The sequence below is a fragment of the Harpia harpyja genome, chromosome 14, assembly GCF_026419915.1.
Source record: "Harpia harpyja isolate bHarHar1 chromosome 14, bHarHar1 primary haplotype, whole genome shotgun sequence".
NCBI lineage: Eukaryota > Metazoa > Chordata > Aves > Accipitriformes > Accipitridae > Harpia > Harpia harpyja.
Genome location: NC_068953.1, coordinates 19400263 through 19613595, shown reverse-complemented (window position 1 = coordinate 19613595; position 213333 = coordinate 19400263). Strand labels below are relative to the sequence as shown.

The following is a 213333-nucleotide window of genomic DNA, read 5'->3' as shown; positions in this document are numbered from 1 at the left end:
TGAATTCACGCTCCAGATTCAGTGTGAAAAATGCCTTCCCCATGGACAGATGGGGAATAGATACACAGCAGTGATGTGACTGGTGTCATTTCAGCCCATCAGCTACTTTAGGATCTTGTTCTTGGAGGTCCTCAGGGTTACATGGAGACTGCTCATGGCTGTGCATGGCTCAGTTGCTGGTGTATCTAAACACGTCCGTGAAACAACAGCGCACTGAAGCTTGCTTTTAAAGTGAGCTGGACTAGCCCCATCTCCCCACCCTTCCCTGTGAACTGGTACTTGCCTGGAGGGATCCAAATATTAGTCAACACAGGGTAAGAGATGCACAACATGGCTCCTCTGAGTCCTGTGGTCCTTCAGCCAGAGGAGATCCTTCTGTGCCACCCACATCTTCCTTTAACCTGGCAAAGTACCTGAATTACTGAGCTGACTTGCCAAGAGAGATTTAGGCTGGAAACATCTCTAGAAAGATGGCTCTCATTAAGGGCTGAGGCCTGCAAAAGAGCACAATGCTGGCTGGGGTGCAGAGCTGGGGAGAGAAGCGTTAGTCATCGCCTGCCTCACGTTCGGCCCTTTGGACAGTCTCCTCTCTTGCAAGATGCACTGTTTTGCCTGTATGACTGTTGGCAGAAGCTAATGAGCAGAGCTGGTTGAAAGTTTTCCATCAAAACAATATTTCTGTTTTGCCAGAAGATAGTTTAAAAATTAAGTGGAAAAATTAGAGAAAGGACCCTGGGTTTTGGCTGACATTGTTGGTCAAAAAAATCCCAAACTTAAGATTTTTTAGTCAAAAATGTAAGTATTTGGGGTAAGGCAGGGGAGGAAAGGGGAGGAGACTGGCAGGTCCTAGCAATACCCTGAAAAACATCTGAGAAAACTTTGACAAATAAGAGGATGTTTTTGTCAATTTTTTCCACAGTGAAATATACTTCTGCTTTTAGAACCATTCTACGGGGAGGCTGGAAAACAAGCAAGCATATATGCTTTTTCTCTCTTATACATATGGCTACAGATACTCCACAGTTTATAGTATAAGCATAGGCAGCAGTTCCTCTAGAAGAGGTACATAAGAAAGACCAGATCTCCCATAGGAGCTGCCCAAGAGCCTATTACCCAAAAGCTGTAATTCTCAGAAAGACACACACACAGAGCTGATTCTGCTGTGAGTTTGTACAGCTGATGGAAAGCCTTGATAACCTCACAGTTGCCTTGCATACAAATAAACTGAGCCATGGGGACAGCAAGGGAAAAGGCACTGCTTGCAAAGGAAGGTACTGTGCCCACAGCTGTTGCAAAACCATCCGTACTTCAGAGTCTGCCAGCCACAGGCAATGTTGTTGCTAATAACATTGCAGAGAGAATGGCACATAAATACCTGCGAACACGCAGAAAGCTGTTTTCGATCTTGCTTACACAATAATGTGGTTTTTCTTTTTCCCCTTTAAAATTGTTTCTTCAGCAAAACATGGTTGGGAAAAAAAAAACAGCTGGAACCTTCCTTACCCTCTGGGAAATGTGACTAACAGCATTTCTTGGTCTCAGTGTCACAGTCCCGTCCTCAAGGTATTGTTGGCCATTGTTGTGAAACGATGAGGGGATGAAGCCATGAGCGAAAGCGGCTGAAGACACCAGCAGTCTGGTAGTTCAGCAGGACCCTCCTTCCTTGACACAAGCCTGGGCATAAAGCAGAGGTGATGGTGCTGAAGCCAACACAGTGCAAGTGGCACAGAAGGTGAATCAGCTCTGTGAGAAAACCAAGATGTGCTATGTTGTTACTAGGCAGTGGGGAGCAGGGGAGGTTCAATTTATAGTGATTTCCTAAGGAATTAGACCATGATTGTGGACAGGATTTATATTTTAAACAACACTTAATTTTTTTAAAGGACTAATTCAATCTAGATGTGGATTTCTTACCTTTTCTTTAATGAGAGCAGCGCTGGGGGAAGCACGGTCAGAAGTACTGACGTGTCCTGGCAGGGGCTCCGACTGCTGCAACTTGCCTTGCTGACAGCCCAAGCTTGACTCTTGTCCCACGACAGCCCAGGGTTACAGTCCCGGCGACTTCCACCACAAGCAGCTCTGGCTCAGAGCTGCCGAAGTGATAAAAGACTTCTTGTTGCGATGATCTCAAGAGGAAAGTTTGGTGCCAAACAAAGCTGCAGTCTGGTTGGGTCTTTTTGCCATTAGAGACAAAATCAAGGGGAAAAATACAGAGCTGGGGAAATAAATGGAAGCTGCAAAATGTTCAAATAATGTCTTTTCCAAGAAAATGAAAAAAACCCCCAAGAATGGCTTGTCTGGCTTTGCTGGCCAAGCTGTGGTTGCACTGATCTTTGTGCAACCTAAAGATCCTGTTAGAGGACACCCCTTTTTCACTGGTTCATCAACAGTCTGAATAGTTTCTCTGCCCGTCTCCAGGATGGTTGCACAATGATGTTGTAGTATGCAGTGACCTTACAGAAACTGTCAGTGATCTTTCAACAGCTGATGTTTTTTGGGGTAGCAGAGCCAGCCGTACAGACTGACATGCTACCAGCGCTCTCCTCCTGCTGAACAAATGAGCATTTCCCTCTCTGCCAGCCAACATTTTGAGCAGTATCCAGGCTTGGGGCTGGATCTTGCAGCCCAGTTTCTGTAAGGGGCATCTCTGAAGCGATGTGAATTTTACTCTTTGCTACTTTCAATAACACAAAATGTGTCTGAGGATTGAAAACCAGTGGGGAATATCCCTTTCCCTCCCCTGCCAGTGCAGTAACCGCAGTACAGGCTCGCTCACTCACTCGATTCAGAAGCGGCCTATGCTCATCTCCATGCCTTGTCAGATTGCTGCTGCCAATAACCCCAGCTAGCTGCTTTGGGAATCTGCCTTTTCCCCAGGACCACCTGTGGTCTGCAAGCTCTTGAGAGAAGGACCATTTCATTGGGCATGCCCTTCCAGCATCCACATGTCTGGGTGTAGATTTAAAGTGCCATTGCACAAAGAACATTGAATCATTATAAAAGGCCTCAGAATAAAAACCATCCAGAAAGCAACACTGAGGGGAGTCATAAGGCTACTGCAGGAGTACAATGAGAAAAATATTTTTCTTCAGAGGGCTGAGGGAGGAGATTAAATGCACTTGAGCAGATGAGGGAAGTATTTAGACAGCAAAGGCGGTCAATTTTCTGGTGGGTGCAAAGCAAGTTTGTGGGGGACAAAGCAGCTGCAAGCAGAGCAGGAGGGGAAAGGGACAATGATCATGCAGGGAGGGCAAGGCCATAAAGCGTGTCTGTGGGAAATGGAGGAGGAAGGACAAAGCAAGCATCTATGGAGTTACACTGAGACTGCTACTCCCCTGAGACTCGGGAGAGGCTGGAGACACTGAGGATGCAAGGGCTCACCTGAAGACTGAGTTGTGCCAGGAGCTGGCCCCACACGCCGATGTCCTGTGGGTTCCACCATGGTGAGCATGCAGAGTTGCTCTCTCTCTCGAGGTGGATGCCAAGGCCTGTGACATGACCCAGACAAGTCACACTGGAGGCTCCAGCTCCACCCTGGCCACAGAGGGATGAAAGGATGAAACACCCAAACAGGAGCCTTTCACAGTCAAACAAGAGGAGCTGAGGGAAACCACAACTTTCAAGAAAACCCAGCTGCTCCTCTCCAGCCCAGCGGCCGAGGTGGATACCTACCCCAGGCCATGTGGACCCAGCCAGCATCTTAGCTGGGGTAACGTGCAGGGAACACATATGCAAGTCCCAGACATCAGCTGCAGGACTCTGCTAATTGGGAAAGTCTGTCTGAGTGTCTGGCCACTATTTGGCAGACACGGCAGCTCTGACAAAATAATAAATGTGGTACAGTGCAGCCTCCAGGCATTCTTTGTAGGGTCTGTCACATGAAAGTGGCATGAAAGGAGACGAGGTGATGCAAGACACATGGAGGTCAGCTTTGGAGACTCTCTGATTACCTTCTGGGTAGTTACTGCTAAGGGGAGTTTGTGGTCCCTCTCTGCTTATGTACTCTCTCATTTAAACTCTCCTTTTATAAACAGATAATTCTTCCCATCCAAAGTGAAGATGCTTCAGTCCTGCTTGTCCAAGGCAGTTACGCTGTTGGAAAGTCTCTCTCCAGGAAGACCAGCCCATTTCTAAAGACTGTGAAGAGAAGCCAGAGACATGATAAAAGGACAAAAAAAATGCATACAGAAAAGATAACTGGTCTTTGTGCATTAGCAGCATTTGAGGAACTCCTGTCTTCCTACTGACCTGCCTTCAAATCAAGATAAACAGAAGGATGCTGAAGTGCAAGTGTTATGGAGAAGTATTATCAAACATGTTCAGCACAGGTCCAAGTACTCAAAGAAGAAACGCAGTTCAGGAGCAGTTCGCACAGCCTGCCTGTTTCTCGGTGCACTATATTCATACAGCAGCAGGACAACAAGTGAAGCCAGTAACTTGCAAGAACGGAGGTTACCAGGGCTTCTTTTCTTACACCATCAGAAGTGTGAGTGCATTGAACATGACTGCATCCGGCACCGTTCTTCTCTGCTTGAAACTCCACAGCATATTGGTGTTTGTGCCAACACTCTTCAATAAGAAGAAAACATACCTTTCCCAATGGACCATGCAGCGTTGGAGAAAGCACAAAGGAACACGTGGTTTTCAGTCTACCAACAGAGCAAAGTCCTCCAACAGCAGTACTCTGGGTGATGCCTGGGGCTGATGCCAGGGTAAGGTGATCCATATTGAGATTTTTGGAAAGAAATGTCCTTCCAGAGAAAGCAGGGTCCTGCCAGCTTGCTGCAAGGGACCAAGAGACAGCTAAGGCTGCTGTGTATACCAGGACTGAAGGAAACAGGTGGAGTTGGTGGAGGCAGAACTGAGCTCCAAGCAGCTGGGGAGAGATTATACTTTCTTCCTGGTACTTTTATGCCAGAGCACCAGAGCCATCTGACCCCACCTGCCTTTAATGATCTTGGCTGAGGTGTCTTAAATAAAAAGACAACTGAGATCACAAGGAAGGACAATGGCTTCAAATCATTTGGTTTCATGGTTAGAAGGTGGGGATTAGGAATAAGAGAAAAACAGCAAACTGCTACATGCAAAATAGGCAAACTAAGTATATAAGCCTACTGGATTTATAGAAGAGATATTGGCACATACCAGGAAAATTTCAAGCCAAATGTATGACAGCATTCCTTACACCCCTCCCACCCATTGCCATATCCCAGCTTAATGTAAAGCCTTTTGGCTTCCAAAGGCTTATAGCTGTTTTATTGTTTAAACAGGTCAACAATTGCAATCATATGTTGACTCCAGGCAATACACAAACACGATGATGTGTTAATATACAGCAACACTTGGATGGAGTTTCTACAATTTTGCTGCTGTTAACAGTCATATCTATGATGGCAGCTGGGCTGGTATCTCCTCTGAAGACTAGGAAGCCTATCAGTGTTGTGCCATCACCAAGAAGCCAGCGTGAGATCAGTAAATGAGCTCTATTTTTAATATAAGTATAAACTCCATTCCTGGAAATCATTTAGGAGGAGGACTCTCACATCAGCCGTATTTCGTTTTGTTTTTAAGGCTGCTTTAGAAAGGTGCTGCTCCTATCTCCAAGAAGCGTCCTTTTATCAAGAATGGAATACGGATACAGGTGATGGCATCTTTGTACAACAGGATGGGAGAGGATCCTACAGGCATATCTGTGTGCAGCTGTCTGCAAAAAACATCTTCACCATGCTGAGGGGGGAGTTAAATAGTACAAAGATTCTGGCTAGTGCCTACAACAAAGACATCCAAAACACTTGGCACTGAAGTAATTCTGTTTATTTCACACCAGGGAAGTGTGCAGCTAGGTTATGTAGATACCTTTCCAACGGATGGGACAGTTTTGCTCCAGTATAAATTTCCACATGCTCAGCAGTCTTCATTATCAGGTTGCGCCTGTGGAGCAGCCACCATTAAACATACAGCAAGCTGCCACTTCATCTCAGCTCCAACATACATTGAAAGCAACCTTTCTCAAAAGCACTTGCAAAATGTCGTGTTCCGCCCCCCCCCCCATGCTTTAGCTTCCCCACAGCCTGCTCAGGCATACACAGCGATACCCCAAACGGAGCCTGGCTCACTTTTTCCAGACAGGCATTTTCTACTGTTGTGTCACTGACCACAGACCTTGCAAGGCATTAATCAGGTATTAATATTCCCTGTGCTTTATTTTGCAATGTGACCGGGACAAGACCCATAATTTCTTGATTTGTTAGCACACTGGGAACTCTGAGATGCCAGAATTTTACTGACAAACGACCTTTTACACCTACCACAGCTATCAAACAGATGGCCTATACTTAACCGAATCCTAGTCTCAGTCCAGTATTAGACAGATGCATAATGTACTACTTAGAGCTTCACTCCTTTCTTTTAATTTTCATGTTAGCTGTTTGGTTTACTTTGTGTTTTTTTCAAGTTCAGAAACCTTATTAAAGTTGTTATGGAAAAAATAAATTTATTATTCAACATACTCAATTTTTTCAAAATGGAATGATCCTCTTTTCTTTTTTTTTGTTTTCATTTACAACTGGTTCCATTCAGTTTGACTGTTTTTATCTTTTCTATTTATAACCAGCACCAAAAAGAAAATTACCATGGATACAGTACATATGCAAATTAGCTAATGGAAAAATATATACATTTCACTCTGTAATGAAAAACTTAAATGATATTATTGCCATGGAGAATATATCCCTGTATTATAATAAAATATCAAGCAATAATCGACTGCTAACATTCTTTTCCACCAACAAAAAATAGCACCATACATGAGATAGTGAGAATCTACACTCAATAACACAATTGTGCAACTAGAAATGTACAGTACTTTAGTAACAGTACAGAGTATTGTTTACAATATGGAAATACCACCACTGTAATCAAAAGAGCATCAATCTCTTACGAACAACTAAAAAAAGTATTGTCATAGATACACTGAAACAAACAGCTTGCTTTTCACCAGTATGTAGTAACTGAGGGCAGAGCATAGCTGTAAATTCATAGTAAAGCTCCTATAAAATGATACAAAACAGAAGTGCAAGAGTATTGAACAGAGTTAAACTTTTTTATTATTATTATTTTTCTGGCTATTATAAAATGGGAAGGTTGTCACCATATGAAGTAAGAGAATGTAATAAAATGGAGCTGTGTTGTGCCATCAGTTTTTAATTAATGTTGGTTTCTGATTATTAAAAAAAAAAGGTTGATGCACGCTATTCAGTGGGCTGTGGGAGCAAGTGAGGTGTTTTTTTCAGTGCTCAGACATTCGAAAGAATTCCTTGTAAATTCATGTTTCCTTAGGTAGAACCCAGAACTTGGACCCAAGTGTCCTTTGAAGTCCAGGACCTAGCATACTGGGACAGGCCACAGGTCTAACTAGCCTAGTATCCTGTTCTGGACAGGGGCCAGTAGTGAATTATTAGTGAAAAACATAAGAATTAAAATCCTTCCTCTCCTATGCACCTTTCTAGGAGCCCACCTTTTGCCTAGAGAGGATGACAGATCAGCACTGGAAGGAAAAAGGACCCCTGCTAATTAAAAGCACCTTTGATTCCCATTAATAATAAATGCACATGCTATTCTTCCAAGATAACAGAGAAGCCCGATGGCAAATCCTTCAGCAGCCCAACAGGACTGTTGGTAATGCCAAAAATGATCATCAAGGGGGTGGTGTTCATTGGGCCAGGCCACTTCATGTGCTAATGTTGTCCATTAAAAGAAAAATGGCAAACTCCAAACCAAGTGAAGGATGTAAGGGGACCCATCTCAACCAAACTGCTGTAGGTGGCTGTGGTGGTAGGGAGGCAGCAAGGACACTCACAGCCCTGCTGTACCGGCAGAGATGTGTTACTGCAGGGTATGACAGCAGGCAAGGGGGAAAACTACCACTGTGAATTACCAATATAAATCAGGTCCTCTGGGCTCTGCCTGATCTCTTGGAACTTTCTCATTAGCAGTTCATCTACCTATTAATTTGCCTAACTGAACATCACTGTGGTATTGCCTAAATCTTCCGTCGCCCCTGCCAGCAACATTTTCCATTGATTACTTGCTAAGTAGTTACACAACCTCAGCGTTTGGGCTACAGGGTGGGGATAACAGAAGGAGGTCTGATCCTGACTTTAAGATGCCAAAAGAACACCCAGCATTACAAAAACCAAGTTGGAATCATTTCCCTGATAGAGAAAATCATCTGGAGCATTGGAAAGCAGATCTGTTTGAGACAGGCACTTGAGAAAAAATTGTGTGCAAATGTGCCGTTGTGCATACAGGCCAGCTCTTGTGTGCACACACGCTCATTTGCACTAATAAGCACAGATGCGAATGTGAAGCCCACACAGTATTAGTCTGCCAATGAACATTAGCTCCCTGTGCTTGTAAAACTTAGCCCCTAATAAAATAACCAATGAGTTATTCCAGTGAGGTCCTGGATACTGAAAGGATTGTAATAAGGAAGAAAAAGTTGGTTTAAAGATATGTTAGGTACTAAGAGTCTTTATCCCTCCTTGCATTCAAAAAAATGAGACAACAGCAACAAAGACAACTTGAGGACAGGTGTGAGCTGCGATTCAGACTGGCTCAGGGGCAGGGGGTAGTAGCTGGGCTTAGTTCTGCACTCATCTCCAAAGAAAAAAACAGTAACATGCAGTTCTAGAGCGAGTACAAAGCTGTAATTCATCCAAACGGCTCTGTTCATATCTTGAAGAGTGGGCTGTAATTTAACCACTGCACAACTGACCTTGGACCCTGGCAAGGGAAATGATACATGTTGGAGCAAGATAGGGAGACATTGATCTGTAGGACTAATGGAGGGGACAAATTCTGCCCTGGGTAGAGCTCCTGTTTCAAGTCTCACACTCAGAGAGGAGTTTGGTTTAAAGTGCAGAGACATGGAAGAGAGTATCATATATGCAGCACTTGCTAAGTGCTCTGATAGCACCAATGTGATAGCACCAAACCTGATAGCACCACAAAAGTAAGACAGGAAGCATTAAAATACAGTGAGCAAAATCCTAACCCCTACTGAAGGCAATGGAAGTCTTAGCCTTATGGCTTCAACAAGCTCAAGATTACACTTTGAATGTCTTGGATCCCTGACTACTTTTGACTCAAAAGGCTACATAACCTCAGATGTATACAAGAGCCAAGAGATAGGAAACACCTCTTCTGCTCTCCACTCCATCCTTCACACAAAGGTTGTTCCAAATCCTGTTTCTGTACCAACCCTATCCAGTTTCATGGTCTTCTTAAAAAAAAAACATTCAGTCTCATTATCTGATTGACTTGTAAAAACTGGAGAGAGATTAGGCCAAGCAATCCCTCAGTGAGCTCTACTGGATGAAATGATTTCTGGCTTCTCCCATCTCATGTAAATGGTTCTTGCTTAAAAATAACTATCTACTGCTGTTAGTAAGCTTCCATTTCACTAAGCTCAGAGAAAAATTAAGTTTCATAAAAGAAACAATATTATTCTGGGGAAAAGGGAGAGAGGATTGTTTTTTAAAATTAGAAAGAAGAGCAGTCCCTACTAGTTGCTCTAAAAAATATGACTTGGAATGTTGGATATAATTGTACTGAGTTTTCTGCAGGAATTTCAGAGATGTCCATCCTCTGCTATCAGTTTTCATAAGCTTTTACAGCAAATCCTCTCTTTAAATTAAGCCTTTCATTTATGTGTGTCCCTCCAAGCCCACTCCACGGTGGGATAACTGTTGGGAATTGAAAACATCAGATGAAAGCCAAGATTAAAAGATTAAGTAATGTCTCTACCTTTGCTGAATTATTTTGCCAGAGGCCTTCCTTCATGGAGGTACCCATAGCCTTAGTCAATGTAATCACTTTGCAACTCTTGTCCTTTTCTTTAATGGTAGCAAGCCATCCAGTGGCTGGTGATTTAATATATTAAAGTAAAAAGTATTAATGAAAAATGTAAGGATGTCAAAATATGATAAAATGATTGGCTCCTTGAGATGACTCTTTCTGTTTGTTTTTTTAAGGTGGATGAGTGGATTACTTTGGTATCCAGTCTGTAGAATTAGTTTCAAGTCTTATTAGGTATGCTTTGGAATCCACCACATTGTAGCAACTCATGAAGTTCCAGTACTCAGACCTACTAGTCCGTGATTTACATACAAATAGCTGTAATACTCTAAGAAGTAGCACAGGTTCATTAACTCTTCTGCTGCATCTTGTTTGCATAAAAGTCTCTGCAAGTCTGGCAACAGCGCTGATACCACCGCATGTCTTGGCACAGATTCTTCTCCCGGATCACCCTGCAGTACACTGTCCACTGGTCGCCTGTGCACTTGTACGTGAGAGCAGCTTTGGACAAGAAAAGAAAGGAGAAACTAGCAGATTAGCCAGAGAACAGCATTGCAGGTGTGATCAAAATCACTGCATATGAGGGAAGAAAGGGCCAATCTTGCTGTTAGCACTGGAGATCAGATGATGATCTTTCTACCGAAATATCAGGCTCTTGGAAATGCTCACTGCAAGGGTGCAGCTGGACATGACTGGGGAGCGCAAGCCTCCTCACATTGTACCTATTTTGTCTCAGTGACAAATAGCCCTAGATGAACAAAATGCCTAAAGCATTGGCCTATATTTAAGTCCATGAACATGGCACAGCAGTCAATGGGAAGCTGTGTGCTCCCAGGGAGAGTGCTTTGCTAATGCACATTTTCAGGAGTGGCCAACATCCTCTCGGTAGAAAACATTTTTACAGAGGAGCAAAATCAAACCCAATTTGATGGATGTAAAGATAAATTAATAGGAAGTAAAAAATAATACTTCTTAGTGTAGTAAAAACAGTAGGACAACAATTAACTATTGGGGGGGGTGGACAGCAGAAGCTCCCTCAGACTGACAAAAGGTTTGTGCAGGGGGGAAAGACACTGTTGCTGAATCTGTTGACAATATCATTAAAGGATCATACGTGCTTTTATAAAAAAGTAATGGTAGCAAAACTGTACACTGGATAAAAATGCACACGTATAGTGAGTGCTTTTTACGGTATGTGATTTATAAATTGTATGTAGCGTTCTTACAAATTCTGTGATAATTGGAAAATCTTCTAAACGAATATTGTGGCCTCTGAGCTTGGGAAAAAATGGTCTGATTAAAGAACATTAAAAAGTGTTGACCCAGCAGCATCTTGAGTCCCTTGTTCCTCATCTCTGCTGGATGAAACCAGGAAAGGGTCTTATCCTGTATTTAGCTGTGAGTCTCAGTGCCAAGCACCAGAAAACAATGGCAGCAAAACTGGTAGGAATGTTTCACTGAAGCTTTGTTCAGTTGGACAAGAAGCAAAAGTTTGACAGAATCTGATGAAATTAAGTTGCAGTGTCCCAGGAAAAAAAGGAACATGAAGCCAATTTAAAAAAACCTTATTGTGAGAAAAAAATTGAGTGGAAGTCACCATCCTAAACAGCGGGAGGGTAGAGCTATTTCTGAGTCTGCCAGCAGTGGAGGCGCTTTTTGAGAGGGTTAGATCTGCAACACTCCCCATTAGCTATGGTTCCAACCAGGCATAGAAAACGTGATGTAGCTGAACAAATTACACATCTTGCAAGAACACCTGAGATAGACCTTATAAATCTGAGATAACAGACTTTATATAATAGAAAGACACTGAGCCACAAACAAAGCTAGGACTGTAATATTTTAGAGGTCCAAGGTCCCTCATAGGTTGTGTAGTAAGACAGAAAGCATGTTGAGGAAGTGAGGTGGGTCAGGTGCCTGAGGGACAGAATAAACCCCCTCCGAATGTGTCTCCACTGAGGGACACTGGACACAGATGAAATAGTCAGGTGAGGTGAATTCCACACTTAGATACTTCTGAAAATGTTACCTGGGATGAAAAACATTCTGGAGTGGGGATAAGGCAGCATGGGTTTTGTAGACTACTGGAAATTTTTTCTGTATAATTTCTTTTGGTGAGGTTTCCATTTCAGAAAACAGAAAATCTTGTTTAAAGATAATCGAATGCGAATTGTGTATAAGCAGGAAGAGCAAAACACTCAATGATATATCTTTCTGCTAATATCAAACACCATTGTTTCTGGCCCTGGTGATTCCAAGCCCGGTTGAGAAACAAAAGCATCCCAAATTACTTGCAGATTACTTTCAGCAGGAACTTGAGCCGCCTCAGTCTTCTAAACATGTGAGTTTTTTATTGCTTTGTCCTAAAATGTGAATTAGGATGGATTTCTTGTCTCATCAGTGTATCAAGGGCTTACTTCTCAAATGAAATGTTTTCCTTTCACTATGCTCTTAGTGCTAAAATATCTGGGAAGTACTCTCATATGTTCTTAAACAAAAGAGGTTAGAAGCTCCTCAGTATGACTGCATTTGCAAGGATAAAATTTCCAATATTCTTTTAAACATCTGTTAAACTTTTGGGAAACAAACTTCAGTTCAGAAGCTTCAAGTCCAGTCCTAGTTTAAGTGTTATTTAATACTGGACAATGCTATTAAAAAATGGTTCTCTATTACTTAGCAGCTCTGCCTTTTCATGTGTACTAGAGGCTTCTTAGCCTACAAGCTGAGAGGGTGGAGGCTGTTCTTTCTGGTAAGCTGTTAGCAGCATTGTTTACAACCCAGCCTCTTGTACTGAAAAGTAATGGGAGGCACGGATGAGGCTGTGTCAGTATAGCTGATGGCTCAGTTTAACTTCATCTTACTGGTGATGATGTGTGAAATGTAAAGAAACCAGCTTGGTTCTTGGAGCTGTGGCTGAACACACAGGGCTGAAGTTTGGAAAAATATATTTTTATCCCCTTATAAACAAAGCAAATATGACGTGGAAAATCATGGATTCCCACAATTTTGTATTAACAGAAGCATTCTTAACTAGAGACATTTCTTACATACAGTGTTAAGGTGTTTTGGGAGACAGATGGCTTATCACCATATTCTCATCTCAGCAAGGTACACAGGAGATGCAGGTGGGGTGAGGAGAAGGACAGTGGCAGAAAATCAAAGGGTTCACGGAAAGAGGCTGGATGCTCTCTTGCCTCGCTGGGCAAATCAATTCATCAAACCACATTCTTGTGGCAGCAAATGAAAAGGAAAAAAAACCCCCGTGATGCTCTACTTTTCAAGGTCATGTACTTTTCTTGGGGCATGGATGAATAGATTATCATACTTTACACTCACTGTAGCAAAAGCAAGGTGTTGAAGGTGTTTGTGATGGAGAAAGATACGTCTGTCAGCTCCCCCACCTCTTTGATTAGTCAGTCAATCACCCACCATTTGTGTGCTCCTGTTGGTCTCTCAGGTCTATCCACTGCTGAGCACTCCAGCTTAGGCAAAGTCTGAGGCAGGGATCAGTGGATAAGAGAGGACCTATCCACACTAGACCTTCAGTCTAGAGCCTGACTGGGGAGGCCTTCTCCTAATTTCTGGCCATGGGCAATCCTCTGAAGCCCCACTTTTATCACACTGGGCACACTGGGACCCTGGGCTTTGTCTGGTCCTTCACAGGTGGCATCTTTCCCCCAACACCTCTTCACTTACCAAGTCTGGGCGAGGTAATTGTGTTGACGTTTATCTTCTCATTGCAGACCTCTTGGTGGCACTGCCTGTAGGCCGCTGGCTTGGACAGGACAGGGCACTCATTGCCATGGCGCCCGGTGACTTTGTGCATACACTGGACCACGCGTGACTGGAGGCCTTTCCCACAGGTTGAGGAGCACTGGAGAAGAGAAGGCAGTGAGATATGGTCCAAGCAGAGTGGCTTCCAAATCGCATACACACATACACCAGAAAAATCACCGCCAGAGCTGAAGTGTGCAGCAGACTGGCAGCTCACTATGGTGCTAAGGACTCAACAACAGGGTCATTGTGTCAGCCAGGGACCCTTCATACAGCTGTTGCATTTGTCCATGACAATTTTGCAGCTTCAGGGAGTGCTATGAGCAGAGGAACTGTCCTGGCACAGGGAAGGAAGCTGTTGTCTTTCTGTCTGAACTTGCTCTGAGTCCATCTACGTGGACTGCCCCTGTGGATGCCCATGACATTCAAGCAGGCAGAGATGCAATTCCTTCCACCAGCCACAAAGAGGCAAAGTTGGAAAACGTATACTGCTTAATTATGGACGAGCAGCTTCCATCTCCCTCTCCATGAGGGACCCAGTAGTACTGGTTGTCTTGGTTTAAAAGCCCTCTCCAAGACTTGGATGGCCTAACAAGGCTTCCTCCACAGACAAGATGACCACTGCCAGGCACTGATATAAGATAAAACCAAGGATTACAGCAGAGGCAGGCAGCTCCTACTGCATGCCCAGACTTCTAGAGAAGCTCTGTTCCAGTATACGAGAGAACACATCAGGTATTCAAGTATTCACTCTCATCTATCCCTGCTAACCGTCTGGCACTTGTCTGTCCTCCTGGGAGCAATTGTAAATTGTACTCCACGAGTTTTGGCTCCTATTAGCCAGGAGGCCCAGCCTGTTTATACGCTCTCTTTGTTGTCATACAGTTGGAGTCCCTCCCCCTCCCTCCCTCTTCCTCTGGCCCAGTCACTTGTGATTTACAATGTCCTACTTGCACGCTGTTCAATTTTAATAAAGCAAACACAGTGAGCACAGTGAGGTGCACCAGCTGGAGTTAATAAAAGAACCTTGTATTTAAAATAAAGAAACAATGGGTTGCAGGACTTTGGTAACATTCCTATTTCTGCTAGAGCCACACACAAGCAAACGATGGGGGAGAGGAGGAGGTGGGGGAAAACTTGGGAGATATAATTAGGATGGTGTCAAAAAGATCATGTTTTCTGTCCTCTGCTGTTTCTGAACAAAGTCAGAGCAATGGAGCTCTCTCCCTCAAAAACACTATCGCCTCAGAGTGTTACTTCTTAAAAACAGCATGCCAATCATTGAAGAAGCTCAAAAGATGAGCACCATTGGGCTGGACTGAAGTCCAAGTATGAAGGATGTGTATGCAGTGTGGATGCTTGTAAGGCTAGGACCCAGGGGCAAAAGAACATACGGAATATATGTAGGCCTCCACCTCCCCCATCTATGGGGGAGAGCAGAGCAAAGCTGTGGTCATTTTGTTCTGGAAGTATCACAAGAAACCCCCGCTGCTTCTCAAAGACCATCTGATACAAGAAGTATAGCTTTGTTCTGGGTAGAGCACAGGGAGCTTTTCCTTCCTGTGTAGATCACTAAAAGGCCTGAGAAAAAATGGCCTCAGATGAACAGGACCATGTAAAATAGGTCTGATGGAGTCCTGCTTCAGACAACCCAGTGCAGAAATACTTTTACACAATATGAACAATTTATTTCTGGGTAGGAGGACTTGTAGGATCAGTGAAGCCTGTTGTCAAAAATAACATAGACTGTTTATCTAATTTTCTTCTTTAGTCACATTAATTACTTTATTAAACAGGTTTCTTGTATTTGGTGTACTTACTGAATTTGTATTTGCTTTTCTCTTAATTTTCCCCCTATATTTCACCTGCTCTTTGTTCCTATTAGCCTTTTTATTCCTAGTGCCTTTCTCTAGGACTGAATTTCTCCATTCAGAACAAACTCTGGCTCAGATCCCTTCTGGACTTTGCCATTAAGCCATCCTGGTGTGCAGCTTACCTCTGTGTTTCCAGCTATGCAGTCCCCTCCACGACCTGATTATTGTATTCTGAAGGTAGCAGTTGTACTATATTAAAATTTTACATATATTTCGGAACTTCTTTTTTTTTTTTTAAATAAATAATTGTTGGGTTTTTTTCCCTTTACATCCTTCTTATTTCAATTTAGGGTCAACACACTAGTTTACGACAGATCTTTTTGCACTTAGATTTTCAAATTTTGAATTTACATCAAAATTTGGTCACTGCCTATTAATACCTCAACCATGGTTATGGTATTTAGGATGATGCTGAATGAGCCCTTCCTTTGTATGCCCTACAGTGAGCTATTCCAAAAAGCAATCATTTAAGTCCTTTATTTAAACCCCCTTCATAACTTGAGCTTCTGCAGTGAGATCTAGGTATTACATTAGTCTTGGGTGTCCCTCTGCTCTTCCCCAGCACTGTGTGCCTTCAGTGATTTCTACCGTCTGGAGGCCAGTCAGGCATGGCCATTACATTTGGATTTAAAGTTAACAATTTTTATCCTGATAAATGCAACTATTAGGCCCTTCCACTTCACTAGTCATATGCAACCTCTAATCCTCAGGATTTCAGTGGCACTTTCAGTCTTCGGAGTGCTTTACTAATCTTAATCCTCACAAAATCCTTTGCAAGGGGAGTGAATTGTACATCCATTTTACAAACAGAATAGCTGTTACCACTCAGGCATAAAATAACCCATCCAGGCCATGGGGTTCCTTCACATGATTGTAACATACTGAGTCTGAAACCTCTGTCTCTGGCTTTTAGGCACTCCCTGTGCTTATGAATGCTCTTAATGGAGGGGGGAGGGGGGGGGCGGGGGGCACGAAAAGAAAGAAAGAAAGAAAAGAAAGGAAAGAAAGAAAGAAAGAAAGAAAGAGAAAGAAAGAAAGAAAGAAAGAAAGAAAGAAAAAAGCATTTTTCTCATAAGGTGAATAAGGTTTTCAGATACCAACATACAAACACTCACCTACCTTTGTCTGTGTTCCTGTCTCTGCATTTGTTAACCAGCAAGGAGGGCAAGCAATGAAACTTTTTCCACAGACACTGCCAACTCCAATCCTTAGACAAATAACAGCAGAGTTTTTGCCCGAAGCAGTTTTATTCCTTCTCCTGGGAGACTGGGATCATCACCTATGCTATGCAATTAGTTTTTCACAGCCAGGAAGACAGATTTTAACATCTTTCTTGAACTCTTTTGGGCTTGGCAGCTAAAGGAAGGTTGGACATCTGGCTTATTTTAAGACGAAATTTTCAACTCTGTACTTGGATAGTCTCTTTCCTAGGAATTTCAATAGGAAATAGGAATAGATACAAAATACATACAAAGGGGGAATTGTTACTCATGCTGCACTATGAAAAGAGGACATCATTAAAAGAGGCATAAAAATCAAACTCCAACTGAACAGCAAATTCCCATAAATACCTTCCCTCCTACTCTGGACAGCTAAATGCATTGCTACAGTCTCTCTGTTCCCAAATACTTATAGAGCAAGTGAGCATATCCACAGAACAGTTTTCAGGGCTAGATTCACTCTGTGCCCTCTGATACAGGATACTCAGACTTGGACACAGGTCATGAGGAGTTTGAGTAAGGAAAGGTGCTGTGGCCTTCTGGCACACAGAAGAATTTCCAGGCAGCCAACAGCTGGCAGAGAGAGCGTATCGCTTGTGGCAGTGTGTGCCCTGGGCTGCAGGGGTAAAAGTAGCATTACAGCCCAGCACCTGATCCAGCTTCTGTAGAGCTGGTACAGCTCCACTGTGCAGAACGCTGGGAGGCTCCAGTGCTGCACAGTGTAACTGCACTGATCATATTTAAAATGCAGTTGATTGGACACTGGACTTTTGGGGCAAATATTGAGTTCTATCACTGGTAGTAACAAATATACTGTCAAAATTGGAAAAGCCTTTACAAGTGTTGGTGTAACTCTCAAGAAACACACATGTTTTGATGTATGATGGAGTAAAGTGATCTGTGAATGTAGAGGACTGGTTTTGGAACCTGGTTCGGAGGTGTGTGGATCTCTGCCTGCCACCTGAGCTACTATGCAAGTACTGAGAGAAAACCCACAAGCAACTTGCCTACTCTAGGAAGCTGGGGACTTCGACAAGTGGTTGAATAGAGATGCTGGTGTCAAACAAAGAAGTGGTTTTTTCCTTCCACCAGGCATTGCCAGTGATACCACTATCAGAAAAATGCATATGCAAAATTCATGTAGTTTAACCATAATGCATTAAACTGACAATATAGCCATTGTAAATTGGAAATCCACCCACATGCAAAGATCAAAGGATTGTTCAGCACTGTAAAAAAGAGGGGGTTAATGAACAGTTACAAAAAGCAGACCTAATGAGAGCCCTTGTAACTCCCAGTTCAAACACTGCTTGAGAAGGCAAAAGGAATACAAAAATGCCTCCATTGACATTCTTTGGCAGTAACATGCAAGCCAGTGGGAATATCCAGAAGGAAATAAACTCACAAATTGTCAAGGCAGCAGCTGCATTCATCAGCTTAAAGAAGATTTACTCACTGAAAAACTCCAACCTTAAGACCAAGCTATGATTTTTCAACTGGAATGCTATTTCCACCTTAGGATACTGATATGAAAGCTTGAAATCTACCAAAGGTGCTGACAGATGTCTAATTGCTTTGAAAGCAAATGCCTCAGGAGAATATTAGGTATTAAAATAGAATGAATTTACAGTAAATGCTGAGATCAGTCAGGGACTTCAACTCCTGATCTGCAAATGATATCCAGAGAAAGACAGAGGAATAAGAATGAATGAAGCCAGGGCAGGCTGCTGTTGGGCAGCTGGAGGAATGCATAAGACAGACCAGTCCAAAGAATCCCTGTGTTGAGGCTTAATGGGGACAGAAAAAGGTACAGGTTTACCACTACAGAGGACAGGCTGTGATCTGTTCAGGACTGAATGGGATAATGAAGTATTGCTTATGGTTTAGCTGAGGGCTGCTGACTAGGCAGGGATGCATTCAGACCACACGTCACCTTTAAAAATGTCACTTTTCTAGCCTCCGAGAGATAGATGTTTGTCTTTTTTGTAAGAGACTTGTTTTTTCTAGCAGAAAGGTCATAGCATCCCTTCAGCCAATCCTGAATGTACTCCAATATTAGAAGGCTGATCTGTTGGAGGGAGATACAGTTCAAGATGACTGTTATAACTAAGCTGAAGGCAAGATTTTTTTTTCTTTATTAATCAGACTGCAGTCATCTGATGTTTAAAAATACTGGTTTGTCCCCAATTTGCTGAAAGTTGCTGAAGCCAAGGATAACACTATGGCTAAAGCTCCAATATTCAGAGATAGAGTTGTGCTTTACTGACTTCAGAGTTCAAGTATTTCAAGGCGCTAGGATAGGGTAGAGTGTTTTTCCCCCCAGGGGTCTTATTTCTTGCCTCTATGAAAGTCAGAAAGAAAGCAAGAAAAATTCCTATTAATAACATTCTAACACAGCATCAGAGATGAATGACAAATGTCCTGTAATTGCTCCATTCCTGAGACCTTAATTGTATACATGTGTGTGCTCTGAAAGTCAGTGCTCCGCACACCCTAACATCAGACTTTTTATGAGTATCACTAATTTAAACTCTATAGTTATAGCTGAAAAGCAGCATGCAATATGCTTTCATAAACACCAGGTCAACTTTGACCATGGCATCATGCTAAAGAAAGAAATCTCTGTCTTTTCACTGATAAGATCTAATTAGCCCAAAGCAAAATGTAAACTGTTTTTCAAGCTTCCTTGTTCTTTTCTTTTCTTTCTTTCTTTTTTTTTTTCTTTTTTTCTTCTTTTTGAACCCCAGATCTGTAAAGAGAACATATCTGGTCTTGCTTACAACCATCTTTCATTTGGAAACTTTTGTGAAATGACTGATTTGTTTAATTTAGTCAAGAAAAAATGCATACCCTTCAGTATGGGAAGAAACAATAAATTATAGCAGAAAATGCTCATGGCTGATGTGACAGTATCTTAGAAGGAAAAGAGAGAACCAATCTTTGCAAACTGCCTACAGCTGTGCTTTCAAACTGCATGACCCTAAGGAACAAGACCTGACCAGTACATCCAGCATGTCTCACTGCATAATTAAGCTTGGCTTTGCTATTCTGAAAAGTTCCATTGTGTACAGAGAGTTCAGAGATTAAGAGCTGAATGCATGAATATTCTGGATAGTGACAGTGCCCCTAAGTACTTGTGCAATGCAGCCCAGGTGCATGCTAATGAGGAAATGTCATTTAATTCATTATACCAATCAGGCAGGATTTACTTCTCACAAGCTTTCAAACTGGATTTCAAGAACAGGATCAAGCAGATGTGAAAAGATATGGTATTGCCTATAGAGTACCATATTCTAGCACGCCACCTATAGCGCGTGTGCAATGTTTCGACCTGTGGCAGGTACAAAGTGGAAATATTCCATAGCTTATTCCACCTGAAAAACTGCAAGGAAATGATGCCGAAAAACACCTTATATAAAAGGCATAATCAAGCTAATTTTAAGTAAATTAGATAGTAATGGACAAGTATGTAACCATGGGATCACATAACTCACCTCAGGCTGACTGCTTGAGAATTTACACTGCTTCTACAGCAGTGTGTGCTACTTATGCTGAGCAATGTTTTTATGGGCTACGTGAGCTACAGTCCTACACTGACTCCTGTTGCAGATGTTAGCCTGAAAGAATATCTTGAGAATGGAAGCTCCACTGAACACATATTTTAGTTCTTCATCAGTTAATGATCAATGCTACCTAAATGCAATTTATTTAAAAAAGTAATTAAACTAAGGACTCCATTAGGATTACTTAACTTCAGCAAGAGGCTGCTCATCTCTGTCATCTCAGTCCTGCCTGAGCATTCTCTAGGCAAGGAGCTACTCGGCTTTGAAATGTATGATGCTGAACTAACACTCAATTTCACCTCTTTGCACAGTCAAACAAGGGATCACCAGCAGGCTGATACTAATTGCTCTTTAAAGATGTTCTGGAAGATTGCCACCTTAGTGCCTCGGTAGTCATCATAAATCTCAAAAGGCTATTGAAAAGACTGCAAAATTATAGCAGTCCCTGCTAGTGATACATATTGTGTGCTGTAAGGATTCAAGGGGCAAAACCCTCTTCAGATGAGTAGTACAAACTTTAAATGGTGAATTACCTACTGTTCATATTTTTAAAAACATGATCCTAGACACTGTAACATCTCAGAGTAACTCAGAGAAAACGAATGCCGATATTTGAACAGGCTTGTCTTTCATGCTTTCTTCTTTTTCACATTAAAAAAAGAGTAAAAAAGTCACGATGGAATTCTATTTCCAATCCACTGATCTTGGTGGGAGGCTTTAATTCTCCTTCAAAAAAAATGCACTTAATGAACTAGGCTTTTAAATAAAAAGTATCAAAAAGGAAAAGTTATTCTTCCAATTAATAGGATCACTGGAGGCTGCATTGGAACATGAGACAATAACACTGCGACAGAACGTGCTCCACTTCAAATGAAACTCTGATGAATATGGTCTTTTTGTAGTACATTCTCCTTCACTAAGGAATCATCAAAATAATTTGTACTATGGATGTTCCCAGAAACTCCAGCAGAGATGAGCTGTGCAAATAAGGAGCAGTCATTGCCTCAAAGGCACAAGCAGGACTTGATTTCTGTGGCTTACAGTCCCCAGGGAAATGACATAGCCAGCCAGCATTGTAGTCAGCATCTCTTCACTTTCCATGCCTAGGTTTCTAACTACAGCTGCATCGACTGGGGCTGGCAGTCAGCACAAGTCTAGATAGAGGCTCAACCTTGTTTTAGTGCCATTATACAATATTTACACCTCTGACCTAAAGACGTTTCACAGATGGGGGGAGAGAGAATCCAAGAGCAAAAGGGGTGGGATTCATCTTACTAAACTAGCTCTGTTTATGTTCTCTTTGCAGTTAGCAGAGAGACATCACGGCTTCAAAGGGCAATTCAGCCTTTACTAAGAAAAGGAGATAAAACTACTACCTGGAGCTGCCTGTCTTGCAATGACTAAATAGAGCCTAACACCTAGCTCAAACACAGCACCTAACTGTCAGATGGCTAGGACTCAGTGATGTGAATTCAATTAAGTGATGGACCCATGATCATACAGAAGTCTGTAGTTAATTATACGAGCTGAACTCATATGAACTTTCTTTTCTTTCCTAAACTGCGTATTTCCAGTGGAGGTATGAAAACTGTATTTCTAAGTTTGTCCACAACAGAGCGATCGGTTCTACTTGGTGGTACAAGGCAGTAGAAGGACCTTGGGCTGGGCTTTAAGCAGCCAGGGTGACAGATTTGTGAAATGGCAGCAGGAACACAGAGATGTCTCCCCTCATGTCTCCTTGTGGAATAAAATCATAAAGGGAACAGAGAAAACTCCAGCACACCCTGCACTGACAGTGAAGATGACAAAAAAAATAACCAATAGCCTTGGAGCTCTGTCATATGTAAACTGCAAGCCATGTGCCAGAATTCTTCATTTTATGCTGTAATCCTTAGCTCACTGAAGTCACTGGGAGTTGGCCATTGATTTTGGTGCATCAGTGATTTGGCGCATAGTACTATAAACAAAATTGATTTCACTGCAGCAGAAGAGAGGAGTGGTTTCTCCTTTTTACAACAAACACTAGCTTTCTCTCACACAGAGATCTATTCTAGTCCATGCATTTTCTCAATGGAGGTTAAACTAAAAGTGATGGTTTTAACTCATCACAACTCAAAAGGGTACCATTCTACTTCAGAAACGCAGAGCAATGGCTTTCTATCTTCCTTTCTAAAGGGCTGCATGAAATTTTTACTAGGATACTGGCAACAACTTTCCCAAATTGAGGAGTGTCCCTGGCTGATATAACCAATTTTGGGCCATTTGTTCTCATCCTCTGCAGCATGGGGTATTTTGAGATAAGCTGTTGGCAAGAAAGGCTGTGGTTTGCACATCAGTGATCACGCGCCAGAGGAACAAACCATGGGGAAACACAACTAGCAGTACAACTTAGAGCAGTCCATAGGGGCAGTAGTTAGGTTTAGGACACTGTGATACTCTGGCTCCTGGTCATGCCTAGGACCAAAGAAGCAGGGGGTTTGAATACTGAAGCTTGTTGGGTCTTCTACTGTCACATCCAGCTGTATCACTTTCTGGAGAACAACTGATTTGCAACAGTGAGGCCTGTAGACAATCTTCTAAGATCAGTTCCTAGGCATGGTGCTGAATGCACATGAGCAGCCATAAATCCTGAAGCTGTTTGCTGAGCCAAAGTGAGTAAACAGCACAAAAGGGTCTGTCAGTTGCGATGTGCGACTGCAGTTTTAAGCCACCATTCCTCCCACGGAGTTTTCTCTCAATTCAACAAGAAAAGTTATTTTCTCCAAGGTAGAAGAAGATTAGCTTGGTTATGACCTTTATGAAGAATTAACAAGTTGTCCATAGTTTATCATAAACAGACGGCAGGTCAAGCCATGAATTTGTAATGAATGTTAGAACAAAGGACAGTTTTCTTCTATATTTATAACAGCTTTGAATATACCTCTCAAACCACAGCTGTCCTTGATTTACTCTTCTTATCATGTAATATTAATTAATCATTAAAAGTGAGGCATATAGAGGATTTTGTTGATGTTCACAAACATTTGGAACTCAGTAAACATGCCTTCCTGGCACTGGAAGATTGTAGAGTATTTTTTGGAAAAAAAACCAAACCCAAACCAAACCCAAAACCCAACCCCAACATGTTTTTTGGTATACTGCAAGGCTAGGGGTTTTATCTCTTAGAGAATACAACCTACTATAATCCTGCCAAAACAATTAATTTGCAATTACAAAATCCTTGTTACCACCCATTGTGATGAATGACTGCTGACCTTTGGTATGAAACACCTCAATGTCTGGCACAAACCCAGTATTTTTGTTATAGGAAATTAGATTTTTTTCCTCCCTATTGTTAATATTCTCCTGGGATGAGAACCCATAGCCAGCATTTCATAGGCTGAGCAACATACTGTAAAGAAATTGGCAACTCTTGATGTCCAGGGAGGGCAGGTGGCTATAGGTAATTTTTCAGATGTGCTTTATCACTACTGACACTATTTGGCAACAAGAATATTGTTTAACATCACACTTTGCCAAGCTGATCCTTACTAGTGCTTTCCGGTTTCTGGAGTGTACAATCTTTCTGAATTCATGAAAGTTGTACCAGGTGGTTATATGAGATGTAAAGTGGTAGAAAAAGATTTCTCCTCTACTTTCTTTCCTGGTTGAAACCCAGCTTGACATGTCATATATTTCTGTTTTCACCTGAGAGCGTGAATCTGTGATGGTTCCTACAGAAGACCCAAAGATCTTGCACTGTCTGTCAGGTCAGATGCTGATCTGCATGGCATTGGCATAAGCCTGCATTAACTTAACTGGTCAATTAATCTGGATTTACACTAATGTAAGAGAGACTGATATCTAACACACTGTGCTGAGTGAGATCCTTGGCTTGTGGCCAATGGGGAAGAATGAAGGACAGTTACCCTGGATTTACTTTGGGTTATCCGAGATTAATATAGGCCTTAGTATTTACAGAGCACCTACTGTAACTGTGAAAAAAAATATGGCAAAGCCAATATATTACAAGGCTTCTATGTATCTTTCTTCTTCTAAAAATCTTTTCATTGGGCTATGTAATATAATAGGTTAACGAGCTAAACTGTTGCCTGAGGGACAGAAGTTGCATGTTTAAACTTATACCCACAAAGCTGAAAATGCACCCTTGTGAATTTCAGCACTAATGATGGAGCTAGTGTATCTTGCTTGTAATTCTACCTTCCTTGATATAATACCAGTTAAAAGGAGAATAGTCAAAAAAATGAAACTGGGAACCATGAACCATTCTGTGCTATTGGCTCGAAATACAGTGCTTCAGTCACAGGACAGAAATAGACTATGTTGAGGCACATGAAATAGTGAAACAATTAAGTAAAACTGGAAATGGAGAAAAATCCATAGAAATCTTGCAGAGAATTGCTCCTGCTGTATAATCTTGCCTCTTCAGTTATACCCTAGAAGAGTCCAAAAGCCAACTGGAGAAAAGGAACTCAAAAAATACAGTCTCGGCCTGTACCTATGCACCTGAATGCATTCCCTGCTACATTATTACTAGAGCAGAAGGGGAGAGAGCTTAGGACATGGCGGGAGCCTTGGGTAGCTAAGAAGTAGTCCCTAGTGCTGTTCACCTTCAAGCACAACTGATCTTTGTCACCACCATAGCTAGCCAATACATTAAGCCTGTATCTCCCTGCAGCAGGCCAGCAGTGCACCCCCACATCATTTGGGACATAGCAGTGCACCCCACATCATTTGGGACATATGTTTTCAACCACATGAGTCAAGGTAGACTTCTACACAAAGTCAGAGTCCTGCAGCTGCTGCCTTCAAGTGCAGCCTAGAGCACGCGAACAGTACAGACTCAGGCTGTGTGTCCTGCTAAGCTTTCCAGAGAGCCACATACATAAAGACACATTCTGTTCACTAGCTGCCCGCATTCTTCACAGGAATGTAATCCTTGACATAAAGTTTGTCAGCAAAATACAATTCATCATGAAAGAATGAACTACTGTCTTGCTGAAGCATCAAGAGGCATATTTTCAGCAGCCTCGGAGTCTGAGGCAAGTGTTGGGAAACTGAACAACTTATATTTGTTCTTTTGACTAGCACAACTACAACAAAAATGTAAAAATGCTTCGAGTGCTAGAACATTTAACAGCTCAGATTTCAAACAAGGAGGAACTATTTCAAAGTAGAAAGAGTGTATGAGATATTTGTTTCTTTAACTGAATGCAAACTGGATGTGGAATTTCCTTTTGGAAGAAACGATTGAATGGGAGATGGCTTGGATTCCCATTTGTATATTGCATCATATATTAAAAAGGATGTTATAATGAATTGCAATTCTGAAGAATCCAGGCAACAATAAAAAAATTATTTCAGGATAATACCTTCAGTGGGTGTCTTACTGTGCAATCTATCTTTCAACTAGGTTCAAAGACTCTTGGGCCAGTAACAGTTTAGTTATGTAACTCATAAGGCTGCATTGGTGTTAAATGCTAAAAATTATTATATCCCTTTAAGATAAGGGGTTTAAAAGAGAAGTTGCAGTAGTGCAGAGAAGTTGCAAGTTTAATAGCAGTGGTAATGGAGGTTACACATGGTTGCTAGTAACAGAACAATACTCTGTCTTTAGAATTACGGTACACAGTCTGTTAATCCCAAGCACTGGACTAACAAAGGTAACCTCAAAGACATTTAAAATAACTTTACAGACCTGGCCCTATGTGTTTGCAAAGTGAACTAGATATATCAGTTCCTCATGCAACACTTGAAGTATGCTGCACGTACATTGGGAATACACAAATTTCACAGCCAAGACTGCTTGCTGAATCTGCTCAGTTAGCTCCAAATGCTTTCCACAGCTATAATACGCAGTAAGGACCATCTGCAAATAAACCTGACAGAAAATGGAATAAAATTCGTCTTCTTCAGAGCATGGACAGGCAATGGCTGCAGAGCCATTACTGAGGCCAGTGGACAAGGTATTGGCCGGTAGGTGCAGGTTGAAGATCAGCATGGCCATGCCTCCAGCCCTCACCTCTTCTACATAGAAGTGGATCCAGGGTCTGAGAACATAAAACCACAACCTGCCTGGCATAGATTTGGAGATTTTACTGCTGCCCACTCCCCACTCTTGCACCTTCTGAATGCAACAGGATCCAAGATCTGATATAGGATAACCATAGTCATTGCTGTCAGACACAAGGTGAGTTATTTATATAGGGCTGGGAGCTCCTTAGGGAAGTGATCTGTCTTCTCATGCAGAGTCCATGTATTCATGTACAAAAATAACAGTCTGTCATTACCACCCAAATGGCCTGTTCTATTTACAAGTTGTATCTGGACTTGACTTTTTAATGAGGTTTTGCCTCTTTCTTACATGGCTTCCTGGTATCTTCAAACGATCTTGGTTTGGGAGATTCAGGATTGGAGGCCAAGTCACCACGCAAGCTGTTTGCACATAAAACATCAAAGCCCCTTATTTTAATCTGTGATAATTACTACTGTTAGTTAAATCTTGCTTCCCTGATGACTCTCAACAATAAGTAACAAATGCACAAGGCATTAATTGCAAAAATTTGTTGCTTGTTCTGAGATCAATTTGTAGTAATAGAAAAAGTTTCCATCTTAGTCAGCACAAAGCTCTCTCACAGCGATTTTTACAGCACCGGGAACAAATGTTTTACAATGGAATTTTGCCCTGGAAGTATGAATTTTAAAGAGTTCACTATAATCTAACTGCCACAGACTCTGTGTTTCTCCTTAAAGGAGGAACTGTTTTAAGCTGGACAACACCAAAGAGGAGTTGTTGATAGCTGTAAAAGCTCTCCTCCTAAGTCTAAGCCCTGCATTAAAGCTTCTGGATCCTCATGATGAAAATCCTTTGCTCAGGATTTGCGAAGAATTGAATTCCACACCAAACATTTCAGCTATCTGGGTTTCTGGGACAATACATTTTCTTCAAAGAATTGTATCTACCCATATCCTTTTCTAGCAATCCAGTGGTGTCTTCTGTTTATCCCTCTACTCAGAGAATAAGAATCTAATTGTGCGACCTAAGTGTCCAGTCAGAATTAACCAAAATGTCTAGGATTTTAAATGCTCATTATAAACCAAATCTAAGTCCAAGAACATCCTGCTGGACTCACACAGGGTGAAATTCCTGGGAAGCAGAGAGTTGGCACAAGCTCTCTGCAGACAGAAGCAGGCCACATATGCAGCACATAAGCTTTTGTGCCCTTCTGCACAGGGAGGACCCTGATCCTGAGTTAAGAATTGCAAATAACAAGTGATTTTGCACTGATCCTGTCCTGCTCACATGCAGACAGTAAATCTATCAACAACACTATTTACTGTGACCAATGTATGACTGCAGCCTTTCTAGCAGTGAGCCAATATCTTTATCAGATTGGAACCATTCATACAATACTGAACTTTCAATCCATATAATGTGATTACACAATTATTTCATATTCCTCCCTATAAAGAGAATCCAGGTCAATTTGCATGCCAAAATGTTTTAAAATTCCACAAATAAATAAATAATGTTATTTCACCTGTTAACACACGGGAACTGTTTGTTTTGGCCAGCTTGCATGGACTCTGTGTGCCAGGTTATGAATAAAATAAAGTTCAATACTCTAAACATTCTGTGATACAAATTCCTGGCTCAGCACAAATACAGACTTTTTGTATGTGGCAGGTTCTTAACGCATCCTCCAGCACTGACACCATTGAATTCATGTATCTATGACAGAGTATATCTATAAATATTTGTAATTCCTAATCACAATGTAAAAAAAATGCAATTGCAGATAAGCCAATTTGCCCATCATGGCCTTTTATTTCACTGGATTTTGCCTGTTGGAGTTTGGGTTTTTGGAAAGCAAAATGCAACTACTGTATCCCAGTGGTTTCTGCACATGCCGCACATTCCAGAACACAAAGTAGACTTTCTGTTTAAAGAACAGTACAGTTACAAAGATAAGATAAAACCAAATTGGAATATAATATTCCTGGGAAATTTTAGTTCTTTATGCAAACATGAAGTCAGTAATGTAAAGGATGCTTTATGAACAACACTGGCAAAGGCTGAGTTTCTCACACTGCCAGGCCTCCTTCGCAAGCAAAACTACATATTCTTTAAGATCAGAATGTAAATACAGAGCAGACTCTGCTCTGGTTTAATCCACTGCATTCAGGAATTAATTCCACTGATGTCACTGGAGAAACTAAGTTCAGACAGGCCTAAGTGAAGGTAAAATCCAGCCCTGAGGAAGGGACTGATGGTTTTGGCTCTGCCTTTAAATTCATGGCTTGCTTTCATTTCAGGTGGTTGGAATAAGTCTAGGACTGGACTATGATGTGTAGTCCCAGCCTAGCATGAAATTCAGCTGCACAGCTCTAGTCTTGCATCTGTGGTAATAAAATAGTGTACTGTCTGACTCTGCATGAAGGACCTGCATGAGGCAGAGGAATAGAATTCAGCTGTGAGTGCTCTCAGTTAACCTCTGTTTCTGTGTGAGTCTGCTAGGGCTTCCTCCCAGTAGTATTCAGTTTAACAACAGTTCTGCTAAACCTTCAGATTTATCACCTGTGGGATAAGAAGACTAAGGTCCAGCTCTCTTCTCAGCTCCACACTGATGCTTTGAGGGAGACAAAACTCTCATCACAGCCCCCTTGTGAGATTTCCCTTTTTCTCAGTGACTAGCTTCCTAACCCAAAGTGCAAATTTTTAACATATATTTACACTCAAGGAAACCAACTTTCTGCTGTTTTCTTTTTAGCTTGCCCAGGCTGGGCATGGGACACATCCTTAGCTCCCTGCACTCCTGGAAGATACTGCTAATGAACTCTTTTCTGTAGAATTCAGTCTGCTAGCCAGAACTGTTCAGAGTTTGCTTTTTGAAATATGGAAAGCAGTTTCAGCATTATTTATAAAGTAGCTTTTTGACAACAAGAGTCCACCTGTGGTGGGAATCTTGTGTAGGTTTTGCCTTTGGATGGTTAAGCTGTCAATTAATACTCACTTCTATCCTGTTTGGAATACACATCTCTAAAACTTGCTGGGTCATATCCATAAGCCTGTGTTGCAATGTTTGGGATATAAATGGCATAAGGGGAAAGTTTAAATCCCAGCAAAACCTCCAATAAAAACTAGTTAAACCATTCCTTTCCAAATATTTAAAGTGCAAATTAACGGAGACAGCACACGGAAGCATAGTACTCTGAACACCTTTGCACTCAGAAAGAAAATACCATGTAGTGTTCACTGTTACCTTAGACCAATCGCCTGTTTTCCATTCGTAACAGCCTGTGTGATCCTCGCACTCTTCCTCATGTCTTGGCCTGGTGGCTGCATCACATTTTCCTTGAGAATTTGTGCATGTCACTGTTCTTTTCTGAATCCCCTTGCCACAGTCTGCCGAGCACTGCAAAAAAACAGGTATTTGTTTTCTGTTACATGATGCCTAGAAATGATAACTTTTATCTTAGTAACATAGCTAAAAGGAAAAGCTGGTTTTATGAACACAGAGGAAAACAGATAACCCATAAGATTTTCTCCCAATAATCTAAGTCCATCTCAAACATAAAAGAGTAATTTGAAAAGCATGATATCTGCTTGTGAAGTATTTTACTTACAAAAAATGGTAATTCTGAAAATCAACTTTCTTTGAAAAATATCAGCTGGCATTTTGCTAGAATTGGTGTAACAGATGAAAAAACCACTAAATCTTGTGTTTAAGAGCTCATCATTCATACTGAAGAGATACACACTGAGATTTACAACACAGAACTGCCACATCCCTTGATGTATCATGGGAGTAAAACGATGGTGATAAATGCATTTTTAAATCACACTAGCATGAGACCACTGTTACAAACACATTTCTGCAGTAAAGTTTGTACATACCATGGCAAAGTCACAGTTCTCACACATGTTCTCATGTGAAACACATACATGACCTTCACTCTTTGATTTGCCATCTGCTCATCCCTACGTTAGTTCTGAAGAACTTCAAATGTACAAAGGGGATAGCTCAGGAGAGGCACTAGTCAGTGAGCCACAGTGTTGTGATCAGCTTCCAACCACGGCCAGCAAGCTAGCCACAGACATCAGCAGGGATGAAAGACAGACTTCTCAACACCAAAGGCATCAGCAGGGACTGTCTGAAGTCCTCTGAGAAAGCAGCAGGCTACGAAAGCTGCTAGAATCAGTTGCTGAACGAAGACTTGATTCAAACATTTGGGCACTCTAACAAACATTCATGCAAATGAGCACAAATTATCCACAAATGTTTTTGTGCCTGGGCACTATGAAGGTAGCTTCTAAAGAGCAGGGATATCTGGTCACCCATTTGTTATCTCTGCCAATGGTTGGCTGGAAATTCTGTTTAACTGAAGAATTTGTCTTGATCTCATTGACTGTACTAGGTGGGAAAAGGACACTGGCATGAACTGAAACAGAATTTGGTTTAAATAACCAGTTCGGTAATAGAGTAACAGATCTGCTGATGCTGTCACAGCCATCTAAGTGCATGCCACTACACAACAGCATAGCTAGTCTCTCTGCTCTTCATTTTCATGCCACTGCAGTGGTTAAGAGTGAGAAATTTTCTTGAAGAGCCACTGGGGACAGGTGGGTGGAAAAATGATATATGTACCAACTGAGATAAAAACTAACCTCCTCTAGCATGTCAAGTTCTCCCCTTCAGGGGATCAGCATCGAAAAGACAGTTGATTTGACACTGAATAAATAGTGAAGATATGAGATATTCTGTGAGGTCTTTTGAACATATTCCAAGAAGCTTCTCCATCCAGGGGGTCTATGCTGGAAACAAGCGTCAGCTTGATATAAATTACATCAAATGGACAAATCTCAGCATGCCTGTCTAACCGTCTTAAAAACACAATCCAGGCAGTGCTGACCTGCTGGCCTTGTTAAGGACATGAATGACAAGCGTTTATGAGCTGACAAGCAAACAGACATGCCTTTAAATACTTCAGAGCACTACAAAGTGACTTCTTGAAAATCTGGGAAACCTTCCACTTAATTTACTATGTGCTGCTCATGGCATGACCTCCTTACAGATGTAACATCTTTGTGACAAGCACAATTGTATAGTTCTGCTAGATACGGGGATATTTCTTCCAGGCTTTGCAGAATTCCAGAAACTGCTTTGCTGGACTCCTCAGAGCGCAAGACTTGCCAGACATCCCAGGCTGGAGCTCCCTAAATGGTACCTTAAAGCCATGAATTTGCCCCAAGTTGTATAGACTTTCCCAAATTATATATAATTTTCCTCAGTCCTCAGGGTGGACTCCTCAGGGTTGCACTCGTTCATCTCAAACTACAAAGCATAATATATAAAATCTCTCAAATGGTCCAATTTACTCAAAGTAAATCAAACTGAAGTGGGAGTATTTTTCACAGTGGGAGAAATCTCTAGGTGGGTTTTACAAGCAAGTCTGGGAAAAACACCAACTGTTTGTTCTTCCCACAAGCTTTTAAGTCACTCACAGATTAATACTGCATATACTTTCCTAGACAAAACAGCATTTGCAAATGTTTCCAACGGATCTTTGGTGGTCACATATAAATCACCCTCTTCAAGAGTTTTTTTCTTTCCTCAAGTCCTCTGTTTTCATGAAGAATTTCTTAAAATACAGATTTTACAGAAATTCCACAACAGAACAGTCTACAAATTAATATGCGCAGTCCCTGAGTGTCCAGCTGAGGTCATAAGGTCTTATTTTATTAACAAATTACTTAGTCAAATCAAGAGAGGTTTTGTAAAGGAGCAGCACAACTTTGCAGTTAAGACACAGCTCCTTTATTTGAAGGAAATCCATATTTTTTCCTACTCTAGTTCCCTAATAGTAGAAACATTCACCTTTTTCTGACAGTCTCTATTTTTGTCATTAAAAATGGGTTGAGCAGTACTTTGTCCAAAACAATCTCAAGTGTTTGGCAATAAAAGGGGAACGTAATTTTTTCCACAATGAAGATTGCATTGGAATTTGCTTTGAAAACACACATTTTTGATTGGGGACCAGACATCAATGTGGTCAACTGTTTTTTGTTGTATAACCAAAAAGTTCAAAAACATACGTGAGAAAATTGATTTATAAAATGATACCACTACTGTGATATTTACTTCACAACATCAGATTAAAATTTTAAGGATTAAAGTGATTACCACTAAAGAAAGTCCTAGTTATGAGAAGTGTTCAAACTGGCAGAGCATCAAATGTGTCCCAGAGTCAACTGTGCTACATAATAGCAGAAATGTGCCAGAACAAGAATGAATTTAAAATCACGAGTGGGCAATTACAGACACAACAAAAGGTAAATAAATTTAACAAAGGAAAAGTAAACCAGCTATTGAAAAAATGATCTAAAAATATTATGTATTTGCAAATGAGTTACATGGTCACAAATACGGAAGATTTCCACGCTGGAAAAAGTCTTCTGCAACTTGACTTACTCCATTTCATAAAAAGCAGAGAGAACCTAGGACTGTTAACAAAAGGCCCAAGTAAAAACTCCGCATATAAAACAGGTAGGAACTGCACCATAAGAATAGTCTCAGCTATAAACAGTTCAGCTGGTTCAGCTGTAAGAAATAAAGAGGGCATAATCTGAAATGGTTACTTCTATAACACACAAATAAGTCAACTTACTAAAACTTTGGTGTGTTTCTCCACATTTGAAATGAAAGAACTCAGAAAGAAAACAGATCTCATGCATTAGTGAACAGATACAGTGTCCTAATGAAAGCAAACACTACTCTCACTTAACTGTCATCTCACTTGCCAAAGATTTCCTGTTCAAAAGGTAGAAAATGGAATCACATTGTGTTTGTTAAGAGACACTGTTCCTCAGTGCAAGATCCCTTGTATCCTGAGCTTCTGCAACTTTTAAGCACATTTCTAACAATAATATTTTGCAAAAGCTCTTTGACAATGTTTTAAACAGGGACTCACTGTTTCAAAATAGAGATTAATAACAAGGAAAGATGCTTCTCACAGAAATTACTGTTGCTGGACAGTCCCATAACACAGCCAGTCTAGAATGAGACTGGTAGAGCTGTAAGCACTACATCAAGAGTGAAAGGATCTTCTCATCATTCAGATGAGCCTAACAGATACCATGTCAAAACCAACATGGACATGCTATTAGGACTGTTACTCACAAGGTACAGACAAAGTTGCTCTGTATTAGCTGAGTCCTGGTCGTGAACTGTAGGCATACTCCCAGTTCACTCTTGCTAAACAAAACACAGGCTAACTGTCTAGACCACACATTATTTATATCTGAAATGCATTTATAATATCTGAGAGTAATTTCTTAACTCTGCAACCATGTGAAGATGTACCTTTTATAGAAAGTATAACCAGCTTTTCCATGTTCTTGGAATTACATGAAAGAAGGGTGGATAAGACCCAAAGATTGTACATTCTTTGTAACATGCAGATGCTTGATAAATCTGGTATTTGTTTCATACTGCATTTAAATGGAGGCAGAAGCCCTGGTGGGTTACTACACTGCTGACCTCAGGTCAGTGAAATGTTTTTCCTTGCTGGTCAGAGTTTTCAGATGCAAAGATATAGTTAATATAGCACTGTATCTAAAACCTACCTTAATAACTCATCTGGTATGGAATACAAACCTCAGTTCCAAACTGATCATCTCAACAAAAGACAGTCCTACCCAGTGCCCCAACACGATGAGGCACTGAGTATGCTGACCGTGAGAACATGCTTAATTTTAAGCACTTAGCTGGATTAAGGGCCAGTGTATCCAGAGCTGCACGCAGTCTGGCTTCTTTCTTGAATCAAGTTCCTACCTTTGACCACTCTGATGCTTCCCAGATAGAAAGGCAGTCCCGTCCTTCACAGCTTTGTACTGTTGTTGGTTTATTGCCAAGGCAGTAGAGGTCTCTCGTGTTAACGTAGGTGCCATTTTGCAACTGATAAACACAAGTCACTTCCCGGTGCTGGACACCTTTCTCACAAGTAGCAGAGCAGGGACTCCAATGGCCAGTCACCCACCTGGGAAGGAGACAGAGAAGGAATGTTAAAAAACTGCTGGGATAAAACATGCTTCACTTAAAAACAGTGAGAAATGTGCAACTCTTCCTAGATTTGTGGGGTTTTCAGTGGTGCTGTATTGCCATCACACTGAGATCAGGTGCCTTTGGAAGCTGAAGTGTGTAAAGTAGAAAAGGGTAGGTATACAAGTGAATATCCGCTTCTGTTTCCACACTAGACAGAAACACAAACTCTGTATAGCTCCCTTTAACCCTCAGTCTCTACAGTGTGGCTGCATTTTTCGCCCAGGTAAAGACAGACTTGTCTGGAGACCATCCTATCCCACAAATATTGTTGCCTTTGAGAGGTACTTGGGAAAACCACTGCTACGTCTGCATGTACGTCTTCACTGTGCAGTGGAGCTGTGCAGAAAACCTATACTTACTATGTACAAACTGGGATGGTGCTATGGCCAGATGCCTAGCCCAACACAGCTTTCCTGCATCCAGCACCAGAGTCAGATTCTCTAGCCCTACATTATATGACCTCAAAGCATACAAATCCTCTAGATCCCAGACTATTCGAATGCAAAGATATCTCCTGCCTCACTTTTAGTTCACCCTCTCAAAGCTGCTGGTGAGATTTCACTTTTCATAGTTGGGCTTTCCAGGATGTTAAATTGGAATCTCATCTGTTTGAAGTTCATGGCAGTAGGGACCTCAAAAATGGAGAATAACTGGCCATGTTCATTCTTAGAAAATCTGAATTGCATTTAACTGCCAAGGCTCAAGAAGCACTTACAAAGACAAGATTTTCCCTATAGAAAGGTTCCTACAATATTGTTTCAAAGCTCCTGTAGCTCACAAGGATGTGCCATAACACAATCTGGATGGGGGCAGGGGCATTTCCCTATACCCATCGTTTCTGTGAGCCTTTGGGATTCATTTACTTTGTAAGCACATTTCAGTTGCCATTTCCTTCCCCTTTGATCAAAGTGTGCTGGAAACAAATACATGGCCTTTTTTTGTTGTTTGCTTTGTTATGTCTTTAAAGGCTATTTGGCAAACACCCAGCACAACGTTGTGAGGTGTTCAGGTTCCTCCAAAGTAAGGAACGCATTGCTGCTGTGAGCAGTCTCCAGCTGTGGGCATGCAAGGGAAATGAGGCATCCTCACCCCTCTGTCTTCCAGCTCAGTGTAAGGCCAACTGAAAGGCTCCCACTGACTCCAGCAAGTGCTGGAAGCACCACTGTGGTTAGAGCCGGGCTACAAGGCAGTGAATAAAATGTCTAAGAAGAATGTCAGTTAGGAGGTATGTAGGGAGAGACAATTTTTTCCTAAAGACAAGCAGCATCAATCTTTACGCTTCCTGCAATCTGTCAATGAGGAACATGTTCTCTGTAATTACAGGCATTCCTATATGAAGTGAAAGACTGGAACAATAGCTGTGTAAGTGCTGTGCACCGGAAGGCTATCATGCCTTTCTCACCACGTAATTGACTTTCTAGCCTGTTATTTAGGACTGTCATGTAGATTAGTATCCTTATACCATGAATCTTTTACTTGTCACCAAATCCTGGGCTATCTATTATGATAAGTGGCTCAAATAAGACTTCTCAAAAACAAGTCTGCTCAGAAAAACTATTTCATTTTGCTGAAGGCTCCCATAGTCCTCATAGAGCACCATACTTGACAACTCATTAACCATGTTTCTTTTCAAGTTGCCACGTAAGTTCTCCTAAACGAATCAAACAACTGTTTCCCATGTTCCCATTCCCGAATGGGGAAAAATCGGTTCAGCACAATTTGTAGAAACATCTTCACTTGGTGCAATTGTCATGAATCCATTTGCCAAATGCTATGACTGATGATCTGGTATGAGCACTGATGACTGCATTGACAATGAAGACAGAAGCCATTTGGTTTGAGCAGGACAGGATCGGGCAGGCTGGCCACCTGTCTTTTGTGGAACAGGGCCCCACCCAAATGTTTCTGTGTATTAAAGCAGTTGACACATCTGCGAATTTCCGTTGGCTAGAACAGCTGGCAAGACACCAAACATGTTTCTCTAGACTAGTTCTGGTGCATCTCTATGGCTGAGTGCTTGGTATTTTGCTTATGGAATGGGAAAATGCCAGCTGGGTAATCGAATACTAGGGCTGAAAGACTGACAAAAATAGCCTTGAAGTGCAGAAATCAGTGTTCCTGAAAATTAATAGCCAGGCTCCCTTGATATCAGCTGGGTTCTGTCCTGTCAGAGCAAATGTGGAGGGAGTTATCTATCCGGGTGAAGGAACTGCTCAACAGGGGCATGGAGGGGGAAAGAGTGACTTTGCTTTATGAGATGAATGTGACTCACAGTGCCGGCAACAGTTTCTGTACAGGCTCCACTGAACCAATATGCACTTCAGCACTGTACTCTCACTGTGATCTACAGCTACTGGCAAAAGAAGAAGGCAAAGGGACTGAAAGCAAAGGAGAAAGATAAAAATACATTCTTGGCAGAGGCTGTCTTGTGAGCTTGCATTTAGGATGGGCAGCACGCAGTGTGCCAACTATTTCCAAGATGCCTTAAGAAGTAAGGTTATAACTTTCCTTTCAGGAAGGAAAATTCCTTTCCTTATTTTTTTTTTGTTGTTGCTCTTGTGGAGGGGAGAAATCACCTTGTTTCTCTCTTGTTCAGTGGTTGCTAGTTAGTGCCGCTCTAGCACAGATACGACAGAGTGTAACTGGAAAACTGGCACAGAAAAAACAAATATTATCATCATCATGAGAAGAATGATTGCACAGGGCATGAGCCAAAACCCAGGGAATCAATACAAAGCTGTGCCTGTGGTGAAAATGCAATCTCCAGCTTTTTTGTCAGAGTGGCATCTGTATGGCAAGCTCCAGCTACCGATCCACTATATCCCTGATCCCTTATCCGAGGCCAATGGTTACAAATAAGGTGGGGCTATACTGTAAGGGATCTCTGAAACCTCGCAGCCCACTCCATCCTACTTGTGACAACTGCTGCTAACATGGCATCAAAATACTTAGAAATTAAAGGCTATTTTAAAGTGGTGGTTTTAGTTTCATATCCAACAGACAAGTAACAGATTAAATGTTTTAATAATAATAATAATATCAGTAAAGTAGGCTATTGTCAAAGGCATCAAGGGCATGATCACTTTGACCACAAAATTTCATCCTCTCAGTGAAATCTCTGCTTGGTTCAATGGCTTGTAAAAATAACCTGGCAAACAAGTAAATGTGAGTCCTACATGCAGTACTGGCAGTGCCCTGATCTTCCCCCACAGTTCTCCCAAAGCCCCCTTCACAGGCAGCTGAAAATATTACTCTAGTGCCTGTAAGACACAGAATCATGGCAACTATATTTCAACATTGTTCACAACCAAAGTGGAAAGACAAGGGATTTATGGATAAAGTGATTAAATACGAAAATTCCTGCCAGTTTCATATTTCGTAAAGGAATGCACAGCAAGGTATTAGCATAATTACTATCTGCAAGTAATATACACACAGGGAAGAAAAATGTGATGTACAAATAGTATCACATTATGGTTACTATTAAATTACACTACAGACAGACTTCCCTCTCTACACTGCCATTACACCTTTTGAACACACCTGGATGTGTTTAAGAATGAGACTTACTTTTCATTTTTTAAAAAAATGGTATTTTCCTTATGACAATGTAAAAAATAATTCCAGTGTTCTAACTCAAATCACCAAGCTAGCTCTGTATTATTAACTAAGCCAATTAACTGTTGTACACTAAGCCCTGTGTATATCATATAGAGCATTTGGCTTCCAGTGATGTTTTAAGCCTGTAAACTGATTTAAGGATTGCTTGACACCACAGTTCTTTTCAGTTTGGTCTTTCCCTCCCAGATTATAATCTATCTTCTGTTGGACCACGTGAGTGCTCTAGCTGGCGTCCCTGGAGAGCCTCTCATTTTTCCAACAAGCACTGATTTATGTGACAAACACACTTATCTTTCTCACAATCACAGGGATGGCTTTATCCATGGTATTATTTTTTGTAATCTTACCTCTATAAACGAATCAAGAGCTAGATGATCCCTGCTGGTGGTTAGATTTAGGAAGAAAGTGATGAATTCTTAAGCACAGATTTTTTAACCTAGTCAGTGGCTGTCTTTCTAGTTAAAAAATGCCCAGAAAGGTGTGTTTTTCTATAGCCTCAAAAAGCTGGGATGGGCAGGACATGCAGTCTGTGAGGGCTGTTTTAAATCTTTGTCTTCTGAGTGTTCCTCAACCTCTGACCTCTCAGTATCTCTGCTGAGGAATCGGGAGTTCTTCTTCTAATCTGCTTTGGTAACACTCATCTGGCAGGCCCCTGGAGCAAACTTGAAATATCTTTTGGAGGTTCAGTTCATCATTTGATCTTTCTATAGTCTGGATTAGTCATTAACCTTGAATTATCCACTCTACCTACTTGCCTAAGACTCCCACATTTTCTAGGAAAAAAAATTGTCTACAGTGCTATGTACATAAACCCAGGGGAGATGAATGTCTGCAAATGAAGACTTGTAGCTAAGGATTTGGGAAAAAATACTATGAAGATAAAATGGGTCAAGGCTGAAGGATGGGGTGGAGGAGTACAATCAAAAGACATGAGGTCACTTTTAAGAGATTTGTAGCCTCTTATAACATAAAGCCATTACATATTCTAGGGTAAATATTGCAGCCCATTAAATTTCACCTGGTTATTTCTGTCTTGAGCCCTGCAGAAGACCCGTGCCTGCAAACACGGTTCTGTTCTGCTAACTAAACATCCATGACATATTCACACATGCACTCACTATCTACAGGGACTGTGATACTTTTGTTCCCTCCCCAATGCTACAGTGAAATTAATTTCCCTGCTTTCACAATAATAGCTTGGATGTGACCAAAGACACATTTGCAATAACACAAATTTTTCTATTTTTATTAAACCTGTTTTTTTAGAACTGGCTCTTTACTACAACTGGTTAAGAGCCTGTACTACTGCTAAATAAAGTATCAGAGGAAATTTGCTACTAAACAAGACATAGCTAGTCTGAAAAAGCACTTGTGATAGAAAATGATCTAAAGCAGTATAATCTGAGGGTTCTATTTCTAATAGATTTTATTGCATACCTTGTGGTTTAACATACATTGTTGCACTAATGTACAGCTGAGGATAACTCCATGTCTAGTTAGCACTGGTTGTCTTTAGCACCAGTTTGTGATGCAAAATCATGTCAAAGTCACTCTTCATTTTCTGAGGCACCTGGGTGAAACTGTGGCTCTATTGGTGTTAGGCAAAACTCAGACCAACTTGCAGTGGGGCCAGGATTTCACACTGGATAATTTTAGCATGGAGAATTGGAAAAGATTTCTGAGAATCAGTCACATGGAATTGACAGTCAGATATTTTTTGCTTACAGCTATCAAACTAAGCAAATTCATGCTTGAATATGTAGAAGCAAGAAAACACTGTTTACAAATGGACTCATGATTTCCATGAAATATGCTTACTCTGCTATTGCACATTTCTCTCCCTACACACTTCTGAAACTCTCCACCATATCTCTGCATTACTGGGGTCAAAATGATCAGGTGAATCTTGACTTTTGGGAACAGGTTGTGCCACACCCAGTCACTAGAAGGGGTTTTTTTTTGGAAAAAAGTACAAGGAATCTAGTAGAATAATACAGCTGCTGATGTCGAAAGTAGGACTCCAAGACTAACATTCCTGTCTGATTGCCTTTATAAACAGTGCTCAGTAATTTTCCAGTACAGTAGTCATTCTGCTAACAGACTTGCCAACTTTCACTCACACAGGTTTCTTTTTTTTCTTTAGTGATTATAATTTTGACAGCTTTATTTTTTTTTAATTTCCCACCAATTATAAGATCAGCCATCAGACAATGTTTTATAATTTACATGCATCTCAGGAAGTTTTTTAAATGGAAGACATTGTATTCTCCCTCCTCCCTCCTCCCTCCCCCAAACTGAGCAGATCACTCAGTTTTGGAGGACTCAGTGTGGCATTGGTGTGAGTAGGTGTCCTTCTTGCTGGCAGCTGCCTCACTACACTAAGGCACAGAATATCAGCACTCTCAGAGCCCTTTTGTAGCAAGTGACCCCTACCCTGATCCATGGCTGGTGTATCTTTGATGGGGCAACTGGTGTCCAGCTCCGTTCCCTGACTTTCAAGGAAGGCAGTGCCTTTTCCTCAGCTCACACCACAGGATGCAAACAGTGTGAAGAGCATTACAGCAGGCAGCAGTAGGACTGAATTTCACAATTAAATATTTTGCTAGATTATCTTGCTAATCCTTTTTTTGTGGGTAAAGAGTGCACTTGACCTGAACAGCCTCAAGCCAAAGAAGCACAGACCATTTAACATTTTAAAACAAGGCAATGTTCAACCATAAGGTTGTTGAGTCAAACATTATAATGGGAAAAACTGTGATGTAAGCCAGCCTGGGTGTTTACATGAAAGGTAAGAAACCTGTCTCATGACTCCATGTGAAAATTTATGCCAAATTAACTTCTGTTCTAGCAAGTCATCTTGAATTATTTGATGTAAATGCATTTAGCAGTAGCAAATAAGCCCTCCTCATTCTACTCTCTGTCTGTTCCCAAGCCTTCTCTTACTTCTCTTCCAGAATTGCTTTCTTGAGTCGAATTGCTGGATTTGCTTGAAAATATCTTTTTTGTCTTTCAGTAGCTAATTAAGTACTAATTGCCTGTTGCTGTACTTCATGAACTGCCTACAACCCGGAATGCATGTGATTTTGTCTCCTTCTAGTGGATGGTGATAACCAGACGTGCCCAGAACGGGGCATCAGCTACCCACTCACAAAGGTGCCCAGAAGTGTCTCAGGCTTTCTGGTCTACAGCATTTGCCTCCTAGTCCTGCAAGACCTGCCAGAGACCTACTACAGCTGCCCACCACAGGATGGTTCCCCTGAAGAGCAGCCACCAGGGCGCAGCATTGCCCGCTCGCTCAGCCGCCTGCAGCCACCGTGTCTTGCACAGTGTCCAGCACAGTCCTGGCAAATTCATTAGGCACAAACCGATTCTAGAGATCCCAACTCCAGTTTTGGGAAGTACTTCAAAATGAGCTCTTACGTGGTGCCTCCTTGGATCAGAGGGTGCTAACATTACTATTTATGCCAGATTTCCAGGCTAAAATGATTTGAAACCCTCCCCATGGCTGTTCCTTCTTTTCTTTTTTCATGTAACCAAATTCAAAACACACCAAAGGAGATGTTTCTTAGCACAAGGCACAGATAAGGTCTTGAACTTGTTGCCATTGACCATTATGGATGATAAACATTTGTACAGGTTCTAAAAGAGTCTGACTGCATTAATGAAAGAACATGCCCATTTGGAACCATTAAATGTCTAGCTCAGTCCTTTCAGTTAACAGACACTCCCAATATGTCCCTCCAGTTTAGTATAATTTCCATACAGCCCTGCAAGTAATTTGCTAACATTCTCAAGGAGTTTTCCATCATAGTGCTCCCCCCCAAAATTCTACTATTTGCAAGACTTTCACCTCACAAAATAAATTCAAAACTGTTCTGCTCCCCATCTACCTGTGATGATAACACAAACAAACATGGTAAAACAGACCAGAATCAGGGAGACAGACTGAGTTCTGTATTCTTGGACTGTTAAACAGAGCACTATCACAGGTATATGGTGGAGTCTAAAGGGAGAGGTCAACTCTCAGACAGCAAGGGTCATACAGATAAGCACCATGAGCTTAAATCAGACCAGGAATCAAAGTAATGGGCATTATCAATCATTGCACACTGAAGCACTATGCTTTGAGCGGTCACTAGCCTTTTGGGCAGGTCAGCAAGGTGCTGAGCCAGCTGGGGCCTTGGCTGACTCTTATAACTGGCTTCATTTTTTCCTCAGCAGGCATCACTGTGTTGCATGAGCCCTTGGAGAGCATGGTGTTGGATTCCAGTCCATGGATGGAAAAGCGAAAGGGGAACAGAAGAAAGAAAGAAGTGATCCGTGTAACCACAGAACTGACCTCAGTAGCATGCCAGTTTTTAGAGCGGATTTGGAAGGAAACAATAATCAAGGACATAGTGGTAAATGGATGCAACATAGGTTTCCACCAGGCAAAACTCACTGGCTGTATTTCTTCGATTAAAATAGCTGCTTTTCCAGACAAAGGAAATGTGGTAGATTTAATCTATTTGGTTATCAGTAAAGAACTCCTTTTTCTGCACTGGAAATGCTTATGTAAGTCAGAGAAACTGGTGATATGCTGGGAAACATGGATATCAATGCATAATTTGTATGGTAGGTGAAAACTGGCCACAGTGTAGTGCTGTAAATGAGTATCAGGTATGAAGGGAATTTAGATTAGTTACCAGTGGACTTCCTGAAAGATCTGTCCTGCATTTGATCTAATTCAGTATGTTCATTAATGACCTTGGCACAAAAAGAAGAAAACTGCTGAAAAATTGAGGAAAATGCTGACAATACAAAGTCTAGAAGCATTGTCAATGCAACAGAGGATTAGGATGTCATACAGGAAGAACTGAACAACCTTGAGTGCTGCAGTAACAGAGATAGAATGAAAATTAATAGCATACAGTGCAAGGTTGTGTGCTTAGGGACTAATAACAAGCATTTCTGTGTTAAAGTAGGATTCATATGTTGACACAAATGAGGAGGAAAACATCTAGAATGACTGTAAGCCATAAATATGATGCAGCCATGAAAAAAACAAAGCACGTATCAGGAGAGTTACTGCCAATGAAGACAGGAGAGTATCAATGCAACTGTGTAAGGGCTAGATTGGACTGAGACTGGGATCCTCCATACAATCCTGGTCACCTATGCACTCAAATTATGAATTTAAATACTGTAAATTAGAGCACTAGTAGAGAAGGTGACCAAGGTGACCAAGGGAATGAAGAATTGGTACACAGTCTCTGATCCAATAAGAAGTTAAAGAAAAGTAATGGATTTAGCCCAGCAAAACAATGGAAGGAGGAGATCCACTGGTTTGCTGTATCATATGGCACTTGGCCCAAGGCAAAGAGCTGGGGAGGGAAAATACTGTATAAGCAAAGGAGCAGAGCTGATGCAAGAACAAATGGCTGAAAAATGACAATGAATAATTAAGGCTGGAAATAAAAGATCCTGACCCACACGAACAGCAAGGTCATGTGACAGTGACAGAAGGAGACTGTGGAGCAAAATCAGTTTATGGAAAGGAGTCTATGACAAGCTGCCAGTAGTAGCAGAAAACTAACCCTTGGACTCAGGAGATACTTTCAAGTCCTAAACAGTGAAAATAAGGGCTCAGGTCTCCTGTGGTTTTCTGTAGATGAATGCAGGGATTTCTGGCTTTTATGCTGCTGTTAAGCATCTGTGTAGGAACACCACATATTCGGCAGGTCCCTGAAAGAACTCAACCTCTATTAAAACCTATTACAGCAAAGAGGAGGAAAATTAACAGTGTTTGCATACAGGCCATTACAAGTCTAACAGTTGGGAAATTTCATGTGGTTTTGGTTCTTTTCCTGCATTACAGGGGAGCAGTTTCATATTCATAGACCCAACCATGCATGTTGAAGTGTGTGGCCACTGGCCGACCTATGTTTTCAGTAATAACAGCTGATGTGATCTGTGATTTCTGAGTCTTGTGCCAACATGAGTGCTGGGCTTGCCTATATATTTGGGTTGGTGTTCAGTGTGCTGGAAACAACCCATACACACCGCATGCAAGAATCCAGATTCCATCTGGTTACAGCAGGGTTTTCTAAAAAATATCTAAAGAGCTAGGCAAAGGATTAGAATAAAGAGGTGCTAATAGGGTGCAGTTGGGACAGGAAAGGAAGCTGTAAAGAATTTAATGGAAAAAGAGGGTCAAGGAACATAAAAAATAAAATAGGAAGAAAAAGAGGCATTTTTTTAAAAGGTGAAAGAGTAACAATAATAAAGAATGAAAGATTCTTTTATTTTTGCCAGTTTCAACAAAACCCTTAAGAAAATTCTCTTCTCTGATGTTTAATTTTAAAACATGTCAGTGTATCCAATCCTTTTTTCAATCCTGCTTTGTTTTTTTCAGATGCTGTGTTGCAGTTGCAGAGCTCTAATCTTCTCCTTGGCCTCATGAAACTACTGTCCCCTGCCCCAGATTATTTGGCTCTCCCAAGAGGTGGCTGAAGTTCAAAGAGATATATAATTTGCAAAGCACTTTGGGATCGTGCTGGAAGAAAGACACTGTTATTAGTATCGTACCCTTTTTTTCTCCAGATCACTTTATATATATAACGTGGGTTATTATTTTTTTATTTTTATTACAATCTCAACAGCAATAGCCTCTTCTTCTTCTTCCTCCATTTATACACCATGATCTCACCCCATCCCAAAGAGTTTGCAATCCAGATTATACATGGATTGAGAGAGGAAGCAAAGAGACAGTGTGGGATAGTGAATTAAAGTCACACAGCACATCCAAAAGAGAAATAAGAGAGTAGGTGTCCTATGACCCAGTCCTGTGCTGGCCATAAGACCCTTCCCTAGAGATAAATTCTCAGTAAGGTGATTCTCTTAAATTTTGAGTAAAAGTGTAAATGCAGTTTAAAATGCACAAACCAGAACAGGTTTACTATAGAAAGGAAAGCATTGTTCCTTCTTCTGAACTCAGGTAAAGGGCTTAGGTCTGAGTGGAAAGGGAAAGGACCTTATTGTAACAAGATGCTACAATAATTTTACTTGAAACCCTAAAACAAATTCAGGGCTCATAAAAAAAGCATTGACATGGTGAAAGAGAATGGTTTCTTTAAGATGTTCTTGGTTAGAGAATATGCTAAGCATGCATTTCTAATATCTGGGTGGGCAAACACAAGTGGAAATTTAAATTCTACAGAGGCACAGGGAATGTGCTTCTGAAAATGTTTCCAGTTAAAAGCATGTTAAGTGTGAAAGTGTAGTCCACACGGAGGGAGTGAGGGAGTGTGGTCTATCAGATCATCAGCAAGGATTTTGTGGCCTTTCCGGGTACTAAGCACATTTGGTGTTTGCTGTCATTGCTCTGAAAAAAATGGACCAATAAGAGTGTCACTGTGCCAGTGCTAATTGCTCCTGGGTGTAACTGTGCTAAATTGGGGCTATAAATTGCCTGATAACTCCATAAAGAAGAAGAGATACCTTGCAATAGCATTAAGGGCTGGACCTGAATCCCCAAAGGAACACAATCTGGATATAGGAACAGATTTTCTCAGGACGTTTTGTGTGATTTGACCTAACCCACTGTCACTGCCCTGGACAGGCAGCAATGCCATGGTGAAAGCGCGCAACAAAGAGGAGACTTCACCAAGGGCTCAGGATCATGGAGATCCCCCTCAGAAACAGCACTGTGGGTATTACAGCTCTAATAGAACTGATGGCCAAGACCTCCCTTTGTTGCTCTCAGCTAGTAGAGGCAGAAGCTCTCCACTTCTTCCAGAGCTTTCTAAGTTGCTTTTCTTCACCTCTACCACCTGGAACGTCTCCATATACCTGTTTAGGCTCACTCCATTCTCCTCCCAATGGCTTCACAAAAAGTCTAGAAGAAATACTTCATGCCAGGGAAGAAACACAAGCAGGTGTTCCTTGTTTCTATCTTTCTGAGAGAATGACATGACAGAAATCCCAGCATCACTGAATTTAGGAAACTTCCTCATGGAAATGACAGTTTTTTCCCTGAAGTCATTGGGAGTTTGGCTCTCCTTACACACCTAGAAGCACATGGGGTATCTCATTATACCTTTCAGTACCACTGAAAGCAGCATGGCCACAATATTGTACAGCAGCAAGAATAGGCAGTGCAGACAGAAAACGAAACCTGAAACAGCCTAGCCATATTGATGGATTACCTGACACTGGATTTCCCTGCTTCAGGGCACTTTAATCAGAGTGCAGGTCTAATTAGAAGGAAGTGTGCTGTTTCTCATTTTCCCTATTGTTTCTGCCAGCAGTATTAGCTTTGTAGGTACATTTCCCTGGCTTGTCTGATTATACACGATGCAACAGCTAGCAGGTTGTTTTGAATATGCTTTTTTAGATACTGTTGAGCTTTATCCTAAATTGATTTTATGTTCTAACTACTATCAAAAGTGGAGCATCTACACTACTCCACAATGCTAAACATTTCGGCAAAGCAAGAGTGAACTTTTTTGTTAGCAAATGAATGGAACAAATTAATTTGCCTTCCTGTATTTTGTCATTTTGGCCAGAAAGGTCTTTTTTATATAACGCAGATCAAAATTAATTCAGCTGAAAGTGCTTGCCAAATTAAAAAGTGAGCTTTTTATTATTTTTAGAACTTTTTACTATTAGATCTCTACTTACCCCTACTGATGCAGAAAAGCACCCTTACTGAGGAAAGCATCTAAAATGTGTTTCATCATAATTTCTTGACTTCAGCAAGATTCAGGTATGTTTCCAAAACTATGCATATATTGTTAGATGCTGTACAAACTTCACGTGAAGAACAGACACTCCTTGCCCAGAGACTCCCAGTCTGAACTATGCTAATACAGATCAGGCATGCAACACAGCAGGTCAGCTATAGTAGCTTAAAGGATGTGGTTGTTTCTGAGTTTTTTTGTAGCACTGTTTGACAATTAATCAGACCCTACTCAGTGCTGATTCAAAAAAAAAAGGTTAGATATGCAGTCATTGCACTCTTGTCTAACTCTATACTGTAAGTTGCTCTGTCACCCAGGAGGCAGCCAAGGGGAAAAGAAAACCATCCTCAAACAATGCATGAAGGCAGCTTGTATGGAATCTGGCCTTACTGGCCACAAATTAAATGGGGTCTGAGGTAATGAAAATCTGACCTGCTCAACAAAGGGAAATTAATATTACAGCGGGTTACTGTGGCTAACAATGTGTCCCAATACTTTTAGACATTTTCACCATGTTCACCAGATGGAGGCTTTGGAAATGGGCAATTTGTGAAGGAAAAGGATACTGGGTTATATTATTTTTTAACTCCTTACCGTGATTGGCAGGGGTGTGTGTTACATTTCCTGACCTGGGGCTCAGGGCGATTCACTCGTTGGCAGTCGCTGTCATTCACCAGTGTCATGGTCTTGTTAATAATTCGAGTACAGGACACAATGGTTTTCCGTTCACCTACAAGTCAAATAAAAAACAACTCTGAAAAAGGAAACCAGTGGCTAAGATCAAAACCATGTCAACTCGTTAACAAAACCTCAAAAGCTAGGAGCTCCCTACTATCTCTACAAGATGTAACCTACACAGACCTACCATCTCTGCAAGCAATCTTATTTCCCACTTCTGTCTTACCTTTGTACTGTTCTGGGTTTTTTCAGAAAAGCTACAAATCTTTCCCCAATAATTGTGAAATTGACTGCTTCATGGGAACAACATGTTGGGCTTTCTCTTTCTAGTGTTTGGGATGGAAACAATCTTGAAAACAATTTGCTTTCATTTCTGGTTCCTCCTCCACATGTAGCTGTGCCCTGTAATCAGCTAGGACAGATGCTCCAGCTATGTAAGCTGAAGCCCCACAACCATCCACCCCTCAGTGACTGATAATGACAGGACAGCTGCCTCTTGCTGTTTCCCATTCAGGAAGAGTCAGTTTGAAAAGGAGTGGCCAGGTTCAAGAGTGATAAACTGGGCTTGTTCATATTTCACAAAGAGGTGAAATTAAGCCACCAAAATAAATTATTTCTATCTTCTGGTCTTCCAGATATACTACTTTAAAAACCCTGCCAGTGGGAGACATCTCAGTAGTCAGCATTTCTGACATAAACTGTCTGTGCATCAGGAGTTTCACTGCAGCAGTGTGGTCCTCAGGGTTCAGCCTTCCACTGTGTGACATCAGGAAAGCTGTGCTGCAGGGTGGCATGACAATGACCAGATGTGACAAGGAAAATGCCATCCCTGCACCATGTGACTTTGCTTTACTGCTAATTATTTTGGTTTCTCAGATCCTCTTCTTAACGCTGAGTCTGCATCAACTTAAGTTTATTCATGATCTGCAGCAGATAATAAAAAATAACTCAAATTCTGTTAATAAAAAAATTGTAAAGGTCTGCATGGAAAGGAAAAGGCCCTTCATAGCTTGGATAAGTAGTAAAAGTATCTGACAACCAAAATATAAGAGATCAATTGCCATCCAAGCTACTACTGTTGGGAGCCATGTTGCCAGGTACTGATTTGATTCAAATATGTGGCAGGCTTGCAACACAAATCAAAAGAGCCACAAACAAATTTCCTACTCATTCATGTGAGGGTTTAATGACTCTAAGAAATTGTTTTAAAACATGAGCAAAAGTAAGTGCCCATTTTAAAATGAGTTCTATGTACAGAAAAAAAAAAATCCGTGAATTCAGTACACAGAAGGCAGTGAGCCTTCAAATGTGAAGATGAGCACTCTTTCTTTGTGTCATATAATATGATAAATAATTGGGTCTGCTAGTGAAGAAAGACTGGCCAGAATGCATGGAAACGATCCATTTTCCTCAGGGAAAAACCTACATCTTCCAGCACTGAAAATTCAATGGACAGTGGCTGACGAACCAGTCTCTGGTTTCACAGGCATCAATTCCCCCCAGGGTTTCAGCAAATCCGCCTCAGCACATCCTAGGGATCATCTGAAAAGTGTGATTTGCAATGTGCTCATGTACTCCCAGAAAGTCCACCCCACATTAAGAGCGTCTGATGCAATCTCCAGGAGTTGTCACAGCAACACTGCCCCTGTTTCATCCCTGGGGAAGGAAGTATCTTTCAGTGAACATGCCTGAACACCTGTGAAAACTCTGCTCCAAGAATGTGATGGAGATTTGAGATATGGGGCTGCACACAGCGCCTTGAGCCATCCATGGAGCACTAATCCAGGTGCAGTTCCAGCCTACGGTAATGAGCCGACAAAGCAGTGTCCCTGCCAAAACACAGGGTGAAAATTAACTGTGGGGACGTGGATGATAGCTGGGAGAGCTGGTGAGAATGAGCTCTCATTTGAGTTCATTATGGCAACATCCATTCCCATGGCCAGTTTACTTCATGCTTTGGCAATACTGTCTTCTGCAGGCACCTTTCTAATGGCTGGTGTCAGCAAACACCATACAGCCAGTCCCACCAAGCTTCCAATGGCCTTACCTCCTCCACACTGCACGCTGCACCCTTCCCATCCACTGTGTGTCCAGATGTACAAAGAATCCTGCTGCTTTTCTGGCTCGCTTCTGTTTTCAGCAGTATAGTTTACAGGAATGGTGTATTCATAATGAATTCCATAATTCTGGTCATGAAATAACAGCACCTGGTTCAGCAGGAAAAGAAAGGCTGTTACAACACACTGTGTTCTGGAAAAGCCAACAGACTGCAGAGACAGTGATGCTGGAAATGCTGTCTCCGGCCAATACCAAGTACCTCATGAAAGGCAACCTAATCTTTATCTAGAAACCTGAAATTACAGTAGTATTGGTAAAACAGGGCATCTGTGGGAGCAATAACTGCTTATGATTTGTGAATATTTAAAACAGTCATGGAGATGTCTAAACCTGGAATTCGGTGCATGAATTTGTTTAAGCCGCAAATGTGATCAGCAGGCCACTGGCTATCTGAACAGAAATAATAAGACAACAGGAAGCATTAAATCAGCAGTTTTCATATAATAACTATCTTAATGAGCATCTAGAGTTAAAAAGTCACTTATCATACTTGTCCTACCCTTGTTTTCTAGAAAGCAAGTTGTCTGCAAGCCTCATGCAGACACTCAGGCTTATGGTTGGGGACCTTTGTAAAGAACGGGGAAGTTCTGGGTTAACACTGTACTGTTTATGGATCATGGTCCTGGGCAGCCTGCTCTACGCTACCCTGCTTGAGCCGGGGTTTTGGATGAGACAACCTCCAGAGGTCCCTTTCAACTTCAACCATTCTGTGATTCTGTGAGCTGCAGCATTTACTGTTGCATTTGAGTCGGGCTGCAGCAGTCCATAGTTTGAAGGCAGAAATGTTTATTAACACATCTGAAGGAACAAGGTGGTCCTTCTCAAAGCAAATACAACTAATGCAAAAAGAAGTCACATGCCTTCTGGGAAATGTGGCACTCAAACTGAGCATGACTATTCCTGCTGACAAGCTGTAGGAGCAGGATTTTATTGTCTCAGAAACCTCAGGATGACAAGGAAAAGCCATATCATACAGCAGCTGGCAACATATATATTTTCATACCTGGCATAATGCTAGAGGAAGGTGAAACCTGCTTCCAACAGCAGGCTGATATTTCCCATGGAGTTACAGGTGATGTTTCTAGTGTTATTACTCCAAAATTCACTGACTATTAACAAAGACAGAGGAACAGAGAAAAATGCTTATTTTTTCACCACAGGCAGATGACAGTTCTGGTCCTGTTTTGATTTACATGTTGGGCTTCATTTGGCTCTCACTTCCACTGGCTTGAGTCAGAAGTGACTAGAAGATACCTAATGGAGTACAAGCTCCATGGAATCTGAGTTACCACACTATTAACAAATGCCACAGAAGTACTACTGTAATGCTGATGGTGTGGCTTTAGACTTACTTATACTTATTATCCCATAATCTCAGCAACATTAGACAGGTGAATTCTGCTGGCTCTTGTCACCTACTGAAATAGGAGCAGCACCTTATCAAATAAGATATTTTAAGTAGGGCTATCATAAGTGAAGCAAGCAGCTGCCCAATTAAAAAAAGAAAATTTGCAAATGCTATTTTCTCCCAACAATAATTGTTTCCCATTCAGATTTGCAGAAATCACTCCTACTTAACCAATAATTTCACTAAAGCTGTCATAAGCTCAATTAACCCCCAAAATAACCCTATGTGCTAAAAGAAGGGGTCCAGCTTGCAGCCACGGACATCCTGGAGGTCTCTGCAGTGAATACTGTGGGGCTACACAAACTGAGTACCCATGAGTTGCTCTGCACAGTGCATAAACCTGGGCAGAAAACCATCTTCCAGAGGATGTGGGGAACAAAGATATGATTTTGCTTCAGCTACAGAGGGAGCCTTACTACCAGAACTGAATACCAAGGTTGAAACTAGCCGGTCATCATTACAGTTTCAAAGATGAATGGTTTTTTTTCAAACACAATTCCAAATACCAGGCAGTCAGAGGCAGAGAACTCAAGTCCTCCTCTGGCTTTCTTTAAGTGCATGAGATACGAACAGCTTGTTCTACAGAATTGATCAATCAGTCTTGTCTAAAGCATCTTTATGCTCTGGAAGTGTTTGGTTGTCCTCTGTTGCTGAGAGGAGGTCTAGCACAGGCCTAGTTACACAAACATTAATTCCTCCAAGAAATACACTTACAGCAATGCACTTGGAGAAATGCCTCAAGTATTAAAAACCAGCTCCTAAAAAGAAATCCTTATTATCTCAATATGGGTGCAAGACTAGTGAATCTAAAGACCCATATGAAACCAATTTCATGCAATTTCATAGCCATATATAATTGGGGTGTGTGTGTATGTGTGTATAATTGGTTTCAAATGCAGGTCACAATGGATTGACTGAAGCTTCTGGCTCTTTGTCAGTCCAGTGTATTCCACCACTGTTTGAACAACAGTTTTCTATTTAGAGGTAACTGGTAACCATCCTGCCTTTCTTGCTTTGAAAGAATGAAACCCACTACCCTGTATCAAGGAAAAGATTAATATCTGATTTGAAGAAAAGACTTCACATGTGCTTTGTTTATGACTGGCAGTGATTTTAAGCCACATGTTTTTTTAATGGTCTGGTAACTTTTACTTTCCTCCTTTTTAATCATTTTGGGGGGAAAGGTGAAGTAGGAAAATTTTCTCTGCTCAAATCTGCTGAAAATGCCAGTCTGTACCTGGAAAGGATACTCATGGAGAACCTAATAATCACTAGTTTCCTGTGTTAGTTACTTACTGCTTAATGAAGGGAAAATGAGTATTTCTTTAAAACCAAAGCTCTACTGATGCTGAAGTTCACAAAATGCTGCTACCAGATTTTACTGCAGTATACCTCAACCAAGTAATGCCCTGGGAGGTTCCAAGAGCTGGCAAAGGAACCCTGCACAGCATCTTCACAACTGTGCAACTCCTTTTTCTTACATGAGGTTAGGAAGACCTTGGCAGCACAAGATACTTTGTCAGAGTCCTGGTTTCAGGAGGGAAGACTTGTGTTAAGGCCAAAGTCAAGCAGAAACTAATTTTTCTGATGATGAAGGCGGCTCCTGTATACACCTCCTTTGTGTGGGCAGAGCTTGAATTACATGGCCGAGTCAGGAAGGTTCTGGTGTGCCCAAACCTGCACCACTGACTATTTCAGTACTAACCTCTTTGAATCCAGCTTTACGCTGGTCTGTATGTGAACCTGGTAAACTCACTCATCTGTCTGAGAAAGCAGAGACAAAACACCTCATGTTCCTATGTTTTTGACACAGAGAAAGTACTGACAAAGTGGAGTAGTATTATTATCTCTTGTGTGCGTGTGAAAAGTTCAAGCAACTTTTGAGCTTTTCAAACTGGGCCATGAAATGTTGCACAATGAACACCAGCAAGCCAAAAAATTCAGGTGAGGAAAGGGAGAGACTTCGGATTTTTAACAGTGCTTATAGATAGCCTTCAGTGAACAAACGTGGCAAAAACAGCACACAGAAAAATGTAATTGGATAAAAAAGTTACAGGAAGCAATGCATACATCTGTTTTTATGCAAACCTCACTATAGGAACTGTAAAGCTTCCTGCAGACTTTCAACTAGTAACACATATGAGACAGGCATTATTACAGATACTTACAGGTAGAAATGTTAAGGTTACCACCAACATTAAGGGACTAGCCCACGAGTCACCCCATCGCCTATTAGTGACAGGACCGTGACTACATTCCTGTTCTTCTCACCCCTGTGGACTTCTCACTCATGTTTTCATACAGCAGCCATATGACTGTTTATAAAATAACATGCCTGGTTAACAGAAGGACTCTGTTGAACATCAGGAAAAACTTTTGAGAAGACCTTAAAATACAGAAAATTGAAAAAACAATATAAAGAAAGCAAGGAAAATTTCTGTCTGTAACTAAGTCACTATAGAGGGTCAAATTCACATGTACCATCTGTACATGCCAAATCTGCATCTCTTCTTTTAGACCAACAGTGTATCTAAATACAGAATACATTCTGACATTAGCTGAGAGAATATTTCATCAAATATCCTTTCATGTGTGTGAGCGAGTATGTCCATGAAATAAAGAAGGTCCCTGGAAACCTACATCCTCATAGAATGGACCTGTCATATTGTCTGCAACACATTACAGGAGTATCCTGTACTGGACATGAGCTTACTGGGACGCTGCATGTTCCCTGAGAATAGAGCATCATTTATTTTTAAGTAGGAAGCTGGGTTTCTCCAGCCCTTTCAATGCTGCAAAAGAATGCAAAGACAGGCACTACAGCATACCTTTAAAAAACTCTAGTGAGGAAGCAAACAATCAAAATTATACTTTCAGCTAGGATATAAACCCTTTACGTTGCATCACTTAAGAAACACAAACAAAGGATATAAAGTTACCATCAAGTGCAGTGGTATTTTAGTTGGTCCTTTGGCAGAGATTTTCTCCCACAGACCCCTTCGCACGTACCGGACAGTAGTGCCTGCGATCTGAAACTCACCAGGAAGCTCAATTTTCCAGTCGCTGTTAATGGATCTCTTACTGGAATCTTTTAAAGCTGGAATGAATCAAACACCATGGAATGATATGTAGACATGGAATAGATATTGTAGACAATATAGACTATTGAGCTTCTGTCTCAGCCCACCTGAAGTACAAGATGCAGTAGCGTTGTAACAGACTTAAGTTTAAAGTATGCTTTTAGCTGACCTGTCATAATGTTTCTAACTTGGGCATATTCTGTCTTTCAGGTGATGAAGGCATTTCTAATTATATTAACATTGCTATTAAGTAACAATAATGTCATATAAAATGGTGTTGCTAAGGTTTTACTACCTAAAGTTATTATGTTCTGCTTTCTGAATGAGCATCCAAAAATCACAAATAGACATGGCATATTGTTGAACTCAGTTAGGGATACAGCCCTGCTTTTGCAAAAGAAAGCTTGCAAACTGAAATGTTTTTCTTTGATTTTCAGTGAAGAGAGATTTAATTTGGATTTAAAATTAATACTAAAATACTACAGCACTGTGCTAACAAGCAAAAACCACAAAGTAGAAGTGACTGACTAGTAAAGTGCAAAACTTACTAGCCCATTTTCCTTATCCAAGCTGAGCAGAGTGCAGATTGTAGACAGAGAACATAATGAGAGAACAATCAGTTACAGCCATAATTCTTCCTGGAATAATCTCAATATTATTTGTCAAGGGTTACATGGGAATCATGTAGGCATGTATGTAAAATTAACATGCCTGGAATATCTGGTATATTGGAAATCAACACTTAGATCACTCTAGGGATTATTCTCAAATCTAACTATTTAGATTTTGATCTTAGAAAAATGGATGGTACCATAAATTCGGACACATATACCAAATTGGCAGATATGATGTAAGAATCTAATACCACAGAGCAGCTGCTTGAGTATGACCTGAAGATACTTCTGGTAAAACACTTACACACTTGCAGTGTTATACAGCTATTAAAACTGGTACTTGGGGTGAAAGAGTATGAGAGCACCAGTGGCTGTAAACCGAAGTCTGGTTTGCAAGGCAAGATCTGTATATTTTTATGTAGACTGCTGTCCTGGTTTCAGCTGGGATAGAGTTAATTTTCTTTCTAGTAGTTGGTATAGTGCTATGTTTTGGGTTCAGTATGAGAAGAATGTTGGTAACACACTGATGTTTTCAGTTGTTGCTAAGTAGTGTTTAGACTAAGTCAAGGGTTTTTCAGCTTCTGATGCCCAGCCAGCGAGAAGGCTGGAGGGGCACAAGAAGTTGGGAGGGGACACAGCCAGGACACCTGACTCAAACTGGCCAAAGGGGTATTCCATACCATGTGACATCATGTCTAGTATATAAACTGGGGGGAGTGGGGCTGGGGGGAATTGCCGCTTGGGAACTAACTGGGCATCAGTCGGCAAGTGGTGAGCAACTGCATTGTGCATCACTTGTTTTGGATATTCCAATCCTTTTATTATTAGTCATTTTATTATTGTTATTATTATCATTATTATTTTCTTCCTTTCTGTTCTATTAAACTGTTCTTATCTCAACCCACAAGTTTTACCTTTTTCCTTCCAATTCTCTCCCCCATCCCACTGGCGGGGGGGGGAGTGAGTGAGTGGCTGTGTGGTGCTTAGCTGCTGGCTGGGGTTAAACCACAACACTGCCCATCCTGATACTGACTAAAGTCTGGCAGCAGTTGGTTTCAGAGATTCTCATTCAGATAGTATGTAAGGAAACCTATTCTGATCTTCAAACATTAACATAAAATTCATAGAACATTTATCTCTAAACTCTCCTTTCAAATGTAGCAAGACAACTCTGCATTTTTTTTAGTTTCCAAGCAGAACCAGCTTTTGAAACTGTATTTTCCTAAATTTTCCTTGAGAAAAAGATCAATCAAATCTCTGTGTTGATACACATGTGAAGATTTGCAACTGCAAAATAAAGCTGCTCCTGAGTTTGTGTGTGCTCCACAATGCAAACATTGAACAAATTAACATTTAGCTGTCATAGTTGTAAAGAGAAGTCAAGTTACAAAGCAGAGACTGGTCAGTGGACAGAATGTGAACTTGGCAGATCAGCTTAACAGTCCCTTGTGCTCAAGCCTAGAGGGCAGAATATTCCAAAGTGCAAGCACTAGCTACAAGCATAATTTAGAGTGGCCCTTAGGTTGTTCTACATTGCTCCAGAGGCTTTTTTGCAACTGGACAGGCATTATAAAGCTCCAGCATTGGAAATAAGCAGAACTTAGGGTCAGGACATTTCCTGATGCCTTCTTTGCTCTCAAAAGGCAGAAGCAGGTGAGATACTATCTACCCCTGGGTTTGATGGAAACCAGGCCATAAATAAAAAACATCAGCAGGCAAGGAACAGCCTGCCACAGCCACCCTCCTTTCAGAGTCCATGAGCTGGACACACATGCATAAGATCAGGTGCTGTAGGATCGCATCCGTCCTGTCAGGAAGTGCCTCTATGCATCAGTAAGGACAACGTAGAAAGCTCCACTGAAGAATGAAGTCCTGTAAGATGAATATTGAGAAAAGATACTTGGAGTAATATGTCCTTTCTTCCAGCATAACCTATTGCATCAGGATCACTGATATCCTTCAAACACTGAAAGACAACTCCAGCCGTAAGGACATCACATTACTGTTGACTCATCAGTGCAAGTTGATTTAGGGGTTTATGTGTTTTCTATGTTAGAATGGAAGCACAGTTATCCAGATGTCGGTGTGATGCATTGAGGGAAGAGAAAATTGGCAGACCCTGTTCTAACAGAAAGTCCCAGGCCCCTTTGTGGAGATCCATGCACGATGATCAAATTTGCCCTGATGTCAGACAAACAGAATAGCCTGTGTGTTACTGGGCTTCCTTAGTTCAAGGTTAACTCTCTTTTGGCTAAGCCTTTAACAAGATGTTTTCTTAACCTCCAGCATTTCATGCTTATTTTATTCTCTTCCAGTAAAGAACACAACCTTGGCTTTCACTTAACTAAGTGTGTTGCAAGAAGGTAAGAGGAGCTGATTTAAAGCCTTTTCGAGTCAATAGGAAAATCTCCCATTGTCATCTCCTTGGATCAAGTCCCCATAGCCAGCAAACCCTGCTAGGTGTGCTTAGGTTATATATAATTATCTAATATGCTTACGAGACAAAGAACTGGGCTTCTGTCAACTGCACAACACAGCTGACTTACCAGTTGGGTCTAATTTACTGTGGGAGCATTTGTAGAGATACTGGACTATTCTACATAGACCTTCCTTTTATTCTAGTTGGCCATGTCTAACACCTTTTATATAGCTATTACAATGAAGGTTCCCTCATGAAATGAGGGGCCAGCAAACCTCTTCCTCAAATGAGGTTTGAGAGGAAGGAAATCCCTGTTAGTTTTCTCTTTAGGGGGGTTCCTGAAGAACTGTTCTGTTTGGCTCAACAGGGCAAGTGCCTGGCTCCATAGATCCCAGAGGGTCTGCCAAAGGTAAGAGGAGATAACTGAAGTGATTCCAGCACAGGGCACTATCTCACAGTGGAAACCTATTTTTAAATTATTCCACATACAGTACACAGACATGTTCCCAGGCACCTGGGAACCTCTGTGTTGTTAAAATGATCCCTAGCATATCTTATGGCCCAGGTCAACTTGAGCTCTCCCAAACAATTCATAGTGTGGATCAGAATCCAGTACTATCCAGGGTGCCTTCTCAATAAGCAGTATACAGGCAGCCCCTTCTCACTGGGGGCTGAGAGCCCATACACAAGATGGTCCATGACCGCTGGCCTCAGTGCCCAGGAATATTTCAGGGCACATTCAATTTGCCAACTGAGCATCATTTGTAGCGTCTAACCTCTGGGGAAGTCTGTGTGTGCCTGCATCTGTGTGTGCTTTTCTGAGGATGTGCATCCTGGGGAGTTAGTGGAGAAAGGTGAAATATCTTTCTGTCCTGCTGCACACAATCTTCCTGACAGCTCTCATGGTCCCATTAAAGGCTCCAAAATCAGGGTGAAGGGAAGCTGCAGGTATGGCTTCCCCAAGAGGAGTGGGATGTATTTTGGGGGAATGTGTTTTCTGAGGAAAGCTCTCTTTGGCACAAAGACTAGGGGTATGATGATGTCCTGGTATTTGCATGCTACAGCAATGTAACTCTGTCTGCGGCTTACTTCTCTTCCTGCTTTGTTCCTTGATCTACAAAGTACCTTCTGCAAACTTCAGACAAAATTCTGAAGCAGGATTGCTTTCCTCTGCCAAAGCCTAGCAGCTTCCAGGCAGATCAAAGCAGCCATCACACTGGCCTTGAGGAGCCATGAACATGACTAATCAAAGCTGTGGATGAGATAAAACTATCTCCATGCAGTATGGCTGACTAGTAAAGATATCACGGCACATGCTCAAAACAGTGTACAAGAGCTTGAATGACTAAAACTATGCTTTGGTTCCAGCTCATCATCAGAGGAAGATAGCTTGCTGATGAAAAACAAAATGTTAATCTTTGTGGACCTCTTTTCTGGGTAAGGTTTGATTTTGATTGCTGCAGGCACTGCTCCCTCAGTGATTGAGGAGACGGAGAGTTTGGAAACAGCCCTGTTCCTAAAGGTACTCCTTGAGGTTTGCAGGAATTGCACTGGACTCAGCAGAGTATTTGGGCCAAAGTGGTTTTGCCACTGTCTGCATTGCACCATCAGTTGGGATCAATGCTGCAGCTATAAAACCTCCACATCTCTTAGATACAGAGTACTGCTCTTACTCCAATGGCTTTTGTCACACACAATTATTGCAGTCCTGGCTCTGCCTAGTCCCAGAGGTGATAGTACTAAATTCAGTGGGCTGAATAGGGCCTTTTGCTCTTATTGAATGCTGTGCTTTTCATCCAAGCATTGCAGAAGCACTTTGCAAGACAGCAAGTATCTTTACTGCCATGTTAGAGAAAAAGCAAAGCATGCAACAAAGAACACTTGACCAGCCTCCCTGAGAGCTAAGTGGCAGGAGCTGAGGAGACCAGGATATACGCAGTCTTCTCTGACAAAACTTGTCTGATTGGTGGAAAAGCCCAAACAGGAAAGCAGCTGTGAGCCCTTTTTGCCAAGGAGTTTTCACTGATTTAAGCTAGCACCCACAGGATTTATTCTGCCTTGGACAGATGGCTGCAGTTCTCCTGGGACCCTATGCCTTAAATAGGGTAGCGAAGCACAGCTCTTTCTCTTCTCCCCACTGTGGGTGCATTTAGGCAGTAGCAAGAATCTACTGTTACATCTCTCTCTAAGCTTTTTCTGGCTCAAAGTTGTACAGAAGAGCAAAAGAAAAAGGAACCCCAGCGACAACCCATAACTTCTTTTTTTCTTGTTGGCTGGAAGACAGGAACTGACCAATCTATTTCTAAACCTGGCATCTAGTCAGATCTTTATTTCCACCTTGGGTCCCTCCAGCTTGCCTCCCAGCCTGTGGACACAAACTGCTGAGGCATTTCCTGTTCAAGGTAGTTTTTAAGCATTACAGCCAGCCAAGGCAGCCAGCGTGGGTTGCCTGTAGGTGGAGGGAAATTCTTCAGGCACTGCTCCCAGCACATGGAATAATGATTCCAAATTATGCTGGGCTCATTTCCAAAGTGCTGTACCCGGTTCGGAGTAGAAATAGGACCTGATTGGACTCAACTTTGTCAGTGTAATTGAAATAGAAAATCCTTCCATACTCAGACCTGGATTTACCACACATTATGAGGCCTATCAGAGTGATTGGATTTTATATTCTTGGTTATCTTTTTTGTCCTATTGGAACATTCCTGCTGCTATTCTTCAGCTTAGGTTAGCAAGACTTTGGGTATCTTTTCTTTGTGTCCAGTGTTCCTTTGTGTCCTGGAAAGCTTTGAGAGGTTCTCCTGGCTCCTGACCATGAACCAAAGAGCTAAAAGCATTCAGAAGCTTTAAAATAGACAGATTTTTATCTACCGTTATGTGATTCACACAGGGCCAAGTCCTGCTTTCAAATACACACAACCCTAATCTTCACCACCCAGTGGGGAAATACCTGCTTTAGTCAAGGTTATGTGGTCACAATGAAGGGCAGTTACTAGCTCCACGTAAGACTGCAGCTATCTGACAAAGCCCAAGCCCCGGACAAATACCCTTTGCAAATCCCACCAAGAGAAACAAAAAGGCTGGCTTCCAGAAGGCAGAGTATTTGCAAAACCCAAGGAAACACTGGTTCTCATTGTTCCACCAGTGCTTTGCTATGTCAAACATCTTACGTGTAGGCGTAATCCTCTCCCAGCAAGCTGGCTGCAGCATTAGTGGAAATACTAGCAGTAGTGATATGTGCTTCCTACCAAGAAGTGGCACAAATGCCAATGCTTTTGACCTAAGGACAGCTGAATGACATGATTTGCCCTCTTTTTTCCCCTGAATGTGGAATGAAAGACAGAGAACAAAAGTATCTTTCCCAGTGATATTGCCAACTTTGGTAGCATCTCAAGACAGAAAACCAATGGCACTGGACCTGAAATCCTAAGACACGATCACTACGTAAATGTTTTCAGCGGCATACTATATCCCAGTACTGGATATTAACATCTCCTTTTGGTGGCTAAGATGGACAATTATAAGCAAAAGACATGGAAATCGGAAGCCAAGGGTCCTAGTCTGAGCTTTGCTACTGACTCCCTGCATAGCCATGAGCAAGCTGCAACACCTCAGTTTCCCCTTCCACAAAACAGAGAGCAACAAGCTTCATAATCCTCTCAGAGTTCCTACCACAGGCTTGATATATCTCTGGAAGCAATTACATCTTTCAGAGTGCTTTTCTATCCTAAAACCTTGCAGTGTCTCTGTTGTGAGAAGCTCACTTTGAGAGAACCAGAACGTGCACTAGTGAAAAGAGTACCTAATACTTCCCAGGCTAAGGGACAGCTGGAACATGCATCAGTTCCAACCACTGCAATGAGAATATCAGCATGTGGAAGGGCTGAAACACTGTTTGATATGGAAGGACAAGAATCATGTGTTAATGAGCTCATCAACAGCAAGCAGAGCTTAGGTTTGACAATGCAGGGACCTATAAGCCGCAAAAGTTCACTGAACAAAGGAGGAAGTTTGGGATTTTCTCTTATCCTTTTGTTTTCCCACACAGCATAAACAACTTAAGACAGACAGAATAATTCCCCCATTTATGCATGGCCATGCAGCTCTGAGTATACAAAGGAGGTTTCAATGTGCTGGGTGTTCTTTTGGGCCTTGGACAATTTTCCTTCAACTTCCTGCTCTGCCACAGGCTTCCTGTGTGAAAGCAGGGTAATGGGGCATTAGCGTTTCTGTGACTTGCTCTCCCTAGAAGTAGATGGGGGATAAAGCCCTTCATCTGTTGCATAGTAATGACACAAAAAGAAACACCCCTAACATTGGAGAGAAGACGCAGAAGACCAGACTGACAGGTGTATATTGCAGCTGACTGGTTGCATTTTACAAAGGCCCTTCCAATCTTTAATCTAAGCAATTAGTAACTGGACAACAAATTTGTTGACAGTCTCTGCCCTACAACCTCATGTACAAATCTGACCCATCACCCACATCTAAAACTTGTTTCCAACAGGGAAAAGAGGAGAGGAAGTCTGTTCCCCTCAAAAGGAATGCAGAAGTAGAAATGAGAAGAGGATTAAACAAATCGTTTGGCCTGACAAAATAGAGGCGAGTGGACTAGAGGCTGCAGCTAGCCCACCTCAGAGTGCAGGCTCAGGTCTTGGGTACAGCATCAAGTGAGAACCTGCTGCTGCAGGAAATGGCACAGGCAACCTCATTGTCAGGTTACTGAGGGATATCAGCTTCTCTGTACTGCCTCTGCTTCAGTGTGAGCTGGGCGCCTTCCTATCTGTCTCTCTGTCATTCCTTTCTCTAAATGCACTGTTCTCTTTCCCACTCCCTCCCAAAGTGTTGCGTGCTCCTGGCAGCTATGTTCAACCCAGTGCCAAGTTCTGTTCAGGAACTCTTCTGTCTGTATAAAAGTATTCTCTGGTCCTTTCAGGTTGCATAGGGCCTGTAACTGTCATATACTATCACATCAAGCAAACATCATGAAACCAAGCCAGGAAAGCAGAGAGAGATTGCAACAAGAATGAAATCAACAGCTGCTTCCTGGCAACAACAAACCTGTCATCTTACAGGTCATTTAGAGAGGGGTCATTTAACAGAAAACAGACCTGAGTTTTGAATCAAAACATTCTTTTCTTTTGTCTTTTTACCCAGAAAACTGTGAGCAGGTTTATCCTCAACCACTCTGATCCGCCGGGCACCTGCAGGGATCACAGCTGCTTCGATGTAACCTATGGCAACAAAAGAGCAGATGGATGAGAGCATGCCACAGACAGCCAGAGGCATCAATCATTCAGTATCTCACCACAAAAAAAACAGCTCCTGCCCAGGTAGGGGAATGGGTGGGAAACACTTCAAATGAGATCCCTGCATTGGCAGCCAAGTTTCACTGCTGTGACATGCATGGTTATGACTAACATTTCAGCCTGAGAAGAGGGAGAGAAATGCACATGTGCTGCTTAATTGTGACTTAAGGTTTGTGCTTGGGCCTAATTAGATTTGGTCCCTTTGAATCACCCTGGCTCTCCTGCAGTACTGACAGGGATGCATGAAGATTGTTCCTGAGCTGATGCAAAGTGTCACTGTCGGGAGCAACACTGCACATCACAGAACAGATGTCTGTGTTTCGAAATGAAGTTTCCAATAGATGCTTGTGCTTCCCCATCTGAAAAATACCCTGCTCGAGGCTGTGATCAGTATCAGAAGGTACTCACTTCCACACAACATTTTGATGATGCTAAAACTAAACAGCAGGAATTAGTGGGACAACTAGGGGAAAAAAATATGTTTTCACTTACATTTCAGCTTTATACAAAAATTCTGGAGGATATAATGGTAATGGTCTCCTTGCATTGGGCTGCTAAACAGAATTCCACAGCTCAGGTTTAATGCAACAACAGAGCTGAAAGTTTCTCAAGGACTGACCACCAGTCACCTCTGAACACTGCCAGCAGACACACATGCCAGATTAGAACTTCTGAGCATCTGACGTGGTAGGGAAGTTTTCACAGCGCCCCATCATATTTTTATAGAATTCTCTTGGTTTTTATCTTTCTGAAACTCTCTTGGCCTTTTCATGCTTTCTTCAACAACCAGCAATACAACACAATTATACCACTTTTGACTAACAGAATAACAGTAAGAATAATTAAAATCTACAAGGAAATGTAGCCTATTTTCCCCCACCATGGAGCCATGTGGAGTTACAGACTTGTTCCATGGGATGGAAGCGGTGCCTTTAAACTATAAAGCTGAGGAACATTAGGGCCCATTTCAAAGGTCTGGGAGCCAGGCAGAGTTTCTCCACTGGCTTCACTGGACTCCGAGTCAGGCCCCTGTAGATGACACTAATCTCATCAAAACCATGACTTGATTCCTTCTAATTGGCCACCCAGTTTACTTTGCAATGTATAACTTGGCACCTCTTTTGGGTTATTGCTCTCTCCTTATTTTAGATGTTAAGTAGCTTATCCTGTATGTTCCCTCATCCCCTTTTTTGCTTTAAAGGACTGTGTGAATCTGTTCTGTGTCAGCCCTGCCTTCATGGAAATTGTGGGCAGTCTAGCGCAATGACTTGGGGAAGTGCTGGAACAGTGACTCCTCTAGCATTCAGCAATGTTTGGTGAGCTATTTTAGGGACAAGTGCAGCTGAATGGCCATGCTTCTGCTACGCTGATACGGGGGGCCTCAAAGGAAGATGCTGACAGCCTCATGCATCAGGACTAAGTGATTTTTTTACCACTATGACATGGAGTGAGATGGACAGGGAGTTTGGGTCTCAGACTGTGGATTCATTTCTACCTGTCTGAACCAGCAGAGTGCCCAGCCCCTTTGTTGTGCTATGAATAAGGCCTTGAAGGCTATGAATAGCTCTTGGGTTTCATGAGGTGCATTGGATGGATAGCTGATTTGGGCCAGACACACTCCCTCTTTCCTTGATCATTGTATCTGAATGACACTTTCCATTTGACCCTTCAGCTCAGTTCTTTTTGCACTTGTTCCTCCTTACTTACTTCTCCCTTACTCAGGATATCTCAGTCATCCCTTGCAGGAAAAACAGAAAGAGGGACAGCAGAGCTGCAAACCATGTCCGTGTACAGAAGCCAGAGCAGCGGCTCTCCCATCTGCTATTACAGAGTGGGTTTCACTGGGAAAAATCATTACTTCCAGGGTCAATTTTTTAAAGGCAATATTGAAATCTGTTACGAAATCAAAGCAAACAGATGTTGGATTTTATTCTAGACATTGCCAGGAGTTGGTTTTTCATCAGCTGAGATACCAAATTACAGTCAAAACAGAGTGTTTCAGAAATCAAACATCCTCACTGCACCCCATGCATCTGCATATAAACCCAACCAACAATTACCATCAGACACGAGCACACAGCAAAGGTGTGATTAATGACAGTCTGTCATGGGGAAATAGGCTTTATGACACACCTGAACACCCCTGTTAGGAAGCCAGTTCGGAACATGCCCAAGTTTCAGGTAATTTAATGTACCTACTGGGGGACTATTTACTTATTTATTTTTTAAATCACATGCCAGATACAAATGCCCAGAGCTAAATCATGCAGAGGTTGGATACAAAGTTACACCGAGTTTAGTGGAAAGCCAGTCACTAACTTCCGTGAACTTTGGATCTGTCCCCTGACCTAGCAGCAGCCAGGTGTGTGTCACACTGCTTTAGAGGTGAGTGAGCTGTGGAGCTGTGCTTGAGGTTCAGCTAGTGCCATAAATACGCTCTCATTTCATCACTGTACCATGAGAGAAACTCCACGTGGAAAAGTTGACTTTTATGTTACTTTTCACAATAGTAAATAGTGGAGTGTAAGCTATTAATAGCGTATTAGTTCTGGAGACTGTTTAGTTTGGTCTTACACCAGATTTTTCTCCTCATGTAATTTCTAATCCTGATTAATGGCTTTGGGGGGTTGTATTCACAGCTCCTGAATAAGAAGAAACATACTGTGCTAACTCACTGAGATCATGTGGCACAAACCTGACTGCTGACCTTTACTCTTCTGTTAGTGAACTGTGAACCACTTTGCAGTTGTATGGATCTGACCTGTCCTTTCAGAGATGAAGCAGAATTCTTGGGCATGTCCCATCGGGAGCGTCTTGACACCCTCATTCATTATTTCCAGCAATACTGTATGAGTTAGTGGTCAAATCCTATTGCAAACATACTATATAACATCCATGCAAATTTGCCACAGGTACAAACTCAGATCACTACCACCACTCCAGTCTGGTCCTTAGAGCTAATGTGAGGCTTCTGGTCACAGTCTCTCTGATCTTTGAGATAACTGCACCAGAAAACACTTCCATTGTTTTCCAGGCAAATTTTATTAAGCAAACTGTAACTGTAGATTGCCAGAAAGATTATCAAATGTCAGCCAGTAAGACCAAAAAAAGTCTGAGTTGGCCCTGAGTCAAGGACTCTCAAAGATCTGTTAGGTCTTAGGACAATTGTCTGCAATGCAGGGGTTTGCAAGGTTGGGCTTAAAGTTCTGCTTTAAATGAGGAACTGGTTAAAGACTGATGAGATTTGGCAACTATCAGGCAGTATTTCTAGTAATTTCACCCATAAATCAGCCTGTTAAGATGAAGCTTTGAAAGTAGAACAGGAGAACTTCATTATTTGGTAATTTATAGTGCTGTATGTAGTATACTCCACCTTGGGAACAGTTACTTTGGCAAACACCAATCTTTCTGGATAATCTGCATTACATCAGTGTCTCAGGAATGTAAGACTGTGATTGAAGCAAATCCTAGATACAAATTATATGGTGTAAATCGTACTGGGAGAGACACCAGAACAAAGCGGTGGCTTTGTCATCAAGGAGATTAATATGTGAACAGTGGCTACTGTATCTTCATTTAAATGCCGGAGAGATTTGCAAGAGGAAAGCAGCTCACACAGGAAAATCCATTGTTAGCCATTGTTATTATTCCCAGAAAGAACAGAAAGTTTAGTGCGAACTTCAGAATGTCACTGATCTGCTACAAAACTGTTCTGGTTCACACTGCAATGAAAGATGGACTCTGAGGTAAAGGAAAAATTATCCCATGGCTGAAAATACTGATCTGTGGGCACTGTACCTTCATATTTTAGCCCTGTACACACATGAAAATTAGGTGTGAGAAAGTCAACAGTACTCATCCCATTATCAAATTTTCCAAAAGTGCTTTGAACAAAGATCTCAGGGTAGAAGCCAAGGAAATCAGACTGCCCTGCCTACCTGCTGGTCATGGCCAGCACAGCTTCCGTAATATTTTAGGGATAAGTACCAGCTGGGCATCTCAGTTTCCATGACCCTTCCCACCTTGCACCTTTTGCTAAATGCTGGTTGTTGCAGTGGAGTGGAAATATGTCCAGTGGTAACTACGTCTCCATTTTCTGAATAGTCGTGACGATTCTCCGTTGCTATTAGCTTGAAAGTAACTCCTCCATCGGCACCTGTCCACTTCCAGCCATGGGATAGCTCATTTGGAAGAAAATCAGTTCACTGGAGAGCCATGGATATATTTCAAAGCCTCCTACTATTGCTGTGAAGCTGGCTGCCGGGATTTCTAACTTGCATGTTCTGCCTAAACCCTTGTAAGACACCCCAGAGCTAGCCCTAGGGCTCTATTTTCTCATCATTTAGATGTACACCCTATGGACAAAAAAAGAGTTTCTTGTGTTGGCTAAAGATGCTCCTAGCCAGCACTACAGCACTACTGTTCAAATATCCTTTCTTTCTTTTAAATATGTGCTGGACAAGTAATGCACACAATAAAAAGCCTGCTTTTTCACCATCTTAAAAAAAAAAAAAATTGCTAGCAAAGCTACACTCTTCATTTCCCAAAATGATAGTTACAACAACTGGCATATCTCACCTTTTTATGTTCTGCCATTAAAAAAATCCAAATATCTGTGGTCCTTCTCTTGGATCACAAGCAAAGGGCAGCAATGAAAATCTTGATATGGCTGAGAAGAATCAAGAGAGACAGGTGCAGGCCTCATTCTCAGTGCAGGTCTCTAAGCATTACAAAAGCATGGCCTTGGAGTCTGGGCAGAAGTAGTCAGTGATAAATCATCTACCCAACAGATATGAGCCAAAGAGCTGTCCTTCATTTCTAGGTCCCCTGTACAGTGGCAGGAAGACAGAGATGGACTTCAGAACAAGTCTGTGTTTGGTTTCGAAAACTTACTTTGTGAAAATAGGTACAGGGCATGCTGCCAGCCAAAAGTAAACCTCAGTCTAAACAGTGCATTCAGTTGGCCTACTGAAGACAGCCAGCTGCACACAAGTGTAAGTGATGTCTAGCATCACAAAAAAAGGCTTTTGACCTCCTTCCCAAAAGAGAAATGGAATCCATTTCCCACTGGATCACCTTGGATCAGGTGGCAAGATCTGAACTGCTGGGCCTCCTATGAGGCACTTCGAATGTTCCATCATCATGCCCCACCAGGGTGGCAGAACCTCATCTGGGACATTAAGGTTGGAAAAAAAAGAAATAGGTCAGGTTCTTTTTACTTGGGTAATGAAAATTTTGGCTTGCTTTCATGCAGATACGTTTTCTAAAAGAAAGGATCTGTACTCGATCTTTGACAAACCATGCTAAATAGTAAAAAGACTTGAAGTTTATCCATGGCTTTTGATACCTATCTGCCCATGTAATCCAACCAAAAGAAGACAAAGAACCAACACCAAAGAATGTCACCAACACCCATTGACACTGCAAACAGTATTCAAGTATCTTACACGAGAAACACTTGGGAACAGCCTTTGCCTTTGCCATCACACATGTGGAAACCTTCTTACAATGACTATTGGTTACTAAGAAACAGAAAGGAGTTGGTATGTATTTAGTTCAGTTAATAGGGCTTGACAACATAATTTGCAATCACAGGACTTATAGGGACCAATGCTGCAGTCAATGGAGTCCCACATGCAGAGCAGCTGAGGATCTGGCCCAAAGGTTGCAGCTGCAATTCCCAAAACAGATACCATTCCAAAACAATCAGTGTCTTGATGTTTGAAGTGTATTCTCTTCTGAAATAATAAATCAGCATACTTGACTCAGTGTGTTGGCCTTGACTTGGATCGCAGCAAATTCGTGGGGATTTGCCACTGACCTGTGCAATCATTTACACATCCCAACCCTGAATCTGTTACCATAGTCATATTGTGTATTCTCCTTTGCCCCAATTTTTGTCAGATTTTTTGCACATATTTGCTTAAATGTCAATTTAAAGAAAAAAAGCCAATTTTTTCTTGAGTAACCTCATAATCACTTGTGATACCTCAGGTCCAACCCTGGAGCTTTGCCTACTGCATGAGACTCAGTAAGTTAACCTGAGGACCTGATTCTGCAAAACAGCAGTATATGAATAGAAATTGGTGGGAGTAACTCACAATGCATAAAACGTTTGCAGAATCGGAGCTGGGAATCATAAGTGAAACCAACAAGTCTGTTTTCAGTGTCTAACATAAAAGAAATCCAAAAGCAGGAAAACATGAACAGTGAACAATTAAAAAACTGTAAATATTCTTTCTATTCTAGTAGGCTGGGATGCTCATTAGAAGAGTGTAATTAAAATGTTGAAAGCAAAGATAATTTTCAACCTAGAAGAAGATTGTTTGGCATATTGTGGATGTTACTTTTTAAAACTATTCCCACATAAAATTTAATTCCTTTTGAAAGTAATAAATCAAAACATCTAATAAATGTTTATGAGATTATAAATGTAAAAACAATTATCTTATAGATTATGTGAGCTGGGTAAAGGTGGAAAAATTGGACTGACAAAGCAACATTTTGACAGGTTTGCACTTCTGAGATGATCAGCAAAGAATAAAGATCAATAAAAGCTTGAACACTGACCATGATTCAGTCAGCCATCTCTTCTTCTTAGATTACAGGGCGCTGGGGGTAAAAGCCTCCTGTAGTGTCCTGGCAGCCAGACAACCAGTCAAGGCTGAAACTGTTCTGTTCCTACAGCCTTGTAAAGTTACCACCCTCAAGCAGTCTGTCTAGTTGGAAGCGGGTGCAACCTCCTGGCAGTGACCCAGAAATTTCTTATTTATCTGCACAAGATGTTTTGTACTTTCATTGGAAAAGATAAAAGATAGTTACTCTTCAGGAGCAATTAAGAAGTTCATGAACAGCTATAAAATCTGCTACAGAAATGGAGAATAGTTTTTTTCAATGGATATGAGAAAATTTTCCCACCATTTGCATCAAATGCAAATGCCTTGACATAAGTAGGTGGAAAATAACTGGGACAAAAGAGTCAAAAGCAATAATGTAGGAAATCATTCAACAGGTTGGCCTAGCAATGCAACAGCACAAATGTGCTCCAGAAAGATGTGGTGCAGGTGGGAAATCCTACATGCATCTCAGAGGAGGTGACAGATCACAGCTGGCTCCACAGATAAGGAGGAGGAGGGTGCAGAGGAAGAGGTCAATGAACAAAATCAGAGCCTCAGACTTCAGTGCTGAGACTTTGATTAAAAGAAGCTGCTAAGCACTGGTGCTGCTTTAGTAACCAAACAGAATGGAAGTGTGTGCTTAAAGGGAATCTTTATGTGCTTTGCTGAACTCAGTCCTGGAGTAGCACATATTGAATGTATTTCTCCACACAGAAATGGCAATTCTGTATTCACTGAACGTGAAACAATTTTTTCTGGACAATTCCTTCCTCTTGGAGCAGCTTGCAAGTCCTGAATCTGGCTTTCCCTCCCTTTGCCTGATGAGGATGTGTGATTTCTCAGGTTTCTCAGAAGCACAATACAGAAACTCTGGAACAAAGACTAATTCAAACACCAAGCTGTATATACATTAATGTTTAACAAGAGAGGGGAAAGTCTTAACTCTGACCGAAGCTCTTGTATCCTATACTGGATACTGTTGCTGGCAGGGAATCAGTAAAAATATTCAGAGGGGAGTGCTCTTTCATTTAGCTGAGATATCCTGATTATAACATGAATCATCTGCAACATGCAACATGCATCACTCTGAGCTCTCAAAGAGCTCAAAGATGGTGCTGAAATCAGACTTCTCTCCCACTGGAAAAGATTGTGTGATTTTGTTTCTTATTTAAAATCAGCAGCACTGGTAGCTTTCAAAATGAGAAACACAACTTCTGAATTTCAGACAGAGGCAATGGCTGGCATCTGGGCAACTGAATAAGAAGCAGACAGAATATCACATTTGAATTGAGTTGGGTTTTGTTTTGTGTTTCTTATGTGTTTACTAGAGCAGAGGAGTTCAATGCTATCCAAGAAGAAGAGCTATTACTACCACTCTTTACGTCTCCTCAAGCAGTTAAGAGAACCTCCACTCCACTAAAATGCTGCTGAGGGTTACTTACCCATCCCCTTGGTGTGGTTGAAGTCGCCTTTCACCACTTTACAGGTTTTGCCATCACCACTGCAGATTCCACAGCGATCCTCTTTGGCAGCTGAGCCAATGATTCCATCGCAGCCAATTTTCTAATGACAACAACCAGAGGTCCCCGTTATTTTGTTTGCAAGGTTAAAGTATCTCTAAACATTGAGGTCAAAACTAAGGCAGACATCTGACTGAAAACCTGAATGGGAAGAGAACACTGTGAATCAGGGGAGCACTCGTTTGGAATGGTGTTGATTTTGTTATTCAGTAACCCCCTTCTCTAACACTAAGAGCATGAACTTTGATTCAGAAGATTTAACTGAAGAGAGTTTCACAAACACTAGTTATTCCAGATATTATCATAGATTTCATACTAACCCACTCTAACTTCCTTCAAACACAACAGATTAAAACAATGTTTCATGTTTGTATAGCAATTTCCATCTGAGGAGCTCAAAGACATCCCAGAGAAATGGACCAGTACTGTGATAATTAGTTTAGAGAAGAGAAAAATGCGATTTCCTTAAATGAAAATTAACCCATGTAACCTGAATCCTGGTCATAGCCCTTCACTACACAAAAACTCAGAGTGCCGTCACAAGCTCCAGTGTGCTACTCACTGAATGAGCTCTGCTTCGGATTGAGGTCTTAACAGGGAGCGTAACATTCAGTTCTGAATACACTTTTGCAATACCTTTAAAAAGACCTCATTAATCAGGTGGCTCAAGATACCTGCAATGCAAAAGTAGTTCAATGAAAGCCGGTCAAGTTCATATTTGGCCAATCCGTACCATAAGATTGCTTACACAATTATGAAATTTTCCATATGCTTGCACTGTATTAAGCTTAGACATTCAATTGTAAAAAAAAAACCCAAACCCTAACACTTTCACCTAAAGCTTCACTTTAAATGGTATTTTCATAATTTTCTATACCTACCTAAACTTTTTTGAATAAAAATCTGCAGCCTTGCTTCCACAGACAGGTATTACTACAATAATCACAGTGTTCTCCTTGTAGCCATAGAGACTGTCATGGTAATGTTCCTTATTCAAAAACCACTTACAGGTTATGATGGTGAAGATTGCACATTTGTAGATCTTGAGGTTGATAAGACTTGCTGTCATTAGTCTATATGTAAATTGTTTTCTGTCCATGTAAGACCCTCAAAGTAATCAGCAATTCACTCTTACAACATAAATTTCTACTGAAACAAGAGTTGTCATTATGCAAGTTATTAGCAGAGATTCTACTATTAAAAATAAGTTAAAGATTTATTCTCTGTAGATAAACAGTTTCTTGGCAAATGAGTTAGCAGGACTGTCACTATAATACTTATTTGAATAAGGCTGTTGGGTCTCTCCCTTCCTTGCCTTACAATAAAGCCAGAGGAAAGTTGGAGAGATATCTTAGGGAACAATCAAAACAACAACCATTTTGAAAAATAGTGTAAGCAGGGAAATATTAAGAGAACTTGGGCTGTTTATCTAAGACTGTCTGCGTGTAAGCAATGTAATTTGGACCTGAACTCAAACGTTCCTCTTGTTTCAGAAGACACTGGCCACTGCCGAAGTCCAGATGTATTACAGGGACCAAAGATTGCCAGTGTTCAGATGTGTTCCAATGCAGTGTTTGTCTGGGTAAATCATGAGACAGACACATGCTGAGAAAGGATGATCATCCTAAACACATACAAGGGAAATGCTGCTTATTAACTAGAACAGCATGTGAGTTGGTGGACAAGAACTACAGGAAAAAAACCTATATAAATGGGAGTTAAAGGAGGGTAGGAAGAAGATATGGAGTTTCTGGCAGTTGCAGTTCTCAAGTCTAAACTTCACACCCCTGTCCAACAAATAATTTTGGGATATTGAATGTGATTCTGCCCCCAAAACAGAAGGATGTCCCAGCAGTTCTCCTTCCAGGAAAATAAATATGATTTATTAATGGGGTTGCTGAAAGGCAGCTGGAAATATATGCCTGCCTGCCACCCTGCTGAGATACTGGAAAGGCTGCATTTAATTTAAGACTCTAGTGCTATCTTTTATGGTACTGCACTGTTATTAGCACTATGTGAGCACACAAATGAATAAAGGGAATATAATGAGTCTTGAACCACACTTATTCCCAGTGCTATGCAAGGAGTCTGTAGGACTATAACAGAGGCAGGCAAAGAGTGGGGAGTTAGCAATCACATGCTTTGCATTTACGCTGTAGTTTCCCAGATAATGTAAACCAGTGCAAGCCAGTAAAGCCTCTGAAAGAGTAAGTCCCCCCTCTTCTGACACTGGGGCTCAAAACAAGGCATTTGCTCCCACATTTACTGGGTCACTGACACACTTTGACTTGAGAGACCCTCTCTGAAGGCATGGAAAGAGCACCCACTGATTCCACAAATATACCTCCCAAAACCTTTTCTGTTTTCTACCTTTCATCTTCACCCTAATTCCCTGTGAGTGGAAGAACTGGGAATAGCCCTTGCAGCCTTCCCTTCAATGGCACCATCCCTCCCATCGACAGGACAGACTTTCCTTTCAATCCAGGGCTTGAGGATTAAAGGCCCCATCAGATTTGGGCCAGGAAATGGCTTCTTACAGAGGAAAATCTTTAAGAGAACAAAACAGTTTTCTTTCTTGGCTTCAAGATGAAAATTGGTGCGTTCTTGCTACTTTATGGGGGAAAAATACCTTGGAAGCACTTTACTCTTGTCAACATAAACATTAGAGCCCATTTCTCCCTCCCTAAGCCTTCCAATCATTTCCAAAGTAAAAGCGTATTTAATAACAGTACATAATGAAACAGCTTTTGTTAAGATTTGAAAAAAGCTGCAAAGTCATTTAGAAACACATTACAGTGACCACCTTGGTCACTTAGATCCTTTGAAACCTCCCCACATTGAAAATACTGCCATTCTTCAAACAAGTGCAAAGGGGAAGAGACAGAGCTGGAAGGGCGAGGAAGCAAAACACAGTGAGCATTACCCTTCCTCGGAGGGAAGTATCAGCCAGCACTCCTTGGACTGTTAATTGGGAGATATGTCCAGCTTTCTCCAAGGTGAGAAAGCTCCTGAGATTCCAGCACTGGGGACCAGAGGCTTACGCCTGAACCCCACCAGACCAGGGGGAAGATCTATTGAATCTGCACATCATCAGCTACTTGCTGACATTATGCTATATGCTACTGTCAATTGTTAAAATAGATAGAGCTGTCCTCAACCTGCAGAAATCTTTCAAAAAAGTGAGGGCTTAATTAACTGTATGCAAAGGGAAAATCCCAAATTTTACTGCTGAAAAGTCAAGTTTTCATAGTGAAGAAACAATCCCTTAAAACCCAAATAGTTCAAGGGATTTATTTGATCTTTGCCACCTCTAACTTGCTTTGCGCTGCTTCCTGTACAGTCAGCACACCAAGGTAAGGTGATTTTTTTAATTAAGAAGCACAAAGGCAGAAAGGGGAAGCTCTACATCCTGAAGAAAGACAGACCTTGTAAATAACATGCTGTGTGTTTTCTGACCCAAGAGTTATCCTGCAGGTGAGCAGACTGAGTTCATGGACCAGTCCATCCAGCAATAGCTGGATACTTTCAATTCCATCAGTCTTGAATGGACTGGTAAGAAGGGAAGCAGTTTTGTATTCTTACCAAGATGACCAACTAAGGAGTCAGCAGGGCACTTGGAGCTCGTCTGTGTTCAGAAGGAAGAATAAAAAGTAAAAAGCCAGCCTGCTGTAACCACCATCTGTTCAGTAGTCTGTGGGAGCATTTGCCACTGTCAGCCCTGTTCTTGGACTCTTGGAGCTTCCCTGCACCATCCAACATGGACTTGGACAATAATATCCATAACTTTGGCAAAGGTACTGATGTTGACACCACCCAGGAGTTCCACCTCCTGCCTGTACTAGCTGTTGAAAGCCTGCAGTGCTGCAGTACTGCTATTCACAGCATCAATTGGACAAAGAGGAAGCAGATTTTAACCAAAGCCAGTCCCTTGCCCATATTAAAACATCGAAATGCTGGCAAGAAACTTAAAGATAGTCTTTTGGGGCTTCAAGTCCTCAGCATGGACAGTCACAACTATATCCACAGGTTTCTTAATGATCTTCAACCCAGGCAGTCTCCTACTCTGACACCATGTTTTGGAACTGTCCATTGACCTTTAAATTGGCAGGTAACTGCATGTTTGCTGAGCTAAGGCCTGAAATTCATTCTCTCTGAGCTGATATCTCAGTCCACCCTTCCTTCTCTCCCTCCCTCTTCTTCTCATTTTTATAATTAAACATCTGAAAATACTGCTTGTTGGGTGGTATTTCCAGCTTCAGTCATTGCTGGCTCCAGCATAGCAAAACTCTTCTGAATACACATCATTTGGATTCTTCTGTGTGAACTATTTTCTGTATTGCTTCGATATTTTTAATGATATTTTTATTTGTGTTTTCAATGGCTGTGTAAGACCTCAATTGATACAGCCTGCGTGAGTATGTTTTGCTACATAAACACAATTATTTTTGTTATATACGCCCACCCTGTGTAAGAAATGACATTGTAGGCTCACAAAAATGTAATGCTTCCCATATGCTGAACTAACTAGCTGTCTCAATGGATCAAATACAAATATTGATGCAACATGTGCCATTTTACAGATTAATCATGTACAGAGCATGCTGGTTATGACAGATTCATCTACACTGCCAATTTTTTGTCCATAATATCCAGTGTCCATTGATACCTCCAGGGAGGGACCACATGAAACAGGAATGTACATATGTGAGCAACTGACATTCAGATCTGAGGGTAAGAGAATTCTTATTTCTTTGTTTTAAACACAACTGCCCTTGTGGAGGATTATGGGTGTCTGTCAGGACTTGTACAGAAGGGTGAGCCTAGATCCCTAATCAAGCAGTTCATCTGTAAGTTACTTCTATTTCTGTTGCACAGCAAATTTTGTGTGATGCATTGAAGTCCATGCAAATATCCTCCTGTCATTTCCCGAGCCTTCAGATTTTACCTGAATCAGAGCAGCTCTGCTGGAACAGGAGATATGCACCGCCTGTTTTAAATGAGCATTATCTTATCTGCATTAGATACGCAATTACACTTGCCCATTGACTTTGTGTTTAGATCCCTTAGCAGTTCATGGGGTTGCTAGATACAATTAATCTTGATAACCACTTTTTCATATATAGAGTGTGAAGGTTATGTGTCAAAACCACTGTGTTCTGGCAGCAGAGCATGCTATATGAGCGAACATGCAAGTAATACAAAACCTTTTCCCATCCCAGGAACTCCTTTGCCTCTGTTCTTTGTTCACTTTCTGTAGCTACCCCTTTCTGATCCTTCCAAACCAGCTTCATCTGATTTGACACCTCTGACCTGATTCCACCCTGCCTCTGCCCTGGTTTGTAGAAATGCCAACAGGCTGCAGATACCAGAGGATTTTATATCAAATGCCTATTCTTTAAAAGAGGCATCTATCATGTCGGTTCTGGATTTAAAGATAATATCTATTTATCGGTATATGATATATCTGTAGCCTCCCTTCCGGTCAATTCTTGGCTGCTCAAGCCACACACAAAATCTAAAGCCTCCAAGGTAGATAACACAATGAATTGTCTATTGTATGCTCTCTGTGGGTTAACATAGAAGAAAAATAGGGGGAAACAGCATGATTTTTTTTTTCATTTGCCACTGTAAAGTACACTAAAAAAGTAGTAAGATATCAACAAAGTCTTGTTTCTTGTCTCTATGCCTTACTCACCAAAAGCCCCGATACTCTTTTTAGGCCTCAGATTACATTGCTACAGACCCAGAAATTGAAAAAAAGGCAATTATACAACAGGTTTCTGTAGTTCAAACAATCTTTCTGGATTCTGTGCACATACACTAAATAATTTATCAAAGTACAGTGCTAAGCCAAGTTGTTCTATGGAGACAAGCTACCCAGTCTGGAACATCTTGTACCACAGTTTGTAATGCAGGAATATGAATAATACATGGAAAATACTCAAGTGATGACGCAAAGCCAGAACTGCATGCATCAATCAAATGCCAAAATTGGGTACTGATTACATAGAAAAGTGTTTGCCAGCAACAGGTCCAGTAGACAACTGCAATTTATCCTCTGCCACCTGTAGTCCTCTCCTGACACTCTGCCTATCCAATTAGCAAAAACTATTTCTGAAAATGTGTCCATTTTCAAATTTGTGCTCCCCTTTCATACAGTATGACAATTGCTTTTGGAAGGAAGTCATTCTATAATATTTTTATTGTTTCAGGACAGCCTAATTTGTGGCTTGTCATCATTGAGTGTACTGGGGATTCGCCAGCAAGTTAAAAGTAGGCATGACATGACAAAACATTCATAAGAAAACTGTAGATAGAGCCAAAACCTCTTCACCTCTTAAATTGTTAAATCACAGCAAAGACTGCCCTTGATCTCTAGCCTGGTTCCGCTATACAGGAGGTCTGTCTTTTCAAAGAGACCTTAGATTACATGCTGAAGTACAATCTGTAGTCCCCACTGTAAAGTTCTCATGCTATCATGAGTCTCAGACTAATCCTCCTTTGAGAAAAGCCAGCACAAAGTCATGTGCATCATAACAGTCGGCTGAGCAGCTTGTCTTCTCCCCACACCACTGCTGTGTGACATGTGACACCTTTTTTAGCTCTACTTCTGCCAGCAGTTTTCTATTAACACTAGCAGCACAAACAGAGTAAAGAACTGTAAGAGGTTAGAAAGTGCACTGCTTCCATGAATGTTGACTCATGAAATACACACTGAACAGTCTTGAGGAAGAACAAAACCCTTGGGGAATCTTCTCTTTGAAAGCCACTTGTCACTTGAAGAGAAATATGAGACGATAAAAGCAATCTGAGTTGCCGGTTGCACTGCCCTACTCCATGACCGCTATGTTCATGCTAGAGAAAGCAAACGGTAGAAGCAGGTGAGGGACAGGCTGCAAAGACTAGATGGGCACTCACCCTCCTCCTCCTCAGATGCATCAGACTGCTCTTGTTCTCCAGCTTGCTATGGATTTTTTGTCTCTGAAAAATCTCAGGAGAAAAGAAATTCTCCTTGCTAGGAGACTATGTGCATTTCAAGAAGAAAAGGTCAAAGACCTATATACACATTGAACAAGGCATCTAGTTTGCTCAGAAGATGGTAAGGATAAGTGCATTTGTCGTTACTCTACGATGTTTCTTCTAAAGGCATAACTTTATAAAACTCCCTTCAATTTTTGAGACCAACTCCTGAAGCTCTTAAATAGCTTTTATTTCATCCTCATTCTGGCAAAATTCTATCACTATCAAGAATGAAATGTTCAGTGTCAAAAACAACTCTGATAAACAAGGACAGGACAGATTGAATGAAGGCCTTATGATTTGTCTCAAAGGCAAGGAGTAAGATTATAAAAAGTCTAGGTGACTTATGAACCCCTATGCTAAATTTAGGGCTGACTTTCCTCTCTGGTGCTTCTATGCATGACCAAAGTATTAACCAAGTTTACTTACTCCAGCTGCCTTCAGGTGTAAGTGATAAATACAGGGATGCTGCTGCTTATGATGATTTTGCTTCAGGGATAGTGAGGCTGACACCAAAAGGCTTCATTCACGCTGTTTAGACTGGAGCTCAGCTCATGGCTTTAAAATGAAACTAGCAAGTTCACAAAGTCCAACTGAAGGAAAACTCTCCTCCCTTAGTGTCCAAATGCAGTTAGGATATTTTTTCCTGCTTCCCTTCTCAACCCCCCCCCTCTACTTGCAAGAACAGCTTTTTTCTTTGCCATATTCATCTACATTCATTCACCATGGAACAATCATGCATGAGTTTCATTTAAGAGCATCTACTGCTGAAGGGGAAAGAGCTATTACATTTTCTGGACTAGATGTTCACAGGCAATGGTTACTGTTAATTTGTTTGTTACACTGGCAATGTGTCATTCCTGCCTTTGAGAGACTTGAACTAGAAGGAATACACAAGAAAATAAATAACAGTAATACCACCCTCTGATTTCAGCACTTATTCTCTTCTCCAGGCACCCTGCAATGCCTGTTGCCAGGCTTTGTCTACACTGGGTAAAGGAATAAGGAGAAGAGTAATTAAATAAATATGCCAATTAAATCGGTTTAATAGGCAGCTACTTAGACAAGTATCTGCGGCAAATGGGGTACACTGACACATATGGCAATTCTCAGTGCTAAACTGCATATAAGGCAGAAGAGTATTATAAATGAGTTCACAAGGCTTTCAAATCTGCTCGGCTTGAATTGATCATTTTGCATTTTCTCTCAGCCACATGCAAATGGACTGAATGTTCTGCAGCTGTCATCACCTCTTCACACAGTTAAAGGCAGTTGCACCCAACTTAGAGTGCAATTTGCTTTTCATGATGTACCTCCAAAGCTCTGTGCTCATAAAGGTTTTCATTTGGAAGGGAGCTGGCTACTGCCCCTCACTGGAAGAAGAAAACGTACATTGCCATAATGTCTGATGTACCATTTGTGGCTGATCTGAATGTTTGGAGCGCTAAAGCTGGCCAGCCCAGTGTAATGGTCAACAGCAGACACCTGGAGGTGCACAGCTGGCCTTACTATAAAAGTTTATTAATGGATTTTTTATTTTTTTCAGATACAGCTGAAAACAGGGAAAAATTAAGTAACTTGGGATGCACCATGAACCTGGCTCTATGCAAGGCACTTTGTATTAAAGAGCATATAAAGAATAAAACTCATGCTGGCTCCCCAGCAGCTTGCTGTTTCAATTCTTCATCTGAATAAATTAGAAGGACTGAATTAAAAATGCCTCTTCAGCAGCATTTGGCAGGAAACAGTGGGAAGTGTCGCCTGCAGTAGTGCAAAATTCGATCCGGACAAAGATTTTTCACTTATCTCGTCACATTGCTATTAGTAAAGCTGCATTATGCCCCCAAAACCTCTCTTATACCCAGGTGAATATTGATTGTGTTCATCTATCTCCCTGCCTGGAAGGCTCAAAGTAATAAAAATTGGTAGTTCTTAATCATCACTCACTGAAATCAGAAATAATGCTAAATTTGGTGTGTCTTGTGCGCCCCCAGGGCAAACCAGCATATCTCCACTGAAGTTAGTGGAAGTAAAGGGTGATGCTAGAAAGCTGTTCTGATGGATACAACAGGCTGGTTAATACTGAAAAGAGGCACTCCTAGCATACAATACAAATCTAGATGAGGATAAACTTAGAGGAAGAACTGTCAGGAAGAATCCAGCATTGGCAAGGTTGCAGTAGCCAACTCAAGTGTCTTTCACATCACTAACGTGTATGCAGCAAATTTTGAACACACGCTACATGATTAGGAGAGAGAAAAACCACTAAGTGTCTGTCTGCCCTGTCATAGTGTCCGTGACAAATGACTTGAATCCAACTGCAACACATTGCTAGGAGCACCCATTCCGAATGACTTCCTGCAATTTATGATCTTTAAATAGACACTTTCTTCTCTCCCTTCCCTTGTCCAAACCTTAAATCTTCAGTTAGTATGGGTCTACACAACTCCAGTAAGTTTTCAAGGAATCTGAAATAGCAGCTCTAAGAGATGGCCTCCCTAAGCATTCAATGTACTGCGTTATGAACTGTCTCACTGCCCAGCAAACCATGAACAGTTGTGTAACAAAGATCTCCCACACCTAATTTTGGTTCTGTATGTAATTTGGCTAGAGAAGTAATCATCATTGCAATGGTATAGGCCATCACACCTTTACTCCAGGAAAAGGGAATCAAATCCAAAGACTCTTGAACAGTCATCTTCATTTCCATTCTTTACTTGTCTGACCAGAGACAGAAGGAAACAAGCATGTTCAGGGTTTGGCCAGTCCATCCAGGGACAACCAAGGGGACATTAACTGTTCCACTGCAGTACAGCAGGAGGAAGCCTACCCTACATTCTCTCTGGTTTGCTCTTTATGTGACCCAAGCAAGACAATGCAGATGAGAGGCAGAAGAAAACTGGCTTGGGCTGTGCTCTGGGCTGCAGAATCTGCTCCTTTAAACCTGTACTCTCTATTGCATAGAGCTTTAAAACCTAGTTTGTGGGAGGAAGGGAACCTTTTCTTACTGCAAGGGAAACAGGCCTTTCAAACAGTTTTGATGAGCCCCTACAGTAACTCACTTTGGCATTACATAGTAATACAGCCAACAAAAATCACACAGGGGAAGCTACTGGCTCATGCAGCTGCAGAAGCCAAGGAGCAACTGGTATTGAAAAGCTTCTTCAATATTTCTAGGCAGGAACCAGGTAAACCTGAAAAGCATCATGATGCTGGCAATGTAACTTCTGTAACAGGCTAGTGACAATTTGTAATCCAGTTTGCAGCATGACTGTTTTTTCAGTGATTCCTCTATTAGCCAAAATGGAGCAGTTAAGCAAGCCAGATTTCCACTCCCATCTGCTCCCCTCACAGAAGTCCCTTCCCACCCAAGCCATGTGATGACTACACACAAGCAAATGTGATCATTGAACATTCCCAGCTGTTCAGTAATAATCTCATACCTCGGGCATTTATCATAATTCTTAGACCAAGACACAGGGCTGTGGAGCGCTTGCAATGGGTCTTATAAAATAGGGTTGCCCTCTCACCTCAGAGACAGCCTCCCAGCCACCCACATGGATGCGTGTTCTTCTAGGATACATACAGCTGCCCCAGACTACACATAACACTAGAAATAAAACAAGAGAAAGTCACTCCACCTGGCACTTGCCATGTACACAGAGGTCGGTCTCGTAAGGCCCACATGGAGTACCATCGAGGACTCTGTCTGCCACCAGCACAGGGGAATCCTTTCCCAATGGAGAGCAGAAGAGCTCACATGGCTTATCTGGAAAAAGAAATACAAAAGCAACTGCCTTTAGGAACAGGACAAACAAGTGTTTGAGGCAATGGTGATGCAGTCTCTGCATTAATTGATTTGGAAAGGTATCTGTTGATATTCTCATCTTTAAAGGAACATGAACCTTTGAATTTAAGGCCTGTGATTTCCCCATTTTAAAATATCAATATTCAAAGGGTTACATTGATGAGATTTTTTAAGACACAGAAAAACCATTTAGTCAGTACGCTTCTATGTATCTGTTTTTGAACAGAATATGTTTGTTACAGGGAAGATTCAGCAGCCTGATATGAATGACCAAGTCACTGTGTGAGCATCTCAGACAAAATTCAGGCTAGTGTCATGGTTTAATCCCAGCCAGCAACTAAGCACCATGCAGCCGCTCACTCCCTCCCTCCCCACCCAGTGGGATGGGGGAGAAAATTGGGAAAAGAAGCAAAACCCTTGGGTTGAGATAAGAACGGTTTAATAGAACAGAAAAGAAGAAACTAATAATGATAATGATAACACTAATAAAATGACAACAGCAATAATAAAAGGATTGGAATGTACAAATGATGCACAGTGCAATTGATCACCACCCGCCAACCAACACCCAGCTAGTCCCCGAGCAGTGATCCTCCGCCCCCACTTCCCAGTTCCTATACTAGATGGGACGTCACATGGTATGGAATACCCCGTTGGCCAGTTTGGGTCAGGTGCCGTGGCTCTGTCCTGTGCCAACTTCTTGTGCCCCTCCAGCTTTCTCACTGGCTGGGCATGAGAAGCTGAAAAATCCTTGACTTTAGTCTAAACACTACTTAGCAACAACTGAAAACATCAGTGTTATCAACATTCTTCGCATACTGAACTCAAAATATAGCACCATACCAGCTATTAGGAAGACAGTTAACTCTATCCCAGCTGAAACTAGGACACTACAGCCAGTGATTTTAGAAGAGCAAGTTCTCCAGTCCGTTTCTACACTTGATGGACTGACTTTTTGCATCAGTTTGCCAGTAAGAACACTTGTATACATAAATTTAAAGCATTCTTGCATACATATTACCTGCTATTTCCTTAAACTGGTATTTGTGGTCCTACCAACATTTCTGTCAGTAAACTATGCTGCTAGAATATCTAGAGAAAGAACCCCTAAACTAATTTGAAATGCATCAGTAAAGTTGCATTTTTCATCCATGTTAATGGCAATTGTTATATTATATATTTAGACCTCACTTTGGAAAAGCTACTGTTGTGTTTAACTAGAGGAGTTAAGTAAAAAAGCTTTTTCAAATATTTGTATTATTAACTGGCAGCATACAGCAGATGTCAGGGTTTGCTGACTGCATTTGCCATATGTTTAAGTAACAGATATTTAGGCAATGTAATGTTTTTCCTTTGGAGCTGACTCTGCTACTCACGGACTTGATCCAAGGAAGAACCTATAGACATTCAAATGGAAACATGTTTTGCTCTGGATAGTCAAGTACCTCCGCTCATCAGATGAAAGAGAGAAGGCTTGCCAATACATTAAGCTAAGTGGCATAGGCCTTTTCTAAGTTTCCAGTGCAATCAAAAACCTGCAATCAGCTCCCACCTGACTAATACATGTAAGTAGAGTTCAAGCACAGTGGAGATTAGCTCAAGGTTGGTTTGGATCTGTGTCTATTTAAATGCTTCTGGGTGCCGTGCTTCGATATGCTGGAAAAAGGTACTAGAGAACATTGCATGGGTGCTCTAACACGCTTCAAGAAACAGTGATACTGAGATGTGAAGCTGAGCTGCCCTCTGTCCATCTGTCTTGCTTGACAGAGGAACTACAGGCATGTTCTGTGGATGTTCAAACTCCCTGCCATGTGTCTGATGCAAAGCAAATTCACAGAGGCTGGATTTTTATTTCATTTGCAGAGTGAACAGAGGAGCTGGGAAAGCTATTGAAAGTGCAGCTTGTGCAGGAAACTGCTAGTCTGACTGCCTCTGGACAGCCTCTCTTTCTGCAGCTGTGAGATCTGCAACAGGGCAGGAGAGGTTTCTAATTTGCATTCATGGAAACTGGGGCAACATGGCTCAGGTGAGTGAGGCTTTGCTAGACAGCAGGAACAATGTTAGCTACTATCTTTTAGCAATAGCTTGTTCAGTCTTCAGGTGGCCAAAAAATGGCATATTCCCTTTCTGTGGCTGAATGAAGTTCCCACTGCAATATGCTACTAATTCTGGCAGCACTGATCAGAGAAGATCACTGAATCATCTGGGTTTTTTTCTTTTCTCTCCTGTTTACAGATCCCTCAGCAACCCATAGTTCATGATGGGAAATGGAGAAAGGAGTAAAACTGCTCACTCCTGGAAAAAACTGGGAGAGTTTTCTGTGACTGAAATTAGTCAGGGAAGTAGCTCTGCAGTATACATTCACCCAGCAAAACTACCTGGGGAGCCGGGAAGAGGGGAACAACAAGCAAAACCAGCCTGTCTCCTGGGGCATCTGAAGGAATTGTGCTCTTGGAGGGTCTGCTATGGGAACTGAAATGCTGTCTGTACACTTGTCCTGGTGTCAGACCTAATTTGTCAGTGCTAGCACAGGAAAGGGCTTATCCAGTGTCTGGTCTTCTGGTATCAGTTCCAACACCACCCTCCTCTGTTCGAGCATGTCTTCAAGATGACCAAATGAAACTAGCCTTATCTGTTTTTCAGCAGAGTGCAGCGCAAGATGTTTGTTCCTGCAGAAAGGACATTATTATGATCCTTTTTCATATCCCCCCAACATCTGGTTGAATAGTAGATGAACAGCAAGATCCAGCAAAGGAAGCATTAAAAGAATGTAGGTAGGATAGGCAATCATGCTGAAATGCCCAGAATTGACACACATCCAAAATGTCCCAGGGAATCCTTCTTTTTTTCAGTTCCAAATTATTTTGAACTTTCTAATGTTTAAATTCCCATTCCCAAATACCTGCACGTTCAGACTGGGAATCAAGTTAAGGCACTTCTCCCCCAGCATTACAAAAAGATGAGTGAAGAACTGACAGCTCTATCTTTGTTAAGAATGCTAAAAGGATAGCAGGGCAGCACCAAGAACAACTAATTGTACTTAGTCTTTCAGCTGTAGCTAAGGGGAACATACTGTAGCCTTCTCACCAACAAATGGGAGTATTGCAGATGAAATCAAGATAGGTTGGGAAACTGCAGTGAAAGAACAGCAAGGAATTACAGAGGAAGATGAAAAAACTTACCATCAACAATGACAGCTGTCAGGAGGCTTTTCTTCTTGTTGGTGTATCTGTCATGGGCCTGGCACTGTTGGTCCCTGAAGCTTGGCACACCTTTAGGGCAGGGCAAGTTCTCACACACAGTGTGCTCCACACTGGCTCCCCGGCAGTTCTTCCCACCTGGCCCCGGGCTGTCGCAGGAAAGACAAACCAGGGTCAGCAGGAACAGCACAGCTTCTTACAGGCACACCTTCACCTAATTTTCCCTGTCCAAGGCAACTCTTGAAATAGCAGGAAGGATCCTTCCTCTCAGATGTTCCTCGCTGGAGGGCAAATCCTGCTCTCAGTGGCTCTGACAGAAAATTATTCAAGTTCCATTCTGGATCTATAATTGGCTTATTATAACAGATGCTCTGGAGTACTTCAGAAGCATGTTCTTTTGTAGTAACCTACACACAGATCAATAAACAGGAGCTGCCTACACATTGCACACCTCAGATAAGAGGTAATCCAAAATGCTACTCACCTGTGAGCACTAAGCAGCCTTCTTAGAAGATATAGAGTGTTTAACTGTTTGTATTCTGGTCACAAACCAAGGGATGTGACTAATTTTGCACTGCTGATCTAAATTGCTTCTTTGACTTCAATAGCAATTCATTCCTGTCCTAGCCTGTTTTCACATGGAGCAGGTAAATGACCGAGAAAGAGTGAAGAGAATGTGTGTATGTGTACCAGGAGTTTCAGAACAGGACTTGAAGTAAGGCAGTCCCAAACTTTGGGTTCTACCGTGACATCAGGCCTGAGCTCTGACTAACTATTCCTGTGACCTGGGACAAGTTCCTTAACTGATGGTGACTTGTGAGGGTTAGGCTTTGGAAGGTGCACTGAGCATGACACCTAAAGTCTAAGTATTATTTATATTTGCACAGTCAGGCAGTTCAGAAGATAATCTGTGGTTCCATCACAAATACCAAAGTTAAGTATTTACATTCTTAATGGGGAACCTGGAGGCACCAAGGTTATGTTACTGTGCCCAGGATCACACCAAATACCCAAGGCAGAGGCAGGCAACCCAAAATATTTCACCTTTCTCTTCTCACCATTTGCTTTGACTCTGCCTCAAACACTCTTAACAATGGAGAGACAGCAAACATCTCTTCAGCACACATCCTCTAAGGTTCTGTCTTCAGCAGTTTGAAAAGAAAATAACATAGAAGTAGCTATAATCTGTGCCATAAGTAGGGTGTCCAGAAACAAATCTGTGCAGCAGATAATCTCCATCCATGAAAACCATGCCATTTTACACATTTGTTTTTTAAACATGCAGGAAAGGCCACTAATCCAACATCAGGATTAAGCACCTGCAAAATCTATTTATTCTTATTTATGATTCCCTAGAGAAGAAGGAAAACTCAAACTCTCAACAATAGCCTATGTTTTCTTTGCAAAACAAAACAAAACACAAACAAAAAACCCCAGTAAGCAAAAGACTTAGCCATCCTAACAGATAATTTCTTTAGCTACTTGCTCATATTCTCCTGAATTTGTCACACACCTATCTCCCCAGCTGTAATCAGCAAAGACGGATAATGTTCTTCCTTTTCTTTAACAGAAGGCTATAAAAAGCAACTCCAGCCAAATTCCAGATTTTAGCAGTATGACAGTTCATTCCAAAAGCTTCTTCCCCCCTCCCTCCCAGAAGAGCAATGAACATCAGGTTATATCACTCAGCTAATTAGAAACCAAGGCCCTCATTGTATATCATTTATCTGTGTAAGTGGTCCTAGCAAGAGTTGCCCTGTTCATTTACACACTGGCTGCAGGACTGGGTCTTTGATTTCCTAGCTGTTCTGGACTTGATGAATTCAGCATTTGGTGCAACAGAAACGTGATTCTGCACAGAAGAATCCGAATTTCACCGAATTTCAACCTAGATCAAATTTTTACAGTAGCTCCATTAATCCCAGAGTGTTTTGGTTTTGGTTTTTTTTTAGTGGAAATGCTGATCTCCAATGACACTGTAACATCACAGAGAGTCACCAGAAGAACAGCTTGAACAAAAGCCTGCTTGCACTGCTAACACCTCTTTTCTGCCATGGACACGTGCAAGGCAGCAGATGTGCTGAGGCTAACCCAGAAATCTTTTGGGAGGATTGTGTCTGCTGCCTTAGACTGGATGAGAAAGACACTCAGTCCAGATGACTAGAAGCATGACACAGGCTTCTTTGCACATGAACCCTGCACTTACATAAAGACATTAGATACAGGAACTTTGGTTTCAGCACCATCTCTTTGGCTACAGCAAAAGAGATGTAGTCATTGAACATAAGTGACTCTGTGCATGTTTGCATGTACAGGCACAGGAAAAGGAAGAGAAAAAAAAAAAAAAAAAAAAAAGAAAGCAGTCAGAATACCCAAAGAGTAACAGAGCACTCTCTTGAGAGCAGGGTATCAAGCTGATGGCCATGGAACAGGAGACACAGCAGGACTACTATTCACTGTGCTCATCAGCAGTTGCTTTGGCTTTAATCTTGAGATGTCATTAACTTGTGAGGGACTTTCTATGAGTTTGCCAATGCAGACCGGAAGCAAGCAGCTCTCACTGTTGGTAATAATGGTCACTGGCAATACCAAAGTAATAGCCAAATCCATTAGGAGACAGAGACTTCCTGAGCACCCACCACTCCCAGTCAGTGGGAGCTGCAAGAACATAGTGCCTTTTGGCCTGCACTCCTCTGCTCAGCCATTCAGCAGCCTGAGTTGTCTTCCCTTTGTAATTAAGGAGTAAAGTGAACTGCCTCCTCCTGATGTAGTTTCTCCCAAATTTAAAGAGTTGGATGCACTCATCTCATCAGCCACAAAACAACAGAGCATCCCACAGATCTGGGGGATGTTTCTACTTCCAGTAATCCAACAAAAAACAATATACCTAACAAGATCTTCCTGCCTCAGCTCCCCTCTGTCCAACAGCATCATACTTTATTTCACAGTATGTTGCTGCTTTCTGCTAAACTAATTCTAGTAAAACACTAGTAGAATATACAGCATCTATTCAAGGGGTTCAGGAACACCAGATAAACAGACTTGGACAGGCAGTCAGAGAAATGGACAAGACATAGCTCTGCCATGCTGATTATGTTCTGCTCTGTTACTGTTTGGGTAGGGAATGCAGAATTACTGACTAATCTTTTACTTAACTACCTATGTAATAGTATTTCAGTATTACAGGCCTCTTGGCATGTTTAAACAGGATACTGAGGGTTTTCATCATGCAAGATGAAGAAAACCCATGACAGTCACTCTCTCTGGTCTCCCACAAACAGTTACCTAGCACTTGTTCATACACCTTTCTTTTCCTGCTTCACTCCATTTTTGCAGCTTCATCTTTGTGTCCCTTCCACCTCTCCAAATGCTGAGGCCAAGATTTTGGGCATCATCTCTATCAGATTCTGCCAAAGAATCCAAAGGAAAAGATCCTTGTAATCCCAGGTCCCAAGCCCTGTATAATATGGGCTCTAGCACTGCCTGGGATTTCCAATAAACAGTATAATTCAATCAATGACACGTGCCTGAAACAGTGACTGTGCGAGATCTCCTGGTAGACAACTTCATGGCCATCTTCCACTGTATTTATGCCAAGAGAATACACCCACTAATGGAACTGAAGAAATCAAAGCCCATTTATACTACTGTGACCCTTTTACATGACAAGAGGGGACTGGAGAAGGGGTGGAGATCTCATTCTGGTGTTCTGTTTAAGCCAGTGGTTTTCTCTTCAATCCCACTGTATAACAATAGTCCAAAGCCTAGACAAGAACACAATGCAGTACAACTCAAAAGTCCGCACGTGCAAACTGGCTCATGACACGCTGCCTTACAATCATTTGGAGGCAATGCATGCAAATACTCAGAGAAATTATAGAGAGAAAAAACCAAATCAAACAGTGAAGCAACTGGTTTAAAAATACTGATAGTCCCACAGGCTCAAAAGTCAGCTGGCAGGAGTAGAGACTCCAGTTAAAAAAAAAAATCCCAAAACCAAATATATATAAAATAAAAGATAAATCCCTCAGCCAATATTTTTGGACAGTGAATAAACCAGCTGCAGAAGTGGACTGATGCCAGGAATTTGAAGCAAAAGAAGATCACGTGTGTATTCCCAGCCAAGAATGTATATGAGCAAGAAAATTTTAAAATCAGTGTGCAATCTTGGAGGGAGCATTTCCTGTAATTTAAGGAACGATGATGAATGGATTTAGGTTTGGTCAGCACTGTGGTTAAAGAGACTTTTTGTAGCTGACAGCAAAGAAATCAGCTCAGTTCCTTGTTCAGGGAAATGAGCTGGTAAAAATCAAGCCTTGACATTATAGACATGCAATTGCAGTTCAGCATTATTTAATGAGAGGAATAAACAAAAGTATCCCTTTCACATGAATACAGCTCAGCAGCAGCCACTGTGTGCCTACCCATCATCAGTCTTCAAAGTGACTATGTTGCTAGCCAGAATTTCAGCCCCTATTTTAAAAGTTTCCTGTGCTTTGTGGTGAAAACCTTAAAATATGAATAAAGTTAGAGATACACAACTTGGAGGGCTGCTCTCAAGATTGTGAGCACCCTCACTCATCTCAGAAGCTATAATGCACACAAACAGGGGTGGTCAGTTAAATGACCACCATGGTAACCTGTTCAGGCCTCCCATAAGAAGAAAAGACTTCCAGATGTGCCTCAGTTGATCTGAAGGATGAAGGATGGCACATGGGAGATGATAACACTTACATTTCTTCCCGAATCAGAAAAAAATCCAAGTCCACGCAGAGATCATAGGCTTATTTGTAGTCACTGTGCAGGAGCTAAACAGCACCCACTGCACTCTGTGTGCAGAACTTTCCTTTTCATATGCAGCACATCTTGATGTACAGTATATCTCAAGGTGCTTTACCAACACAGCTATATGACACTAGGACCACTGTCAGCCACTCTTTCACTTCCCAAGCCCAGAGCCAGCACTCCCTGCAAAACTGATCTCTAAGACATACTGGCTCAGTTTCGTCTGTAGATCGAGATCAACTCCTCCTCATTGACTGCAGTGCTAGAGAGGAAATACAGTATAATTTTTTCTGCCAAACTGCATGTTTTTAATTCAATTGTATCTACATTTGAATTGTTGCACTGGGGCACTTCCAATGGTAACCCTTCAAGCCACTTCCACAGAACCTACTTCACTCTGAGTCACTCCAGGATTTTGGCCCGGTCCTTGCTGCTTGTGAATATGAAACCTCTCATGTCCTCTGCACAGCTCTGCTGCCTGTTTCTTCCCTGTACTCTTGCAGCAAGGGTTGTCTAAGTCCTACATGCAAAAAGAAATCAGCAAGATGTTAAGACTTACGGGGGATTGTCGCATTTCCGCTGTCTGAACCGCACTCCTGTGCCACACGTCCGGCTGCACATGCTCCACTGACTCCACATGCTCCAGTCTCCATCAACATGCTCAGGGATGGGAGTTTTACTGACACACTCCCCAGCTCGGCACCACTGAAATGCAATTGTGTTAGCACAGGCTGGAAAGAAGCCCTGATCTTGCAAACATTCCTGCACAGGTGGACTTAAAAGGATGCCTGAGAGATTACAACAAGCCCATGTTTAAGTTTCTAGAGATTCAAGGCTTCAGTGAGGTGGAGGTGGGAGGAGGCAAAAGGGACAAGTGAAACATAGAAATTTAAGTGTCACCCTCAACAAACCCCTGAAGGGAGTTCTCTCATTAAAAAAAATAGTCACAGAATTGAGCCCCTTGCTTTATAAAGCAGATAATAATCTAAGTGCTAAGAGTTAAAGCCACACTCTTCACAGAAACTGAGTCCAAGAAATTATATCCCAAAGCAATGTCTTCATCAGCAGTGTTCCCAGTATGTACAAAATAATTGAGGTATTTTGGACCTAACTTGGCTAAAGCCCCAAACAACCTTTGATTCTAATAGGTTGCTCTGGCTCCTGACCAAGAAGCAAACTTGGCCTATTCTGCTCTGTCCAGGATATGATACAGTAAGCACTGCTAAGCAGTCTTACAAAAGAATCACCAGGACTCCTGTAGTTAGAAAAACATATATCTAAAAATCTTCTGTCTCAGGTTCCTTGTCATGCTTTCCAGGACCCAGCTTTTCTTGTCATTGTTTATCTTTATTTGCAAGCAAAGAAAAGGTCTCTCATCTTTGATTTTAGCAATAAAGTTTTTAATTTTACCCTTTCTTACCTCCCCAACCGTACAACATACAAAAAATATTCAAATCCAAAACAAGTATGGGGCTGGCAGTTATGAAACCAGTCAAGTTCCTTTGTAGCCTAAGAAGTTAGCAGCTGCACTGGGAGAATCAACCACATACATTTGTGAACCACATAGCACCTAGCACAGCCAATCTCAGAGGTTAAACATGTTCACCTAAGTCAAATTCTGTTCACACTCTAGGTCAGCTGGGAGGCAGCAGCTGAGTCTCAGTAATTCTCACCCTTATGACATTGAAGCCAGTTACTGGAATGGTGATTTTCACCGGAGGGAGATCCACTAATCCGAGAATTTATCTTGTGTTTCTTGTAACAATTTTCTACATTGACGTGGATTCTAGAAAGTCCACATATGCCTTAGTCATCTGAGTATATACATACAGTACAGCAAATGATACTTCAAATCTAACATCGCTGAATTTGAGCTCAACACATTTTGAGCTACTTTTAGAAACTATAAAGTTTTAGTAGCTTCTTTTTCTTTCACCATCTTTCTCCACTCCCCAAATGTCAGCCTAAATTCTCTCCACACTTTCTACCTCAAATATAGCCAAGAACACTACTACCTTAGCTTACACTGAAAGAACGCCTCACTCATGAAACACCACTGGCAGCAATGAACAGAAGTGACAGGAGCGAGCTACTACCTAATATGACTCGCAGGGTACTCAGTCTGTGCACTTAGCAGACTGAGGCAGGGGTTTTCCTGCAGTGTTTGTAGAATGCCTAGACCACAAGAACTTGACTACTGAGGTCTCCAGAGGCTACTGAATACACGTAACAAGATCAGAAAGACTTAACCCAATCCAGCTGTTAATTGAGCAGTTTCTGTAACAGAATCAGTATAAAATATGGGTTTATGGCAAATACTGAACATCTTGGAAACATTATTCCACAGGCAATGCTGGAAAAAACAAAGTGACTGCTACTGAGCATTTTGATTACCTTGTCTGCGCCACATTCAGTGCCATCCAGAGGGGGGTCCAACTTTGTTTTACAGGATGTATCTCCTTCCACTAGGCACCAGAGCCCAGCACACATCAAATGCTGTAATCACAAAGTATTTATTACTTTTGGAGATGTCAGCTATCATTATGGGATACACTGCAAAGCTCAGGCAGTCTTTCTCAAGTGAAACCAGAAGCATCTAGTTGGTTTGGGAGCAATTAATTTTTAAGGATAGATTGGCTTTAAGTGGTGGGGTTAGAAACATAAAAGCGATTGATGGATGCCATTGTCAGGAACAAAACCCACCCAAAACAAGAAGTGCATTATTTAAACAGATTTCTTTTCACAAAAATAAATCTGGCCATTAAAAAAGAATCCTATATGGGAGGCCAAGATGGGTGCTTTGGAACCATGCTACATGCTTAGATGTCCAAGCTGCTCAATTACTTGTATTTTTTAAAAAGTTACTCAAGTAACACAGTCAGTCCTGCTGGACCTGGTGGTAGCTATAATCAGACAGCAATGCCCCTTGAGAGAAGATCTTAAGGCGGAATGAGAAACAGGAAAGGATTTCATGGTGTGCCATGCAGCAGAAGAGGAGCTTGGTGACAGGCAGAGGCAAAATTAGTAAGGTTTGGCGGTGAGAAGTAGCTGCTAGAGACCAATGTGCTAGAGAAGGTGAAAAGTGAGATGTGAGGGCAAGCACAGCAAGAGGTACAGCACATCTCGCTACCAGACTTGAAACACATTCTGGGTATCATTACTCAACATTGCTGCTCTGCTCAGCCAATGTGTGTTGGAAGGATATTAATGCTGACCACACTTGCGTGATCTGTCAGGTCAATACGTTTTCAGAATTTGAGAAAAAGAATTAGGAAAAGGGGCTTTACATTGTTAACATTTTCCACAGCATCCACTGTGCTTTGCATTCTATGAAAGCGGATGATTTCAATACAGTGCTACAGATCTGAGTACCAAAAAAAGAGAAAGAAGAGTTACATTTCTTTCCACTATTGTTCACATTTCAATGTAATGGTAAAAAGAGAAGCCTGACTCTAGTGCCAGCTGGTCTTGTCAAGATTTATTGCACCTCATTAAATAGTTGAGTCAACACGCTTCAACCTTATGGTTCTTTCACAATGTAATGTAAGAGACTGTGGGTGCATGTGTGTTTTGTGTACATGCATGTTGGTATGTCTATATAAAATAGATCTGTACGGCAGAGGGTGCAGATGAGATAAATCCCAATACCAAGAGTGATGATGTAGAACATACTGAAACAAAATAGCAGCAGTATCTGCATCCTGTTTTATTTCCACATTTCTTTCTGGAAAAAGGATTTTGCACTATTTAAACCAAAAGAACATTCACAAAAACTAGAAGCAGACAGCAAAATTCAGCAACATCTGTATTAACCACAACACAGAAAGTCATTGTCAAACAAACAAACAACAGCAAATACACCAGGGAAGCCTAAATCAATGAATTTTCAAGACATTTTCCCTGAACTAATAGAGCATATGGGAAAATATCAGACTTTAGTAATTTTGACTAAATGACTGTGAATAATTAGTGCTTTACCCACAGCTCTGAAAGCACTTAAGCACCAATTAGCCACAAGAGTATCAGAGACTGTTTTACAGATAGGTATACTGAGGCAGAAGATTTGACAACCCCGAGTTTTCAGAGCTTACTGAGAAATCACTTATGCCAAACTGCAACTCCCAGATTCTCAAAACCCTGCCTTCCCTGGAGAGGACTAAAATCAAAAAGTACATCAATTAACTGTCCACAAGTGTTACAGAAAGAACACTAATCTAGGCAATAAACCATTTAAACTGAAAAAGCTTTTCCCCAAAATACCAAACTTACAGCTCTGGAGGATGCTTGTTTTCCTAGTTGTAAATCTACAGTACCCTTGCATCTGGTTTAACTCACTGGGATCTAAAGGTGATGGGTTATTCTTTGTATTAAGAGTACACATATGAATGATTTAAAAGGACTAAAAAATGGTTAAGATATGTTAAAAGCATGTCACAGACCTAAGTGGAAGGTATCATAAAAGGTTCTAGCCATGGTGGCAGGACATGCTACATGTAGCTAAGGACACAATTAAATGCAGTCTATGAACACGATAGACTTGCTAAACTAACAGCTTCTTTGCCATTACGAATAATTGTATTGGTGACCTATAAATGTTGTTACTGTTAAGCCAAGTTCAGGAATTAGCTGACAATCTGGACTCTCCATCAATGATTGTGGACAGTAACCTTGTGAAGGTGCTACGAGCAATGCCTCCTTTCAAACTGTGGTTGGGGAATACCAATACGTAAGATGAAGGGAAGCTTCAGAGATGAACAGTGCAGATAGTAAGTATTTCCACTTTTCTAGGCTTCAGCCCCTCTCTTACATATAACCACAAAACTTCAGAGCAGAATGTGATGAGAGACCCTCCAGCCTGATCTCTTGAATGACCCAGACAGACATTTTGCCCCGTGGTTCCAGAAGGAAACCCTCTGTTTCTGCTTTCTGTCAGAAAGACATCCTGGCTGAAGATGTAATGGAATTAACTACATCCCTAAAGTTATTCTAGATGCATATGAACACCATTGATAAACATCTGTGCATTATGCAAGGCCAGTATTTGTTAAGCTTCAGCTTCAAGTCCCTGGATCTTAAGCTGCATGTAAATTAGTCAGGGTTAAATTCTCCTCTTTGATGTAAAACTGGGAGGAGGAAGGGGGGGGGGAGTAGAAACAGAAAGTCATAAAAATGAAGCAGCTTTCTGTACAATTTTGGTTGCCAGCCAGCCAGAATTTCTCCACAGCCCACAAGAACGTGGAAGGTGATAAAGCCAGCTAACATGCCCAGGTATGAGCCATGGCCTGGGGGAAACAACAGGCACAGCTAACCTCCAACAGGTGTGTCTGTACCCACAGAACTACAGAACTGAGCCCAGCCTATGGATACAGCCGGTGCAAATATTCACGTACATGTGTGTATATATATATGTATATGTTTTTGCGTATACATACATGTATACACAGACGTGCACACACACATATATTTATAGGGAGATAACTAAAGGAAAAATCCCTCTTAGCAACACCAACCTTTCTGAAATTTCCCATCTTTAAGGTATGGAAAACATAGGATTTTTATAGTATCCCTGTGTTTGACTCAGAATACTAAATGCAAAGCATATTTCAGGAAACAGTTACAGAAAAATCTGGTAACTGCGCTTCAGCTCTGTGTTCTAGTGCCATACCACTACAAAGCTCAAACACTCGTTAGTGCAGTCCCCTGTATTTAATACAGCATTCAGATACCCCAGCAAAGATTAAACCATCAGCTTTGGTATTGTATGTTCCAAAGATGTTTTATCACATTAATAGCTCATTTCAAAAGAGATCATATATCCTCCTCAGCTACAATAGAAACCCAAACAGAAATCCCCATTAAACAGTCCTATAGCTAACCAGTCGCAGTGACTGACTTTTTAATAGTTAAATAGCCAGCTTTGTGGGGAAATATCAAAGTAAGAAATGGCAGGACTTGAAAGGAAGTTGCTTGTATGCGAGTGGCAGTTCAGAGCTTACACTGATGTAGAAGAAGCCATCAAAAGAGCTGTATTACTGCTAATTGTAAATTCAGCAGCCAGCTTTTAGACAGCAGGTGTCTGCCTGCAAAGTCTTCCCTACAGCATTCAAAAAGTGCCAGTTAGGATTTTCCAATGATAGATATTTTTCACTGGAAAAATATTGATTTGTTGAAACTGTCTGTAGGGAAAGGTCATCTTTGGATCAGCTCCCAGTCTGAAATATTTCCAAGAGCAAAATAAAATTAAAAAAAGTGAGTTGGCTGCTGAAAAGTAATTTTTCAATAAAAATTTAATTTTTTTTTCTTAAATTGCAATGGTTGTTCAACTGAACCTTTAAGGAATTTATACAGGCAGGAAAAAAAAATTAAAAAACTAAATAAAAATGGAATTTTTATAAAGGTGCAAATTTTAGACTCTCAAAAAATCCTGGAAGATAGGAAAACTTGTCTGCACAGCTGTTAGAAACCAGTCCTGAGAGAAGTCACAGTCCGGAAACTCCCAAACTAGAAGATATCTGCTCGGCAGGTGAATGACGCTTCCAATTACAGGTATTATAATGGCATCTATTTGAGAAAGGTGCCTTACTGTGCCAGGTGTTTTCTCTTCCTCAGAGAACTTGCAATCTAAACAGACTCCTGGGAGCTGGGAAATAAAGGAAGCTTTATCCCTCTGTTATAGGTGGGAAGATGAGGAACAGAAAAGGATTAAATGTCTTGCTGGAAGTCTGCTGGGACACAAGCAAAACCGCTGCTCAGAGCTCTGCAGTCCTCCGCTTAGTGTCAGAGCCACAGGCTCACACTGCCTGATCTAGCTAAACTTCAGGGTAAAACCAGAAACAACTCCTGGGATACTCCCAGCAACATGTCTGCCTGTGGGCCTTCCCACCTTTCACAGCTTTTCATACTTTTTCACAACAAATACTGTTTCTGAAGATGGTGTTTACCTTACATGTAACTCCATCCCATACGTGTGCCAGCACAGACTTGCAGCGTGTGAAGTGCTACGACCACTCACATGCAGCTCTAGGGAAGTAATCTATTTTAGGTTCTTTTACTCAGTGCTGCAGCTGGAAATGAGAAGCCAGAATTAATTCAGCCAGCTCTTTGCCCACAGGCAGTAAGTCTAGAGTCTCCTAGTTTCTGGGTTAGCTATTGCATCACCACTGTTACTAAAATCAGCATGATTCTGCCCAGTGACCTCATATGGTCTCAGTGAGAAAAAAGGGCTCACAATACTTCCCTGTCTCAAAGCCTCAGATTACTACCTACAAGGGGGAGCTTCCAAACCTCCAAAGCGTAAAGAGAATCCAAAGAGTAAAGACGTCCTTCCCACCAAGGAACTACTCTACCGAAGCTTGTTCATTCCCTACACATTCACTCCCTCACCTTGGATTAATCCAAAAAAAGAAACACTTACTTCTCCTGAGAATTAATTTGTTCCTGGTACCTATAGCTCACTGGAAAGAGGAACCTCTTATTTCTAGCAGCAGAGTTAAAACACCATGAAACCAATTTTGCTGTCAAAATGAGGGGATTATGAAGAAGGACTTAGAAAGAGTAAATATCCTTAAGGAAGAGGAGCAAGAGACCACATAACACACAGGCATGCTTATAAATAGGCTGGCTTTCAATGAAGTATCAGATCTCTCTTCTTTTGCCAAGGTTTTGGCTTGGCATATAGCTAACCATGAAAGAAAACATACTCATAAACAGAATCCTAATTAACACCTATTAAGTACAATAAACACACAATTTACACATGTTTTCCTGTTCAAAACACTATGTATATGTTCTTGAAGCCTCACAGTATGCTTCTGAGGAGGAATTCTTTACACAACAAGGTGAGAAAAACAATGCCTCCAATTTCTACACTGTTGCTGCCTTTAATTTTGGGTGCATAAACAACTGACAATCTACAATGGATCACAAGGGAGGTGAGTACTGGTGTTTGCCACTGCTATTAGATTGAGCTTCTTGCTGTTGAAAACTAGATGAAAAGTATTCAAAATCAGAATCCTGTAAATTGGAAGGCACTTTTGAAAAGGAGCCATGTGCTGCCCCAGACAAGGTAACTGTGAAGCTTGGATACACGTATCAGTGGCCAGCTGCTGACCTTTCTCTAGAGCTGACATTCCAAGGAACAAGTGCTACGTCCAACAGTGGAAGTATCTGTCTATCTGTCCAAATGACAGACCTGATCCAAAAGTTAAAGGAAGGCTTGGTAAAGAATCACAAGGACTATCCTAGAATATTCAGGCAACGGTCAATATCCACTAACTTCTCATTTTAACAAAACTGGGCAACAATCGCACAAATTCATAATGTGTAATTTTATTCATTAATGACAAAGTAGAATTGATTTATTTACTGTTGGACAGAAAACATCTCAGACTGTATTATAAAAACCAATAATACAATCATCTTAGATGCAAACAGAAAAGGTTTCTTAAAAAACATTTCCCTATTTTCACTACCTAGTGATCACCTTGTTTCTTCAGAACATACAGAAACACATGTGCACATTATGCTTGTTGGATGAACAGGACCAATAACCTGCCTGCTTAGAGCCAACAAACAAATACAGAGTTGATTCCCCTTTATATTAGTTTTTTCATCAGTGTAACTCCATTAACTCAATGAACAGCCTCTTCATCAAAACTTGTGTGAGTGGAAACTCACCAACATCAGACATAAGCGTATAAAATCAACAAGACTGTTTTAACTCTTGAGGAAATAGCCCCTGACAGTTAAAGAACTCTTAAGGAAATGGTCCTTGAGAGTTAACTGCTTTCCAGTGCTACCCTTTACCTTGTAGAACAGTACAAAAAATTCAACAGTCATTTCCGAGATTTGTTAATGTTCTGTATCAGAGAAAACAAAACAAACTGAACCCAGCAAACTTGAAGGGTGTCACGCTAGGTTTGGTTCTCTGAGCTAGATGGCCTGATATGCATCACTCCAACTACCAACACATGGATCCCATATGAAATGTACCCTTATATATATATGGAGCGATACCAAGAGCTTTTCTGATCTACAACTAAAACGCAAGAATGTTTCCTCTTTGCCTTTCAGGGAGAAAGACAAAATATCTGTCAGGTCCCAAAACAGTAACTTACCGTGACACACTGCTCGTCACAGACAGATTTGGATGTATAAGGTTTGAATGAAATTAACCGGTTATAATCTTCAGTCAAACAGCCTTTCTAACAGCAGATGAAAGCCAAAGGATTAGAAAAATCCAGAACTCTCATGTTTTGACAATGTTAGCAAAGGGAAAACCAGGCTATTCAAGAGCTGCTCAAAACACACTTACAGACAGGAAGATGAGCCCTGACCCCTCTAGAGCGGATGCAGCAGGGATCTTTTGCCAAGTGTGCCATCATCTCTCATAGTAAAACTGCTCCTAGGGCTCTATGAATGGCTGTGATGGCTCATGGTAGATGATAAGAGACAGAGAAATGTAAAAATTCTTCTTTTGAGAGGCATTTTGCCTACTGCAAGCTCTTCACCCTTTCCTGTGAGGAAGTTAAACTGGAATTAATTACTTTGACACTGGAAATGTGCAATGCTGTATCCAGAAACTGTTCCAATCTGGGGGAGATACAAGAAACCAGTGTTTTGAGAAGTGAAGAGTGGTTTGAGATGCAGGACTGGAAATATTCAAGGAGGGCAACCTTTCAAAGCTGAAAGAAGCGCAGGGCTTCTGGAAAACCACGCAGCTTCCCTGAGACTCAAAATCAATGCTAAAAAATGGACACATTCAAACCCATTACTTCATTTGAAAATTTAGGCTGTGATTGAACCTCCTGAACATGCATCAGGATCAAAGAAAAACTGCCAAAAGCAGCAACGGCAGGGTCACTGCACAGAAATGCAAGTATGAAAGGCTAGTAATGAAGGTGGTCACAAGGAGTTCAATAAACAAAAATGGATCCTGCCAGACAAGGAGTGGAAGACTCCCATACTGCCAGAGAAGGCACAAGTGAGTAGAAATACTTCTTTTTAACTGTACATTGGGAAGCAAACAATGAAACAGAAAAACGCTGCCTCCAGTTTTAGCAATTTCTGGTGCTCTCAAGGCAAAGTAAATGCCTTCTCCACTGTCTAAAGTATTTCTTTGCAGAGCACCAGTTCTATTTCATTTTTTCATATACCTGGAATTAAAGTAGTAGTCAAAATAAAGAGATTGGAAAGGTAGTATTAATGAGACCACAAACTAATTTTACAGCAAAGCAGCCTATGCTAAATATTAATCTTTTCAGTGCCCTTACGGCATTCATGAAACCAGCTCCTGTGGGTCTATGATTCACAGACACATAGAAATTAAAGTAGAAAAAGATAAGCTTTATCTACCTTCCTACCAACACAGAATTCTTTCTTGCTCTATGTGCTTTTCAGCTCTGCTGAGCCCAATTTTCACCATCTGAAATGAGACAATTCAACCGTACAGGTTACATCAGCAGAAGAAATCATGGAAGCATCTTTATGTGGTCAAACCTGGAAGAAGTAGAGACATGTGGTACAAGGCACTGGAACAGAGTCACTGCTTTGAATTAAATGTTAGAAATTTTGTACTTTGACTTATTATCAATTTCTACCTCAGTATGATTAAAAGAGCTGTAGCTAATCAACTATATCACAACCACAGAGCAACTTAAGAGCCTGAAATTCTGACATTGCACTTTGCAACATCCACCTCTTATTGTCTTCAGTGAAAGTAATGTTCACTCAGTAACTTCCAGTGAACTCCTCAGGCTTTAACACCTGATTGCAGGATAAGTATTGATCTTTTAAACAACAGGCAGTGTTGCCCATTAAAAAAAAAGAAAAAACAAAAAAAAGAGAAATTAAAAGAATGAAATCACAGATTGTGTTTCTGGGCCATGGGAAAAGAGAAGAAAGGGACAGTAAAATAAATATAGATATGTACACACACTGTTCAGATGTGGTTGTGAAGATTATGGGAGTTTCCTCTTGAAGCGTTTTGCAGATGGGAAGTTCCCAGAAGGCCAATGGGAGAGGTCTGAATGCCCTTCAAGCTTGTTATACACTATTTTCAGGCTGATACTCAATCGTATTTTGGCTAATTTTGTTAAGTTCAAACTTCAGCTGTAGATGCCACATCACAAGGCTACACTAATTCTTTCTCCCTCCCCTTATGTCTTAATAAGAAATGTAGGATTTCCAAGTTCAAGTGCTTGATTCTTAATAGGCACTTTGTATTATTTTAAAGAGTTTATTATTTTTATATTCTTAAATTTCCACATTGTATTTTTATAATTTTATTTTGATTCCACTCTCTCTTTTTATTTTTCTTTAAACCACTGCACCAGAATGTGTTTTGACCATCTTCCAAACTGAAACACGTACAAAAATTTCTGAAGCATTCCAATAATTGTAAACTGGGCTGTGCTGCCCAGGCAGGAACTCTGCTTCTCTCTCTTTCTTTCTCTCCCTTAAACAAAAAGTACTTCCACTGAAAATAAAGAAAAAAAGGTCTTTTTGCAACATACAGAAGCAGTGAAATAGGACACTTCAGTTTCATATGAAACAGGCAACATGAAAATAGTCTGAATTTTAACAACCTACATTAGGAAAACTATAAAATATAGCATGGCAATTAAGTAAATTGTTACCTTTACCTCTAAAAAAGAAAATCTTCTCATTTTATTTTAGAATTGCCAGGCTTTTATCCTGCAAGCCTCAGGAAAACCAAACCCATCCTTTTCCAGATCTATTATTATTATTATATTTACACGGAAGCTGAAGTGTGTAATGGAAAATTATGTAGACAAAGTCCCTGGTTGTACACAAAATGACAATGCAACCTATTATTTTCAGGATAAACCAGCTCTCAATCTAATTACCATGTTCTTGTAAATATTCTATACATTACTAAATAACAGAGCTTACTATCCTTGTCTGGATCTTGCAAATGACTCTGCAAAGAAAAAACAGACAGAGGCCCATTGATTCCCATGCACGGAGTCCAAGAGTCCATTCCACCAGTCTCTTTGCAAGATCAAGACCACAGAGAGACTCACAATTGCTTAATTATATTCACCACCATACCATCAAATATGAAAACTGAAGGGATACATAAAATCCACTTGATTATTACAATTGTTGCTTTTTCTTTACTTTGTTTTTTGGTTCCTCTCCTTTTTCATTTTAGCCCCGAAATCTAGTCAGTCTCCTTTGGCTTGCAATCAACTTTGCCCTCTTGTTCTGTGCTGCTGCTCCGTGGCTTGTAGATACTGGGAGATACCAATATCTGTTAAAAAACAACTTGAACTTAAGAAAAAACAGTAGAGCCAATTCCAGCTGGTTTAATTTTTCTAAAAGCAGTGTCATGTCAAAATGTACATTCCTAGTTACATCTGACTTGACAGTGTCCCTTTTTCAGAAAAAAAATCTCTTTGTAGCAATGCTAATCTCTTTCCACATGCCATTTTAGCCTAAGCACAGTTTTGACTCAAAACAATACTGAAAGATAATGGTTATATAAAAACCCGCAAAAATGTGTTAATAATAAATAAGCCAAAAAGCATATAAAACAAAAAGCCAAACACTGGATACAAGAGATAGAAATCACATATTTTCCGTAAATATAATTTCAGTGCAAAAGCCTCTGTTAGTAGGCATGCCAGTCTGAAAAATAAACCCAGTGTTCTGATTAAATACACAGCATATTTTCATGTGAGTTTATGAACAATGCATTTTTACGCATTTCTGGTGGAGAAATACCATCTCTGCTTTGTGAGAGATTAAGCATAAACCATCTGTGCTTTTCTTCTCACTGACAGCACTGCTAAATAAAGGGGACAGCAAAGAGTTAAAGTCTGCTCTCTGCAGAAGTTTTCATCACTAGAGTGGGGTTGAAGCTTTTTTGCTTCCTCTTGTGTAGGGGTCAAGCAAATTCACAATACTTGATTCATAGCACAGTGTGGATCTGAAGAACAGAGGTCAGACAGGTTGAATTTCCAGTAGTTTGCACAACCTAGGATGTTAGCCCTGGAATCACGTCAACATTTAGCAATGAGAGTCCCAAAAGATCTCTGTGTTTGTGGTACACTGATAACGCACTATGCAGAGTCAAAGGTGCATTGCTGTTTAGTTTTTTCTACAACTCATATCATGATTTTGCTCAGAAATTGAGAATGACAGTCATCTAGTTTCTGCTAAAAGCAGCTTATCTCCCTCAAAGTAAAGATCACTGTGCAAACTCTTAGGTGGGCCAAAAGCTCTTCCAGCACTGCAAGGGGCATGACTGTACAGCCTCCCACCTGAAAACAGGCAGCATGTCTGGTATGCTAGAAGCACATTTGCATGTCCTGCTAGGTAAGCGTTCTCATTGATGAGACAATGCTTAGCATTTGCAATGAGAAATATTAACAGAAAGCACCATGTGAAAGCACTTTTGATCTCTTTCATATTACCGGAGAAAACTATGTAACTTAGATACAAAGGGGGAACTACTGAAGGGTCTTGAGATATTCATTATCACATGTGAAATCATCTCACTTGAGAACTGTCCAACTTCTATTTTCTTATTCAGTTCCTCAGATCAAAACTAATTCTTCCATGGAGCCATGAAAACATTTATTTGCCTGATGATGAGCAAGGACTCACCCATCTAACACTCAGGTTAAAGTTAACCCAAAAGCAGCCACCTGGATGTATCTTAAACCAATAAAACTATGAGCAGAGGACGCACTAAAACGGACTTGCATTCTCTCAAGGGGCTGGCAGGTAATCTTGCCATTTATTATTCATACAGTATCATAACAGAAACGGTGCTTTTCAAATAAATAGAAATTGATTGTTCCCTGCCTAACAAGCATCCAGCCTAAAAGCCTGGTTCCACAGCTCCTTAAACAGGTGACATGCACTAGTAAATCTTACCTAAAGATCCTAAATTATACATCTTGGAGGTCATAGATTACAACAATAGGCTATGATTAAGCTGATTATCATATACCCATGCTGTTAATTAGTTCATATTTTTAAATTTTAGTGTATTAAAATATAGACGCAGTGTCCAAGCAAATTAAAAAGGAACGTCAAGAGATATAGTATATGTAAAGCTGAGCCTACCTCATATGTTTCCATTTTTGTTCTGCAAATTTGCAGCAGAATAGCTGCAGGATAGCTGGTTTGGCAAACTTACAATTCTAAGAGCTAGTATTTTGTACTAGGGCATCTGAGTTATCATTAAAAACAAACATGGACAAACAACATTGGAGATGCAATCTGAAATATCCAGATAAGGTTGAATATTCATGGATCAACTATCTAGTTGGACCAGTGTCTGAGGTCCAGCCACTGCCAAGCATTTAGGCACCTGAATCTCTGAAGGCAAAGGAGATTACATTCCTTTAAAAATTTGGGCTTTGATGCCTTCAAAGAGATTACTGCACAGAAAGTTTCTGCAGTTTCTAAAAAATGTCAAAATTTTGGATTCATCTAATCTCTGAAATTTGCTCTACAACCAAATTGTATGGCATTTTTCAATATAGGTCCTCTAGTTTGCCTGATATAATTATGTAGCTCAACTATCTCCAATGAAATGTTATAATGTAACTCTTTTATTAAATAAGAAAATAGACAGTAGATTCATGTAATCATAAAAAGATTGAGCAGGCTCATTTCCTAAAGTTTATTTCCTTTTTGTAGCAAATATTTACTGTCAAATGTTTATTACTTTTACATTTGGATTTTTTTAATACTTTATTGAATTAAAAATACCACATTACCATTGGCTAAAAGAGGAGACAGCTATATTTGCCAATAATTTCTACAGCTAATGCCAATGACTAGTGCCAATTTTTTTTTTTGGTTCATATTTTTGTAGACAGCTTTGAGACTTAACGATACAAGCATTCTGCAGATGAGGCATGAGAAACACAAAGGTGACAAGAACACAAACTTTGAAGGTTTAAAAATTAAAGCTGATCATTTCCTCTAAAGAATTTCCTTCCATTGCCTTCAAATGCCAATTCAGAGTAGAATAACAGGATGCAAATATTTACTTAAATATTATTACAGTGTGAATGCTAACTCTTAACACATATTTGTAACAGAAAAATATTTCTAAATAAGTGATTGCAAATTGTTTTTAATCTGCTGAAATTCTACAAGGCTCTTCATTAGAAAGCACTGAAGTCGTCACAAAATATGCTTTTCTTTGGGAGATACTAAAGGAGCGATGGAGGAAGAGCACAGTTTTCATTGTGTTCTAAAAAAGGCAAATAGTAAGACTGGTGAAAAATCTTGGGGGACACAAACACCTGCTGTCTGTATCTTACAGAAAAGAACAGTGCCTGTTGGCTTATTATTCTGGCAAGCAACTTGTCCCTGAAGCAATTCCAGACTGGACATGCAATTTCTGCATGAGAAATGCTGACCACCTACCAGTAGGCTGACATTCTCATTAGGCACTGGACAATCCAGAAACAGAATGTTTTTCATCACAACAAGGGAAATAGCAAATATGTATTCCAACAGCAGTCAAGCTGGGTGACACCCACACAAGTGGAAGAACTTGAATCATCCTGGGTAGATCTGGGCTTTTCTTTACAGACCTATATTCTAATACTTTGCTTCCAGTACAGTAGTCCTGGTGGTCTGCATTTTCTTGATGGAGCTGGAAAATACAACCTACCCAGATTCTTTTCTTATTGTTTTATATTAGCTAGTTTCCAAATCCAAAATAAATAAAACAGCAAATGTGAAACTAAGAGCATGTTCCCAGGACTTGCATATGTTCAACAGTTTTAGTAATTTGGCACTTAGAAACCTCAGTTATCACTGATGATTATTTTCTTTGTTAACACTGATTTAAGATCCCAAGATTGTTCAGAATGGGAACAAGGGACAACTAAAAAATACAAATGGCTACTTAATGACAGCAAGAAACCTGGCTGCTTCATGCCTGTTTATATAGGATAGAATGCTGCCAGCTGGTGCTGGTGACAGGACTCGGTACCTCATGACTTTCTTCTGGATATCTCCAAGGCCACAATGGAAGTAAGCATTTCTCCAGTCCCTATCTAAAGTGGGATGAAGACAAGCTCAGGTCAGAATGAAGACATCTAATTGTGTAAGACCTTAGGAAAAGTTTAGCTGTCTAAATTCCAGAGGACAAGTCAGACAGCCTCATCTCAAATATGACCTACTTCTAGAGACACCAAAAATCAGTGTTTCCATTTTGCCAACCAACCATGTGATATAAGCCATTTTGCACCCAAATCCTGACTAAACATCATGTTGCTTAGAAAACACACAGGAAGGGGCCTAATTCTGCGCAAATCTCTAAATGGCCTCATCAAACAAGCAGTCATTTATATTTCCTTGGCACAGAGTTAGTGTCAGCTCCTAAGAACATTGTAGCGGTCTGAAGGTGACGTGTATTGAAAGATCCAGACAGTCATTTAAGCTGGCTCTGTCGAAGCAGGCAAGCACTCTTGTGAGAAGAGACTTTCACCTCAGCTGAACTTCCAGCAAAACAATCTCTACTGAGCACTTCAGCAAAACAGTGTCAAAAGGGAACTGTCCCTAAATTAAGACCAAGTACAAACAAAAGTTTTTCTGGGTCTGCTCTAGGAGATTAACAAGACCAGTATGGGGAAAGGAGGAGGACTGCATAAGTATGTGCTGTTGACATGAAGGTCAATGGGAGTTTGACTACTGATTTTGTATCAGCAGTGCTGAACATACTGAAAATCCCATGAACTAGTTCTGAGGAAAGTACAGACTCCTTTTCTTCCCCGGTGCTTGACAGCATTATTTCCACCTCCCACCTTGTTTCCAGGTACACCCCATGAGCTCTTACCTCCATATTCTTACAGAATGTAGCATTGGTCCCAAAAAGTATCTGGCATTGTTCATCAGCACTGTAGTGCATTCCAGGCAGCTTGTGAGGGAGCCGCACCGCGTATTGGCTTCGGGGGTCTGTTACCAGCAAACAGGTGCTGACCTTGGACCTGTGGAGTGTAAGAATTAAGTATGCCTTTAAGGGAAAGCACCTTTGAACTTGAGTGTTAGATCACTGCTGTAGAGAAGCTGTTGTCCTCTCTTTAACAGGGAATCTGATGACCTCATGTGAAACAGTGGTCATTTTTCCCAGTATATATCTGGAAGCCTTCTAAATCACTGAAAACTATGGATAGAAAGGTCCTTGGGAACTCATCCTTGGCCCCAGGCCTTAAAGCAGAATCGACTATTCACATCATTCTAGGTTAAACATTTGTCTAAACTATTCCTAAAAATCTGATGGAGACTCAATTCTGCCCTTAGGCTATCTAGTCCAAAGCTTCAAGAACCTTACAATGACAGCTAGAAAGTCTTCTATCATGTCTCATCTGAATCCCCCTAGCTGAATTTTAAGCCCTTGACTTCTTTTCTTAACCATCACAGACACAAAGGAAAGATTTTTCCCTTTGCCTTCACAACAGTCTTTTACAAATTGGAGTATCACTTTGTCATCTCCCCTCTATCAGGGACCAGAGTGAGTTCAGATGCAACTTCTTTTTCAACTTCATGCCTTTAATATAACAGTAGATATCCCATTTTCTTTCATTATTTTCCTTTCTCTCCCACCTCTAATTCCCAGAGTGGGGAATTTTCCATGCTGAACCCATTTCTAGCAACAAAGCACTGGCCATTGTGCCAGACACTGTTTGTCACAGAGCTGCACTGTAGGTTTAAGACCACAGTTACAGAGTTCAGACAATTCCAGTGCTTGCTAGAGTACATGAGAGTTAACAAGCAGCAGGACAGAAATCCTTCCTCAACTGTTGAATATGATGAACTGAAATACGGGTGCAGTGGGAAAGAAGTTCATAGTGAACTGTTTAAGACCAACACTTACTGAGGAGTGAGACAACACATCAGAATTACCTCTGGGCAAAGTAAAGTTTCCATAAAATAAAAGCTATTTAATAACAATAATGACAGTAAAAGCTACAGCACCAAGCTGGCAGCATCCTTCAGCGGAGCTTTTTTCAGGCCAACTACACACAGATTTCTGTCATTGCAAACATGAAGGGCATTTTTTGTAAAATGAAGGTGATCTGGGACTGTTTTTAAGAAGCTATCAGTACACTGACAACTGCACATAATTCTTCTACCTCTCTGCAAACCTCAGTTTCAAAGGGACTACTGCAATGGAAACAGATTCAAACTTGCACACCCTAATGACACATGCACACACTTTTTCTTAAGGAAAATTGTTTAGACTTTCACTTTCAAATAACATATTGGATTCTTGCCTGATAAGATTTTTGATAAGCAGCACAATCCTTACTTTAGGAAGTTTTCAAGGTCATCGCGGCTGCATGAAGACCAGGAAAGGTCACTTGGGTTCCTGCCCTTCACCCATTCTCCGGACATAATATGAGACCTCCCTGCGCAGGGTTGATGATCATCATCATGGCTCATTCCCATGCTGTTTGATTAAAACAAAACAAGACAGAAAAACCTATCAAGTTATGATATGGGTTTCTCATTGGACTTAGTAATGACACTCTTAGCAATCAACAAGTCAAAAACAGGCTGCACATATAACACAGAATCATTCACCTACTGCTCTGGGCACCTGCTTCATGAATAAACTGTAGATTCCTTTAATTTATCCATTGCCTTTGTGTGTTTGAAACTTTAAAATGTGCTTCTTATGGACTTTCCTACCAGGAAATGTAACTATTTGAGGGTTCATGAGATGTGAACCTGGAGAAGTGATCTAGCACAGCCGAAGGATATCTGCTAGAGTATCAAAGGTAGTATTTACTGAAAATTTTGGATTGCTTTCCCAAATCTAGTGGTTATGGTCCCTATAATCATACTGAGAGAATGGTCAACAAATTAATACTAGAGATGGACCAATTTTGTTGTTGTGTCAGTGTGAATTTGGAATAACTCTACTGTTGGGAAAAACGTCTCTCTAAATTTGTGGTATTGTACAATCTCTCTCTCACCTAACTTTGAAGCTGATACTTCTTTGAGCAGTGGGTTGGATCAGATGACCTCCAGTGGCCCTTCCAATGTAAATTACTCTATGACTCTGTAACAGCAGTGCCCAGATAAGAGCCTGAGGCAGAACCAAGCCCTCACTTGGCAAGCACTGTCCAAACAAGCATCAAGACTGCCCCATGCCAGTCTCAGCAAGAACAGAATGAGACCTCCTCAGCAAAACAAGCCATTAAACAAACAGCAGATTGTGTAGTATAAACATACATGTAGGAATTCAAACACATTCTGTGAGGATTTCAAAAGTATTCAGAAACAGAAAAGTATTACTTTATCCTCCATTCAACTTCCCATTCAGGACCCTTCTATCATTAGTGGAGTCTCTACCATTGGGCTGTTACAGTAAATGACTGTTCAGAATAAATCCCTGTTGCCACTATAGAAAGGTGAGGCTCCTCTGCTGGAGGTAAGCCTTTGTGAACAACCTTCATGGTGGCAAAGAAGGGATAAATGATGTGACCAAGTTCACCTGCTACATCAGTGAAATGTCAGAAGTCCTGACTGGCAGTCCTACACTCAGTCCATCGTAACATGCTGCCTGGCAGCAAAAGTGAGTTAAGGGTTTTCCATCCTACTTTGAAATGATCATTAAAACAATTTTTTAAACTCATATGGAATAATAACATTTTGAAACGTTAACATTCTTCCTTCGATTCCAACATGAAATGGAAAATGGCTTTCAGACAAAAGGTGCCTTGTATGGCCAGTGTCACTTTCTAGCAAAATAACAGTCACCAGTTTGGGGCTGAAAACACAGATTAATAGGAACTCACTAGGTCTCCAGCTGACTGGACTGAGCAAGCCAGGAGCAGTCCCTTTAAATATGGTGTTGGACTCTTTAATGCATGCTATTTCTCTACAAATCAGAGGCTCCTGTTTGCTTTCTGACTATGCTCTTGGCTTTGCTTCTCTCCAGTTTTGGGACTCAACTGTTCAAAGCCTAAACACAACATACATTTCTAGTTGCAATGAACCAAAACCGGCTTCAGAAGTTTGATAATTATGGCTTAGATTAAACTGCCATCTATGCTATTTTTAGTTTAAAGTGAAGATTATATGGTGGAGTCTATTATTTTAGGTTTATCTCCAGGGACATTGTTATTTCTAGCAAAACTACATTTAACATAATTTTTAGACTCAGAAGTTCATAGTTATTCTTGTTTTTAAACCTTTGTGGGTTTTGAACACAGCAGAAACATTAACATCAAGCACATTTTGTTTGATGCACGCAGGAATAATGTAACAGTCTATTAGTAACTGTAACTTCAAAACAGTAAAGAGTGAAATTCCTGATCCACTGAAGTGAATGGGAGTTTTGCCATTGACTTCAACGGAGCCCAGATTTCACTCCAAATATTTTACCCATGTTGTTTCTACACACAGAGAAAACTCTTCACATGCTAGGAAGAAAGTTCCAGCAGTATTCCTCCAATGCAAATAAGCCCATCTAAAGTTCGTATTCCTAACAGTTAGGAAAGGAAGAGCTAAGTACCATGAAGCAAGGTATGTAAGCTTGCTGGAAATCTTCCAGAGGAAAGTTTGCCCAGAAATGCCAGTTTATAACACTTGTGGGCATGCTGCAATCGAGTTAACTTTTCTAATGGAAACAAGGCAGGTTTCCAAGGTTTCTTGCAGCTTGCCTGCCTTATGACTGCCACAATGCTGAGACTCAGAGTTGGGTCCTTCAGGTTTCTACTCTGTCAGGGCTTCTGTGGGATGGGACTTGGCAGCCATCCCATTCTGGCAGCCTCCTGAACGGCCTTCTGGAACACACCTCAGCTGTTCCACTTGAAAAGGGTGAAAACAAACCATCTTCCTGATTTTCCAAGTGGTTTAGGCTCCCTGACTTTACCTCTTCCACAAAAGTCTCGTGTTTGGCCTAGAGTTGTTAATTAAGAAATGCATTAGCTTTCTGATTAACTTCATCTATTCTTTGTTAAATTTGTTGGAAGTGTGTCCTGGTTTCAGCTGGGATAGAGTTAACTGTCTTCCTAGTAGCTGGTACAGTGCTATGTTTTGAGTTCAGAGCGAAGAATGTTGATAGCACTGATGTTTTCAGTTGTTGCTCAGTAGCGTTTAGACTAATGTCAAGGATTTTTCAGCTTCTCATGCCCAGCCAGCGAGAAAGCTGGAGGGGCACAAGAAGTTGGCACAGGACACAGCCAGGGCACCTGACCCAAACTGGCCAACGGGGTATTCCACACCATGTGACGTCCCATCCAGTATAGGAACGGGGAAGTGGGGGGCAGGGATTCGCCGCTCGGGGACTGGCTGGGTGTCAGTCGGCGGGTGGTGAGCAATTGCACTGCGCATCATTTGTACATTCCAATCCTTTCATTATTGCTGTTGTCATTTTATTAGTGTTATCATTATCATTATTAGTTTCTTCTTTTCTGTTCTATTAAACCGTTCTTATCTCAACCCACGGGTTTTGCTTCTTTGCCCGATTTTCTCCCCCATCCCACTGGGTGGGGAGGGAGGGAGGGAGGGAGCGGCTGCGTGGTGTTTAGTTGCTGGCTGGGGTTAAACCACGACAGTGGGATGTTTTTTGTTGGCAAACAAGGGCAACAGTTACTAATTAGTACGTTCCTGTCCTTAACTTTATTTTAAACCTGACCTCATGAAAGATGTCTGCCTAGGAGAAATGCTGAGGCTAACATTCATTACTCAGCTTTGATTCTGCAGGGCTGTTTGAGGCAGATAGAATGTATTCTCTATAAAGACTGAGTCAGAACTCATATCTCAGAGTTACCTACAGGCTTCCTCTGAAATTCATGCAATTCTTACATGTGTGGAAATTGGCCCCTTTCTGAAAAATTCCTGATTTCTTAACAGAAATTCTTTAAAAAGTCATAAGCATAAAGGAATTGAGGCTGAGCTATTGCTATAAAGCAAAGGAGCTCTGCTAAGTAAAAAGAACCATGTCAGTTTATATTAGCTTGGGATCTGGTCTCAAGGTACATAAGCAACCTCTGCTGGCCTCTCTGTGATGAGTTTCTGGTAGAATGAAACCAGCAACACCTTTAGAGCCTGTTTTAATTGGCAGTACAGAATTTTTCCCAGCATCTACTTTACCTTACAATGACTCACTTGAGGAAAGGATTAAATGACCTGCAGGACTAAGGCATACCCTAGCATGCTAACACATTATTTTCTGAAGTTCAAGGGTCTCCAGCTACATCAAAGGGATCAGTTTTTCCTAAACACATAGTAAATGTAATGCCATGCTGATTCTTTTCACTAATGAATAGTCCCTCTCCTTTTTACAGAAATAAATTGGACAGAGCATTATGTGTTTGTATTAAACAGCAGCGCAAGCGCTGATTCAGTACTTTGTATTTTCTTTGTGATCATCTAACCTTACCTGCTATTCAGAAGTTCACATGGAATTAGAAGCAGATAATCAGTCTCTTGAAATATTCTGCCCTGGGAAGGAGTTCTATTCTTACATGAACAGATCTTGAAAAAAGAGCTGATAAGAATGGCTCTTAGATTAGAAGTAGGAATGTCAAAATGGCACTATATTACCCTGCAAACCCACTGCCCTCTGTACTCTAGGAGTCATAACTGTCCATTTCATTAGGAGCCACAAACACATGCTGCATGTCATCCTTTACGCCGCAAAGCCAGCAGAGCCACTGCAGATGAGCAGGACTCGATTTCCCTTTGTGCTATTACTACCCCAATCACTAGCTCCATTCTAAGCACAGGGTAAATTTCAGCCTTTGGTTCATCACATTCTTGTCCTGAAGACAATGAGATTCCACAAAGGCAAGCAAGAACAGCTTAGACTGTCAGCTCTTAAACTCCTTTCATTCTATTCATTCAGAGTAAGCACAACAGGACTCTGGTTTCACACCCCAGCTTCTTTTCTAACATAAATAATACATTGGTTATCAAAGACACTAAGGCGTCACCGAAGGAGTCCTGCAGCATATTTATTGTTGCTCATCATACGTGAGTCCAGAAACAAGCCGACTGACCAGTTTGAGTTCTGACCGTTAACATAATCACAGCAAGGCAAATTTTATCAGGAGTCACAGGGAGGCAGCAACAACAGATCTCTTTGATGCTGTTTTTTGTAGAACAAGATTTTAAAGTAGCATTGCTATGAATAAAAAATAGTATGCAGTCTCTCAAAGCCCTGGCCTCTCTGAAGTCTGTGCTCCTTTCCAGGACACTGTTCTCCATCAGAGTCTATGCAGCAATCAGAACTGGGTCAGGACACCAGAATTACACTCTGGGCCTGAGCTGGCCAATTTCTTGTGTAACCCTTCTTAGCTAAATGCAATTAACAGCCATTTGTTTTCCCACAGCAATGCCAAATAAATGCTCTTGCTTTGTTTGTTTCAGTCATTAGTGGAGCTTCTCCTTTAGACAGTTAATGTAACTAAACTGCTCTGTTTACCCTTGGTGCGTTTTCCAGTGTTTCCTGTTATTCTTTAAAAGACTGAGCCAAGGTGCACCAAAGCCTGTGGAAAGTCTCCTACTGCCTTCAATACACTGTGCATTGCACCTCCAAGTTCTTAAGGTCATGTATACAAATATTCATCAGAACCACTATAACTCTCAACAGGTTTCCTATTAAACGCCCCAAATCCGAGTTAAAGGATAACACCAAGGGCTAGGGGAAACTGATTTAGGAGATGCTTTAAATTTTTTCAACAGCTGCAACTTTGTGGCTGGTAACAGACCACTTGAGAAATCCCTAGCATTATTATCATACACTCCACCTCTGGTGGGGAGAGATTATGAAGTAGGGGCAAGAGGCAACTTTGATAGAAAATACCATCAGCAATAAGAGAAGAGTTTTTCTTCATAAAAAGGCAGAGAGGGTAGCCAGAGAAAGAAAGAATTATGAAGAAGGGAAGCCTGAAAAAACTACACCCAGAAGTGGAAACACCATGAGCTTCTACAATCCCTCTGTTTCAAGTAAGCACTTCAGCTGGCTGTTACTAAGAGCTTCTCCACAGCTTTCCTGTGAAAGCCAAGCCATTCCATTTTTCTGCAAATAATTCAGGGTGAGTCAAACGCTGGTTCACTTTAGAACTGAGTGACACTCAGGACTAGCAAGGCTACCCAAGGTGAGCTGGCTGTCACCCCAGCTGCTTATTAAACATCTGCACAACACACAATTGGTTGCTCTCCACTGGCACTAACCTCAAAGTCACCATTTCTCCAAAGGACAGCGAGGCTGTCCAGCTACCAACAAGGAAATGAGGACAGTGGTCTGTCTCTCACTTCTACAGACAGAGAAATCCAAGGTAGAGTCTCTCTCCTCCTGAAGAAACAACTCACTATCAGCTGCAACTGTGTAAGCTCGGCAAGACATTAAAAAGAAAAGCTCCTTGGGGCCACTTGCCCTGCAGACCAACATGGACTCAAAGAATTGAGCAAAGGTCCTCCTCCAGCAATGTCTCAAATGCAGAGAGGGACAGGAAAAGGCAATGATAGCTCTTGCTCCAAGTGAAAAGCTCAGTGGGGCCACTAAGGTTTTTACACTCTTGGCTGATCTTTGCTGCAAAGCCTGTTTTTTCTACCTGTGTTTATAACAGATGCCTTAGTCTGCGGATGTTCTCTGAAAGGCTCTGTTTCTGCGAGGCAACAGTGAAATGCTAAGAGCTATGTGCAGTACCAGGAGTTGCACATCACAGCAGGGTAGGTCACTACTGACCTTCTCAAAAGAGCATATGAGAGAAGTCATTCTCTGACCCAGCTTGCCATGACTCACCCAGAGGTAATCCAGCATTAGCTGCAGAGCCAGGATTAAGCACAAGACTTCTTTCTAAACCCCACTAGAGAAATATAAATGCAAAGGGAGGGCTGACTGGAAAACATCCTTGCATAGTGTGAGAGGGAAGGGAGATGGGGAGCTGTAATTTATCTGTGCTGGCATTTCAGTGTGGGCAGGATGACAGTGCCCCATGGAAAGCCTGCTATTTAAACACGCTGTGGGCACAAATGTCATCTGTTAATCCATATGAAGGACATAACTGAAGGACATAATTCCTCTCCCTTCCCACTTCCTATTGTGTCTCCATGAATGGTTGAGAAGGGAGTCCAGTCTCTATAGTCCATCCAATCTCAGCCACAAAGGAAGATGCTGGTATGGAAGGAGGTTATACAGGGTGTGTGGCTGACAGCTGAGAACATTGAACATGGCCATTAAACTCAAATCAATATAGGTCACTAAGCAGAGAATGTGCGTCAACAGTTCTCAGCAGCTACTGACTTGGGCTGGATTTGAACCAGTAACTTAGAAGTGGGAGACAGTATATCACATAATCAAGCCTGTGAGCCATCCAGTCCCAAATCGAGTTCAATGTTAGGAATTTTTATTAACATTTGAAATTGAAGCTGCATCACTGGAAAGATGCCTACTTCTGAACTGGTTCAACATGTTTAACATTTCAATATAAAATGCTGATATCTTGCAAGTTATGAGGTTTCCAACCAGTTGAGAATAAAGGCTTAACAGAGGCAGAAGTGAAATGGGGTTGCTCATTAGAGCTGGAATTGTAATTGGAGCTGCAGTGCAAAATGAGGACAGTAAGTTTAAGAGAGTGACCTAGGAAGGTGATGCATCTGCAAAGCAACCGAAGAGAGGCAGAGACAGCCACAGGGGTCAGAAGGGAGTCCAAGTGAGGCTTGGATGGAGGGCAAACTAACAAATGCTGGGGAAACGCTGAGGTGAGCTGAGCTGGGGAGGAGGCAATGAAACAGCTTGTATAACCTTCTTAGAAAAACAACAGTCACTAAGCCTGTTGGCTTAATGGAAAACAGGCTTTTTCACCTTGCGCTTTTCAAACATGTAAACACAGTCGCTTAAATATAACTTGACTACTTCAGAAGCTGTCAGGAGGGATTTTGGGAAGCTGTGATGAAGAGAGGAAGATGACCCTACTTAAAGCATTTGAAGTAATCAAAGATGGTCATTGTGTACATAATGTTATCCAGAACAGGGGTGTTCAGGATGGGTGCAGAGCTATTGATTTTTTTTTTAATCAGGAGAGACAACATTAAAAGGGAGCCATGACTACTGGACTGTCGTTTTCATAACCAAATTTATGTCACTCTCCAATAATGAAGTAACGAGATATTTTGTATGGTTATCTACTCATCAAACAGCCAAGAAGTCAACAACAGCGAGTGAGAACACACGAATGCCTATGGTGAATAACAGTGTGGAAAGCTGTGGTTTATTCAGCTGCATGACAGATCCAGCCCTTTATGATATGGTTTTCATTTAAAAAGAATTAGTTCTTTTGCCATGGAATCTGGAAGGCAGCAAGTATGAGCTTGTGCCGCAAGGGACAGATAGCACACAAGAGACTGACATGGCAGGAACAGGCAGGCAGTGTGGCCTTTTACTCGCTCAAGCATTTCATCTAAAAGCTTGCTGCCCACGTGGTCCTAGATACCTGTAACAGAGCTGGCCAAACCCTACTGACATCAACGACAGTCCTTTTATATAGTTTGACTGAAGTTAGACCAAGGCCATGAAGAACAGTGTGAATCATCTTATGATCTTCTCCCCAGTAATATTATCACATGCTCACACTATTGATGACTTTTTCCAGCAGACATTTGCTCATGCAATTCTCTCTTGAGAATCCTTGCCTCTTTTGCAGAGTGGCTGATTCACAGGAGGGCAGGCATTGCCTGACGTATTCAAAGATATTTGGTAAGATGAAGGAACCCAGCTGCGATGTAACTCAACACTTAACTGTTCCGATGGCCTGCCTCCACTGCATCAAGTTTGTAGGATGTGGTCCCAGCATAGCAATCTTTTCCTGAAAAAGCTTCACAGTGTTTCTGGTAAGAATCAGCAGGTGCTGAGACTGCAGGGGGTAGTGTACCTTGTGGCAGAAAAAGGACTGCTCCACCGAATACAAAGTCCTAGAAAAAGCTAAAGCTGATCGATATATGTACAAATAAACTTGGCAGAAACTCCACATTGAAGAGGTAGCATTACCTCAGGAAAACACCTTTCTTCCTTCTGATCTTAATGCTCACTCCTTTCCAAGTCCCATGTAGTATCTAATACAAATCTTTAAACATGAGAGCTGTCAAGCAGAGTAGTTCCAGCAGTACGCATTCAGACTCAGAAAGGAGTGTGATGACACAGCATAGTGTAAACCATTCAGTACCAACTCTCTCAGCACAGGTGGGGTCCTGTCCTGCTTAGAATCCATCTCTCTGAAAGAAGACTTTTAAAGGTGCAAAGTAAGGTACTACTCTCAGTTACCAGCGGTGAGCGTATAATGGATCAAACAGCCTACTCCCGTACTGCATAAGGACTCAAAAGTGGCCACAGTGGTCCAGTCTGGTCGTGCTGATGCAGCAGGGACTCACCTGAACCTACACAGGCAATGGAAATGTGGGAAAGGCTCATGCAATGAATCCAATCACATGACCACTGCCCAACATCACATGGGAATGACTGCCCAGGGCTAAAAATGCTCCTTCTCTGCCTTCACACCCTCCCAACAGGATGAGGAGCTCTGCACACTTACGGTAACAATTGCACTATCTTTCGTGTTGATCAGAGGCTTCCATTCCAGCCTTTCTTTTTTGGCCCTATGGGCCTTAACATCACACAACATGTAGATTCCTGGCCCCTTCACATCCCTAGAGCGCTACCCCGTCTCCACAGCACTCATCCAACCAGATGCTCACCATTTCTAAACCCTTTCACATGCTTTGATACTGCCAACAACACACAGAGGCAACAGGTTTCTGACACAACATCAGTAAGAGTCAAGGACTGTTTTAACAGTCCAATCCCTGTTGAAGAGTTGAACACAGATATATCAAAGAACACTAATTGTAAAACGTGCGTCAGTGACTCTTTACTGGGAATCACTTCTCTCAAGCTATCAGTGAAGACACACTGGCTACTTCACAGGACCACAGCTGAGCTGTGACTCCAAAGCAAAAATAAAGTTATCTGAGGGCCAAAGGATAACGACCCCATGAAAATGTATGCACTAAGCTGTTTCCTTGGCCTCTAAAAGATTTAATCCACTTCTTGGACATAAAAAATGCTCTCTCTCTCTCACTTGCTTCAGCCTGGTTTCAGAAAATGGAATTGTTGCAGAAGGAGCACAGTGACTAGGAATGAAACAGTGGTGGGCATAGAAAGACCACTCGTTTCTCTTTTTGGGTGAGCAGAGGCTGCTGTGCTCCATCTGTACCTCCTTGTATGCAGAAAGCACCCTGGTGCATCACGGAAGTAACATGCTGAAGGGTAACAAGCTGTTTGCTTTCAGCACTGCCTGAAGTGGGTGAGAACAAGGCCTCAGAAAATGTGACATGCATTTCCTCAGAAGATGAAAAGGGAATATAAATTGTAGGGTGGAAAAAAGACAAAACCCTGCGGTAGCTGGGTGGGATTTCCCACCCACTAGGGAACAAAGACAAAAGCTTAGTAAGAACGGCTGACGGGTCTGTTACTCAAAATGTTAGCAACCTAAGGGGAAGCTCTTGCATGCAATCACTTGAGTGAACTTTTCCAAAATTCCTGTGAAACCAGTGAAAGCCTCCAGTCAAGTACATTAATAACTGAGGGTCAAACCTGAACAAAGAGATGCAGCATGAGACACCCTTAAAAGAAATGCAAGGAGAAGGGAGAGACGGTGGAGCATATTTGCCAAATATGTGCAACACAAGTAACCACAAATGTCCCACACTCTACCCCACCAGGAAGCCACACACTGCCGAGCACTGGGGGAAGTGGGGCAGCCTGGGGAATGCACTGTAGGAGTCAGGAATGCTGGCTGCCTTCCCCACAATGGGGGATGAATTCTCCATTCCTGGAGGTGGGAATGAGGAGATGGCCAACATCAAAACACAAAGAGGTGTGAAGTAACTGTAATATATATAATTCTACCAGCATCAAGTCTTCTGAAGTTCCCAGACAAGCCAGTGGATACATGCTTTATGGTTCCCAGAGCAGCAGAGGTCCTTTTCACAGAAAGAAATATTTTTCAGCCTCTTTCCTTTATTCTTCTTTCTTGGTTTATGTTGCAAATCACTATGGGCTTGCAGATTCAGTGCAAGAAGAAATCCATCCTGTGTGACCCTCTTACACTGGTTCACCAAAATGACAGGTGACTGTAGTGGACAGTAACAAACCTGCGTGCTCTCTTTTGCTTGCAAGAATGAAAAAAAAATCAAAACAAAAAACAGTCTAGAAAAAAAGTTGCACAGGAAATGCATGATCCAATTCTGTTAGTTGCAGTTATAACCTAGCAATGGATCAGTCTCCAGTAGTTTAGCTGAAGACATTTGCTTCAGCTGAAGACATTTGCTATAAGGACATGGCATTTTCAGTGGTATCCTTGTCACAGCCACTTCCATCACTCAGGAGTGCTCCCCATCCTTACAGAAACTTTGTTTCCGATAATGGTCCTCCTATATACCAGCTCCCTAAACTCTTGGGTTTTTTCATAATGGTGCAGCTGGGAAAATAATTCATAATCCCAGAACCATCTGGCCTTAGCTGTTCATAAATGATTTTAAAAGCTCAGCACGCTATCTCACTTAGTCTCACTCATTTGATCAGCAGGGAGAGACTTGATATCAAACAGGAACGTTGCAAATTATGGCTTGGTATCAAAGCAATTTTGAAATGATATGTTCAGACCAATTCTGAAGTGGAATTCTTTGGGTAGTAGGCGTGCCTGGTTGCCTACAAACCTCAAGGCTAATGAAGCCGAGTTTGCTTTCATATTGTCTAAGAATGCCACATGAAGAAAAGTAAAAAGCAACTTGAAAAGAGATACTCTTGCTTTGAATAACTTTGGCTTGAACATGCTAATGCGAAGACAAATTACAGAGAAACAAAAAAGTCTGTTATCTTCATAAGAAGATATCTCTTTAGAGGGTCTTTAGCTGATAAGAGGTGCAGCATGCATGTCATTTAACTGGTGACAGCTTTCTGGAGACTGCATAGCAGTTTTTCTCATGTGGTTCTGTTCATTATACTCAGAGATGCTGCTTGCAATAACGCATTTGGCAAACCTGGTAAGGCTACTTCAATAAACACCATAAAAATATCAGCATGAGCTGAAGGTACGTATTGTAGTACTTAAGGTATAAGAAGAAAATATGAATACATTTTTCTAAACAAGTTCGTTTTTTTCTTCAAATGGAGAGAAGCCTCAGGATCATATCTGAATTAGTATTGAAAAAATGTCAATAACAGAGTGAAATAATGGAGGAAGCCGTAAAAAAATATACCAAATGGAGAGGATGACACTTAAAATGAGTAGACGGGAGTTGATGCTTGTGCACACAAGCAGAAAAGCGGAAGATAAAGTCATTATTATAATGATCCTGTAGGAAAACCCAGTTTGCCACATTTCTTTAAAGATACTAAACCCAGGCAATCTGCATTTTTATCAAAAATTGACCATCGATGACCACAGTGGCTCATGATGGATACTAGGCAAGAGCTCTGCCCTCTTGGGCTAAATCTATCCCATGTTACATAGCAAGCAGCTTTACTTGAGATAAAGGAGGCACTAGACAGGAAAGAATTTACCCATTGAAAGGTGCTAGTGGCTGTGTTTTCGAGAGGAATAAAGGAAGTTGTGCTTTTTCTCTGAAGATACTTTTCCTAAGAATAAAGACTACCTAAACTAAGAAGCAAACTGTTTCTAAGGAGCATTTCTTTATGCTGTCTAGTTTTAATGTATATAATTAAAATGAATATTTAAAATGCTAGATTAGAAACCTGCCACTTCATTAGCTATCTCCAGAGCGATGCCAGCAAACAGCAGGGTGGCAGGAAGGGAGCCCAGCTGGTAGCAGGTGGAAGAGACAGGCAGGCTTTGGACTCTCACTGGCATGTGAGAGTCAGCTACCAGTGGGTGGACATCAGAAATTTCCGAAAGGCCAAACTGTCCCATATGTGGATAAGATCTCGCATACAAAATGAGTGTCTCAGTGGACTCTGGAGCAGAGAAAGAAGGTATAATAAAAAAATACTCATTTTTAAGGCTCAACACCCTAAGCTAATTAGAACCCAGCAGGAAGGAAACTTTTCAAGCAAGTGAGAACAAATCATTATGATCAGACTCCTTTTGCTTTGCTTTGTTTTACCTAAACAAGAGCAAAGGCAGAAAACTGAGAAAAATGTGAAAACTGTGGATTATTCTTCTCGCTTTTGGAAACTGGGGTTCAAGTAAAGACATAGATGACAAAACTCCCTCCTGGGTTGGATCCAGCAATGGAAAGAGGCCCAGCATCTGATGTGGGGAGGATTTTGCAAATGGAAAGGGATCATTGAGAACAAAGAAGGCCTCTCTATTTCACTTGTCTAGTAAACTCTTTTTGCTGAATTTTATTCCCCAACACAACTGTTGGCCAAGAGGCAGCCAACCTTGTTCCACTACAGTGCAGCCTTTCACTGACATAACAGTAAAGTGAACCACATTTTTAGAGGCAACAACATTTCCAGTGGTGTTGCTGCTGCTGAGTTACTACTGAAGGCTTTTCCAAGTTACAGTCTGGGATTTATCACCTTCCCCAGCTCTGCAGCCATTTTCACCTGGAACCTGTTGAACTCAGCTGGCCAGGCAGACAGCATGGGTTACAGGCTATTGGAACCCAACTGCTAGTGGAAAAGTAAATAACAAATGATTATTTGGTAAATGGCACTTGCAAACCTAATATTTCCTGTGTTGGTGTGTACTGTAGAGGTTGCACAATGGGGACTTGCACTGTCCCTGTGTTTTGGGTCACTGGGTGCACAAGGCTGTTGCCAGCAAAGCCAATGAAGTATGAAACTAGAACCCTTGCAGCAGGAAGCATATGCAAGATTTGCCAAATCATTACGGCCCAGCTATTTAACATGGCCTTGGCTTACTCAGAAGAATAAGGCTTCAAAAAGAAAGACATAGCTGGCAAAGCCACAAAGCTATTGATTAAACGAAAACTGTGTTGTCTGAGAGTTTCTAAATGACTGTCGTTTGCCTGTTTGGTGCAGTTTTATTAAGTAAAGCTGTACAAGATGCTCAAAAACAAAGAAATTGGAGGGCCTGCAAGAGAATGTTGCTTCACTAGGGATTACATAGGCATCCTTCACAAAGCATAGAGTAAAACCATAGAAACCCTTGCCCAAAACCACACTAATGCTTGCCACAAGAGTCCAGAAAGCAATGGGAGGCGGACATTCCCACGCCCAGTTCCAATGTGGTTACAGTCCAATACTGTAAATAACTATCAAACTTGGAAGATACAAGGGTGAGAAAAGATACGCATGGCAGAGGGAAGGTATGCCACCACCACACTAGGATTAGCAGGTTCAGTAACCACACCTGTACATATCTTGCAGTTTTACATAAAACTAAAAAACCCCACCTAAAACCAGGCCTATTATCCAGAGTCTGGCACATGATACTACTTGAACATCTCCATTTCTCCTTCCCAGTCTTCTTTTTCTCTATGTGATTTCTGTATGTGATTTTCTTTATCTGATTTTTCTCTGTGTGATATCCTACTGTCATTGCAAAAACAACTTGCCCAGACAAGGTTAATACAACAGGGATATTCTACTTCTGGGATTCAGATTAACTTACTCAGGTATCATGTACTGTATTATGTTGGGCGAACACACCTTCTGTTTAGTGGTGCTCCTCACTACCTCTTCCTCAGGTCAAACCATCCATGCTTGCAGAAGTCTCCCCTGATTTTTTTTATTTAAGTATGTTTAGATCTGTATCTGTCTTTGATCTCTGCTTCCTTTTGACTAATTTAGGACGCAGTTTTCAGAAAGCTGTTACGAAGCCACTAATATCAAACTACTTAGGTACACAATATTTTTCTCTAAAACAGACCCCTTGGTGTGTTACCAAAAGTGGAAGAAGCATCTCCTGAAATGTTAGGCTATACCTAGTTCTCTCTCAAAACCAGAATATGTTATTAAATAATTGCTTTGACTAGATCATACTGATTCTGATGTACAAATATATGATGAAATACGCAGTGCTCCATTATGTCCTTTTGGAGTTGTACAGAGAAGGGCAACTTAACTGCGAAAATGTGCTTGCAATTATCTGAGGAAGAAGAATGAAACCTGGGAGGAGGGGAACAAGAAAAGGGAGCCTGGGAACAGAGAGAGACATTCCACAACAGATTTACAACACAAATGGCAGAAAATAAAATTAGCAACTCCAGGGTGGGTACGGACTGTTGCCAGCATTTTTGGCCAGCCTCAGGGTATGTCTACACGGCAGTCAGTCACTCCCAGTAATCCTGAGACTGCGATATACTGGAACAGCGACATACTCCTGTGAGATTTGAAATGAAGAGTGCTGGCACTAGTAGAATATAGCTGGGGCAGTAACTGCCTGAATCAAACTACCCAGCTATGCAGGAAGTCTTGGTGCAGCAACAAAGTGACTAGCACCTGAGCTTGCTAGTGTAAAGCTTGCATGTGATTGCCTCTGGCTCCAGTCCTCATTGGGATCCAACTGACCTTGATTTTCAACCCCTACAAATGCAGACATGTGAGTTCCAACACATTGTCTTTTGCAGCATGGTCAAAACAGCCACAGAGGGTTTTACAGGGGCACAGAGGGAACTGTGCCACAGCTCTCCACCACAAGACAATATCTACATCCAAACTGCCAGCAGTGCCATTGGAGAGGTTTATCCATTCACAGGACAGATCCTGTCAGCCACAGGCTGCATCCCTGAGCCATCACATAAATGGATCCTACCCTACAGGCCCACAAGATGGGCACCTCTTTGCAAGGTCTCTCTACGGTAAAACATTCATGCACAGGAGTGAATAAGATGCCTGTGGGCATGTGTTAAGCTAGAGTCTTTAACTATATGCTGAAATACTACCCTAGGCATAGAAGTTTGGCCTCATTTGGAGGACAGAGGGACTAGAGTGAAAATTGAAGTTGTCCAGATAAACCAGAAACTGAGACTTTGGTGCTTCTACATGTTTGATTCTGCAACTTTAATAATGTTGGTTTTAATGCCTTTTGGGATGTAAGAAGTAATCTGAGGACAGATTGCTTCCTGGCAATTAATTGGTGTACTTTTGCAATAGCAATGAAGAAAAACATTCCATAGAAATTCAGGTCAGGCAGAACCTGCCTTATAAATGTGGGACTAACTCATGCCTCTGCTACTCTTCATACAGCAGTTGCAAGGACTGCCTTCTTTTCTGTGACTGATCTCGCTGTCAGCACCATAACACTCAAGGATCCAACTGGTTGCTTTGCTCATTCTTCTAAAAAACAGCTCTTTACAAATGCTATGAAGAAAACCTTGCATTTGCCATCATTATAATGCAGGTGGTCAAAAGAGCAACACAGAGCAGAAAAAGAAGCTCAGATGGGAGCTTTTTTGAAAAATAGGGTTTAAAGTCAGCCAGGATAGAAACTACACTCAGCTGCCTACATTGGTAGAGCCGTGCATTCAATGCTAGACTACAGTGATCTGCTGTAAAAAAGATAGAGAGGGTTGGTTTTTTTCTTTCGAAACAGCTTCTCAGCTCCCACATCCTGCACCTAAATGTTATAATCCCAGGATAAAATGAGAGAATTTGTAGCAAAGGTCCCCCCATTTTTATATCGTTTCCAGAACCACTCCCCTTGCACCACCACCATGATTTGGCTGGCTGGTTCCATTGCTGCCAGCACTGTGCTGACTGGAGTCACAAAACAATACAGACTGCTTAAGAAAAAAAATAGTTTTATATCAGCACAGTGTGCACTCTGCAGCACTACCTGACTGCTCAGATCTGTGTCCCATTTACTGTGGCGGTCCTCAGCTTCCACGTGAAACTTTTCATTTTTAAAATGCATTATGACCAAATCTTTATAAATTGCAGGGTGGGGAAGAAGGGGGACTGTTAATTTCCTGTTTGTTTTTTAGGAATTAAGCTTGTATGCCTGCACCACACTGACCTGGTTTTGCCAGTGTAAGTTGTCATGGTGTTATTCTGTACCTTTTGGATCTGCTCAAGACATGTTCCCCTTCAGCCTGCAACATTTTCACATTCTGCCTTACAACTATTTGCATGACAGAATATCTCTGCTGGGTGCCGCACTAGACAGATCAGGGAAGTAAGTTTATCCACAAGTCTATTAGCATAAATATCAGGCCACAAAAGGAACATCCAGAGAGTGCTTTTCCCTCACCTGCAACACCACTATGGCTTGAGACACACCACAAAGGCCATACTTAATTATGCAGCAAGTAAGTATGCACCCTAAAGTAATTTTAACCAAGCTACATCTATCAATACTTAACACCTAAAGCAAATAATCATACTGGACAGAAACCTGCCAGTTCTAAACTCTTATCTTGTCTGATTCCAAATCCAGAGCTGTTTGGTTTGTGCACTATAAGCTTTTTACCTTTGGATTCATTTTTGTCCTCATCTGTTTCAGCTTCAAGTTTGAGGCCACGCGGTTTCAGACTGTTGGCAACAGACTGCATCTTGCTTATTGTCAGTTGATTTTGATTCACTTTCTTAAGGGCATCTGACACGGCGTGGCTTTCAGCCATACCACCTCCGGCTGTTCTCTCACCATCTAGGCAGTGCCAGGTTCCGCTAGCTCATGAATGGGAATCTTCCCTCCTCACCCAAGCCTGCGCCCCCATCCCACAACAGGAAAGCAGAGGCTGTTGAAAGAAACAGGAATGGCAACAAAGCTGGCATTGTTGTCCTGAAAAACCACTGGCTACAGCCCACCCGCTTCATTTAGGGGATAACGGATATAAGGATGAATCCCGGCTTTTGTTTAAAAAACTTATTTGCCTTTTTCTTTGGAGAATGACTTGAAAATGGTAACAATGTCACTGCTGTAGGCAAAATGAGAAGCAAGGGAGGGGAAAGTGGCACTATTTTTCTAAAAGTCACGGTTGTTCAGGGTGGTCTTTGGGGTATGAATCTCAGATCAACTTCCCACTGGTGCAGTTCATGGAGGAGGAGGGAAGCACCATTCAGGACCTGTTGACAACAGTAGGGCATTTTCAAGCTCTTACTGATGGAGTTGCCCTGCTAGCCTGAGGAAAGATGAGAGTAAGAAAGTGTTCAGCATATTAAGTTGTTTATAATATGAAGACCTTGGACTTACACTTTTTAAGACTTCAGGGACCACTGTGATCTCTGTGTCTTCCCTTTTGTGTAGGTCAGAACACAGTACTCCACCCAGCAATCCCTGGATAAAAACCAACTGTGGTTACATTAAAGTGTGTTTAAAAGACATCCACTACTGACCATGCTGAATGAAGGAATGAGGCTTGCTGAGGGTCCTGTCTTGTATAGTAAGAAGTTTATGATTTGCAGCCTCATGACATATTCAGTGGTCTCTACCTTGCCTGTTGCCTTTTTGTAACAGCAAAATTCATCTCCTGGACTCTTTGTAGGAAAAATTGTATCTAAATACAAATGGATGCTCCCTTTGTGTCCATGGGTCAAAATTATTGTTCCAGATTTGAAGATATAAATACAACAGACAAAAGTTATATCACTCACCCCATCATCAAGCAACAACAACTCTATAGGTTAAACTTGAAGATGAACTTTTATAAGACCTATAAGCGTCACCCTAATGGACCTATTTAATGATGTCTCCATGTTTTCACAGTGCAGCTGTCCATAATTGTGTTTTTTGCAGTGAGTCCAAATGACATTAGTGGCAGATTAGAATCTGACACATCAATTAGTAATCCATTCACTTTTTCCAAAGTCTACATCAGAAACTATCTGTGAATGCCAAATTGGGCTTGTGATCTCCACAGACATTTGTTAGTCTTAGGGCAAGAAGTCATAAATCTCAGCTCTTCTACACTCATAAGGAAATCAGCCTTCAATAAAGCTCACAATTATGGCTCTCCAAAATTTATATTTTTGCCAATATGGATGTAAGTTGTTTTGTTTTGTTTTTTAATTAAGAAACTTGCACCTAGTTTTCCTTGGTTTTAATTTTTAAACCTGAAGCTCATGTCAGCTTCTCTGTCTTCATCTCTGCAATGGGTTTCCTTACATTTCACTTAAAAACTATGAGTTTGTAGGTAAAGTCTGCAAACAATCCTTCTATTGGCACAAGAAGTGCTGAAACAGGACTGGTCAGAGCATCCTGTTGCAGTTCAAAACCAGAAGAATAAGGAGAGGCCTGACACCTAGTAAGGTCAATGAAAAGAGTCCTGTTGACTTCAAGGCCAGAAGGGCACCAGTAAATTGACCAGACTTTGAAATAAGTAACTAGGCCACTGGTGGGTGACAGTATAGAGGGATGATTTTGATGTTCAGGTTGGGTGGTGAGAGAGAGATGGCATTTTTTCCCCTCTGTTTTGATTTGGCACACTAGGGTTTGATTATGCATGCTTACAGCTGGGCTTAAGCAAGGGAAGAGGGGGCAGAAGGGCCAGAGGGCTTGCACCAGTGTGTGATAGAGAATTGCAAGTCATTGTGAAACAGGCTAACCTGGAACATGTCCCCAAAACACCTGTGGCAGCAGAATCCTGCCAGCAGCTTCTCTAACCTAACCCAGCTGGCTGCTTCAGTTGGAGCCTTCCTGGTTAACGTGCCTTCTGAGAGCTACATTGCCCAGACCCAGACACCTTCGGTCCCTAGACTAGCTCTCACACAACCTCCATGCCCCTCCAGTACTCAAGTACTCTTCCCAGTCTCTCTTGCCTGAGCCTGTTCTAGTCTCTTCTCTCTCAGTAAAGTGGCTCATGAGGCAGCTCTGTCAGAAAATGCAGTCTCCTTTGTCATTTGTCCTTCTTCACCTGCAATCTTCATTTAAGCTCTCCATCTCGCCCCACAATGGGATCTATGACTCTTCTGAAGCCGAAGATTCTCTGCACAATAGCACACTTCCTGTCCAAATCCTCCAGTGTACTGAACCCAAGCCACCCTCTGTCAAGTCCTTTAGACATCTCATACCCACCTCTTGAAATAGTTTTCCATGATGGAGCCAAAGACAAGGAGCAAAGAAAGGACATTATGGTCTTACCACCAAAATTGTACTCAGAAAAGAAAATGGAGTTTGCTATTTTCTGCACAGATGGAGAGCTGTATCCGAAAGCATTACATTCCCTATTTATGTTGTGGATTTTTTGCAAGGCATTATTAGAAGGAAGCTTGACAGCTCTGCTGAGAAACTTGGCAAGCACCAGGACAGACCAGTCTCACTCTTTTACACAGCTGGATTTTCTGCAGCTCAAGTATTTTTCCCTCTTGCTCTTGGCCCATCCAAAGATGAGTGCTGAATTTCCCTTAACATTACCCACAGGTTAATTTGTTATTAAGTTTAGGCTCAGTTTAACATCTTGGCATGCAATTTAAATAAAACCAAAACCAAATGTCCTTCATTTCTGCTGAAACCACCCTCGGTTTGGCTCAGCTGCCTTTGGTGTCACTGGAGGGTGAACAGGAGATTCATTTTTGTCTTGTAATTTTTGGTAGTAACCTAAATATCCTCCATGCAACTTTGAAACACATTGCCATAAAATAATTATTTGTCATGGAATGAGACTGGCCAGAATCTGAACACGATACATTGGCTCTGACTTAGCTGTCAACTACTTGTTACTGTAGGAAAGGAAGATACAACAGACACATAAACTGTAGGAGTCCAGAAGGGTGCAGACAAAATTTATGCACAACTTCTTACTAAAGGAACAATGATGGGATTTCGCACCTTCCATCTGGAGAGGCTAAAGGAAGGAATACTTGAAAATTCCATAGGTACAGCCCTTGCCCCTGTATAAATTTGTTCCTGGTCTAATTCTATACCTTACACAGTCTAACTGTGACACGGTGCAACCAGAGTGATGTCAATGGAAAGGGAAAAAAGCTCATACGTATTATGAGTAAGTGAGTATTACACTTAGCCTGGAAAGCAGTGGATGTGGATGCTGACCTTTGGGTTAACTCATTAACTTCCCTAAGACAATGCAGGTGACTCTTCCAGTAACTTTTGATTTCTTCTGTCCATGGGATATTTACAGGTAGCTTTAAAAAGTCTTCAAAGTCACCTGCAGAAAGTACTTAGTAATCCCATTCTGCAAATTTCTGTCTGACTAGGAATTATCACATTCTTTGCTGTTTTTTCCAGTCAGTATTCAAAGTGTGATGGTTAGCTGTGATTGAGCTGTGTCGTGGTTTAACCCCAGCCAGCAACTAAACACCACGCAGCCGCTCACTCACTCCCCCCCACCCAGTGGGATGGGGGAGAAAATCGGGAAAAGAAGCAAAACCCGTGGGTTGAGATAAGAACGGTTTAATAGAACAGAAAAGAAGAAACTAATAATGATAATGATAACACTAATAAAATGACAACAGTAATAATAAAAGGATTGGAATGTACAAATGATGCACAGTGCAATTGCTCACCACCCGCTGACCGACACCCAGCTAGTGCCCGAGCAGTGATCCTCCGCCCCCACTTCCCAGTTCCTATACTAGATATGGCATCACATGGTATGGAATACCCCGTTGGCCAGTTTGGGTCAGGTGCCGTGGCTCTGTCCTGTGCCAACTTCCTGTGCCCCTCCAGCTTTCTCACTGGCTGGGCATGAGAAGCTGAAAAATCCTTGACTTTAGTCTAAACACTACTTAGCAACAACTGAAAACATCAGTGTTATCAACATTCTTCGCATACTGAACTCAAAACATAGCACTGTACCAGCTACTAGGAAGACAGTTAACTCTATCCCAGCTGAAACCAGGACAAGCTGATAAATCAAGTCATATAATTTCTTTCTGTTGATCAAATAATACAGCTTAAAGGCATTTCCAAAATACTGATGTTTACAATTTTGCCACAGTAGATTACTTCACATGCAGAGATGAAACCATTACCGAAGTATTTAACTATTAAAATTCTTGACATAGACATCTGGACTTCGGAGAAAATTGAGCAAGTTCAAAGATTTTGCAGTTGATGTTGGTTTTGTGGACCTATTCTACAGCATAAACAAAAGCAGAATTCGTCTCTACTACTATGAACCATTTAACAGAACGAGGCGTCTTTGTGCTACTCAAAATCAAAACATAGAGTGGAAAATAGGGGAAGATCAAATAGAAAGATTTATGTGTGCTGAAGTGAATACTTACATAAGCCTCCTAAAAATTAAGTTATTTATCAATCTGCTAGATTTATGAAATCATAACAAACATGTCACACTAGTAATTTAACCTGTATGGCTTTAAATGGAAGTATGCTACAGTGGCATAAGTAAAGAAAGAAACAGAAGGACAAGTTCTTACTTGTGCCCCAGTTCATGTGCAATTGTAAATGCCAGATTGAGACCGTTGTCTTCAGCAAGAACACACTTTCTCTTGGCACTGCAGACACCTCCCAGGTAAGCAATTCCTGCAACAGAAACAGAGAATGCTCCCATCAGAATCAGTGAAACAGCTCATTCACTCAAAATATACAGCAGTAACTCAACCAAAATGATAAGAAATGCACCCAGTATGAAAAATATTAGAGCATTTGAGCACAGAGAGTTTGCGCACAAAATCATCTGAGTATTTTGTTCATCATCCTATTGAAAAATCAGTCCAGAATTTTGTCAGACAGCAAACAAGTTAAACACACTCACCACTGCTTTCATTGGAAAATATATTCACTGTCTCAAAAATATATTTCACTGACTCAAAAATTCATCTAAGCTTGTCTGTTAATGCCTTCTACTACAATGATAGAAGATGCAGTGAAGTAGCCTTAACAAGCATTTAAATGGAGTTCTCCCGATTTTCAGAATAAAGCTGGGGAGAAGTAATAAAACAATAAAAGCAGAGACTCTCTGAAAAGAACTTACATTTTCCCTTATTTTCATACTTAAAGCAAGAGTGGAAGAGTCAGAAAAGCTGGCAAACTCCTGATGATGACTCACAGAGCCAACATAGGTGGCAGAAGTCTTCTATGACTTAGTGGAATTTAGGATTTGATCCCATGGACAATTGCACAGTACTCTCTAGGCCTGTTTGTGTGGGCACCACAAACAGTTGTAGGCTGGAGTCAAAAAAGGAATTCAGAAGTTACGGCATGAAACTTCTGCTATGGAAAAAACAATAGTCCTCATGTGCCCTTCCTGCATCCAGACTGTGCCCTGCAGAAAGTGCCATTGTACTTGGAAATGCTGTGATGGCATCACACGCCACACACAGGACAATTTGCTGATGAGATTTTGTTTCATCTGCCACCTAGAAACCACAGTTAAGCCATTGGGAGTTATGCACAAGAGCTAAAGACAGAACCTAAGGATGTCTCTATTTATACAAGTCCTCCACTGCTAAATAAGCACCTCTCAAAAGCCACACAAACAGTTCAAGTGTGCATACAAACCAAGATTTCCAGATAGCATGCAGCAACCTAAATGCCAAGTCCATCCTGCCACTTCACAAATCCTTCTGCCATGCTGGAAGAAAGTGAAGCGTAAAGACCTTCCATAAATGCCTTTCAATTTTTTTCACAGCAGATACATTTGCTTACATTTAACAGAAAACAAGAAATCTATTTCCTTGCTGTAATGCTGTTCTCACAGAGGGGTAGGTAGGATCTAGCTGCCTTTAATGAGTAGACCACAACCATGCAATGGAGACATGATCTCTTTTTTCCCCCCTTCTGTCAGAGTTGACAAAGCTGTGTTTATCAGGGTGCAAATGGTATAAAACTTTAGACCTTGAAGAAGACCAGTTCTGTTTTATGAGTTTTGACAACAATATGGATATGGATATTTGCTGCCAGTGGGATTCTGCATGGAATGAACGATGGGCAATAGCCTTTTAATTCAGCACGAGCAGCAGAGAGTGAAGGCAGTGCAGAAATCAGACACTAACGCTTACTTTAAAAGTGTTGAGTGTAGAAGGCCAGATTCATACCACATGGAAAAAAATGAAATAAAGATTTAATCTTTTTAAATTCATGACCATAGAAGGCTGGATTTCAGCACTCTTCTTAAACTGATTTGCTTTTTACTCGCAGCATAGTCATAAGGATGTCAAGGAATTGCTCAGGAAGTAATATGTTACTTTGAGAAAGAGATTGCAACCTCAGTCCACACACCTGATGGCCTAATGAATGGGTCATAGAACAGAATTTCAGCTGTAGGTGTCTGCAGTGTGTCTTGGGCTATAAACATGTCTTCTGTTTCTTTTAAAGATCACAAAACATTTCTGCTTGATTTCTGAAAGGGAAGTAGATATTTCTCCTGATTTATATCTGCTACTATGCACCCTTATGGTGACTTACAAATAATAATGCCCTCACCAATAACAGTCTTTTGCTTTCAACCCTACTTGGGATCAGCAATTTCTGGGAATACTTTTGGCAGAAGGAAAAAACTGTTTGGAAAAATGTTAGTTTATTGTAAAACCAACAGCAGAATGTCTGAGATTAAGAGGAACTGCCAGATTTTGGCTAAAGGGAAGCAAAAATTGAATATTTGAGTCACAGAAGCTACAACAATTAGGGGACTCAGCCAACCCTCTTTAGATTTCTGCCTTTGTACATTTTTGAATCCTTAAATCCTCTCCCAGCATGCATACATGAAACAGGGTACTTCGGAGGAAGAATGCTTCATGCCAAATTGCTAATCCACTCTGTAGCTGCCTCTCCACTGGAGCATACTGTGCTGTCACAGGAGACAAAACTGTGATGGCTGATCGGCTGCTGGTAATCCTGATCCCCAGCTGCGAGAAAGGAAAACTAGTGAGGGCTGTTGAGTTCACCTTCACTCACTAGCTTGCTCAGCGCAGGCTCTTCCCACAACGGTGTGCTATGACCCTGTGGCACAACCACCATCTACTCAAAAGTCACTCCCAGAGATCCTTCTGCCTTCTGGGGATGAGGCAAACGTAGCTCTGTAATCAACTGACCCAACTAGGCTGAAATACACTTTTACTGAATAGGGAGGGATATTTTAGTTACCTTTCAGCACTTTTAGTTACAGCTAACAGCACAGCAGGATTCTTACTGGAAGAGTTTCATTCCTACTACTAAAGCTGATTATTCCGCCTTTATCTTCCATTTAACCAGTGCCAGTATATATCTCAGTTGTATCTGACACGAGAGGTTTTAACTGAGAAGCAACAAAACAGTACTGCATCTCAAGATCAGTGGTCAATGAGGCAAGCCAGTTTAGCTTGAAATGATTCATGCTAATTTCCTTCTGATAAATTTCATAAAATGAGGCTGAGTCAATGTTTGATGTCACCTGGAGATGGAAGGGGGCAATATTTCCATGTTTGGGAGCTGTGGTATAGCAAAACAGTCTAGAGTTCTGTCCACATAATAAAAGACGTTAAATATCAACTAAAATGTCAAATACATTATCTCAAATGGTAATTCTTCTGAAGTCTTTGTTTAGTGGTTCTAATCCCCCACTGAAACTGACTGGCAATAACACTGGTCTGTGCTAAAAGCCTCATTATTCAAAGGTGGAAAACTAATGATTAAAGACTTGTACACCCATCAGTGGCTGAAAAAGAAGTGACTGTGGCTCAGTTACAGACTCCCAGTCACCTTATTTTTATTAGTTATTTTCAATGCTTAATGTGAATCCTGTGTGGCCATATTATAATATTTGCAGTGACCCATTTAAAAATGTAGATATCTAAAATTAGTTTATTATTACAATTATTAAAGACTTCTGTTGCGGTGGAGCCCAGGGATCAGACAATATAGGAACAGAAGTGGACTGGGCAGAGAAACTCATAATTCTAGAAGAGGAGACAGCAGAAAACTTTGCAGTACATGAAATGAACCCAGTAAGAATTCCAGCTCATGAACTGCTGAGTGCTTATTAATAAGAGTCATTCTGGAACAGCAAGCCAGTTACAACAAATTTTAAGCCTGAAAAAGCATGCTTGTTTTTGAAATATATATTTTCTATCAAACTATTTCCTAAGACTATAATTTTCTTTTGGACCAATACATTTTACCATTAATTCTAATGAAAGAATACAAATAGCAAATATGCTATTGATCTGCAAACATAATACAGTTCTTTAGTAAATATATCTGAACCCTTAAGATAAATGCAACTTTTTTGTAACCCAATACAATGATCCATATAATTGATATACAGAGAAAAATACACCTTTAACCAACAATGATTGTAGTACAATGCCTTGGTAGCTGCATTGATATGATTTATTTTCTTCATTGGGATGAATGGAAACTGCTGTTTGCCTCTTAAAATTCCAGATTTTTACCTGAGCCTTTCAAGTCTGTGGAAATGGAATAGAAACTTCATGAATTCAATCTTGTTTGTGAAAATCTTGGCATGCTGTGGTTCTGCCAGGCTGGGAACAATATAAGAGGAACTTCTGTTATTTGGTAATTTTGCTTCTGGCCCTGTCTGGGAGACAGGTGTGTGAAAATGAAAAATAGGGAAGAAAGTTGAACTGGTTGGTTTGGGGTTTTGGGGGCTTGTTTTATTTTGTTTTAAAAAAACCCACACTTCTCCCGTGCTCATGCAAATACACAGACAGTGGCTTTCTTCAGGGAAAAAAAGTCCTTATCATTCCAGATACACTACTAACTGCTAGCAATTACCACAATTCTATTTTAATATCAAAAAAGGTCAAGCAGGACCATCAGTGGTAGAGGGAAAGGAAAGCCAATTACTATTTTGACTATTACCAAGTGTGAGGGTTTTTTCCTTTCTCTCATGAGAAATTGCATAATTACAGTCCATAACTTCTGTGCTTGGGTTTGAACACGCAAAGCTATCTGCACTTCCACAGCAAACCTTAGGACACAGGCAACTGTGTAAACTCAGATTTATCCAAAAAGTTGTCATACATAAACAGTTTGCAGCTGTTGGCCTTTCTGCCAGCTAATGAGTCCTCTACTAGCAATACCTCTAAGGGGAATGATTACATTTATCCTACCAGCTCAGCTAGGCATTAGGATATTACATACTTGCCACAGCGATAGCCAAAGCTGGAAGAAGACAAGTTCTGGTGCATTTCATCCTATTCGAAACACCCGGGTCTTCCTTCTGTTGACTGTGGAATATTCACTCAGCAAGTGGTTTGTCCAGGTACTCCAGCTTTCAACTCTCTAATGTCTTGTTTTCCTTGCACTCCTAATACTTTAATCTCTTCTTTTGCCAGCCACCTCTGGATACAGAACTTTTACTTGATTAGAACTTGGCTAGCTTTCCTCTTCTCAATGTATTTGCTGTTGGGAAGGGAGCCAAACTTGAAGTCCTGAAGTCTGCTTGGCACAGATGGAGACTCACTGCATATCCACATGCACAGAGCAAACCTCCCATTACCCACCATTACTAGTTTGGTGTTGAGCTGATGTTTTTCTCATCCTTCCATGATTTTCAATTTGTGCAGCTCACACATTGCCATCAATTACACTCTTGTAGCCTCTCTTAACATCCTACATAAGTAAAATCAGGAAACCCTAGAAGTGACTCATGTTCTGCCTTTCCATTCAATGGCAATGATATGTTTGAGAGAGAAGCCCTGCCTGTATTTACACATCAAGTCAGTCACCAAGGGAATCTTTCAGTGCTTTTGATACTTACAAATTAAAAATACTTTTCTTTTTTATAAAGCCTGCATATAAAAGGTTCCAAAATTAAAAAACATTAAAGAAGAAGTACCCACTAAACTGCCTCCAAGATAGGTAATAACACAAACCCTGTTCTACAGCTGAATAAACAGAGGTCCCAAGAAGTCAGCGGTAGTGGTGAAAAAGAACAGTATCCATGGAAGGACCCTCTCCAGCATGTACAACACAGAGAGGCTAAGGTTGTCACCATCACTGTCCTACTGAGCCTCCAGTTCCAAGTTCAGTTAACAGGGATCATCCAGAAGAAGCTAACAGGGTGAGTTGTTCCTTCATTTTATGAGAATGTGCTAATTCAAAGACAGACAAGCAATTTTAGTGGCACAGATTAATTTGGCTTAATGCTGGATAGTCATCTAGATGCCAATTTCTGTTAATCTTGCAATAACAACATGGTTTCCATTAGAGTTTAATATTCATGTATGGAAACTGTTTTCCTTCGCAATAGTTTTCATTGTCACTGTATTTAATGAAAACCACTCTGGAAACAATACACTCATTATGAATCACAAGTACAGGAATTATAGTACAACCATCCAATGCACAAGAGACAGCTACAGTCAGGTACAAATACAAGTCAACAATCATGCAAAGTGCTGTACCCAGTGCAAGTCAAAATATTTTGAACTCAAGTATTTCTATAGGAAGAGCTTCTGATGCCACGGACCATCTGATGGAAAGGGCTCCCAGGCACTGCAAGAAGTCAGCCATAGCCTACTTCAAATAGGCCTCCCCATAAGTATGCCTTTACCCTTAAAGGGAGTGGGAAGTATGAAGTAAACTCAATCTTTATGTGCCTGAGAAAGAAATCTACACTGACAATAGGGACACCATTTTTCCTCTGTTTGTACTTAATCAAAGGACAAAGAATATAACCCATTGTCTGCCTCATTCTCTTGGTGCTATGCAAGAGACAAAAATGAGTCCAGGGAATAAATCAGTTCACAATTCACTTGACCTTGTTGAGTGGCAGAACATCCACTCCCTGCTGAGGACTTAAAATTCCCTCCAGGGTGGGAGGTGGTTGAACCATATCGAGGAAATAAGGCAACACAGGACTGGTCCAAATACAACCCTCTACGCAGGACTGGGTAGGCACCCAGGTAACAAGGGAATAGTCAAAGTAAAACTCCCCAAAAGGACTTTGTAATTCTGCAGAATTTAAGCTAGAATACCATCCAGGCAGGTGTACTGTGTATACAACTCCCCTACTTTTAGCTGGTGGAGGAAAGTAGTGGAAGTAGTTTCCAGCACTAATTTTTTGAGCATTGGTAAGCCTATGCCACTTCTGCAGGCAGAAGATGATCTGGATTCCTGGGAATCCCAAGAAATCTCTAGCTAAAGGCACATGAGGTTCACTCCTCCAACTCCACAGCACACATTTTTTTCATACAAGGTTGTCAAACTGGTATCTAAGTCCCCATATGTATTCCTCCCTGCCTCACTGAGAAACTGGCAAGTACTACACCAACTTTACAGCAAAGTGAGCTAAGACAGAACATTCAAATAACTGGTAAGATCACACAAGAAGCCACCACTACTTCTGAGAATACACATCAGACCCTGACTTTCTGTACCTAGACAACTTGTTACAAATGTGCCCATCATCACAGAATCCTCTTCTTACTTTGGAGAATCTACCCTATCCCAAATTTCAACATGACCCCTATAAAACTCTGTTCCTTGCCTCCAAACCAGCATGACCTGCAGAGATGCAGAATGCTTTCCCAGAACTCAGTGTACTCTGCAGCTGGACACCTCCCCTACGGGACTGACTGTTGTCCTGTAGTGCCCAATAAAATCTCTTCTTCCTTGTAAGTCTGAAAAAGCTGTCACTTCCAGTATACACAACTGCTGTCAGAATCCCAAAAGGCCAGCAAGAAAAATAAATAGCTGAAACTCAAAGCATAGTTACTTTCTGAATCTCTTGATTTTCATTGTACACACCCTGAAAGACTAACAAATAAAATCTCTCCCTGATATTCATACTACTAGCTGTGATGTTTCTAGAGCAAATGTAATACCCCTCAGAACACAAGGTCCTAATAGCACAAATGAATGAAATACACAATACCTTTTATAGGGGATAGTTTTCCGACCACTGAGAATACTTAAAGATACTTGGTACTTGGGTGCTACGGCACCCAAGGGTCTAGTGGCGGGCCCTGGATAACATTTCACAAGACCAGGGCTCTAATTGTGAGAGCCAGATTCAACCACGTGCCTTAGTCTTTGTGAAATGACAGATTCATGCACATACACCCAAATCTTAGCCATGGCACCACTGAAGCTCAACAGAACTTCTCATTGACTCTTTCAGACCACACTGAACTCTGTGCAGGAATTCACTGCCCCGATTTTCAAACAGATTAGCTGACATCTAACCAGGGTTTGTCTATGAAAGTTGCCCTACTCTATACCTTTCTGGTAAAAAGGCTTTTGTGAGGCTAGACCTCTTCATGTCTGTAAACCTGCAAAGAAGGCAAGATTCAAGGGGCCTGGAGCACAAGTATTATGAGGAGTAGCTGAGGGAACTGGGGTTGTTTAGTCTGGAGAAAAGGAGGCTGAGGGGAGACCTTATCACACTCTACAACTACCTGAAAGGAGGCTGTAGTGAGGTGAGTGCTGGTCTCTTCTGTCAGGTGGCTGGAGATAAGACGAGAGGAAATGGCCTCAAGTTGCGGCAGGGGAGGTTTAGGTTGGATATTAGGAAAAATGTCTTTACTGAAAGGGTTGTCAGGTATTGGAACAGGCTGCCCAGGGAAGTGGTTGAGTCACAATCCCTGGAGGTATTCAAAAAGCGCGTAGACAAGGCACTTCAGGACATGGTTTAGTGGGCATGGTTGATGGTTGGACTCAATGACCTTGAAGGTCTTTTCCAACCTAAATGATTCTATGATTCTGCAAATCATTAGAACTCAAAGGAGCGCTTTTGCTATCTTCTTTTTCCTTTTGTTTAATTACCCTGCAGAACAGCAATTAATGGAACATGTGGAATCCCTTCCCTTCCCCAGCATGGCCAACTCTCAGCTTTAGCTTTCAGTCTTTCTGCAGGGCTTTTATGTTTCCTGGGAACCATCCTGTGGTTTTCTAAGCTTAATGGATGAATCATTTATCTGTTCCTTTACTAACTTGCCCACACACAGACATTCCCCAAGATGTCAAGAGAATTATTCTAATGCTACTTGCGTTGGATTTACACTGTGCTAATTCACTGATTTAAGCAGAGCCTCTCCCAGTGTACAAGGGGCTGCCCAGACAGTTGAAAAGCACTAGAAATCGAGACCTCTCGTGACTTTAGGGATAATTGTCCTCACCCAAGCTAGTAAAAGGTTGCTTCAGACAGAAAATGCATTGAGATGAAGAAAGCTGACAGATGTTCTAACATCTTTTTGGCCTAGAAGAGGCTTTAACCAAGGCCTACAAGAACATGCCAGACAGGCTATTAACACTGCATTATGCCAGCAAAGAGCAGACCACCTTTGGAAAACCTCATAGGTTTGGCATGGGCATCTTTGAAAACCACATTCCTTTCCGATGCCATTCAACAAGGATTTGTGATCACAAGCATAAACATTCACTACACTGACCACACCTGAGGAGAGGTATGGCATTCACAGTAATTCAAAGAAAGCTGGAAACAAGTATACTGGTTAGCCTCATAGAGCAGATATCCATCAGGAGTGACACAGGTATCATGGATCTTGCCTTGGAGCAAGGGAATGCATTAAAAGACCACCTGAAGTTCTTTCTAGCCTGAATTTTCTAAGCTTTTATGATAAAGCACTGTGATCTAAGACCTCAGCAAAGAAGGAGATAAAAAGAAATACCCTGTTTATTTGACATCTGCTCTTTGTTCAGCGTGACATCTTCTGTACCATTAACATGGCTCCCCCCTTTCAGCAAAACATTGCTTCCTTAGATGACAGCACATTAATAAATCCTCTCCATCTAACCTGACATGAGGAGTGGCTTAATTAACTGGAGCAGAGGAAGCAGGGTATCATCTACATGTTTACTTTACTTTGATATGCTAACAGCCACATTCCAAAGAGCTTCTCCTGAACACGCCCCAGCAACAGGAGCCCAGGCTGCTGCTGAAAGCAGATCTCAAAACAGGCAAAACCACAGTTCCTTTCTGCATTCCTGTTTCTCTAGTTAAATATGAAGGTTTGGATATTTAGTCCAAATCAAACCACCATTCCTGAATGTAGATTCCCAAACCCTGGCAGCTAATTCACCATCTGTTTATAGACATCATTACACAGTGCTGAAAGTCTCCATGCTCATGCACACACATGGAAATACATGGGCTTAATTACTCAAAGTAAGATATTAGAACAGCTGTAATCCTGTTAAGAGAGGCAGGGGAAGAGCTAGCTAGGTGGATCGGAAAGAATCCAGATTGGATTCAGTTGGGGAGGCACTGATGGACTGGATGAGTCAACACATAGTGCTGGGAAGTATACAGAAGTCTGACATAATTCAAATTTATTGAACAAGGGAGAAAGATGGGAAGAGATTAGGGAATGAGAGGAGACAAGGACATTAATGTAGCAAATGGAGATAATATGGGTTTTCCAGAAGTCTTCAAGAAACATGACTTTGATCTCGTAAGCAGCAGGGAGTCACTTCTGTGGGAGGCAGGGGTCAAGGAGGGCAGGAGATAAGATCAGAAGGGAAGATGAGCTCTCTGACAACTTCTGTGTGTACTTACTGCTGGAGAAAAATGAATCTACAGCCCTGGGTCATAGGTCTCTGGCATCATGGGTTCACCTGAGGAAAGATAGGAGCTGGACTACAACAAGGCGTGATGAGAACATGGAAGTATTCAGGCAGGAGGGCGTGTGCCCTAGTGTGGGCAAAAAAATGGCACTTAGCTTAAGGAAAGGACAGCTGTTAGAACTAGTATAGAAACAAGCAATGGGAATCAGTGGGATACAAGCTATTGAAAGAAAAAGAGACGGTCAGGTTGTTCAAGGGTATCTTACACCAAAAAGGAATCAGATCCAGCAGAACTCAGGAGAGATCTGATGCTTTTGAAAGACTACAGGAACATGTGACTGTGAAATCAAAGAAAACATCACCAACAACTGTGAAACCAAACCGTGAATCAGGATTTGGATTCTGGACCTTGAAAGTCACCTCTGCCTGGGGCTCAAAGACATTTGGATTTGAGTGTCTTCTCTTGGCCTCATTTTGTTAAGTGGATGTAGACTGCACTGCAGAGATGAACTGGCTGGTCCTTTCTACAAACTGTTGTAGAATTAAGCAGGATCTTAACTTCTCACATGCATGCAAATATTGGCATGATAATATGTAAAAGACAGGCAATCTACCAAGACAACAGGAGTACTCAGCACTGGATTCAGGATTTGTGGAGCTGTGTGAATAACTGTCTTTCACTTCAGTAGCTGAAGCAGAGAGACACAGGAGAGAAATGAATCCACCTCTCTCCCCTGCTAGATGGCTTGACAAGAGGAGAGAGCTTCACCTGTTCCTTCTCTAAATAGCCTTCATGAATCTCACCCTTCACTTTCTCAGATGTTATTAAAAATCAAAATTATTTCAACATTTCAGTATTTTCATTTTGACCGGTCCTACTTTGTGGAATAGGCCTGAACTCAATAATTGCTTCAGTGTCCCCTAAGCTGCATCATTCAGGAAATAAATAACTCACCAAAAGAAAAAAAAAACAACTCTACCATCAGAAGGGAAAGTGCTTGAGGGCTACTATGGCCCATGCTCACCATTCTGCCACATACCTATGTTAGTCTGCTAACACCCATCCTGTTCTCAGGATGGGTTCCCATCTGAAGGTTGTAATCCTCCCAGAAATGGAAATACAACCCTGGCATTGCCTGCAATAGCTGCAGCTTGGCAAACTGTGTAGGGTTCCAAAACCAGCTTTGAGACTATTATCGTCTTGCTTTTTCAGATTAGTTATTCTGTGACTTCCAGTTTTAAATTTGTCAGTTGGTCCCTGCAACTCATCTGAGCCATCTGCTTCAACAGAGGGCCTGAGTTCAGAGAGAATGAAGGGGAATGAAGAAAAAGATCAAATCAGAGCTTTTGATGAGACTGCTAAACAAAGAGGAACATGGAATTCAGCAGCAGGGATCCTGGAGCCTTCAAATTCCTCCAGTACCTCCCTTCCAGAATGAAGAGACAAGGTCAGACTTGGCAATAAATCAGAAAAAATATTTGGAGTCTCTGTACCAAACAGCATCTGCTTTAAGAGCAAACAGTCAGGGTCCAGCATTCAGTTCCAGTTTTTCTTTCTTGTACTTGCAAACACTAAGAAACTCATGAAGCTATTAAAATAAATTAAAAGATTCTTTTCACAGTTGCAACGCTTTACTGAGCCATGCTTATCTCAGCCTGCCATGGTGTTGGTCGGGGGTGGGTTCGTGAGCAAGGATCAGTCCTGCAATTGTTAAACAACATTCAGCGATGTATAATGAACAATGTTTCAGTGTCTGGAGAGTTTCAGCACAGGCTGCTGAACGGGACAGTTTTGGAGATGGCCGAACACCTGTGCTGCTGATGAATGGCATTCTTCCACAGCTCTCAATTAAATTCTTTCCATGTTCTTAAAGAATGACTAAGCAATTCTTACTCCCAAAAAGTGAATGAATCTATACTTTTGAAACATGTTAATATTTAAAGTGTATTTTATTTTTAGGCACTGTATGTGTGTCAAGCTGTTCTCTTGGCAAAATAAGAGCAACTCAGGCGACTAGCAGAGCAGGCCAGCAGAATGGGATGATTCACAGTAATCAAGCTTTGAACAGATGCTTTTCCAAATTGCTTCTGTGATACTTCTCAATTACAGCTCCTACATCTGACTTACAGGGCTGTCTAAGCTCCTGGCTTCACTTTGTCAAGCTGCCAGCCAACACACGCACTGATAAACTTATTTAGCAATTCTTGATTCAGCCCTTCTGTTTTAATTCTTTGCTGAGTGCTGATTTAACCTCACAGCCTGCCTGACTTGAGAAAACTGACAAACCTGGGGTTTGTGCCTGATAATATTAATAGTGTTGAGCTACTCTGTTGAAGTCAGAACTTGGGTTGAAAAGCTTGTATCATGCAAGAGAATGAAGCTGGTCCCCAATACCTCAGCACTGGCTACTACCTCTGCTGCCAGGAGTAGGGAGTGAAAATGATCCTTCCATGTCAGCGGGCAGAAAGAGGAGACTAAGGCAGTACGATGGCTCTGTTTCCCTCCTTGTGCAGTACCACAGTCAGCACATTTGTTCTGGCAGAGCATGACAGCATGGTGGAAGGAGAGGTGACAATAAAAAAACCCAAACCCTAAACTTACTGCAAAATTAGTGGCTTGATTTCCTATGCATTTGCACTTCCACTTAGGCTTTCTGATGTAAATGTGGGTGATGCAATTTTTCCCTCAGTGGCAGCATCAAAGGGAGAAGGCTTTCTCCTCTACTCAATTTCCTAGTTTTCTGAAAACTTTCAAAGGCCTAATATTTCTGAGATCTGTACCCTCAAATATGATTCAAACTGGCCAATGGCTTAAAAAGCTATTAGGGAAAAACTGTCATTGGGGTAGACAGACATAAGCACAAAGCACACACGTTGCGTACACACACTCACCAAATCAGGTTAAAATGACTATTAACCTAAAGGGCCCTCCTCTGGGTTCCCAGAGCTGTCCGTTCTGACTTTCACCCCACAGGAAGGGAAGGACCTGCATGGTACTTTACACAGACATAAACACATCACAGCACCAGCCTGACAGAAGAGAATTAATGGCTAATTTCAGAGGTAATGTAGCTGGAGATATTTTTAATATGTCCTGAATCTACTTTCTTTAGTACTTCTTTCTCTAAATTACTCAAAAATAAAATGTCACATATAAAGTAACACAAGCTACAGAGAAATTTTCACTAAGAAAAAGCCCAGTGTGAGCTTTTCTCACACTTAATAAAAAGAAATCTCTCAGGTTCAAACCTGAGCTCCTGTGAAAGAAAACACAAATTTGGATGAATACCACTGAGCTCCTTGCAATGATTGACAGCAGCCAGAAGAGTCCCCGGTGCCTCACAGACACAAGTCAAGGCACAGTCCCAGTCCTGAGGCCTTTATAGTCTGAATTCAGAAATGACAGCACGTGAGGCTCACAGGGGGACTGCACCTGCAGGCAGCACTGAAGAAACTTACTGTCATAGTATCCTGCAGAAGCCAGTGGGACATTTTCATGCATGCGTGTTCATGTTATTGCTCTAGGTCTTTGTGCTAAAGTATCAGGACCAACAAGGGGAGAACTGCCTCTTCTAGTCTCACGTGCTTCTAAATAAAACAACCCTGGGAAGTGCAGAAGCTCCTATATGCTTGTACGCTGCGTAGGTGAAATTTCCAGTTCTGAATCAAATCTGTGTGTCGCTGATTGAAAACTATGTGCTGAGTCGGCACCATGGTTTGTAGGGGTTTTCTCAGCTGTCAAGCCCCAGTCAGTAGGTGGCTCGTGGAGAGAATTTGCAATGGTAGCAGCTGTACTTTCCAGCTACGCAGACAGGATATTTTTGTACAAGCCTGCTTTGGTGCCCAGTGGCAGTGGCTTCCTGTCAGCTGCCATGTAATGAGATGCATTTCCAACAAAGCCACCTGATTAATGATAGCATAAACAGTTTCATGGCATTCACAGAAAATGAGTTGAATATGTATTATATCCGATCTAATTGTACCAGCTATCATAATCATCATGGGCTTGATCAAAATCTTACTGAAATCAATAGGAGTATTACCACTGGCTTTGGAAAAGGCGCATTAAGCCATTTCCTGGCTTCTTTTACTTAGTTCCCACCCCCAGAAGGCTGGTCTTTGTCTTTTTCACTTCAGTATAAAGCCAAAAAACTGTATTTACTCAGTGTTTAGACCATGTTGTGGCTCACAGACACTGCTGCCTGAGTGGGTATTCTGCATCTCTGAAAACACACCAGTTCATTGAACAAATATGGACTACAGTTTTCCCTTGTTTGAAAATGCAACAAGCAACACAGATAAAGATAAAAATAGCAAAGAGAGGGGTTGTTCTAAGACAGTCAGTCAAAAGTTATCACTTTTAAATCTGTCATTCAAACAAGAAAATACCAAGGATCTAACCATCACAGCAAACACGTCTGCACTGCAACACAAACTGCAGCAGTCAAGAGTTGGGGCCCATCATGGAAGGGACCAAATGCTCTCAGAATCCAGGACCTTTGCTCTGAGCCGAGAGCATTGCACCCTTCCCCATTCCTCAGTTTCAGAGAGACATCCCAGAGAATGCAAACATGCGAGAGGGCTGTGCCAAGAACCTCGTCTCCTCACTTTGCTCCACAGAGGGAGAAGGGAAATGGGAAGATCCAAGTGAGACAGATAAACTCATAGAAAGAAATCTGGGGCAAATCAGAAAACATTATGGAAGAAGGAAGTGAGACACAGGGAAGAAGAGACACAAAACTGAAACATAATTATCAGACTCTCATGAGGTAACTGACATGTCTGAAAGAAAACGACAAAGCTTAGGACTTCAATAGTCCTAAGCAATATGTTTGTGTTGCAGGATCTGAGGCCCAGGTTCAGGAAAGCATCTCTACTTCAGATGCTGCTTAAGTATGTGTCCAGATAAAAAAGGTCAGGCAAGAATCACAGGGAAAACCATCTGGAAGGACAGAGCAACTCCAGTGAACAAAGCTGCTTTTCTGAAGTCCAAGTCAACAGACACTTGTAAGAGGTCATCAAAGGGATTAGAAGGAGCACCAGTACTTCCCCAGAACTGATCAGGAGTCAAGACATAGGGTGAGAGAGGTATAGTCAGGAATTTCATCCATACTTGGACCCAGACAAGACCAAGGTGGAGATAGTACTTTCTTTCTGACCAACAGACTAGAAAATCAATAGCTAGAAAAGCAGACAAACTAGGGCATAGAAGATAGGAAACATGAGTCTACAGGTTTCTTAAACAGAGATATAAAATATAAATTCTAAATAGAAATCTAACTTCAGTCTTTTACTTTTCTCTCATTTCAAGAACAACAAAGTCTGATTAGACTGATGGACTCATTACAGAGCATCAGTTTAATGTTCCAATAAATAAAACCATCCACACAGAGTTTCTTAACTTACTGGCCAGTTTTCTTATAAATAACTGCAGTGTTTACTCTGTTTGTCTACTACAGTGCAAATATTGCTGTACTTGCTAGAGCTTGATGGATGACATTATTAAAACCAAGAAGTAGATCCTCAGCAGAACATTAATGTGTACCCAGCAATCTAATTATGGTCAGGCAGAGCCTTAATGCAAACAGATCAGGCAAAATGGCTACACAAAAATGTATGCAACTACACAAAACCAACAAATATCTTCAACCTGCTGACTGCTCATGACCACTAACTAAAGTAGAAATACAAGGCTAATTCTAAGCTAAGCAAACACAGAAATCCTTAGCATTCTACAAATCATGCTGAAAGAGTACAGAAGGAGAAAGATATTTGAGGGGTTGGGTCTAGGATTTTTTTTTATTATTTTTTATTCTAAGAAGTTCAACATATTTCTATCAGCTGATCTAAAAGGTAAAAAGATTTGTCAAACTAATTCAGACAAACACCTTGCAGATTATAGGTTTCTGAACCTGAAACTTAAAAGTGTGTATAGCTGAACCCCCGTGTCCAAATAAAATTCCAGGGGTTCAAAGGACAGTTTATATATACACATACATATACACATATACACCTCAGTGAGAACTAAGCTAAAATTTCACGATCTCCTACAGTCACCTTCCTATCTAAATTGGCAAGAACTTGATAAGGAAACCCAAGTATTTTCTACAAGGAAGATGTGGTCAAATTCAGGTATGTAAAATTCAAAGTACTCTGCCATGCACTGAGAGACAGTAATTTTTTTCCAGAATGGGCATTATCAAAAGATGTATACATTCACATAAATAGATACAGAAGTGCAAACATATGCACAGATATATTCACTTATTTTTGCATTGATCTAACCAGGAAGCAACAATAAAAAAAGAAAGAGGACCAATTTCTCTCTAGTCGGTATCCCACCCCAGAGAATCATTATACCTCTTCAAAATAAATAATTGCTCAGAGGAAACAGAAAACTAAATGTTAAGCCTATCAGAGCCACTGATCACGAGTGCCATGTTTTATTCACTCAGGGTTAATGAAGATGGGTGTAATTTCCCATCTAGAAACCGATGCAATCTGCAAGACAGCCAAAAAGCCAAAAGATCCTGCAAATCCAAATCTTTCACTGGATACCAATGCTGTTGATTATTAATGCCTTCTCTCTCCCTAAGATGTGCAAAAATGCAAAATCTTATTTTTGACTTCATCAGCCTATCCATTTCTCAAAAGACACAAGCCCAGAAGCAACCTTTGTTCCCTGCAGTATCTAACTAAAAATTTTGAATTGGCAGAAATATAATGGGCCTTTTATCAGTACTTTTCCCTACTTACTCTTCAGGCCACTGAAACCAATTATTTCTCATGTTCCATGACCACAAATGTCAGACACTAACTACTGCAATGAAACTCCATCATAATCTTTTAGAAAAAGCTAAGAATGTGAAGCCCACTGCATCTCCCCTTTCTCCTTGTCTGTTCTGGCAGGAGGAGTCTTCAAGAATTCCAGCAAGTCACTGAGCCATGATCTTGCTTCCTTTCCCAGAAACTATGTTGGCTTTCTTTTATCTCTTTTTATCTGTTAGCCCTATTTGCTCACCTCTACTCATTTAAACTTTCCCAAGAAATGAGGTTAAAAGAATTGTTCTGGATTTTCTGGACATTAAACAGAAAAACGTGAATTTGCTGATTCAGCAGGCCAATCCTTAGCCGAGCATTATCTCCACACCAGATGTTCTAAGGTGAGGCCAAAAGATGACCAAAATTATCCAAAAGACATCAATTCTGAGCAAATTATGAAGTTACCATCTTTTCTTTGGAAACAGTCTCCTGGGGAGTAAAAGAATCAGCTGGGATGGCTGACATGATTACTGCCTGTTTTCTGCATCATCCTTCTCTAGAGTTTGTCATCAGGGAGCAGCAAAGGCAGGTGCTGCTCCAAAAGGGAAGGGGAGCTGAAGTCAAGCATGATAAGGCAGGTAGATGCAGTGGCCTCACTGACAAAGGTGCAGTACCACTCCACCCAAGCAAGGTGAGCAGAGAGGTTCTTAGCAGAGCTTTCTTGAAGTGCTTTCCTCAAAGCTAGACACCTGAACCACTACCTAAGTTGGCCCAGGCAGCCAAATTCCCAGGAGGGCTGGGGAAGCACTCAGGGCCCTGACATTTGCCATCCCCATAATGCAAATGCATCCTGTATCCCCCTGAACTGCCATGGTTCACAATCCTACATGTTAGTGCAAAATTATATGATAAATCATCTTAGTCTTCTCTAACTGCTTCATCCTTTTTCTTAGCTTCCTTGGTGCTTCTCTAAATGTCTTTTCCGCTTCTACAAGCAACAACTACTGAAGGAAGTTTAGCTCCTCAATCACTCACTTTTTATGACCTACCATTTAATAAACCGCAGGATTCACAGTGTTAAAATACAGAATCCTTGTCCAACAGTCAAATATAAAGGATTAAAAAGAGAGAATGCTGAAATATGTTGGAATTTTATTTAGATGGCATGATTTTTCAGGTGTAGGGTATCCAGATAAATTTGCATTTAACATTTAAATTCACTTCCACTATGGGCAACAGAGTATTTATACCACTTCTAACGGCCTAGTTGAGACCTCCAAGTAGGTGAAATTTGCTCACTTTTTCATTTACGACTATAGCACAAAACAGTCACAGCTGATCAGCTTGGAGTCAGGAAACTATTAAATACAATTATATCACTTACAGTTTGCTGCATTGCAACCATTACTCAAGTGTGGGACAGAACCTCTAAAAATAAGACTGTATTTTTAGATGCTTAAATACAGCTGTGACCACAGATCATGAAGCAGTCATCTTCTTTAGCCCCTCAATTTTGCTGAACTGTGAATACAGCGCAAATCTAACTATGAAGTGGGATGTCCCTGTAAAATACTGATTTTGCCAACAAAGTGTAGGTGCTTCTCTCTAACACACGATGGCAAGCCATAGTCTGTGCGTTCTTGGGTCAGCTCAAAATTTCATCACCTCTCCCACAGCACCTGCCATTAACATTGATCTTGTACGGGATCATAGCTGGAGCACACTTCCTACTGCATTTTCAGCATGCTGGTAAACACAGGGAAGATTTTCAGTGGTGCAAAGTCCTGTTACGTGCCCAATTCCTATTTGCATTATGTGTAGCACAATCACAACTGAAAGACTTGGGGCTTGTGCTGAGGCAGTAGAAGTAGGAGAACTGTTAAATAAAAACAAACAATATTCCAAGGACTAAAACTGACTTTCAATCTATTGAGTGAACTTGGTGTAGCAAAATCCTTCCAGGACCAGACACCCCGCAAAACAGGCTAGGTATTATACTAGGTCATGTTACCAGATGGTTAACCAAAGTCGAAAAAAACCAAATGGAAATCAGTGCAGGTCAAGCTTCCTTCTCGGGGACAGTGTGGGGGGAAGTTTTATGCACACTTGCCAGTGCTGTTTTCTTGGTTATCACTAGTAAAATCTCATCTCTATGTTATTTAAAATTTGCTCTCAAAATTGCATTTAGTCTTGGCAGCTGCAAGACGAAAGAAATGTAAAAGTACAGTAGGCAACTGTCCTTCATTTCCTTCCTTTACTCTTACATATCCTGTGTGCAACTGGAATGCTTCTATTTGATTATCCAGTGGAGCAAATGCTACAATGAATGCAATCATGCCTTATTACCCTACATGTCTGTAGCCTATTGCGCAGCTATGTACAGATGTTTTTACACAGCTTGGTTTTTTAGCTACAGGGTCTATAAAACAATAGAAACTATCTGAAATGTTTTCAAGCCAGCAAAGGATAAAGGCACTGTAAAGCAGTCAACTGGATAAAAGCCATCTTATGTCTGACAGGAGGAGAAGAAAAACCTCAGAGGTTTCTCAATTATAATGCATCAGCTTTCTTAAACAATATGTGGCTGCAGTCTACAGCAAACTGACCAGGCTGGAACATGTAAACAGAAGTAAAAAGAAAGACTCAAGCAGTGGAAAGAAGAAACACAAACCTCTGGCCTGTTGAAGGGTTGAATCATTACTTTACTGACCTGAAGAACTGGCTGCTGCCCAAAGAAGCTGAGTTTCCACTGGGAAGGCCTGAGAAGAGGTAGCATTGCCTCCAGCTGAGGGGCCTGGACTGAGACTCAAGAGCTGTGGCTTAGCCCCCAGCCAGCTCTGTCCTTTGGCATGTCCCTTCACATCTCTAGGCTTCATTTCCTCACTCAGTACAATGGGGATAACAGTTCTGATCTCTTTGGTAAAGAGCTTTGAATTTTACTGAGGAAAAGCCCTATTTTCAAATTCATTTCCTTCTCCTCTCAATAAATTCTTTTTTACAAATAAAATAAAATGCAAAAACCCCTCAATGTATTGTTTAATGGCACAGGTCTATCAGGGAGGCACCGTGAATTAACAGGTATGGCACTGGATTGGAAGTCAGGATGTGCAAAATCTGTTCCCTGCTCTTGGATAAGAAAGAATGAGCAACTGCTTTTATGACTTCCATGTTTTCCCTGTCCACCTGGTTTGAAACATGTCACAGCAGCAAATTCTGCTTTCTGCTGCAGAGAACCTTGGGTTGGCATTTCTAGCACAGATAACAATAGCAAGCAATGGGTTATTTGTAGCATACTGACAGCAGGTTTGACACTGTAGAAAACAAACATCATTTCTCTTTCCACAGCCTTATATTATAAAAGAGAAAGGAGGAAGCAGGATGCGCTATGCAAGCAGAAGAGATGATTTTATTTATGTTCATTCTTGCGAGAATCCCCCAGAGAAACAAATCCTCAGCAAGGGGAAGTGATGGAACTGGGGTGTGAAGCTGGTGAAGCAGTGCAGAAAGCATGTAAAATCTGCAATCTGCAAGTCTCCATTTACATGGATGAGGCAAGAGACAACAGCAGAAATACTATAAACCCCAAAAGACAGACATGGTCTGTCCACAGACCTAATATAATGAGATTGTTCTGCTCATGTCTGCCTCAAAGGCTTCTCAGCTTCACACACACAGTGGCAAGGAGCAGTTCCAGAGCTTTTCTTGACACTTGTTTGGCAGTGTGTGCTTAGCTGGACATCAATTCTGCCGTCAGCTTGTCTGTTTGCAAACACAATGACCACTTTTAGAGATAAACAGCAGAGATACCTTTAAATCGTGATTAAATAGTATTTAGCCATAAGCAAAGCCTTGGTTCTTAGGCAGTGTCTCACAAATCATCTCTAATTTAGAAAATAATTGGGGCAGAAAACTGCCTAGGAAATAAAACTATAATTCAGAAGTTCTAGCATAGTATATTTAGGTGAACCAAAACCATAAGAACTGCCTGTCAGGCAAAAGAAAAAGGAACACTAAAAAATTATGTTTCTGATTGTTTTTTACTCCATGCTAGCAGGAAAATTTACTGAATTTCTTCTGCAGCACACTATCACATAAACTCATTGGGAACTGTTAGTTAAAACAGTAATAACGAGTCCTTTTCCCTACAATGATTGCATGTCAAAGCCCCAGATGTAGGAAGGGGGTGAGGGGTAAAAAGATGGGGAAGGGAACGTCTTATGCAGGTATCTGCCCTTTAAGCTAGGAGACTGAAATTCCCAGGTGCTTTGTGTACATGTCAATATAATTTCACACAGACATAAATGGCCCTGGAATGGAATGCAGCACATGTTTGCACCCGTACCAGTCAAACTGCACAATGATTTAGCGCATAAAGTGAGTTATGACATGGAGTTGAAATGAAAGAATAAAGTCAGAGTATCAGAATAAATATCAACAAAGTTGTAGCAAATATTTTCACTTGTGACATACTCCTTTTAATAAAGGCAACAGAAAGGAGCTTAGTTACACACCAATTTGACATTACGCTAGGATTTGGTTTGGAGTCCTGGGTGCCTGATGGGAAAGTACCATAACAAAATTCTTGTAGCCAGTGAGTTTTCTGAAGATATCTTTCATTCAAATAGTAATCAGCACCCACCTTGTACAACGACAAGATGTGATGGCCTGAAGGATATTTACTGAGAAATATGTTGCCTGGTAAAGCAATACTATGGTTCCTTTCCACAGCATTTTAGACAGTTGTTCTCTTGTTCATTACCATGAACTGTTAATAAAACCATGGGAGAAGGTAAAGTTTTCAAGCTAAGATAAGATCAAACGTCCTGCACCAACTTTGGGTCAAGTCACAATAAGGAAGACAAAAACTCTGGCTTAAAGCCTTACTGGAGGGTCAAGAAAACAGAAAAGCAAGATTTAAGATCAGCGAAGATATGCAAACAAACAAAAGCAGGGTGGTAAACTGATAAGAAGATTTTGGACATGCTGCCTTACAGCTGACAAAGACTATGTACGCATTTCAGCAAGCCAGCTTAAATATCTATGAGCATTAATTACCAATAGCAGTTTGATGGTGAAGGAAATGAAAGGTCAGGTACAGAGCAGGAAGTGTGTTACTCCTCCCCCCTGGCAGTGTTTAGTTCCAAATTACTAAGAACAAGCTAGCTTCAAACATACACCACCACTGTGAGGCCTATTGTTTTATCTTGTGGGATGGGTGCTTACTAAGATGACAGACAGATAAATAATTGGAAAATAAAAGTGCTTGAAACACATTTGGGTGCTACAAAAGGAGAATGATGTATGGAGGGGAACTAATAAGGAACTGCTGGAGGTTTACAAAGAACAAAGTGTAGTAAACGTAGGGAAATTCTATGACCTCAGTGGGCAAGCCATGCGGTTAGCATGATGGAAGACAGACCATCCAGGCTTCTCCAGGGAGAGCAGCCTCTTAGTGTCCAGGCCCAGCTGAACAAAGAGAAGATGAAGGAACAAAATTGAGCAAGAGCTTCTAAGAGCTCTGAACTACCACCAAAGAGAAACAGACCCTTGGCAAAAAGGCAGGGGAAGGAGGTTAATCATGAGAGCAACTGAGGGTCTGTGATACTTCAGAGCTAGGGACTGGAAACACATGGAAGAGGGAACAATGACAAACGTACAGAACATCTGTCACTAACCCTCCCTCCACTAAACACTTTCATTTATTTAAATTATGCAAGTTAATTCTTGCCCCCAAGACTTGAAGCAATGTGTTGAGATAGCTAGAAATTCAGTCCATAACTCTCACAGTTTAATAAATTTTAAGAACAGAACAGACTGATCAATCTCTTGTTTTCTACAAAAAGGCCTTACAACAGGACCATATAAGCTCCAAACTAAGGACAGTATCTTGTGTTTGGCTACTGCATCTCTTCCAGAAAGACAGTCATTTTTCAGCTAAGGAGACCAAGAATCCACCACTGTCCTTACTATATGGAATAAATAAAGACAAACCTAAACAAGACTACTGAGCTGCAAAACTAACCCAAAGGCAAATGAAATTCAAATGTTCTACTTTCCATAACAATAAACAGAAAATAAGTCTCTATAAAACAATATCAGCACTTCACTCAACCAGCTACATTGCACACATTTTAAGTTTTCATATAAATCAGTGAGAAAGTTGATGTATTTAAAAATAAATATGTAGTCTGTTAAAACTGGCATGCCCAGCTTTTTTATTTTTTACAGACTGGATGGAAGGGAATGGATTGTGTATATATGGCCTTTGTTTGTATTTTCTGTTTTTCTTGTCTTTCCAAAAGCAAACTGGTCAGCTTCACTGTGGTTTCTACTGGGTTTTGTTTTCTATCACAGACTATTGTTTCTTTGCAAGATTTTAAAATATTTCAGTGATTTTGAATGCTCAAATAGCTTAATAGACATGTCAACTGATTTTCAGAAAGTACAAAGGACCGTCCTCGGGATATCAGGCTTTCCAAAGATGTCTCAGGTACCCCAAACCAACTAGTCTCTCTAGAAAAAACCTCAGCCAGATTTTTGACAAAGGCCTAAAGGAGGGTTGCATGTCTCAGACAACATGTAAGAACAGGACCAGGATCTGACCCCACTGAAATCACTAACAAAACTCTCACTGAGTCCAGTGTAAGCAGGATTTTCCTCTGGTCTTTAGCTGTGAGCCTGCGAACAGCTGGGCAAACGTGAAGCAGCCTGGCTGAAGCCATGTCCCTGAAACAAGAAGGAGAAGCGCACACAGGACACTGAAGCGAGGAAGAGCAAGGGTTACGGCAGCAGGAATTCCTGATTACTTGAGTGGTTGTGCTCATCCCAGTGCTTCTATTAAAATTTATGCAATCTTATATTACACTCACTTGGCAGACAAATTTTTTTAGTGGGAATTTGGAAGAGGAGAGATTGCTAGCTGGTGAAAAGAAATTGGAAGGCCGTTGTGGGTAGGGTGGGGCCTGAGAGATGGTAGTGATGAATATGCCCAATAGCACAGTTCTGCACTGTCTGGGTTGTGCAGCCAAGCATTTATTCCCTAGCAACCAAAAGGCAAGGGAAAAAGCCTTCCACTGCACTGTACCATGGCTCCCTTTAGTTTCATAAAGCTAGCAGCCTGAGTCTCCATTGCCCTACACAGCCACAAGTGACATAAAAATTTGCAATACTGCGAGGTCCCTTTCTTTCACAAACACCAAATCAACTTGACAGTGTTTCTTTAAGGGACATCTTAACCTACAGTATGTTCATTTTAATGCATTAAAGTGTGTTTGATTTTAGTCTGAAGGACAGTCCCAGCAAGGCTTTTGCTAAAGCCAGGCACTGCTTCTCTAATGAATTGTTTTAAGCAGCAGGTATTTCTATTTATTCTGGCATCAAATAAAAACCCGCCCTGGAATATACAGAAACATTCAACACGAACCACTATGGAAAATGTTTTTAATGTGAGAATTCCTTTTCTTTTCCACTCACAGCAAACCAGCTAGTCTTTTCCCTTTCCTTGGGGATTAATTCTTTGTTGTGACACTGTTAGGAGACTGGAATCAATATTACATAGGGAGGGGAGGAAGATTTAAATGAACAGTACACAGTACAGGCAGGACCAACCAGTTACTTGCTGTGGACAGGACGCGACCCGACTGCAGAAGCAAACGGCCAAGGAAAAGGTAAAAATGTGCAGTCCTTTATTCAGGTGTTTTATGTGGAATAAAAAAGGGTTGAAATCTACTTGGAGACATAGACCAAATGCCTTGTTTGCAAAATGTCGGTATATTTGGAAACACTTTACTATGATAAACTCATAAGAAGAAAGCAGGGTGTAGCTACAAAGGGAAGGAAATTGGCTAATAGCATCATAACATACAGCTTTCTGGTACTTTTCACCCATAGCTCTCTACACACTTGAAAGAAGGAAAGGACTAAGAAACGAACACACTGGTACAGCAGAAGGATGTCATCTTTGCAGTCATCCAGCAGTGCAGTGGCAAAACCAAAACCCAACTTCCCCATTCATGTATCAGTGTTTGGAAGGCTCAAGAAAAAGGACACAAATTATGGAAGGATTTATAATCTTCAGGACTCTCAGTAAGCTATCTTTGAGCCCTTTAATTAAAGCCAGCCAGGAGATGGGAATGTTTTTCACAAAACATTGATTCACTTGTGGAAACAGTCTGGAAAACTGTGTTTCTCAATCACCTCCGCTCTGATGCTCAGTTTTCTCCAGGCAGCTATTCCTTCTACTAAACCTGCCCATCTGCAGTATGTACACTATACTCTGCTTTCTCTTCCCCGACATCAAGCCGCAGAAAAGCACATGTGACTGTAGCAGAGGTAAAGACATTTTTAACCAGGGCAATTTAAGGATATTTAAGACACATTCTCATTTTCCATTTCCCAATTCCACACTGCCCCCACTTTTATTATTAGCTGAATACAGGGAAGCTTCAGCTTGGATCTGGGGTAACATGTACACTGAGGAATCAAGGCCAAGCTTTGCCTTGAAATATGCAGGATCATTCCTAACTAACCGTAAAGCTGCTTATTTGGCACTAGCAGTGGAAATATTGAACGAAAGGGGCATTCTCAATCTGCTTATGTCACAGAAAGGTTGGATTCTGACAACGTGCAAGGCTCCAAGCTGCAGCCTGATATTAATAGCTAGACATTAAACTCTCAATTTGGCTGGCTTAGAGGCAGCTCAATTGGAACAAAGATTTTTCTGCAGGAAACGGCAGATCTGGTTAGAGTCACATCACGAGAGATGAGTCTGAAGCAGCAGCAGACTGCAAACTTTTTGACCAGTGTGTGACAAGGCTGTGTCCCGCAAAGCAAACCGTCCCTGTTCAAACTGCACAGCATATTGGAGGTCCCGCAACTGAGGCTGTTGAAACACAGTTGTTGCAAATGTATTGCACACAGGCATATTGTTTTCCTTCTGTCCACCTCCTTTTGAATTCATTAGTTCTTACAGCTAACTTAGACAACCAATTGGGGCAATAAGCATTCACAAATTATTTCTTAAACAAATGTGGTTCTGTTTCTTGATGCAGCCAGTGGGGTATCACCCCACAAAGACATACCTACATATTTTCACCATTTTTGAGCTTGTTTCAGCCATTATGTAACCTTCCACACTACCTTGGCAGCTGGGCCAAGAAAATTTGAACGAAGTCCCCAGAGCAACTGGTTTCAGTGAGGGGCCCCTGCCAGAATACAAATACAAACCTCCTGCTGCTGTTTTCTCTCTGTGTCTGCATGGCAGGCAAAGATTCCAGACAGGTTTTTCAATATGGATCTTTTTGAGCACAAATGAACACCTCTTATAAGCCATTTAAACTTCATAATCTCACTTCCGAACAACAGCTGGGCCTCAATACTTCCACCAGGGAAAGTTTTGCTTCCATATTTCTTACAATATAAAGAAAATAAAGGCACTGTCACTAAAAAAAAACCATTACCTACAGCACTCTGAGTCCTCTTATTTCAGTACACATAATCTAACAGATTCTTTATAGTCTCTTAAACATGACTAAGCAACATTAGATTCTAGACTTGTATTGCATCATATACTCAAGGACATCACACTGCTTTGTATGAGAACTTCTTAAGCCATGCAATCTCCTGTAGCTTTGCACTCAAAATCCTCATTTCACAGAGGAAGACAGAAGCATTCAGCATGTAAGTGACTTGCCAAATGACACACAATGAGTCAATGCCAGAGCTGGGAATAGAAATCAGGAGTACAGAGTCCAGATTCTCTGCCTTATATAGAGCAGTAGCCCCAGTCTCCTAGTTTAGGAGAGTGCCTGCTCACCAGAAAGATGTTTCTTCCTTTACAGGATGGCAGTGTACCACATTGCAATGGCCAACTTTATCCATAAGCAGGTATGAAAACACATATGCATCTGCTGAGACCATGTTCTTCATCTATAAAGGCGAAGTATAAGACGAGAAATGAAAGCAAGTTGCTGTTCTAGAGAATTTTGGGGAGTGCTATAACCTCAGCATCACCATCAAGACCAAATGGATGTCGCTCTTTGGACTAGCTTCTTGCTTTTGCAGGCGGTCTTGCTGATTTGGAGGGGACAATCTGGCAGCTAGAGTGAGGAATAGGAATTTGGCAACAATAGAGACGGCTGAAACATCAACATAATTCTTCATAAAGCAATATGGTATATGAATGGGCATCGGCCTACTTCAATTGTTGCGCTGATATTAAGCCCAAGTAAAGGCCATGTTACACTGCATATATATAGGGCACAGAATGCTGGGTACTAAAAACCTACTTCTCTACAACCGACACCTCTTTTTCCCTGTTCTGACTGACTAAGGAAGAAAACTGGAGGATCTTTCACACAGTTAAAATTTAGTACTACCAACACCAACCACTTTCTCAAACCAGTTGCATGCCACAGATGTACATTCCTTAATTTATTCTTCCTCTGCTGTGAGACATATGCAAATGACACAACAAGGCCAAATTCCCTTCTGGTCTAACATCTGTAATGTGAATGGATTACATATGGGCTAACTTTCATCAGTAAAGAAAAATCACATAGTTATATCACCAATACAATACCTTTGGCAGAGAAAGAGGAATGAAGCTAATACAGTGCTATATTCATCCACAGAAGGCAGAGACAATGATCTCTATATAAATCACAAGTATATAATATATTCAAGGTATCAGACACATTGTCCATAATTAACAGATACTGTCCTCTGGGCTTAGGTCACACATAAGGACTCAGAAACATGAAATATCTGTTTTATGGATAGGAATCCATTAAAATCCAGCATTCCAATTTCATATTGCACCATCGCATTACTCCTTAGCAAGCTGATGACCAAAGGAATTGGTTCTCTTTTTCAGGCTCTACCTCCAGCCACTATGCATAAGAAGTATTTCTCAAGGCAGAGACAGATGAGATATCAGAGTGCAGTATAACTTGAGTGGACTTCATTCAGATTGCAGCCCTACCAGAATAGTTCCTTGTTTTATGGTTTTGAAGAAAACTTTCAAAATATGCTAACAGTATATACAACACAGAGTTAAGGGCCTAAATTGTAGATGATCTGAAACAACTGCAGTAACTTGCCAGTTTGGGTACAGGCAATAATGCTTGAAAATCGATGTTATCAAAATATTTACTTATTTCAACAGTATTTAAGAAAAGATGGTATCATATGTTGGAGGATTTCATCTGTACTCAGGGATAAGGCACACTGCCTCTGGGTTCTGACAACAGAAACAGTGGGGCATAGAAAATGCATAAGTGAAGATGCTAGTGCTTTGCTGCCACATAATGAAACTGTCAGGGGAGAAGGAAGGAAAAGTAGGATTGAAGAGAGCAAAGAGGCCAGACTGGTTTTGTCCCAGGAACATTCACCTTCTAAATATCTTGGAAAAACTATGCTGAAAAGAGTAACAAATGAGTTTAATCTTTATTGCTCTGATCTTCCACTTTCCCCACTGCAGCCACAGCCTGCAGCAAGTCGCGGCACAAGAAAGTACTTGGGTATTGTAAGAACAGAAAAGAAGTCATAAAAATATTTCCTTAGTCATGCTGTCTATGGTAATATAATTCCCTGAATAGAGATCTTCAACAATACTGTCTTTAAAAATGGAAAGAGCTCTGACCTTAGTCAGCATGTGTCTTCCATCAGCTTCTCTCTCTCTTTTTTTTTTTTTTTTAACTTCTTTATTGTATCTTACCACAGCCATGTTCAGATGCAGGTACACAGTATAAAAACTTTCGTCAGTGCAAGTGTGTTTTCCACTGGACACAGAATAAATGCATTGTGAGGGATTCTGACTGGAAAGAAAACTTGGATGTACAGGCCAGTCCTTGCTCATGTTTGAAAAGAAAATGTATGTATTTTTCAGCTCTGTATTTCCTCCTTTCACCTGATCAGTCTCCACAACACAGAGAGGGAAGGACCTGCATTCTGAGATGAGACTTCTGTAGGTAGTTTCAGAGCTCCTACTGAAGGCACTTTCTCCCATGCTCTTTCCTCATCACCCACTATTGTCAGCATAGCAACCCCTGGTCTGCAAGTGTCTCTCTGAACACTGGAGTGTAAGATCAGCTGAAAATCAGGATCCATTCCAAGTTTACATAGAATGTAAAGGGGCCGCTTGACTTTGAGGCAAGCCTAAAAAAATCACGTAATCATCATAGAGAGGATGTTGAGCTATGCCTCCAAACACTGCTGCTACTGTGGTGATTAAAAAAAAAATACCAGAACAGACACAGTGAAGGTAACTGCTAACCTAAGTTAAATACATAAATAAATAAAGTATTTAATTTGTGGGATGTAAGGACCGTGTGTATCCAGGGTTTGGATAAGACTAAAGGCAGTTAGGAAGTAGGAGGAGTAGGAGGCAGAAAAGCAGATTTAACTTGGCTATCCTACAATGAGGTATTCTTCTCTGATGTCTGAGTGCCCGTTTGATATGGGAATGTTACACAGGTTCTTACGATGGGAAATATATTCATTAGTTAGCAAATTCTTGGTTTAGGTGAGAGAACACTGAAAGGAGCATCATACAGACACACCGAAAGACAGTTTCTTAACCTCCACTTATCTAATTCTACATCCGCTCCAAAGTAGAAATACTAAGATTACTTCCTGAACTCAGAGACCTCCAGTGCGTAGAAGGGGTTAATATTTAATGGCTTATTTATAGTTCATACCTTGCTCAACTAATCCATATTTGCATCACAGAGTTATACAGAATAGAAAAAGTAACATCACAGCAAACAAAAAAATGAAAGATTGCACAGAAACCTCCTCTTAGCATAGAGTTGGCTATCAAAATACTCTCCCCTACTTCTTTGACTTACCCACAGTGTCACAAGGCTCGTCTTTGTGTACGCAGAAATCTGTCCTAAAAAGAAAAACAGAACAGAAGTGAAATGTATCCTGTGCCTCCAGACTTCAGGCTAGGAAAAAGCAGTGATGCATGACTCACGTATCACGGGTATTGAGGTTTGGGGTTTGTTTTTTTTTTTAAAACTGCTGTGCAGTCTACCCGATGACAACACAGATAGCAGCATTGATTGCTACTGCAAGATTACAAGCAATTATGTGAATCAGCTGCACATACTACAGCCCAATTTAACAGACTTAAGATTTAGCATGTAAAAGAGTACTGCCTCACGCTATGATGTCAGACTTCTTCAGCCACTGGATTAAAACTGAGTCTCTTATTTTCACAAGGGAACCATAACAAAAAGGAGCAGACACCCTGTGATGCAACAGCACCATCAAAAGTGGCAGGAGGAGATATGTGGGGACACTGCCTGGAGACACAGAACTGATCATGTATACCCAGAAATTCTCAGTTCTTCAGTTTTTTTCTTCTTCCACTAGAATAGAAAAGGACAAGAAAGAAGCAGGACTAAACAGAGAAAGACAGATGTTGACAAAAAAGAAGAAAGAGATTTTCAGGATTTGCCAGGTAACAGCTAGGTGAATTGGCTTCAGTTAAATGTATTACAGTCAGATTTGCCATTTTATGATTTGAATCCAACACAGGTTCAAGAGACTTCATTTGGTCTCTGTTACTCCCCCAAATCTCATCCAGTCTCCCCAGATCTCATCAAGGCAGGAAGAGATACTACATATGCCACTAGCACCCACAAATCAACCAGGGATCCATGGAGCTGTATTAAACAGAAACAGAATAAAAAGCCTTGAAGATCACCATCTAAGCAATGACACTTTATGTGAGAAGATTTTGTAAATGAGATTCCTCATGACAGAAAAAAGAGGTGTGGGAGGAAAAGTATTTTATAACTAAATTAATGGTTTGAATACATTTCAATAAGCACTTAGACCTAAACTTTTAGGAGCTATCTTTACCAGACCTACTTTGCAGTGCAATCTGCTATGAAGAGGAGCTAGAGAAAAGCATCACATGTGCTAAAACATTTCAGAAGTTCCTTAACCCAAGGGAAGCTGAGGAACCATAATCTCTATCATTATGGCTTTCCTCGCCCTGTGGGGAGGCTAGTGAGAGAATCATATTAGTACATTTGGAGTGTGTCATTTGAAATGCCTGAGTCCCCGGTGGGATTTTGAGGTTAAGAGTTTGGCAGGGGGAAGATTAAAAATACTTAGAGAAAGACAATACTTAGAGAATACTTAGAGAAAGATAAATACTAAGAAAAAGATAAAAATAGAGAAATATTAAAAATACTTTCTTCTTGAAGAAAAAATATGAAACTAGGGTTTATAGGAAAAGGGATTTAAGGCCCAGGACTGTAGCTGATGAACCCAAATCCTTCACACCAAACTCCTTTGAAAGTCACAAATCAAGTTGTCAAGGGCTTGAAAGGAGAGAAACAACAGCTATTACCACCTCTTGTTAAGCAGACACTGAAAACTAACCATACTTCAATGCAGAAAAAACCATAACAACCATCAAAGTGTTAAAAAATCAGATAGGAACAAAACAAAATCAGAAGCTACGACCACACACCAGCCCCAGCTTTCATTTTTCACCGCAGCCTTACTGTGTCTTGACACCTTGGCATTCCAGCCTTTCCAAAGAAGACTAATGACAGTCTCCTGACGGAGCTGGCACAAGCATGCCTGTTTGAGTTCCCAGAGCCAACTTGACAGAGGTTTATTTAAGGACTTATTATGTTATATAAACTGGTAAATCAAACAGATGCTTTTCTTGTGACAGGAGGCCATTGCTAGTAAAGCATCTCTCTTCAGGGGCTGGCCAGCTCTGCAAATAAAGCACAGCAATTTTGCTCCTTGCACTGTTGTACACTGAAAGCTGTCTGGCACTTCCAGGCAGCTCCCTGGAGAAATTACCACCATGCCATAAAATGAGGGGTCTCGTAAACGATCCAGCGCAACTTGCAGACTTTCCTACAGAGGTACAACAATCCTTCTGTAGAGAGTGTTGTGATGCTATCTAGTCAGGGAAGACTTGAAACAAGTCAGCAAGAAGAACTGAATGCAGCTGCCCAATTCACGGCATGCGGGCCTGCAAGTATGAAACCTCCTCAGCCCATCCTTTAAACTGTCATAAACACGAGTCCAAGAAACACCACCCTTCTATTCAAAGATTGGGTACCAAAATGCTAGGATTTAAATCATCCAGACCTATTGTAAACTTTTTACCCCCATGTATTGGTTTTGTGTGGCAAGGTTTTGGTAGCGGGGCGGGGTTACAGGGGTGGCTTCTGTAAGAAGCTGCTGGAAGCTTCCCCTGTGTTCGAGAGAGAGCCCATACCAGCCGGCTCTAAGACGGACCCGCCACCGGCCAAGGCCGAGCCAATCAGTGATAGTGGTAACGCCTCTGTGATAACTTTTTTAAGAAGGAAAAAAAAGTTGGGACGGAGGTATTCGGCAGCCGGAGAGAGGAGTGAGAACATGTAAGAGAAACAACCCTGCGGACACCAAGGTCAGTGAAGAAGGAGGGGGAGGAGATGCTCCAGGCGCCGGAGCAGAGATTCCCCTGCAGCCCGTGGTGAAGACCATGGTGAGGCAGGCTGTCCCCCTGCAGTCCATGGAGGTCCATGGTAGAGCAGATATCCACCTGCAGCCCGTGGAGGACCCCACGCCGGAGCAGGTGGGTTCCCGAAGGAGGCTGTGACCCCGTGGGAACCCCACGCTGGAGCAGGCTCCTGGCAGGACCTGCGGATCTGTGGAGAGAGGAGCCCACGGAGCAGGTTTTCTGGCAGGACTTGTGACCCCGTGGGGGGCCCATGCTGGAGCAGTGTGCTCCTGAAGGACTGCATGCCGTGGAAAGGACCCATGCTGGAGCAGTTCGTGAAGAACTGCAGCCCGTGGGAAGGACCCATGTTGGAGAAGTTCATGGAGGACTGTCTCCCGTGGGTGGGACCCCACGCTAGAGCAGGGGAAGAGTGTGATGAGTCCTCCCCCTGAGGAGGATGAAGCGGCAGAAAATAACGTGTGATGAACTGACCGTAAACCCCATCCCCGTCCCCCTGTGCCGCTGGGGGGTTGGTAGAGAATCCGGGAGTGAAGTTGTGCCCGGGAAGAAGGGAGGGGTGGAGGGAAGGTGTTGTGAGATTTGGTTTTATTTCTCATTACCCTACTCCAGTTGATTTGTAATCAATCAAGTTAATTTTCCCCAAACTGAGTCTGTTTTGCCCATGACGGTAATTGGTGAGTGATCTCTCTCCTATCCTTATCTCGACCCACAAGCTCTTTGTTATATTTTCTCTCCCCTGTCCAGCTGAGAAGGAGGGGGAGTGATAGAACAGCTCTGGTGGGCACCTGGCGTCCAGCCAGGGTTAACCCATCACACCCCAAAATCTGTGGCCAAACAGAAAAGCACATCCAAACCTTTAGGCACAAATTAACTTGGTGGGTCTCAGTCTTCTGCCAAAGGCAAGCAGCCACCCCATCACAAAACCTATATACTGAAACTCCTACAAGTCCTTTCCTGGCAATCAGAGGGGAGCCAAAGACTGAAAAGGCATTAAGAAAGATCTATCTCACCTGTGGAGCAGACACACCAGTGAGGTAAGATGGCCCCATCATGGCATTGAAACTGATCTGCTTTTAAAAAGGTTTCAATCACAGGTCTCTCTGGCACATTTTTGAGCTTGACTGCATCTGTATTTTTGAAGGGAGAGCTTGACATGGATGATACTATAATGACACTCCAAGAATATAAAAAAGATATCTTAATATTCACTGCATGTGCAGAGGTCTCTTACCACAGAGACATAGTTTTGTTAGCAGAATCCTTTATAGAGCTATGTTGGAATAAAACTCTTACTCCAAGAGCTGCAGTTCAAATCCAAGATCTGACCTTATCACACTAAGTCTTGGATAATATATTGAAATCACATGCTGTAGCTGTGAAGCAATTTTACTCTTCGCTTTTAGCCACTGACTGAATCAAGCAGGACGTGTGTTCTCACCTTCTAGGGACCTGTGAAATTCTCTGTCATCATCACTTGTGGTACTGAACAGAGTGTTTCTATTAGCAGACTTAAACAATTCTTCTAAAAAAATGACAACAAGTCAATTGCTTTTGTTCAATAAAAATAGCCAGAAAAGAAGAGCTCAGAACTCCTCCTACAGTCACTCCTCCATCTGGCTCACATGAACTGGAAAAAAATACCTAACGGTGCTAAGCTAAATTCTGCAATTCAAGTCCTTCCTGTAAGAAAGAAGGACAGTAGTTGAACTGTGCAACATGAATAAGAAGTATTCTGTTTAATGGACACTTCCCAGCATCCTTCAAATGACATCTTTTGACCAGTTTAACCCTGTAGGGTCATAAAGCTAAAGGACAGAGGAAACTGGTACAGTCAAAAACCTGCCAAAAAAAACTTTCCACATCCATATATACATTTAGTAGCACTATGTGCCCAGTTTCCTCGATGCACATTGAATTGCTTCACTTGCGCATTTAATGGGAAGGCAAAGGGCTGGAGAGATGTGGAAGGGAGGAGCAGGCTGCAAATGGAATAACCACACCAGTATGTCAGGAAAAAACCAAGTCTTTGCTTAATGACAGCTCTGAATTCTGTTCCTATCAGTGTTTTGTCATTCTTCACTCTACTATCATATCACCTATAGTCTAAGAAGTGACCCAAACACCTACAGCCAGGAGGTGGGGAGAACATCAGTATGTCTGAAGATTTCCTAGGGAATGCAAAAGACAGAAGATCAAGAGGGGGAATGTGTTTCAAATAAGACATGCTTCTAAGATCACTAAGATACAGATTCTGCAGACAGAAGTTATTCTGGTCAGCTGCCCATTAAAACATGAAGTACATTATCCATAGATGCCAGAGATCTGAATTTCTGCAAGTTCAAAAACAGAACTTGAACAAGAAAAGTCTGATGACTATAGAGACCACAACGCTATACTCAGACCTTCAGGGCTCTAATAGATTATTCCCACTGTCTCATTTATTTACTGGACAATTGTACATCTTATTTCACAGACACAGAATGCCTCTTACCTGGAACTCAATCAGGTGGACACTATTAAAATCCAATAGAGGGGATATTTGCCACCTAGGTAATCTACTTTTGCATACAAATGAGTATATGGGGAACATCAGTTAGAGGTGAAGTTTCAAAAGGCAAGCATGCCTTGGTGTTTTAAATGAACACAGCCAGATTGGAACCAGAGGGATTTCTTCAGAGGTTGACCCCAAAGAATCTGTTTCTATTCCTAAAACAGCTGCAGCTGCTGAAAATTCAGCTTCTGCTTTTTCTGGCGCAATTGCTTCTGCTGGACATGCTGTTGCTCCCATATCCTCTACCACTGGTCCATCTGTACAGTCTGGGGAGGGTCCAGGGACACACACACACACTTCCAAAGCCAAGAGTAGAAAACCTCATTTCCCTGATGCAGGAATCGGGCTGCTGGGCCAGAAGTCTTCCAAGCAATGCGGCATCCTCTATGCGGCAGAAGCGGGATGGGTTAAGGATGACAAGACACACCAAGAAGGAAGGAAAAAGACTACAAGTACACACGCTGGCCTATCAAACAGGAAAAACGCTGCTCTTATGCACAGTAGTGTGCTCCCTGGCCTGAGCCTTTCTCACAAAATCTGAATCTAGTTTCTAACCCAACTGAACCTGTACTTCTCCAGCTACTCTGACTGCAAAACCCTACAAATTCTTCCTCAGATGCCTGAGTCCAACTCATTTAGCCTGACATTATGCATTCAGTTTTATAAGCTGCGGAGAGACTGCACAGATTAAATGCTCCGCTCATTCCCTTCACCCTGTGCTTAGAGCACATCAGAAGAGATTCTGTATGCTTCACTTGTCATGCAGGACAACTGGATGCCCAGATGAGTTTAACAAAAATGTTAGTTATTTATTTAGGCCCTGATCCAATGAAGCACATGCTTAACTATAACCAGGATGTGCAGCCCATTGACTTCAAAAGAACTATTCACCCTGTCTAAAATGTTAAGTATCTGCTTAAGTGCTTGGTTGGACTACACTGAATACAGATGAGAGGAAAGGATTTGGGGGAACTGCACACATGTCTGTGAAGGTGCATTCTTAGGCACTTTGCTGGCCCCATGCCCACCTCACCAGCTATTTTACTGAACACTCACCAAAATCCCATGGACAGTTTGCAATGTGACTATTAACACAATAGATTACTACAATCAGAATGGCAGTTTATGCAAAAACATGTATTTCTACTTACATTGTTGGCAGAGAAAAAAAGGTGAAAGAGGTGAACAATACTGAACTGCAGTACAGACATTTCTTTTCTCAAATTGGGGAAGAAGGGAGTAGGAAGTAGTGTTTTTATAGCACGTACAGCATCAATTTTACACTATATTTTTGTGCTCACTTTACATATTTAGAGATCATTTCTATAACAATGCATTCTTCATTTACATCTTAAAATATGCAATCAACTTAAAAGACCATGAATTTGCTACTCAAAATTTATGGTAACTGTGAGGAACATGGGACTTGTATTGTGAGGTTGAGCTCAGGTAGTGTAAACTTAGAGGAAAAAGGACTACAGGTTAATAGGGACAACACCCTTTTTGCTTAATTTATCTGGGCCATACCCTGATGTCTTTAATACTTCAATAGGTACAGAGCTGCAGGCTGCAAGGAATTTTGCTGAAGTATTCATACACAAATTATTTCACGTCTGAAATAAATGCAGCAGTTCTCAAACATACAAACAAATTAAGAATGGCACTCCTCCTCTATCTCAGTTGTGATAGAGGAGGGGTGTTAAAGTGTTATTTCCTGGGGCAAAAAGAGAGAAAATTAATTTAGTTTATGGTATTCATCTCTCACTCTCTTTAGGAGATAACTCCCTCACCATCTCCCCACTACTGACACACTGTCTGCTCCTCTCAGACTGTTCAGTTGATTCATACCTACTTACACACAGAACACTTGTTCTCACCTGCGTTCTCAATTCCACAGCTTCTTTCTTCTAGGAAGAAGGCTTTATGCTCTAAAACCTCATCTATTTTTTTTCCATTTATACCCACTGGTGTGAGAAAAAAGTATCACCTGTGCTACAGCCATGTCTTGCCTGTACCCTGACTACGACATGATATAGTGACCATGACTACAACAATGCTCTGGTTCAAAAGGAGAGATGCTTTTGCACAACCTTTTTAAGTGTACACAGAAACAAGAAAAATCACTTTCATCTGAGGCATCTGAACCATCTGAACAGCATGTAGGTAGCAGATGTATCATCATCAACAGATCTTTTTCTTAGATTACTACTAGACCAGATAACCCCGTCATTGACTATGGGCCATTATTGGTTGAAGTAAACTGATAAACCAGACCTTACTATACCTGGTTACAAAAACAGCAGCATCCACAGGAGGGGTGTCATCCCTTGCGCCGGGAACCTGGTTGTTACCAAGGTATTTTGCCCCACCATATTCTTCATTTTGCCATTGACAAAAGCTCTCCAGAGACCTCTCTCCATGATGCCCAATAGACAACTTCGCCTTTTGGAAAAAAAAAAAAAAAAAGATATACAATAGAAGAAATATCAGTCACAGTCTACATAGAGCATTAGACCTCTGATGAAAAATCAGAGGCTCAAAGATATAGATGTGATAGAACAGAAAGTGCAAAACCAGCTTCGTCTGAGCAGGTGAACTAGGGACTTTGGAATCCACACTGACTCCTGTCATTTGATCTACAGAACAAACTCCATCACCTGGCAGCAGTCATAAGCTTCTAATACAGCACTACATTCAAAAGTCTTGTAAGTCTGGAAGTTATATATTTGATACCAGAGCCATATAATATTTAACCTTTGTAACAGTTAACTCCTGAGACTGGTTTGCAACTATAAGCAGACGAAAATTTACCAGGAAGGATAAATGAAAGGACTGTAGCTCCTTTCACTCCCACAGCCCTCTATACTTCTCACATGGTGAGAAGTATACTGCCTGGTGAAGCGTGGCAGGCACTACTTACAACTTGTTTGTGATCATGTGGCCAGGCATGCCCCACTTCCCCCTCCCACCCCAGCACAGGGATCCTGCCCTGCTTGTGAGACTACCACAGTACAATCATAGCAGCAAGGTAAAAATGAGTTAGAACTCACAGGACGGTTGCGAAGGAGGACTAGTTTGGTCACTCGAATGCTGACTTTAATTCCAAGACTTTGATGTTGAAACATATTGTACACCTGTCAAAATGCAAAGAAAACATCCATAGTACATCAATAACAACACCAAGACCTAGTAATAGTTGAAGGAACTAATTGTGACTAAAGTTAGACATTTGTCCTTCAAAAAACTGTCCCAAAACAAACTCAAATGGGTTACGCTACTACACTCAATAAAACAAAGAATTTTTAAGAGCTACTGTGTTACCACTCTAAGAGTTCCACATACTACAGTGTAGCTAAAATACTTGCAAAAACCAGAGTAGGTTTGCTCCTACCATACTGCCCTGGGCTTCACCACGTGACCAATTTGTCACAGACTAATCTGAGCAAGATTCAGCACTCAGGGACAGAAAACATTAGAAAACAAAACAAAATAAAAAATACACAAGCTAGTTGCAGAAAGAAAAATACTTTTAACTGTAATAAACAAGAGAAACAACAAAGGAGCAACAAAGGGAAGGAGACAAATATTCCAAGGAACTCTAAACATAAACCAAAGTCTCAGGAACATGGACATACGTTATGAAGCATCCAACTAATATGGATCTTCAGCATTTAAATATCAGAGATATCTGAATGCAAGATGAAATAATGGTGTGTTTTAGACTTCAGGAAATAGAATGGAAAAGCAATTTCCCTCTGTTATTTTCATATCTTATATAAGAGAATAGTAATAAGGCAGCACATAATGACACAAGCCTCAGGAAATACAAAAATAGCACCGGAAACTACCTTACTACTTTCTCCAGATTTTGCATTCCAGCTCAGATACTTCACCTCATTTTTATAGGTTAGAACATAAGATCTTAATTGATGCCAGAATTTTATTCCACCCATTTCTCCATGTACAAATGCTTTAACTAGACTATATCAAAAAAGGTGAGGGAGTGGTTTATTTTAAAAAGGTGTAAAATACCACATAATAACCTTTGGATGAATACTGTATTCCCTACCCAGTCAAAAAAATAAAATCAAGACCACTGAAGAGAGACTCTTGACTAATGGGAGGCAGGATTTGGCTCCAGGTAAGCTATGTTCCTTACTCACAGCTCATTTGGCTAGAAATATCACACAGGCTCAGCTAACTTCCTACAACAAACCCAAGACATGAACACATTTTGGATATCATGTTTTCAATGCTTGGTATTTTTCCTATTTGTGCAAATACTCAGGAATGTGCTCAATGTAAGAGTGTTCTTAAGCTCTTTAGTGTTTGGGGTTGGATTTAAGCACACACGTAAATGTTTCCTATAATTTAGGCACAGATTGCAAGACAGACGCTACTCAGTATTTGACCTACTGACCTTCACTATGAGCACAATAAGCCATTTATCTTCCCTGCTGCTGGTATACAAATGCATACAAGTGCTGGTACTATTTGGTTAGCTCCAGGGTATGTTGGTAGAGTAGTTAAGGCCTCTCACTACAGAGCTGGGGGGATAAACTTGACACTTGCAGAGAAGAGCTCTGACAGTTGACCTATGTGTAAATGGAGACCTGGACATTCAGCTGAGAGGGTCAATGGGGCATCATGCTGATCAAGTCAATCTCTCATGTACCATTATAGACGTTAACGAACATTTGCCTGTAACGGATGCCTTTGATTTGCCTAGCTCGCTGCTAGCTCTGACCATCCCATAAAGTTTCTACTCATATAATGAGAGCACAACAAATAGGTTCTTATCATTAAGTCGAATGGATGATGGTGCTTGCCTTTCTATCAGAGCAGACAAGCTGCCTGCCTCCAGACCCAGCACAGAGAGATCCAACCACCACTGACTTCAAAAGGTAGTGTTCACTGGCAAAACTTGCATAGCAAGAGCCAGCTGCTGGAGAATTTAGCATACCATTTTGAAGGCTGTCAGCCCTTCTTTCTTTTCTCTTGTGCTCTCTGTCCTTGTATTTGCATCCATCAGTCATCTCAGAAGAGCTCAACCTAGCCAGCAGCAGCAGCAGCAACAATTTTTGCATTTGTATTTGCATCCATCAGTCATCTCAGAAGAGCTCAACCTAGCTAGCAGCAGCCACAATTGGATACTAATCCAAAAAGACACTAGGCATGCAAAAGAGGCTTGGCTTTGCTAGTTTATTCATGCTTTGTTTGCTTATTTTCTTAAATGGAGCCCAAAGAAGCCCCAGATTGATGGTAGTTTGTGTTGCCTAGAAGGAACAATAACGTTTCTCTCTGCTAAATAAGCCTGACTGGTACAAGTGGCTGTTCTACTTCAGCACAACTAAAGCATTCAAACACAACCCACCTAGAGAAGAGACAGACCCCTTCTCATCAGAGATCTGCTCCAGCTAGCTCTGCTTCCATCCCCCACTGTGACTGCCTCAGAGGCTGAACCAGACTTTTCAGTCCATGAGCTCTGACTGGATTAAAAGGTAGACGCTTGCTTCAATGCAGTCAGACCGGTTCCTTTGCGCTGCAATCAGTACTTTAATGTGTGTACAGGTAAACATACTGTAACTTGCCTGACACCACAGTGCTGGCCTACCAGAGTCTGATAATGACAGGTTGCTGATTATCGCTGTGGCACAAATCCAGGTGTATTAGCAAGAAGTGTTTCTCCTGGTGTTTTAGGATAGACAGTGTGCTGAATTTTGAAGATGTGGTGCAAGGAAAAGCAGCAGCACATATTCTGACCATGCTTACGAGTTTAACTACAAGAACAGATCTCTAAGTAGATGATTTATTGCTGGCAAAAGGCAAGAAAGTACGATAGCTGACAATACCCACATGTTGGGGTAAATAATTTCTTAATGAAATTTCAAAAATTTTTCTCAGAGATGGATAGACAGTTGCCAGAGTAACAGTAATTTTTTGTTTGTTTGTCTCATACAACTCTGCACTGTTCCTCAGGATTTAAAATGTGATCATAATAAGCTCAGCTGAAGAAGACATTAGCACTGTGACTTAAGATGGTCCAGCACCAGAACCGCAGGACACTGTCAAACTACCATATGTACAATTTCCAGTCGTCTTTCATGAACCAATCTGAAGAGTGAAGAGACATCTCCAGCTTCATCTGCCTCCCCTGATTCTTCTATTTCTTTCCCTGTTAGCAAAAAGCCCCCTGTATTATACAGTAAGGCCTACACAGATTTAGCTGGAAACTGTTCACAACCCACCCACAAATACACTTGTCGTTCAAAATGAGCTAAGATCTGCAGGCAAATTAGCAAGAAAACAGACCTAAAAGTGTGCCTGCAAATTGGTCTGCACAAACAAACATCACCACCCAAACAGCTCTTATTCATTAACCAAGTGACTACAGGATGTATACTCTCATCACTATACTGAGAGGACCTTCTCAATTAAAAGAGAGTGCAAGACAGTTCTGCACAAGTGATTTGCCCTTGCATTTAGCCCAGACATAGGACTGAAATGGAGACACAGAGTTTGAAATTGAGAGGCAACCAGCCATATGGCACTTGAGCTTCTCTGACTAGATGCCTGCCAGACCCCACCCAGCTGCTCTCTCACAACCCCTCCTCAACAGCACAGGGGGACAAAATAAGATGAAAAAGCTTGTGGGTCGAGATAAAGAGAGGGAGATCACTTACCAATTTGTCATAGGCAAAACATACTTGGCTCGGGGCAAATTTAATTTACTGCCAATTAAAATAATTTGTATATAGAGAAACAAAGATAAGTTAAAACAATGCCTTCCCCTCACCTCATCCCACCACTTTATCCTAGGCCCAACTTCACTCCTCCATTCCTGACTCCTCTACCTCCTTTCCCCTTACCCCAAGCCGTACAGGGGGATGAGGAATGGGGGTTGTGGTCAGTCCATAACAGCTCCTCTCTGCTGCTCCTTCCTCCTCACAATTTTCCCCTGCTGCAGCACGCGTCCCCTCCACGGGCCACAGTTCCTGTCAGGAGAACCTGCTCCAGTGCCGGCTCCTCTCCACAGGCCACAATATTCTTCAGAGAATAGCCACCTGCCCTGCCACGGTCTCTCCACAGGCTGCAGGGCAACCTCTGCTCTGGCACCTGCAGCACCTCCTCCTCCTCCTGCTCTGACCTGGATGCCCACACAGATTTTTTCCTCACACTTTTTTCCTCACTGCCAATGCAGCCTTTTGCCCTTTCTTGAATACAATTTCACAGAGGTGCCAAGAGCTTTCCTGATGGGCTCTGCTGTGTCCTGTGGTGGGGCGACTGCAGAGCCGTCTGGAACCAGCTGTGTCCAGCATGGGGCAGCTCCGGGTGTCTCCTCAGAGAGGTCCCTGCAGCCCTCCACTGCCAGCTGCACCCAATACACTATCCTTTTAAATGAAAACCCAAACTGTCTCAAATCATGGTCTTTAAGGCTAGAAGGAACCCCAGTGAGAAGACAACCAGACCTTAAAAGCCTTGGTGAAAAAAATATGAGACTGAGTTCAGCACAGGTTATTCACAGCCATTTTGGCAGCACACAGCCAGTGTTAAAGCAGACTGTGCAGGGTAGGTTGCACCCAACGGAAGCATTATCACGGAACCCACGTGGCCTTAAAATAAAAGAATTCAAATCCATAGATCTTTCCCGCTAGGAATTGGATTCCATCATGGTAGCAATCACCTTCTGCCCTTCTCATCCAGCCTACAAGGAAACCATCACCCATAGATTTGGTGAGTCAAAGCTGTTCAGACACCACGTCCAACTGGCTATCATCGGCACATGAGCTAACAGTGCCAAGTGAGGTGGCTGAGATAATTGGTAGGGGGAGGAGGAATGGGATTTCCTAGTGCAGATGTTCTCAGATTTCCTGCTGCATGGACAGCATGCATTAATAGAGAGACTGACTCAGAGACACCTCCCTTCCCACTTGCAATACCGTGGGCCACTCTCCCCCAAGCCTGCAATTGCATCACACCCTTGAGGCTGCTGTGACCACTTCCAACAGGGGAAAAGTAAAACTATTTGGGGTATTTTAGAACCTTTTAATAATATAAGGCAGCTGGGAACATAAGCATCAGACGCAGGAAACCCGCTAACACACTGTCATGGAACAAAATGCAAAGGTTTTAGGACATCAACACAGTGTCAAGAAAGCAGCTTGGCTGGAAGAGCAATGTAGGTTCTTGGTCGCTAGGCTGAAGGAAAGGGTTGTGAAAAGTTGTCAATGTGGCTGAAGTGTGGTTATGATCACTGGTTGCCCTGTTGCAGGTGAACTTCTATGCTGTATTGACTTCTATTCTGTGAGAAGTCATCAAAAGTAGAGAGACTGAGCTTTGGAAACACAAAGAGGTATTGTAGAGAGTCATACAAAACAGACAGAAAAATGGAAGAGGAAGAGCAGAAGAACAAGAAGAAGAATAAAGCCTGCCTCTGACATCTCCCTTCTTCATCTCCATTTTCCTGACAGAGCTTTACTACCCAGACTGCCCTAGAGAAAAAAAAAAAGCTTGAAGCCTGAACCATCCTTCTCCTCCTCCTCTGTTTGCATTCCTCCTGCCTTTCTTTCTCCTTATAGCTTTGACATGGAAGGGACAGAATAAATGCAGCTTTGGCATGAGCTGTCCAGGCCTGCCCCAGCATGCAGAAAGCACAACCTACGCATGAGGAATTGGGCTAAGAGAGGAACTAAACTGCATCAGTTTAATTTTTTTTAATTCTCAAGAGCTTCCTCTGCAGGTGGACGGTAGGAGGGAGATGTTTTGGAGTTCAGAACAGCAATCCTGAGGGCAAATTGACTTTTTTTCTTTTTTCTTCCCTAAGTGTTAAACTCGAGCAGGAGTGTCCCCATTGCCTTGGCTGCTGGGCAACGTTTGGACAGCAGAAGCATTAGTCAGGTTACTGACGTTGTCTTTCACTTGTTTTGAAAAGTGCTATAGGATTTCTAACACCCACCTAAAGCCAAGCTTTCAAATTACCCCATTAAACATTACGAAAAAGAACATATTCATGGGTCTTTGTAAGATACAGTTGACATAACTCTTTCTCCTGGGGCTGCTGGAGAGAAAAGAGAAATCTGTAGACAGTGGTCAAGTACTTATATCCTTTTCCCTTATGTCCCTGTTCCCACCATGAAAATTCCAAATCAGGATAAGGGAGCCAATTATCAGTGGCAGCTCTGGAGCCTTTATGTGGCAGCCCCCAAGAGCACAGAGGTATAAATCCATCAATGCATGCATGATATAAATAATTTTAGCTGCTTCTTTAACACAGAAAAAACTCTCACAGGGAAAACCCAAAATGAAAAATGATCTGCAGAGTGCAAAATAAGGCTTCAGAGAGTAAACCAGTATTATTCCTAAAGAACAACATAAAAATTTTCCCTCTTAATGACATCCCAAAGATCACTAACTTCAAGTTACTGCTTGCTGCTGCAAAGAGTTTCCACACTAATCACATGGCTTAACAACAGCTGCAGGAGAACTAACACGTACTACAGTAACTTACCCCTGCATGCTGTATTCTCTCAGAAAAAGGCAAGCTCAAAACCAAGCCACAGTTGTAATTTATTCCCCCCCCCCCCCCCCAAAATGCACTTAGGGGAGAAAAAAAACCCAAACAACTCTTTTTTTAGGTTTTCAAACCCAGAGAAAGAAGCTTTTAAATCACTACATTATGGTCTTGGAAATTCAGACATCTCTGTCCCTAAATTCTCAGAGGGTCAGTCTGAGTGGGACTTGGTTTGCAAAGTAAGCTCTGCACAATTCAAGGAGCCAACATTCATAACTTGCTGTTCAGGTACTAGGTGAAACAAGTCACTCCTCATCATTAAAAACACTATGGCCATGGACAGAACTCTCCAAAGGGTCTCATACCTCATTTATCATATGCTTCAGAATTATTTGAATCAGAGTTTTCTCCAGGAAGCTGAAAGCATAAGTCATGAAAATGAGCCACAGTAGATGCCTGTGCAGTTTGCCTCTCTATGAGGACAGAGAATCTTTTTTGTCTTATTGGCCATTTCTCTCAGATGAAAAGAAAACACAAGAGGAAACAAAAGCATGAAACTCCCGCAAGAAAGCACTGCATGCATCATGCTTTAGTACCTGCTCCTGAACCAAGACCAAAATGGCAGCTATCGTAAGCAGATACGCAGGGAAAAGAGAAAGCCAATCCACTGGTCTTCTAGTTGCTGGTTGAGAAACCTGAAGTTCAGTTTAAATGAAGCCATGAAGTGTCACAAGAGCAACACAGGACTTCATAAGAAACAGAACATCCATCCAAACAGCCTCCACATGGATGAAAAGCAATGAGAAATTATAGTTGCCAGATGCAGACTAACAGAATGGGTGAGCAAAATAAGCATGTCTTACCACAAAGGCACTTTATTTTGGAATTTGGAGGAAGTTCTAAACACTGGCGGTTTCTGAAGAAGGGCATGAATAGATGCACTCAAGGCAAAGTATGCAAAGGGGAGACAAGAACTGATATGCAAACACTGCAACACCGTGCAAAAGCTCAATAACAAGGGAGTTTAACTTAGAATAAATCAGGACCTATATTTAAGTAACTGGTTTTGCATTTCTATAATTCTGCTGATATCTCTCCCTGTCCATGCCCTTATATCCAGCATGCCCACAAACTCACTGCCTTGCTAAGGCTGCAGATGTACATGGTGGCATTTGACAACTTCTTTATCAGCTTGGTTTTTTTAACATTATCACAAAGCCATCAGGAATCACCTGTTAGCAAAATCATACTGAATCAAATACCTTGCCAGAAAACAAGAAAAGATTTCATTTTAGAGGTGGTGACTTAAAAAAAGTCAACTCAAAGCCCTGGAGCCATGCTTGTTCCTACTCATACATTATAGAGTACCTTAGAGGGAAATTATTCCATGATCTTGGAAAAATCTGTCTTACAACTTCAAATATTAGTTTAGTAAATGGAAGAGCTTGCACCTCTACAATGACATTCAGAAAAAACATGTACCTTTAATGTGAATCTACTCTCTGTTCAGGGGGATGGTCAGAACTACAGAATATCATTAAAAACAGCATTTGCTATATGAAGTACTACCTGTTATTTCTGGGTTGCAAAAGGGGTTTGCTGTGTTTCTTAGCTGTTATTCTAGAGGACGGTGGTGGGGTTTTTTTCCCCAAGATTCTCATTTACCAAGGGAGCAATAAACCGGTATTTTGCAATGCTGACTTTTTTCCCTTCAGAAATTCTTGTAACATAAATAGATATTAAATACTTTAAGGCAGATCACTTTATTTAAAATGTCTATAAATATAAAAAGCATTAATAAGACCTCTTAATGCTTGTTTTGTGGTTTGACAGTAAACGTAATGGCTTACAGAGAGGAGTTAAGTTAATATACCCCTGACCAGTAACATTCTATTTGCTTAAATGCAAGCATCCAAGCCAAAATTAACATTCTGGTTTCTTTTAGAGGCAGCCCGCCATCCTGCAGTGTAGCTGAATAAGCACTGCCTAATATCATGGGGCAAATCCTGTCCCCCAACTAACAGTCACAGAAGACTGACAGAAGTCGTATCGAGGCAGGCAGGAAACAAACATCCCAAGCAGTCAGGAGGCCTTCATTTGCGTGGTTACATAGAGCACAACTGATCCTGCACCAGAGAAGGATGTAACAGATGTTGCCCAAAGGACTTAGGGCTGTGCTATTCCTCATACCACAGTTTTACAGATGAGAAACTACCACACAAAGATTCACCGTGGCTGGTTCAGGCACTACCCAAAGAGTGTGGCTAAGTGAAGAGTTCAGCTAAGGCCTACCAAAACCACATGATTATCCTATCTCTCTTCCTGAAATATATTTTCTGAATTATTCTTCAGCCTCTTTTGCTGGGATAAAGATCAGCTTTCATTATGGCAAATGGAATGTTAAAAGCCCCTTTCATTTCCTTGAATTTCACCTTGTTTTATAGCCTCAGAATAAAGGATTTATGCAATGATGCCATCTATGTGTTTGCCTATTATTATTCCTCAGTTATCTTCTGATCTTGCCAGCCACTCACAACCAGTTTCCTCAGGGAGGTAGAGGCCTGAACAATATTATGTTCCTACAAGTGTGGCAATGTAGGTGGCCAGACAAAGGAGAGACACTCTGTCAGTGCTCCTCTGAAGGCTGAAAAGCTGAAACATAAATTCAAATCCCATCAGAAGTCAGAAAAACCACATGGGTGAGCCCCTAGGAGCAATGACTTAACAGTGGGAAGCATTTCAGCTGGACTTCACACCTTAGGAGATGTCAGATGTGTTCCTCAGCCAAGAGTCCACTTCCATGTGTACTCTCTAGTGTCTAATAAAGGGGTGAGCTCACACTACAGCATCAGAACCTAGCTTAAAAGTCCATCAGCCAAATCCATTGGAAACTAAGCTTCAATATTCATTTAGTAAATGAGTTTAGAGAACCCAACCCATCTATCAGCACCTCTCCACACATATATATTCACACCTGGCAAGCTGATGTTGCTGAGATGTTCTGCAGTACTCCTCAGCCTGGACAGACAACAGTATTCACAGTCATCTTTTGTTTAGGACTTGGTCTATCAGTGTACTCAACCCTAACAATCTTCACAGGCTGGTAAAGCTACACAACATAGAGATGCACTAATGGCTACACTGAAATAATTGACCTTTTGGCATGAGGATCATCAAGACAGATGATTAGACACGTGTTTTAAAAGCTCTCGCAGCCATAATGCCCTGTCCCAGCCCCAGCAGAACTGTGGGGCACAATGGCAGGTTTTTATTATCTCACTGATCAATCAGTGCAGAACAGATTTTAGGAGGACCCCTGGGCTGCCACTGCAAACAAAAAGCATCAATCACCCCTCTTGAGGTCCCAAGCATCTGACATAAGGAAGAAACTCAGCCTTGACATATACGTTACATCTGAATATGCATTTCTCTCAGTTCAAAAAGTGACTTGAGAAGCAGATTCGTTCAGAGCTGAACTTACATTCTGCTTGCTCACTGTAAAACTGGTGTGTGAATTTAAAGTTAGAGGACTGTAGCTTTGAGAAGAAAAAGGGTCTTGTACCCCCAACAAACACACCCTTAAATGCAGGAAAGCCAGTAAGTAGACCCTGAAGTGATGGTGACATGAATGGCTTTGTTGCAGGAGGACATTTCCTACAAACCAATCCAAATAAATGTAGAGACACAATGAAGCCCTGTTAAGTGACTATTGTCACAGCATGCCAGAAGGCAAAATAAAAGGTAGAGGAAGGGACACAGAAAAGCAGGTTGTTAATGGAAAAGACTGGTTAAACAAACTCCCTGCTTAATCAGCAAAGCATTTCACTACAGGAGAGCCCCCTCACACCAGTGCTTGACAAAGGAATACAAGACCTCTTAAAAAGCTGTTGTCCCATAGCCGGATTATGCACTGAGCATCCCTCACTCAGCTCTTCACTGGGAAGCATGACCAGTCAATTACCATTAAGAACTGTTATTTTCTTCCAAGCCAATTTGCTGCTCATGAACAACAACAGAGCAGCAGTCAGAATGAACTGTTCCTGGATGTTACAACAGCATGGGCAGAGGAATACAAGCTTCCTCCAAGACTTCCTTGTGCAAATGCCTCTGGAAGGACCCCTGCCGTCTCTGAGCAGAGCTTTCAGTGTCCACATCCAATTTAGCCATTATCTCTTTATTTGCACTGCCAACAAGTGAGTGATTGAGCATTCATTGTGAGAGGCTTTGTGTTCCCTTATCAACTGAGACAGAAGTCTTAACTACTAGGACAGCTAACAAATTAACACCCACACTTCATATGAGCTTGCAATTTCAAAAGGCTCTCCTCACTCCTGGCAGATTCTCTGCAGAATTTCTAGAATGCTTCTAAAGGCCAACTCCATCAACTATTCACAGGTATGATCAGTGCCACTTCATGTAGCACAAGAGGTCCTGGGGTAAAGAGGATGGGATCCCCTGGCAGTTTGGTGATAAGTTTGCCATGTTTTCTACAGCAAGGGAGGCAGCCATTTTCATTATATAAAAATCAAAGATAAAAAGTGTTTCTAACTGACTTAAAGCCAGGTTTTCTGCTGGAAATCAGTATGACTGCTGTCTTCAGTAACACTTGGACTGCCCCCTATTACAACGACCCACAGAGTCATTTCTCTTATGAAACAGGTGTGCCATGGAAATCTTTAGGAACCCAAGAAACATCATGTCAGACAAGACCACCTATCCATTCCAGGATACTCTCTTCCAAGGTAAACCATAGCAGTGCAAAAAATATGGTAGAAAACACTACTCCAGAACAATTACGGAATGTTTCCTAACTGAAAACTTGCAATTTCAGTTTCAAAGAAGTTTTTTATTGTGATGTCCTTAGGCAAATACAGAGAATCACAAAGATGGGGGAGAAGAAACACGTAACACAAGAAAACCAAAACCTGTCCTCACACCTCAAGGTCAAAAGAGTTACCCATTTCAGCTGTCAAGGAAGCCAGCTTTAACCTACACTGGATATGATCTGTTAACTCTTGCTTCTTCTTTTGAGAGTAAAGTGCCTACTTACCATATTCATAACTGTGAGGATGAATCTTTGGGCAGCCTCTGCACCGTGGTATTGGACCATATCAGCATCTGCCACCACCAGAGTTTCTACTGTGTACTCATTGGTAAGTCGAATGGCGTTTCTTCTCTCCCTCCAGTCACTGGTTGATTTCATTTTCTTTTGTCTCTTCTTTTCTAAAAGTCAAAATACTTATTAAGGCTGGCAGATCATAATAAAACATTTATACTCTTTTCAACAAACATTCTTGTGCACATTCAGATTGCAATGACCTTTAATTAAAGTGTTCTTTGCTGATTAAAAGCAGCAACCAAGAGGTTCCATTGCAAATACATCTGTACCTCTGTGTGCAGATTCATATGAGACCACCAGATTACATGCAAATAGGAAAGAGGATGGGAAAAGAGAAGTCAAGAAAAGCAAAAGATTAACTGTAATTCAGACCAAGAAGTCATGCTTTTGCAAAAATCTCAGAAATTGGAAATCTGACTTGTGAAAGGAGTAACATTCCACTATAATGAAACAAGTGCAAATTAAGGAAAAATCTGTTGAACAAAACTTTAGGATAGGAGACCATGCTTTGGGATGCAAGGTACACTCTAGACTCTGCAGGTTCTCCTTAGCCAGGGAAGTTGTAAGATATTCCTGGAGTCAGTATTTCCATCAGTTGCATTTTTACTTGCTACCAGCATTATTAGAGCAATGTAACAGAACACAAGATAGAGTCTGAAAAATTTTAAGCTAAGTCAGATTGTTTTGGAACATGGATTATTGGCCAACTGCAGAAGTCTCTGGATGAAACCCAGAAGTGCAGAAGGTCGGGCTAGATAAGACCTTCTCAAGCTTTCTTTGCTCATTTATTGCTATTGGCATGAGCATCAGCACCAGCAGCTGCAGTCACCGGCCACCTACATGCAGAGCTCACATGCCTCTCTATTGTCGTATGTGTACCAAAAGCAGGGGACTCCCTAGACCAGCTGATCCTTAATGAACTTAAGTTACAAGAACTTGTGAAAAGGACCCATTCTAAGGACTAGAAAGTGAAGCAGTGGTCAGCTACCGTTAACACAAAAATTAAAACACAAGTTAAACCTTCCTTCTTCCAAACTAAGGATCTAATGTATCAGTAATTTGTCCTCTTCTAAACTGAAAGGTGAAATGTGTTTCACAGCTCAAAGGCAGATGTGCAAAGCAGCTGAGGCATGAACAAAGGAAAAATTAAGTTCAGATCTGAAATTGAATCTACTCACTTTGTTGCAGTCACAAAAAATGTATTCATGTTTTCAATTGTAAAGTGAAAGAAAAGCAAATGAAGTCATTAAAACAAATTTATTTTGCAATAAGAAACAAACTGCCAAGATTCACTGAAATTACATCTGCTTACTGCTCAGCCTGTAATATACTATGCATAAGATACTGACACTGGTATTAATGCTGATTTCTTCCAATGAAGAAGGGAGCCAAACACACAACAGGTCCTGAAACAGCTTAAACACAACATTCAATGCAAAAGTGACATGGGATAGACCATAATGGATGATCAAACAGATACCTCTTACGTCACACTACACATGCTGCTCGTTTCGCAGAGCAGAGAATCACTTTTTAATTTTCTGTAGATTTAAACTTGAGACCCTCTCTTAGCAAAGGACCATCCTGCAGCAGGCAGATCTGAGTTAGCATTCACTGATCCTGTTTTTCCACAGACTGTTTACCAGCTCCCTTACATAATTCATCTTGACTTTCCCTTCTTTCCCAGGCTGGTAAATGCACTCACATCCAGATCACCAGTTTTCCTGACTGACCCTCTTGTATTCAGGGTGATAAACCCCATCAGCTGTAAGCCCCCCAAAGCCCACCTGAAATGGACTCCTTGCCTTCTGCTCATTCATGCATTTTCTGTCTTGTCAATATGCATATTTGCAGATGTCCATCCCATATTCCTATTCCGAGTTGTCTAGCAGTCATCCAATATAGCTCTGCACATGCTTTTCTGCCTAAGGCATTGACTGTAAACACTCGGTACATATTTTAAACTGAGAAAACAACCATGAAATTTGATTTGAATCTTTTTTAAGAGTTTGGAAATATCCCCCTGGGTCTAAAAAGACAGGCAGGAGCCCATGGACAAGCAAAAAATGAAAACTTGGGGTGCTCATAAATAATGAAAGCTACATGCCAGCAGCAAAGATGAAAATAACCAAGTTTCAAGGCTTGTTTTCACATGGACTGCAGGACAGCTGCAGAAAAGTGTGCAATCACGACAAAGCTGCCACAAAGCAGGGGATCTCTATGTTTCTAAGTGCTTTAGAAAGGCAATGAAATAAAACGGAGTGACTATACCAGAAAGAACGAAAGATGAATGCACCTTTGATTTGCCAACTATGAAATGGAGATGACTTCACCAAACTTCTGTGAAAAAGCTCTTATGTTTGTCTGTTTGTTTATTCCATTTCATTCCATTCAACTACCCATCCCTCCCTCTGCATAGCCACGCATCTTTAGCTGTGGTACTTTGAAGGTTATCATTTAAATACCAGGGGAGAAAGCAGAGAAAAAGGAAGAGAAGGTAAATCATTCCAGTAAGAACATTGACCTTTTGGGTCTTGCTGCTAGCAATCAGAACCTTCCTAGAAGTAACAGCAATTCCCCATCAAATTCTTATTTTGGTAATTCCCTAATAAATTAAAAGTTTTCAGCTAGTGTAAATATCCTGCCTATAGAGAAGTTGCTCTTATCGGGGGGCTAGGCCTAGACTCAAAGAAATCTGGGCCTGACATTGAATGAGCTGTGTAAAAAGGCTTAAGTGGAAGAAAATAAATTCGGAGTACTCTGGGTTTTCACTTGAAAAAAAATCTCCTTTCTGGTGGAAAAGCAGCCACTTGTGTCAGAGGAGGAACCCATGATTCTAGACTGTAGCTTGCACTCCAGGGAGAAGAGGTCACATCATGGTCATTTGCCATTTGCCCAGCGTGGTCCCTTCTCCAGAGGCAGATGAAGGAACTGGCGAGGCTTTGCTGATTCCACTCGCGCCCTCTTTGCAGAAGGCAGCTGTACAAAACTCTGAAAGGTGTGATTTCTGGATAGCTGCAGTGTAAAGGGACTCCTGGCAAATTGCTGGGTAGTCTTGGTTCACACAAAGCCTCTGGCCCCCATTCCTCCATGAGTTTTACTTGAAGCTGTGGATTGGCTGCTTTCCACTGGGTGGTAGGGATTAGAGGTTGTGTGTGGAAAACTACCACCCCACAGGCTTGCCTAGAAACACAGCCAAACTGACCTAACTTAGAGAATCTGGGCTCTTACTCTCATCCTCTCCCTCACATTGTCCAAGTGTAAGCTTACCGAGCACTTAAAACAGGCAACATGCAATTGACTCAAGGGAGCCTACAAAGAGCTCAGCTGGTCACCGATGATACACTACAGAAGAAGTAAGGCAAAGCAACACAAGCTACTTGAACAGAAGAATGAGTGTGTGTCTCCTTTTTTTTTTTTTCTTTTGGCTTTCTGTTTTCAAGTTTGTAGCTCCTCTACAGGGTAATTTTTCTTTGTTCTTTCTGTCCTTTTTGTCCTTGCAGAGGGCTACTTTCAGAGTGGTCTCTATTTGCACCTTCCTCCCTGCCACACATGCAAACAATTTTCCAGGATAATCAAGCTCATGGTGAAAATGTAACTATCATTTGCATGTAAAAACCATCCCAAACAGAACAAAGGAAATACACACATCCCATATCACAGACATTTGATGAAGAGGAGAAAAAGATCTAGAACCAATAGTAAAAATCCTCTTTAAACACATCTGCAACTCATACCTGAGGTGAGTCAACTTTATGGAGGTATCAGAAAAACCCCATCTCTAGAGCCTCACTTCAGCAACAAGCCAGCACGGAGAAGTCTCACTCCTGCCCCACATGATTTATGGGCTATGGGCAGAGAATCCCTCCATGAGCACATGAAACCCCAAACTAAAATAAACATCAGCCATTAAAACAAGGATTAAATGCTCGGTGGATTCTTTATTTGAACAAACTGATGTTACAAATTTTGTGGTGCAGATGTTAAGTGTTACTGTGAAGGCATAAGAGGCCATAAAACATGGGCAGGAGCCTGTCAGAGGAGTTTACATTGCGGGGAGCATACATAACCAAACTGCACGCTATTTTAGGAATCAGGTGTTCCCTGCTTAAGAGGTCAGAGAATTTCATGTGAAATATGAGCTGAAACAGTCAATCTACAACACAGCACGTATATGCTGCGGGTGACTAGGCACAAGGGACATTACTCTTTTGCCAGCCACTTTGACAGTGTGTTACACAGTCTATCTGGCCAAATATTCCACAAAATTCAGAACTGTTAGGTGATGGGAGAAGCGCGATACACTCCCAGATCCTCAGTATAAAATGGATGTAACATTGCACAAGCTCATTAGCTGGCTTTTATTTACAGGGTCTTACCTTTCCTTGGCTAGTCACCTGCAAAGCAACATGATCATATCACTTTCTGCTGTCCAGCAGTATTTGAAATCTTCCTCAGAATGGCAAAAAAACATAGTCCCTACTGCGATCAGGAGCACAACAGAGCTCTTCTGAAGCCTCAGTAGAAAACTCCTTATGTTCACTGCTTTTTATGGCAACCCAACAGATGTACAATTCCAATGCAACCGCCCCAAATGACCTTTTCCTACTACACACCAAAAGCCCTGTCTAGCACTGTCTGGTTTTTGGCACATTCTTGCTGTAACTGCAGAGTGCTGTCCTGCTCCTCCTACCTCCCTTCCAACAGTATTTCCCAGACTCATCTGAAAAGCAACTTCTCCTTCTATAGCCTTCCACTTTTTTTCTCCCTAATCTTTCCCTTTGTAATTTTAGCTACCTCATTCTAGTTAAACCTACTGAGAGTTTCTGGATGCAGTTCAACAAAAGCCACAAATAAAAGTAAAATTGCAGAGTCCTTTCTGCTAGGCCAGATTTCTCCCTAGAAGCTCTTCTCTATTGCTGCCTTAAAAATCCTCTCCAGTTCTTCCTCAGGAAGCCCTCTGCTAACTTCCTTCCACCCATGACCCCTTTAACATCTCTATACCCTCACATGGAGAGCTATCTCTGTTTTCCTTTATGCTGTTACTTCAGCAACATAAAAAGAGAGAGTATGCAAGTGGGGCAAACAGCTAACATTAGTTCTCCCATGAATTTCTAGAGAATCTTTCACTGGTAATCCCACTAGGCAGGCTTTATTAGTTTCACTTAAAAGTAAAAATCACCACCTCTCCAAAGCAAAACAGAGAGGAAGAAAAAGGAGATCTTGCACACAAACCAAGCCTAGAAATTAAAAAAAGCAAGTTCTTGAAGTATATGCTTACTAGTTAACCTAAAACAATATGTCAGTCAGAGGAAGGCCAAGTTTCCTGAATTATTAGAAGGACAGGATGCCACAAAGTTTCTCTGGTACCAGTAGTAGGATACAAACACCTCTCAAAAGGCTATCAATTCTGTGTTAAAAAGATCATTATACTGCATCTGTGTCTCTTGGGCATTGCTATTTAACCTAGATACTGCACTAATTGCTATTTAACCTAGACACTGCACTAATTCCAAAGAAGTTTTCAAATCTAGCATAATGACTTGATTTCATTGCAAATCCAGAAGGCAAGGTGTAAAATGGAGCCCAGGAAGGAAGTGAAACAGAAACCGGAAGTCAGCAGCAGCATTTATATCCCAGGACCAGAGCAAAAGCAAAACCTAAACAGAATACAGGCAGGCTTCTTTTTTAGTTTGAATTAAGATCAAAGTGTGGTGGGTTGAAACACAGAGAAGACTGTTTATTATTTAAAAACACATCAAGAGAAATATGCTACTGTTAAATCAATTTACTACTACTCTTTGGATCTGACAGCAGAGCTGCTTCAAAACTGTTTATTGAACAGCTTCTTCAAAAGACTGACTGCACAGCATCACCATGGTGGATGCCCACAAGTTGTACAAGTCAGCAACCTTGTTTGCTCAGCCTGAGGATCAAGTTGCTCATGGTTATAATCAAGACAAATTTGAACAGGCTTAGAGATCTGAGACTTCCAGGATGACAAAACATTTGCTGCAGCAGTCAGCCCACTGAAGGATATGTGCTAACACAGCCTGAGCTAAAAGAGCAACCACAGATCATGGGAGAGCTCAGAGCTGTGAGATCACCACAGGCACATAAAGAGAACCAGTTCAAAATTCATGGACACCACCAGAAACATCCCTTCACTGCCTCCTGTGGTCTTTACACCCACAGCTCTGTGCATTGGTTACCTTGCAGCTGCAGCTTTCACCCATACAACAACAGAGAGATTCTTTTCAAAACACTGATCTCCTGAAGAAAAAAAAAAAAAAAGAAACCACACTTCAGCTCCAGGGGCCTTGCTCCACACAGTTGCTTCCTTTACATCTTTCCTGTGGCATCCACCTTGGAGTAGACACAAGAAAGGATTGAAGAAGGAAGCTAAGAAGGATAGAGTTGGAGTGTCAATAGACACTATTGGAGTTTCTACCACAGCCAGCACTACCCAATCTATTTCCAGCCATGGGAACATGGAGCCCGCTTCACCTCTGTCAGGACACAGCACAAAATTGTCCCTGTGCACTGGTCTTTTATACCTCCATTAAAAGCTTGAGATTTCAGATTTACCACAGCTAGCTGATGCCAGTGAGTAGTCTGAAGTTCAGGGATTAAAAATGATTGCTCATTCAAATCACAGCTGATAACAGACTGAGAGCTGTCCTCTCATTTTTAATGCCTTGTCCTACAAAATGATTATGCACCCCCAATTTCTTTCTGACTAGAATGGCAGACAAAATCATGTGTCAACTGGTAGGAAAAATCATTGTGTAGCAGAATGAGCCATTGCTCCCTAATCCACCTCCCAAAAACATTTGGATGGGTTTTTTTGTTTGTTTGTTTTGGGTTTTTTGTTGTTGTTCTGGTTTGGGGGGGTTGGGTTGGGGTTTTTTTTTTGTTTTGGTTGGGTTTTGGGGTTGTTTTGTTTTGTTTTTTTTACACAGCCACTTTCATACCAAATCACAAGTTCACGACTATTTGTCTGGCACAGCAGCAAACAAGAATTTCAGACAGAAGTCATGAACTCTGTGCTGCATCTCAAAACACCAGAGTTTTTATTGCAAGGATTGTTATCCAAATTAGTCTGTGGCTTGGACACATCAGTTAAAACCTTTTTCTTCTGCAAAGCATTCTCAGTCGTCAACATAATGCATCAGGACTTTGTCTTTAATGTCAGGCCTGTAAGACAGCACAGGATAAGGACTATGATCTCTGTCTGCTCACTGGTTCAAATTGTCAGCTGAATTTCAAAGATTGCCACCTCCCAAACTATGTGCACTCATCTCCTTTTAAAAGGACACCTTCATTGTAGGCTTTCTATCCAGCTAGAAACAAGGACTCACTGATGTAAGACAGAGAAGACAATTTAATGTTACAGAAAGCAGGCACAGTGAGCATGGCTTAATGGTAATACTGTTAAAGTGGGAATGGAAATATCTGCTCTGCCACTCCCTCTTAACCTCTGTGCCTCCATTTCTCATCCTGTATTTGATTTTCTCTGTTACTAGCTGTAAATTCTCTGAAGCTGAATTGACTTCCTTTGTTTGCGACAGACACACAAAGATCCCAACTTGCTTGGGGCCATGGGAGAAGATCCTGTAACACAAACATAATTAGGTCCAAGTGATAAGGAATGATGTACATAAGACTCTGAACTCAGACTCCTCAGTTTTGATCACTTAAAACTCAGCAGATCTGAGACCAATCACAAAGCACAGCCCTAACCCACTTCGGGGCTTTAGAGACTACAAAATGCTTGGCTGCAGCTATACTGTGAAAAATGGCATCATTGGCCTCCAGGTTTATTTTATTTTAATGAGTCTTTAGTGAACGTGCTTAGTTTGCAAAGAATGTTTTTACAACTGCCAGCCTTACCAACCCATCCTGGGCTTTGGCAGCTGAATTCCAATTGCTTCTGCTGAGGCTGGAAGAGCTCTGGGACTCACCAAACCCAGGGCTCCCCACCTACAGTCTGACCTCACCATTACACCTATACCTTGAGAGAGGTGGCACAGACCTCCTTGAAAGCCGGGCAATTTACTTCTGGTGATTCACAAAAGCCAGTGAAGAATACAGGTTCATCTCCCATAATGGTGCTGACTCAGTCAAAGTGAAGTAAAAAGTATCATAGTAGTTATTTTTAATCCCTAATGTATACGGATATGTCAAACTACACAGGGAACAGATCAGCTGAGAAAGAAACTGGCAGTTTAGAGCTACTTTCAGATCCAAAGGCTCTTGGTACCACTGCCAGCTCAGAGTTAGTAGCCCTAATTTGCAAATAAAGAAGCTGTTTGAGAGTTAGATGTTACAGTCTAAATGGCCTCTAAATTTCTGGGCCTTCAGTCTTGGGTTCACAGTCTGGGACACCTATGACTGATCACTCATAATTACAAACTACCTCAAAGGAAGCTTAGAGTTTTGAATGGAGGCAAAACCTGCCCCCAGGTGTTCCCATCTTGGCCACACAAACATGTAGGTGCCCAACGCTTGGTAGCTTTTATAAGAAAGATTCCCAAGGGATCTACTGAAGGTCAAAGGTCAAATAAATTAGGAGTTGAGGCCAACAGAGGCCCAATTCCCAACTCTTGGCTCTAACCCTGAGATATGATTTATGATGATATGGAAAAAAAACAGAGACAGCTAAAAGGTAATTGATGTACCTTAGTCTCCCTGAAGCCACCTGTCTGCCTTTCTAGCCAGAATGACCACTTGAATACACATGAACATCATGAGACAAGGACGGCATACACCAGACAACCTAGCTCACTACCACCTGCCAGTTTAGATTTCATTAAGTTCCAATGGAAACTAGCACTATGTTTTATTAGGAACCAAGTGAAGGAGCAATACAGCTCTACTGTGTGCAGCTGCTCTGGAAGGGGAAGAAATCCATACATTACACGTACCTGCATCTCCTTTTTTTTGGTCTCTGTTGCACCTTGACAGTGAAGGAAGAAGAAACTGGAGTCCCTCCTGCTTCACATTATCCATGCTGCCCTCATCCTGAGGGCTGCAACCAGAACAGACCAGCAATAAAACTTCACTTGCCACATGTGATGGAAAAAGACAACTTCTGAATGGTAGACTGCTCCAAGAGGCTGCTGTTTACCAGCCATAAGGAAACAATCACACACTTACAGGGAAAATCCAGACTCCCTGTTTGGAAGACCAGGGAGCTGGAGAAACCAAGGGATTTATCCACACAAGTAAGACATACTCTCATGGGCAAAGTGCTGAATTTCTGATACAAGGAATACTTCTATGCTTGCAAACACTTAATCACATTACATCTCCTGCATAGCCCATTGCTGAAATCCTTGCTTTAATTCTTCAACAGATGCTTCCTAATATGGACTAATACAGGTTGCATTACATCTTTCTATTTTTAGTGCACATGTTTTTTGGCCATAACAACTGCTATTTCAGGCCAAGTCAAACCTGCAGAGAAAACACAGCTAAGAGACAATGATTAAAGATGGGGAAATGCAACATAGCAGTAACATGTGTTTAGGATTTATACCTGTTCGGGAATAGCGTTCCCTACATTTGATACCTGCATACTAGCACTTATTTAAATTATTACCAGCTTTGATTAATTGTTAAAACAGATTGAGAAGTAACTATACAAAGAAGCAATGCATTGTTATTTTGTGAATTAAAAGGTTGATCTTACTGTTTTTTCACTATGTGCTTCTCTCCATGCAGCACATTTGCATTAAATGAAAACTGGTTCATTTAAACTGACAAAAGGGTTTAAAGCAAACCCACATTTAAGAGTAATTTGTGAGGTCTATATCATAAACATGAAATAATAACCTTCCCTACAAAGACAAGCTGCTCTCTCTCATGCTCCTGGACTGTATTTTATATCAAATCCCTTCTATGTAAGGGGACTTTAATACATCACTGGAGACCTTTGGAAAAGTTTTAACAGAACTTACATTTCCCAGAGAAACAGAAAGTTTTATGACATGGTTAGAGGAGATTCCTATGCTTTCATAACATGGTTCGATGCTGTCTTTAACATTGATATTTTCTCTCACCAAGGAAAACTGAAAAAATTTTCCCCATCCATAGACTTTGATGGCATAGGAAACATGCAAAATATGTGACCAGATCTCAGCAAATTAGTTAAACTACTGTTGTTCCATGATAGTTAACATAACTACATCCATTTAATGCAGGTGAGGGTGTGGTGGATATTGTCACATGGGAAGAGCTTTATCATATATATTACAAGGTCACAGAAAGACAGGGCAATGAAAGAAGCCCTATCATCTCAGGTGTTTTCTACCCCCATTCTTAGCTACAGGTGGCTAATAAAGGAGATGGTACAGCTCCCCTGTAGTCCTCTCTGCTCTGCCCATTTCATCTCTACCATAAGCTATTCCTATGGGGTCACAGATTGGTGGGAATCACATATACTGCCAAAACACAGATTAACCCTGCAGCTACCTCTTGTCCCTACAAATAAATTGAGAAGTCTATTCATGGAGGTCTAGGCCAAACCCGAGGGCACTGCAAAAATCATGCATGATGCATTAAGAGAGATCTCTTTCTCTCCCACCTGGCTTATCTGTAGAGAAATTCTTATTTATATGTATTAAAACCTACAAACAAAACTCCCTATGACTCCGTTCTCTCTCCAGAAAGACCACTAGTCTAGGACCTTTGACAAGAAAGTCATCAAACTTGTTCTTTAAAATCAGAACAGTGTGTGATAGCAGGTTTGTGCCCCAGATGCAGCCCAGTGTCTAGAGATGAGAACCGAAGTGTTTCACATCACTGGTGTGAAGCTATTTCCCATGTTCCTAATGATGCCATGCTTCAGAGCAAATTAAACCCAACCATTCCTTCCTTCCCCCTCACAGCACATGCACCTGGAAACCTTTTAATAGGTTTTCTGTTTGCCTCACAGGGGCTCATGTTCATGTCTGAGCAGAAATGTGCATTGTGACTTGAACTCTTTCTCCTGCTGGATGAGAGGTGATAAAAATAATACTTATACACATATCATATGACTAACAATAGCACCTGGCCCATGGTGATGGGATGTGTCCTTTGCTGATGGAGCACTTCAGAATTTAAACAAAGGAATTAAAACATCAGCCCTGAATCCACAGACCTGGGATTTTTTTTTAACCCATTAGTAGGCACTTTCAGATTCAAATCTCAAAGATCCAGTCATGCAAGACCCTAAGTACTTTCCCATTCCTGACTACAGCCAGATTAATCCTCTTAAACAGATTATTCCAGGAGAAATTTGGCTCCTACAAAGTTCTCCTGCAGCTCTAAAAATAATTTCGAGTGCTGTAGGACATGTTACGCCACTTAGACTAAAGGAGTTGTTTTAGAGATTTTAACAACCACTTACAAACCAGACTGCTAGCATTGCCTAGCCCCAAGGAACTGTTCAGCTCAGTTTCCCTCTCCCATGGCTGGGGTCTGCAAGGAAAGTACCATGCTTCTGGGTGGAATGCAAGAGGAATGCCCTTGGAAAGCCGTGCTCTGTATCCCCTCAGTAGCGCTGACACATGGCACTTCCTGATTAGGTTCATTTTGCTTTCTTGAAATGCTTGCTTCCTCCCCCTACAAATACTCACACAAGTCATTATATCACCATGCATCTTTTTTTACAATCAATTAAGTTCATATATCACAGGACCACTACTGACAACAGAAATTTGTGATTGAGCAATTTAGCCCTGTCTAAATTCTTACAAGATCAATAATTAACATTAAAAATGCAGCATCTGATGCTTTGTATTTTATCTGAATTCCAAATAACCCCAGATCATGCCAGTTACTGCTGAATTACAAAATTTTAAGACGAAAATACCTTTAGAGGTGATTCTTGTCTGTTCAGAAAATACAAAAAGAACAGCAAAGGACTGGAAAATGCCCAAGCATGGCAATTCTGCAGCTTTGAAAAATACTCATTTTATATTGTATTTACACAGACATGTATTTTTCTGTTGTTGCACAATACAGGATGTGTATCTAAAATGTCTAGCAGGCGAATATTTCCCACATATTTACACACTCCATTCTTTCCTGCCAAGTTTTAGCCTGGATGAGCCAAATTACAAGCCCCTGAAAACCAACCTCTAGTACAAATCTGATCAGTCCTTCACACTGCCAGTTGGTGCGTACCATAGTAAAGAGACCTTTTCCCAGGAGAAACTCTGGAAGCATGCCCCTAGATCATCATTTCCACACAATTTCATTAGGAATGGACCTTTTGTGTGTCAGAGAGGATTAATTTTTTTGTTCCTAAACTCCTTGTGCACAAAAGTTAATCCAAACCAGACAGGAGTCAATTAGGTCGTTAACGTGCTAAGCCTATTAACAGCCAGGACTTACATTTCTTTCCTGCAACAATGAAAAACATTCAGGAGTCTGCCTTTAAGTGGCAAGGCCCATGAGCAATTTCATTATTTTATGACACGGCTACTTGAAGTGGTGGCTGTTTGCACGAGCAAGCAGCACTCCCCACTGTGCAGCAGTCAGGTGCTTTCCTCCCTTTTTAGCATAGCCAGCCTGCAGTCAACACAAAGACTAAGCACCCGAGGGATACAAATTCTGTTCTCAGCTGTTCTGCAAACTCCTGTGTGATCCCGGGGCAGGGCAGGGAATCACACAGTCCCAGATTTTCCTCACCTACCTGCTGGGGGAGGGACTAAAGCTATCCAGGTCTCCCACGAGAGTGAGAGAAGCCCACGTTCTCCCCAAACCCAATCCTAGCTTAGCCCCTCAAGTAACACCAGTCAGGAAAAAGTCCAGTCACAGAACAAGATCCATAGCCTTAAATAAATTTTACATCAGACTATTAATCTCCCTGTGCCTCAACCCACAAACACACTCAGCCCATGTGGCCTGGCCACCACGTTTGCCTGAGCTGAGCTATGGTAGTAGTGTGTGCGCATGTGTGCATGTGTGTGCTCTTAGCGCAACAAATATGAACTTCAATGACTTTCCTTGCAGTAGGGACTCTAGTTCCTCAGGCTGTCCATGGATTAGGAACCTAACAGATATGTAATTAATTTTGCTGACACACAGAGTTAAGTGCAATCACATCATGTAAGACCAAGGGTCCACCTAGCCCGTGCCATGAGGTCCCCCAAGCTCAGGACCTGCCTGTCAATCACCTCTGGGCCAACATGAGGAGGACAAAGCTTGCAGGGGGGATCCCAGCAACTGTGGGGTCTATTCATATTCCCTTTTGGACAAAGCAGAGAAGAGCAGCATGTAGTGGGTCCCCAGAAGCCTTTAGGAAGCAGTAGGTGCTACTGGAAACACTTTTTTTCAGTGTCCCCTTTTAATGTCTTATTTTTACAGTTCTGATACCTTGGTACTCACTCACCTCCTCTTTCCATTATGATCCCATATAATTACCCAGTGTCTCCCCAATTTCCTTTCCTTTAGTCCCTCTTCTCAGGGAGGGAATTTCAGTTCTGCCAAGGACAGGCAGCACCCTGCCTCTAGACAGAAGGTCAGAAGGTTCAGTGGCAAAAGGATGAGGCAGATTTCCTGGACTGGTTTTGGTTCAGTTCAGCTCTTAACTAATGGCTGTCTTGTTTTACAGTGTAAGAATTCTGGAATGCATTTTCTATGAACACAGTGCTGCAGCACCTACAGTACTTGGCTAGGAAATCAGAGTGGTGCTGAATTCTGATGTTTCGTCTAAAAAGAGACATAGGGGATCTGTAACTCTAACCAGAACCAAGATTTCATACTCAGAGAATCAAGAAGATTGGCTTAGTCTGAACCCACGAGAATGATAAACCTGCTGAACTACTAAGAGCTCAACTCCACAGAGGAGAAAATAAAGGTCCTGGCTACAGGATTTACCAACAGGCAGTGCCAGCTAGAAGGCAAACTTATGAGCCAGCACAGGTCATCTCTGCTGGTACATAGGCTTGGTTAAATAAAAAAAAAAAAGAAAGATACAAAAACTGATACAGGCAAACTTTAAGTTCATGGCTGCCTATTCCGGTCAGTTCCTTCAGACCTCTTCTTCCACTGCTGTTCCCAACAAGGAAGACTTTTGTGCCTCCCGCTGCTGCCATGTCCCTTAGCGTCCCACAATAGCACTTGTTCCTGACCACTTAACTGTTCCCATACTAGCGAGTCTTACTCTTGTACTGATTAAACCTGCCAGTCCTGCTTCCCATTTTGTCCCTTTGGCAGCCCAGTAGAAGACAGCATAGATGCCCTGACCCACTGCTTCCATTTAGTATGCAGTCCATCCAGTAGAAGGCAGAAGCTGGAACATTGGTGGGATAATGGGGCAGGAGAGGAATAAAAGGAACAGAATATACAAGCACGCTGAAACCTAAAGAAGAGATTTCGCAGAGTTCATAAAAAATACCCTCTATGCAACCCACCCAGACAGATTTCTAGAAAGGGTAAAATTCAATTGCTCTAAAGAAGCCAAAAACTAGACCAGTTTATACTAGCTGACAACGTGACTGTTTGGCTTTAACAACGGGAGAAGACAGGCTATGATCAGTGAATACAGTTAGCCATTTTCTCTTGAAAAATGATAGGAAATAATAATATCAACATCTGTTTTATTATTAACACCAAACAAAAAAAACCCCACCACTCAAATGAAAAGGGTGAATACAGCTGCATCTTTTCAGCATTTCAGGTGCTAAGCATTAGAACACCAGCAAGGTTTGCAGCAGTTCACAGGCACACACTCTAAGTGCAAAAATATAGTAAAGCTACCGACATTCTGTTGTGCCTTGGCTGGAGGAAGGTGAAAGACAGGAGAAAAATATTGGCAGGAGGACCATCACCAAAGAACTGGATCTCCTTACTATTAGTCTCCCATTCCAATGGAGACTCCAGGGCTTAAAATCAGATCCACAATCATCACTCTTTTTTTTTTTTTTTTTTTTTTTAACTTAAAAACCAACTTCAGCCTTGTCACGCTGGGTCACAACTGAAGACTGACAATTTGGAACACACCACTAGCATCTGACATACCCATGGAGACCCATAGGAGTTAAGTCCAAGATCCTAACACTGGCAAGGTGTGTCAGCATGACACTGGAAACTGAATCCAGAGCGTTAGAGAATGTCTACTATCAACTGCTAGACACGCAATTAAAATCTAAATCATTGCCATTTCTCAGGAAGCTGGTTCACCTCCCAACACTTGTTACATTACAGAAACCCCACTGAAACAATATATCTCATATTGCTAAACTATTTAAGCAGAAAAGCACTAGAAATTGCTTGAGAGGTTGTTGTTTGGTCCAGAATAGCTTCAGACACGAGGCACATCTGTATCCACAGCCAGTGTAACAGGATGGCAGACAAAAACTGCTCAAGCACTCAACCACCTAACTTACACAGGATCCCTGCTGTCACAGCTGTAGCTCCTTCAATATCCAATCTAGCTAAATCAAAGTTAACCTAGGGATAGCTATATGAGTTGCTATCACATTTTGGACTCCCAGACCTCAAGCTTGGGTTCACAGATCTCCAAGGAAAGCCAAACACCTTAAAAGTTTCTTTGCGATCTCTATGAGCTCATTCCCTCTAACTCAAGGCAAGAGGGGGCAAAAAAAAGTTCCATTTATCTCACAAAACCTTAAAGCAAACAGTTTAAAAGTTGCCAGTCAAAGAAACAAAAAGCCCTATAGCATGATAGCTAGAGCTTAAGTTTGACAGGTCAAACTCCAGAAAGAAAAAGCAAAATCAAGTCCCTAGTTAAAAAAAATTACCTTGCTGAACTACATCTGGCAGTTTCAAATGCATATAAGGCCATATAAAAGCAATAAAAAAAAAAATAATACAAAGTCTGCCCAGTTGACCGTGTACCTGATACACTCTATTATGGATCGTGTGCTCTGCTAAACAGAAGTAAAAATGATGACATGTGAGAAGCTGAAAAAGAAAGCAAGTTGTTTTACAAAAGAAACTGTGCATCTCTTCCCCTCTCCAGATATCTTTTCATCCTGTTATGAGCTGGATCCCTGGAGCTGGACTCTACAGATGATACTCCTCATTAAATTATAAGAAAGTACCCGCGTTGACGCTTTCCACATTCTGAAATGCAAGGATCACCATTCTATCCATGCTGACTTGGCAAAACCCTAGTGGAAAGGCAAGATGAAAGAGCACCCCTCACCACTGAGTACAGTTTCAAAATTTGGGCCTTTGCTAAAAACATTGCGAATACCTTCCTGAGCAGTGGTCACATTGCATGGTTAAAGCAGAAGTTTACTCTGACCCATCATCAAGTTTATGTTCTCACAAATTGAATGTTACAGCATATATCCTAACAATTTTTATACTTGTGATGTGACTCCTTCTGCTTGAAGTAGCAGAAGGATGCATTAATGCATGTCATTTTTCACTAGCTCCAGCTGCCTGAATGCTTGAATTACAAAATACAGACATATATGGCAGAACAAAAGTTAAAAATATAATTGCGTATTCATGGCTGCTCTCTTGAGCCACTTCAAGCTTACCTGCTACAACCTTGCAGTGCTCATCAGGAATGTGCGACTTCATGGGATGGCTCGATTTAGTGGATCGTCTTCGCCTGATGAAGTGTTCTTTTCCAGTAAATGAGGTCTCTGATGTATTCACTGGTTGTATTAGCATGTGCTCTGATCCAATTTGGATATAGCCAACCTGTCCACAAAAGAGAACAAAAAAATACCCCATCAGTTTGGTATCCTAATCTTGTCTATCAACCCAGTCTGAACCTAGACCATTTCACTGCAATCATTATTTACAGTGTGAGGAAATGAAAAGTGATTATGATTGTGTTCAGTCTGCATCATGCAGACTAAAGAACTTCATCTGCTTCTCATATTTATTTTTTATATCACTGAGCACTATTTAGAAACATTGTGCACTGTACATGTACAAAGAAAAGGTGGGGGTTCTTGTCAACACCTTTCCTTTCCCTTCTTTCTCTCCCTCCAGCAAGAGCATCACTCTAGCTGGAAGCCTAAATACATATGTCTTATGAGATGCTCAGCTCACATGAGGACGAATAAATCCTATTAACAAAAATCCTTTCATAATCACCTTTCTAATTGCCAGCTGGAATTGCATTGTTATTAAATGGCATTTACTATCTCAGTAGAGCAAAGAGGTGAGATTGCCTGCAAACAGGACACCGCCTGTGTGTATCAGTGTTGCAGACAACACTAAGTGAATTGCTGTCCTAAGTATGACTTGTAGAGACACCTACATTTTTTTGGTGTGGGGATCAAATACCTCTTCTTGACTACAATAGGGGTCACATAGTAAACACTGCTCTCCCTGCAAGCCATGGGTTGGGTTTCAGAGCTCAAGCTGGGAATGGACAGTTGTACCTTCCCAGTCACGAGATTTTCCACCATCCCTGGAACAAGTAAAACACAAGGAAGGCAAAGACCCTGTGTAAATAACAGTAGACTCCATAGGCTACAGGTCAGAGCACTAAACCCCTGCCTTTCTTGCACCAAGTCCAGACCTTACACCAGGGCTGGCAAGAACATCTTTGGAAGGCAGCTTCTGCCACAGGGGAGCCCTCCTCTGCTTGCAGCCCAGGGTTTTTAAGGTTCTTTTATGCCTTTTCCACTCCTTTTCTGGCATGAAGACAGTGAAATCAAAGATATCACCTTAAAACTTAACAAAGCCTCCAGGTTTAGTAATCAACACTGAGGTTATAACACATTGGAGAAAGTGAGTATGTACAATGAGGGTTTCTTACTTAATTTTCATTGTACTAACCCAACGATTATTTGTATTGCAATTAAAGGTCTCGAAATACAGCTCTTTACCATATAGCCCCAAGAGAACTCTCTAGGTCTGATCCAATTTCTGCTAGCAACAGGTGGCCTCATTTGGCCTGCCAGGAGGCATCAGATTGTGCCTATGGTACATCTTATAGGTAAAGGAGCTTACAAAGGGGTCCTGCTAGGTTGCATGCCTATAACACCCATTCTATACATATAAAGAGAGACCAGACTTCCCCCCCACTCCCCACCCCGTGTTCTGTGCCAGCCAGGCAACCATCCAAATAAATGCTCTGCACGTACATGCAAATACTATATATTCAACAGCTGACTGTACTAATATGATTTATAATATACATTACATACATACTGTATATTGTACATTTCCACACCTCCCTGCCAAATTCAGTCTTCACATACACCCAGGAAATCCCTTTGGCCTAGTATTTCCAGCAAGAGGAATTTCTGCTAATAGAAATGAGAGCTCTCCTCTTTTGACAGCCATACTAACTGAACAACATTCAAGGGAAACCTGAATCTCTCAGAAAGGGTCACCAATTTCAAAAGTGCACTTGGAGAAAAAAAAAAAAAAAAAAAATCAGTCTCTCTATTTGCCATGGCTGCAAAGCACGACAGTAACAATTAGTCCTCTGTCTCTAAAGGGACAGGAGACACCTCTTTTGGGGTCTTTCAAAAGAAACCTTGCCCCAAGGTCAATACTGATTAAGTATAAAATGCCTTGATACCTCCCAGAAGGGCTCCCATTTTTGAAGAAAAATTGACATTATTTCTTGGCCCCACAGAATGCATACCAGTTTACAAGACCCACTCTGCCCTGGAGTTTCCAAAAGGGCTGCCTCTTCATTTAAATTACAAGCTGGGCTTTGTTAGAATTGTTTTAGAGACAGCAAAAGCTCTAGTGACTTATTCTTCCAGCCTCCTTTATGATGCTCTCCACTACTTCCCCTCCTTGTTCCAATCTTCCAGCTGGGAGGTAGCCCCAGCCCCCTTTTTTAATATAGGTTTTAATTATTTAGAAGAAGGGTTGTAAATCTGGTACCATGGTACTAAAAGCCACACCAGAGCTCCTGAAAGACTGCCAACCGTTTTTGCTGGTGCCAAAAATATGTAAGAAGTAGTCAGTTTCATCACCACCCGACATTATCCCAACTTTCTGGCATCAAGTGTGAAAATAATTTAAACCATTGGAAAGGACTTATGTTTCACATTTGGTTTGGAATTGTGAAACCTATGGAGGGAAAGAGCCATGCGTCTTCACCCTGGAATAGGTTAAGAAGCAATCTCCAGTTTAATCTGACAAGCCAAGTAGAGTTTCAAGCAGGAAGGATTTGCAGGATCAGGCCTGTAAAGTATTCCTAGGGAGTTAAAATTTTCCCCAAACTTGCCAGTTGGGTTCTAAAGAGTCCTCAAACCTGTTGGCCCAGATGACATCTTTTGGACCTGGTAACTTGAATACTATGGTCATTATTTTGCTTTTTCTGTAAGAAATGCATTCCTCATGTTGCTTCCCTCAAACCCTCCAACTACCAGATACTATACTGTGCTAATCTCAGCATGAGATATCAGACATCAGCACTAGACAAATACTCTATGCTTTTCTTCTCTAGTCTGTATGATGTTCAGGGACTGCAGAAAGCTGGATTTTGAAGACAAAGAAGTAAAACAGAAGACCATGTAACTGTCAGAGCTATTTTTCCCACATCTCTGGAAATCATTCCAATTAAATAAAATGCTTTGGATCTGCCAATTCACATTTGCCTGGGGAGATGCATATCAAAAGCTGGGATACTCCCTCTTATCCTTCTTTCACTGTGAGAGCCCGTATGAACAGAACCTGCCGCTGTGCCAGACCCCAGTATTGCTTAGTGTCCGGGAAAGCAGCTGCTGCCCAGCCCCACCATCCCAGAGCACCCGAGACACAGGAGTCATCAGGAGCCCAAAAATTCAGAGGGGCACAGAAGTTCATCATCATCTGCATTATTAATCTAACCTGGATTTTACAGTTAGTATGACAGGGCCATATAGCTGACAGAATCATGCAGCTCAGCTAACAGGAAAGGCTGGAATGATTTCAGCCTCAAAAGGCAGACAACCAAACTGACAAGTTTATTAAAATAAACAATAATCCACACTTCCCACTACAGCCCCACTCACCACTGTGCTTAACAGTGGCTATATCTTTCATATTACAGATATTTCATATCCTTAATTTAGAAGTCAGCTCAACATTGCTCACTAGCAAAAAAGGCCCTGTTCTTCAAACCACCAAAATACTCTCACATGCTTTTATTCAGATTTTAACACATACATTGGTCACTCGAGCAATCTGTTCACTCTCTAATCTACTCTTGTACTACCAGTAGTTCACTCTTCTTCCACACATTATCTTCCTTGCCACTGGAGCTTTTCTTAGGCTAAATGACAGCAGGGAAAGGAGAAAGGTCCTCACACCGTATCACTGAAATTACAACCGTAACAACGGGACTGTTAGTGCTGGCACTCAAATAGCATTTGTAATCACATCATCCTGCTTCGCTGGCTTCACTATTCTGTCTCTGTCCCCTGGTAGTACTGGTGGAGCTACAACAGCTCGAGGGCTAACTCGGGACAGGAATCCAAATCGTCAGTGTTGTCTGCACGTGGTTCTGGACCTTCCCACACATTAATACTCTCCAACAGTTACACTGTTTTTCCAGCCCTTTTTATTTTCACAACATCTTTGAACGAGATCTGTGAAATGCTGAATCTTTAACAGATTTTTCTTGTGCTCCTAAGTGTTCATTAGTTACATACATATGAACATGCTGAAAAGAGAACAGTTTTAAACATCTGACAAATTCCATCCCCTTCCCAATTTCTCAACAATTACACTATAAATCTTAGTTTAACCATTTCCTCAAAGTTAAAAGGAAGTTAATATTTGAAGTGATGAACAAAAAACAACACAAATACAGTTTAATAAACTTCACGTGCCTTTTAGTCCTGTCCTTATTAACCATGCTTCAGCTTTAAGTTAGTTATTATTTACAAGTGCAATTCAAGCAAATTTAAAACAAGAGCTTTAAATTAGGTCTTGCTCTAGTGTCATTTCAGGTTTACACTCAGTTATGAAAGCAGATCATACCCAGAAATGTCTGACTGCACCTCTGTCCCAGCCTGCCCCAGCCTCTAAGTCTGCTAAAACAAGGAAACCACAACATGCTCTCCCTTTTGTCCACTGTGGAAGGGGAAAGAAAAATCCCACCACAAAGAAACCCAGCACAGTAATTTTAAGAGATTTAACTTTTCAGCTCATGGACCAGCTACGGATGAATGCCAGACAGCTCCTCTCCCAGACAAGAGAATTCAGCAGAGCTGAAGGTTTCCTCAGGGGAAATTGTATCATCTTATAATCCTAGCATGCCTCCACTGCCCTGCTTCACATAACAGCAGAGGCTCTTGCAGTCACCTGAAGGGCAGCACCGCCCTGTCACACACAGAAAACACTCACCACCACTGGACAGAGATTGAGCTCACCAAGCTTCAGGCATCTGCTCTAAACCAGGCATCATCTCTCTCTACAGTCAACGAAGAAAGTCCATCACCTTCAAAGTGACAATTCACCAATTTAAAGTACCTAAGAAACAGGACAAACCATCAGGGGAAGTGCCCATCTTTATCACTCGCTCTCCCCTAGGTAACTACAGTCAGGCTTAAAACCAGCAGACTGTGGCCTCTTCTGTATTCTTCTTCCTCTTTTCCCAAGGACAGTGCAGATTTACCGTTGCACTAGGAGTCCTTTGAGATTGCTCATTCCCTGGAGGCTGCAGTCCAACCTACTCAGTTCTCTTTGCCCTGACTGGCCTTCCATATTGGATCCAAAACCACACTCAGACATCCAGTTCCTACGTAGGCATTTACACCCACCTGAAAATCAGTGGGAGTTCAGAGACCCTAGAAGAAGCTATGCATCCAGTGTTTGTATCTGGCACCACAACATCACTGGTGAACAGCAATGTGGGCAATAGCAGGGGCAGAATTTCCCAGGTACTGCAGCTAACTAGGAAATAAATTTCTGGCATTTAACCTTCAGTACCCAAATGCACACTCAGGACTTTATAAAAATCAGCATTTTCCCTTATCACCTCCAGCAGACTTACAGCACCTCTGCCCAACCTTCCTGAAAAAAGGAAACACTTGGCTGACACAGAGTTCGGATGGATGCTCTATCATCTCTCCTTGCCCATACTTGCCAAAGCTTGTCTATATCTACACCTTCACAAAGTTTGTGGATGGTACCAAGTGAAGGGGACACACCAGAATGAAGAGCCACCATTCAGAAATATTTTAACAAGCTGGAAGATTTGTCCACCAGGAGTTGCATGAGGTTTAACAAAGGTAAATGTACATGAAGCTTGGAAGAAAAGAAGCCCCTTTTCTTCTCTGCATAGATTGTATGAGACAACACTGCAAAATGTTTAAGGTTTCCCAACTTCCAGCATGCATTTCTTAGGGTGTAGTGTGAAAACTTTATATGAACAAGCCTGAACAGGAGGGATCCACAAGCTCTTCTCTTATCTCAACCAAGAAGGACAATCCACTTTAACTAGAGACAGGCCAAAGAGCAGTCCTGAACCCAAAATCAAAGATTCCAGATTTCAAAATGGAAGAGAAGTTACTTAGAATTAAAACTCTGCCTCTAAAGGCATCCCAGTGATTTTCAGCTTTCAGATATGGTTCCTGAACAGACAAGAGTTTTCAAGTTCATTTTTAAGTCAAAACCTAATGCTCATTTTAACATGAACCCGTGACCCTCTTAAAACTGTAACTGTTTCAAAAATTTAGGTACAAGAAATATGAAAAGCCTACACCAGTTTTAAGGTACAGACATTGCAGTCCAACTGACTGCATAGCAGTCCAGCACTTCAACATGTGAAAGTGACCCTAGTACCAAAAAAAAAAAAAAAAATTAATATATTAAATGAAGCCTTTGGGAGTCCCAAATTTTGCAGAAAGCTTGAGGCAGCATTCTGCCATGTACAACCAGGGAAGAAGTCTTCTCAAAGGGCACAGGACCCTACCTATCTCTCTTATCTTGGGTCCGCAGGACTGAAAAGCCCTGCTAGGACTCAGAAAAAGCATCACTGCAATCACAGCACAAATATGTGGTGCTGAAAGGGCCTCCTCTACTGTGCTCTCCAGGCTTCAATTGAAAAAGCTCTACAGAAGGTAACACTGCTCTGCCAAACTTTGCTAGAGAGGGTAAGGGCAGCACACTGAGAGCAATAGTCAAAACGTAACTGTGAAATTGCACCTGAAAGCAATGGATAAGTAGTTCTGAGATGTATCAAGCAAACTGGAATTTCCTTGCTGGAGAGAGACCTAACATACATCATCTAGGAACTGATCTCAAAAGCAGAGACTTTAGTCCACTACACAACTCAACTCAAGGTAACACACACCATGGCCTTACAAAGCTGGAACTTTCCAAAGAAGAGGCAACTTCCTGTATTGCCTACTGTCTTCTAGCATTGGCCAGAAGAGTTACAGAACTTTGCTCCTGCCTGTGTCTCCCCAGCACCAGGAAAGGACAGTTCAGTCCTGTGGTACAGTCAGAAACCAAGTGTTTACACAACTGCATTCCCTAGATAGGATGCAGTCCTGCCAAATTGAAGGCAGTAGCACTTTCCAGGAACATAGTACCTCTTGTCTACGCTGCAATTCCCAGGTTGTCAAGAGGAACAAATTGGAATATCCTCACATGCGGTACTTTAACTGTGCAGACGAGACCTTAGGTACACCAGTCCTAAACATGCTACGGCCTGATGTAGCTACAAGAGTATGGCCACCCTTCTTGATGCAATCGCAAGCTGTAGGAGGAAACTACAACAGACCACATACTGGTTAACAGCAGCATCTGCGAGCAGAGTTTAAAAAACAAAACATAACCTTTAGATGCCACACTGGCAATCTGATATCATTACTAGGAAGCAATTGCTTGGTCTGGTTGTAGCTCAGTTTTCATGCCACTGTGTCAGGGATTTTGTTTTTATTAGAACTCCACTTGCCCTGATCGTTTTATATCACTTTTTGTGTGATTTATGGCATAGTTGAGGAATACGATTACAACAAAGTCTAAGTCAGCTGGAGATCAGGATACAGTATTATTACCTACTCTACTTCTTAGCAACCAGCTTTTCTGAATGAGATGTCCTGTGATCATCCAGTTCAAGTCCAACAAGCACTCCCTCACTGGAGTTTTCAGGAAATCTCCCACTGCAGCACTAGCACTACTCAGGAGAAAAATGCCAGGATAAACAGGCTGCAAGGTTTCCACTACCAAGGTCTTCTAGCTCAGCGTGCAGGCCTTGTCCATATCCCCACCTGTGAGGCTGTGCTGCTGATGAGGGCAAAGCCTTATTCTTTCTGCTACAAACAGGTCTTAAGGAAGCAGTGGGAAAATACAAAACCCACTGTAGTGATGGTCTTGATATTTTAAATTGCCAGACTAGGAGGCAAAAAATTTGGGCTCTGGAGTCACCTGATCTCAGTTCCACTCATGGCAGATTCAAGACTTCCTAGATAATTTGAAGCAAACTCTTAATTCCTCTGATCCCAGAAAACATCTTACTACTAAATTGCATAGCTTTCACTACAAGTATGCTGATTTAGCACAGCCACTGCAAAAGGCTGCGTAAACACTGTAAGTGGGCTAAAATCCAATATGTTTCATGTTTAAGAATAGATTTAAGAAGCCAAAAATGTCCATTTAGCTAGAATAAGAAGGTCTATCTACATGGTGATGTGGATCAATTTAATGAAACCATTTCAAAAGTTAACAAGGTTCATCTTAAGTTTGGGTTGATCCTAAAGACACTTGAGTCTTCTGTTCTCTAGTTTTCAGTTCACAAGGGCATTATAAACCTTAACTCACTCACATGTATCATGCGCCCGCTCTTAGCCCTTTTCCCGTTCCTGGTGATTATCTGAATGAAGAGTAAATGAATGGATTCCTCTAACACAAAAAGAGTACCCCAACATGCAGAAATGTATCTCTCAACACATCTGCCCACACCACCCTCAGCACTCCCAGGATCAGATCCACAGGCAAAGGCAAGCCGAGCTTTACCAACACTGCCACTTACGCATGTGGCAGTATGGGCTATGGTCCCCAAAAGGTGCCACAAACGAGTAGCTTTGACACTGATCACTTTTTGATCCCAAGTTCATCTAGCTCAGTTAGGTCAGTTTAGTTGTTGCTTAGAATTCATGTGATACAAACAAATATTGCAATATTGCAGCTTATATTTGCGGAGTAATGAACAAAGACTAACAAGTCCTGTTTCTTTTCCAACTTTTCTACTGGGAATATTGCCAATCTTTTTCACTCCCCCTCCTCCATTCCCTGATCTCAGGCAGTTAATACTGTGCCTACAACTACATTCCTCTTTTTAAAAAGGTTCCTTCTCTGCCTGTTTGTGCTTTTCAGGTCTGCTGGAGTAGGTAGCTTTGGAAGCCCAGGACTTCACGAACAGGATTAACAAAACGTGCCTAGTGACAAAAGCGTAGAGCTGTTAGTGATTTAAAGCTTGAACCAGAGATATCAGTTTTAAACTCTGAGAAAGCCCTCAGTGGTATACAGCTCAATTTACAGTGCCACTCAAATACTCAGCATCTCAGAGCCTTTTTTTTTTTTTTCTTTTTTTTAAACCTGAGGCACAGCGCCCTCATATGGTTCAGGGTTGAAGGCCCGAGCCCCAAGTGCAGAGCACATGAAGTGCTTCTTACTGCAAAGTTTAAGACTTTGTCCATCACGAGGCCTGTACCGAGAAGTTAAGCACACATCCCAGGACCATGTACTGGGAGTCTATGCTTAACACCTCGGTGACTTTCTGAAGTAGTTTCAGGTTATCAACAATAATTACAAACTAGCCATCATCTTAAGTGTCTAAGTCTTCACCACTGAGAAACAGAAGGGCTGTCCCATGCAAGATCACCTCTTCTTACCAGGACACTCAGAGGAGAGCCCTGGCCCTGCAAAGCCACCTGAAAACACTACAACCTCAGGTAGAGAAATCCTGACACCTGAGGTGGGAAAAGTATCCCTGAGAGGGATGGTTCCTCCAACCATGCCAGAGTACCAGGTGTCCCTACACCCCAGCTCCCACAAAACACCCGCACACACCAACACCAATTGCACAAGCTGGGTGGAAAGGGCCAGCTGAAGAAGTGCCTGCTGTCCCAGGCTGTACTGCTGAGGCCATGCACAGCTGCTGGAGGAGTGAGCCAGGCAGGCAAGCGACCAAATCTCTCCCAGTGGGACCCAGCCACCAGCCAGATGCAGGGGTATAGTGACAAGAGGACGGTCCATTAGCCAGGACGCTCCTCCACAGCATCCTCAGCCCCTGCCACCATCCACAGTGGACATGCTGTAGCTGAGGCCCTCGGCCCCTCAGGCATGGCTGAAGCTGGGGCAGCTCTCCCAGCGGAGAGCCGGGGCAGACAGAAAACCCACACTGGGACAGCTGCAGTGCTTGCCAGGGCCCGGAAGGTGAGGGGACGGGCAGGACAGTGGGGAAGCAGGCAGGAGGTGCACGGCGCTGAGGTGAGGTGTGGGCACGGCTCAACGGCCGCTTCCCGCCTCCGCCGGGCAGGGCGGCTGGGGGCAGCTCCCGGCGCACGGAGCCAGGGCTGACAGGAAAGGCTTCACAGGGGACACCGGAGAGGCTCGCCAGGGCCCGGGGAGGCGAGGGGACAGGCAGGACAGCGGGCAGGAGGTGCGCGGCGCTGAGGTGAGGTGCGGGTACGGCCCAACGGCCGCTTCCCGCCTCCGCCGGGCAGGGAGCAGAGCCGGGGCTGACAGGAAAAGCCTCGCGGGGGCAGCGGAGAAACTCGCCGCAGCCCGGGGGGACGGTCGGGGAGGCGGCCCGCGCTGAGGGGAGGCGGGTCGGGGTGGCAGTACCAGCCCGGCGCAGGTGCTGAGGGAGGCGAAGGAGTCGCTGCGGTTCAACACGTGTCCCGTGTAGAAGCAGAGCCGCTCCTCCGGGGGCCGCCGGGGGCTGGGCGCCCGCCGCGCCTCCCCGCGCCGCTGCTCCACCACGAAGCCCCGGGCGAGGAAGCGCAGGTCGCGGCGGAGGTGCAGGTAGAGTTCGGCGCCGGCGGCGGGCAGGCGGAGCAGCAGGGCCTCCGCCGCCGCCGCCCGCTGCCGCGGCAGCGCCCGCCGGCGCCGGGGGCCGCCGCGATCACCTCGCAGGGCAGGCGGCAGCAGGTGGATCTTCTCCAGCACCACTCGCTCCGGGATCACCACTTCCAGCTCCGCTCCGCCAGCTGCAGGCGAGAAGGAGAGAGGCTCAGGCGCTCGCACCCCCGCGGGCCGGTCCCGCGGCCCGACGGGGCGGTCGGGGGCGCTGCGCCCCGCCAGCCCCCGTCACCCCCTCCCGTCCCCGCGGGGACGCCCCGTCCTGCCGGGGCGAGGACAGCCCTGCGCTCAGATTTCAGCGCAGATACTCATGCACTGGAAATTGTGAACAGGCTGCAGAGACAATGGAGCCAGCGGAGGAAAGGGATTTATTTCTCTCTCTCTCTCTATATACACGCATATATTAGTGACAAAAATGTGCAAGGAACAGAGGAATAAAGCAAATGCTAAAGCTACTTGTATCATTAAAAAAAGTGTATAGCTCAGACACAAGCATCGCATTTCACCAACCCCAATAAAAATCTGCAGGGAGAAGGGGAAAAGCAGAGCAAGCCGAAGCCGCAGCCAAGGACAGTCAGCAGCTTTCCACATGAAACGTTACAGCAGCAGCAGCGAGAGGACAGGAAAAGAAAATACAAAAGCCTGGAGCAATTCATCCTGCAGACTGGGACCGCGGCCACGCAGGGGATCCGGTGCATGCCCTGTGGTCTGCGCCGGCACGCTGCCGCCCGGGGCCGGCGCCCACCGCCCGCCCCGCCGGACCCACGGCGCGGGACTGCCCGCGGCGAGGGCTGTCAGCGCCGCCGGGGAAGGGGATGCCGGGCGCGGGGAGCCAGGAGAGGGAAGAGCTACCTGTGCCGGCGTCCAGTCCCCAAAGCAGCAGGCAGGGAAACACGAGAGGCAGGAGGCAGCCGTCAAACATTTTATGGCAGCGGCGGGGCCCAGCGCGGAGCGGAGGCGGCGGCGGGAGCCCGGGCCGGAGTGAGCCCTCCCCACCCTCGGAAAAAGTAATCAGCGCTGCCGACAGCCCCGGCGTGGTGGGCGCCCGGCCACGCCCCTCCCCGCGGCCCCGCGCTCTCATTGGCGCGGGCACTCACCGGGCCACGCCCCTCGCTTTCCCAATGGCTGCGAGCTGAACGCGCGGGGCGGAGGGTTGGGCTGCGCGGGGAGGGGGTGCACGTGGGTGGGGGCGGTCGGCAGGGGGCGCCCTCTCCTGCCCCGCGCGCGGGCAGGCGGGCAGACCCCCCCCGCCAGAGCTGGTGCCCCCCTTCCCCGTGCCCTGCGGTGGGCATTTCTGCAACCAGTTCTCCCAGGCCTGCAACTGGTTTGGTGCCCAGGAAGCCGTTGGAAATACCCTAGCGTGAGGCATGGGAGGGCTGACAAAAAGCAGCCGACTGGTGGTCATCTCCGTCATGTTTTCTGCATATCCTTTTCTTCATTACTAAAAGAATTTAGACGCTGCTGCAGAAGCTGTCTTGAAAAATTCACCCATTCCTTCATTTCCTGCAGCCTTTGCCACCGCCATCTGAAATACTGATCCCAGGACTCAGAAGACCAGGAAAAAATGGGGTTGGCAATATATGAGTGCACAAAGATTTTAGGCAATGCTCTTGCATATTCCTGGAAGCACTCATCACACGGATGAAAACAAGAAACGAGTGCATAAAGCTCAGGAGATATAAAAAATGATTTTTACAGTGGTGGACAAGAGGGGGATGCTAATTTAAAGCAGGGAGGACAGGTTGTTCAAGCTAGTTAAGAGGGCTGTTTGGGAGAGAAAGGAGGAAACTACCTGCCAGCTCCCTTTCCCTCTGTGTGCCGAGGACACTCACATCTTCACCCAGGTGCAACCAATTCCCATTTTCACTGAGATCCTGCAGCTGCAAGAGCTCCTTCCTACCTGATGGTTGGGTCTCATCCTGCATGTCCTCAGCTGCCCAGGGCTCAGGAAAAGTCAGTTTGGTCTAGGGGTTGTTGAGAGCAGTAGGGTGATTTCCAAGAGTAGAAAGATTTCCGCTGTCTTTGGTGGGCTTTGGATCAGATCCTGTGCTCCTGGCATGGCTGAGTCACAGAAAGCAGTAAAGACCCAATGTGTTAGCAGCTTTAAACTGCTGTTGCCCAGCAGAGCAGTGTCCTAGAGTTTAAACTTCTGCAAAAATCTGCAACTTTGTTACTGAAATTGTATAAGAATTCAAAGGAAGACCCATAAAACAGTGTGAATGACTCCGGCAGATCTCAGTGCAGCACTTACACAAGAATTGTCCGGAGTCGTACTGACAGTGGTAATGGCTCCAAGTCGCAAGCAAGGGGAATTAGATTTGGATGCTCATCCCTGAGAGGGCAGGCAGCTGGGGTAGTGCTAAGAAAAGGGCCGACTGAATCTAGGAAAAGGACTGGTAAGAGAGATGAGTGGGTTAACACCATTATCTCTCTTTCAGGCATCGGACAGGCAACAAGAACCATGTTTTCTTTGAGATCTGCTCCTGTGAACAAGTAAAGAGGCTGTTTGAGAGCCGGAATATTAGAGCTGCCTCCAGCCCGTCACCCTGCTGGCTGTGCTCTTCCTGGGCATTGAGGTACACCCTGTGGCACATGGCAGGCTGGCGTAGCACCTCGGAAAGACCTACCCCACACAGGGCCTCTGCAACACCGTACGGGCATGGGTGCACGCAGATGTCCCACCTCCTACTGCGGTCTCAGTGAAGCTCCTTGTCTCTCCAGTACAGTGGCACTTGGAGGATGTCACCAGCGGTCAGCAGCAAGAGTGAAACTGAGGACCTGCAACCAGCTCCCAGCAGATAAAATCTGGGCGAAGCCAGGACCCATAGCTCAAATTTGCTTTCTTAACATGAGATCAGGTGAGATTTAACAGCTCTGTGTTTTCTTGACTCTTTCAAGGCTCAGTCTGCTCTCTAACAAGAAGTTAGTTACCAAAGCAAAAGGACAGGACTGGAACCCATTCAAGTGAGAAAACAACTCAGTTTGGAACTGACTGCCTTGCTGTATGTCAATAGTGTAACATCACATGTTTAAAACAAAACCTCAGATCCTGAATTTCTCTCCTGACCTGTTGTGAACCAAAAATTTCAGCGCCTCCCTCCAAGGCCAGGGCCCTGGCTGGCACAGCAGCTCTGGGGAGCAGCTCCCCCACACGTCTTCCACCCGTGGCAATCCTCCACGCCTGAGAACCAAGAGGCAGTTTGATTTGTGAACTGCCAAATCTGGCCTGAGCCCCAAACAGTCATGTTTAAACCCAGACCACCAGCCGTTTTCATTTGCTAAGGGACCAAAGGTGGTGCCTCGTCTCTTCCCCCAAAAAGGTTTGATGAGGGGGCTTAGATTTGCTTAACTTTTTAGTAGATCCTTTCTCCCACCTTCCAAAGTCCTCTGCCAAAAAAATAATAACAAAACAGAGAAAGAATAAATTTAATAGTGAGGGGGAAGATGGGCACTAATAAAGAGAAGTCTGTAACTTACTGCATGGAAGGACTCTCTCAGTGACTGGGCTGGCCGGCACGGGCTGCATCGGGGTAGGGCTAGTCCCTGCTGAGCATCGCAGAGTTGCAGAGTATCTGGGCAGGGGCCCAAGAGGCTGCAACACCCCACAACAGGGGCAACATCACAGGCAGGCCTTGGTGTTGGCAAGGGCTGGAGCCAGGAGCAAGGGACAAGCCCCCGAGAGGTACCCACACAACAAAAGAGGAAACTGTCCTAGGACCAGCAGTGTTTTTATTGAATCCAAATCCCAAAGCTCCAGTGAGACACAGGCTTTCTTTATTAATTTAACACCATGGGCTTTTCAGAAATGCCTTGAAGTTGTTACTGATAAGCATAATGCGTGTGGCAGGAGGGGGCTGTGGTCCTGTTGTGGTGATTGCTTTTCTCCCCTGCCCCCAGCCCGTGGGGGGGAGCTGTTTCTCCTCCTCTCACCATCACAGAGAGTGGATTTGGCCCTGCAGTTTCTAGGAAACAAGGCCTCTGCCCCTCTGAAACTCGTGGGTTTTTTTTTTTTTCAATTTTAAATATACGTCGAGGAAGCCAAGTTTCATGGCCATTATTGCACACTTAATAACCCTTTGGAGACTGCAGACATGTGTTATATACATCTTCCCGTGCAGTCATTTGGCTCGCCACCTGGAAAATGCCAGCATGCAAAGGGTTAACTTGGCCATTACTCAGCCTTCTCCCTTCTCTCCAACCACACTTCTCCAAACTCTTCCTGTCCTGGTCCTAAGCAGGCAATCCCAACTTCACAGGTGATGCTCTCCTGTCCAGGACACTCAGATGCCTTGCTTGCTCTCTCTGCAGCTCCTCGCCTCACTGTGATCTTTGGGCAGCCGGGATTTCTTTCCCTGCTGCTGACTGCACCTGCCCTAATGCTGCAGAGTTTGGCCAGGCTGGTCAGGCACAGACCTGGCGGGTGTTGCTGTTAACCCATGCAAATGCTCCCCCAAAGAAGCCAGAGACAGCTTAATGACAAGTAGGGACCAAGAAAAGCTCTTTTGTCATTTAAAACAATCAATCAAGTAAATATAAGTAGTTCTATAGGTGCCAGAAGTGGGTTTCCTACCAATTGGTCTTTCACAATGAGCCAGAGGTTTGATTAAAGCTTCTTCCCTGGATAGAGGGTGTTTAAGGGTTTGCTCCTTCACGTGGAAGCTCCAGTGTCTAGTACCATTGAGGCAGCCCACAGCAGAGGCACTTACAAGGTTTTTCCTTCCAGCAGCCTGAATTGTCCCAAGCCTGCGAGAGAAAAACTCCCTCTGGGACATCTCTGTCAGGTCTGGCTGAAAATGGACAGCCTGTTCCTGAGCTCCTGGGGATAAGGAGCAGAAAGAAAAGCAACTGTGATACTGGAGGTATCCAGGGACAGAGCCGAGCCACTGGCACCTGAGTCCTCAAGGGAACACACAGCCTGCTTCAGTTAAGGTAAGTCCATGGCAGGAGACCTATCCCTTTCTTTCTCCTAGCAGGGAGCTTTATTCATGGGCTGACAAGCTTTCCTTTTTGTCAGAGGGAGTTTGCTTTGGTTGAGATGCATGTGTCTCACAAACAGCAAGTGCATTGCATGAGGCTTTCCCTGGAGATCTTCCCTCCAACCACTTCCCCTTTGCCTATCTCCAGGGGCCTCACAGCTTCACCCAGCTGCAATGGGGAAAAACATCCTATTTCCATGGAATACAGAGGAAAGAGAAGAAAAACACTCCTGTGGGATAGGGGCCGAGGAATGGACTCCTGAAATTCCAGGTCACTTCACACCTGCCCCCATGAGAGTGGAGGTCTGGCTACATTCCCACACTGGTGTCACTACCGTCTGTACAAAACTTCCCAGGGTATCTTGCTGCCTTGGCGCAGGTGTTTGGGGAGATCAGGCTGCAACACTGTCAGGACAGAAGATGACATCGCACGCATGCTGCTGTGGGTGAGAAAAGCCAGGAATATAAAAGAACATGCTCCCGATTGAATAACACAGCTGCAGGGTGCCAGGAGAATCCACTCTGTCCAATGCAGGCAGCACTATGGTGTAGAGAGATCAGAAACGTTAAATGTACCACCACCTCCATCCAGACCATGCTGTGATTTTTTAAACACAGACAAGGCTAGTCCAGGGTCTGTTTGGTATCTGAGAGCTGCGCATAGATAGCCATCACCCAGGCAATAATAATCAGCCACACGTCACTCCCCAGGCATGCAGGAACAAATGGACAAAGGAAAGAACTGTCGTTGTTTGAGGCTGACCCTAAAGTTCAGCGAGGCTTTTTATGAAGTCCAATGTTGCCACCTTTGATGATGTTATCAGGAACCTGGGAATAGCTGGCACTTTCTTTTGTTCTGTTTTATGGTTTGTTTGGGTTTTTCCTCTCTGGGCCTTGGCTTCTGCAATCATGAGACTGATTTCTCATTTAACTCCATCACTCCATGTTTGACCCCATGACAGGCTGGGAATTGCAAGCTGCGCAAAGCCTAGAGACTTATTGCCCAGGAGCAAATGAAGAAGTTCCCAACCATAGGATTGTTTAAAATAGTCTTTTCTCAAAAAAATGATGCTGTTGATTTCTTTTTTGGTGTGGAGGCAGATGTTCTGAATGCTTGTAGTTTACAACAGCAGAGCCCTTCATGCAGGCACCATCTCCCTCTTTCCCTGGCACTGTCCTTCAGCTGGTCATATCCCACATCTGGTGTTCCCCTTCTCTTTCTCAGACATGTCCCTTTGTATCCAACACCTGCCTTGGACAAGGATAACCTCCCCAAACCAAATATTTCATATAAGGCTCCTCCTCTGCATATTCCTTGCAGCAGGGCACAAGAAGCCAGAGGAAGAGATTTGTAAGCCAAGAAGGTGGTGCATGGCTTGGAAGAGAGATAGAAGTGACGCTGAGGGGTTGCATAAGACACTACAGCTGTCTGCATGGATGTCTACAGGGGCCTGGATATGGTGGCCCAGTGCAACTGCACAGACCTAAAGTGGCTTCTTTCCATCATGAAAGTACTAATAAGGCAAACTGCTGACTTAAAACACTCTTAAAAATGTTTTCCTATTTCTTTAACACCTCTTCCTTGAGCACTCTCTCCTCCCTTCACAGCGTCTTGGCCAATTACACTTGCAAAGCAAACAGAAAACTCAATATCCCCACAAGCAGGGATTGCCGGGGGTCAGGGGCCCTCATCAAGCGCTGTGGTGGGGGCTGCAAGGTGGGTCACAGCACAGGAGCCTGCACTTCTCCAGCCAGCAAGGCACTTTCCCATCCCCAGAGAGGGGGGCCCACAAAGAGGCACTGCAGGGCTGGGGTGCCCCTCCTCGCTGCCCACCAGAGCTGCAGGGCCGTGACTGGGCCGGGGCAGGGGGGTTGCACCGAAGTGGAAAGGGCTGTCCTCCAAGCACAAGCACCACTGGATGGTGGCACAGAGCTGAGGAAGGACTGTGTCCCAACAAGGCCAAGCCCCACTGGCCACCCCCAGCCGGGGTCTGTAAACACCCATTTTCTCTTGTGGAAGTGAAACAGCCCCAAGCCCATGTGCTCAGGTAATTGTTGCTCTGGACTTTTGTTGTCTAACCCTTCTTTTGTCTCATATTCAAGCTGTTCCCAAGCTGCCCTCAAAGCTTTGTCAAACCGTTTGAACTACCTTTTACACAAATTCATCAATCAAAAACCTCAACCTTTTATCCATAAGCAGTGATAGGACCAACAATGCAACAGCATTCAGAGTTACTTTTCCCCACAGGACCAATCCTTTACTCAAGTTTGTGCACATTTTCCTGGTTGCTCCCATTTTGGATGCAAAGCTGTGCA

The 213333-nt window shown here is 42.0% G+C and overlaps 1 protein-coding gene across 2 annotated transcripts; it reads right to left on the bottom strand.

Annotated features, from left to right (window-relative positions):
- Nucleotides 1-5799: 5799 nt before the first annotated feature.
- Nucleotides 5800-207033, bottom strand: ADAMTS17 (ADAM metallopeptidase with thrombospondin type 1 motif 17). 2 transcript variants are annotated; one of them, XM_052808107.1, is made up of 23 exons: nucleotides 206894-207033; nucleotides 205805-206169; nucleotides 195580-195745; nucleotides 179003-179175; nucleotides 167492-167575; nucleotides 166726-166883; nucleotides 159258-159301; nucleotides 129594-129699; nucleotides 107619-107759; nucleotides 106146-106296; nucleotides 91706-91807; nucleotides 89871-90016; nucleotides 84509-84675; nucleotides 81160-81287; nucleotides 70421-70541; nucleotides 62206-62286; nucleotides 53879-54036; nucleotides 49461-49620; nucleotides 47330-47465; nucleotides 34125-34329; nucleotides 29553-29705; nucleotides 13555-13732; nucleotides 5800-10359 (listed from the first exon to the last, which is right to left on the bottom strand). In XM_052808107.1, the coding sequence occupies exons 1-23, from the start codon at nucleotides 206961-206963 to the stop codon at nucleotides 10208-10210; spliced, it is 3345 nt and encodes a 1114-aa protein (XP_052664067.1). In that variant the 5' UTR covers nucleotides 206964-207033; the 3' UTR covers nucleotides 5800-10207. The 2 variants fall into 2 exon arrangements, 1 of the variants encoding a protein (XP_052664067.1); XR_008238279.1 differs by lacking the exon at nucleotides 5800-10359 and adding an exon at nucleotides 16626-16933 and having other exon boundaries at nucleotides 13580-13732.
- Between the last annotated feature and the right edge of the window lie 6300 nt (nucleotides 207034-213333).

Excerpts from the sequence above, each read along its gene's own strand:
- ADAMTS17 (XM_052808107.1), bottom strand. The coding sequence starts at position 206,963 with ATGTTTGACGGCTGCCTCCTGCCTCTCGTGTTTCCCTGCCTGCTGCTT. Across the intron at positions 84,676-89,870 it reads CGGAAATGCGACAATCCCCC|CCCGGGGCCAGGTGGGAAGA; the intron begins GTAAGTCTTAAC and ends TTCCTGCGACAG. Across the intron at positions 47,466-49,460 it reads CAGCGTGCAGTGTGGAGGAG|GTGAACGGAAAACCATTGTG; the intron begins GTAAGGCCATTG and ends TTTGACTTGTAG.